General features: G+C 35.7%; 2 pseudogenes; both read right to left on the bottom strand.

Moving 5' to 3' along the window:
* Positions 1–5005: 5005 nt before the first annotated feature.
* Positions 5006–7736, bottom strand: LOC113264888 (regucalcin-like; annotated as a pseudogene).
* Positions 7737–114297: 106561 nt separating this feature from the next.
* On the bottom strand, positions 114298–260336 carry LOC130544689 (profilin-1-like; annotated as a pseudogene).
* Between the last annotated feature and the right edge of the window lie 28022 nt (positions 260337–288358).

Below are 288358 nucleotides of genomic sequence, written 5' to 3'. Positions count from 1 at the left end.
AGAAGAGTAAATATTAATCATCCATGAACTCATATACCTTTCCTGTTCATGGAAGAAACCCAAGCTAATATTTCAACGAAAGCTGTCATAACCATTCCATTTAACAATGCAGTTAAAAACAAGTCCCTTAACCACTGCAGTGTCTTTTTCTATTTTTTAATTTATTTTTCTATGAAGTACTTATCAATGACACTATAAATTTTACTTATTATTTTCTATCTCTCTCCACCAAAATGTAAGTAATAGGAGGCCCCAACATTTCATTTCATCAATAAATACTGCATGATTTAATAAATATTTTATATAGAAACTTACAACTCTATATTGTTATTAACTTTGATAATACTTTTTTTTTTTTGTTACCTTCTCCAGTGTCTTCTAGTTGCTAATGAAATGTCTCACAAGAAAACCTGAAATTTTAATTTGAGAGAACAATATACCATATTTTCTTAATTTTACAGAAGAGGTATCTGGAATCTGTGTGTGTGTGTGTGTGTGTGTGTGTGTGTGTGTGTGTGTGTGTGTGTGTCCATTCCCTCTAATAAGGAATATTGCGACTTTATCAACCACACCCAGATAACTGAGAAAAAGAGAGAGAGGAAGCTTGATGGCTCCATCTGAGCCATCACTGAGAGTGCCTGCAACATCCATACATGATGTAAGTTTTAACTAAATGATCATTATTTCGTTCTGAGTCCTCACCAATAGTCTTCGACCTCCATATTTCTACTAACTAGTCAAGGCAATCTAGGCTTTTTTTTTTTTTTTAAACTTATGGTCTAAGTTCTTCTAGGCCCTACCTATTAACCAATTTCAAAGTTACATCCACATTTTTTGGTATTGTTACAACAGCACCCCACTTAGCACCAAATATAACAATATCTAATTTGTACGTTAATATATTCTTCAAATCAGCAATTCCACTCCATTTATTTGCTAATATGAATGTGCATTAGCAATACTAAAAAACTAGGGAGAAAAGGCATTTCCCATCAAAAAGAGAACTACTCAATAATATCAGGAATATTTTTTTAAATTTTAATTTAAAAAAATTTTTAAAGATTTTATTTATTTGAGAGAGAGAGAGAGAGAGAGACAGCACCATCAGGGGAAGTAGCAGGCAGAGGGAGAGGGAGAAGCAAGCTTCCCAATGAGCAGGGAGCCTGATGCGGGGCTCGATCCCAGGACCCTGGAATCATGACCTGAGCTGAAGGCAGATGCTTAACTAACAGCCACCCAGGTGACCCTATCAGGGATATTCTTGCAATGATGTACCATATATTGATTAGAATAAGTAAATTAAAGCTGCATGTTTCAATATGGACAGATTCTAAAAATTAATTGCTTAAAAACGAAAGGTAAGTTACAGTTTATATATATATATATATATGTTTATATATATGTATGTATAAAATATTACGCTGGTTAAAAATAATATTAAGACATTCAAAACGATATAGATAAGAAAATTACAAAGATATTCAGGTATTGATAAGCATCTAATTCAAGACTGTGAATTTCTCTGTGAAGTGTGAGGAAGATGTAATGAAGAGAGAGCACATAGTAAGGCTTCAACTGCCATGGGGAGGTTGTGCAGATGCATATTACATAAATTGTTGTTTAAATTCTTAAATGTTAGCTAGTAAAGTGAAGCACGATTGGATGAAAGGAGATTTTATAGGTTTATATCGCTTTGAAGAAAAAATGAAGGCTCTAACTGGAGTGGAGCATATTAAAAAAATATTAAAGACATCATCATTTTAAATTGCCCCCAGATTCAAGGATCATAACGTGAGAGAAAAGACTGGGTTGCCATCAGGCTGCTCTTTACCAACTGCTCTGTAAATAGTTACAAAAATTCTTAAAATACTCTCTTATTCTATTGGCATTGATCGTTTCTTTCTGGCGTTTTGTAAAACACTTATTTACATGTTGCACTTATACTCTAGGGGCTAATTCTGTGAACTTCAGAACAAAATTAAATATGTTGGAAGATTATGTAAGTGCAAATGTTATATTTAAATGATTGAAAGCCACTAAGGCAAAATGTCAGTAGTATTCACAATTCTTTGCAAGGGAACTAGTTCCATATAATAGAAAATATAGCCCCAGACCCATATCCCATTAAAATGTAAATAGACAGGCATCCCAATGTGTTTCTTTCAAACTTTCTTCATACAAATCGAGCCGTACTTTATGCATGAGGCTGTAGCTAAAATTGTCTTGTTGCACATCTGCATTGTGATTACTGGAGGTTTTAGCATTTGATGCCAAAAGAGATGAAACTCATATCCAGAAATCCATCTGGAGAAAAGTGAGGGTAAGCTTTTATTCTTTATATTGTGCATTGTGGATCGCTGGACCAGATCCAGAAAGTTCACATTGGTTTGAACCAACTTGGAAAACCTAGTAGAAAGAAAAAAAGAAAAAGAAAGAAAAGGGGCAGATTATTTTGTTATTGTGAGATGCTTTAGATGGTGTAGGCAACACTCATATATTTGAAAGTTTCTTTATACCTGAAAGACATTTCATCATAGTGAAGCATCTGCATATATTTGGCAAGAAGTTTCCTCTAGTCATGTATCATTATACTTTCTGAGAGTTAGGAGAAAGTGATGCTTCTTGTACACCAGCAGCTCAGGTGTCGTACAGCCGGGTGTCACATCTGTGCTCAGTCACTCATAACTGCATGCATGACCAAGAGGTAAATTCCCTACCCTCTCGGAGTTCATTTTCATCCTCTGAAATGGGAACAATGAGCACATCTACCTCGTGATATTGTGCACAGGTCGGGTGACAGAAAGTACCTAGGATGATATCTTTGACACACTAGGAATGGAAACATCAGAGTTATTTTTAACAATAGCCTTCTTATTTTAAAGTGGACCTAAAATTGAAAGAAATACTAATTTTATCAAATCACAGATCTTTATTTTATACAGAGATAACATGTATTTTATTATATTATAATATATATAATATATATAAATTACATATATTTAATTATAGATACAATTACATATATCTAACTATATTTTATATATATATATGTATATATATATATATACCATTATTGATTTTTATAGACGAAAAAAACCCTCTTTTTAAAGAAGTATTCACAGAGCCATCACCTCCCATCTCATCCCAGCCAGCCCCCTGCCTTCTCCCCTTTATTCTCTGAAGAAAGTCTTTTCTATGTCACAAAAATGCTACAGTTATTTGAATAATCTTCATATTTTTCTAAGTGAAGAAATGTCTTTCCATCTCTGAATTTCTGTTAACTTTCTTATTTATATTATGATTATTTGTATTTACTTATTTTTTACCCACAAGGGTAGCTTCCAAATTCTTTTGACTGGTACTTTCTGTAAAAAATACATTTTATAGGGTTTTCTAGTGTGCATATGCTTATCCTTACCATTATCATTCAAGCTGCTCTAATAATGTTTGGATTCTATTCTGTTGTATTCCATTCTAACCTTTCACCATTACACTGTCCTATCCTAATCTTTTATTTTCCTCCATCTCTTTTGTCATGTAACCTGGTATCCTAATATATCCTATCTTACTCTATTTTATATAGGGGTGTGTGTGTGTGTGTATAATTTTTTTTTTTTTTTTGAGAGAGAGAGAGAGAAAGAGTGTGCATGGGGGTGGGGGGGCAGAGAGAGAAGGAGAGAGAAAATCCCAAGCAGGCTCCATGCCCAGTGAGGAGCCCCACCAGGAGCTTGATCTCATGACCCTGAGATCATGACCTGAACCAAAATCAAGACTGGGGTGTTTAACAGACTGAGCCACCCAGGTGCCCTTATTTTACATTTTTAAAATGCTAGACTGAACCTATAAATTGATTACATGCTCAGTAAGGTTGTGATCACAATCTGTAAAGTATTTCTTCCCCCTCCTTGAGTTAGGAACCATGTTGGACTCTTCTTGAATTTTCAGTAGTGTTTAGCATGATGTATCATATATATATGCATGCTAAATATATATTATGTATGTGTATGTCATATATATATATATATATATATATATATATATATTACACATATATATGTTTCTACCCTGGAACACTGGTCTATACACAGAAAAATTTACTAAATCCAAATCTAAAGTTAATCCCTAAGTCAGAGTTACAGCTGTGGGCAAAAGTATTATTCTCTATTAGAAACTTTACTAAGCTCTCTATGGGTTTTTCATCATTAAGATATTATCTCAGATGTATAGAACTTGTAATGGAAAAATAGTTTGAGAGGAAAAATTGGAATAACAAATAATTATTCATATTGTATTGGGATATCATCTCCGTTGAATTTAGTGAAAAAAGTTTATTTCCTGGTTATGGATTGAAGCACATTTCTTTCGATCAGCCAAGATTTTAACTAGCTCTGCCTTATTAGAATGGGAGGGGGGGAGGTAAGAATCGGGAAGAATAAGTGAAGATACATGAGAAAAAATGTTGGCACTTTATAAATAATAGACTCTAAAATTATGTCCGTAAAGACTGAATTTCTTTCACTTGTAGTACTGGTATTTGAAACAGTACTTATATTTATATATTTTTTTGTTTGAAACAAAGGAAAAAATGCATGCATTATCCCAAAGGGTTGAAGAAATGGATTCACCATACAAGTTGCAGTAAAACATTGTGCAGATACACTCCAGAATTCTAATTACATTTTAAGATTGGACTACTCATGAAGATGATTTTAGAAAGGAATGTGCGCACACACACACACACACACACACACACACACACACACACAGAGGCAAAATAAAATTGTCCCAATTTTATTTTCTAGGATGCATTTAGAAGTTAAATAGAGGATACCATTGAGGATAGATCAACCAGAACAATTTTATAGAAGCCATGTAAGTACTTCTTAGAATTTGTTATTAAAAAAAATATTAAGTAAAGGCCACTTCAAATATAATGGAATCTATTTGCAAGATCTTCTGTTTTTGCTGTATAACAACCAAGAAAGTTAAAATCATGTGCCACGAGTCATGTAATTGGTAATGTTACAGTGGAGTTATTTAAGGAGCTGAGTACTAAAAGAAAGGAAAAAAAGAAAGAAAAATAACCTTAGATTAAGCCCTTTTCCCCCCTGTAATTCTCTGTTTGTAAAAGTTTTATATGGGTGACTTCATATTTGCTAAAGAGATTGTTTTGAATTTCACTAAACTGCCAAACATCTGGGCAAAGCTGTGACCCAGGAGGAATGATATTTAATGAAAGATGAGCTATGGATTTTATACTAATTCGGGTCCCGCCAAGGCCAAGGTCAGCTCCTCAGGATAACAGTGCCAAACTATTCCTCATGCTTTGTCTTCACGGGTGGCCTTGTTCTCTGATGAAAATCTGCAGTTCAGTGGACATTGCTCATGACGGAGGGCCTCAAACTGAATCAAATGACAAGGATCAGTTGACTTCATGTCTACGTACAAAAAACACTCCCTTCAGAGAAACAAAATCAAAGAAGTGAAGAAGCTTATGTGTTCCTCTTAGAAATTGTTTTCTTAATTCCAATTAGGTCCAAACATGGCATGCTAGTAACTCATGACATTTTCTCTCAATAGGATGAGTTTGAAAAATATATTTTTAGAGACTTCTTTTTGAATTACTCGTCCACTACCCTTTGCATTTCTAAATTAGAATTCTAGAAAAAAATTGCTCAGTGTATATAGTGCTCTGGGGAAAATCTTTTGAGCACCCTGCACACTGTATTCTAATGGAGAATACACTACAATAGCAGATTCAGTGATAAAATTATGCCCTGACAATGAAAAGAAAAAAAAAGAAAATTCGAAAATATTCTAAAATATAGATATTATTTAAGCAAAACTTTCTATCTTAAGATAGAAAGATTTGAATATATGAGATTTTAATGCATTTTTACAAATGTATTAACAAGTCTCACTAACATTTTACAGAAGAACAAAAATGAGTTAAAATTTCATGTTGTACTACAGACAACTGCGATTGCAAAAGACAACTATAATAAAGCTTGAAATAAAGTGATTTTGTTTCAAAGCTTACAATTGATTATCTTCAAATAAGTCACTTAAGTTTTGGAGAGCTATGTTGACTAATCTCTAAAGTATAATGCTATCTCATTCACAAGGTGATATTGTAACAATTTTTCCCAATTTTGCCTTAAACTACAGCAGTAATAGATGCTTACCTCAATGTAGTGCTACCCAGTCAATGTGGGAACAGGGTCTGAGGTTAGTGGTTACAAAGCTAGTTCTACACTAGCAGACAGGGTCTAGAATTAGTTTGGGACAGAGTTTTCCTATATCAGACAGCACATGGCCAATATTTCTTTTTTATTATAACATATGAATTATTTTCATTTAAAATCTTTTTCAAAATGAACTCAAATTATTTCATAGGAATAGATTTTATATATTGATTATTAAAATCTGTCCATATAGCTATATCCCAAGACCAGGAAATTCACATCCTACTATACAATTCCAAGCACAATTTACAATGACATTGTATATATATTGTTACAGCAGATAAACCAAGTAGAATTGAATTTCAAATAGTCACCATCAAAGATATATGATAAAAGAGATACAATCTGAATCTATGAAAATTAATACCTTACTTGCTCTTCCTTTCCATGAATAGTGTTTTTGCATATTTCCAAGAGTTATATAAATGACACAAAAGGTGTGTTTTTCTTGACTTTCTGATTCAAGCCCTCCATAGATGAGACTATACCATAATGTTATTAACTTTTACTGTAGGAGCAGACTATATATGTAATTTCAATCTTGAGTTATTCTAATATGATTGTAGGACTATAGAACTGCAACACGTCTACTGTTAAGAATAGCGGTTAAAAAAAACTTCTTTGTAGTATCCTCTTATATTTTCTCTTTAGTTTTTAGGAGATAACATTCCATATTGTTAGGTGGATAATATAGAATTATGCCTAAAATAGATCTTTAAAATTAAAATTTTTTTCCAAATTATAATTAACACCCAGATTGAGTTCTATAGCTAAATAGCTTTTTTTTTTTTTTTTTTTTTAACATCAAACAGTTATCTATTTGACAAGTAAGGACCTTTTCATAGGAGTTGAGGAAGAGGCAGCTTACTAGCTATATACATATGGAAAAAAAAATACCAGCAGTATTAAGAGGAATAATAAAAAGGCATGTACAAATCTTTCCCATCTGCAGGCCATAATCAAAGACATCCAGAGAGTAAGACAGGCTGTCAATGTAACAAAAGATTTTGTGGCCCAGGGACCAATCCAACCCACTGGTGATGTCCACCTGGTCAAAGTACACATGAGGGTCAGGAGAGAGGGAGTACAGGGACCCCTGGTGGGGATCCAGAACTGCCAGGGCTCTTTCCTCAGGTGTGTGCCAGCAAAGTATCTCCCATTGGGATCTAACTTCCTGTCATTGACTCAGTTGTTTTTCTTGTCTTTATCTACTGTGGCCAGGACAACTGCAGACTCATCTTCCCAGTTCACAGTGCAGAACTTTGTTCCAATGGTGGCGGCCTACATCTCCTCAAGACTGGTGAAGGGCCACAGAACTAGCAGGGGCATCGACAGTTACTTGCTGTACTCGCTTGCTGAACGAATCCCACTGGCAAACCTCTTTTGCAGGAATATCTAGGAAGAGCAGAGAGTTGGATGCCTCCTCCAGTACTGGACACTCACAGCACCAGAGTTCTTCAGCAAAACACCCTCAATCTTAATGGAAGACATTGTCATGGGGGAGATCTTGGTTCTAGTGACCCTTGGAGAGCTGGCTCCTCGGTAGCTTTTGGAATTCTTGTTTATGGATTCTAGTAATTCTTAGCTTTAACTTCTATTTTCCATTTTTATGTACCTGCCAGTAAATGATGGTTGAAACCTCTAGTTGTATTACATAGTTGTAATAATGTCTTTCAATTCCCTTCTGTTCTACTCTCTGATTATTAGATTTTAGCATGTAAGAAATCTATTGAAATTTTAAGCCTGCTCAAAACTTTCCACTAGGTTAATTCTTTGAATCTTTGAGTTACAAAGGGTTTTTTCCTGTTAACTGTATTTTTAGTCCCTTCTGGAAAATTCAGGATTAATTTCCCAATAATGTGAGGATGTAACATTCAGCACTAGAGAAATTCTATTTCTATTATAGAAGCAGAGAGGAAGTGTGCATTAATTTTGCACCCAAAAAGCTTGCATGTTGTGTTCTATAACTGCCCTTCTTTGCTGATAGGGAAACTTTGTGCTGGGAATTCCTTCCAGGAAAAAAAAAAATTGAGAAAATACTTACCTGGTTGTAGTGGAAGAATATAAGATATTCCCATTCAAGATTCACCAATGAGGAGGGCACTGAAAAAAATAGCCAAGGGGATTGGGGTCTATCTGCTTGGATCTATCCACTTAAAAACTTGCAACAAGTTTGGATCTATCCGCTTAAAAAATCTTTGTCCTTATGTAAATTCTTCCTTACGAAAACCCTTTTCTTGTGGTTATCATGGGGATTACATTTTATAATTGCCCAAGTACATACTGTTAAAAAAAATTCAACCAAGTAAATTTTAAAGATGTAATTGACTTTATTAATTGATGCATGAATCAGGCAGCAGCCCACCTAACAAACAGAGGGGAGCTCCAAAGGGCTACAGAATAGGAAAGGTTTTTAAAGGTAGAGAGGAAGTGAAGAAAAGGAAGTTATTAGCAAAGAATGTGTTGTTTTAGGCGCAGGTGCCCTCCTAAGGGGTTTATAGGTAATTATCAGTAATTTCCTAGTGCTGACCAGGAATCTCCCAGGTTGACAGGTCAGAGCTTATATTTCTGGGAGGTCGAAACTGCAGTCAAGTTCGGTATTAAGTCTTGGTTTACTGACTTTGGGGTCTTAACCTAAGTGATGTCATTTTGAGCCTGTGGCTTTTTGTTTAACCGTTCATTCATTTATTCATTCATTCATTCCTATTCTTATAGGTTGTCTGTTTGCAGACACCTGGCTGGTGGGGGAGGGGGGGATGATGGGTAACTGTTATTGTGTTGAGCCCAAATTGCCCAAAATTAACCACAATTTACTAAGTCTTCCCCTGGACGTTGCAAGCCTTCAATGGACTCTAGAGTTCCTTACATCAGACAGATTCTGCCATGCAGTTTTTGTCTAGGTGGGGTGACAGATCCCTGGTGCTTCCCAGAATCTTCTCATGAATTTCTTTTTAACAAATACTTTCGAAATGATTATAGCACAGGTATTACAGTTAAATTTCAAACAAGAAGTTGACCGTAGAATATAGTTTAAATTATTTCTCTAATGTTCACTGTTTTTAAGATTGTATAATCTTGAGAACGAGGAATCAATTTCTTTTTTAAAATATTAGGGAGATGAAAGACACTGCTAAACACAATAAAACCAGCTCCTAGACTACTTAGATGTGGTTTCTCAGGAAAGCAATGTGAGGCAGAACTTAACACAGACAACAGAATGAGCAGCACACAATTAAAGCTATGATGGGTATAGTAAGCAAATGGGAAAAAGCAATCACAATCTTCGGGGACTCCACAGAGTCTGAAGCTCCCCGTTTTGTGTCTACATCTAGGTTATGAACCATGCAGTTAAGTCCATGGACTATCTTCCCTTAGTCCTCTGGAGGAGAGCTGCCAGCCACCGGCTTCCCTTTGATAAATAGAAAGCAGCTGTGGTCTCAAGGATGGCTATTAATCTCCTCACAAGATGAAAGTAAGTGGGAAAGCTGAGAAATGCTTTGTAATTAGTGATTCATGCACTTCTTACCTAAGAATAAAAAAATCTTTGAAGCCGTTTCTGCATGGAAGATGGATAAGTTTTAATTGATACATAGTTACCTGAAGATATCAGGACATACCAAATGGAGTCGAAACTTAAAGCTTCTAATTTAGGGTAACTATTACCTAAAGATGTATATTAGTTTGTATTTCTTGTTGTGTTGGGTTATAGAAAAGAAAAAACAACCCGGTTTATTCCAGAAGGTGCTCACCAACTAAAGTTTTTCTTCTTGGTAATTATTTAACTTAGTTTATGGCATCTACTCAGCTCTTTTTTAAGGATAAAAGACTGCAAGATAGCGATTTAGGTTTTAGGGAATGAATTTCTTGGACATTAAGGAGGGCATGTGATGTAATGAGCACTGGGTCTTATATTAGACTGGGTATTACATAAGACTGATGAATCACTGAACTCGACCTCTGAGACCAATAATACATTGTATGTTAATGAATTGAATTTAAATTTTTAAAAAGTTAAAAAAATGAATTTATTTGAAAGAAATAGTATATGTACCTCAAATTGTATAGCAATTTGGACAATTCTAGTACTTTTCAATATTTGAATATGAGATTCCCTTTTTATTGTCACGCATATTATTTAAAATCATTTATATTAAGATAGAAAAAGTAGGGGCGCCTGGGTGGCGCAGTCGTTAAGCATCTGCCTTCGGCTCAGGGCGTGATCCCGGCGTTCTGGGATCGAGCCCCACATCAGGTTCCTCTGCTATGAGCCTGCTTCTTCCTCTCCCACTCCCCCTGCTTGTGTTCCCTCTCTCGCTGGCTGTCTCTATCTCTCTGTCAAATAAATAAATAAAATCTTTAAAAAGAAAAAAAAGATAGAAAAAGTAATAGATAGAAAAAATAATGATCCAAAAGTTCTGTGAAACCACAATAAGAACATGTGTTTTATTAATCAAAGTAACCATCTCTCTAAATGAAATTAAATAAGTTAATTATGAAACCGTGTAATAGTACATAGAACATGCTAATGGCTCAATAAATATGTTTTTCATTATTTGATACTTGAAAAAAATAGTAATATGGGTAAAATCATATTTAGTTCACAGCTTTTATGTACGAGTTCAATGATATTTAGCAATAATTTAGCAGCTCTCTTCCCAAACCCATAATCAGAAACCCAGGGCCCTATATAGCAGAACTTGTAAGGGACAAGTATGCAAAAGTTGAGGAAGGCTTTCCTCTAGGAATTTCAGAGTACTTTATGAATCTGTGTGGATGGAGATCATTTGGAATTAATTCACTTTGGGATTTGGAATGCCTTTGTGTCATTATGATTATATCAACTATTTCTTTATTTAGCCAACCCAGATTATAACAAAAATATCGATTAATTAAATCCTATAAATGTTTAATGAGCAACTACTTTGCGTAACGCTCAGAAGTACTGTTACTACTTTTGTGGAGCTTTTAATCCAATGGAAGTAGCAGGAAGCTGAAATTATTAGTTATTAGAATATAGATTTAAAAGAATCCAATGGGAATACAAGGGAAGGGGAGGTTAATATATACCAGTTCACTCAATAATTGGCATATGGTCCTCATTTTTACTATTATTTATAGCTAATCAAGGGATTAAAATTGTTAATATCATGCACTTGATGGTTAGATAGCATTCTAGTGGATCAACTCGCAACAAGATTTAAACAAAGAAAGTGGTACAAAAAAAAATTCCTTAAAAAGTACAACAAAAGCTTTAGAAATCTGAGTGGTTTTACCCTTCTTAAAAACAAAAACAAAAGCAAAAACAAAAACACCTTAACAAAGCGCTTTGGCATCAAACCTGAAAGAGATCGTTTATTTTTTTAAAAAAAGACAGATTATCTCCTTATTTCAGCACACTATTCTACCTGGAGCTAGAAATATTCATTTCCAAACCAAATATAAATGCAAAATTGTCAACAATTTGTGGAAAAATTAAATACCCATTGATATGAAATGATCTTTTGTTTTTTAAGCCCTATTCTTTTCTAACATTTTGACAGCATTTACAATATTTCTGATAAAAAATATGTTTCAAAATATATTAAGAAGTTTTCTTATAGAAAGAAAATATAAATTTTCTTATATAAGTCAAAATACAATGTTACATAAGTAGTTTGAATATAAGAATAATATCATTTTTCTCTTAATGCAATATAGAATTCTATACTTTGTCTTATGACCTTATATATTTTTACTGATTACGTGTACATATGTGTGTGGGTACACTGTTGTTTTAGCTCATTGGTGATATGACTTGCTTTTTATCGGCTGATAAAAAGTTACAATATTCATTAACTTACTATTTATAATAAGGATGTAACAGTGCTTCTGCACTGACTTTTATCATTCTTCTACACACTCACTTTCATTTACTCTAGTTACAAAATGTAGAAGGGATTTTGTTTTTATACTTCGGGGTACTGAGTATCAAGAATATTTTTAGATCCAATAAGCTTATGTCTTTTACATAAATGTTCTAACATTTCATATATCTAAATGATATCGTTATTATTAAAGTACAATTTTACTTGAAAGTACTCCTGAATATATAGCAGTGTTGGTCATTTTACATTTTCTAAAGTTAAAAAATACTGAAATGTCTGTTGGGTACACATATGGAAAGCTGTGAATGTTTTATAGTAAACAAATCCTTAACTATGCAAAGCATGGGACAATCATCCAAGTTTCTTTATTCTAATGTCATTTTTCAAAGCTTTTATGTAGTGTTTGTTTATGGGGGAAAAGGAAGAGGGAGAGGCTCATTCTTCATTCACTAGAATGTCCTGACTGATTCTTAAAATCACGAGATTGGCACACAAATTAAATCCTTTCTAGAGGAAGTGGACATTGATTTCATATGAAGCTGTAAGACTCTAATCACAGGCCTGTCTTTACTATTGGTAAAATAGTAAAGACGGTGTGGTTTATTGTATGCTTTTGGAGGACATATAAGATGTATGCTAGCTCTTCTAATTATGACTACTCTTAATTTTAAAACTCCGCAATTTTACAACATATACAAATACTATGTGCCCTATGTGATTGTTAGGATGGCAGTAATTAAACCTCAAAGCCTTGCTTGTTGTAGTTAGGAGGTTGGGTTAAAGTATAGACGGCACTTGTCATCTAATTCGTTTTACTTTTTGTCTTGAAGTTTAGTTGCACAGATTGGACTAATCATAATGATAAATTAACAACACAACATGCATGACCCTCTCTTAAGACTCCTTAATTATTTACGTATTTAAAGATAATTTGTGAACCTACCATCCAAACCAAGAGCTAGAATATTCCAAGGTTTCCATTATAAGAAAAGTTGGAAAAATACAAAACAAAATAAAACAACAACAACAAAATACACATACATGCAAAGGCAGCAAGTGCTCCTGAGGCATCTGAGACAGGAGGTGGCATAACTCTTGAAACAGAGAAAATTTATTGAGATGAACCCAAACAACCTGCCTCACTTTTCTCCTTGGGGCCCTTTTTAAGCCTGGCATGACCCAGAGTGAGTGGCTAAGAGGTTTGGTAGAGGACAACCAATGTGATGCAGAGAAACTGTGCAGCATTCAGCAATTTCATAAAACAGGGAGACAAGAATGGAATTTGGCCTTGCTGCCCCAGCAGACCAAACTTGCGTAACCGAGATCCTCAAGAGAAGAGCTGTACAGGGAAGACTGAACATGACATTGCCTGACTTTCTCCACACATTATTTTCCAGTTCTTATTGTACACTGAGACAGGTGCTAAAAATCCTAGTGGAAAGTAGGTAAGGTGTTCAATGGGGCTTTTGATGGTCTCACAATGCTGAGTATTAGATTTTCTGAAAATAAATTGGAGTTTAGGACCTGGCAAGGTTGGAAAGGGGTAAGCCTGAAATAGATGAAGCATTTGATGCATGACAATCAGGCTCCAATTAACGTAGTTCATTGTGGACTAAGTTTATCTTCCCCTAAGGCAGAAAGAAGCCTGAGACGCGATTGGTTGACTGTTCTCTGGAGGAAGATATACAAAGCCTCTATCATGTTTTATAACACAGTGCCCCCCCCCACAGTGAAATGCTAGCAGACAATCTAAGAAAAGGACTAGGAAAAAAGAAACAGTTTTAAGGTGGCCCAGATACTGAAGTTTTCAGCCATGAACTTTAAAATAAATGTGATTAATACGTCAAGGAAAATTAGTGACAAGATGGAGAACTTCACCAGATTCCTGGAATATATATATGAGAAATACTCTTAAATTAAGAAATTATGGATGAGTTTAGGAGCATACTGGAAGAACTGAAGAGCTGGCTGGTGAACTGAGAGATGTTAGTAGAAATTACCCAGACTGAAACTACAGAGAAAGAAAAGAAAACAAAACAAAACAAAAAATGAAAGAAAGGGGGGCGCCTGGGTGGCACAGCGGTTGGGCGTCTGCCTTCTGCTCAGGGCGTGATCCCGGCATAATGGGATCTAGCCCCACATCAGGCTCCTCTGCTATGAGCCTGCTTCTTCCTCTCCCACTCCCCCTGCCTGTGTTCCCTCTCTCACTGGCTGTCTCTATCTCTGTCAAATAAATAAATAAAATCTTTAAAAAAAAATGAAAGAAAGGAGAGAAAGAAAGCAAGAAAGAAAGAAGAAAAAAAGCAAGAAAGAAAAGAAAGAAAAAGAAAGATTCAGACAATTGCAAGAGACATACAAGAAATTGTAAAAATATATAACTTAGCAAAAGACTTACCAGAAGGGAAAGGTGAGAGTGAACTGATGTTCGAAAAGATAATGGCTATGATTTTTTTTTAACATTGATAAAAGACATCAAGCCACGAGCCACATATTCAAGCAGCACAGCAAATTCCACTTAGGGTAAATACAAAGAAAATCAAACCCATGCACATTGTAGTAAAACTACTAAAAATAAAAGACCAAAAGAATATCTTAAAAACAACAGTGGGGAATGGGAGATGCATTATCTTTGAATGAGCCACAGCGTAGTGGTTAGCTTACCAATTATCAAAAGGGGAAAATCTGCATGGTTGAAAAGCTGATGTAAAATAACTACCTACCTAGAATTCTGTTCCAAGTGAAAATATTATTCACAGGTGAAGACAAATAGAAACTTTTCTAGTCAACAAAATGAAGAGGTAAAATTCATCACCAACAATCCCATACTAAAATGATATTAAGGTGAATTTTTCAGACATAAGAAAAATTATGCCAGAGTGTAGAAAGGAAGAGAAAGTAATGATAACTATGGTAAATTTAATGGTAACTAAGGGTAATTAATGGTAAATCTAAATGTATATTGGCTATTGGAAGCAATAATCATAATGCGCTATGGAGTTCAAAATAAATGTAGAAATGAAATGCATGAAAATAGTAACACCAAAGGCAGAAGGAAATAAAAAGAAGTATGTGTTCAAGTGTTATAAAATTGGGATCCCTAAGCATCCAACTCTTGATTTTGGCTCAGGTCGTGATCTCAGGGTTGCAGGATCGAGCCCTGCTTTGGGTCCATGCTGAACATGCTTAGGATTCTCTCTCTTTGTCCCTCTGTCCCTCCATACGCGATTGCTCTCTCTCTCTCTCTAAAAAAAAAAAAAAAAGTTATAAAATTGTCTGGGAAGTGATAACAGTACTTAATTATATGAGAAGTTAGTAAGTCAAGAGGGCATATTGTACATTTTTAGGATTACCATTAAACAAGTAGGAAAATATTTTATAATAAATTAATAGTTGAGAAAATGAGAAAATTATGATACTTTAGTAGAAAAAGGAGAGGAGAGAACATAGAATACTAGTGAGAAAATAAACAAAAAGATGTTAATTATAAACCTAAGTACATCAATTTATATCAAATGTAAACAATCAAAATATGCTATCATGAAATTAAAGATAAAGAACAAGCATATTCTGTATGGAAGAAAGACATCTATTATTTTATTTTTTATTTTTATTTTAATTCCAGTATAGTTGACATTGTTGTACTAGTTTCAGGTGTGCAATATAGTGATTCAACAATTCTATTCATTGCTCAGTGCTCAACGTGTTAAGTATACTCTTAATCCCCTTCACCTATTTCACCCATCCCCCCACCCACCTCGCCTCTGGTAACCATCAGTTTGTTCTCTGTAATTAAGAGTTTTTTTCCTTGGTTTGTCTCTCTCTCTCTCTTTTTTTTTTTTTTTTTTTGTTCATTTGTTTTGTTTCTTAAATTCCACATATGAGTGAAATCATATGGTATTTGTCTTTCTCTCTCTGACTTATTTCCCTTAGCATTATACCCTCTAGATCCATCCATGTTGTTGCAAATGGCAAGATTTCATTCTTTTTTATTTCTGGGTAATATTTCACTGTGTGAATGCACATATATGAGTGTATACACACACACACACACGTATGTATATACACTACTTTATCCATTTATCTATCAGTGGACACTTACATTGCTTTCATATCTTGATTATTGTAAATAATACTGCAATCTTTTCAAATTAGTCTTTTTGTATTCTTTGGGTAAATACCTAGAAGTGAAATCGCTGAATCATACAGTAGTTCTATTTTTAATTTTTCAAGGGACCTCCATACTGTTTTCATAGTGGTTGTAACAATTTACATTTCCACCGATAGTGCACAGGGATTCTCTTTTCTCCACATCCTTGTCAACATGTGTTATTTCTTGTCTTTTTGTTAATAGCCATTTTAAAGATTTTATTTATTTATTTGACAGAGAGAGAGACAGCCAGTGAGAGAGAGAACACAAGCAGGGGGAGTGGGAGAAGCAGAAGCAAGCTCCCAGCAGAGCAGGGAGCCCGATGCTGGGCTCCATGCGGGGCTCGAACCCAGGACTCTGGGATCACGCCCTGAGCTGAAGGCAGATGCTTAACTGACCCAGACGCCCCAGTTAATAGACATTTTAACAGGTGTGATGTGATATCTTATCATGGTTTTGATTTGCCTTCTCTGGATAATTAATGATGTCAAACATCTTATCATGTACCTGTTGGCTTCTTTGGAAAAATGTTTGTTTAGGTATGTTCAATTTTTAATCAGAATGTTTTGTTTTTTCTTTTGCCATTGAGTTATATGAGTTTTTTAATATATTTAGTTATTAGCCCTTTATCAGATATATGATTAGTAAATATTTTCTCTCAGTAAGTTGCCTTTTCATTTTGTTGATTTCCTTTGCTGTACAGAATATTTTTAGGTTGACATATTCCTAATTTTTTATTTTTGCTTTCATTGCTTTTGTTCTTGGTGTCAGATTAAAAAAAAATCATTGCCAAACCTATGTCAGTTTACCACCTCTGTTTTCTTCTAAGAAACTCTTTCTTAGAGTTTTACAGTTGTAAGCTCTTGTGTTCAAGTTTTTAATCCATTTTAATTTTTTGTATGTTATAAAATAGTTGTTTCATTCTTTTACATTTGGCTAATTTCCCATTTATTGAAACGACTTCCTTTCCCCATTGTATATTCTTGATTCCTTAGTCATAAATTAATTAGCCATGCATGCATGGGTTTATTTCTGGGCTCTCTATTCTGTTCCATTGATCTATGTATCTGTTTTTATGCCAATACCCTGTTTTTTTCAATTACTATAGTTCTTTAATGTATTTTGAAATTAGGGAGCATAATGCCTCCAGCTTTGTTCTTCTTTCTCAAGATTTCTTTGGTTATTCTGGTTTTTTTTTTTTTTTTTTTTTTTTATGGCTCCATACAAATTTTAGGATGTTCTATTTCTATGAAAAATGTCACTGGAATTTTGATAGGGATTACATTAACTGTGAATATGGACATTTTAACAGTATTAATTTTTCCAATCCATGAGCATGGAATATCTTTGCATTTATTTGTGTTTTCTTAAATTTCTTTCATTAATGTCTTTCTGTCTTCAATATACAAGTCTTTCGTCTCCCTAAATTTATTCCTGGACTTTTCTTTCTCTTAAGTGCAATTGTAAATGGGATTGTTTTATTAATTTCTCTTTCTGATTGTTTATTACTAATGTATAGAAATGCAATAATTTTTTAAAGTTGATTTTGTATCCTGCACCTTTACTGAATTCAATTCTTAGTTCTAGCAGTTGTTTTGATGGAGTCTTTGGGGTTTTCTGTATATAATGTCATCTGCAAATAGTGATAGTTTTATGTCTTCCTTTCCATTCTGGATGCCTATTATTTATTTTTCATTCCTAATTGCTCGGGCTAGGACTTCTAATACCAGGCTGAATAAAGTGGCAAGAATGGTATCTTTGTCTTTTTCCTGATCTTAGAGGAAAAGCTTTGAGCTTTTCACTGTTGAATATGATGTTGAATGTATTATGGGCCTGTCATATATGGCCTCAATTATGTGTGGATACATTCACTTTATGCCCATTTTATTAAGAGTTTTTGTCATAAGTGGATGTTGAATTATATCAAACGCTTTTTCTGCATCTATTGGGATGCTCATATTTTTATCTTTTATTTTATGAATATGGTGTATCACAATGCCTGATTTATGGATGTTGAACCACACTTGCATCCTTGAAATAAATCTTACTTGACCATGGTGTATGATCCTTTCAATGTATTTTCGAATTCAGTTTGCTAATCTTTTGTTGAGGATTTTTGTATCTGTGTTCATTAGGGATATTAGCCTGTAATTCTCTTTTTTTGTGGCACCCTCATCTAGTTTCAGTTTTGGGGTAATGCTGGGCCCATGAAAAGAGTTTGAAAGAGCTCTTCCCCTTCTATTTTTTGGAAAAGTTTGGGAAGGACTGGTATTTTAATTCTTCTCTGAATGTTTTTTATAATTCACTGGTGAAGCCATCTGGTCCTTGACTTTGTTTTTTGGGAAGGTTTTGATTACTGATTCAATCTCTTTCCTAGTAACTGGTCTGTTCAAATTTCCTATTTCATCATGATTCAGTTTTGGGAGATTGTATGTTTCTAGGAATTTATTCATTTCTTCTAGGTTGTCATATTTGTGTGTGTATAATTGTCCTAGTTGTTGGCATATAAGATCCCTTATGATCCTTTGTATGTGGTATCAGGTGTCACATCTCTGAAATCAGAAATGGAAGAGGAGATCTTTTTTAACGTGAGTTCTTTAAAAAAGCAATTAATATTCTATCTGTTCCACATATTAAATTAAAAAGAGAATTAAGTTGTAGCAGTGATAAAAAAAGAGGAAAGTTTTTCCATAATAAATAGACCTAATGTAGTGCTCAAAGCTATGAAATCTCAGATTACTCTGAGTTCCTTTTTTATCCCCATGATTAATTAACTGCCTCAGTTTATTTTTTCCTAGGAGAAAGTTGAAGAGAAGAGGGGGTAATCATACTAAGGTAAGAGCACAATTGTCTGGAAGTTTGTATTTTTTAAATCACAGTTAAGATAAAAACTGGTATTTATCTAACTTTGGCTACCTTAACTTACAATTTGAATTTCTAACCTTTAGGCTCTTTTTCAATTACTACCTAGCATATATTTAAAGTCATTGTAAACTATCATCAGAAACATTTAACTTCTAGCAGTGTCACTGTGCTTTATTTTATTCGATATGATGTCTATTCTAAGTGAAATATAAGACTAAAGTAAGCGCTTCCTTCCTTTGAAATCAGATTTTCATTATAAAGTTGACCTTTAAATGTCCCATTTTGTTAGGCAAACAACATTATTTGAAATTAGTCACAGGTTTCTTGTTTTGTGCAAGCAAAGCTTGATTACAAGTCTTTCTATAAAGCTTCTATTCAGTTTAATAATTCATACCTCTCTGCTTATCAGCTTTAGAATTCTAAAGGAGGAATTTGCCTATAAATCTTTCCCACTGCTGCATTTTATTTTAATGCACAGCAACAGAACACTAACATAATTGGTGCAATCTGTTATTTACAGATATGTGGTGAGACGCAGGTGGCAATCTCTTTTTTAGTGTTGTAAGGAAAAGTAAGACCTTCTTCACAACTTGAGTTATGTGAATAAGAATTGTGGCTGGGTTAGGATAGCAGCCATTGTCACTATGGGTGTTTTCTAATTTCTGCAGTAAATCTTTTCCATATGGAATCTTTTTCAATTTCACTCTACACCAGAATGCTTATTTTGTGTTGAGAACATTTATTTTCTAAAAAGTGGACCCATAAAGGAATATTGTTGTGTACAATCTTACTCAAATGTCCAGAATAAATTGGCTTATGATTTTTGTTCTAATAAAAATCTTCTTTAAGAGCTTTCTGAAATCTAAAACACATACCATACTTTTTGTGAGTCAACCATAACTTCTAAGTTTAAAAAAGTCAAAAGTAAAGCTCAGACAGTTGTTTCATTTGCCACAAAAGTTTTTTGTTTGTTTGTTTCATGTTGTTGTTATTCATTGACCTACATCAAGTGTCTAAAACAATGAGTGGAAGATATAAACACTCAAATGATACTTATTGAATAAATGAGGGCAAATTTTCAATTAACTGTTTTTCAATTCAATTTTCATTTGTTGAATAAAAAGGATTATGCAGGGATTTGGGGAACCAAGATTATATAATAATATAATAGAGCACAAATATAAAATAATCAAAGTCAGCATTTATTGAAATTTAAATTGTGCTAATGCCTCTGTCTTGGAATTGTCAAAACAAGTTGGAATATGCTTATGATCATTTTTTCTTATTTTGCTTATGAGGAAACTGAGGTTTAGAAGGGATAAGACACTTGCCAACGATGTCACAGGTGGTAATATCAGAGCTAGAGCTTGAACACGGGAAATTTGACCCTGAAGCCCATAGAATTACGATCTGTATATTGTGAACATGTCAGCAAGTAGCTAATTATAAAATGCCGTATGTAATAAAGACAGGAAAAAGAAAAACCTACCAGAAAGAAAAAAGCACATCTTGAGCTAATGGAGAGATTATAATGGCTGGAATGATGAAAGGGTGCTTCACAGAGGTGGAAGGGAAGGGTAATTCTTGGTAGATATACGTAGGAGTTAAAAAAGTTGTGATTTTGAGAGAAATTGCCAAGCTGTGACAAAGTATAGAGTGAGCTATTTCTAAGGATGCTAACATGTAGAGCAGAAATAAAATCCTGTATTCATGGTGCTGATGAAAGAAAATCCAATTTCCAGCAAATGCCAATTTTAGAAAACACATAATCACAGAAAACAAAATTCAACAAAACATCTTTATTGACTACATATATCCTTTATAGTTTCATTTATATATTTCCCTTTGTATAAAGCCTATCAATGGGATATTTAATATTTTCTGTATCTATTTAATCACCTTGTATTTGGTTCTGCTCAATGAATATTTCCACTGTCACTCACTATTGGCAAGATCATCAATAATAACCACTTGTCGAATTCAATGATCAATTCTTAGTCCTTATTATATCTCTTAGTGGTATTTGATAAATTTGATGAAATTGTTCTTAAAATTCTTTTTTTCACTTGGCTTACTATGTGCATCTCTCAGATGTGTTTTTCTCCTCCATCCTTTGCTACACATTCTTCATCTTTTTTGTTAGAGTCCTTTTATTCCTAAATGCCAGAGTAGCCCATGCTCAGTTCGGCAACCACCTTCCTTCTCTATTTAGATCTTCCTTCTACGTGATTCTATCTAGTTTTATTACAGTTGATTCTCAAATGTACAGCTTGATATGCTATAAAACCTTACAACTAAGAACTTGACAACCAAGCATCTGTAAACATTTGTACTAAGTGCTCTTAACATGATCTTAACATTCCAACACATAATTCTACTTTCTAGCATAAACCAACTCTGTTTTTCCCTATCTCAGCATTCACCATTTATTCAATTGTTCAAAACTAGAAGTCATCCTCGATTCTTTTATTTTCACTCTCATCTGAAACCCAAAACATATGTCTTGAAAAATCAAAGGATATATTGAATTCAACCACTTGTCTTCATTGTTGCCAGTCTGAGCTGCCATCATTTCTGACATGATCCTACTTCAATGACAACCTTAAGTCTTTGTTTACTTCTAATTTGGTCCGGTCTCCATGTAGCCATCAGAGTCACCTTTTAAAACCGTAGAGAACATCGTGGCACTCTGATAGTCAAAATTTTCTGGTGGTTTGCATCACAATTAGAAAAGAATCAACTTCCTAATTCAGGTTGCAAGTCCTCATTGATTCAATTTCCATCATACACTCCTTCCAGCTTCAGCTATGCTTACTCTGCTTGGATCACAAGGACCTTCCTGCAATTCCTTAAAACGCATCTAAGTTCTTTCCTGCCTCAGAGACTTGCACTTCTGTTTCCTACACTAGAATGTTCTTCCTACCCACCTGACTCCCTTCTTTTCTTCTCTTCCTTCAGGGCTCCACTTAAATATCACCTACTTGTAGAGACCTTCCCTGACTACCTTATACAAAATAGAAAAACCACTATAATCCCACCACTCTCTGTTTCCTTACTTTGCTTTGTTTTTTGTTTTGTTTTTATATCACATATCACTGCTTTAAATTAGCTGATATATTTATTCATCCAGACATGCTTCCTGCTCTTCAGGGAGGCTGTCCACACCTTTAGAAAAAAAAATATTTTGGAAAATGTTTTTGGAATATTTACCATTAAAACTATCAGATCAGGGACACTTGTGGGCTCAGTCAGCTAAGTGTCTCGCTTCCGTTCAGGTCATGATCCCAGGGTCCTGGGATAGAGTCCCACACTGTGCTCCTTGCTTAGCAGGGAGCCTGCTTCTCCCTCTGCCTGTCCCTCCCCCTGCTTGTGCTATCTCTCTCTCTGACAAAGAAATAAAACCATTTTTAAAAAAAATACCCTATCAGCTCAATAATATGAAGGATTAGCTGTGCCTTGACCAAGACATAGGATGATATCAGTTTCCAGAACATACCTAATTTAGTAACTATATGTTGATTAAATATATACATAAATATAGTATAAATATAAATATATATAGTAATATCATGAAAAATGTTTAGTATTTTAAAGAAGTATATTTTCCTCAATTATTATAACTTTACTATTGTGCATAAATTAACTAATTGTAACATAGTTGATTTCATTTCAATAGCTATTGCACATTTCAAATGCTAAACAAGGGAATAGGTCTTAGAAGAAAAAAAACCAGCTTTTCCCGAGGTGCTCTTAGGGGATTAGGAGAAAAGTATTGAAAACAACTGATAACTAATGATATGAACAGAGCGCTAAGAAAACATATATATTTATATACAAAATTTAAAAGACTGTGATTGTGGAGACCTTGATGATTAGGTATAATGAGAACTCTTAATTGCAGGCTTAAAAAGGACTTGCAGTTTTTAAAAAATAGTTCTCAATTTAGAATTAGAATTTAGAATTTAAACTGGAACATCTATTTATATAAAATTCTATAAGTATATGTGAACTTATATTTTCAAAACATATTAATTATGGTACAATTTCCCAGTAGTAGCCCAGAAATAATTATGATCTTTCATGAAACAACTGCTTATTTTTGCAGGCCACATTCAGAACATATTGGAACAATTGCCCTACTGCTCAAAACCAGAAAGTATCTTGAGTTATTTGTTGCAGGTTGGCACCTTCACTGGTGTCTATAATGTACAGAGAAATGATCAAAGTACTTAACAACAGATAATTAACATTCTCTTGTTCTGTATAATTTTCAGAAGAAAAAATACTATTTATATCTTAAGTCCGTTTCGCAAAATGTGTTTTATGCACACAAGGTGCCATTGTAAGAACAGTCATGACCATAACAAGAGATATCGTAGGGTTTTGCTATTATTCTCACACAAAGGTTTCTTGGAAGAGTCTGTTTTATTTTTCTAGCTCTTTCAAAAGCAAACAGGACCTGAGCAGTATGTTTGTATTTCTTCTATTGTTACACTTGTTGTCTTAAGAGTTGAATAAAGCCCCCCTTTCTCTAAAATAATTAGATAATGGAAAGTTTCAGATAAGTTCACATTCCAAAGAACTGAAGCTTATATTTATACCCATCCAACTATTTTAGAACTAATTTGAATGGGTAACATTTAAAATAAATATGGATCATAAATGCAATTTCATCTTTTCACTTTGTCTTTAAACAAATAAATTATTAAAATAAGAACTATACGTAAAAATAAAATCAAGCACAAGGACAAAAATGATAATTGCAGCAGTTTAGTAGAGCACTTCCTACGTGCCAGGCACTGAATTCGTGCTGTACATTTTTCCCCCGTTTAATCCTCGTAACAACCTAGGACGTATATATCATGTTTATCCCTTTTTGTTAGGTTAGGAAACTGAGGCACAGAAAATTATGTAGATGGCCATGATCACGTCGCTAACAAGGGCTCTGGTAACAAATGCAGACACGTTGACATCCGAGCATCTGCACCCTTGTTAAAGTCTCCTCCGTCCATTTACATTCTCCTTTTGCTAAGAATGTAATTTTTTAAAACAGAAAGAACGAAAGAATGTAATTAAGACCATGTTCAGATTGTCACCATGTCATTCTGCACACTGCCCCATTTTTAGCCATACAATTTTGGACAGATTACTTCCTCTTTCTCTGCCTCAGTTCTTCCCACTAAACAGGATTAGTGAAAGGAACATAATACAGAGGACGGTTAAATGGGATAACAGATGTTAAACAGTGCATGGCATAAAGAATTAGTAAATGGAGGATAATATTTTTCACTTAAGAAATGTTTTGGTTTTTTTTTTTTTAAATTTCATCTATTTATGAGAGAGAGAGACACAGAGACAGAGAACACAAACAGGGGAGCGGCAGGCAGAGGAAGAGGGAGAAGCAGACTCCCCGCTGAGCAGGGGGGCCCACACAGGGCTCGAACCCAGAACCCTGAGATCATGACCTGAGCCATAGGCAGCCGCTTAAATGACTGAGCCACCCAGGCGCCCCAGAAAATGTTTATTGAACACCAACAAAGCACTTTGCTTATTACCAGACAGGACACAGCTCTCCTGTCTTTCTGCTACTAAAATCACTACCGTGTTTTATTAATGACCTATACTCTCTGCACATTTTGATGCTTCTGTCTGTACTTATCATGGATTCAACAAAAATCTCCTGAGCACTTATTATGTGCTAGCTGCTAGGTACTGAAAAATTAGAGATATGTGTGTCCAAACCTACCATTAAGACATATCTGGTCATGTCTGGCAAACTGATGGAGTCAATCTAATTCACATCCATTTGTATGCGGTGAGAACATATCTTAAAGGAAAAATAGTAACTAAAACCCTTTGAGTGTTTAATCATGCCCGTTTTAAATGTTGCTCATGTAATCACGCTAGCCAATTTAATGGTACCATTGGTGGTACCATTATAGTATTGATTTTAGGTATATGTAATGTGAGGCCCATGGAAATTGAGTAATTTGCCAAAGATCACTCAACAATTACGTTCTGGAGCCAGTGTTGAAATACAGTCGATAAGTATTTCAGAGTGAGAACCTACACTCTGAACTGCAGTACCGTATAATTTTGGACCCGGAACAAGATGTCATAATCCAGGGTTAGAAAAAAAATTTTTTTTGTATAGTATGGATAATTAGGTCTTTCACTATCAACAGTGCATAGACTTCTGCTGAGTTCTAGTGGGAGGGGAGTATGAATAAAAGCAAGGCCTTTTTTTTTTTTAATGAAAACTTTGTAAGACTGGTATTCAGGGAGCAATTCAATGTTGCCCCTTTAATGAAATGTAGAAGCAAAACCAGAGGTGTATTCTACTTCCCAACACCAGAGAATACCACTCAAACTTGACACCTAGTAGAAATCTATCGGTGTGGTGTCTCGCTGGAGAGCAGTACATGGGATATAGAGCAGCAATGTCTGACATAGGGCGTGGCAGAGGGTTTGGGCCAAGTCATCAACAGTGCGCAGGGTGGGGGCTGGGGGGACTGCTGCCCAGACAGAGCAGCACTGGTGTCAGAGACGTCCGTAAGACTCTGTAGTGATGTGTGAAAATTTAGCAGAGTCAGTAGATGGTGTGGTACACGGGGAAAGAGGATCAAAGTGACAGAAGCAAACAATAAATAAATTAGGCCTCATGGTAACTCAAGTGAGCCAGAAGTGTTAATGAACTCTTGTGTAAAATCCACTAGGAGTCTCAGAAATCCTGGAGGGATTATTTCAGCAAGCAGAAGAGCCACTGAAACATGGATGATGACTGTAATTATTATGTTGATTTCACTTATGTCTTGGTGTGGCTTTGTATATACTCAGATTTCCTAAGTCAGGCGTGGTGGCTGCTCTTAAGAAATCCATGGTCTCTTCAGTGAGACAGACAGGCAAATACTTACTTGAGACATGGCTCTGTGATTGAGTTCTACACAAAGTTCGCCTGGAACTCAGCGAGGAGGATGATAAACTCCTCACTCTCCACGCTCCACTTTGTCCTGCTCGTTCCATCTCTCCCCCAAATTTCCTTTTACTATTACTATGATGGCCATTATATAAATTAAGCTTCAATCTTAGTTCATGATGGCAAGTTCATTCTATAAATCACCGTTTGCTTACTCAGTCATTCTATGCCATGCAGGAACGTGCAGCAAATGAAATCAATATAGTCGATTTAAAAAATCTGTGCTAGTTATGATCTATAAAAGTCACCGCAAACGCGGAAATCAGTGAATGCTGAATCGTGTATGCTCGGGAAAATATGGGGTTAGTTTCCTGTGAAGCTCTGGTCATGTTTTCATCGACCAATCAAGAAGTAATGTTATTTCGTATGTGTTTCTGTTTAAAGACCCTTATTTAATAATATAGTTGCTTCATTGACCTTGAACCCGGAGCCAAGGGTACTGTAACTCATGCCTGAACAAAATGGATCTACGTATTTTGTCTATAAGGCACATCACAGACATTCTGTGCTTAGGAACTCTAGCCAGCCCTTTAGTAGGACACAGGAGGGCCACTTTAAACAAAATTACCAAGAGAAAGCAAAACATGTGGCAATAAATAAACTGCAAAAAGGACACTTGTTCACAGTAGGAGAGCTGAAACAAAAGGCCAGTGTGGCCTTGTTTGACCTCAGCAGTAAAGGCATTCCCCCCAGGGAAAACTCAAAGTTTCCTTATCTGTGCACGCTTGCAAGTGACTTGAAAGTACCTCATGTGTTCATGGGGCAGGCGGGGGAGGAGGGGTGGGGTGTTTCCACATAAATCTTAGCAAGTAGATGAATTTGCAAATATAGAAATAACAACTAATGAGGATTTACTACAGTGGGCAAATAACATCACATGATTGATTTCCATAAAATCTTTTTCACTTAAAACATGACTCTAATTGGGATCTTAATAATTAAAATCGAATATATTTCAATCCATTAAATGAGATTCTTTGCCTATAGCTGATAGTACATTAGAAAACACATAAAACTCTTAAAAATCTCCTGCCTTTCATTATGTAATAATCACCCACATCTTCCCTAATATTTTACAATTAAGTGTATATGCGTTATATATGTATAAATTATATAACCTATACATATAAAATTATACATATATAAATTATATATAGCTTCTCTAATATTTTACAATTAAATATATGTATATTATATATGTATAAATTATATATATAAACTATACATATAAAATTGTATATGTAAAAATTATATGTGTGTATATACATGAAATATATAAATATTCATGGCCAACCTATGAATTTGGTACCTTTATCAAAAGGAAAGCATACTTAGTCCTCTTCTGAGGAAACTGCCCCCAAATGCTTTTTTTTCTGAACAAATTACAACGATCCATCATGTTCAACTAGTGAATTTGAAGCTACTATTCCGGCTACAATTGATTATAGGAAGAACAGGTTTGTGAGTCAAAGGCAACCTGTTTAGACAGATCAGAATGTTGAGATGGCTTGGTACAAAATTCTCTCTAACGAGGGTGGTCCATATTGCATGGTGATAAACTTACCTAGTCATATGCTATATCTCGAGAATATTAATATTAGATATTAATGATAAGAGCACTGGTTTCATCCTATATAATGTTTAATTGTTTTTCTATTTCTCTCTCCGCTACCTCATTCTAGTTTTGAAACTCTAGAACCTGGGCCAGTATAAAGTTGCTAACACAGTTTCCTATACCATGACATTCACCACATAGCCTTATGGAAACTCCCATGATCAAAGAGAAACCGTGTCCGTCTGTTAGTGGCAACAGGAACACAGGTGATTATCACTAAGGCAATTGAGGTTCTAAGCATTTGAGTGAAATGGCTAAGGTCACACCAGCAGAGGTGACATTAGCCACAAACCTAATATCCCGACTCCTAGGACCCCTGCTCATGCATATCGCACAACAGCTAGTACCCTATCAAGATGACAATTTCGGGACATGCTCCACCTGGCTTCAGTGACAGATTAAAATTCCTTGCATGTTAAAAACCCACTCTAGAAAAGGAACTTGATTTTACTCCTAGATATGGACACCAAACATAAATTATTTTATCTTCATCTATAATTTTATTGAATTTATCTTGTTCATCTAATTCTTTTTAATAGACAACTATTAAATCAAAAGAGATTTAGTGTACTGGAATTCACTTACAGGAAAAAAGTCCTTCTGTCTATAAATGAAAGATAAAATATTCACAGATAAAAGGAAAACTCGTCTTTAACCTCAAGCTTACTGAGTAAAACCTTACAAGGACAAAACACTTGACTTGATATTAATCAAGAACCAGCCTCCCTAGGCAGGAGAGACCTGAACAGGTTGGACTCATGACATGATGCTTGTGAAGTGTCTCGAAATGCTGTCACCCCTGCTGAGACTCCTGATGTTGCCACTTCTAATGCCAGACCTGCCGTCTCTCCATGTTACCCTCTTGTTCATGCCACTTCATGCTCATGTCCAGTGAGCCAAGGAACACACTTATAGTCTACCTGTTCCAGGGGAATAAAAGCATTTTTAGCAACCAAATTATGGAATGCTGGGGCTAAAGATCAGGTACCATGATTGATTACACTCTAGCTCTTGTGTCTGGGAAAGGGAATCCAATAAAAATAGAAAGCCATGAATTTGGAGCTAACAGAAAGTCATTGCCTAAATTGTTAGCATAAAAGAACAATTGAAGATCTATGTAAGATTGGAGTCTGGCATCATATTTTCACGGTGGTCATCATTATATAGATAGGCGTGAACTAGATTAGAATGAGAAATAGAAAAGCACATCATACTTCAGATAGGTAAATATGTATGTAATTGGTTTTGCAACTTATTGGTTTATACACATAGAGATGTACATATTATATTAACAAACATTTCTGAAATGTCCTTAACTTCACTAATATTTGCTACTTATACTGTTATTGAAGAATAAACACTGCGATTATTTTGTGTGTGTATTTATTATTTAATTTACTCGTTCAGTCATCTAGTTGTCAAATTGAAGCCCATTATTTAGAGTTATATATTTACCACCTATCATGGGACCTACGCTGTACAAGGCGTTAATAAAACAGTGATGAGCAAGACAGACACCACCGTGCTATTGAAGAAGCTACCGTTTAGAGGAAGGAGAATAGGATTCCCAGAAGAACGTATAGGGAATATATAGTATAAAGCATAGTGATAGGTGTAAGTACAAGGTATATGGGATTGCCTACGAGGCATACATTTCGTTTTTTGAGAAATGGAAGCTTTCCTAGAAGAGGAAAAATCGTCACTAAACCCGGGCCAACGAAACGATTTGCCTAAGTGAAGAAACGGGATGAGGAAACAGGGACCAGGAACAGGGTTACCGGCCATGTGCAAATACCAACAGCGGGGAGTAGGCGCATTCAGAGGAACCCCAAGTTCTTGCAGTTGGTTGGTGCGCAGGGTGATAATGTGAAAGGAATGAAGATAAAAGTAAAAGTGGGGAGAAAGGTTGCTTGTGGAGGAGGCTGGAGAGGACGGGAGTGAATTCATCAGCATTAGGGTGTTTGCTCTTTGCTCTGTGAGCCACAGAAAAGCAAGAAGAGGTTTTAAACAGGGGAGGAAAATATCCAGACTTGATCTTAAGGTAATCACTCTGGTTTCGAATGTGGAATGGGCTGGAGAGCGGCAATGCTGGAAGTTAATTAGGTTAGAAGGACATTGAAGGATGTATTGGGGAAGCCTGAGCCAAGCTAGTGGCGATGGAGATGAAGGGAAGGAGATATTATTTAAAGAATACTGAGGATACAGGGTCATCTGGGGGGCTCAGTTGGTACAGCGCCTGACTCTTCGTTTTGGTTCAGGTCATGGTCTCAGGGTGTGAGATGGAGCCCTGTGTAGTGCTCTTCTCTGGGCATGGAGCCTGCTTAAAATTCTCTCTCCCCCTCTCCCTCTGTCCCTCCCCCACACGCACTATCTGTCTAAGAAAGAAAGAAAGAAGAAAGAAAGAAAGAAAGAAAGAAAGAAAGAAAGAAAGAAAGAAAAGAAAAGAAAGAAGAGAAAGAGAAAAAGAAAAAAGAAGAAAAAAAGAAAAAAGAAAAAAAAGAAATACTTAGGATACAGAATGAACAAAATTTGGTGATTGATTAGATTGGTTTGGTCCAGACTGTATTGGATGACTTAACCTTTTTTGAACTTCAGTTTCCTTGTTTGTTGAATCCATATAATAAAAGTACTATGCCATGGGATTACGAAGGAAAATAGGAAAGATCTGACATTTTACATTCGATATTCAGAAAGAGTTACACTAGGGTAACATCCAGTTGTCCAGTTTTGGCAAATAGCTGACACTTTCCTGTAAAGGAGAAAATGCAGAGCGGAATGCATTGTAAAGGAAGATGGCTAGTTCTGTTCTTCATTTCTTTATTTCTATTGTAGTCATTCCTGTCCAATAGCCTACCTGCATTTTGGTGTCCTAACTGGAATCACCAGGTCTTCTATTATAGCTCCAAAATACTACCCAGATTACAGACAGAATGTTTTCAAACTAAATATCAGACCATGTTACTGCTTGGTTTTAAAATTGTTAAAAGGTTGGGGCACCTGGGTGGCTCAGTCAGGTAAGCATTTGCCTTGGGCTCAGGTCATGATCCCGGGGTCCTGGGATGGAGCCCCAAGTCGGGCTCCCAGCTCAGTGGGGAGCCTGCTTCTCCCTCTCCCTCTGCCCCTCCCCACCATTCGCATTCTCTCTCTATCAAATAAATAAATAAAATCTTTAAAGAAAATTTAAAAAAATTATTAAAAGGTCATCCTTAGGATCTTGTATATTTGTTCAGAATAAAATAATGCCTTAGGGTAAGGCTTTGCTATAAGCCCTTTCCAAACTTTGACGCTTCATCTCGGAATGCTTTTCTGTCTGCTGTCTGCTTCCTACCATTCCAGCTTTCTCTCAGTCTTTCAAAGATGACATGATTCCTACTGCTCATGATTCCTAGGCCTATCAGAATTTTTGTGCTCTTTTATTTTTTAACTTTTTTTATCCTCCAGATTGCTCAACATTGACATTTAAAAGAAACACATTTAGTGAATGCTTACTATATGCTAGACATTCTTTTCTAAGCTCTTTATATGAGATGCTTTATTTAATACTTATAAAACCCTATGTAATAAAGATAATTATTATCTCTATTCTAAATATGTAGAAATGAGGCAGTGAACTTAAGTATCTGTCATGAATGTGCTAAGAGATGGAGATTTTGAGGAAAAATAGGATATTTGCATAGTCTCAAAGTATCTTCTCCCAAGATATTTGGTTTTTTTAAAACTTTATTTATTTGAGAGAGGGAGAGAGAGAGAGCACAAATGGGAGAGGGGCAGAGGGAGAGAGAGAAGTGGACTCCCACTGAGCAGGGAGCCCGAAGTGGGGCTGGATCCTGGGACTCCAGGCTCATGACCTGAGCCGAAGGCAGATGCTTAACTGACTGAGCCACCCAGGTGCCCCACTCCCAAAATATTTATTTAAAAAAAGGGAATATAGAAGCTTTTAGTAGAGGATCCCAGAAAACAATACCTTGATATACCAAATACTTGATATTAAATGATCAAGTTTAACATCATGAGTAGTAAGATATCTGATATGATGTATTGAGAAGGACAAAACATCACATCTTTGATATTCTTGTTCAAATGTGTAATGCCAGTCTAATCATGAAAAAGGCATCAGACAGACACAAATTGTGGAACTAATTCTACAATATAACTGACCAACACTCTTCAAAAGCATCAATGTCATTCGTGAAAGGCAAGGAAAGCTGAGGGACTGTCACAGATTGGAGTAGACTAAAGAGACATAAAAACTAAAGGCCATGTGGGATCCTGAAACAACAAAGAAAGGAATTATTGGAAAGACCAGGGAATTTTGAATAAGATCTGTAGTTTAGTCATGAGCAATACTATACCAACATTACTTTCTTAGTTTTGATCATTGCACCACAGTTAATTAAATGGTAACATTAGTGCAAACTAAGGGAAGTGTTTGTAGGAACTCTTGATCTTTTTTTTTTTTTTTTGCAAACTTCCATAATCTAAAATTGTTGGAATATTAAAAGATGAGAGAGGAAAAGAGGTCAAAGGTTGGAGCAGAAGCCTAATTGGAAATTAAGTGAAACATTTTACATTGGACCCATAGATGTAACAGAAGCATAAGGGTTCACATTGACAAACATTCCCTTTTTAAACCTTAAGACATTTTAAAAATCCTTGTTAGTATTGACATTATTAACCAATATGGTAGCCTCCTTTTATCTGGCAATGCCAGAGGGAAAGGTGTTCTACCTAAGCGCAGTCTTCTGATAATGACAAGTACCAAACAATTGCTTGTTTCCTTTTTAAAAAGCCATAGTGCCCAAGAGATAGAAGCTTTGAAATTAGAAAAGTTGGGTTTTTCATGCAAGTTGACCCTCCTTGGTAGTTTTGAGACTTTAGCGAAATTATTTAACCTCTTTGAATCTCAGTAAATTGGGAATCATAATTCTGTGCTAGTAGATTCTAATTAAATGCTACCCCCTTACACATTTATATGAAGTTGATGCAAGGCTAATACCATTTGAACACATTTTTATATGAAAGTTTACCCTCATAATGTATTGACATGTGGGTACCTTTTTTGTCCTTGCACTAAATACTCTCGGTTTGTTACATTCTTTGTGTCTTGTTCCTAATTTTAATTTTTTTTGTCTCTGCTCTTTTGCTATCAGCTCTCTTTTGTTAGAATTGCCAATGTGCTTTTCATCAAAGAAAACGTATTATTCAGTTTTGTATCGGTCACAGCACATGGTGAGCTCAAGAATTTGGCAAGTGACTGGGTGAATGAAGAAGCATATAAATGAATGAATTAATTAATGCTCCTAATATTTCATGGATTGTGAAACTAATATGAAGAAAATTCAAAGTTCAGTGAGGCATTGAAAAATTTTCAGTTATGCTTTTTAGAGGGCTTTTATGCTTTATTGTGGATCCTTTATTTTATATCAGAATTTACCTTTGCTCAGTACAAAGTCACTATGATAATTTGCAAATGTATTAATTAATATTCAAAGTGGAGATTCAATATTATATTAAAGATATAAAAATTCTATCATTTAATTGTAATTATTATTGTAATTATGTAATTATCCTTGCATGTTCTTAGTTTCTAAAATATACATGCAGAGATAAATTCTTGAGCTAAAATCAACTACATTAATTAAGTTTTACAGATATATTTTTTGTGCTATCAAAAATACAATGTACAAGTATCTCTCTCTTTTTCAGAGATATAAATTTAGAAAGTAGCAGACCAGATTTAGAACTACAATGCAAGTTTTTCGTTGATTTTTTTCCATTATATTTAGTAATTTCCAAAACACTGAAAGGCAGTAATATGAGTAATTTTTCAGTATGATTCTTGGTTCACACCTGCTTTGATATGAGCTATCAACTCCCTGCCCTCATGTTGTCCCAGAATTCTTAGGTGGAGTAGAGTCCCATCATCTGGAAATATGGAGGTTATTTGCTTTCAATGGGAAGGACAGGGAGCTGCTGTGACTAAGAGTAGGACCAAGCCAGCTTGCCCTCTCTAACCATACCACTACCCACCACTTAAGAATATTTCAGCATTTGTTGGGGCACTTGGGTGGCTCCGTTGGTTAAGCATCTGACTCTTGGTTTTGGCTCAGGTCATGATCTCAGAGTCATGAGATCAAGCCCTTTGTTGGCTCCACACCCAGTGTGGAGATTCTCTCTCACTCTCCCCCGGCCCCCTCCCACGCTCTAGCTCTCTCGCTTTCTCTCTCTTAAAAAAAAAAAAAAAAAAAAAAAGAATATGTCAATATTTCAACATTTATTACAGCTTTAAGCTCAGTTCAGGGTTCAAAGGACCTGAAAAGAGATTGTTTATGTAGACCATGCTTCAGTGCAACCTTTACCAACTCTCTCCTGGGCTGAAGGCTCACTTAGTTTACAGTGGTTTTACTTTTAGAAAGAAACACTGAAATCTGATATTCTGAGATTAATATCTTTTATTACGTTGACTCCATTCCCTCTCTTTTTTTGTTCTCACTTCTCCTCGTTCAGAGCTTTGCTTTCCCAGACTGAATACCAGATGCCTACTGCATCATATAGTAATAGTTTGGGTTTTGGTGAAAAACCACTGCCATAGGTTGACTCCTAAGTTAGCCATTCTGTTGTTGCTACAGGTTAACATTTGGATTGGCAGGTGGGGTGGAATAGACTGCCTAGGGTGGGGTTGTGTGATATATTGATCCCTTGGACTTCGCATGCAAGACTGTAAAACAGAAAAATAAAGAAAAGACTATGATACATGTTGCATTTATCATACCACACCCTCAATATTTGATCTTAATAATATTGTAAAGCACTTTTTATAATCAACTCCATCTAAGCTGATGCCATCTGATTTATATCTTATACAGGTTACCAGAGACTTGCAAAATGCAAGTCAAGCAATGCATCTTTTTTCCATGAGCCATCGGAGTAAAATATAACCATGTAAGAGAGTCCTTAAGATTATTATTTTTTTTATGATACCAATCTATGGCCATAGTGATGGTTGTAAATAAGCCCATCGTCATCTTTAAAGCTAATGAAGTAGTGCATAGAAGGACTTAACTGCATGATTGGAACAAGCTCCTACTTTAGGCTCTTCTAAATACTGACAAAATCATCTTTCTTTCTTTTTTTTTTAAGATTTTATTTACTTATTTGACAGAGAGAGAGACAGCCAGTGAGAGAGGGAACACAAGCAGGGGGAGTGGGAGAGGAAGAAGCAGGCTTCCAGCAGAGGAGCCCGATGTGGGGCTCGATCCCATAACGCCGGGATCACGCCCTGAGCCGAAGGCAGATGCTCAACGACTGAGCCACCCAGGCGCCCCGACAAAATCATCTTTCTAAAAGGCAAGTCTAATTATGTTATTCCTTTCTTACAACCAGTCAATGGTTTCCCATCACATTTAGGATTCAGGTGCCTTGGCATGTTAGCGATACTTAGACTACCTTTCTGGTTTTTCAGACTCTATTCCTGAGAGTCTACTTGGCATCTATTCCCAAGCACACTAGTCCATAATAATTAATAATAATAGTAGTACCTAAAAATTACTTGGCTCTTTGTTGATTTAGTTATGCAAAACATTCGCCTCTGCATCCTCCTAGTGAAGTTCAACAGAGCCTTCAAAATCAACTCCTTATAATTGCTTCTTTGAAGCTTTTTTTTTTTTTATTCTTTGAAGCTTTCATTGAGTCATTTTTGCAAAAAAAAAGCTTGTAACGATCAGCTCTGTTTTGCTTGGGTTTAAAACTATTTTTATCATTATACTGATCGTAGTATATTAAAAATTTAAGTATTTTTCAATTTTGCTGTATAAATATATTAATTTAAAAGTATTTTCTCATATTAAATAGAAGAAACCTATTCTTTGATAATAGTTGTATCTTATTTATCTTTCTATTTTGAATGCTTATTGCAGAGCCTGACACTGACTGAGCTCTTATTAAAATATTTTTCCTGCTATCCAACTCTCAAAAATATATATTATTTTCCATAGAGTTCCAAAAATTTACAGATTTGCCATGTTGCTTTGGCTCGAGATTATCCAGACTTGGGGGAAAAATATCTTACAGTGACTCTGTAAGCCACTATGTATCATTAATATGAGTATGTGTTTATCCAGCTAATCCAGATGGTCACCTACTACAGTGATTTTTTCTTTCTTAAGAAAATTAACAATTGAAACTTGATCTCAAAAACTCAGTCTGTCTCCCCAGCTAAAGCATTGTCCATTCGGTTAACAGAGTAAGCCTCCTATTTATTACAGTTTAGCCTAAAATAAAAATACACAAACTCCTGATTTTCTAGTTATTATCTTTTTAAATTTTGTTTTAATTCCAGTATAGTTAACATACTGTGTTATATTAATTTCAGGTGTAAAATATAGTGATTCAGCACTTCCATATATTACTCAGTGCTCATCAGGGTAAGTGTACTGTTAATCCCCTTCACCTATTTGCCTATCCACCCAACCGCATCCCCTCTGGTAACCATCTGTTTGTTCTCTATAACAAACTCCTGATTTTTTTATAACTTTATCATTGTTTCCATTCCATTGAACGCATTGAGAAAATAGAAAAAGAAAGATTTTTGAGACAAAGTACTTATGAGCAATGGAATGACTGAAAATGTCTTCAAACTGTGTAGTTCCATTGATTCAAGCTGCTATCTCACCACTTTTGTATATCATTGTACAGGTCTATATGTGTTTTTCTAGATGATATAGCATATGATATTGACATATACTTGAAAAATTCTTTACCAATTATTTTATTATGAAATACTAGAAAATGAACATATCTCCATAGATCTTTTCATTTTTTTTTTTTTTTTAAAGATTTATTTATTTATTTATTTATTTATTTATTTATTTATTCGACAGGATAGAAACAGCCAGTGAGAGAGGGAACACAAGCAGGGGGAGTGGGAGAGGAAGAAGCAGGCTCACAGCGGAGGAGCCTGATGTGGGGCTCGATCCCATAATGCCGGGATCACGCCCTGAGCCGAAGGCAGACGCTTAACCGCTGTGCCACCCAGGCGCCCCTCTCCATAGATCTTTTCATTTTAACCAATGAAAATGAATGTCTCTATTTCATTCAAATATAAGATAAATAAATTAAATCCAGTCTTTCCACCGATTGTCCAAAATGACTTCTACGCACATAAAAGTTAGTGTTGTAGTGTTCTGTGATGAGTACAACTTATTAAAACCACATATGCCTCCTCTTGAGTCAAAAAATATTTGTGCATATCACAAAGCTTCAAGATTCACCAAATTTTCTCCCATGACTTAAATTTCATCTTATAGATAATTCAGAATGTGATATTAAAAAAAGATCAATGCTTATGTTGGTTTTAATATCTTTGCTTTGTCCCTAGCCAAAAATTCTCATTTTAGTTGCAAACAATTCTAATAATTTTTATTCAAAATATGTGTATGTGATTCTGAAATGTCACTGCAGGAGAGATCACAAAAATTGGCAAGATTTAGACTCACTTGAATCTTCTCAAATATAAAATCCACATCATCCATATCTAAAATAAGTAAACAGGTGTATCTAAACTTTTGGAGTGACAGCTAGACTTAATACAGACTTATCTCTGGTGGATACCATCATTTCATTGTCAAATCACTGTGCGGAGCCTCAGGGACAATGCCATGCCTATCAAAATTTTCAATGGTTTCAGGTCATTTTTTTGTTTTGTTTTGTTTTTAAGATTTATTTATTTATTTTTGAGAGAGAGCAGGGGGAGGAGCAGAGGGAGACAGAGAATCTCAAGCAGACTCCCCACTGAGTGTGGAGCCCAAGCGGGGCTCAATCTCAGGACCCTGAGATCATGACCTGAGCCAAAACCAAGAGTCAGATGCTCAACTGACTGAGCCACCCACGTGCCCCTGTTTTCTTTTCTTTTAAATTGACTTCAAACTCACACTACCATCTTTCTGTTTTCCCTTCTCCTTGCCTTTCAGTGTTTCTAACTGAAATTAGAATTTAAGACATATTACTCTATAAATGGTTAAATGAAGAATATTATAAAAATAAGAAATAAATTAACTCCTAAAACTTACATTATTTTTGTTTTATCAAGGAATTCATTATGTTGGGAGATAGAGCTATAGTTAGCCCCATCTTTGTAAGCCAATATTCAATCAACCATTAGTTCAGCAAGAAAACAAATTGGTTTCTGAGGAGCAGTAAATTTTGTATAATAAAAAATTAATAATTCACAGGTTAGTAAGGTGACAAGCTAGAAGAGCCTCTGAAACGTGTTGAGCGACATTATCTTCTCTATGAGACATCAGCTCCACCAATAGGCTCCCCAAAGGCATAGAAGTACCAACATTTGCCATCACTCATGATATATACAGACAACATCTGTCCCACCATACCCTCCCTCTCCCCAAAAAAGAAGAAGAAAGCTTGACCAGTTTCAATTCCTGATTTAATTTTAGGAGTACAGAAGTCCAAAATTTCATCACAGAATCATTGAAAATCTGATGTTCCCAGCTGATTCTCCATATTGTAATTTAATGTTCCTTCTGGGGATGTTGCCCCAGTTTGAGATGCATGGCATTAAACTGTTGCCAAAATGTCTGCTAATGTTCATAATATTTTGATGAGAATTGAAAAGTGCCACATTTGGTTGCTAGTAATAGTTTTTTGTTTTTGTTTGATATTTCCGTTTGTACTTTCTTACATGTTTCCTCTCCAGATTTGCTCACTAGCTTTCAGGATTTATACTTGGGATATCTTTTGCGATCAGACACAGTATTGCTGTCTTTACAGGAACTTGAAATCAAGTCGTTTTATTAAAAGGGAGAAGCAGCTTGTGGCAGCAATGTCACAACTGTGAAAACAACACATTACTGATGTTACTTTGTTCCTCATTAGGCTGATCTAATTAGCTATCTTGATTTTTTTTTTCACCTGACACATCTTGTATGAATCTGCAGTGTCACAGAAATATACATCTGCAATAAACAAAGATCATTCAGTTCAATCCCCTCAAATTGCAGGTGAAAAATATTGACTCTTCAAGGGGGGGAAATTAAAGCTATTTGCCCAAAGACTCACACTACACTGTAGAGGTACAGGCAGGTCTAGAAAAGACCCCAAGATACCCAGATTCCAGTCTGTCAGTTCTCAAAGTCAAAAGACCTATCTATCCCATGTATACCCTTGTCTCAGTAGAAAAATAATTCGGAGAGAAACATACATGAATTGTTTAATGTGTATACCATTAGAAAACTTGAACTCATATATTTATATGTAAAACATGCAATACAAACAACAATAACCTACTAATTTTATTAAATTTATATTAGTTGTAAGATAACATAAGTTATATAGTGGACTTTATATTATTTAAAACACACAAATAATCATAAGCACTTAATTGACTATGTTAGCTTAAGAATATTATATTTTAGCAACCATTAATTAGTTAGTTCACCAGCAGGTAGATCTTTGTAATATGAAGAATGAATGACTGTAGAATTATGCATAATTTTGAGTAAAAATGGAAAAGATATGCTTATTTATCCAGGTGAAGGTTTATCAGGAGGGCATTTGAAGTCCACCTACGGGCCTTTATATTACTTTGAAAATCATTCTTACACAGGATTTCAAACTATTCTTAAATTCTTTCTTTTTAATGTCACTTTTCTCACTAAATTGACCAAATACTTAAGGAAATTGATTCCATACTTACAGATCCAGGGAACGTAAAATTATAGAAGTGGATGTCAATTTAAGAAATTATCGCTCACAACCCCATGATTAGGTAGAAACAAGCTAATGGACACACACAAAAACAACAATTCACTGTATATATGGATAGCAAGGAGATTCCACGCCCACTTAATTGCTTACACTAATTTTGCTGAGACTTATATTTATGTCATTTGAACCTCCTACCATGAATCTTAAGATCATTTTCATTTTCCTTTCACTTCAAATACAAGGAAATGCAGGAAAGAAAAAGTGTTTGATGAGTATTCTATAATTCTATGGAACTTGTAATCTTTTCTTGGAGTTATCAAATTCTATTATTATTATTGTTTTGCATGGGAGACTAAGTGGTTTTTTCAAGAAGGAGGAAGCAAGGTGATTATTGATGGTGGGATTTGTAATATAATCGCACATAGATACTTCATAATGCCTACTGCTAATAAACACATGGGAAAGATGATTAAAATATCTTTCCCTTTATTGTTAAGTTCCCAAACATGTGGAACATAATCTAATTAAGACTTTAGATCTAAAATCCAGTTTAGAAGAAATCCTTCAGGTAGAGGGATATGATAAATGACACCTAGAAGGAATACTGAGAAGGAATCAGGCAAACTCAGGATCTGGGTTTAGGGCAGTTAAGGATCTACATCCTGCATTTGTCCTCTTTTTCTCTTTATTTTTTGTTAAGCAAGGTTGCTTCACCTATGTTCATAGCTATCTATAAAATAATGTAGACTATATTCCATACCATGCACATGTACGTCACCTAATTTCACCATTAAAATCATGAAGCAGTTATTATTTAACCTAGTTTATAGTTAATGGAAATCAGAGTTAGAAAGGTCCCAAACCACACATTTAATAGTTGATGAAGTTAAACTTCAAAGGCAATCTGATCTCAAAGTTTATACCTTTACCCATGACATGATTTTTTTGCGGTATAGTTAATGGGAAAATGGCACCAAGAATTTTAAAGAGCTTATTAAATAAAAGCAGATTTTATGTCTGCTGAATCAAAATCTCTGGAGGTAGGGTCCTGGTATCTGTCTTTGTTAAAGTCTCCTCAGGGAGGTCTATACAGGATACAGTTGTAGTGCCCTGGTGTGTTGGGAGGCTGGAGCTGATGTACTGAATTAAGAATATGTGGATTATAATAAAAAATCTTTAAAAAGGGGGGGGGATGCCTGGGTGGCTCAAGCAGTGATTCTGGGGTCCTGGGATTGAGCCCAATGTGGGGCTCCCTGCTCAGCGGGGAGTCGGCTTCTCCCTCTGCCTCTGCCTCTGCCTCTTCCCCTCCACTTGTGCTCTCTCTCTCCCTCTCAAATAAATAAATAAATAAATAAACTTAAAAAAAAAAAAAAAGAATGTGTGGATGATGACCAGCTGATTTAGTAAGCACAAGCCATCCACAGGGGTTAGCAGGTAGCTTCCTCTGCATCTGAACTCCCACTTTGGAGACGTGAAAACCCTCAGGGTCCTTTTGGTTAAAGGCACAGTTTCAATACATCCACATGTTGGAGTTAATGTAGAGTATGAAATCAGCCATAATACCTGGCTTGTTAAAATGTAACAGGGGGGCCGCTGAGGGCAGGCAAGGTTTTGGAGAAGGGCGTAGGCCTTTGGAATGCCAAGGCCTGAGTGACCGCTCTACTGTTGGAATGCCGCTGGGAGTTGCCTTTCCAAAACTTTCCTAGCCCAACAGCCACCCTGAAATCTAAGAGATGTAGGCATTGTCCCTTAGGCTCTGTTTAGCAGAACTCACGGGACACACTGAATAGCAGGTCGGATTGTTCCCCTAAACACGTCCTCCCAGTTCCAGTAAGACCCCTTATCACACATCACGTGCTTGAGAAACAGTGATAAGGATTTGTGATTATCCTGAAGGAGCAATAAAAGCAGGAGCAAAGAAGAGCAAAGGATCTTCGCCTCTGAGCGTTGACTCCCTTGCCTTCTCTCTTTCACAGCAAAGGTTGGAGTCATCTTTCATCCGTCGGTACAGGGATTGCTGGCCATTCCCGGCATCCACAGAAAGAAAGTCACAAGTGTTATTACTTACAAATGCCATAAATGGGGTTGGGTGGGGAGGACTGTGCAGTGACCTGGAAGAAGGGCAGTGCACCAGCCTAGGTGATGAGCCAGGGGAGGTGGAGAGCAGGGTAGCAAGGACTTCCTACTTCAAAGGTGGTTGGGGTGGAGATGATTAACTCTTTGTGGGTTTAACTCTAGGCAGAATCTCAGAAAAAGCAAAAGTTGTTTTTCTCATCACAGATGGCACTGTGCTATAGTGATTCCAACAAAAATAAATATCCCCAAAGAAAACACAACAAAAGTTGTTCCATTTAATTCAGCTTAAACACTTAAATAGATCATAATGCAATGGAAGAAATGAGCTTGAAAGCCTTTAGCTATGTTTAACAACAGTTGGGTTTGATTCAGTGCTCACTGTTTTCTTTCTTTCTTTCTTTCTTTCTTTCTTTCTTTCTTTCTTTCTTTCTTTCTTTCTTTCTTCCTTCCTTCCTTCCTTCCTTCCTTCCTTCCTTCCTTCCTTCCTTTCTTCTGTTCTTTCTTTCTTCTTTCTTTTTGAAGTATTGCTCTAGAATTCAGCTGCTTGACCTTGCCTTTGGTACTTAGCACTTCTTCATTTGGACTTGATGATAAGAGTGATGTTTTTAGTGTCTGATTTTAAGCACTCCCTTTCCAAATTTACTCAGCCTCTTATTCTTTCCATTTTTAGCCACTTTTGCACAACCATTACACTTAACTTAGACCCAGAATCTAGAGTGCAAACCTTAAAGCTCATACTCCTGGCCTGTGTTCTGACCCAACCCCTCTGATAAAGGAAACTTATTGTTCTAATTGTGTCTTCTGTGACAATTATGCCTGCAAGTGGGGAAAATTACACCTGTATGACTAGATAGAACACGCTGATAGAATTAAAAAGGAATGCAGAAAAAGGATTAAAATACTTCAGAGTTTTTCATCCACATATTCAAGAAATTCAACTGTGGTAATGCTATCTGATTATTTCAGACTCATAAGAGACGCATAGCCTTCTTGAATTCATTTATTTTTATATATCTAAAAATACTCCATGGAAACCTTCTTCCTTTCCTTTGCTAACAATTTTCCTGTATGAGTTTCCTCATTAATTTCTATTTTAGCCCATGCAGAAGTTAGCTAGAGTCCTTGTCAGTGTCTCTTCAAATACCTGGAATCTTCTGTACTCTGACTTGCTGCTGCTGTTTGGTTCTCACTTTCAGTGTTTATCAGGGGAGAATGTCAGTGGTCCACACTATCCTTTAGCATTACTAAGCTCACATAAGGAAGTGGACATTCTTCTTCCAGTCCGCACATTTTTTTTCTCCTGAAACATGGTGTTTATCTTTTCTGTTTTTCCCCTACATACGGGCTCTACATTTTCTTTTTTATTTAGAGCCCAGTTAGTGAACATACAGTCTAATATTCATTTCAGGTGTACAATATAGTGATTCAAGACTTCCATACAACAGCTGCTGCTCATCACAGGTGCCCTCCGTAATCCCCATCTCCTGTTTCTCCCATCTGCCCACCCACCACCCCTCTGGTCACCTTCAGTGTGTTCTCTATAGTTAAGAGTCTGTTTCTTGATTTGTTTCTCTCTCTCTCTCTCCTTTGCTCATTTGGTTTGTTTTTTTAATTCCACATGTAAGTGAAATCACATGGTATTTGTCTTTCTCTGATTGACTTGTTTTGCTTAGCCTAATACTCTCTTGCTCCATTCATGTTATTGCAAATGGCAAGATTTCATTTTTATGGCTGAATAATATTGCATAAATATATATATATGTGTGTGTGTATGTATATATATTCTTCTATATATATTCTATATATATATTCATATATATATATATATATATATATATATATATATATATATTCTTTATCCATTCATCAGTTGATGGACACTAGGGCTGACCTCTACATTTTTTTTCTCATAACCTTTAGATAATAAGGTTATATCACACATCTAATGAATCCTTAAGACACAAATAAATGATACATTGAGGAAAATGTAAGCAAAGATGCCATCTCCCTTCTCATCTTTACCCCGTCACTATGTGCCATATGCCATACAGAAGTAAATGGCCATTTGTCTTTGTGGACAAAGAAAGCAAACTTTAAATAAAAATTGTGGCTAACATATTCTCTAATTTATGCAAACAGCTCTGTTTTATCTTTCAACCAGCATTCCGCTTGAATGGCGGCAAGAACACCTCCGTTAAAGACGCTGGCTAGGGGACACACTGTGGGGTTATAGAATACACACAACGACACAGCTGACTACTTTGATGTGGGATGGCAAAGCTGACACCACGCTCAATTTGTGAAGTCATGAGGAAGTGTCGATTGTAGTTAAGAATGTCTGAACACACAGATTATTACTCCGCCATGATTTTTGGGAGTATTGCCATTATCCTTCTGCCAAGATTCGACATTTGGAGAGAAAGAAAGAAATTCTTCTGAACAGCTCACAATAAAGAACAGCACATTCTTAAGGAACTGTGCTGGGTCATTTGAAGAGCATAAGGATTTTGTTTCTATTTTGTGATTTTTTTTCAAAAAAAAAAATGGCAAATGAGCAAACTTAGAAGGAAACACCAAAACTTAAAAGGAAAAAATACAAAAACAAAAGCAAACAAAGTGTGCTATGGACACACACAGTTTGGGGTGAGAATCTGTTTTTTTTTCTACAGCTCAGGAAACACTAGAGCTGTTTGGATATCATCACATTAAACATTTTAACCCCCAGGGAGTTATAGCCATTCCTTATTTCTTTTCATTTGAATGAATCTCTTAACTTGGAAGTCACAATGAAAGCAGAACGTAGTGTATGCCTCATTTTGTTTGAACTCTACCGCGCCACTTTTATCTCCCTTGTGAAAAGTACATTATTCATTGAAAAAAAATTAATTATTGCCATTTACCCAGACAGAAGAGTTGTTACTGTTGATACAGGATAAGAATACTCCCATTTAAAGATATTCATTATAATGACTCAAAACACTTAAAATGTACATTCTACTGTTTAATCTTTGATCTAATTTTGATTTAATTCAACTTCTGCAGGTTGAACACCGTTGTGATTACATTTTTCATTTAAAAACTTCCTGTATGTTATACAGGGTTATGGGTTTTATGTTACATTGGAATCTATGTGTCTATTTCTGTGCCAGTATCATACTGTCTTACTACAGTTTTGTCATATAACTTGAAGTCTGGAATTGTGATGCTTCCAGCATTGTTCTTCTCTTTCAAGATTGCTGTGGCTATTTGGGGTCTTTTGGGGTTCCATACAAATTTTAGGATTCTTTTTTCTAGCTCTGTGAAGAATGGTGCTGGTATTTTGATAGGAATTGCATTAAATGTGTAGATCGCTTGAGTAATATACACATTTTAATAAGTTTGTCCTTCGAACCCATGAGGATGGAATGTCTTTCCATTTCTTTGTGTCCTTTTGAATTTCTTTCCTCAGTGTTGTATAGCTTTCAGTGTACAGGTCTTTCACCTCTTTGGTTACGTTTGTTCCTAGGTATCTTATTGTTTGTGGTGCAATTGTAAATGGGATTGATTCCTTAACTTCTATTTCTGCTGCTTCATTATTGGTGTATAGAAATGTAACAGATTTCTGTACATTGATTTTGTATTTTGTGACTTTACTGAATTTGTGTATCAGTTCTAGCAGTTTTTTGGTGGAGTGTTTCAGGTTTTCTGCATAGAGTAGCATGTCATCTGCAAATAATGGAAGTTTGACTTCTTCTTTGTTGATTTGGATGTCTTTTATTTCTTTGTATTTTCTGATTGCTGTGGCTAGGACTTCCACTACTATGTTGAATAAAGTGGCGAGAGTGGGCATCCTTGTCTTATTCTTGACCTTAGAGGAAACGCTTTCAGTTTTTCCCATTAAGGATGACACTAACTGTGGGTTTTTCATAGACTGCATTTATTATGTTGGGCTATGTTCCCTCTAACCATTCGTTGAGGGTCTGCATCATGAATGGATTTTGTACTTTGTCAAATGCTTTTTTTTTTGCATCTTTTGAAAGCATCATATGGTTCTTATGCTTTCTTTTATTGATGTGATGTATCAATTGATTAATTTGTGAATATTGAACCACGCTTGCAGCCTAGGAATAAATCCCACTTGATCATGGTGAATAATTATTTTCATGTATTGGATTCCATTTGCTAGGATTTTATTGAAAAATTTTGGTTCGTCAAGGACATTGCCCTGTAGTTTTCTTTTTTAGTGGAGTCTTTATCTCGTTTTGGAATCAGGGTATGCTGGCCTCATGGAATGAGTTTGGAAGTTTTCCTTCCTTTTATATTTTTTGGAATAGTTTGAGAAGAGTAAGTATTAACTGTTTGATAAAATTCACCTGTGAAGCCATCTGACCCTGGCCTTCTGTTTGTTGGGAGGTTTTTTATTACTGATTCAATTTCTTTGCTGGTTATCAGTCTGTTCAAGTTTTATTTCTTCCTGTTTCAGTTTTGGTAGTTCATGTTTCTAGGAATTTATATGCCAAAATTTTCCATTATTTTGTCTTTTATATCACTTTTGTGTTCTGCTGTTTCTTCCAACATTGTGTTCACTGCATCAAGCCTGTTTCCCACTCATTTATTGCATTTTTCATTTTTGACTGATGCTTTTTTTAACTCTTTTATCTCTGTGGTGTCTTCCTGAAGTCTTCCATTCTTTTGTCAAGCTCAGTGAGTATCCTTATGATTTTTGCTTTGAATTCTCCATCAGACATGTTACTTCAATCTGTTTTGCTTAGATCTCAGGCTATGGCCTTATCTTGTTCTTTCATTTGGGATGAATTCCTCCATCTTGGCATTTTGTCTAAGTCTCCGCATTCTTCTGTGTTAGAAAAGCTCATTATGTTTCCTGCTTCTGAGAGTCATGGCTTTATGAAGAAGAGGGCCTGGCACTTCAGGATGTGTCTCTGGGGTGTGCTGCATGTGCTCTGCTGTTCTTTTGGCTGCTCTATTCTTCAGGCCAGTCTGCAGAGGTTCTCCTTGCCTGCTGTGGGCAGTGTTTGGTCCTTAGCCAGGATGTGGAGAGTTTTCACTAGGTGTGCTCTAGTCTGCTTGTGAAATGAAACCTGATACTACTTGCACTAGAACTGAAGCCCCACAGAACTCTCTGGTAGGGAGATGTGGTGTGGACAGGGATTTGTGCTGGTCTTCCAGAGGAAGGGCCCACTGCCCTGAGATTGAGGCAAGCCTGACCGAGGGGCAGTCCTGCCAGAGCACAGGGCTGTGGGACTTGGTGTGAGCCGGTTAGGCATCCAGTGTGGGCCCTGTACTGCTTCTAGCAGGTGGTCCTGTGTTTGTGCTGAGAGATGGGGGAGGGGAATGACACTGGCCAGCTCCTTAGTTTCCAGAGAGGTGTCTCCATGAAAGCTGTCTCTCAGGGAAATGCTCCTAGTATAGTGAATAATCTCTCTCCTGTGTGCCCCAGGGTTTCTTCAGATAGCTGTTTCCATACTGTCTGCCTCTGGGTTTTTTGCTTGCCTTCTCTCCAAGAGTGGGCCATGCCATCAGGGCTCTAGTGCAGCCAAGCCTGCTGATCTTTAAAACTCCAGGTCCTGCTGTTTGTAAGAACTCAGCCATCAACCCCTCTCATCTTCCCAGCCAATCGTTTTGGAGAAATGTTCTCCTTGTGCATTCCCCTATGTGCTCGTCTCTCTTATTCTCTATGACCAGGGCTCCTTCCCCTCTATAGCACCTGTTACCCATTTTTCCCATAAAGTATGTCTCCACACTTCCTACCTTTTTCAATATGGCTTCTTCTCTTCCTTTAGTTGTGCAGTTTGTTTTGTCAGTCTTCAGGTTGGTTTCTGGGGTATATAGAATGATATGATAGTTATCTAGTTGTGTTCGAGGGCAGACAAGCCCTGGGTCCTCCTACTCCACCGCCATCTTAGCTCTTCCGTACATTCCTGTTTAAATCACTCAGTGTATGCATTTTGTTATGGCAGCCCTGACGAACTAGTACCTGCTCTATGTAATTTAATTTCTTTTTTTGTTGTTCATTGTTTGGAACACTTCAAAATGCATATTTTAATTTTAATCACTTGTAATAAAGGATACTGAAAAGCACAGAGAGGGATGAAAAATTACAGTTAATGACAAGAAAATTAAAATTTTGAGAAATTACTAGCATTATTTTCAATTCAGTAAAGATAGCCATCTCAAAATTATGAAGTGTACCTAGGACCAATAATAATATATACAAAATAATCTGTGTACATTATTTTAATAACACAAATCAGTAACTAGACACTGTTGCAATCGTATCTTGCTGCCTAACAAATTACCCAAAACTTGGTGGCTGAAAACAAAAATTTAGTATTAGTTTTTACAATTCTTTGGTTCGCCTGGACTGAGCTGGATAGTTCTCTCTGGATTTTACATGCAGCTGCAGTGGGAAAACAACTATGGCTATGATTATCTAAAGGCTCAACTGGGCTTAGTTGAATGGCCCCTTCGTTCTCACAGCTGACACATTGACTTTCCTTGGCTGCTTTTTCTCTCCACGCGGGATCTCATCTTGTGTATGTGGCTTGGGTTTCTCAGAGCAAAGTGATCCCAGGGTAGAGTTTTGTGCTGGTTTCAGACTATCGATAACCAGTGTTATGGCTGCCCCAGCCTTTGTGGTTCCTATTATGATTGTAACACATCGCCAGCAATAACCATCAAGAAACTCTGTGTGTGGGGGGAAGGTTTATACTTACAAGTCCTAGAAATGACACAGCACACAAGAAGCCACACAGTGAGGTCACTGGGGAAAGAGAGACAGAGACAATGAGAGAGAGGGCATGGGCCTAGCATTTTGCTTTTATTGGGGCTAGGGTTTGCAGTCCTGCTCTTTATTGGTGAATTATAACATAAGAGTGGGAATTTAAAGTGGAGAAAAATAAAAAACAAAACAAAGCAATTAGTCTATATGTTCAGTTATGGGAATAAACCAGGATCTCTAAAGCAAAGGAACCTGGGGGTGGGGCATGGCCTGGCTCTTCATCTTGCATCCTGAGGCTGGTTGTATGTTATCTGTGGCTGCCAATTAGCTCATTAGAGATTGCCTTTGAAGTAGATACCTTTTTCAAGTGGATGCATCTGTAATCAAAGCTTAGGTCAGTCACTTGCATTACAAAGAAGAAAAACCAACTGTCAGGGCTAACGCTACAGGTAGTCATACTTCTTACACAGTGGCCTGCTTCCAAGAGGAAGAAGTTTACCAGGCTAAATGAAGATTCCACCCAGAGCTGGCTATTTGTAGAAGCAGTTACAAGGCCTACCCATTTTCAAGATTGGAGAGGGCCTCTGTTTCTTAATGTGGGTGTGGCAGATTATATTACATAAAGCATATGGGATAGGAGAAAGTGTAGCCGTAATCATCCACACAATTTTACTAATAAAGAGAATGGATCTCAGATTAGATGAACTGCCCAATATGTCAAAGCTGGTGGGTGGCAGAGCTGCTACTCAAATTCAGGTCCATCCAGTTCTAAGACCCACAGTTTCCTTCAGAAACAATAAAAATTAATGGTTCTTATTTAAGACACACACACGCAGTAAACACCATTTGGAAAGTCTTAGTTTTATGACATAATTGTTAGAAATCTACTACACAAACTTTATCCATATATTTCCCTTGTGAATGTGAAAAAAATTAATCCCATGAAGATTTGGTTCACACTGCATGCAACACAATCAGATTAAGAAATATAAGGTAATATTTTGGGGCGCCTGGGTGGCTAAGTCGTTAAGCGTCTGCCTTCGGCTCAGGGCATAGTCCCGGTGTTCTGGGATTGAGCCCCACATCAGGCTCCTCTGCTGGGAGCCTGCTTCTTCCTCTCCCACTCCCCCTGCTGTGTTCCCTCTTTTGCTGGCTGTCTCTTTCTCTGTCAAATAAATAAATAAAATCTTAAAAAAAAAAAAAAGAAATACAAGGTAATATTTTGATCACAAGTTTGATTGTAAGTTTTATTTTTTTTTTTAAAGATTGTATTTATTTATTTGAAAGAGATTGAGAGAGCGAGAGAACAAGTAGGGAGGAGGGGCAGAGGGGGAGGGAGAAGCAGGCTCCAGCTGGGAGCCCGATGTGGGGCTCCATCCCAGGACCCTGGGAGCAGGACCTGAGCCAAAGGCAGGCGTTTAACCGACTGAACCACCCAGGTGCCCTGTAAGTTTTATTTTGATCTTATTCTGTACCTTGATAAACTAGAATGATTAACCATAATCTTTAAAAAATGAGGAAGAACAGAGATATATCTAGCTTATTTGTCTTAGTCTATCAGCATATACTCAATTTTATGTGACACATTACCAAAACAATGATTTGGGTATTCAATTAAACTAATTAGCATACACACATATATTCAGAAAAATGCTTTGGTAAAATGGAGTTACTATTACCAAGTATTTTACTTATATTTTGGAAAAAAAGAGTGACCATTCTTATTAACAACCAAATATAATTTTTATCTTGTTGCAAAGGTGGCCTTAATATTTTCCTCAGCTTCACTAAACTTTAGACAGTTTTTTTTTTTTCTGCTTAGAGGCCCTGACCATAGAGCATTTACTTTAGAAAACTTGCAATTTTAAATTCTTTCCCTACCTCCTAAAAACATAAATCTTTTATGACCTAGCAATATCTTTATCAGGGACCTGGGAGCTATCCCTTTCAAATGTAATCATCAGGAAAGACCAGACCCCTATATCCTAGTCTCTGTGGGAAAGTAGGAGCCTAACTTCCATAGCACCAGTTAGCAAACACAAATGGAATAACCACATTGACCAACCTTACTCCTCAAGTCCTCCAGTATTTTTCCATTAGCTTACCCCAGCACTTAAAAATCCTCCTGTCTTTTATTTCAGAGGGATTGAGTTCAGTCTCTCACCCCTATTGCAATAATATTGAACCCTACTGAAATTGTCCTGAGTAAAGTCTTCCTGTCCTGTTGAACTCTGCCTGGTGCATTTTTTTTCCTTTGACCCTTGAAATAAGTTTGCTGTTTGTAAGATGTGAATTTAATTAACTGTTTTCACTGGTTTCTCTTTGACATCCACAAGTAGAGTCCTAGAACTTGATGTTCGTGTTCTTCTTTGACACCAAATAGAAGCAATTTTAAAGTACTTTGCAAATATGTAGAACATGATTTAAGTACTTCAATAGTAATGATGATAATGCTGATGATGTTCATACTAAAAAAGGAAAAGTATTTTTGATACTGTTTAAGACATAAAACAATAAACACGTAAGTATGTTTAAGGTTCAAATGTCCCAACAGCTTACACTATCTATGCTGCTATTTTCAAAGAAGTAGCAAGAAAGCATGTATACCATAAAAAGAGATTAAAGTCGTGGCAAATTGTTAGTCATATACCAATGTGTTAATATTAAAAGATCACAGTGGTTCTATTTATTAAAAGTGGGTGGTTTTTTTCTGTTTTCTTATGAAAAAGCTTTGTGAAATCTGTATTATTAAATAAAACTGGAGAAAAGCACCTGCATTCAAAGGATTATCTATCTCGAGGCTGACTCTGGCAAGACTGTGATTGACAAAAGAACTTACTTTTTTTTTTTTCATTTTGTTTAATAAAAATTGATTGTGCTTATTACAGCTTCATGCCATCACTCTACTGCAGGAGCTGAGGAAGCATTTCTTGATAAGTCCTATTTGCAGCCACTTACAGGCTTCAAAAACGAATTGGCTTGAAATTCATCATCATTTTCCTCCTCATTCCTAAATGAGGATTTTCATTGAAAATTTGGTGAAATTCCATTCTCCCTTTTTTGAGTTACTGAAGCAATAAAATTAGATATTTTTCACCTGCATGTTGTTTCAGGTACAATTTGGAGTATTTTTCTGGTGAAGGTCATTGAAGAAAATTCTGGTGTAAGCATAGTTTCAAAAGTGGGAAAAATTTTTTTTGACATTGTATATATAAAGCCTTCTCTATGTTTTGGATTTTGAAGTTAACACACAAATGTAGCAATTTCAGTCAATTCTTTAATGACAGTGTCTGTATTTGTCAATTCTCATTTCCTGTTCTTTTTTCTAGTTCCCTTTTCTTATGATACATAAAATTCATTAAGAATTATTTTATGCTTTCTGTTACAGTCTAAAAGAATAAATGTTTCAACACTCTATTGGTTAAGCTACCTTAAAGTTGAAATTCTATGTAAAAAATAAATATGTTCATGTGATTTTTATAACTTTTCATATGAATTAAACCATTGTAACAAAAAGGTCACATGACTTTATCTGGATTCCATTAGTTCTATTAACCAGCAGATTTGAATTGTGAATGTAAGGGAAATTCTTGGATGTAAAAATATTTTCTATTATTAGAATTAAAAAATTAACAGGTATTCAAAAATTGGGAAAATAACCAAAAATAAATTGAAAAAAATAAAAATCCCCCCAATCTCTGTATCCACACATAGCAATATAAACATATAGCATTTCCTAGCAGTTTTTTAACATACAGACATATGCACACACAGATAATATCGCTTGTGGTAGGCTAAAAAAATAGCCTCCCCAAAATATAATCACGTCATAATCCCCTGGAACTAGTAAATGTTACCTTACACGGCAAAAAAAGGGACTTTGCACCAATGTTTAAATTAAGAATCTTGGGATGAGGAGATTATCCTTAGTTACCCAGATGGACCTTAAACACAATACCTTCTCTCACATGAAGAGGGAAGTGGAAGGAGTAGACACACAGAGAAGGTGGTGTGACTGTGGAAGCAGAGATTAGAACAAGGTGGCTACAAGGTAAGGAAGGCTAACAGCCACCAGAAAGTGTGAACAGCCAGGAACAAATTCAACCCTAGAGCTTCCAGAGGAAGCATGGCTCTGCTGACATCTTCATTCTGACCCAGTGAAACTGGTTTTGGACTTCTGACCTCCAGAACTCTGAGAAAATAGATTTCTGTTGTTTTAAGTTTGCAGGAATTTGCGGTAACCTAAGAAACTAATACAGCACATAATTACAAATGCGTTGTATGTACAGTTTTGTTTTCCACTATTGTCATTTTATGAGTTTTTACTGTCCTTTTCACTAGTGTGCAAACCTTAGAGCTATTGTACTCTAGTCACTGGTAATTATAGGTCCTTAGGAATTTGTGATAAGAAATATATGAAATAATTAACAATGATAAATACATAGCTTATTATTTTTCACTTTAGATGGTTATTTATTATTTCATGTTATAGAATATTTTTTAAAAGATTTTTGTGTTTTACAAATTTTTGCTACTGTTCATAGCATTGAATATATTTATGCTTAATTTATTTCTTTATTTGGCATTGATTTCCTTAGGATAACCAAGTCCTTTAGTGTCTCTGCATAGTTTATTCATCTAGAAGAGGTAAAATTTAGACAAGATGACTCCTAAGATCACTTTCCACTATTGTATTCGAATTAATGTTTTCTAAGAAGTAGCGGGAGAAGATGGATGTTGGAAAGTAAAAAATATTCAGAATAATTTAAAAATATACATACAGTCAGGACATGATTATTTGATCACTATGTATCTTTTTAAAAAAATATCTAGGAGTAAACACTGCGAGGTGAAAGAGAGAATGCTAGGAGGACATAGTGATTTTGATGATGTCCTAAAGACTTTTAACTTTGAGTTAAATTAGCAGTTCCATGTCTATTTTAGCACACTAGATTGTGAAGTAAAATTATCATTTATTTCTCAAACCTTGCCTGCTGAAGTACTTGTGTTAAGAGATCTGGAAATCTGACCTGAGATGCAGCTCTCAGCTCCAAGTAAAGAATTCTTTTGAGGTCTATGACAGATATATATTTTTTAATTCTCAAAAATAGTAAATTTCAGATTCTTACAAAACTGGGATTCTTGCCATGTCTGTCTTTTCCATCAGTCCTACAAAATTGGACACTTCAGCTGTTGCTTCCAAAGGAAAGTAAAATATGGTGATACAGCATTCCCATGTTGCATGTTTTCTCCCTGCAATTCTATGTGTTGGTATTTAATATTGACTCAATAAGTCTTGCACAGCACAAATATTCCCCTCTCTGTGTGTTTCTCTGTGTCTCTCCCTGACTCTCTATGTCTTTGTCTCTCTTTCTACATGCCTGTGATTTCTACCAATTCACCAGCTGGTAGCTTTTCGTGGGTCCTTAATTCAAAGTGGTGTGATAGTGGTCACTTTGTTGTTGAGTCTTGGAAACAAAACTTTATACTGATTTTTAAAGGTGTGCTGCCTCAGAACAACCCACCATTGTTACAAGAACGTACCTAGTCTTGAATCTTGTGAAAGTGGCCTAAAGTCCTTAGAGGAAAAATATGGTATGGAAATATCATTAAGTAAATTTTTTTTTAAAGATTTTATTTATTTATTCAGCAGAGATAGAGACAGCCAGCGAGAGAGGGAACACAAGCAGGGGGAGTGGGAGAGGAAGAAGCAGGCTCCCAGCGGAGGAGCCTGGTGTGGGGCTCGATCCCAGGACTCCGGGATCACGCCCTGAGCCGAAGGCAGACGCTTAACCGCTGTGCCACCCAGGCGCCCCTCATTAAGTAAATTTTAAATGTTATTGAGACGAATTGAAATGTTCAGATGATTTTAGGCCACTGCAATTATGAATAGACTCTGATCTATGGCTTGAAGAAAATAAAATATTGAGAAATCCCCATTTTGGTTTTTCACATAGAATCCATAAACAGGGCGCCTGGGTGGCGCAGCCGTTAAGCGTCTGCCTTCGGCTCAGGGCGTTCTGGGATCGAGTCCTGCATCGGGCTTCTCCGCTGGGAGCCTGCTTCTTCCTCTCCCACTCCCCCTACTTGTGTTCCCTCTCTTGCTGGCTGTCTCTCTGTCACATTAATAAATAAAATAAAATCTTAAAAAAAAAAAAGAATCCGTAAACAGCTCACCAAGGTGACAATTATTTACCCAACAGAAGGGGAAGCAATGAGTGAGTTTCTTCTCCACCTTAAGTGATATGACAGATCCTTTTATTCAGGAATGAACTGCACTTGTAGCCATATAAAACCTCTCTGCTTGTCTCATTTTATAGCTGTAATTTATTTTTAGCAATTACACATGTTAAGCAATGAAACTATAGTGCCCAGAAATCTCTGACACTAAAAGGATTCATTTGAGACTTAGTACAATGCCGTCAAGTTAGCAGGCTTGCAGACCAATTCCTTGGTCTGGTTCTGTTAGCTTACTAGTTTTTGTGGTGGCAGCACATGGGTTACGTCATCCTTGTGAAAGAAGCAACACAATTCTCAAATGAATTCTTCCATTTCTTCAACTTGTGGGTGTGTGTGTGTGTAAGTGAGAGAGAGAGAGGGAGTGATGGAGGGAGAGCAAACCTCAAGGATGAAGGCTTACACGGTTGGCAGTGAGAGCCAGCTATTCCCGAGTTTCTCTCCCAGTGGTGCAGGATTCAATACTAGCATTTCGTGCGGCACTGTATTTTTCTTCACAAACGAAGTTACATTTAACCTTACAGATTGGAGCAACAGTAACTGTATTTACAATTGGTATGAAGTCACACTTTTCTTTGGATGGTTGGGAATTCAAGACAAGAAATAAATGGGGCAGAGGAAGTATATCAATTTCCAGGGGCTGCCATAACAAAGTACCCCAAACTAGGCGGCTTTAGTAGGAGGAATTTATTGTCTCCCTGTCCTGGAGGCCAGAAGCCTGGGATGAATGCGTCCACTGGCTTGCTGCGGGTGATATGAAGGCTGCAAGGAAGAACCGATCCCATTGCTCTCACACTTCCGGTAGCTTGCTGGCAATTTTCGGCATTCTTTGCCTTATAGATCTCTGCTTTCATCTTTAAGTAACATTCTCCCTGTGCATGTGTTTGTCTTCAGATTTCCCTTTTTTATAAGGACATTGGACTAGAGACTATTGTTACTCCAGTATGACCTGATCTTAACAAAGTACGTCTGCAACAACCCTGCTTCCAAGCAAAAAAAGGTCAGGTTCTGAAGCACTGGGGGGTCAGGGCCTCACCATAATGACTTTTGGGGGAACACAATTCAACCTATAATGGAAGTATCCTCCTTGATTTTAGACATCTTCTTTTTGAAGCTCCAGTGTGGGCAAACCTCCACAAGATAAAGGAATAGAAAATATCAATGGTAGAAAGGGAGATGTCTACGGAAGCGACAATTAATAATCACATTTTTAAAGACTGTTTTTAGAGAAATGTTAGGTTCAAAGAAAAATTAAGAGGAAGGTAGAGAGACTTCCCATATGCCCATGTCCCCCAGACATGCATAATCTTTCCCATTATAAACATCTGCTACCAGAGGTATATTTGTTATAATTGATGGACCTGCAAGGACTCATCATTATCGCCCAAAGTCCATAGTTTACTTCACAGTTCACCCTCGGTGTTGTGCATTCTGTGGGTTTAGACAAACGTGTAATGACATGTACCCATGATTATAATATCATACAGAGTATTCTCACTGCTCTAAAACTCCTCTGTGTTCCACCTGTCCATCCCTCCCACTCCTCACCCACTGGCACTTACTAACCTTTTTACTGTTTCCATAGTTTTGCCTTTTCCAGAATGTTATATAAGTGGAACCATACGGTACGTAGTCTTTTCACATTGGATCCTTTCACTTAGTAATATGCATTTAAATTTCCCTTGGGTCTTTTCATGGCTTGAGAGCTCTCTCTCTCTCTTCTCTCTCTCATTTTTTAAGTAAACCCTATGTCCAACTCAAACCTATGACCCCGAGCTTAAGAGTCACATGCTCTTCTAACTGAGCCTGCCAGGCCCCCTGTGAGAGCATTTTTTTTTCAGTGCTGAGTAACACCCCTTTGTCCAGATGTACCAGTTTATTTACCCATTCATGTACTGAAGGACTCCTTGGTGGTTTCCAAGTTTTGGCAACTATGAATAAACATCCACGTGCAGATTTTTATATGAATATAAGTTTTCAACTCCTTTGAATAAATATTGACAAAGGAGCAGAAGGCTAGCTGAAGACAAAGTACAGGCTGACACCCTGCAACCCCCCCACCCCCCAACACACACACACACACACACACACACACACACACACACACACACTCGTGGTTGGGATATGTGTGACATTCCTCCAGGAAACTTCCAATTATCTTACTGTTAATGCCTTGATAGAGAGAAAAACAACCTTAGCTTGACAATGGAAAGGTCTCCCTGTATCTTGTGAGTCTTTACCATATGAAAATCCTTTTGAAACTTCCCTTTGCTTACTTCCCCCAACTCCCAAATATATAATCAGTCACCCCTCACCACCCTGGGGCAGCAACTCTTTCTGCCCAATGGTCCTCTCCCTGTGCTTTAATAAAACCACCATTTTGCACCAAAGACCTCTCGAGAATTCTTTCTTGGTTATCAGCTCCGGACCTCACCCCACCAAACCTCACCTATATTCCAAAACTACATCAATATCAACTAGCATAATTGCTACATCATATCATAAGTGTATGTTCAGTTTTATAAGTAACCACCAAACTGTCTTCCAAAGTGGTTACCATTTTGCATTCTCACCAGCAATGAATGAGTGTTCTTCTTGTTCCACAGTCTTGCCAGAATTCAGTGTTGTCAGCCTTCCAGATTTTGGGCATTCTAATAGGTGTATAGTGGTATTTCATTGTTGTTTTAATTTGCATTTTTCTGATGACATATGATTTAGAACATTTTTTTCATATGCTTGTTTTCTGTGTATCTTAATGGTGAGGTGTCTGTTAGGGTCTTTGGCCCATATTTATTTATTTATTTATTTATTTATTTATAATTTATTTTTTAATGTTTTTTTATTACATTATGTTAGTCACCATACAGTACATCCCCGGTTTCCGATGTAAAGTTCGATGATTCATTAGTTGTGTATAACACCCAGTGCACCATGCAATACGTGCCCTCCTTACTACCCATCACCGGTCTATCCCATTCCCCCACCCCCTCCCCTCTGATTGGCCCATATTTAAATCATGGTTTGAATTTTCTTATTGAGTTTTGAGAGCTGTTAGCATATTTTGGGTAGCATTCTATAGGGGCCCAGGCAGGCCACCCCAAAATGGGCCACTTTGGCATAGAAATTATTTTGAGTTGAATGTAACAATAACCCAAACAGATACAGGAAAATCTTTGCCTCCCCCACAGCTGCCTAAATTTACACTGGAAAAGACAGCCTGTAACAGGAGGAGAGCTATTAACAGAGAGTTCCCTTTACCTAAGGAATTTACCTGAATAATAAGGCAAGCTTTGTTTTCCCAAACATCTCCTTTCACCTTCTTGCTCCCCTTTGTGTCCTCAGGCCCCTACCCTTCCCCTTAGCTCAGGTAAGCTTCTGTTAGTTCATTGTCTTTGGAATCTCAAGTCTATGTGGCATCCCTGTGTGCACACCTATTAAATTTGATTTTCTCCTGTTAATCTGTCTCATGTCAATTTGATTCTAAGCCCAGGTAGAAGGTCCACAGGGCAGAGAAAGGTCTTTCTCCCTGACACCTCCCTTATCTATCAGATAAGTCTTTTGCAAATATTTTCTCCAAGTCTGTGGCTTGTCTTTCCAATCCCTTGACATTGTCTTCTGTGAAGCAGTCTTTAATTTTAATAAGCCCAAGGTCATCTTGATTTTCTCTTACACTATCTCCTAGGAGTTTTTGATTTGCATTATACATTTAGATCCATAATCATTCTGAGTTAATTTTTGTGAAGGGTGTAACATCAGTGTCTAGAGTGTCTAGATTCCTTTTTCTTTTCTTTCTTTCTTTTTTTTTTTTTTTGCATGTAAGAATATTCAGTTTTGCAGCACCATTTGTTGAGAACACTAACTTTGCTCCACTGCATTGCTTGTGCTCCTTTGTCAAAGATCAGTTGACCATATTTATGTGAGTGTTTTTCTATTATGCTCCATTACGTATATTTCTTTTTTCTTTTCTTTCTTTTTCTCCCTTTTTTGGACAATATCACATTATCTCAGTTATTGTAGCTATAGTAGGTGCAGTTGGGTAGTGTCAATTTCCAACTATGTTCTTCTCCTTCAATATTGTGTTGCCTAGTCTGGTCTTTTGACTTTCCATATACATTTTAGAATCAGTTTGTCTATATCCACAAAATAACTTGCTGCTCTTTTGACTGAGATTACACTGAATCTATAGAACAAGCTGGGAAGAATTGGCATCCTGACAACGAGTATTCCTATTCATGAAACTCTCCATTTATTTAGCTCTTCTTTGATTTTATTCATCAAAGTTTTGCAGTATTCCTCACACAGATCCTGTACGTATTTTGTTAGATTTATATCTATATATTTCATGTTTTTTGGATGCAAATGTAAATGATACTGTGTTTTTAATTTCAAATTCCATTTGCTCATTGCTGGTATATGGTAAAGTGATTGCCTTTTGTAAATTAACCTTGTTTCCTGCAACCTTTTTAGTATTACAGAATGTTGCAGAGTTGGCATATAATCTTCCCTCAGCCCTCCAGGTAATATTTGAAATTCAGGACAGGTATGTTATTACAAAGCTCATTTAAAAAATTAATTAATATAAGCCAATTTAATTCAGGACTGGCATTGGAAACAAATTCTCCTTACTTTGCTGTTATCATTCCTGATCTCGTGTGTGTTTATATGTACGTGTGTGTGTGTGTGTGTGTGTGTGTGTGTGTGTGTGTAGATTTTGCGGCTTAATCCTTTTTTTTTTTTTTTTTCCTTCCCATATACATGGCTTTGCTGTAGCACATTTTCTTTCTTGATATTAGGTCTTTTATTTTTATTCTTCTAAGACCAGTCACCAAATCACACATCTTTCTCCTGAAAACCTAGACTCTCATTTAGTGAAATTCCCCAAGAAAAGAGAACTTTCTTTCTTTGTCTGTCTTTCTTTTCTTTCTTTCTTTCTTTCTTTCTTTCTTTCTTTCTTTCTTTCTTTCTTTCTTTCACCCTATTTGTGAAACTGCTTTCTGGATTTCACTGATTCTATTCCTCCAGGAATAGTTTCAGGTAACAGTTCTCAAAGTTTCTTAGAACTTGTCATGATTTTTTTTAAAAAAGATTTTATTTATTTATTCGACAGAGATAGAGACAGCCAGTGAGAGAGGGAACACAAGCAGGGGGAGTGGGAGAGGAAGAAGCAGGCTCATAGCGGAGGAGCCTGATGTGGGGCTCCATCCCATAACGCCGGGATCACGCCCTGAGCCGAAGGCAGACGCTTAACCGCTGTGCCACCCAGGCGCCCCGAGAACTTGTCATGATTTGACACCCTTAAATTTTTATAGCATGCTTGAGAAGATATAAATGGCCTAAAGAATGATCACAATAGTCTTCACCACTATGCCTTTCTTTGGAGTTACCTCTTTCCTTCCATAGCTTAAGGCTACAGGAGTCAAGGTTTTCCAACATACCATTAAATGAAATTTGCTTTTACATGAAGGAATTTTCCTAAGCAACCTTCAAGCTTTTTTCTCTGTGTTATTTTCTGACATACATGACCATAAGTCTTCTTTTGGTTGCTTATTGTAGAATTACAATATATTTCCTTTTGTCATGTAATTGAAAACCATAGTGCTATTGTCACTGTCAACATTGCTATATGATACAACATACCACCATGAATTTCATTTACTTAGTTTTCCGGAGGGCTCACTAGGGAACAGATACGGGAAGTCCTAAGAAACACAAGTAAATAATCTGAGGGCGACAGTTTGCCCAAATTGCTCTCACTTACTACACACATATAACTGTCCTTCTAAGAAACATGAAATTAAATATTTTGAATTATTATTTTGAATTATTAAGAGAAATCTCACTTTTTTTAGCATAGCTATTGTAAATACTAATAAAGTTTCCAGTGAAGTAACATATTTCTTTGTTAGTTTTTATATCCTCCAGTTAGATTAAAGTCTAACAGCCACATAGCACAACAGCCTTGCTTCTTATGCCATGATTTATATTGTCATTCGCAACTCTCACTAGGCTGAGAAGAGTTAAAATGTATGAGTTCTAGAACTATGAGCTTATATAGAGGCCACTTCTACAGCTACTTTCCCTCAGTCTTTGATAAACTCTTATTGAGCCTCTTAAAATATCTCTATATATTCCCCTGGGTCCTACTCTATGACTTTTTAGACTAAGTAGGGAAGGTGGTATGTTTGCTTTGAGTATTCTTTTTTCTACCTATTCAAGTTCTACTCTTCTCAAATATAAACTAGCTATTTCAATTGTGCATCAAATTGTCATTTATCACATCTTCAATTCAATTCCATTTTATATCTCTTCCCTGGTCCTTAAAATTATTGCTTATGACACCACTTATATCTGGAAAGTTATTTCTAAAGACATAAAAGTGAGCAATCTAGAGTACAATTTAGTTGTTTTATTTGTGGTAGGGATAAGGTGGATAGTCAACTCTGAAATTTATGCCCCATACAATTCCTAGAGGTGTTCATATCTGTTATTTTATTTGTAAAAATACAACCTTTCAGTATTAAAAAATCTATATAAAGTAAGAATAATTTGCATGATTTTAAAATTTGTTTTCCAAAGTTGAGTTGATCTTATTTATTTTTAAGGAGTCTGAAAAAACTAATGTCCAATTTAATTCAGATAAAAATATTTTACTTCAATGATCAACAGTCATCTAAGCATCTAGTTCCCCTTTTCCAAATAAACATTACATGTATCTCCTATGAAACATTTCATTCATTCCTTCCAGTCTTTCACAGACTTAAATTTCATTTCTGGGTTTTTTTTTACTATCCTTTTCCATCACCCACTATACCCCTAAACTTTGGGAAATAGCTTTCCTCCCATTTTAGCTTTCATAATTTAGTTTAGAGGAAACTTTCAGGGGTTCTTGAGATGTTGTGGTGATTTTTGAATTGTAGCTCCAAATCTTCAGTTAACTTCAACCCACAGAAGTGTTGCAGGATCCTTAAGCACAACAGTCAAGAAAGAATCCTTGAAACCTTTTACAGTTTAACTTGGTAAGTTTATTTAAATAGTATGGGGACAGGCCTGTGGGCAGAAAGTGAACTTTTATGGATGAAGCTGTGGTTTATATACTTAGTGCTCAAGGGGGAGGGGATGTGCAAGGAGTATTAGATCATAAATGTTTCTTCGAATTTCCACTTTGTAAAACTACTTTTGCAAAATTTCTCTGGTACTTGTCGTTCAGTTCGATATCAGCTAGAGGTGAGATTTATAGACAGTCATGAGACCATTTAAGAATGTAGCAACCAAAGTGTATTTATTCCTTGTTGAACTATGCAGGTTCTAGGTCAGCTTTCTGGGCTAAAAGTAAACTTTTCTGCTTCTATCCCTCATCAGAAGTAGAGGTAGAAAATATAGCTATTGGTTATGCTACGTGCTTCTTTTTCATCTTTTTCCCACAATGAGGATATCTAGAGTGAATATCATGAACAAAAAAAGGGGGGGGGAAGGAACAAAGACAAGTCTGTCTTGAATAAGATAAATACAATTAGGAATATTAATTCATGCGTTGTATTAAGTAGTTTCCTAATTAAGTTCTAGAATGCTCATTTTTTTAAAAGAAAATTATCTAAATCTAAGTGACAAGAACATTAGTCAGAAGCAAATGTGAAATAGTTTCTATTGGCAGGGATTCAGGAAAGGGATGCCAATGTTTCTTAACCTTGATTGTAATGAAAAAAAAAAAAGATAAACAATCACTTACACAAAGATTTTAACAGAAGGAGTAGCATATTGTATGTGCCCAACCCTTATGGCATAAGCTAGAATGATTTGCCAAAATCATAAACTTTGAAAATCAAGCCTTTAGATAACAAGATATTCTTGGTGAGCTCTCTGTAATATGTTTAGGGAGGACCCCTTAATATAAAATGACATATTATGGTCACAAAATGGAAAGATGCCCCTGAGACTAAATGTAAGAATAAATGCTGACTAGAAATGTTAGCTGAAAAATTAAGAATTTTAGAATTTAAAAAAAAATTATTTTAATCATAAACAATAATGTCTGGAAAGCATAGAAAAGAAGAAGAAAAAGAAGAAGAAGAAGAAGAAGAAGAAGAAGAAGAAGAAGAAGAAGAAGAAGAAGGAGGAGGAGGAGGGGGAGGGGGAGGGGGAGGGGGAGGGGAGGGGGAGGGGAGGGGGAGGAGGAGGAGAAAAGAAAAAAATATCATGGTTCCACATTTCACTGATAATCATTGTTAACATTTTGGTACAGTTTTAGAGTTTTTAAATTTCATTATACTCTATAAAATTCTAAGTCCTATTTTATTTTTTAAAGCTCTAAAGCACAAGGCCACTTGGGTGGCTCAGTCGGTTAAGCATCTGACTCTTGGTTTTGGCTCAAGTCATGATCTTGTGGGGAGTGGGATGGAACCCTGCATAGGGCTCTGCCCTCATAAGAGAGTTTACTTCAGATTCTCTCTCCCTTTCCCTCCCTCTCACTCTCTCTCAAATAAATAAAATCTTTTTAAAAAAATAAAACACTAAAGCACATTTTATCCTTTAAAAATGATGGATTTGGGATAAATTATGTCGAAGTATGCTTCTGTATGAGAACTTACCTCAATATTCTCCTATGGTTAGATAGCTATGAAGTTTCCATTTTTTAATTATAGATTACCTCCTCAAACCCAATTTGATTATAAATATTTTTTCTAGATCTAGACTATTTTATTAGAATAGTGTTTATGTGATGAAGTTAATAGCTCCAATCTCTAAGTTAGGTAATGCCAAGTTGTTTTCCCAAGTAGTTATACTAATTTACCTTCCACTGTGATGCAAGACTTACATCAACTGAATATTTTTATTTTTTATCTTTGATAATTTGTATGAAAGAAATTGTATGACTTTGATTTTAGTATATATTTCATTTTTGGTAAAATTTCTCATATTCTACTTTTTTCTCTATTTAATAATGGTTATTCCTTTTTAGACATGCATGGATCTCAAACTTTTTCTTATAATTTCCCTCATTACTTTTATTTTTTTAAGTTTTTTCTCCACTTACTTTTGTTATAAAGGATTCTGAACATATACAAAATAAATACTATGCCACCCACCACTTGACTTTGTGAAACTTTAATGTTTTATCCCATTCACTTTGTGTTTTTTTTTCAACAAGAACATTTTTTACCTGAAGCATACTTCAGAATACGTGGTTCTAAAAGATATATATAAAACAGTCCATCCAAAAAAAAAAAAAAAGTAGAATACACATTTTCTTTAAGTACACATAGAAGAATCTCCTGGTTAAATCGCATAAAAAGAGAAATAGAAAGTATTACAAATTTAAGAAGGCTAAAATCATACCAAGTATATTTTCTAGCCACAAGGGTACAAAACTAAAGACCAACATTAAAACAAAGCTGGGAAATCTACAATGTAAATATTAAATATTTAATATGTAAATATTAAACAACACACTACTGTGCAAGCAATGGACCAAATAAGAGATAAAATAGCAAATCAAAATATGTCTCTAAACAAAAGAAAAAGAAAACACAGTATTCCAGAACCTATGGGATGCAGCAAAAAGCAGATGTTAGAGTGAAATTTATGTTATAAATGCATGTGTTAAGAAATAAAGTTCAAACAAACAACTTAGAAAAACTAGAAAAAGAAGAAACTTACTGAAATTTAGTAGAGGAAGAAAATAACAAAGCAAAACCATAAATAAATTAAAATAAATAAATAAATAAATAAATAAATACCAGAATAATCAGTAACATAACATTGAAAGTAATGACCAGTTTTTCCAAAAAAATAAACAAAATTGGCAATGCTTTAACTACATTAACTAAGAAGAGAAAGAGAGAAGACTCAAAATCAGAATGAGAAATGGAAGAGAGAACAATACAACAGATAACCATCGGAATACATAATGTGATAACAGATTACAATAAACAATTGTACAAGTCAGATAACTTCGAAAAAAAAAAACCCAGATAATTCCTAAAAATGCACAAGTTACCACAATTGAATTATGAATTTTGAATCCAAGAAAGAGGAAATCTTCTTAGACCAATAAGAAGAATCAAAGTTAAATTAGGAGTCAAAAATCTCCCAGCACAGAAAAGCCCAAAAACACATGGTTTCATTGGTGAATTCTACCAAACATTTAAAAAATAATGAATGGAAATCTTTATCAAAATCTTAAAAATAATGGAATAGAGGGAATACAGGCAAAATCATTCTATGAGGCCAGCACTACCCTGATACCAAAGCAGGATAAAAACAATATAACAACAAAGTCTAGATTGTCCCATGTGAGTATTGCTACCCCTACTTTCTTCTGCCATTTGTGTTTCTCCAGCTCCTCACTTTTCAATCTGCAGGTATCTGTAGGTCTAAAATGAGTCTCTTGTAGGCCGCATATAGATGCGGTCTTGTCATTTTATCCATTCTGACACCCTATGTCTTTTTTGCAGCATTTAGTCCATTTACATTCAGAGTTATTATGGATAGATCTGTATTCAGTGCCATTTTATTACTTGTTTTGTCATTTCTGAAGATTTTCTCTGATCCTTTCTTGTCTTTGCTGCTTTGGTCTCTCCTTTGCACTCAGACACCCTTTTAATATTTCTTGCAGGGCAGGTGTAGTTGTCACAAACTTCTTTAGTTTTTGTTTTTTGTTTGTCTAGATGCCCTTTCTCTCACCTTCTATACTTGCGGCCTAGAATATCTTCGACTGCAGATTTTTCCCATTCAGCATTTTGAATATATCATGCCATGTTCTTCTGGCTTGACAAGTTCCTGGTGAGAAATCTCCAGCTAGCCTTATGATCTTGACTTACTTACAAAGTAAGCTTTGTCTTGCTCCTTTCAAGACTGTTTCTTTATCACTGCATTTTGCAAATTTAATTATACTATGTCTTGGTGTTGAACTGCTTTTGTTGATTTTGATGGGGGTTCTCTGTGTCTCCTGGATCTGGATGTCTGTTTCCTTCCTAGATTAGGGAAGTTTTCTGCTATTATTTCTTGAAATAACTTTTCTGCCCCCTTTCTCTCTCTTTATCTTCTGGGACTTCTGTAATAAGAATGTTATTACGTTTCATGAAGTCACTGAGTTCCCTAAGTCTATTATCACGTTGCATAATTCTTCTTTCTCTCTTTTGTTCAGCATCATTATTTTCCATTATTTTGTCTTCTATATCCCTTATTTGTTTCTCTGCTTCTTTCAGCATTGTGTTCACTGCATCAAGCCTGTTTCCCACTCATTTATTGCATTTTTCATTTTTGACTGATGCTTTTTAAACTCTTATCTCTGTGGTGTCTTCCTGAAGTCTTCCATTCTTTTGTCAAGCTCAGTGAGTATCCTTATGATTGTTGCTTTAAATTCTCCATCAGACATGTTACTTCAATCTGTGTGGCTTAGATCTCTGGCTGTGGCCTTATCTTGTTCTTTCATTTGGGATGAATTCCTCCATCTTGGCATTTTGTCTAAGTTTCTGTATTCTGTGTATTAGAAAAGCCAGTCATGTTTCCTGCCCCTCTCCTTATGAAGAAGAGGTCATGTCATGCCCAGGGCCTGGCGCTTCAGGGGGTGTCTCTGGAGTGTGCTGCATGAGCTCTGCTGTTGTGTTTTGGCTGCTCTATTCTTCAGGCCAGTCTGCAGAGGTTTTCCTTGCCTGCTGTGGGCAGTGTTTGGTCCCCGGCCTAAATGTGGTAAGTTTTCACCAGGTGTGCTCTGGTCTGCTTGTGAAGTGACCTGACACCAACTCCACCAGAAATGAAGTCCTACAGAACTCTCTGGTAGGGAGATATGGTGTGGACAGGGGTTTGTGCTGGTCTTCTGGGGAAGGGGCCCACCACACTGGGACTGAGACAAGCTTGACTGAGAAGAGCAGTCCCACCAGAGCACAGGGGCTGGGGCATGGTGTAAGCAAGTTAGACATCCAGTGTGGGCCCTGTAGTACTTCCCTCACGTGGCTCTGTGTTTATGTTTGGGGGGGGGGGCATATGGCACCAGCCAGCTCCTTTGTTCCTGGAGAAGCATCTCTGTGAATGCTGCCTCTCAGGGAAATGCTCCTAGAATAGTGAATAATCACCCCACTGTATGTTGCGGGCATTTTACATATTGCTGTTTCCTTGCTGTCTGTCCCTGGGTTGTTTGCCTGCCTTCTCTCCAGGAGCAGAACAGTGTCCTCCAGGCTGTAAACCAGCCACACTCACTGAACTTTAAAACTCCAGGCTTTAATTTTTTGATGGCTGCATAATATTCCATTGTATGTGTGTGTATATATATATATATATATATATATATATATATATATATATATACCACATCTTCTTTATCCATTCATTTGTCAATGGACATCTGGGCTCTTTCCATAGTTTGGCTATTGTGGACATTGCTGCTATAAACATTGGGGTGCGGGTCCCCTTCAGATTACTACATTTGTATCTTTTGGGTAAATACCCATTGTTGCAATTTCTGGGTCGTAGGGTAGCTCTATTTTCACTTTTTGAGGAATCTCTATGCTTTTTTCCAGAGTGGCGGCACCAGCTTGCATTCCCACCAACAGTGTAGGAGGGTTCCCCTTTTCCACATCCTTGCCAACATCTGTTGTTTCCTGACTTGTTAATTTTAGCCATTCCAACTGCTGTGAGGTGGTTTCTTATTGTGGTTTGGATTTGTGTTTCCCTGATGCTGAGTGTTGTTGAGCACATTTTCATGTGTCTGTTGGCCATTTGGATGTCTTCGTTGCAGAAATGTCTCTTCATGTCTTCTGCTCATTTCTTGATTGGATTATTTGTTCTTTGGGTGTTGAGTTTGATAAGTTCTTTATAGACTTTGGATACTAGCCCCTTATCTGATTTGTCATTTGCAAATATCTTCTCCCATTCTTTTGGCTGTCTTTTGGTTTTGTTGACTGTTCCTTCGCTGTGCAAAAGCTTTTTATCTTGAAGAAGTCCCAATAGTTCATTTTTGCCTTTGTTTCCCTTGCCTTTGGAGATGTGTTTAGCAAGAAATTGCTGCAGCCAAGGTTGAAAAGGTTGCTGCCTGTGTTCTCCTTAAGGATTTTGATGGATTCCTGTCTCACATTTAGGTCTTTCCTCCATTTTGAGTCTATTTTTGTGTATGGTGTAAGGAAATGAAATCTTCCCATTTGCAAGGATGCAGATGGAACTAGGGGGTACTACGCTAAGCGAAGTAAGTCAATCAGAGAAAGACAATTTTCATATCATCTCACTGTTATGTGGAATTTAAGAATAAAGGCAGAGGATCTAGGGGAAGATAGGAAAAAATGAAACAAGTTGAAACCAGAGAGGAGACAAAACATGAGAGACTCTTAATCTTAGGAAACAAACTGAGGATTGCTGGAGGGGAGGGGAGTGGGGGCTGGGGAGCTGGGTGATGGACATTGGGGAGGGTATGTGTTGTGGTGAGTGCTGGGTGTTGTGCGAGACTGATGAATCATAGACATGTTCCCCTGAAACAAATAATACACTATATGTTAATGAAAAACAAACAACAAATTAATTGACCTAAAAAAAAAATAAAATGTCTCCAAGCTTTAGGCCCCACTGGTTATAAGAACTCATGAAATTCAGCCCCTCTCATTTTCTGAGCCAATAATTTTGGGGAAATGCTTTCCTTGTGCATTCCCCTGTGTGCTCCTCTCTCTCTTACCCTTCTCTGTGACCACAGCTCCCCCCCCCCCCACAGCACCTACAATCCCTTTCTCTCCTAAACCAGTCTCTGTACATCCTACCTTCTTCAGTGTGGCCTCTTCCTTCCTGTGGAGGTTGTTCTGTCAGTCTTCAGGCTGATTTCTGGGGTATTTCTGATAATTTGATAGTTACATAATATGTTCGCTGGACCAGAGGAGCCTAGGGCTCCTTAACTCCCCTGCCATACTTGGTCGTCCCTCCCTCATTACTTTTAACTTTAAGTCAGTTTCCTCTAGAGAGTTCATAATTACTCAAATATTTCTACATTTCAAAGGTTCTTTCGTTTTTGATTTACCTCTTTAACCTATTTAGAATTGATTTTTGATAAGATATAATATCTCATTTTAAAGTGACCATTTATGGAAAACCTGTCTTCCCTGCATATTTTTAAAACCTATCACATTAAATTCTTTTATATAATGATTTGTTTCAAATCTATTCATTTACTTCCTATTATTTTATGCCAGTCTTTCTTTTAAATTATCTAGTTTTATGAGTGTTGATAATGCGAGAGCTCGTCTATCCTACATTCCTATCTCCAGTCAAAATAATATTTCTTTCCTTGCTTTTTCTTTAACTAATACGTCATATCTATGCTGTTGGTGAGTATGGATAAATTTTATAGTTAACTTTTTGTGTTTCTCCCATTTTACATAAAAAATACGTTACAATTTTATAATTAGTTGAACTGTATCCTGGCATATTGCAGTCTTCTTACTCATGAACATTTATAATTTTTATTTTATCTGTATTGTACATTATTAAGAAAACAGTGGAGCAACAAAAATAGCATCATTTGATGCCCTATTGTTCTCTGATAGTTGCTTAGTTGTCCATATAATTTATTCAACTATGTTCCATTTGATTGTCATTGATTACATTTTCATTTCTTTTTAAATGTCAAATTTGCAAAATATAATTTTTATTATAATACACAAATATTTCTCATACATCTTTACACTTTTTAAAATGTCATTATTCTGGAAAGATTCTTAGAATAAAGAGGGTTGTTAAAAAAAAGAAAAAGAGGGCTGTTGAATCAAAGCATGTGGGTATTTAAACAATTCTAATTTACATTTTTGCATTACTTCCACAACAATGACTTAACCAATCTACCTCTTCAGCAAGATATGACAGTATCCATTTCCTACAGTCCCTGACATTGAGTATTATCACTTTTTAAAAATTTTTGCCAAAGTACTGAATGAAAAATGATCTTTTGTTGACCTATATTTCCTTTCTTTTTACTCAATAAATATTTATTGATTGCTTGTCATTTGCTCCTCACCAATTTATACATGAATGGTAAATAAACATATGTGATTTTCTTGAAGCTTATATTTAGTTCAGAAAGACAGATAATGTATAAGTAAAGACATAAATAAGATTATTTTAGTTAGAAAAAAAGTATTGTAAAGAAAATACACTTGAGGAGACAGAGAGGGTGAGCTATTTGGGCTGCTTTAGACAGTAGTCAGGCACTGAAGAGGTGACTTTGATCCTACTCATTAAAAAAGCCAGGCAAACTGGCCCAAGTCAAGGAAAGAGAATGGTAAAAGGCACTATGGAAACCTAGATTTTCATAGCAGACTGTACACTCAAATTCCAGTGCAGAGACTTACTAGTTCGAGATTTTTATTAGTGATTACAAACTGGGTCTCTGGAATCAGCTGGTCGTAGATTTGATTCTTAATCCCTGATCTTCAGTTTCTTTATTTTCTAAATGGGGGTAATGTTTTATATCTGAGTCATTATACAAATTAGATACAGAATATATAAAATGTGTAGTAAAGAGTCTGTTTTCATTCAGTGATTATTTTATTGTTGTTAAGTAGAGAAACCATACACAAATTATTTTGACTGGGGGTTTATATTTAGAAGATATGGACTGGATTGACATCACATTCTACCTAATAGCTGTATGGCCAACTTAACTTGTTAAGGTCCAGTTTATTTCATTTACAAAAATAAGTTTCATCTATCTTCCTTTATTTCTGGAGCCCTACTTGGTACCCACTTTCTTCCTACTCTAAGGTTCAGCCTTTCTGAGCACATTAATTCATAAATTACTCATTGAGTTCTTATGCTTTGCCATAAGATCTCCAACATCCAAAGTCTCTGCTTAGAATCTCCTCAATCCTTGTCTATACCATAGTGCTAGAATATTCCCTTCTTCCTCTCTAGCAGTGTCCTATCCACTAACCAGAATTTCTGCCTGCTGGCAATGTCAGGATAGTCTATGTTGTTAGAAACTTTTCTTATATCCTCGCTTTGTCTATTTCTACATCTGTCCATTTGCCCACCAAGCTACATATTAACCCATATGAAGACAAAAATATAATGCATAAATATGTTATCCACTGCAACTACTGAGCAAATGAGATTAAAATAGGGTTTTCTTTTTCTTTGTAGATCTAGAAATTATATATAGTATGAGTTTCGATATCACTGTTTCTTTTTAAATACGTACATTTTTAATAAAAGCTTTTCAAAATAACAAACTGCAATGAAATTATGAGGGAAGGTATAAAGAAATGAACTGTAGCTAAAATAAATCTTATTTGTAAGATGGCTCTGTGAAATTACATATCTGTAATTATTGTTTCAATTTTTCTTGCATGAAAGATTTTCAGAAAAAAATATTCATTAATTATTTGAGACAATTTAATAATAATAACAGAATGTGATGGTAAAAAGTCACATGTTGATTGCTGAAAGGGATTTTATTCCAGTAAAAGAAGGAGAATAGGATATAAGCTTATCAATTGAGATATCACCCGTAAGTAAATGAGGCTAATTGTCACAGCTGGCTTCATTTCCAACTGACAATGCAGTAATCAACAAGTGACAGACAAGAGAAACCTCTGACACTAGAATACTAAACCATTTCAATAAATTATAAAAACAACATTTGACTGACAGTTATTTTTCTATTTAATGTAACATTACCTTTTTTTCCCAGGGGAAATCAACCACATTGGTAGTGATCTTTCTCCCAGTTTAGTTCTCAGCTTAAACCTTAGGGTAAATAACTTTTGGAAAGTATGCCTCCCAGAATGTAAACCTAGATGAAACTTGGTAAAACTCTTAATTAATACAAACAAGGAGAGAATTTATCTGTTCTTCCAAAACCCTGAGTGATTTCTGTTTGTTCAATGTAGATCAACTTTTTCCCAATTTCAAAGGGATGATGGATGACCAACATTCTTGACACCCACAGTGCAATGATGACTCCTCATGGATCCTTATTTTAGTCTGGCTCCCACGTGAATGGTAAACTTTGGGTCTTTGACATGTCATAAGTATTAGATCCATTGTGCCCGAGACCCCAATTCTTGTTTGCTTGCATTTGCGTCATATTTTAATCCCAGTTTCCCTGCGCTGCAGTTATGTTCCAAACTCAGAATCTGGTAATAAATTGAAATTATTGATGCTTTTCTTAAGAGATGAAAATGTACTTATTTCTTCATCATATTCTTGAAGGATTAGACATCTTCAGTCCTAGAGGGGACGGGATGTATTAGAATGGTTCTAATTTTTTTCTTGAAAATATAAAAATCTTCTGAAATTAATGGAGTGCTATTTGGATCATTCAATGTCAATGCAGAAACTCATTGTTCTTTAAGAAAAAGAGAGAAATGGGACAAAAGGAGAAATGAAGCAAAAGGACACAGGCTCGGGGTATCTGCGTGGCTCAGTCGGTTAAGCATGTATGCTCAGGTCATGGTCCCAGGGTCTTAGGATCCAGCCCCATGTCAGTCTCCTTGCTCAGCAGAGGGCCTGCTTCTCCCTCCCCCTTCTGCTCCTCCATCTGCTCGTTCTCTGTCTCTCTCTCAAATGAATATATAAAATCTAAAAAAAAAAAAAAAAAAAAAGGACACACTCTCCAGTTTAATCCTGTTTATGCATTGTTTTGGAAACATGTCCTATGAATAGCTAATAACAATTAAAAAAAAAAAAGACTTTAGAAACACCACTGATGGGTTGCCTGGGTGGCTCAGTAGGTTAAATGTCTACCTTCAGCTTAGGTCATAATCTCAGTGTCCTGAGATCGAGTCCCACATCCAGCTCCCTGCTCAGCGGGGAGCCAGCTTCTCCCTCTCTGTCTGCCTGCCGCTACTCCTGCTTGTGCTCTCCCTCTCTCAAATAAATACATAAATAAATAAAATCTTTAAAAAACACTACTGAAGTTGGAACAATGAGAGACACTTCTGCCCAAGGATCTCCAGTGTCTCTGAAGGTGTGCCCAAGGACATTTTAAGGGCTTGTCGTTCTACTGCCAAGTTTTGCTCTCGGTTCTCAAGTTAAAATGCCTATAACTGAGTTTTAGCTATTTAGACATCCACTGCTGGACAATTTACTAGCAAAGAAGAGATATACAGATTATTCTGAAAGGCAGAAAAGACTGAAAAAAGTTAGTAAAACACCAGCTGGCAGACAAGATAGAGGGGCAAAAAAGGGAGAAGACAGGTGATGGAGACAGAGGGAGAAACCAGGATGGAAAAATGGTATTAATACAAATATGTCAGGGGCACAAATCCTGTAATTTACGAACAGATCCTGCAAGTTAGGTATGGAGGGTATTAAAATTATTACAATGCAGGAAAGATTATATTGCTGAGTAACTGACAGTAAAGAGAAGCAAGCAGATATTAGCAAATATAGGAAATGTAGATATAAATAGAATGGAGGAAACTTAGATAAAAATAAAAATGGAATGATGCATAAGCTTTATGTTTCCTTACTAGAAGGGCCATATCTAAAACAGTTTAAATAAAACCTGATGCATGGAGATTGTCCTCTGTGCAACAGCATTTAGATAAATAAGTCCTATTCCATTTAGATAGGACCGCATATTTTCTGTTAGAACTGAGATTAAATCAGTTTTAAACCTATGAAGGGACAGTTCTGTTCTCCTTAAACCTTACCTAAATGTACAGACAGTGTCACTATGAAAACCAATTTGTGAGCCCCTAAGTTTCAGGGCAATGCTAAAAATAACATTGTCCATGACCACAAGAAACTGATCATTCAGATATTTACTGAGTTATTAAAACAGAACTGACATGGGCTGGGCACTGAGGATTGAATTAGGAAAAGGTGTGGTTTCTATTCTCATGCAGCAATAGTGTAGTGAAGGAGAAATAAACAAACAATTCCAAAATTAGTGTACTTTGTATGTTGTGATAAAATCTATGCAGAAATAATACAAATTATCATGTGAATCTATAGCAAGGGAGTAGGTAGTGCGAGATTTTGGGACCAGAAGGAAGGCTGCCCTGAAACATGTACTTTGATCCAAGATCTAAAGGAGAAGTAGGGATCCTCTAGGTGTGGGGGAAGAAATAATAAGATGATGGGGATTGGGGGCAACCAAAGGCCTAGAGGTGAAGGGCCTGTCCTGGAGGATTGTAAAGAAATCAGTAGGTTGGGATTGATGGAGCGAATGGATGTAGGGTCTAAGAGAAGACAGAAAGAATAGAGAGAGGTAGATCATGAAGACTTTGGGAGGCAATGGTTCAACAATTGAGGTAATGACATGTTTACAAATTATAACGCAAGTTAAAAAGAATGTTCAAAACTAAAAACAAAAAAGAATGTTCATAAAGGCATTGGCAGCCCTCAGGAAGGACAGCACAAGGAGCGAGAATTCTTACTGATAGTTCATTGAAGGCTTCTTGGGGGAGTTCATATCTGTGCAGGGCCATGATGGCGAAACAGCATTTTAATTGGAGAATTGAGATGAAATAGACAATTGTAAAAAAACAATTGTTACGAAAGCACAGAGGAGGCTATAACATGGATGATGAATAAAGAGTCTATTTGAAAGGTTATAATTGGAGACAAGGCTGAAATTATAGATTGGAACCAAATCGTGAAGGACAACACTGGTTACACGAAAAAATTTTACTTTATCTTACTCTGTAAGTAGTGAGAAATCGATCATACTACTTAGAGTATGAGCTTTGGGTTTGAGTTCCAGCTTCGTCACTTACCAGTTGTGTGAATTTGGGCAATTTAACATGTCTTTGCCTGTTTTTTCAAATACAGCATCTTTGGGGTGATACAAGGATAAATAAAGATTCATAAGATGAAGTATGTAAAGGCTTAGTTTCGTGGTTTATATATAAGAGCTTAATGAATGGTGTATATTTTTACTGTTAATATTAACAAAATAATTCACGTTGGCCTGGAGGATACTTTGAGATAGGATACTTGTTAGAGAGATCCTTGGGCTAGGGATTGAGGCCATTGTAGAAATCAAGATATGGGGTGATGAGAATTTGAACTAAGAAGGGCATTTGCAGTGGAAAAGATGAAAATGATGCCATATGGACAATATGTAGGAAAATGTAATATGGCATGGATACTTTGAGATAGGATACTTGTTAGCAGCATAAGGGCAAAATGCGAAATGCAGAAGTCAGAAATGACTGAGGTTAGGGGGGTGGGTTAGGAACATGGTGTTCGCCATGCATTGAAATCAGAGCATCAGGAGAAGAAAACCTTTCACACACTCTGGTGTGTGAGTGTGAATATCATTCCCTAACTAGTGAAATGAGACATGTCTGATAAGAGACAATATATATTACCCACGACTCAAATTTAATTCACTCATTTATCTCTTTAAGAACTGTCCAAAATAAAAACATTCTGGTTGAAATTTACCTCATGATTTCTTGGAACCTGCTCAGATAATAGCTTGATACACACTCCACAACACACACACACGCACACACACACACACTGATGTGTAAGTAGAATGTGATGTTGTGTACCTATCTTTTCATTTGTTGTGAAGTACAGTGCATGAAAAAATGTATGAAACATAGATGTGCGGCTTAACAGGTTATAAAGAGAATGCTCAAGTAATCACATCCAAGAAAAAGAATATTACTAATATTTCAGAAGCCTCTCTCCATGCCCCTCTTCTTCCTCCATATCCTTAGTTTTATAACAATTATTTCCCTCCCCTTTGTTTTTACAATGTTACCACCTAACTCTTCACCCGGAAGCCCGTTCTTTTAGTTTGGCCTATTTTTAAAGTTTATGTAAATGATATCAATGATGTTATGCATTCTCTTTTGCCTGTCTTCTTTTCTTCAAACTTTGTTTTTTATAAGATATATCTCTTGGGTTGTTTATAATTGTAGCTGTACAAGTATTTACCTGGATGCATAAGCCACTATTTATTTGTTGATTATATTATTCAAAAGTATTTGCATTGTTTCTATTAATGGGCTATTATAAATAATATGGTTTGAATATTTCTATTTATGCCTGATGGTGCAAAAATGCATTCATTTCTACAGGGTAACCATATTGTAATAGAATTGGAAGTGGATGGCATAAGTATATTTTTAACTTTTACTAGACAACGGCAAACTATTTCCCCCAAATAATTAGAACAATTACACTTCCATCAGCCATGGGTGAGTGTTCCTGTTGTTACATATCATACATTGTTATTTAATAGGTGAGTAGGGGTGTATCATTGTGACTTTGACTTTTATGAGAACTTTTTGCTTATCTTTATTGACCATTTATAGTTTTCCTGGTAAGTGCCTAAGTCTGCTGCCAGGTTTTCTACTGTTTTCCATCTTCTACCTAATGGATAAACAAAAAAGAAATTATTTATGTAATATTGTAATGATTTCTTTATTAGCTATATATGTTATAACCATCTTCTTCTCCCAGTCTTAAAAGAAATTATAATAATTCTAATGGTGCCGTTTGGAGAGACAATTCTTAATATTTAATCAAATTTATTAAACTTTTCTTTATGGATAGTACTTTCTTGTCCTACTTAATAAAGATTTTTTTTATATTATAAAAGCTAATATCCTTATCTTTCACATTTAGTTTTACCTATACTTCCATATCATCTGAAATTAGTGATGAAAATATGATTTAGGTATTCTTTATATAAAGTGGCTCTATTCTATTTCTAATTGCTATAAGATTTTTTCCTATTTATTATGTACATAATTTTTTTTCTTGATTCTGTTAATGTGGTGATTCTATACATTGCCTTCCTAACATTAAATAAAACATGTGCCTGTACTAACCCCAACTTGGTCCTGATGCATTTTCCTTTACTGTTGTAGTCCTATTTACTTAGTGATATTTGAGTTAGGAGTTTTGCATCTAATTTTATGAGCGACATTACAATGTAATTTCTATGTTTTATAGTCTTTGTTGGGTTTTAGGATCAAGGTTATGTTAGCTCATAAATGATGGGAGAAGATATCTGGTTGTTTGTTCTCTTTTCTGGGAGAATCTGTAAGATCAGTATTATTGACATTACGTATTCCTTAGGTATTAGAAAGAATGCAATAGTGAAGCTATCCGAGTTTTCGCTGTAGCAAGATTTTTCGTTACAGATAATTACAAAAATACTTCTAGGACTGCTTTTATATACATATATTTTTATTTGAGTAAAATGTTACAAAAATTGCCATAGTAATCATTTCAAGTGTACAACTCAGTGGTATGAATCACATTCACAACGTCGGGCAACATCCACACTATTTCCAAAACTTTTGCATCAGCCTGAACAGGAACTCTTTAACCATTAAGCAATGACTTTCTTTTCTCCCCTCCCTCCTAGTCCCTGGTAACTTCTAATCTATTTTATGTCTCTACGATTCACCCATTCTAGATATTTCATATAACCGAGATTATGTAATATTTTTTTCCTTTGGTATCTGGCTTAATTCCCTCCCCCACCCCACCCCCTTTGTGTCATGGGCAATGAATTTTTTTCACTTTTATGTCTTTATTTGCTCAAATTTGCACAAACCTGACTTCATTCATCAACACAAAATACATAACCGGGACACATACACAAGGCCTTGGAAAAGGCTGTCAGGTACTTTGAAGGACAGAAAGGAATGAACACAGAGGAGTGGGCATTTGGTTTCAATTGCAGGGGTCTGAGGAGACCTCTCATACCTCACCGGAGAAGTAGAGGTGTGAGAGGCAATAAATAGAACTCTGAGCCCAGCCTGCTTTGGTCCATGGTGGGTCCATCCCTGAGCACCTGTCCCTGGCCCTTAACCAACAGCCGGAGCCAGGAGGGGCCAAGTCTGGGCAACTGGTGTAGCAGGCCAGACGTGCAGTCAAAGGTCCCCTCCAAACAACCCCCAGGGCTCTGCAGGGCACAAAGTAAGCCTGGGCCAGGTTCTGCAGAGCCTAGCTGCCAAGATCTGAGGGCACGGTTTTTCACCTTGTCTGAACTTTCAGGGAGCACAAGATGCCATCTTGCACCAGGGGCTTCCTCCCACCGCATGCAGTCTCTGGCTGAAGCTCAGAGCCCTCTTTCGGCCAGGCTGGTGGCTGGTTGCTGGTGGACTACCTCTGAATCTAACACTCACCCTCCTTCTCCATGTCACTGTCCTGCAGGCCTTCTGCCCAGCACCCGATAGGTAGCCTGATTTTGGTTTTCTCTAGTTTTATTTTGATGGTTTATGTGTAGATTTCTTTACAGTCACCCTACGTGGCATTGTAAAATTTCTTGAAACAGTAGACTGATCCTATCCATACATTTTGGAAAATTCTCAGATGCTACCTCCTTTATTACTTCTGTCTCATTGATATGCTTCTCCACGTCTGAGACTCTAATTAAACATATGTCACAGCGTCTCCTTTATCCTCTTTGTTTTCTCCGAGATAAAAATTTTCCAAATTTTTGTCTCTAAATGCTGCATCCAGCTTTGCTTGTTTGGAGTCAAATTTCCAATTCATCATTTCTATTTCACTTTGTATAATCCGTTATTCGTATGTCCATTGGTCCCTTGTTTTATTATTCACGGCACTAAATTCTACAAAAATTTTTCTTCAGTATGCTAAGTCTGTATTGTTTAGAGTGCTCTGCTGGAGCTTAGCTTTTATCTTCTTTGCAGCATAAATATATACTATCTTCAGTCCCAGCCTGATAATTCCAATATTTGCAATTCCTATGTATCCGTATTTATAATTTCTATGTATTTATTTTTTCACATTTCCAAAGTTTCTTATGTCATCTTGCCACTTTTTTTTTCCCCCTGCATGGTTTATTTGATCGTGTGTGCAGTATAGTGTCATTGAAAAAGTATTTATAGGAAAAAATCTGAGGATTAGAATCAGGTTACCTATGATACTATTTTACTCCAGAAAAGAATTCTCATTAATGTCTGCTTGTTATCTGTAGATTTTAGCAATCCTTATTTAACATAATGCAATTGCATGGTTTGAGATTTTCTGCACTTGTCATAGTATTCCAAACTGGCCTTCATTAGGTTTGTTCATTATTCCATCCAACTTTGGAGTGAGCCTTTGGAGGTCCAGAAGGGAAATGGTTGCTAAAGTCGGTTTCCTTTATTGGCCTTTGCCTCTACTTGTGTTGTCTTAGTTCTGTGAGGTTGTATGTTATAGACTAGATGTTTGTGTTCCCCCAAAATTTGTACCAACATGATGGTATTTAGGAGTTGGGGCCTTTGTGAGATAATTAGTTCATGAAGGTAGAGCCTTCACGATGGGGATTGGTGACATTAGAAAAAGATTCTAGAGAGCTTACTTTTCCTATTTCTCTTCCTGTCATATGAGAATATAGTGAGAAGACAGTTATCTATGAGCCAGGAAGTGGGCCCATACCAGACACTTGATCTGCCAGCACTTTGATCTTGGACTTCCCAGCCTCCAGAACTGGGAGAAATTAAAGGTTACTGTTTAATCCTTCCAGTCTGTGGTAATTTGAATGGCAGCCCAAAGGGACTAAGACACTGTCAAAAATAGAGTTTATCTCTACCACTTTTTAGGATCAGCAGTACCCAGGACAAGTGTAATCCTTTTTTTTTTAATTTATTGATTTATCTGAGAGAGAGAGAGAGAGCAAGAGAGAAGGCAGAGGGAGAGGGAGAGAATCCAAAGCAGACTCCCTACTGAGCACAGAGTCCACTGCATGGCTTGACCTCAGGACCCTGAAAGCAAGTGGGACACTTAACTGACTAAGCCACCCATGCACCCCCAGGACAAGCTAAAATTTGTACTTATTGCTCTCAATTCTCTTTCTCTCTTTATTTGAAGCTGACAAATGCCTCACTATTTTATTAACTCTTTGCTTTATTTTATTAAAAAAGATTTAATTATGTGCTAAGAAGTAATTAGAAGTGGAAGTTCTATGATATTTTTAAATTAATAGCCCTTTGATGAATTTCTAACTCTCAATAACTATCTTTACAGAAATAACTTTCTTTCTTGTCCCTGAGGAAGCCTGATTTCAACATTACCCTCATCGTTTTATTTCTGATTCAAACTATCTCTATATATTTTAATTGCAAACTCTTTTCTGTTAAATATGAACCTGTGTATTACAAATGAATAAAATTTATAGAATGTTTGTGGATTTTTTCCAGAAAGCAAACCAAAAGTTGATTTCTTAGGCTTAAGAATTATATAAATATGGAATATCTTAATATTATGTATTATTGCTTCATTATTTTTTACATAGTATAATATAGCTTTAATATTTGCCTAAAACAGCAATATTTTATCATAATCAGAATCTTTGTAATAGTTTATAATCTTTGCCACTTCTGTGGTAGGTGCTCTGCTAGGGTCTTTTTACATTGACTACAAACTCATATTACATAACCAAATTTAAGTGTTGAGGGTTTAATTCCTTTAACCTTGCAGGTTAGGTAAGTGAAACCTCACAAGGGCAACCAACTTGTCCAAGGTGCACACAGTATTAACTTAATAGGGCAAAATTTAAAAATTCTTTCTGCCTGACCTCAAGTCCTTTTTATTTCTATAACTTCATTAGAAACTGGCCTGTAATTAATAAAATTAAATTATTCAAGAATATTTTTAGCTGCTATTGGGTGAAAGGGAGGACCCAAAGTTAAATTGTACTTGAATAATTGTGATTTTTTTTCAAAGAATGTTTATTTTAGAGACTCCTGGCAGACTTGGTTGGTTAAGTGTCTGACTTTTGATCTTAGCTCAGGTCTTGATCTCAGCTCAGTTCTTGATTTCAGGGTTGTGAGGTCAAGCCCCACCTTGGGCTCCATGTAGGGTGTGGAGCTTACTTTAAAAAAGGTAAAAAATGTTTATTTTATCCTTTACCTTAAATAACAGCATGACTCCATTTAAGAAACTTTTGATCCAATATGTTCTTATTAAAAAATATAACAGGTAAACTTTCTGCAAACTAAGCCATTTAAAATTTTTGCTTAATAAATATTTGTCAGCATCAATATTACCTATATCAACACTACACAGACATATCGGTGATAGGACATGAGTTTAAGAGACATAGAAGTCAGATGAAATTTTTCTACTTCAAAGTCAGAATTTGAATCCTAATTTTATTTGAATTAGAACATACGATCCCTTTTTAAAAAATACTGTCACTTTATAGATCTAGGATAAATTGAAACATGGATAAAGACCAATCATTTGCTTACGAGCTTTGTATTAATCTCTGCCCTAAGTTTGTTCGCATGCATTATCTCAATTAAATTTCACAGTGGATATTTCATTCATTTTATAATTGTATTTTTTTTTCTAGTGTAACTCAGAAATGTTAAAAAAAAAAAATGCCCTACCTCACAAGGTGACTATCTGGGCCAATTTTCCCATTCTTCAACTTCTACCGTTGTAGAAATTTACAGTTAGAATCGAGGTCTCCAAAACCTGTTCTTTTCCTACCTTATATAGATCAGGGTGATTATCAAGATCAGGCCAAGTCTTGATTTGAACATTGAGGCATGCATGATGGATATGGATTATTATGTTGCTCATTGACAGGAGGTAGATATCTTTTATTCAAAAAGTAATTGCTAAAATCCCAAACATACTTTATTACAAAGCAGATGCCATCATATGACTCAAGCAATACCTGTTCCACCTACTGATAAAATTACCCTTCTTGGTTACCAATAGCAAAGAATATTTAACATTTATTCTGTTCATTCATGGAAGAAATATTTTACTTAAATAACTAAGTAAGCACACCTTCCTTTAGCCTGTCAGACTAATTATGCTTCTTGGTGAAAGCTCATGAGTACTTTGTGTGTTTGAATTTCCTAAGGAGTCAACCAAGCTTAGACAAAAGCGCAGTGTTGCCTAACAAATATTTATCTTTACTTTGTGCCGTGTACTGAGGATAAAATGCAGAGGTGGATGTAGTCTTCATTCTTTAGGGTTCTTACTCTGTTAGAGAGATTTTCCTTATTTAAAAATTCTAATAAGGATGCTAATAATTTTTATCTTGGAATAAGTCTTTGCTTTATTAAACAAATATATAACTATGCTAGAGAACAGAATTTCATTAATTCGTTAGTTTTTATTTCCTGCTATGAACATTAACAATAATATTAACAAAAGCATATACACAGTAGAATTAAGTTTTGGTGCTAAATCGTATCTCAAAGTAATATAACTGAAAGTGTTCTGCCCAGCATTGAAGAGACCTAAGTTTTTGCTTTAGCTGTGTCGATAACTGTGTGATTGCGGAAAGTTATTGGGTCTCATTCCAATTCATAATTAAGGAACATAAAATGGATACTACTTAAAAATTTATTAGGAATTCAAAGTTAATAATAAAAAATATTGTAAATGGTTATTTAAATATTTATCAACATCTAAAGCCCACCTAATTGAAGTACATTCTCATTGCTATGTCCCCACATAAATTACATTTCTTAGAGGGTAGGGTTATGTTTTCTATGGGTTTTGTTTTTCATTGTGATAATGCCTAGCACATTGCTGACTGCAGAATATATAAGACAAAACTGTATTCTCTTTTTGTATAAAGGGAAAAGCTGACATCTTCAAAGAGAGCAAGAGATGTTTGACATAATTTTCTCTGAACGTAATGACTTCATTTTTAAAATCTGAAAAAAGTCAAAATCCAAATAAGCATTTTCAGTGTAATTGGGCTGTTTTTCAGACTAAACAGAAACAACTTAATCAAAGTTTGGTTGGAAATTCACAAAAGAATATATGAGTGGTTGCCAGTGTTACTAGTAATGAAGTTGTTAGTTTTCTTCTAATCATTCTTAAAAGATACTTTGCCCTGATTGAAAGGAGAATGAATTTCGTATCTTATCTAAAAGATACCCAGTATCCAGGATTTGTTGACACAGCAAATGTGGTGTTTAATATGTGAATATGGAAGCATATATGTGGTGGTGTATATAGACCTATACTATATAGTGAGTGTCTATTTTTGGTTAATGGATAAAAACTAAATCGAACAACTCTATATGTCACAAATAAAAAGAAAATATAGTACTTGGAAGAACAAAAGCTCTCTGAGGACATGGAACTGACATATTCAGAGTGTTCAGGCACACTAGGTTTCTTCTGGTAATCTCTACGGTACGTGGAAGATGAATGTAAGTCTGAGTGGAAAATAAGATAGTTCATTAAACTGAATCTATTACTAAGATTTTTCGCAAAACTGAAATGATGGTCTTAATGAAATTATTTTAAAATAATAGATCAAAATGTCAGTTTATTGTCACTGAGTTGATGGGGGAAGAGGTTAAGTATGCATTAAATAGACAGTAGTAGGGGGAAAATAAGAAAATCTTTATGTGGGGAAAAATGACAGAGGTTTTAAGAAAAAATAGAACTTGGATAGCTCTTATTATTAATAAGTAATTTTATTTTCCAAAGAATATCCAATTAATCTCATAACCCACATGAAATTAAATATCTACTTTAATAATAATTTAAGTCAGAATGTTAGCAATAATGCTTTAATGGTAATTACTAACAATTCAGGACATTGTGTTTACTGTGAAAGAGTTGCCTTCGAAGGATAAAAACTGGAACTTATAATTTCCAGCTTATGTGGAGACCATTGTTTTGTGAAGAACTCTTCTTGTTTTCTTTAAAAAATATTATTAATAGAAAAAAAGTAATAATGACTAAATAGGTTTTTTATATCAATAATCACTTAAATGTGATAGTAGCACAATTAGCATTAATATTTTATAATTATGTTCACTATAGAAGTTTTTACATAATAACCAAATGCATCTTACATCCTCCAATATAATAAATTTGATGTGAGGTTGGATGGATAATCTTCCTACAATACCTGTGTTTCTATTATCAAACTCTGAGTGTTTTATTATTTTTTTAAAGATTTTATTTATTTATTTGACAGAGAGAGAGAGACAGCCAGTGAGAGAGGGAACACAAGCGGAGGGAGTGGGAGAGGAAGAAGCAGGCTCTCAGTGGAGCAGGGAGCCCAATGTGGGACTCGATCTCAGGACCCTGGGATCACACCCAGGGGCCGAAGGCAGACACTTAACGGCTGAGCCACCCAGGTGCCCCTGTTTTATTATTTTTAAAAAATGATTTTCACATCAAATATTGCTTCATAAACTCCTAAGATTTTATTTTCCTCTGAAAATATTTTCAATAGAGATTCAACTTTATGATATATTTTTCCCACAATATATGAACATCTATGTCAAGTGGTAAATACAGAATTATTCAGAATCCAGTCTTTCCCTTTTTTGAATGACGCCATGAAAATCAAAAGGAAAAAAATAACCATAGCTCCAACGTTTGATTTTGCTAGAGCTAATTCCACTGAAAAGCATTGCATTTCTTTATATTTGAGGCTTATATTTTCAGAGATCTTATAAAGCTGACATGCTACTCTTTTAAGACCTAGATGGGATTTTTTTGAGTGTTTTAAATATGTCTCTCTTTTCTGTGTGTGTGTGTGTGTGTGTGTGTGCGTGTGTGTGTGTTTGTGCTGGGGAAGGGAGTTAATTTAGTCTCAAAAAAGATTTGAGGATTAGACAAAGAGGGGAAGAGAAATACCTAAAACATGCATATCCATTTCTTTCCACCAAACTCACTAAATATTTTGTCAAGGAAAAGTTCCCATGACATGTATGTATCTACATCTATTGCATATATAAATGTGTATTTGTGTAGCAATGTATGTATGGAGAATATGGGGATGAATCCAAGGCAAATGAAGGGGTGCATGCAACATATGGCAAACAAGTCTAAATCAAGTGTAACGCACATTTAGGCATCCTCTGATCTATCACTGACATCGTCGCTATCTTTGGAACTCCTGGGTTTTCTCACTTTTTGTCTTCTAATACAATTTTAAGATTTAGTAAGTCATCGTCCAGACTGCCTCAGTTCTTCTGTGGGGTCACATGCAGCAATTCGCTTATTCAAGATAAGTAATGCGTTTGTCTGGATAACATGGTAATTTCTGTCCATGTCTCTGTTAATCAGGGAACTATTATTCCTGAATGAAAGAGAGCCTGTCTTATTCTCCTGAGTATTTCCTACTCAATCAAAACATATTGGTTGAACCAAGTGAAACTTTCGCACACTTGAAGCTATGTGAAACATTTCCCTAACTTTGTATTTTAAAAAAAGAAAATTGAACTTAACCAAGTGGTGAGATGTTGAAGAAAGGCATCAAGAGGACATGATCTTCAGTTGACCTGTGAGCGGGAACAAGGCAATGAGAGGCTCCTTGCCCCTTCCCCGTCCTTGAAATGTATGCTCTGCTTACTTTCCCTGTGCAAGCTGCCCAAGAACACAGGATTGAGATAACAATGTGGTGTTGAGACCAGTGGCACAGTCTACACGACAGAACCCAATTAAGGCATCTGTATAAACTTTTGATGTTTAATGTGCGGGTGTGGAGGCTTACATGTCTTGTGGCCGTCCAAGACAAGCCTTTTATATAAGTTCCCTTGCTTATTAAACCTGCCACCTACCTATTGGAAGTGGCCTATCTCTTTGGTCTCTCCCTGCCCCCACCCCCCATATATGGGCCAGTTTCCGATTACACTTAGGAAGCTTCCAAGGTTATGAACCAACAATTGGCAACCAGCCAGCACTGCAAAGAACTAGGCCTTGGGAAAGAGGCATCTGTGAGGGAATCCCCAGTTGGCCATCCAACCTCTGTGTGGGGAGGGGTGACTTGTATGTTAGCTGCTTATGGACTGCCATATGAATATGGGGATTCCTGGAAAACCCCCACTGGTCTAATGCATTTATGTGAGGAACTGCACAGAGTGCACTGCAGCAAAGAAGGGAAACACATGGCTGTCACAGTGGGCTGGTCTCTACCGTGGGCAGTTCATCTGGACACCAATGTCCAGCTAAACTTGAGTCCAAAAGTCGGAAGAAGAGCTGAGGTTAGAGAAGGACATGTGGGTGTCCATCGCTACTCTGCTAGCTTTGGTGGGAGGCAGAGAGCAGGATAATAAATGAAGACCTTAGTGTGACACTTCACAAAGCCATTAGGGCTGCAAGATGCCATGGATTAACGTCCCAGGGCTTGTGACAAAGCCTGATTAGGACATTCAGAAGTGGAATCCCCAGGAAAAGAAAGATGTAATGGGGATTGACAATAAAATGGATGAAACACTCTATGCCATCCAACCCCCCAAAAAAGGAAAGCAGGAACACAACAACAACAACCTCGGCCAGCAGGACAGCCCCCAGTGCAGGAAACATTCATGATGAGAGAATATACTCCCTCTGAGTTTATTGGTGTAGCTGCCAAGTTCCAGCAAAAGGCCAGGAAAGGATTCCAAGCATGGTCAGTGCAGTTATGGGATTCAGGGGATGGCATTTCTCTGACTGGGCAGGAAACAGAACATGAGCAATATCAATGGGTTCAAGGTACCCATTCCTTCATAAATTGGTGTCGTTCCTGGTAGTTTCTCCTATCTCCTTATGTCCCCCAGGCAATTCATATTGTTTGACTGTTACCATCTCAAGCAGAGCTACCATTTGAGTTAAAAAAAGAACTTCTTAGGAAAGAGCAGCATTAGCATGGTAATAACTTCTTCCTATCAAAGGGTGGGTTGGAAAAACGTTCAGTCGACCCACTTCTGTCATGGGTCACCTCCCACTTTGACTACACGGCATGTATATTTGCAGTAAAGGAGTACCCTGCCCCCTAGCCCACTGTGTCTAAAACTGCAGGTGCTCTTAGATCCTCCAGTTGCCCCCCCTCCCCATTTTTGTGGTGGCCCCTGAGGCCGGTAGAGTGGGAGTAGGGGAAATACCTCCCTGTGTCTAATATAGAGATGGGTCTAGTGGAGGCAAGCCATCCACAAGGACTGCAGTCGCTATTCAGCCCAACACTGACACCATCTGGACAGAAACAGGAATGAAACTCAGTAGCTGGTGGACTGAACACAGAGCTATTTGGCTGGTGATCATGCATGAGCCCCAGTCCCTAACCCTTTGCAGTGACAGTTGGGCTGTTCTAAAGAGATTAACACTATGACTTGGACAACGGCAAACTGATGGGTGGATGATTATGAATAAGCCCTTATAGGGTCAGGATATGTGGAAAGACAGTTGGGATTACCTGCAAGAGCTTGAGGCAGTTCTCGCCATCTTCCAAATCTTGACTCATGAGACACTGACGCCCCTTGGCAATCAGGAAGCTAATGCCACAGCTCAGGTACAAGCCCTAGCAACTGACCCTTCAACAGATACAGCAGATTAGGTGCATAGAAAGAATGGCCACTGCAGTGACCAGGTGGGATGGCAAATTGTCAAGGATGCCTGATTGCCTCTGAAATACCGTGACTTGGTTAATGCAGTAACATCGTGTCTTATGTGTTCTCAACAATGTTCAAGGAGCTGCCAAAGAGTCTGGAGCCATCACCAGAGTTCCCAAACAATGAGGGATTGGCAAATTGATTATGTTCGCCCCCTTCCTGCTAAATGAGGGCTCTAAATATGCCTTGGCTTGTGTGGACACTGCACCTGGCCTGACTCAAGCTTTCCCCTGTCCCCAAGCAAACCAGGACGCCATCATTAGGGGATTAGAGAAGTTGAGTATGGTTACCCTCATTGAATTGGCAGCAATTGATGGTCACATTTCAAAGTTCACGATATACAAGACTGAGCAAAAGAACACGACATCGAATAGAGGTGCCATCTCCTTTATAACGCACAAAGAGCATGGTCGGTGAAAAGGGGAAATAGAATATTAAAGCAGCAGATTAATTATTAACAAGTAACGCCACCTTGATTGGAATAATGAAAGTACTGTCCCAGGTTCTAATACTTTTGACTGATGAATGAGTAGGGCCTATTGCCCTATATCCCAGCCTGGGGACTTCTCCTGAGACCCCTAATAATACTGTAAAGGTATAGAAGTTGTTGGAAACAACCGTTACCCTGACTCTCACTGTAAATCAACACGATGTGCTGCTGAAAATGCCAAACCCCATCACACTGGGGAAAGGAATTTTCTACTGGAATTTGCAATGAGATGTCCAACTGGGATGGGTGGGTTACCTCATACTCGTAGGTGAGGTGGAACTACTCAGTCTGCACTGGGGTCCTATTGCCGGTTGCAAGCTGGACCTGTTGAAATGCACTATGCCTGCAATGGAACATGCACCATTGAAAGAGGGGAGAAGGTGGGGGTCTTGGTCTGGCGTATTCCTCCACCAGTCTATTTCCTCACTTCTAACAGTGCTGCCTCCCTGGGCCAACATGAATGCACAACTCGGTCATATTCCTAAAGCTGCAGCCACAATGACATCCAAGCATCAGTCCACAAATGCAATTTTTATAGAAGGGGAAACCCTCTCCATGCATACAAGTTCTTACTAAATATCTGTCTTTTGACCCTAGATTTCAGCTGTTCCTATGGTCACTATTCATGGGATGGGCACCTGATAGAAATACTTTTCTACACTGGGCCCACCTGTGTGCCCAGCAAAGAAATCAATCCAACTGTAAGGTATGTGGGCAACTGCTCTTCTCTAGCTTATCAGGATTGCCATGGTGGGTATCACCATTCCAAGGAGGATTGGGAAGCCTTAAAGCAGTACATCAAGGAAGAACAAGCTAGGACTAGTACTTTTAATTCATCTGATCAAGAAACCTGGCCTGTGGCAAATGATCAGTAACACTGGACATGGTATTCTTTTCATGACAATCAGACGAGATAGGGCGCGTTCAGGGTGGTATGGCCGTAGACTCTTTTCATGACCATCAAACTACGTAGGCAGCTCATCAAACTGCTGACAAGAGAAGTACTAGAAGTACCACCACAAGAACCACGAGTGGCTATGCTCAGATTTGGGATGGGTTTATGTGGCTTACCCTGGAGTATGGACATTTATTTATTTATTTATTTAAGGAATTTATTTATTTGTTTGACAGAGAGAGACAGCCAGCAGGAGAGGGAACACAAGCAGGGGGCGTGGAAGAGGAAGAAGTAGGCTCCCAGCAGGGAAGCCCGATATGGGGCTGCATCCCAGGACTCCGGGATCACGCCCTGAGTCGAAGGCAGACACTTAACAACTGAGCCACCCAGGCGCCCCTGGAGTATGGACATTGAAACACCCAGGCATCCCTATGTTGGGAACAAGAACAACAAAAATCACTCTGAACAAAAGCAACTCAATCATACTAAAAAATATGGAATGGATATCACTGGACCTGTGTAGTCATTCGGTCACATTAAAAGATAGTGGCTGGTTTTGCCCAGGTATTTATTGGGTCACCACAAATAGAACCCAGTGGTTATGTGGCACGAATCTTTGGCTGTGGCTTTCACCTGGGTGGTTGGGCTGCTGCATCTGGGGTTTTTCCAGGGCACAGGCAAGAATCTGCTTCATGGTAACAATTGCCAACCTCACTCTTTTCAAGGCCAGATGGGCATGCTCTGTTCTCCACTGGTATGAGCATTTGGCCATCATTTTTTTCCCTCCATTGGCCTGAAGGATGTTATAGTGCACATATAAATATAGCCCTTACTATATTTACCCAGCAGGCTTTAAGTGACAGCTTGTCCTTAGTGAACATGGAAATGCTTTCATGAGAAATGCTATCCTCCAAAATAGGATGGCCTTGAACATTATCACTGCTTCACAAGGAGGCACCTGTGCCATTATCCAAATAGATGCTATGTGTTTGTACCTGATGAGTCTACTGATACATGATCTTCATTAAATCACAGGAGGACATAAATGAATGCTTTAAGTGATCTAACCACAGCCCAGGGGACTTAATAAGTCAATGGTTTGGATCTTAGGGCTCTTGATGGGAAAAGTTGTCACTGATTTTGGGAATCAATTTTTTTTTAAGATTTATTTATTTGAGAGAGAGAGAAAGAGCAGGGGGAGGGGCAGAGGGAAAGGAAGAAAATCTCGAGCAGACTACCTGCTGAGCACAGAGCCCAACACAGGGCTTGATCTCATGACCCTGAGATCATGACCTGAGCCAAAATCAAGAGTCGGTCACTTAACTGACTGAGCCACCCAAGCACCCTGGGAATCAATTTGTTAATGTGTTTCCTCTTGCGTGTACCCATATTGTTGCTGTGGCATCTGCCTCCAATACAGCCAGACAGCTGCCAAAGTACTCACCTCCATGTTATTAAAACCCCTTGTTGACAAGGCAGGACACATTTCAAAGCAGGGGGCAGAGCATATGAGATTAAGAGCTGGTCACAGGGGTGAAATGTCAGAGAAGGTCATTGAGAGGACATGGCAGCTGGTCGACCTGTGAGCCAGACCCTGGCAATTAGAAGCTCCTTACCTTTGACCCTGTCTTTGGAATGTACATTCTGCTCGCCCAAGACATAGCTTTGAGGTAGCAATGTGGTATTGAGACCATTCGGATGATATACATGACTGAGCCCAGTTAAGGCCTCTGTATAAACTTTTAAGATTTAGTGGGCAGGTGCAGACATCCACTCTTGAGGCTACCCAAGGCAAGCCTGGTATGTAGGGTCCCTTGTTTATTAATTAAACCTGCCACCTATTGATCTATCTGGAGTGGCGTCTTTCTTCAGTTTTTCCTTGCTCTCCACATAGGGGGGCTGGTTTCCGATTACACCCAGGAAGCTCCTAAGGTTTCAAACTAACACAAGAATACAATGAACATTTATGTACCTATCATTTATATAGTTCTCTCTCTCTTTTTCTTGTCAACATTGACTATTACTCTTTTCTCTCTCCCTCCTTTCCCTCCTCCTTCTCTCTTTCCGTAAGTGTGTGTGTGAGTATGTAAGAGTGTGTGTGTGTGTGTGTGTGTGTGTGTGTGTAGACACACATTATTTTTCCTAAGATGGCAGAGCGTTATGGTTAACAGTGAAACATGTATTATCAATGAACAAGTATATTCTCCAACATAAAACAATATAGTGAACACAATCAGTAAGATTAACATATATGTAATACTTCTACTTAATCTATAACCCAAATTCTAATTTCCCTAATTGTCTCAATAATATACTATATACAGCTGTTATTTTTTTTATGACCCAGGATCTATAAGCTAAAATAATTTATTACTTTTACTTTTTATGGATTTAATTCTCTTTTAATCTACAATAATTTCCCCAAGAATTTTTTGACTTTCATGGCATTGAAGTCTTGCAAAAATATGCAGTTGAGCCTTCAGAATCTGCTTTTCCCACAGAAGCATGGTGTTTTTGTTTGTTTCCTGAAAGTGGGAATGTGTATGTAAATTTAGTATACAAATTAGAATGATAAAAGCTAGCTAGCTCTTTCTAGTTTGTGCCCAATTCAGTGGATAACCACATTAAATTAATAGCACTGTTTTTTTATTTTCCTCAGAAGTCTCATTTGTGCTTTATAATACAGTTTGTTTAAGTGTAAAAGGTAATATGCACAGTAATATTTAAAAAGAACACATAAACTCTTACACACTCTGTCTCCACCATTAACTTTTCCACAAAAATTGAGCCAGTTGAATTCATCTGAAAAGTAATAAAGGTTTTATTTTGAAGTAATTTCACTAATATACATCAATGTTGAACCTGATTAGTGTGATTTATTGTATACTTTCCTAAAATGCAACAAAATATAATTACTAGATTTTCTGGACTGTGCTTTAGTATGTAAAAATTAGCATGCATTTATCTACCCCGTAATTTCATGGTGTTACAATGTTATTACTCAATAATGACTTAGCAATTACTCTATAATTACCCTATCACTGAATAGTAATTATCACATAATTAGAGAATCAATTTCCAAAGATTGGGAAAAAAATACAGCAACTTTGGCCATGTAAACAGTGATTGTAAACTTACATGTATTCATAAGATTATTGCTTGCATATAAAATAAAACCAATAAACATAATTTAGAATCCTATAACTAGATTGCAAGACAAGTTGAGGATTAAGTTCATGAGAAATAAATAGTAGTATGCTTATATTAATGGAGTAATTATTCACTTCTCATTAAAAACCTATTAGTAAACCATTGTTATTTATAATAAATAATGTGTACACTTGGAAAACATTTGGCATTGGGAATTAATAAGTGATAGTTTTTATTAGTGGGAAAATAATAAATGCAAAGCAACCAAAGAGGATTCCCTCCACATGTCATTATCCCAAAAATATTCACAAGCATTAAATATGGTAATAATTTGAATAAAAATCAAAATAAGAATATACAAAATTAAATAAAATTCATTGTTTTTGTTGGTTTTTGCTTGTGCTGCATGCTGCTTTTAATAAATATTTGGTCATATGATTTCTCTTTATATTTTTATATCAAAATTCTGAAGTAAATAAATTTCATTTAAATCTAGACAAAGTACTACAGATTCCCCAGATTAATTATTAATTCTAGAATATTAAACTTTTATTTTTGCTTTTTACACTAGAAATTTCCTCCTCCTCAACCATCTATAAAGTGTTTCCTGGAAGATTGATGAGTCTTTTGTACCTGCCTCAGATAAATAACTTTAATATTTTCTTCTTTTTATCTCAAAATTCACTGGCAGTGTGAACTTTTGAAAGTATATTAATGGAGTTAGCACAGGCAACAGGTACAAACAGAGAGTCAGATGGAATCTTACACATCCTAACACCAGCAGACTCATTGAACTGAGTGTCACCTGTGTGTAAAGTATGAATAAGAACATAGTTCCTACTTTCATGACTTCCACAGTCATTATTCCTTCTCTGGAATCTTCCACCTGTCCCCACATTAAATATATAGATATAGATATAGATTGATATAGATGATATAGCTATAGATATCTATCTATTTATCTATATCTTTCTATCTATATTTTTAGAGAGAGAGTGTGCATGCAAGTGGGGGGGGGCAGAAGGAGAGAGAGGGGGGGAATCTCAAGCAGACTCCCAGCTGAGCCTGGAGCCTGTCGCAGGGCTCCATTCCAACCCTGAGATCATGACCTCTGCTAAAACCAAGAGTCAGACACTTAAACCACTGAGCCACCCAGGTGCGCCAAAGATATTTTTTTAAAAGCCAGGTCATCTCTTTAATTTAAGGTCTTATTTTCAGCTACTGTGTTATTGTTTAAAAACTGTTCCCTTGATTATACTCCTTAACACTTATTCTAGCTACTTTTGAATGAAGACTTTGAGACAGTCTGTGAGTAGCCTAAAAGCAGGTCCTGTTGACAGAAATGGTACTTCTAGACATGTCAGTTTTCATCTCCATGGAGGATCTCATTCGTGGGACCCATACTGTTGGAAAACAGTGAGAGCTACAATGCATGGTGAGGAGGGATGGGGAAGGGTGAGGAAGGGTGACATGCCCTCCAGCACCTCTCCCCTTGTCAGGGACTCAAATGGTCCTCTGGACAATCCCAGAGGGACAGGGGAGCAGGATGGCCTGCCTCATTTTACACTTGCGGAAATGCCAATTTTAAGATGCCAATTTTCTCCAAATTGGTCTACAGATTCAATGCAGGAGAAATCATTTTCCCCAAAAATGCTTTATCCACATTAAAAGATCTTGTATCTTATGATTTTATCTAATGATGTCATCCACTCAATCACATAATCATTCCACTGTGACAACCATGCAGTCAATATTGGTACTTTAATACATTCATCCTTGTATGATTATCATCTTTTAAAATAGGTATTTTATATCTTCTATTAAATAGAAAACATCCCTAAAATCAGGGATGGGTTTTTACAACTCTCTATCCTCAGTGTCTTGCATACTGATCTGTACAGAGTTGGTGTTCAAAATTAGAGCTGTGAGCCTTAGTGAGTGAAGGAGAAAAAGATCAGAATTATGTTTCCCCCCAGCTTTATTGAAGTGTAATTGACAAAAAAAATTGTAATTTATCTAAAGTATATAACGTGATGATTTGATGATTTGATATGTGTGTACCTGTGAGATGCTTCCCACAATCAAGTTAATGAACATCAACTCACATAGTTACTTTTTTTTTTTTTTTTTGATGAGAATGCTGAGACCCACTCTCAGCAAATTTCCAGTATATAATACAGTGGTATTAACTATAGTCACCATCTTGTACATTAGACCCTGAGAACTTATTTATCTTATAACAGAAATTTGTATACCCTTTAACCAACTTCTCCCCCATTTCTCCCACTCCTCAGCAGCCACCAGTCTATGTTTCAATGAGTTCACCCTTTTTGTTTTTGTTTAGATTTCTCATATCAGTGATAACATGCAGTATTTGTCTTTCTCTGTCTCACTTATTCCACTTAGTATAATGACCTCTAGTTTCACCCATGTTGTTGCAAATAGCAAAATTTATTTCTTTTGTATGACTGAGTAATACTCCACTGTGCCCATATCTGTATTTATATATCACACTTTCCTTATTCATTCAATCTTCAATGGACACTTAGCTGTTGCCACATTTTGTCTACTGTGAATAATGTTGCAATGAACATATGAATACCTCTTCAAAATATTGATTTTGTTTCTTTTTGATATGTAACTAGAAATGGGACTGCTGGATTATATGATTGGTCTTGGCAATGATTTTTTTAAATATATATAATGGCAAAAGCACAGGCAACAAATGCTAAAATAAACAAGTGAGATCATATCAAACTAAAAAGCTCCTGCACAGTAAAGGAAACAATCAGTAAAATGAAAAGGCAACCTATGGAATGGGAGAAAATATTTGCAAACCACATATCTGATTAGGAGTTAAAATCCAAAATATATAAAGAACTCATATGACTCAATAGGAAAACAAACAAAACAAAACAAAATCCAAAAACAAACAAAATGAAATAATCCCATTTAAAACGAGCAAAGGACAAGAGTGGGCATTTTTCCAAAAAGATATACACATGGCCAACAAGTACATGAAAACATGCTAAACATTACTAATCATTAGGGAAATGCAAATCAAAACCACAATGAGATATCACCTCACACCTATTAGAATGGCTTCTATAAAAAAGACAAAAGATACGAGTGCTGTTGAAGATATGGAGAAGAGCAGACCTTTGAGCACTCTTGGTGGGAATGTAAGCTGGTGAAGTCACTATGGAAAATATAATGAAGGTTCCTCAAAAAAATTAAAAATAGAATTACCACCTGATCCATCAATCCCATTTCTGAGTATAAATCCAAAGGAAACGAAAATCACTGTTTCAGGTCTGTACTCTCATGTTCATGGCAGCATTATTCATAATGGCCACAATATAGAAGCAACCTCAGAATTAAATTTTTAAAATACCCTTACGACTTTATTACATCATGACTTGTCCGTCTTGATTCTTGCTTCTGAAAAGCAGCATGCCCTAGAGGAGCGTGCAGTTCTCCGTTTAGATCAATAATTTTGTTTTGTTGCATATTCAAAAACAATTTAAGAGGTTATTTGCAGTTATTTTGGAACTCCAAGTAAGTGGAACGCTTTGGGTTCTCTCCATGTTGGTCCAGACGGTCATTAACGCTTCTCCAGACCAGATGCATCTGGGAGACAGGTGCACCCAGCCCTGCCTGGCCTTCACAGGGCTGCAGTCCTGCTGACGCTGTGTGACTGACCAGCTGCTCCGAGCCTTGATTTGAGCCAATTGCCAAAACATTCTGGATCACTTATGTTAGTTTTGCACATGTTTCCTTGGGAGTATTACTTGAATCTATCTCGAACTGCAGAAAACACTAAAGATGAATAGAAAAAGTCAGACAGATGTCACTGCTCCTTAAGTTTAGGGAGGATACAAGATAAGTGAGTTCTGTACCTCAGGAAGGAGGGAATAGGCTAGGAAATTCCAGAAGGAACTATAGGTCTTCCTCTCACTTCCTCCCCATCTCCACCCTCCCTCCTGTCTTTTGTCCTCTGAAGACACACAAGTTTGTAAGTCCTTTGTTAGCAGCAGCTCTGTCCTGTAAATAAGTAATGGAGGCTGTGTGATTGGAAGCTGAGTTCTTAGGGATCCTGAGTGAACTTTCTTGTTACATGCTTTTCACTTATGTGCTTTATTTCTAACTGTATGTTTGATATTCTATTATTATATTTTTTTAAGAAAGCATTAAAATGTAATAAAGTAATTAATTTTCTTTTTATTAATAAAAAATCCACTTATGTTTACAAACAATAAAATTCTCAAGAATATATTTAACAAAAGCGGTACAAGATATGTGCACTGAAAATTATTAAACAAATGAATAAAATTAAAGAATAACTAAATCAGTGTAAAGATATATGATATTCATGGACCGACAAACATGACATTGTTAAGATGCCAATTTTCTACAAATTGATCTATAGATTCAATGCAAGAAAAATCCTTTTCCTTAAAATCTGTTTAATAAAAACTGAAAATCTGATTTTAAATTGTATATAAAAAAGGAAAAGCCTATTATATACAAAGCAATCTAAGAAGAGAAGAGTTTGACTTCAAGATTTACTAAAAAGATACAATAATCAAGAAAGTATGGTATTGGTATTAGGTTGAGTAAATAGATAAATGGAACATAGGAGCAAGCCCTGAAATAGACCCAAACTAAAATGGCTATTTGATTTTTGATGATGGCACTATAACCATCCAATAGGGAAAGGAAAGATTTCTATAAATCATCTTGGAAGAACTGGCTATCCATGAACAAAAAACGACACCTCTATTCCTACCTCACATCTTAAACAAAAATTAACTTGAAATAGATCATGAGCCTAAATTTGATTTTAGAGGAAAATGTAGGAAATTTTCTTTGAGATTTGGTAATAAACAATGTATTTTAAAGAGATCACTGAAAGCAAGAAATAAGAAAACAATACATTGATCTCCTTCAAATTTAAAAATGTCTCCTCATTGGGGTGCCTGGGTGGTGCAGTCTCTGCCTCTTGGTTTTGGCTCAGGTCCTCAGGTCCTGATCGAGCAGGAGGCAGCCTGGGATTCTTTCCCTCTGCCCTTCCCCCTGCTCTCTCTCTCTCTTTCAAATGAATAGATAAATCTTTAAAAGACAGTCTCCTTATTCAAAGGCATCAGTAAGAAAATGAATTTATTTGTGGTATATGAAAAATTATTATAATTCAGTAATAAAATGACTGGAAAAAATCTGGTTAAAAAATAGGCAAATGATTTGAACAATCAGTTAAGGGAAAAGGATATGAGCATGGACAACAAGCACCTGGAAAACTGTCCAGTATCATTATTCATGATGGAAATGTAAATAAAACCACAGCGAGATACTTCTATACACCTCTCAGGATGTCAGATGGATGAAATGTAAAAATCTAGTAATAACACCAAATGTGGAGCAACTTAAACTCTTACACATTGTTGGTGGAAAGACTTAAAAACATGCAACTACTTTGATAAAAGTTCTGTCACTTTCATATAGAATTAAAGATGTACCTAGCCTGTATCTAGAAATTCAACATTTAGTTATCCAAGGGAAATGAAAATATATATTCACAAAAGAAGAATGATACAAAATGATCATTGCAGCCAAAATTTGAAATACCCCAAATATCAACTAATAAAGGATGAGGAAATGGTGGTATAGTCACAGAAAGAAATACTTCTCACTATGATGAGATGCAGACTACTGGTTATGGGAGATGTGGATGAATCTAAACTATCAATCTAAGTGGAAAAACCTTGCACAAAAGAGTGCATATTCTCTTTTTTCTTTCATTTTCTCTGAAGCTCTAGAACAGTCAAATGAAATCTATGGCTAAAAAAGAGACTGATATGGCTACATGTGGGGACAAGATGTTGGGAACTGACTGGAAAGGAACAATGAGGAACTTTCCTGGGTGATGGTAATATTCCATATCTTGACAGGTGTTTTGTTTACAATAGGTGTATGCGTTTCTTTCTTTCTTTCTTTTTTTTTTTTTTTTTGTCACCATACAGTACATCATTAGTTTTTGAGGTAGTGTTGCACGCTTCATTGTTTTCTTCTAACACCAGTGCTCATTACAACACATGCCTTGAAACAAAGCAAATGCGCTAAGACCTGTGCATTTCAACATATGTAAATTTTGCACAGAATTGATAAATAAATATTGAACTTTAGGTAACAATACCCATACTGAAGTATTTAGGGACAGCTTGCAACTTCTCTGAAATATAAACAAACAAAAAACATTGACTCTGACTTCATACTATTCACACAAAAAAATAGAGAATCGACAAGGTTGAAGAAAATATTTGGAAAGCATGCATCTGCTAAGGGTCAACATTTAGAACATATGGGGAACTCCTAAAAGTCAACAAGAGCAACAACACCCAATTTAAAAATGGGCCAAGAATAGGGTGGCTCAGTCAGTTAAGCGTCTGTCTTTGGTTCAGGTCATGATCCCGGGGTCGTAGGATCAAGTACGGCATCAGGCTCCCTGCTCAGCGGGGAGTCTGCTTTTCCCTCTCCCTCCACCCCTTCTCCCTGCTCATGCTTGCTCTCTTTCTCTCTTTCTCAAATAAATAAAATCTTTGAAAAAATTAAAAAATAAAACCACAATGAAATATACTACACACTCATTAGGATGGCTATTTTCTTTTTAATTACACATAGAATTACCATATGCTTCAGCAATTCCACTTAGAGGTTCATACCCAAAATAATTGAAAGCAGGAATGGTTTAAACACATACTTGTACACCAATGTTTGTAGCAACATTATTCACAATACCCCAAAACTGAAAACAAGGCAAATGTTCATGAATACATAAATGAACAAAATGTGGCATACACAAACAATGGAATATCATTTAGCTTTAAAAAGGACTGACATTTTATTTTTATTTTTATTTTTTTAAACATTTTTATATATTTATTTGACAGAGATAGAGACAGCCAGTGAGAGAGGGAACACAAGCAGGGGCAGTGGGAGAGTAAGAAGCAGGCTCATAGCGGAGGAGCCTGATGTGGGGCTCGATCCCATAACGCCGGGATCACGCCCTGAGCCGAAGGCAGACGCTTAACCGCTGTGCTACCCAGGCGCCCCAGGACTGACATTTTAATACATGCTATAAAATGAATGAACCTTAAAAACATTATGTCAAGTGAAATTAGCCAGACCCTTAAGTAAAAATATTGTATAATTCCACATATATGTACACCTAGAATAGACAAATTCCGAATACAGAAAATAGAATGAAAGTTACTAGGGTTGATAGGAGGAGAGAATGGAGAGTTATTGTTTATTTTTTTAAATTTCTATTTTACTTTTAGAGAGAAAGAGCATGTGCACAAGTTGGGGAGGGGAGGAAGAGGCACAAGGGAGAGGGAGAGAGACTCTTAAGTAGGCTCCATGTCCAACACAGAGCCTGACGTGGGGCTTGATCTCATGACCCTGATGATATGACCTGAGCCAAAATCAAGAGTCAGACACTTAACCAAGTGAACTACCCAGGCACCACAAGAGTTATTTAAAGGGTAGAAAATTTGTGTGTGGGATGATGAAAATGTTCTGGAAATGGATAGTGGTGATGGTTACACAACATTCTGAATGTACTTAGTGTCACACTTAAAAATGGCACACTTAAAAAAATGGCACACTTATAATAAAGTAAAATATAATTATAATATATATATAATCTCAAAATATTATATATATATAATCTCAAAATATTATATATATATATATATATATATATATATATATATATATATATATATAATCTAAAATCTGAAACTGAAATTTCTAGAATCAAACATAGGATAAAATTTTCCTAACCTTGTTTAGACCAAGGTTTCCCAGAACAAAAATAACAGATTAAAAAAATAATAATTTAAAAAATGGACTTCATCAAGAGTAAATGCCATCAAGAATACAATAAGGCAATCCACAGGCTGAAAGAAAATATTCAAAACACATAAATCATACAAAGGACTTGAATTCAGCATATACGAAAACCTCTTACAACTCAATAATAATAAGATAACTAGCTCAATTAAGTAAGAGGCAAAAGGTTTGCTCAGCTACCTCACAAAAGAAGATATACAAATGGCCAATATGCACATGAAAAGACACTCAAGGTGAGAGAAATGCAGTTAAAATAAAAGGATGATTTTTCTTAAAGGAGAAAAATCAATGTTAAACAAATAAATCTGAAAAAAACCCACACATACCTGCACACAAAAGGAGATATGGGTACACATTCATTATAAAGTTAAAAATTTAAGAGAAAATACCAAGTATTTACAAGGGAGTCCCATTCATCATTGGTATAAAATGGTCTCAATACTTAAAAAACAGAGTGGCTCCATCTTTAAACTTCTGCCTTTGGCTCAGGTCATGATCCCAGGGTCCTGGGATTGAGAGACCTGTGGTCAGGCTCCCTGCTCAGCGGAGACCCTGTTTCTCCCTCTCCCACTCCCCCTGCTTGTGTTCCCTCTCTTGCTGTGTCTCTCTATGTCAAATAAATAAATAAAATCTTTAAAAAAAATACTTAAAAAACAGTTTTGGAGTTTCTTAAAAGTTACACATTTATCATTTTATTCTGCTATTTTATTCCTAGATGTACCCTCCACAAATAAAATATGTATATACACTTAAAAAACTTGCATTCAGGGGCACCTGGATGGCTCAGTCAGTTAAGTGACTGATTTTGGATTTTGGCTCAGGTCATGATCTCAAGGTTGTGAGATCAAGCCCCATGTGAGGCTCCATATTGAGTGTGGAACCCGCTAAGACTGTTTCTCTCATTCTCCTTCTGCCCCTCCCCCCCAAAAAGCTTGTGTAAATATTCATGCATCATCATTTGTATTAGAAAAATTTAAAACAGGTCAATATTCATCAAAATGTGCATGAATATACAAATTTTTATACATACCTAAAATGGAATAATAATCTGCATAAAAATGAAGTATTGATTCAGAAAACTACATGGATGAATCTCAAAAGCATTGTGCACAATGAAAATAACCAGGCAAAAAATTCATTTATATAAATTTTCAGGAAATTCAAGCTAAAGTATAATGACAGAAATCAACTAATTGCTTGCCTGCTGACAAAGGTGGCTGTAGATCTACGTTACAACAGAGCAAGAGAAAAATTGGAGGATGATAGAAGTGTTTATTCAATTGTTTTCATGCTTTCATAGTTTTGTATGTGTGTGTGGGTGTGTGTGTGCATGTGTGTGCATACACATATATAGGTAAAAATTGATAAAATAACACACTTTAAATATGTGTAGCTTATGGTGCATCAATTATACATCAGTGAAGATACTTTCAAAGACCTTGTTAATAAGTTGAAAAGGCAAGTCAGATATTAGATGAAACTTTGTAAAGCATGTATCTCATATATAAATTTTTCTGGAATATATAAAGAGCTCTGACAATTCAATAACAAGTAAAGAAAATATACACCCAATTAAAAAATGGGTAAGCATTTGAAAAGACACTCAAATTAGATGCAAAGCTGAAAAACTGGTACACAAAAATATGAACATGATCCTTAGTCACCAAGGAAAGGCAAATGAATTCTATAATGAGATGTCCCAATATGTATTAGAAAGACTAACAGTAAAACGACTAACAATGCCAAATAGTAGTGTGGATGTGGAGCAAGTAGAACTATCATATATAACTGACTGAAAAACAGTTTAGCATTTTACTAGAAAGTTAAACATATGCTTACCATTGGACCTGTCAATTCCACTCCTTTGTATTTTCCCAAGATGACACATGTCTACACAAAGGCTTGTATACAAATGTTCACAGCACTTGTATTCTTAATAGTCAAAAATGGAAAAAAACTAATCTTTTGGGAACAGCAGTAAACGTATTTTGGTATAACCATCAATTTATAAATTGGTAAAGAAATTGTGTTACACTCAGACAATGGAATAATAAAAGATAATAAAGGCAATAAAAAAGGATGCAGCCACTTTAATGAATCTAAAAAGTTTTACATTAAGTGAAAGAAGCCAGACATAATAGGTTACATATTATATTATCCATTTATATGAAACTTGGGGAAAGTCCATACTGATAGAATTAGTGGTTGCCTGAAGCTGGGATTGGGGAATGTGGTTGAATTTAAAGGGGAATGAGGAAGTTTTTTGTGGTTACAGAAATGTTACATATCTTTTGTGGTGGTGATTACCTGACTGTATATATTTGTAAAATCTATGTAGTTGTACACTTAACATGGAAAAAGTTAATTATATAGGGGCGCTGGGTGGCATAGCGGTTAAGCATCTGCCTTCGGCTCAGGGCATGATCCTGGCGTTATGGGATCGAGCCCCACATCAGGCTCCTCCGCTATGAGCCTGCTTCTTCCTCTCCCAGTCCCCCTGCTTGTGTTCCCTCTCTCACTGGCTGTCTCTATCTCTGTCGAATAAATAAATAAAATCTTTAAAAAAAAGTTAATTATATAAAGTATAACTCAATATAACTGATCAAAATGAAAACCAAATAATACAAAACAATTAAGTTGTAATGGCATAGCATTGTCAACAGTACACATTTAGAGTTTTGCTCCAGGTCTAGATACATCTTCTGCTCTGTCATAAGATGCAGAAGAGATTTGGACATCAAATTGAATTATTAAATCAATGACAAGTAATGATTTAGCAGGATGAGTAGGAAGTAACTAGTGTGCGAGAGGCCTCAGTAAAATACATGGACCCCAGAGGGTGGAATATAAGCTCCGTATTTATTTAGGGACCTACAACACAAGTAGAGTTTTCAGGAGTTCAGTTGTTAAGAGCATGCTGGGATATCCCCTGTAAATTGGGAAAATTTCCTGAATTCTGCATCCCATGCAACAATGAGGGAAGCAAAATCCCTGGTGAGCACACATAAATTCCCAAGGCATATATATGCCACAGCTAGTAATTATGTTCCAGCCCATATATTAGTTGACACTGAAAGAATTTTGCATCAGGCCCAGGCAGAAGTGAAAAGAGTCTTGTCGTCTGACCCAGGAGGTCCAATAAATCTCCTGTATGTCTAATCCTATCCTGGCACCTGCTTCTCAGAAACACCTAAACTAATAGGGCATGACTCCTCTCCCAGGAAATCTTTGCACCAGTACTTCCCATTGGGTTGGCTGAAACATTGTCAGGTCTATATTTGAGTCAGAGGCTCTTCCCTGCCTAATTTTGCTTTATTTCCTTTTTCCTTTGCAAACTCTGGATCTGAGCTGCAGTCCTCCATGATCCTGTGATTCACCCAACCCTTTATATTTCCCAGGTTTGACCTCCCATTACAGGTTTTGCACTCCTAACTTTGTCTCTGCATTACTAGAATGCCTGAACCGCAAAACATGTCCATACAAGATTTATGCATGAGTGCTCATAGCCATTTCAGTCATAATAACCCCAAACTGGAAGCAACCTAGTCTCTTTTAGTGTTGAAAAGATAAACAAAAGTAGAATATTGGCACAGTGGAATGCCAGTAAGCAATAAAAAGTAATGAAGGACATATATACAATAATGTGGATAGATTTCAAGAATATTATGCTGACTGAAAGAAACTGACCCTAGAATATCTACTGTAGGATTCCATTTATATGACTTTCCAAAAAAGAAAAATATAATCCGTATAGGCCAATGATCGGTGGTTGCATGCAACCAGGTCTAGGGTAGGGATTAACTGGGAAGTGCCACAGGGAACATTTTGAAGGAATGGAAATATCCTATTTTTAATTATGGTGATGGATATATGAGTGTATGTATTTTTAAAAATTCATTAAAATATTCACTTAGAGTTTTATGATATGCAAATTATACTTAAATAAATTTTCTTTTTCTTGTATAGTATATGTCAAGACAGATTGTAGTTCACAATGGCAAAAATACGCATGTATGCACGCATTCAGCTGACTCGAACAACACAATTTTGAACTGTGCAGATTCACTTACGAATGGATTTTTTGTTATAGGACACTATAGTACTGTAAATGTACTCTTTCTTCCTTTATGGTTTTAATCACATTTTCTTCCTTTTAGCTTACTTTAATTGTAAGAATATGGTATATAATACGTATACAAAATACATGTTAATCGATGACTGTTTATGTTATTGGTAAGGCTTCTAGTCAACGATAGGCTTTTAGTGGTTAAGTCTTTGATGGAGTCAAGAGCTGCATGCAGAGTTTTGGCTCCATGAGGGGGTGGCGGTTGTTGTCCCTAACCCTTTCATTAGTCAAGGGTCAACTGTATATACATAAATAAGTGGCTTATCTGCCCCCAATTCCTTTAATGCTATACAATTATGACAAAGATAAATTAACAGTCCGTGTCTGTTAAATACATATCAAGGACAAACCAGTATCCTGGGTCCTTCTCTTATTTATCACTTTAACAAGCATATGGGGTAGGATATCATGCACATTTTTTTTTTAAAGAAGCAGCTTAAACTCAGACAACCTAAGTTGAAAATCCAAGATCGCACAACAGCAAGAGCCAAGGAAGGATTCACATGTAGGTCAGCCAGACTCCAACACTACATTTGCTCATTGTAACCATAGCATTGCTCTGTTACTCTCTAATTGGGAATTCTCAAATCTGGTCAATGCAGTAAAAGTAAAAGTATTCTATCCAGTGATTACCATTACTGAAATCTTTTAGAGTTATTCTGAACAGATGCCTTGAACCAGGCCATGATCTTTAGTTAGGAGGTCACTTACCCAGCATTACACATATAATGAGTATAAGAGTTGGAAGTACACAAGACTGATGGCTAGGAAAAAAAAAAAAATATATATATATAGATAGATAGATAGATAGATAGATAGACAGATAGATACATAGATTTTATTTATTTATTTGACACAGAGAGAGAGAGACAGCCAGCGAGAGAGTTAACACAAGCAGAGGGAGTGGGAGAGGAAGAAGCAGGCTTCCAGCGGGGGAGCCTGATGTGGGGCTGGATCCTGGAACGCCAGGATCACGCCCTGAGCCAAAGACAGACACTTAACGATTGAGCCACCCAGGCGCCCCAGGATAATATATGTTTAAAAGAGGGGCCTTCTCTGTTATTAAAATAAAATATACAAAATAAAAGAATTTAATTCTTGTTGAAAAGATAATAGGATTCAAGAAGTCTCTGTTACTGGAAATTGTCGGGTTTTTTGTATGGTTTTGGTGATGTAGAATATTGCCTGTCAGCAAACCTTTCTAATTACCTCCCTATAAAATTAAATGGATACAAATCTTATTCTAGCGCTCAACTAATTACTACATAAGCTTCCTTGTTGTATTTACCACTCAGTTTCTTGAGAACCATTAGCCATCAAATCCAGTGATTGAACAAGAAACATCCCAATAGCCAATATCTCTAACAGGTATTACAGTAGCCTTAAAAACCTGAGGCTTATTGATTTTGTTCAAATATGATGGATATCGGAAGCTTCATTAATTCTTTAAAGGCCAGGGGGAAAAATGTATTATTGCTTTTCGGTACACAGGAGCTGAAGTGTTCCAATACCAGTGAGCTTCAGAATATATATCAAGACAAAGATCAATGTCTTTCAGGTTAATCTTCATTATACATTTACAGTAGTGAGTGGTTTTCTAAGTGTTCCCCAAACCTTCCAGTTCTGACTAAGAAGCATTACTTTCGGTCTGGTCGACTCACTCGTAAGAGTTAAATTAGACAATGTATTGAATTTAGTTCTGAAATGAGAACACCAAAATTGATTAGAGGGCTGCTTTATCGGGAGAGATTAAAGGGAATACATCTTTACAGCTCAGCTGAAGGGGAATAGGTTAATTTGTACACATATGTGACTAGAACAAATGTCAGAGCAAAAGAGGAATTATTTATTTTGGTATGAGGCATTCTACAGCTCTGAGTGTCAGGATGAAATATAGAAATGGGGATATTTGGTGAAATTTGAACTGTAAGCTGTGTGCAGTCTTTGTGGGAAAGTAGTAACACTAAAATGGACTGACATCATTCTAAGAAATGCTTTGGACTTTTACTCAATGAGCGGTAGAAACTGGATGTTTTATGCTCTCGTTGCTACTGTTTCTACAACAGTTTTTGCGTGGAGGAGTGGTGGAGCTCTTTGAAAGATTTCTGAGGATCTTTTCGTGTTAGATTTTTTTTGACTTTATTTTTTTAATGTTTAATTTTTTTGAAGATTTTATTCTTAAGTAACCTCTGTACCCAATGTGGGGATGGACTTTACAACCCCAAGATCAAGAGCCACACGCTCTACTGACTTAGCCAGCCAGGTACCCCTGTTCATCCTGTTCATTCTCGATTTTAAGTAAGATGCATCCACCACAGAAACAAGAATAATATGAAGTAATATATGGATAATCTGTGATATGTCATTTGAATTGTAATAAAACTGCATTAATTAAACTGTATTAAATACTTCAGCATAAAGAATCTCAATATTTGGGATTCAAATTAATTTCAAAGTTGTACTTCACATTCCCTAAAAGAGAGAAGAAACAAACAAAAAAAATCACAACACCGCACCAACAACAGCAATGATGATAACAATAGAAAAAATAACTTTATTTCCATTATGTCCAGTAGCGTAAAGCGTGAATTAACTGCACCTTCATTAGACTCCGTTCATGGACCTCCCACGGAATGAACCACGCTGCACTCTGTTAGTCTTGTGTTAAAAATAAATTTTTATACAATGCAATCTAAATACAAGTCAATGGCTGTATCGGGTGCTTGACTGAAGAAAGAGAGATCTCTTTTTATTTAGACATGCTTAAGGAATTTCCTAGGGAGATTTTGGTCTATAGAGAATTAAGCCCTTAGTATTGACTTTACAACTTAAATCCTATATGAGATGCAACTCCATTCTAGTCAAATTAACTCCTTTGAGTCCCTCACCATTATACAGACACTTTCGTTGACCCTTATGAAAAGGAAAGGAATGAATAGGGAAGTAATGTAACTTGCCCATGACCAAAGGTGTAAGCCAGAAAGTGGCAGAGACCTTATCCAACAAACTCGAGTACGTCTGATGTCCACAGCTGTGCTGTTACCCACGTCCCTGTAGCCCAGCTTGGTGATTTTCAAACTGTAGTTAGAGTGCGCCAGCACCATCTACAGCAGCGGTTAAATCACCTTCCAGCTCTGCACTCAGCGACGTTGCATTTGCACCTTGAAATTGGCTGTGGTGGGAGTATTTATACCACAGTAATAGACAAATACTATCAATCAGGGTCTTTCTTCTTCTCTTAAAGAAAGATTTCCTCAGAAATCTGAGTTTCTGACTCAACAGGTGTTGAATCGGTTCCAATAATTTGCACTTCTCACAATTTTGCAGGTGATGCTGTCTGGGACCAAACTGGGAGAACCACTAATACCACTCATTTTTTTTTCTCCATATGTTGATAGGTTTATTAAAGAGGTTGAATAATACATTAAGGCACTATGTATTTATAAAATCATATTTACCTTGGCTTTTAATTGGACATCAAATGATGTTAAATTAATCTTTCATTAAATTTTAGGAGACTATAGACAACTTTAAACCAGTAAAGGGTAAAAATATAAAATTTTATTTATTTATTTATTTATTTATTTATTTATTTATTTTAGAGAGGGAAAGAGAGAGAGGCCAGGGGAGGGGCAAAGGGAGAGGGAGAGAGAGATCTTAAGCAGACTCCATGTCCAGTGTGGAGCCAACTGGTGGGCTTGATCTCACAACTCTGAGATCATGACCTGAGCTGAAATACAGAGTGGGATGCTTACCCGTCTAAGTCATCCAGATGCCCCCAAAATATAAAACTTTATTAATGGTATGGGGAAAAATCAAGTACGGGTTTATTAGGTGATTCGTTTGATTAGTTGGGTGAAATATACAGTCTCTTTTTTTAATGTAACAATTTTTATATATTTAAATTGGACTAAGCATTTACTGAATACAGGAAACAATTAAACTATATCTTTCTCTAGACTGGAATAAACATGGCAAGTTAATACCTGAACTTACACACTAGTTCTTAGGAGTTATAAGAGAAATAAAGTTAACATGTAGTCTCAGCCATTTTAATATCCATAAGAATTATTTTTTTAAAAAGATTTTGTTTATTTATTTGAGAGAGAGCGAGAACAAGCAGTGGAGAGGGGCAGAGGCAGAGAGAGAGAGAGAGAAGCAAACTCCCCACTGAAGAGCATGCCCAATGAGGGGCTCAAACCTGAGACCCTCAGATCATGACCTGAGCCGAAGGCAGATGCCACCCAGGAGCCCCATAAGAATTACATTCTTGAGTTTATACATAAGCTTACTGTCGTTATTTGTTTCAATTTTAATTTTCCCAAATTTCAGTAATTCAGCCCCATACAATATTCTTAAGTCTATCCTTAAAATCATTTATCTCAAAATTATTTATTTATACCAAAAGTCAAAAGAGGGGAAACCTGTGAATGATAATAAAGAATAATAAAACTTAAGTATTAAACACGTGAGTAAATTAATGAATATATTTAAAGAAATGTAATAATTTATACCTTGTCATTAAAATTCTGGATCAATTATTTTGCTTTTATTATTGCTCGAAGATAACAATATATTGAATACGATTTGGAAGCCTCTTAATTTAAGTGAGTAACTTTTTAAGAAAACATTTGAAAATTTTAAAAGTTATAAACTGGTAACTTACATTACATTATGAAATTATAAATAGAAGCTCTATTGGGCACTTTCTCCTAGGTTGAAATGTACACAGGATGCTTGGTTGTCTAGATAGATAGATTGAATTATACAGATAGATAGATGATTGATGATAGATGATAGATGATAGATAGATGATAGATGATAGATAGATAGATAGATAGATAGATAGATGATAGATAGATGATAGATAGATGACAGATGATAGATGATAGATAGATAGATAGATAGATATAGATAGATGATAGATGATAGAAAGATGATGGATAGGTAAATAGATAATAGACAAATAGATGATAGATGATAGATATAAGGATAGAGATAGAGATATATAAGTATAGGTATAAATAAAGATGTAGATAAAGATACAGATTTATCTGTACCTATATCTGTACCTGTATCTATACACTTATACCTGCACACACATACATATACATAATATATACATATGCAGAGAGAGAGAAAAGTCTGAGAGAGTGTGGATCTTTAAAAGCCAAAGTATTTAGGAAAATCCTTTTTGATCCTGTCTTCTGTGCATTAGGGGTACCCCGTTGCCAAACTCCAAGGTAGTGATAGTATATTCACAAGCGGTACACAGTATATTGGCAAACATGGTGGCCCTGCTGTGTATTTTTGAATTAGATACAATTATTGGAACTGGTCCTAGAAGATAGTTTGTAATTGTTAAAACGTCATGGGTGTCAAAACATTTTCAGTGTTAAACTTAGCTCTGACATTCTCAGAGGCATAGGATGCCGCACACCGCACACTTGTCTGGGATCCATACTTCCTGTTACATTGTAGATAGACCATAGGTAGCCTATGACCACAAGGATTAGATCACTGGGATGCTGGAACTATGATCTAGCTTGGGATTAAATACCCATACTGCTTACTTGTTTTCTTCTTGATTAGTAAGTTTTGCAGAATTTGATTTTCAGGGGTTGTTCAGTGAATCATTCCTTTTAAAAATAGTGCATATTCAGGGAACTTGATGAAAGGTGTCAAGACTTCATAGTCAAATCACGTATAACACCTCTTCGAGCTTCCCCAATCACCTGCATTGAAAGGCATCATAACACAGTTAAGCTTCTTTTGGTGATAAGAGAGGAATAAAATATCTTAGCTCTTGGTTCCAAATGTACAACATGATACGAGTTGGAAAGCAGACTCACTGCTTTTTGGCTCCAAATCTCTTCATTGCTGGCTGCTGTGAAGGATGTATGTTTTCCGCAGGCAGAAATTGACAGGAATACATAAGCTGTTTTGGCAAACAGGTTTGCATTTGGCCTTTTCCAGCTGATGCTCCAAATAAATTAATGACCTTTTTAAAAATTTCCTTCCCACCTTAAAGTCAATGAAAACATAGGGCGAACGGAAAAAGAGGTTCAAAAACGGAAGCAAAGACAAAAAGAGATAGCTGAGAGAATGAGAAGAACATTAAAGCAAATTAATTTCCACCTGTTACACTGGAAAAATAATCTAGCCCTTGTTTATTAAATGTTTACTATATGCTGGACATTGAGCTGACAATTTGAATACAGGACTTTTGTTCTAATGCAGCGACAGGGCATATGAACAAGCACCTGCAATGTGATGAACAGTGTATTTATAGTATGAACAAATAATAAGGAGCACATAGAAACTGGTTATTTCCTACTCTTACCTGCTTTGCTGTGTATCTTTCTTTGGGCAAGACATTTTTCTTCTTTCTTTCTTTCTTTCTTTCTTTCTTTCTTTCTTTCTTTCCTTTCTTTCTCTTTCTTTTTTTTCTCTCTGGTTTTTAACATTTATTGAGGATTGTTGCCCAAATCTGTCTATATCATAATGGTTACAAACTTTCCAACTCTACTACTCTTTCCAGTACATTTTGGAAGGGAAAAAAAATCTCATAATCCAAAAATCCATAACAATAAAACAATGTTGGAAACTGCCATGAAAACACAAGATAAGTGAAAAACACACTTTTCTCGGAGTCATAGGACTATAAATTCAGGAAGTACACAAAAAAATAAAAATGAATCAAACTCCTGTACATTAAATGTACAGCTTTTTGTATGTTAATCATAACTAATTTAAGTGGTTTTAAAAAAAAATCGTGCCAAAGAAAATCATGAATTTTGGCTTAATCCTGATTTAAGAATATTAACAATAATTTACCCGCAATGCATGTGGTCTGCTGTATATGATAAATGATTTTATACTCAGATTGAAAATCCAATACATTTTGTATTTATGATTCAGAAGTAACTTTAAACATTTTTAAGTAGCAGAAACATACATAACAGCTATAAGTGGAAATAATCCTGGCAAAGTGTCCTGTGTTTTTACTGCAGAGACACACAATAGCAGTCTCAAGTTATTAAGAAAACATCCAAAAGTGTTGTTTTGTACAGTAAGAGTATGTTTTTGAGAGTGGGGAAAGAATAACAGCTTTCCTTTTGGTTTAAAATACTCAACATTAAAAATAAAAGAAATAATAAAATAAAATAAGATAAAATGAAAAAAAATAAAATACTCAACATTTTGAAGTCATGAAACTGAAAAGGTAGCAGCCTCTAGAGGAGTCAGAATCCCGAGCAAAGGGAAATCCAGCATGGAAGAACCCTGTGTTTTCTCCGCGCCTCCACAATGCTCAGCTCAGCCTCCCCCTTTAAAAGAATGTTAAGGTCTTTTTTATTTCAGAAGGGTAAACATTTGGTAGTCTGAGCGACTTTTGCATCTTATTAACTGGAACGAATGGTAATTTCTGTAATGCTTTTCCAATTACAAGCATAAAAGCCTCTGCATTCCAACCCACGAAGCTGCGCGTAGGCCGTGCTGGGGGTGTGAGGGTAACATCTGCACCCGCAGCCTGGGTGCCCTGTAAACGGGACGCGTGGAAGATGTGGGCAGCCTGCTGTCCAGCTGTCAGCGACACCGCGGAGTTGACTGTAGTTCCTTTTCTACCATTAATGATAACCACAGCTGTACCCTTTTTCATTAACACCTTATTCCTCTGCACACATTCGGGGCACAGCATCTTGTCTTCCAGGTGCAGGGGAGAGGAGCGCATGGAAAATCATGGGCAGGAAGCAAGAGTATATACGCTCTCCTCTGTTTTTCAGGCACCCAGGCTTGTCCTGCATGAAACTGCAGGCGAACCCAACCCTTCTTGTCTGCAGGAGGGCTTCTCCCAGGGACTGCACACTGCCTGACACCGTAGGGCTCGTGTGGCGATCCCCTGTCTCCACCTTCCCAGTCCTGGATGCAGTCCTGGACCACGAGGCAATCACAGCATCTGGAGCAAAGTTGTCACAACAACTGTATCAAGCTGCCACTTGAGGAGGGTACGTTTCATCAGAAGACAGCTTTTTTTTTTTTTTTTTTTTTCCCCAGAACGTTCCAGGGACATTTCCCCCTTGTCCATCTTTTTTGTGACTGTGTGACAGTTTTGGCCTCCTTGGCAGTGACAGGAATGTTCATCTTTTGATCGGGGTAAGCATATTCGCAGGGTCATTTAATTGCATCTGATTTCTGGCCTTTGGTGCTTCAGTTGTTGGTACCAGACCATCAAAATGTCTTGGCGAAGCAGATTGGCTGGTGGCAGTTTAGAAGGTGCTGGAGGAATCGGTGTCTGCTTCCCTAGCCTTACTCTTCCATTGTCTTGTGCTGTCTTTTCTGAACAGGAAGGTCTATCTTCTTTCATAGATCTTTTCCTTTTGGCCCCATTCTGTAAGGTTCTTTGTATAACTTTGGCTCACCAGAAGGCTGCTCTTTCTCTTTGGCCTCTCCTGACACAGGTTGGAGTTTGCAAGTCAGTTAGTCTTCCCGTAACTTCTTCGTGGAGTTCTTTTGCCTTTTGTTTTCTCCATATCCAAAGAGAAGTCGCAGTTGACACAAAGAAAATTCTTACTTCTGAAATGTGGGCAAGACATTTCTTAACTCCATCCCACTGAATGATGACTAGAAGAAAATGTAAAACACCCTCCATCTCTAAGTGTAGTTGAGTGAAAAACTTATCTTTATTCTGTACTCTTAAGGAATAGGTACAGAATAGTCACCAAATTAAGCACCCACACTGGTCAGAAAGAAAATAAATGAAATGGGTATGCGTCAATGGGGAGTACTGCTCAAATGGAGAATATACGTGCCCATCTGAATGCATCCAAACTAAAAAAAGAAAAAAGTACTCCTAGAGTCCAGAAGAGGGAGATAAACATGGACCAAGACAAAGACGCAAAGAAGGACAGTCATCAGTTAAGTCTCACATGAATCTTACAGAATGAATAACGTAAGGAGGAAGAAACACCTCTGACTGAATAGTCAAGAAAGGTGTCATAACGGAGGTGGAACTTTGTTCAACTTTGACAGATCAGGCTCTAGAAGGTTATAGAGGAACAGGGGATATTTTGATGTGGAGGCCATGTCGGATATTGTGCACAAAGGCAGAGTTTGGGCTACTCAGGTTTTTTTTCCAGAGGAGTTTGACTAGACAACAAGGTCCAGATAAAATAGCTTGAAATGAGTTAAAAATATAGATCAGGTGGAAATTTCATTGAAACTATCAATATAAACTTTAAATTATTAGGAAATATTGAGGCTGTGGGAGATGGATGTAATGTCGTTTGACAGACGTGACAGCTTGGATATAAAAATGTATTATTTGTCCAGACATTCTCCTTGTATTAAATTAAATATTGAATTAAATATCTTTTTCAAAAAAATCAAAGCCTGTTAAAGAGATTTAGTATTCTATTATTCTGAACATGGCTATTATTATAGGCATGAGAGGGCTTGAGCTGCAGTAGACAACTATTTAGGATGGCTTGAAGAAAGTCCTGCCTCAAAGAAAGGAGCTGGAGTAGAAACACTTGAAGCTGATTTTAGATCTCCAAACTCATGACATTTGTTCTAGTGCATGAAAATATATATTATCTACACATAGGCCATATTTCTTCCATATATAAAGGGGATCTCCATCTTCTAAAATTAAAAGTTATACTGGGCCATTGATGTGCATTAAAAAAGATAGAATTATGTACAGTAATACTAACATATAAAATTTGTTCCACTAAAGTGAACTCCTGTTAAAGGTTTCATGATAGAGTTTTAAAGATACATTTAGAAACCTTTATTAAAGGAAAAAATAAAAATCCACAAATAACTTTCTTGGTCAAATTTCCAATTTCACTCAGTTTTTTGTCAAAAGAACTGATTCAGCAAATTGGCCTCCAACGTTGGAAGAGTGGCCAAACTCACCATATTTAATCTATATGAAAGAAAATTATATCTTTAAAAATTACAGTCCTCCTTTTCTAGTGCCACGCTCAGAAGTTAAAATATAAATAGTCTCCGATTTACTGATTTATTACTATCTAGATGCAGTTTTCTTTCCAACCTGGTCATTATCACCTGTTGGTGATATCAGGTGATATCATTGATATGATAACAGGTGATATCATTAATCATCTGTTAGTGATTAAATGAAAAACAAATTACATTAATTAGGAATCAACACTAATGGAAGGGATACACTAGAATTTAAAAATCTAATATCAAGAGCAAATACTTGCAGTGGTTCAATTTAATTAAAGACTTAAAAGTCAAGAAATGAATCTATTCTGAATGTTGATTGCATTGCTCTATCTCTATTATTACAGGCATCAGTGTTATCATCCTCACCAGAACTATGCAAATAGCTCCCTAAAAGTTCTGACGACTGCCTTCTTTATTCTTCTACCATCCATTTCTTACACAGCTGTGCTCTGGCCACAGGACTTCCTTTCCATTACTTAAACATGCAAATCTCCTTTGGGCGTCGTGTCTGCTGTTCCTCTGCTGGGGGCTCTGCCACCTGCTCCCAGCCTTGGTTGCTTCTTGTCATCTGGTCTCTGCTCATAGGTTACCACCTCTACAAGCCATACTTGCCCATTCTGTTTAAATTGCTCCTAATCGAATTCACACTCTCTCACGTTGTTCAAAATCCTTGTAAAATTTTAAAAAAATCCTTGTAAAAAAAATTTTTTTTAGTAGAGTCTTTTTTATTCAGAAAAAAAAAAAAAAAAAAAAAAACAACCCACAAGATACAAAAAAGTTTTCCAACCACACACAGGAGGGGTAGAGGTAGGCACAAGTGTCTGTTCATCCAGCCCCAGCCCCCCAGCCTATATGGTTTTGGCAGCAATAAGGGGTGTGGAGTAATGGGCCCCCAGATAAAAATAGTGTAGGTGCGTGTGGGAAGGAGAGGGGTGCAAAAGCAATGGGGAGTCGCGGGGGAAAGGGACAGATGAGATCAGCACTGGGAATGCCCAGTTGCGAGGTCAGTTCCTAAGATCTCTTGATCATATCACCGGGATATCTTCTTTGCCCATCAGCAGGATAGTGTCTCGGCAGTCATGGTGACGGTGAAGCTGAACGTGGGAAATTCCCCAGCACTCTTTGGTATGAAGATCCATGGTAAATTCCCCATCCTGCAGCAGTGAGTCCCAGATAACAGACCATTTCTGGCCCCCAAGTGTCAGCCCATTCACGAAAAAACACTTGACTGGTCTTTGCCTACCAGGACACCGACCTTAGATGGCGTGATGCTGGTGAAGGTTTCTCTGGGGATGGCGATTCAGACCGACGGCGAGTCCTTATCGCCCACGATGACCACGTCCTGACAGGTGTCCTCCGCCTGGAGATTGTGGATGTAGACGTTCCACCTGGCGGTGTGGTGCTGCTGGGGCTGCAGGCTTGGCAGGGGGCCCGGGGGGCCGCGGGCTGTGCGCGGGGGAGACCAAGAGCTCAGGGCGCGCGCTGCCCTGGGGATCTTGGCTCTGCTCGCTGTGCAGCCCGCCGCCCTCGCGCCGCCGCCACCAGACTTAATTTTTTATGTCTATTTTCCCTTGAATGACTATAAGCTACATGAGGGCAGGGCTTTCTCTGTCTTTATTCACTGTTATGGTTCCAGAGTCGAACGAGTTACTGGCATATTAGTAGACTCTCAAAAACATTTTCTAAATACAAGAACAAGGTTTTGGAGCAAAATCTTAGAAAAGTGAGTCTTTTTTGTAAGATTTAAATAGTTTACTATTTCTGAGTATTATTAATCAAAATTTTAAAATTAGAAGCTACAAAACACAACCAGAGCTGTCTTTCATCACTGCTTTTGACCTTAGGATGTGCAGAAGCATAAAAAATATTAATAATGGTGATTATCATTAACACATTAAATGACTTAAAAACATAATTGGAGTGTTATGAATAGGCTTAAATAAGAATTAAATTGTTTTTCATGTTTTAAATATCTGTGTATATCTAAAATCCTTATAACTATAAAAAGAGTAAAATGCTCTTTCATTTTTCTAAAAAATTTCGGTTTGTATAATTAAATGTCATTTTCCTATTTGCATGTTACGTTTTATTTGGGTATATAATATAGTGACCCTTATTCATTTGATTACATATTCCCTATTTAAACTGTTTTAGAAAATCTATTTGAAATGGCTTAAGAAAATCTAATACAACGAATATAATGAATATTTATTTGTTAAGTCAACTAAATCTCAGGCACTTTTAAAAGAACATCTCTATTTTTTTTTTTTTTTTTAGTGGTCCATTTTGGACAATTTGTTAAAAAACAGAAAATGAGCAGATACTTTTAGAAGGTCGACAAGAATAGAAGTCATGTATTGGGGCTGCAAGTGATAGAAAATATGTTTCTTTGATGAAACCTAGAAGTTTTAAGCCTCTGTAGCTCCCACCCCCAAATCTTTATAGTCAAGTAGATTACGTATGTAATGCCTACGGCTCTCTCCATTTTTCAGTTAGTTCACAATTTTAAACACTGTGTTGAAGTATTTCAAACACTAGCATTTTTAGAACATAAAATGTAGAAATACAGATTATTCGTATTGTCAGTGACTTTTTAATTTTCAAGACCATAAATTCTCTCAAAGTTGGGGATGCTAACAACCTCAAAGATACTGTCACTACTCAATACCAACATATATTCTATGTGTGTTCAATAGAATGCCCTCTACTTGCTTTTAATAAAATCGGTAGAAAATCTCTCAAATGACTATTTTCCATTTGACATGCTTTCTCAATATTAGCTCATTAGTCTAGCCTTTTTGTCAAGTTATAGAAAAGTGAGTCTATTCCCAGGACAAAAATCCACGGTAAAAATTTATCATTACATTGTTTGTCATTGAAAGTTATAGAAATAACAATGATGTTAAATAGTACTATGGATGGCAAAGTCAGGAAAACGATCAGACACCATATTTCCCTTCCACATCCTATACTAATACAGTCAAATGATCAAGACTTTACTTCAGTAAGAACCCTTCCTTCTACACATAGACAAATAAATGGAAAACTTTGAAAAGATAACTGAGAAAGTAGTTAGACAGGCATCCTTCCCCTCCTCTTTCCCACTTTCTCTCCCTCAAATCCTCTTTGCTTCCTTTCTTTTCATCGGCTTAACAACACTTATCTTTTTGAGAATCAGCATAGTCAGATTAAGTTGATTAAGAGTTGATATTGGGGCTCCCGGGTGTCTCAGCTGGTTAAGGGTCTGACTCTTGATTTCGGCTCAGGTCATGATCTCGGGGTCCTGAGATGGAGCGCTATGTAGTGATCCATGCTGGGCGTGGAATCTGCTTAAAATTCTCTCTCCGCCTCTCCCTCTGACCTCCCCCCCACCCCCACTGCTCAGGCACACATCCTCTCTCTCTTAAAAAAAGAGTTGATATTGACTATTCACTAAAAAATGACCTCAAGCACCTTACTTAATCCGTTAGTAGTAGTAGTAGTATTTTATTTTTAAGTCTCTATACTCACCATGGGGCTTGAAACTATAACCCCAAGATCAAGAGTCACATGCTCCATTGACTGAGTCTGCCAGGCACCCCTTCCTTAATCTTTTGTGCTCCATTTTCTCACCTATAAAATGGGACAATACTAGTTTTCTCTTAATAAAGTTCTAGTATAAATGAGATGGATTAATACATTAGAATTTTAATAGTCATGCTCAGCTCATAGAGAGTGTTCGGTAATTGTTAACTGCTATTTTTCAAGGTAGAAATAGTAGTAGTGATAGTAATAGTAGCAACAGTAAGCAGTAGTAATAAGCACTAGTAGTAGAAGTAGTAGTATGCCTGCTATTAGGAATTAAGAACGGCTCTAGTTGTTCTCTGTATATCGGCAAATCAAAAAAAGAAGAGAATTCTTATTTCATTCTGGATATTTTCTGGTGACCTATGTTCCATTCCATTAATTCTCTCTTCAGTTGTGCCTGTTCTGCTATCATATCCATTTAATTTGTTCTCAACTTTAGATTTTGGATTTTCCAATTACATGCTTTTAAGTTTTTCTTCATAGAGTCTCATTCTCTGCTGAAATTCTCCATCTCATTGTCTGTTTTGTTGAACATTTTATCACAATTATTTTAATGTTTCCATTTAATAACTCTAAACTGCCACTCTAATTTTGAGTAAGTACTGGAAAATTTTAATACAACGTTTGAGAGATTATTAGAGGCCCTGGATCATGTTGTCTTCCTCTAAAAGGGATAAACTTCCAGTGTTTCAAGTCTAGGCCTGGGTTGTTTGATGAGTCCTTTCTACCTTAGCGGCTGTGACACCCAATTTCTATGTCTGCAGTCCAGCGGAACCACTAGAAATGACTCATCTTTTCAGTCTCCCCTCCCTATTTTGAATAAACAGATGCATCTAGAAGGAAAGAGGACTTAAGTGCCATCTTCCTCCATGTTTCCTTCTTACCTACCCCCTCAGATTTTGGTTGTATGGAGAGCCCTCTGACTCCTGTTTATAACCCTCAGAAACAGTTACAACATTTACACAAAAACTGTCTTCATTATATTCTAAGACGGAGGGCAGAAATTCAAATGAGTAAACTATTTGGGACAGCTTATGACTAAGCCTGTAATTTTCGTTGGGTTAATTAACTTCCCCCAATTATCTTCTTGGGGAAAATCAACATTTTCAGCCTTATTCCTTCCACAAATTAAGATTATCTGAGAAATGAGAAAACCCAATGAGCTCAGTATAAACAAAAAGCATTTATCTAAGGGATTGCTTTATTGGCCGGTATTAAAACTTATTGTGATACTAATCTCAAATGGTTCTATATTGTATTGGACTATGCCACCTATTATGATACGTAAAATCTCTGTACTCTCAGTATTCAGATCTAATGACTTTCTGTGCAATTTTAATTATTAGGGAGTCCTCCATTTTGTATCTATTTTAATTATATTTCTTTCCTTCTTTCATGGTTTGGAAAGGTGGTAGTCTTGTCCCCTCCTTTCTAGGTTCTCAGACCCTGCTGCCGTAAGGTAGGAGTTTTGGCAAAGAGTCACTATCGACATCCTTTGTGTTGTAGGCACTCAAAAGTTAGTTCTCTCGGTGGGTACACATACTGCTAAAAACTGCCGTGTGATTCTCTGCCTAGAGACATCTAGCTCACTATGAACCTCTTCACCAGCCTCTTACTGTGACTCTCATCATTTGATGCCTATTCTGCAGCTGCTTCTGGAACACACATCCCAAATGGGTCAGCTGGGTCGAGGCAACAGCAGGACATATCAATTATGGCTATATTCTTCAGTTTCACTTGATACACACAAAACTTCATCCTTGTCACCTCATGTTGGGAGAGAAATATGTGTCCAGGCTGGTCACTGCCATCCCTTCTTTACATCCGGTCATCTCTATTTAAATCTATCCTCTGCTAAATAAGCATAGGAAACAGATCAGCAAGTCTCCTGCATAAGCGGATGTCCAAATTAAAGAAAAGATACCGGCTTCCCCATTTTGCAAATACTTCCAATTTCTATCAGTAGTTCTTTGAAGCCTCCTTGCTTGGCTTTAGGATGGGGCATCACCCATGGTGAGAGGGAAGGGAAAACACACAACTCTCCATTTGGCACTAGACTTACAAACAAATCCCACAGTTTTCCCTTCTTTCCTGCTCTCCTGCCTTCTGCTTGTTCAGGTGACCAAAAAGTGTGTGGAAGAAACTAGGCTGATGTCTAAGTATACTAAAATCTGCTCAATCATTTTTTACTAAGTCCTTAAAAAGTTATGATCCCAATTCTTTGCAGCTTGCTTTAAAATACAGGTTGTATTTAAATACTCCCCAGTTTCTCACTTATGTATCTCATAGCTAGTGGGTTACAGTCCTAGGGGTGGCATCAGCAAGAACAGTGTGGGGGGGTGTAGATCATAAAGAAATGCATGGGCTACTCTGTGTACTTTGATTGCCATTTAGAGTGAGAGATGAAGCCAAGTGAGTGTTGTGGAGTAAAGATGGATCATGATTTGACTTCCTTTTAAAGGGCTTCCTTTTTAAATTGCTGCCATATTATGAATTGACTGCAGGGAAGCAAGGACAGAACCAGAAGGGGCAGTAAGAGCTAATACAATAATCTTTACTCATCGCTTTCATTTTGTCATCGAGAAAATGTTTGTGAGAAGCGCTGTAATAGGTCATATCTCAGGTTCAGTTGGCCAAGAATGAGTTATTTGCTGACTCTCGAGCTGCAGGCACATCTGGGGAAGGAGCTATCTGGCATTCTTAGTGACTATGGGAGGACATAGGCTCTGCTGGCCAGAAAAATGGGAGAAATGGCTGTTGGTCAGGTAATCAATAATGCTTTTCAGAGTGGACTAAGAGCATTAAAATGTCCTGAAGCTTTTAAGTAGAATATTAAATTGATAAAGTTTTATTTTAGGATAGTGTCTCTAAATACCTAGAAAAATGAACCAGAGAAGAAGAAGACCAGAAGCAGAGAATCCAATTAGATGCTGTTTTCATAATCCAGGGGAGACATGATAGTATAAATAGTGGCCAGAGATTGAATGATAGTAGAAAGTGAAGGTAATGGAGAGGAGGCATCATTGGTGGTGCTCAGACTAGATTTCTGAAATGGATCAATGGGTATATCATGTTGCCATTCTTTAAAATTTATATATTTTTAGAAAGCAGAGCAAGTTTAGGAAGAAAATTAGTTTATCTCTGGATATGCTGGTTTAAGATGTGCTTAGAAAAACCTAAATAATGAAGTACAATAGGCAGAATCTGAAGGACAGGAAATACATCAAAGCTCAAAATACAGATGTTTAGGGTTATCTACACATATGATTATGTTCAACGTATAAAAAATTAATTGGAAAAATGGAATTGGAGCAAGATGATGTTCTGAACATTTGTTTTTATTCTCTCCTGCTCTGATGTATAATGAGGAAAGAAAGAGAGGTTGAGAGAGAGGTAAATAGCAGACAAAGGGAGGTTAAGAAAACATTTGAAGGGAAGATATTAGTAACGGGTTAGAAATGTTTAGTCTCAGAATACAAAGAATATATACAATATTATCTTCAGAAATAAAGTGAGAAGAAACCACAATGCCAAAACACATGTGAGAAAATATCACTGCATAATTAGAAATAATTCCAGGAGTCAATCTGAGAATTTCTCCTTGAGAAGAGAAAGTGCAGAATTATTGTCTCTAATACTAGAAAAGTGAATTGTCAATGAAAACAAGTGTTATTGACGGGCTTCTGTGATCATGCATGCCAAAGCTGTAGTTATAAATTTAAAGGGAGGCAAATCAGTTTCAGTGTTTGTTTCTGCAAATTAGGTGAAGCTTTGCATGTAATCACAGTTGGGGTTTTGCCAAGTGAGAAAGCCAGAGGGATAGTGGGTTATGTGTTTTGATTGTATTGAGCAAGAAATTATGGTAATGGACGAAGGAATATGAGTCCTGTACAAGAGTAAATTGCAGACAGCAAATTGGGGATGGTGGTAGACGTTTAAGAAAAAGTGATAAATTTCATGGATTGTGTTATTCAGGGAAGTCAAGGAATTGTTTACATGTGTGCAAAGTCAGTGAGTTGAAATGTTAGAAGGTTGTAAGAGAGGATCCTTTAAATCAAGATTTGAGATGTCATATATTTATCAGAAGTAAAAAAGAGTCTAGAAATGACTATGAGATGAGGTGGGTAAATAGGCAGGAGGAAAAATTTATTTCAGACAAATTTTTAAATAAGAACGGCAAGATCAGAAATTTCCAGTGCCATGAACCTTCAACCTACACGATGCTGAAGACTGTATAATAAGCAATGATTATAAGCAGTAAAGAGGAGAATGACTCAGGTGTTAATACTTAAGTGAATGTTTTATATTGAGTACAAAATTTTGAAATGTTATGTAGTATGGTCAGATAATGTGACTTTCAAGAGTTGGGCTTTAAGGGAGTGTTATTAATTATATGTTTGTGTCCCCCCTTCAATTCTTCTGTTGAATCCCTAATTCCCAATGTGATGGTATTTGGAGGTGAAGCCTTCGGAAGTTAATTACGGTTAGATGAGGTCATGTGCATGACGCCCTTATGATGAGTTTAGTGTCTTATAAGAAGTGACATGAGAGCTCCCTCTCTCTTTGGGTGCACAAAAAAGAGGTCATGTGGGCACACAGTGAAATGGCAGCCTCCCGAAAGCAAAGAAGTGAGTCCTCACCAAGAACTGGCATCTTCATCTTGGACTTCCCAGCCTTAAGAACTGTGAGAAATACATGGTAGTTGTTTAAGCCATCTACTCTGTGATGTTATGTCATAGCAGCCTGAGCTTAAGACAGGGAATAATAAGAAATCGTTTGGAGCCAGGAATGAGGACCAAGTAGAATACTTCTCCGCCTCCAGCCCCCGCCCCATGGAAAGTGTGCAGTGTGAGTGAAATTAGTCACCTTTAAGAGAGCTCTGGGACTATGTCACTCAGATTCACATAGAGGTGTTATGGCCAAGAATGGAGAGGAGGCTTAAAGTGTAGATCTTGCTGGTGACAGACCACATGCATTGAGGGCATGGCGGAAGGGTTCTAGGAGTTGGGGAAGATCTGAGATTAGGAGATGTACACAGGGGACAGAAATCCAGCTGACAGCTTAGAGAGTTGGGTCAGACAGAGGTAAACACGTATGTAAGAAAAGAATACTTCATTGTCTTTTAATTAAACGTGGATAATCAATTCTAATTACAGCCTCCTGCAGACTGGTTTCAGGGGAGGCTTCTGGTGCCAGAGGCGGCTCAAGCACTGGTCCTTCTGTGGAGGACATGGAACTCTGTTGGCATCCCTCATGTGCCACTGAGTGTGATGACAGAGTTGGGAAAGGGGTGGTGGCACCACAGCTCCCAGAGCCCAGTGGTGTCACATCTCTCTCAGACCATCTGGAACTTTGTAGGCTGCCTTTAAATATATGCGTGGGCTGATACTTTCACACTAGCATCCTGGGCCGTTACTGCTAACGATTGTGTTAAATACGTGTGGGTTTGGGGTTTTTTTCTAACACGCCTGTTAGTAAAGTGGTATTTGCCTTTGATATAATTTTACATAAACTTAATCTTTCTCACAGTAATTGTTTGAAACTCCTTAAAAACTTAAAATTTTATGTTTTTTGAGAGGGAGTACCATGCATAAATATTTCATGAGGGCATTTGTATGAACAATTGATGACAACATAAATACTAATAATGTTATTTCATAAAAATCATGTGGAATAAATGCAATAAATAAAATAATATGAATTTGTGACATGTAATGATAAGAAAAGCTAATATTTATTGAGCTCATGGTATATGCTAGATGCAATCCTCAGACTGTTATCTATACTATCTCACTGAATAGCCATAACGACACTATAAAGTAAGTGCTATTATCAACCACATTTTTACAGGAGGACATTTAGGCACAAAGAGGTTAAAGAATTTATACAAGAACACTCACACATTATGGGGAGAAGCCAATATTTAAACCTTGACTCCAGACCTAACGCTGAAACATACACATAGACACACACGCATACTCCTATATACATATAGCACATGTATGTTCATATATGTTTACATATTCCATATATAAATAAAATAGGCCCAATGCCATTTGAAAGAATTGAACACTAGGACAGTTCAGGAAAGAAGATGATTAATTCTGGCAGAAAGAATGAGAAACGAGAGGAGTTAACAAGAAGCCAGAGCTGAGATGAGCTGTGATTGGAGCATGAGGATTTCAGGCAGAAGTGCCAACATGCACATACACACAAAGTGTGTATTTACAGAATGGCAAGTAGCTTCCCTTGATTGAAGGGCTGGTGTATATGAAAAGCAGAGTAACGGTCAATAGGAATGGAATGATAAATCGGGACATTACTGAAGGCTTGGATTATATGCTATTTTTGTAGTGTAATGTATAGTGGGAAAATGGAGATATTTGACTCGAGAAATTCTGTTTTGATAATAGCTGTATTTTGGAAAGATTAATCTGGAAGTGGTTAATGAGATAGATCAGCACAAGAATTGCTCGACTGTAAAATCACTATAGGCATTTCAGTAATAAATAATGGAAAAAGTAGGAAGGGTCTTTTCATACTTCGCTATAACTTAAATAGTAACTTCTGTAGCTTTAATTTTACAGCTATCTGACCTTAGTTGGAAACTATTAACCTAACACTTCAAACCCTTAAAACTTCTGGCAGAAATTAAAGACAAAAATTAAACCTGAACTAATGTTAAATTTTAATGTACTAAATAAATAAAATATTCTTAGGGTGAATACCTCAGTTCAACTTTTTTCCCATAATTTTCACTCTCTCTCTCTCTTCCTCTGTACTTCCATGAGGCTTATGATATGTGATAAATGTCACTTGGCTTGTATGCTAAAAGAAAAGAGGCAGAGATTAGAAAAATAATGAGCAATTCATGAAACCTGTTTCTTTCATCATTTCACATTCACACTTGTTTAAATTAACTGTTTAACAAAGCAAACATAATAAGACTCACAGCCGTGTTCTGCAAGGGCAGCTAAAGACCTTTCCAACCCAAATTGGTCATGGGTGACTAGAGTCACACCTACAGCCACTCACCACCTTAAAAAAATTTTATTAAAACTTATTTTTATCATACGAATGATTAATATACAAGAAATGAGATATTTCTACATTATTGACAAATCACAAATAGGTAAATATCTATGTAATGCAAAGATTCATGACATTAATAATTTCATATAATTTGTTCTATTATATGTTAGTTAACTCCGCATCTTCTGAGAACATACTGACCTCAAAAAATGTATAATAATTTTCAAAACCTTTCTTCATTAAGAATTAATAACACCTTGAAAAGTAAATGGAAGGAGAGTCACTTTTCCTGAAGGAAGATAAAACCCACCACAGGTCAGCAGAATGGAGTATTTCTTTCTCTCATTAGTGAGAAAGCTTTTATCTTTGGTCCATTTATTATCCACAAACTTCTTCAGATCATTCCTGCAGTTCAAGCTATTTTTGTAATGGAAATTAGTCCAGGAAGATGTACCTTTAAAATAATACTGACAAACAAAAATTAATTTGCTTTGTAATACTCCATTATTAGATAGATTCAGAGTATAACAACAATAACACCAATAAAACCCCCCCAAAACAACAAAACCTTGAAGAATTTGTAGAAAATCAGATAGAGTGGCACAACTGAACTATATACACTTTCCTACTCTTTCATTCCCTTCTCTGTTTGGGATGAAAGCAACATGACATTCATTGTGTCTAACATTTCTCTGGTTAAACATGCAATTTGAAAGTAAGAACACATTGTAAATAGGGCTAAACAAAACCCTCCTCCTCTTTGTAGAAGAGGTAATTAGGCATATGCATATGCCACAGACAATGCTGAAAGCCCCAAAGAGGGCTTTTCTTCCCAGTAATCTAAATTTGTCAAATATATTTTTAAATGAAATGCTTTTCTGCTTTCTTTGTTTTAAAATTCAGAAAGTTGTTTGCATATATTAAGTCCAAATATCTAAATGTGTTGAAAATGATCTCTGCAGTACCTAAAAATATTTGTTTTTTTAAAGCAAGCAGCATACATATTTAAAATAAACCATTTCTTCTTCTTTCTTTTTCTTTTTTTTTTTTTTTTTTGGTCTTTTTCTAGATACAAAAACTAAATTAGTGTCCTCTTCATGCAACAACCTTGAGCTGGAGCAGGGCATTTCTACAGGAAGGTCAGGACTCTTTTTGGCACAAAGCAACTGATTAGTTTTAATAATGAAGCCTACGATTTTTGTCTATTTTTCTGAGTTCTTTTTAAACCTTTTATAAGAGTGATTCATAAACTTTTTTCAGCATACCAAGATCTTTGATGCTGCCAATATTGGAGAGTGTATTATATACTACAGTTATCTGGGGATAAGATTTTCTGCAAAATCAGTGAATCAACTAGGACACAGTCTCTACGGAGAGTCACCAGCCATCCAATTCTTTGGTTTGTTTATTTGTTTTCTTCCAAAACCTGCATGCCTTATTCTAGAAGACTCCTGACTCTTGCTCCAAACTTAATGACTCTGTTGTAGTAATCTTAATGCATTTGTCTTGAAATATTTTCTTCCACAGCAGATTATAGAAAAGAAGTCAGAAGAATTGTCAGGAAGCTAAATTTAGTACTAGAGATCCTAGGCACAGGAGATGAAATGGATGACAACATGATCAAAGGTCCCCACAAGCAGAAACTCTACCACAGCCGGTGCTCATTCACTCGCCTCCTCTCTGACAAGATCACTGTATAATATTCAGTTCAGTCACTCATGCTTCTCCTAATCATGAATCATTAAGAAAAAGCTAAATGAGGTCCCATATATTATGTTTAAAGAGCCATGGCCATGTGTCAAATCTTAGACAAGTATCTCTCGGTGGGGAAATAGGCTACTCTTTCTTTCAAATTTCCTGGCTTAAATGTGTTTTTAAGGGACTGCTACACAGGTAAAAGTTCATCTCCCAAAGATGGAGATGTAAAGTCGAGTTTGTGGGTTGAGCGTGCCAGGCATTCAAAACTGAAATTGGAATGATTTGTCACTAATCGTGCTAACAACCAGCCAGTGCTTACATTTGGAAAACTATTTTAATACACATTTCTGTCAGCTGGTGGTCACAACTCTGTGAAGTGTGTGTTCGGATTTTACACACGAGGAAACTGAAGATCGAAGAGATGAAGGGAATCATCCCAAGTCACAGAGCTGATAAATGGCAGCATGTGACCATAGACACATTGTCATAAAACTAAATTTGTTACTGTTTCCTTCAAAACCTGCCACTTCCCATTTTCCCAGATATTATACATATCAGTATGAATGTCTGTCACATTACAGACTAGATAAAATTCCACAGTTAAATGAAAACCACACTTTACTACAGTAAATCGTATTATTCCTTTGAATTCTGAAATGAAATTGAAAATACTTTCCCATGGGAAAAAACAATCTGCACTATCCTGAGTTTCCAACTCTTATCAGAGAAGCCTAGCCTTCATTTAAAAGTGCCTCAACTAGGGTAGAACCAGTGGGGCCTTTGCTGGTTTTCAGGAATATAAAAAATGTCGCACCGCCTTCTTTGTTGAAATGGCTTCCATGTCATAGTATATTCCTACAAGGAAAGCATAGTGGAACAATACAACTAAGTGGTTAGGAGGATTCTAGAGCCAGATTCTCTAGGTATAAATCCAGCCCTTTCACTTCCTCAGGTTTGTGTCCTTGAGCAAATTACTTCCTCACTCAGTGCCTCCTATTTTCTTCTCCCAATGTGAATAATAATATTGCTTACCTCATAGTTTGTGAAGAATAATTGAATGTAAGCTCATTTACATAAGGTTAAGAGCTTTGTAGAAAATGTACTTTTTGGGCTTCAAAACAACCCTAAGATATGGGCATTTTTAATCCTTATTTTAGAGATGAGATCACTGAGCCTGAGAAAGTTAATTAACTCTCCCAATGTCAAACAGGTGTGTGTGGCAGAGCAGGAAATGAAACACAAGTCTGAATATAAAGCGTCTGTTTAACCAGTATGATACATTTTAACCTGGAACTAGCTGATGTGTAAAATCTCATATTCCCTAAAGTAGTACATTATTTAATCAGTTCAGAAAATGTACAGTTCAATGAAATGAGTTTTGCTTTTTTAAAAACTAGACATTCCATTGATTTCTTTAAATGTCTTTTTTTTTTTTTAAGTTTCTTTCTAAAGAAGCGGCATCATGGAGCTCAAGGTTAGGTGGTTTACCAAAGCTAACAGAGTTCTGGCAATGGTTGTCCTCACCACATCATACTAGTTACTCTTTATGAGCACCTATTATATCTCAGCACCTTTCATGCATTATAGCAAGACCTATGACAACAAAATAACATAAGTACCTGTATGTTTGTAGATGAGATCACTGAGGCCTGGATAGGTAAAGAAATGTACTTATAGTTATTCAGATACAAAGTTGCAGACCTGTGAATTAAAGTCAGTTTGGCTTAGCTCCCACACCTGTACCTTTTCTACTATGCGAAATTGCTTTTTATCATAAATTTCTGCCAGTGGGAAGAACAGTATCCTTACGGTGTCCATGACTATCTAATGGTGATGTTTTTATTCATGTGATATAATGTACCTAGTATGCCTCCATATTCTTCTTCACTTATTTTAGACTCAAGAATATTTTAGTTTATTTCCTTTATTCTATTTATCATTGATCCATTTGTCCATCCATCCATCCATCCATCCATCCATCCATCCATCCATGTGCATTTATCTTTTACTTCACCCATCCATTCAACAAATGGTTATTGAGCATCTTTGTGATGGCCTCTGCCTAGTGTTTAGGAAGGAGATATTATTTCAATATGCGTGCATGTGTGTGTGTGTGTGTGTGTGTGTGTGTGTGTGTGTGTGTTTCACTGATGGACCAGTTCTTCTAAAATCTGGATTCTCTTGAATATATTTTGCAAAGATAATTACTTTCTCTTCTGAGTTCTTTTGTTCCAGATTCTTCCTCTCGTTGCAAACATACATTCTACCATATGATCTATTCACTTACTTATTCTTCCAAGAAATATTCATCATGTGCCTATCCTCCATAAGACATTCATTTGATTCCTAGATACAGGAGAAAGCAAAACAGACAAAATACCTTGCCTTCATGGAAGTTTTATTATATGTAGAAAAGACAGAACATAAACCAGCTGTGGTGGGATGGTGTCAGGTGGGACAATGGAGACAATTACGGCCAAGTAAAGAAAATGTGATCATAGGACATGTGACTAGTATAAATGATCAGAAAAGAGCTCTCTAATAGAGTGGCATTTTTAAGTTGGTACCTGAAAGAAGCAAGCCATACCATTATCAGGTAAAAATCTTTGAAGCAGATGAGGAGGTAAGAGCAAAGATCCTGAGGCAGAGCTTTGCTTAAAATGTTCAGAAATATGGTCATGTTGGCTGTAACAAGATGCAGGAAGATAAAGTGGTAGATAATGGGGCCAGAGCAAAGGTAGGGGATATTGAGGGTGAAAGTCTAATCATTCAGGACATTATAAACCATTTTAAGAGCTCTGATTTTCAACCCAAGTGGGTTGAGAAGATGGTCCAATGATTTAAGCAAGAGAATGACTTGATCAGATTTAGATTTTTCAAATGTCACTCTGGTGGTTGTTTTGAAAATCAACTGTATAGAAAGGAGGACAAGATAAGAGATGTGGGAGCCTCAGGCCAGGGTAACTGTAATAGAGACCAGTACAGAGAAAGTGGAACAAACCAGTTTTCTGTGGGCATGAGATGTGGTGTGTGTGACAAACACGGGAGTCACTAGTAAGTCCAGGTCTGCGCTGAGTAACTGAAAGAATGTCATTGCCATTGACTAAGATGAGAAAGAGGAGATTCTAGTGGGGAAAATCAGGAAAATCACCAACAAAACCCCTGTTATATGCCAACACTTTTTATATATTACCCCATTTAGTCCTAACATAAAAACATACAACTCACTTATCCTCTATCTTTTCTAACAGACAAAACCAAGAATAAATGAAATTAATTATTTTTCTAAATTCACACAATTAGGATAGCAAATCAGAATTCCAGTTCATGTCTGTATCGTTATAATGCCATTGTTGGGTACATTATATACGTCTTTCTTCCCCGCTACTTGGTATTATGTAAATGTTTACCTGCTTTTTCCTGACTCTCTGATCCAATATTATGGTTGGATTGCATGCTTTAAGTGTATATGCTGTCTCGTTGTCATTTCCTGGAGTGCTGTGTTCAAAGTAGATGCACAGAAAGAGTTTTGAACAGAAGTATACCATGCCTCAACAAAGAAAAATAATTCCTACCATACTGCTGCAAGCAAGGTGACCAATGCTGCCTCTGTGTGGCATGAGGTGATACTTAATTGTGGGAGATTATCACTTAGAACAATTTTGTTAATAACCAAGAGAATGTTGAACTTGTGAAAATAAGATCTAGAAAACGAATGCATTGCACACACACACAAACTCAGTAAGAATCATTGAATAGTAATGCTAGAAAAGGACACAGAAATAACCACGCTATTATAAAAATGACAAAACAGGGTCTGGAATAATTAAACTACTTTTCAAGATCATAAAACTCAAGAATTTGACTTTAGAGTTTCTTCATTTCTTTGCAAAGAGACATTTTTGTGTTGCTGTATATCCCTAGCATTATAAAGTGGAGCAAAAGTTGAAAAAGTATCATTTGGTGGGGCTCAGTTGCTTAAACATCTGCTTTAGGCTCCAGTCATGATCCAGGATCCTGGGATCAAGCCCTGCATGAGGCTCTCTGCGCAGGGGGAAGCCTGCATCTTCCTCTGCCCCTCTCCCTGCTCATGCTTTCTCGCTCTCAAATAAATAAACAAAATCTTTAAACAATGTATCACCTGGCGGCATAGATGGTGCGACATTAACATAGTTAATATCAGAAAGAAAACATATGGTGGATTAGATGCTTTAGAAACTTTTCTACAAGGTTTGTTTTTCCTAGGATCAAAAGTTTAGCGGAATTTGCTGCAAGGTTGGTCTAACTGAATAGTAAGTATTTTTGTTTGAATAGGCATGACTGCTTTGCTCAGGAAGTTGATATCTGTTTCAGTATTGACTGGAAGTAAAATTTCTGTAAAGGTTACTGTTTGGGGAATGTGTAGTTTGTTAGAATCTTTCAATTAGTAATACATTGTTTGCTGATTCTGGGTCACTTGGAAGTTTCATTAACTCTTTCAGTCCCCTAGAGCCCCATTAGGCAATAACTATTTCAGTGAATGAAGTAAAACCACTAGATTCTTGAAAAACAGTTAAAGAATGACTCCAGAGAGGAGCTAACATGTGATTCTTAATCTCCACCCCACACCCTGCTCTATCTCACTGTAGGTGTTTACTGACATAAAATATACACATAACCTTCTTTTATCAGTACCATATTGCTTTTTGGTTTTTGTTTTTGTTTTTGTTTTTGTTTTTGTTTTAAGATTTTATTTATTTATTTGACAGAGAGAGAGACAGCCAGCGAGAGAGGGAACACAAGCAGGGGGAGTGGGAGAGGAAGAAGCAGGCTCATAGTAGAGGAGCCTGACGTGGGGCTCGATCCCGTAACGCCGGGATCACGCCCTGAGCCGAAGGCAGACGCTTAACCGCTGTGCCACCCAGGCGCCCCCATATTGCTTTTTGAACAAAGGACAGGTGATAGATTTAATAGTTGAGAATTAGCTACTACTAGAATTCTGGTAAACCCCCCTGATTCATTAGAGCATTTTAAAGGCAATTGTATCTAGAAACGCTCGTATTCTGAGTAAGACTCCAGGTTAAGTGGTAATGAATTGTTTATTAAAGGAAAGCTCTTTCATGTGACATTAATACCTTTAATTAAAACTGGAACTTTCTTTAAAATAATGGAAATTTCAAATGGTTTCACCACTTTTTGGCAAAAATTCATGTCTAGAATGGAGTAGGATTGTCTGAGAATTTAGTGATGTAAGGTCCTTACAAAACACATTAGGTAAATTAAGAAAGGAACTGGAGACTTAACATAATAATTCTTGTGTGTCTAGACTCAGTTGTCTAGAATGGATGCTTGAATATATATGAATCTTTCTGTTTTATTTTATTTCACCCTTACATTTCTTATGTCACCATCTTTAGGTTCTGAATGACTTGATTATCACAAAGTATATGGCAGATATTCACCCTTAAAATAGAAGTCATAAAAATAAAGTCAGGTTTAATTAACAAATTGCATATCTTTTTATGGAACAAATAAGTCATTCATTGTAAATTATTCACAAAGGGCATTTAGAAAGTCATTGAAATTAATCATTATGGTTATATTCGTGTGTATGTGTATGTTTGTACATATGCATGTGCGTGTGTATAAATCTTTATTTCTCTGACTAAAGCCCTGACGGTTAAAATAATGCTAGTGGTTTTTTATTGTTATTATTCGTAAGAAAAATGATTGGGAATACTGGAATATATTAAGCACAAGCACTGCTTATTTTATTCTATTAGGGTTTAACTTATTGGAGCCAGATTTCCTGAGTTTGAAACTTGACTTTTATGCTTGTTAGCTGAGCAATTTTCTTATTCATAAATTGCTTCATCTTCCCAAAATGTTAAATGAAGGGGAGCATAGTACTATGTCATAGGATGGTTGTCAAAATTTAGATAATACATGTAAATTTCTTAGTACATTGTCTATAATCTAATACACGTGCAAATAATGTTAATAGCTGTCATTATATTTTACTTTTACTGGTGCTTGGCATTATTTTCTTGGGCTTTGATAAAACATATTTGATTAGACCGTATTCATTTATCTCTTATGTTAGATTACAACTCTTTCATTTAACGTCTAAATATTTTATGTACTTATAAAAGCATATTTATTATGCAATATTTTGGAAATAAATTTATAAATAAACAGGAGAAAAAACATAATCTCATCAACCGAAAATGATCACTATGCATTTGGTCGTGTCTTTCATGAATATTTTACAGAGTTTATGTATTATGTACATGAAGTTTTATGTTATAATTACCTATTTATCATTTAAAAATTTTTGGTATATCATCACAATGTTTTTTAAAAATATATATTTTAATGAGTGCGTAATATTCCATCTAGTGAATAAAGCATGGTTTAATTAATCATATTCCTATCATTGGTCATTTAGTTTATTTCCAGTTTTATCATTGAGTAACCCTATGTTATGACTTTCTTAAATTAATATTTGTTAAATAGAGCCCTGGGGTGCAGGAGGGAAAGCTGTGGTTCAACACAAGACCACGAGAGAAACTGAAATAGATTTATTACTCACAGGTGCTGGAGGAAGTATTACACATGTCTTGAAGGGTCACACAGAGAGGTGAAGGCACGGAGTAGGCAGAAAAAGCCACAGGAGTTGGGGCACATGCCCTTTTTAGGGTCTGTAGGTAGAATGCTTTGGAGTTTTCAGTGAAGGCCCAATTGATCAATTCAAACCAAAAAAGTGGGGTTTGGGTAAACCCTTGGTGGGGAGGTCTTAACTAAGGGGCACATAAAGGGAAGGCCCAAGTTGCTGGGGAGACTTCCTCAGAAGGGCAACTGGGGAAGTCAGTTCTAGAACTTACAACTCCTTCTAATTCCGAGGGCTGTTATCTAGAGTGTGCACTTGCACAAGGGAGTTAGTGTCAGTTTAAGGCTCCCTGGAGGTTGCTGACCAAACAAAACAGATGCCAAGGTTGCAATGCCAAGGAGTAGCTTAGCTAAACTCTCAACACCCTAAAAATGGTGTTAGTACTCATATGGATTTGTTTTCCTTCTGTATTTTTTATTATGATATATTTCTTTAAGAATTATTAGGACAATAGATAAAAATGCATTGAGGAGCTCACACTGTATCCCAGACAAAATTGAACCAAATTTCAGTACCACAAATGGCATCTCACAGATTCCTTCCCATTTTTAGTGATACTCTAAAAAGCAGTGATACTCTAAAGGAAATGGCAGATTATCCCTTTTTGTGATTAGGAAAATCACACACACATTCGTTATAATAGAAATATGGATATCGTACAATGAAACAATACACAGAAATACGTACTGAAAAGTGTCTTTCATCCACTCCACATCCCCAGAACCACAACCGATGGTTACCCACAATCACAGAAAATAACCTCTAAATCTTTATTTAGGGACAGCCCCAATCTCTCTCCACTTTTCTTTTCCCTTGCTCCCTTGTCTGGCTACCAAGTTGACCATGGGCAGCATGAGAGAATAGGCAAGAGAATAATGTGCTTCGTCTCTGATATATCATTGCAGGCAACAAAAATTTGCACTTTATAAACCCTGCACCACACGGATGCAATGTCTTTGATGTGTTTCTTTCTGAGCAACTCACAACAACTCAATGAGGTGGCTATTATCTCCATTTTACAACAAAGCAATCATCAACAACAAAACTAAACTGCTAGTCCAGTGTCACATGGTTGCAAACATAGGGCTTAATTTCATACCTGACCCCCACCACCATGCAAGGTGGAAAATGTAATCACTTTCCAGATTCATTAGCTTTTTAAATAAAAATTTTTACCAATCAAGTTGAGTTTATTTAGTTATTAATATGCTTAATAACCAGGTATATTCCCTCTTGCTTCTTTTTATGTGAAATCATATAACAGAATGCCTGTTACAGATTTGAAATTCACTCTATTTTGTGAAATCTAAAGTTAATCAGTGATGTAACAAAAATAGCCAATCATTTTGATCCAAGGAGTTGAGTAATTAGATACATTTAGAAAAGTTATAGAAATTTAATTAATTTAGCCTAGAATTTCTTAAGAATTCCTAATTTTAGAAAATATGCATACATTATCCAGAGATAAATTTCTGCAACATCATCTTGTAATCCAAACAAAAATTGGCTATAAAAAAAGTAACTAAAAATAAAAACATGTTGGTCCCAATGACTCGGTATTTAGTTCCAGTGACAGGGTTGTATCTAGAGACAGTGATTGGACGTGGGCTGTAAGTGTTTTTTTATACATACAATCAATACTACATTTATAAATGTTGCCCTTAGTCCTTTGCTTTCAGGGTCAGAAATTTATGTACATTAAATTTTTAATTTATCATTTTTTATTGTACTGAGAATACTTAACATGAGATCTAAGCTTTTAACAAATTTTTAAGTGTACAGTATTGCTAATTCTAATCACAGTGTTGAACAACAGTTAGTCCCATTGAACAGCAACTCCCCAATCCCCCCATCCTAGCCCCTGGCATTCTACTGTCTTCTTCTATGAGTTTGACTATTTGAAATAACTCATGAAAGTACAATCATGTAGTATTTGTCCTTCTGAGACTGGCTTCTTTCACTTAGCATAGTGTGTCAGGTTTCATCCACGTTGTAGCATATGGCAGAATTTCCTTTTTTATTTTTTGGCTAATATTCCCTTGTATGTATATATTACATTTTCTTCATTCATTGATCAATGGATATTGAGGTTTTCACATCTTGACTATTGTAAAAATGCTGCAAAGAACATAGGAGTATAAATAGCTCTTCTAGATTTTGACCTTAATTCTTATGGATAAATACCCCAATGTGGGATTGCTGTATCATATTGTAATTTTATTTAAAATTTTTTTGAGGAAGCGCCATACTGTTTATCCTTCTTAATTACATAGTTCTACTTTATGGATGCTATTGCTGATAAGAGATTAGAAGAACCTGTATGTTTATTAGTGCTATTCACATTAAAATGACAAAATTTAGAAAAATTAGAAAAAAATGGCAAAAGTACTATTTGCTTTATGGGACAAGCAATCATATACACACTTCAGCGGTTATCAGAAGAAATTTTTTTGCTCTGTACTACTAAATCAAGTCAGGGATTACTAATGCAGTTTAGAATAATTTCCAACTGACAGTTTAAGTACATAGTCCTCATGCTCAGGCCATAGGTAGTAAAAATTGGAAAGAGGAACTTATGTTATATTCCTAAATAAATAAAACTGCTGCACAGATCTGAAACTCACAGCAACAGTAAACTCAAACTCATGTGAATTCAGGAAGGACTAAAAAAATTAACCTATTTGCTAAGAGATAGGTTTTTAACAAGTAAGGGAAAACATTTCTTTTGGTCATAATACATTTGTTAAATACATTATTAGTGTTCAGCATACAACATTCCATGTACTTCTGTCTAAATATGCATAAATGTAAGAGCCAGATGGATTGTGCTAATGCCAGCATTGCAAAACAGTACCTCAAGCTGAAGCACTCTGTAATAACTAGATTAATCAGTAATTGCTTTGGTGTTCATCAAAATATCATTAGTCCTTATAAATTAAATGGTTATTAATGCACATGAAATAAGGATATACAAAGAAAAAATCTTTGTAATTATGGTTTTTATTGCTGTTCTTTGTATTTAGGAATTATTCTAAAGGGAGGAATGTAGCACTCCTTTTAGGTCCTTATCACAGCCACACTTCAAATCAGATTATACACGTTGTTTGTTTTAACTCCTGACCCTTTTCTCTGCAGCACATCTTAACCTCTAAAAGAGTCTGCCTTTGTCTTGCAAAGCCCTAAATTCATCTTTATTCCAAGTAACATTTTTTCAATTTGCAGATGGGGCAAATTCCATGCTATTCAGTGACAGAAAGATATACCACCTTGCTTATAGATCTTTTAATTCTTTATTTCCCTTACTTCTACAGTTGTTTAGATCCATAGGTCTATTCATTATCATAGACCTAAACACACTCATGTAAATACCACCAAGGTCAAGAAATAAACTGTTGCCAACATCCAAAAAGATAGACAAGGCTCTTCCCAAACACTATCCTCCTTTTCCACCCCAAAGAAAACACTCTCCTGATTTCTAACACAATATATAAATTTTGCTTATCTTTGAACTTTATGTAAATGGAATCATAAAGTATGTGGGCTTTCCTTAAATTCTGAATATTTTGATCATTTTTTCATTACAGTTCAGTGTTGCTTTGCATGAATATAACAGCTATCTTTTCACTGTGTCTTCACATAGTGAAAGGAGCTAGGGAGCTCTGTGGGATCTTTTATAAGAATACTAATCCTATTCATAAGTGTTCCATCCTCATGACCTAAGCATTTCCTAAAGGTGCTACTTCCTAATACCATCCCGTTGGATATTAAGAATTCAACATGCATTTTGGGGGAACAGAAACATCAGGCCATAGTATGGGGGGCAGAAGAAACATATCTCCTGTAGAGAAGAACTCTAAAATATGTATGCATAGTCTCTCATGAGAGACTATGGACTATGAGAAACAAACTGAGGGCTACAGAGGGGAGGGGGGTGGGGGAATGGGATAGACCGGTGATGGGTAGTAAGGAGGGCACATATTGCATGGTGCACTGGGTGTTATACACAACTAATGAATCATCGAGCCTTACATCGGAAACCGGGGATGTACTGTATGGTGACTAACATAATATAATAAAAAATCATTATTAAAAAAAAACAAAAAAAAAACAAAAAAAATAAAATAAAATATGTATGCATATACTCTACTTTCAAGGATTTGAGCATAATTCTCTACTCCTTAAATGTGTGCTGCTCATAGTGACTTCCTTCCAGAAAGTACAACATGAAAAGGGGGGTGGGGAGGGAGAACAACTCTACAGTGAAGAAGCCTAACAAATATTCCTTTAGCCAGATGATGAGCCAAGAGTATATACTCTTAATGTGTTGTAATGAAAGTGGAAGTTGACCTCTATGGTCTTCCTCCAAAAACCACACATAATCCCAGCCTAATCATAAGACAAAATGGGGCAAATCTCAGCTGTGGCGTATCCTACAAAATAATTAATTCCTCAAAATTGCCAAGGTCATCAAAATCAAGGTCTGAGAAACATTCTGGTCAAGAGAAGGGTAAGCAAACATGACAGCTAAATGTACTATGGGATCCAGGATGGGATTTTGGAATAGGAAAAGAACATGAGGTAAAAACTAAGGAAATATGAATGAAGTGTGGGGTATGATTAATGACAATGTATCAACATTAGTTCATTAGTTGTGCCAAATGTACCATACTGATATATTAACAATAGGGGAAACAGGGTGTGGGGGTGTACGGCAGCTCTCTTGGCAACTTTTCTATAAATCTAAAGCTATTCTAATATAAAAAGCTTATTACAAATATTATAAGAAAGTGAAAAGCCCAGCCATTGAATGTGAGCATATGTTAAAATACATATAAATAATAAAGCCCTTGTATTCGGAATGTAACTAATTTTTAAAAAGAAACTTTTCTAATGTACAAGGTTTATCCATTTTTAGGATACTGTTTGATGAGCTTTGACCAAAGTATGTGGTCATTTAACTAACACCACCATCAAGATTAAGAATATTCCCATCACTTATATCCTTTTGCAATCAGTCGCCACGCCCTTACCAACCATTCCATTGATTTTCCTCATTGTTTTTTTCTGTTTTCTCTTTTATTGATGTCTGCTCTCATGTTTATTACTTTCTTCCTTCTGCTTACTTTGAATTTAATTTACTGAATTTTACTAGTTTCCTAAGATAGACGCTTACATCATTTAGTCCTTTTTTTTTCTGTTTTAATGTAAACACTGTTATAAATTTCCCTGTAAACACTGCTTTAGCCCAATACCACAAATTTAACTGGATGTGTTTTTATTTTCATTTAGTTCAAAATACTGTCTAATTTTCTTTGTGATTTTTTTCTCTAACATATGTCTTATTAAAAAATGCTGTTCAATTTCAAAATATTTCAATTTTTTCGGTCATCTTTCTGCTATTGATTCATTGTTTGATTCCATTATGTTCAGATAATGTAATCTCTATGATTTTAATCCTTTTAAAATTGTTAAGTCGTACTTTTATGGCCCAGGATATGGTCTATTTGGGTGAATATTCCATGTGCACTAGAGAAGGGTGTGCATTCTGTGACCGGCAGCTAAAGTGTTCTATAGACATTATATTGTTTTCTTGTGTTGTTCAAATGTACTATATGATTATTGATTTCTAATGTAATTATTATTTTTATTACTGAAAGAGGAATGATGAGATCTCATACTATCAATGTGGATTTTCTTGTTCTCTTTTCATATATTTTGATTTTTTCATATAGTTTGAAACACAGCTCCTCAGCTTGTACACATTTAGAATTGCTATGTCCTCTTGATGAATTGGCCCTTTTTATTAACATGAAGTATTCCTTTTCAGCCCCCAAGTAATATTTATCATTCCAAAGCCTAACTTTGTTATTAGTACAGTCCCTCAAGATTTCTTTTGATTAGGATTTTCATTGTATTTTTTATTATTTATATATAATCTATTTTATCTTTGTGTTTAAAGTCAGTTTTTGTGGATAGCATAAAAAACAATGAATTGTTAATATTAATATAAAAGACACACATCCTCATTAAAATCCAGAAAATTCACATAGCTATTTAAAAACATGCAATGGTAGATGAAAACATTGTTTCTTCATTTCCTTCTAGATTTGATATGTATCTGTCCTCTAAATTTGTTCTCCTAGGTTTTTGAAACTCCTAAATCACTTGGCCTTCTATTTTGTTCCTCTAAACAAGAAATCTAGGAATCATCTTGGAATCTTCCCCTTCCCTCACATTCTCCTTTCCTTTGGATATCCTCGCAAACTACATGAGTTCTCTTTTCAATGTTCGAAATGTCTGAAATTTGAGCATTCTTCAGCATATCCACTTTAGTTCAAATGATCATTACAGTATCTATTGTCTGAACCATCACGGTATCTTTTTAAATGGTCTTGACACTTTTTCTTCCTCCTGCCCCAGGGCAGATAAAATTTACGGAATGATGGTGAATGGACTGGAAGAAGTTATGCAAGATAACTACAATATATGTTATTACAGCAGTAATCAATATTTAATACATTTGACTTTTATTCAACCCTCAAAGGAAATAAGATATAGAAAATTTTTGTGAGATCAACCTTGAATTTGAGTCAGAAATAGGAAGGAACCTTCATGAAGTCCCAGGTTCTAGGGTGGATTCTTTGGCTCATAGTTTAGTGCATTACTAGCTGTACAACTTAGACTTCATTTGTCTTATCCTTTGGATTCTAGGAGCAAGGGATTATTGGTCTTATTTTTATATCACGTAATTAAGGTTTGGAAAGGATAAACAAGGAAGTGATAGAGTTACTATCGGAACTATATTAAAAACAATCATGCATGGTCTCTATTATACCATCTTGCTTTATTAGAGGCAGGAAATCTTTGTAATCCCTCCAATTTGAAATAATGAGGAGACTAATTGATGGCTATGGGAATGGGTAGCTTCTATAATTAGAGAATCGAGTTGAAGGAAGAATCTATAGAACTTGATGAAAGGATAAACAACACATAATGACTTTAGAGAAGGCAAGATGAATGGTGGAGTTTAAAGCCCTGGGAGAATTGTGCCTAGTTTATTGTAGAGGCACCTGGGATTACACATCATTATTCTGTGTTTCTTTAGTTGGGTTATTGATTTGAGGAGCCTGTGCAACTCGTGTCCCAGCTGTAATTCAACTGCTGTGATTTTATGCTGAAAACACCTACCGCACCCCCTAACTCAATGACAGATAACTACATTGATATATTTGCCAGATTTTTGTTGCTGTTGTTTTTGTTATTTTCATTTTTCTTTTCAGACTCCAGCTGTCCCTAGGTCCATCTGTTTTTATTGCATTTACCATATACTGTTCAGCATGAAGCTTACTGGAAGCACATTCATGTAAATCTGCAGGTGCAAAGTTGATGTGTTCGGCACCTGCAAACATTTGGAAAATTCACCAAGAGGTATTTTCAGACGTTAGGGGATGGGGAAAAAAAACAATTAGTGGATAACATAAAACCTTAATATTGTTATTCTTATTATTTTTTCAAAACCAAATGTCTTCCAGTATGTCTCCTAGAGGACTAAATCTAAGCCAAGCTTGAATTAAAAATAAAATAATAACTTGTCTTGGGTTCTCCAAACACATTAAAGCACTGGAAATTCTCTTAGCTGCCTGCAAAAGAAAACCATTCTTCTTAATGGTCATATAATTAAAATTGGAAAAATACATTTTTACAGAGCTCTTTGTAAGTAAAAATTACCTGTGGGGAAACAATATGAGGTATTTCCATTTGAAATGTTTTGCTCAAATAAAGTTCATTCTCTCTTTCAATGCCTTCATCAACCAGCATCAAAAAGCATTCGTCCCAACCACTTATTAAAAGATGAGAACCCTCCATGCAGTAAAATAGAAAGTAAAAATTCAAATTTCTCATCTCTTTGACTTTTAATTAACCACTGATCGTTTTAGTGTGTGTATTCATTCTTTCATACATAGTGTTGTGGCTGACCTTTAAGAGTGTACATAAATTAAGAAATACAGAGCTACAACTTCTTCAGCAATCAAGAAACTAGATCAGTATTTCTTTTCATTTATTTTGTTCATGGTATCATATATATTGAGTCAAAAAAGTGGATGAACACCAAGCACTTTGATTGATTTGACCTTCCAGGAAGTTCTTTGGAATTGACACTTAGCCCCTATGACTGAACTGCAGTGGTGTTAAGAGGATAACAGAAATCTATCAAAATTTACCTTATTCTAATCTGAGTTGTGTTTACAATAGAAAGCAATACAGATCTACTCTTTCTGCATCACTCTTTCTTTATTATAAGATTTTCAATATCAAGCCACAAAAACATAATTTGAGAATCTCTTGGACTTTATGCAATGAAAATGGGATGGTAAAGAAAAAAGGTGCTTCATATATTGGAAATGCCATGACCAGGTACTTTTCTTTGTATTATTTCATTAAATCCTACAGTAGTCTTCAGAAGTTGAAATCACTGTTATTTTCTTTAACAGAGCCTCCTAATATCATTTACTTAGTATGTTATTATATATTCCAAGTGATTCCCATACCTAGCCACAAAGCGATAGCACTGAAATCCCTCATGCATTTGCCAATCAAAACTACAGAAACTGAATGAAAAAAAAAAAAGCCAAGATAATCACTTAGTGGTTCTACTCAAATCCATACTAGAGAATGACAGTATTGTTAATACAGATGGTAGGGGGCTACAGCATTGCCTAATCCTGAAAAAGCTGCAACACCAATATACTTCAGAATAATTTCCCAATGTCTACATCTCTGATGTAATCTAAATCTAACATGTAATCAAGATGTAATCCAAAATATAACCTACCAGAAAGGGTCCAAACTGACAAGTCAAGTGTACCAATGAGAGCAATTCCTCAACTGGAGAAATATTCACTGGTCCCTTCACTTTGTTTGTGCTAAACTCTAGAGGCAGTTTAGATCCAGAAGAGTGGAGGGATTCAAAGAAAAAAAATGCAGTGATTTGTAAAAGATGGGCATGATAAGTAGGAACATTTATTTTTATCCTTTTACTTCTAATGAGGTCAAATTCTTATCTTTGGATTTAACTTACTTTATTTTGTTTCTAAGGATCCAAGATTAAAAAGATGCTAGACATCATTAGCCACTAGAAATGCAAATAAGTATCACAGTAAGATACCACTAACCTCCACTAATATGGCTAAAATTAAAGAGATGGACCATACCACCCATTGTCAAGGACGTGGAAAAATTGGAACTCCGACGTTCCAGTACAACTGTGGAACTGTTAAAGTTGTATCATCACTTTGGAAAACAGTTTGGCAGTTTCTTAAAAAGTTCAAACAAACCAAGGCCATATTTCGAGGGGTTCTATGACAAATTTGCCCCAATGGAATTAAGTTTTATAAATTCGACAGTTTTGACACGTTGTTCTGTTTGTGTTATTCTTGGAGAACTCCCGAAGCCACCATTTGCTTTACAAATTAAACCTCTCTCTTTGTTTTTAATTTAGGCATCCATTTCTTACCTCACACATCTTATTCTTTTCTGCCTATAAAACACGTATTTATCCTTCAAAAGCCAATTCAAATATTGCCTCTTCTATGAAGCCCTCCCTGACCTATTCTCTATGGCATTGGTTGGCTAGGACTGTTATAACAAATTATCACGGACTTGGCGGTTTAAAAAACAGAAATTTATTTTCTCACAGTTCTGGAATGTAAGTCCGAAATGAAGATGTTGAAGAGGGCATACTCTCTCCAAAGCCTTTAAAGAATACTCCTTCTTTGTCCCTTCCAGTTTTTGGTGGTTTGAGGCATTTCTTAGCCTGGGACAGCATAACTCTAATTTGTGCCTCTGTCTTCAAAATGGCTGCATTCTCCCTATGCATCTGTGTCTCTGCATCTGATTTTCCTCTTGTTATAAGGACACCAATCATGGGTGAATTTAGAGTCACTTTAACACAGTTTGACTTTACCGTAACTAATTAAATCTGCAAAGACCCTATTTCCAAATAAGTTCACAGTTTGAGATTCTGGGTAGACATGAATTTTGAAGTGATGCTATTTAAGCCAGGAGAGTCCACCTTGTGGCCACCAAAAATTCACATCCATCCACATCCCACAAAATACATTCACCCAATCCCAATATCCCAAAAGTCTTAATGCATTTGAATATTAACTCTAAATCCAAAATCTCATAAACATATCAAATCAAAAATTTTCAAGCTTTTATTATCTAAATAATCTAAGTCATCTATGGGTGAGATTCTGGGTATGATCATTCCTGGGACAAAAATTTGTCACCCTCTCAGAACCCGTGAAAGAAATGGTCTGATTCCCAAGTACAATTGTGGGGCAGGCATAAGGATAGACATTTATATTCTGAGTGGAAGAAAACAAAAAAATAAAGGAGCCACTGATCTAAAACAAATTTGGAATCCAACAGGGTAACTTCCATTAGGTTTCAAGCCCTGAGACTAATTTTCTATGGTTCAATCCACCCCTGAGTTTATGGAGGCTCTGTCATCTTGGTGCAATGAGGCCTCAATAGCTCATCTTCTCTGCCTACAGAGCTCCTATCATCCCATGCCTCTAGGCCTGCCTACCAGGCCTCTGCCTCTTCCCTCAAAGTCATTTTTCCTTTTTCTTGAAAGGGAGTACATGCTACTACCCTGAATAGTTTTATCAACTTGTTTCCTGCTTATAGAATCCCAGAGTTCAACAGCCTTTCCTCATTTCATCCTGTCTCTGGCCCAAGCTGGCAGTGTTCTAATGATATAACATTCTCAAAAATCTGTCAGTCTTCCATGTATGCAGACACTGTGAGCCAGTACACAAGAAGGTTCTCTACAGATTTTACCCTTAAATAACCCATCTCTATTCCCGGCTTCTCCTGAGATGGATGATTAGATCCATGTGTCACATACATCGTCTCTTCAGCAAAAGTTTATTAAGCCACAACATTGGATAGACATGTTTCCAGAACACTCTATCTGAATAGGCTGAACATTTCCCAAATCTCCAAGTACTGGTTCATTTTTGCTTAAAAGTTCCTTCCTCAATTTATCTCTTTCCTCTTGCATTTTGCTATAAACTTAATAAGAAACTAGGCCACACCTGCCAGAACTTGGTGGGAATCTCCTTAGCTAAACACCAAGTTTATCATTTACAAGTTATACCTTCCACATAACACTAGGACTCAATGCAGCCAAGTTTTCTGACACTTTATAGCAAGGATCCCCTGCCATCCAATGTCCAGTAACGAATTTCTTCTTTCCTTATGAGCCCTGACTAGAAACACCTTTAGTGCTCATATTTATGTCAACACCCTGTTAATAATGATATACGTAATTCTTTAAGACAATGGAAGATTTCTCTATCTTACTTTCTACTTTCTTCTGTTCCTTCATCAGAATTGCCTTAACACATTTCTATAAACTTTTTCCTCAAGGCATTCTATGATTTTTCAATCATGCACCTCAAAATTCTTCTAGTCTTTCTACTCAGTACCCAATTCCAATGCTACTTCCACATTTTTAGGTATTTGTTAGAGAGCCATCCAACTTCTGATACCAAAATCCGCGTAGGTTTCCGAGGGCCACTGTAAAAATGACCATAAACTAGGAGACTGAACACAACAGAAATTTTCCCTCACAGTTCTGAAAGCTAGCAGTATGGAATCAAGGTGTAAGCAAGGCCATACTTCCTCTGAATGCCCTAGAGAAGAATCCTAGTGTTTATCACAAATGAATAGATTTTTAAGGATCTTTCTCTAATCAGCTCTGTAGCATATATCAGTTGTGAATGTGATTGTGTAAGTGGAAATAGGCATGTCTTCTCTTTGGGGGGCCATTTGTTTTTATCCTAATTACCAGAAAAGATTAAAAAAGAAATGTGTACAAATTATTCTAGTAGCCCGTATTTAATTGCAAACTGTCAGAAGATTTTTATACAACTTATATTGTAACATAAATAAGAAAAGTGATGACTTTAAAAATATTTATGTGTTTTCCCATTTTCTAAAAAACAGTTTAGGCTAAAAGACTAGTTCTTTCTTGAGATACCAGGAGAAAAGGTGAGTTACCACTCAGAAATCTTTTTTAAAAAGTGTGTTTACATTTGCCAAGAAGGTAATTATTATAAGTTAATGTTCCAATACACGGTCCTAACATATAATTACAGCAACACAATTACTCTAATGGATTCTTCCATATACTTACTTTAAAATTTTGTTGGCTAGAAGTAGAAGAAAAACCTATAACTGAAAATTTTTCCATGACATTGAATTAAATGTTATTTTTAGAAACACTGTTTTATTGTTGTTTTTTGTTTTTTGGTTTTTTTTTTGGTGAGACATGAAAAATTTTCTGTGAGTGCCAGCAATTGAAGCTTTCCTACAAATAAAGCAAGAAGATTTGCTTCAGTAAAACTGGCTTTTGAACTGTATATTCTTTCAATACAGGAAATAAATCCCCTTTCTATTTCATCTCCAGTAGTTCTGCTCACTTGGAAGCAATGGGGAGTCTTCAGGTAGACACAGAGCCGCTGAGTTACAGCGCTCTCAATCCCTTTATTTCACTCCTTTGAAAAATTGTTTTTCCTCTGGAAAAAGTTCCTGAAGACTCAGGGGAAGGAAAAAGTAAGTTTTATTTAATTTCCCCACAAATCTCACAAATGCTCCCTCTAATTAAGATCATATTTCCAAGAAAATATGATGGGTTGTACAGTAATACGAGTTACAGAAACAAACCAGAAAACAAAGCCAACCCAATAAAAAAGTTAACTTGGTGAATTACTTGACATTTAATTTAGATTTTGTTTTTCTTTTCTTTTGTGTTATGGTTGCTTTTATCAACAATAGGTAATTATACAAGTCTTTAAATATATACTCATAATCTTTCAGTTCTGCCTCTCCACTTCAAAGATCAAACTGACAATGCCCTGAGGAATGAGAAGAGGATGTTTTTGCAGTTTAGAAGGTGAACTTTGCAGGGCTACTCTAAATTTCTCGGTTTAAGTTAAAAGTACTGAAAATTTATTTTTTGAGCAATAGTCTTCAATTTATATATATTTTTTTCTTTTTTTAGATTAAGTCTTTTTGTAAGACCGGATGTCAAATTAAAGCAGAGTTTTCAAATACTAGTAAATATTTCACTTAACTATGATTTGATGTACTCATTTTAAATTGTATTTGGAAAAAACGTTGGGTACCTTTGTCTTTTAATTGACTGGAAAAGTTCAACTCCCCCAGGTTTTAGTTTTCGATGAGCTGTGAGAAAGGCTTTTTAATGAGTTGGTAAGTGACATTGATTACCATTAAATCACATCAAGCAGAGGAAACAATGCCATTAACTTTCAGTTTTCTGGATTCTACAATAGCTTGTGCATAGGCAGTCTTAAAGATTAGCAGCTCCCAGTACACAGAGTACCTAATAACTTACCCTGAAGATTATAGTAATGGAAAAAAATATTCTTGGCAATAATTTATTGAAATACTCAACCTTAGTTATAATTTAGACAACGTTTAGACAAAATCCAAACGTTGGGATGATAATGATGACAGTGATGTCATCTCACACTTCATTACCATAACAAATGTGACGAAACACAGTCTGTATTGTAAACTTTCTACATCCTAGGTCGTTTTGGATCTAGTTTGTTTCAACTTTCATAGGCATTCCCTTTCATTGTGTTCCCTCAGCTCTTTCTTCTACTTAAGCTAATAGTACTTGCTCTCAGGACAACATTCTAACAGGGCACTTTGTCTCTGATCTCCCCATTTCACCCTGGCCCATACTGTATATTTGTATGGCTGTATACTGTATATGCTTCCTCAAGCACAGCTTGGGTAGATTGATTCCTTGCTCGACTGTATTTCCCATTGCTTAGTAAAAAGAATTTAATTTTCTTAGCGGGGTGTTCAAGACACTTTACAATCGGATCCCTTTTCATTCCCCTTCAAACTCCTACCATCCAACTTTATACATACTCTTAAGTGAACTTCGCCCACTCAGCTTCTTACAGATTTCCATAAACCGAACTTCTCAGTGTGCATTATATATAGTATAGTGTTTCTTCATCAGGGAGCAGCAAATATTGTACAGATATGTGGCCAAATTATGATCCATTTAAAAAATGTATTTTGATACAACTAAAAATACTTGCTGTTATGAAGAGGCCTGTTGGAGAAACTGTTTAGTGGGGGAGGTCTACCAGTGTGGGGTAGAGCAGGCATGTGATTTGCTAGAAAGCAGAGGTGGGAAATGAAATGCCAAACCAGCACCAAAGACAAATCCTTGTTTCCTGGGATCAATAATAACCACCGTGGGCGTGTATAAGAAAGCTTGGTCGGGGCAGTAAATAATTCAGTCCGAAGAGCAATCTGACACTGGAGGATCACTGATTCAACAGTGCAATAACCGTGGATACCTGTATAGACAATTTGGGACACTGGTATAGTGTGATGCTGATTATGTTGTGTTTATTATTCTCTCATATAATGTTTTATGAGATTTTTAATTACTTTAAGTGGGCTACTAGAAAATATCTCATATTTAAAAGTGTGCTACAAATGCAAAATATGTGTACCACTGCTTTTTTTTTTTTTTTTTAAGATTTTATTTATTTATTTGACAGAGAGAGAGACAGCCAGTGAGAAGGGAACACAAGCAGGGGGAGTGGGAGAGAAAGAAGCAGACTCCCAGCAGAGCAGGGAGCCCTATGCAGGGCTCAATCCTAAGACCCTGGGATCAGGCCTTGGGCTGAAGGCAGACGCTTAACGACTGAGCCACCCAGGCGACCCTACACCACTGCTTTTAACTAATCCTTCTTTCCTGCAAAGTCTTGCGTCTACTGTCCCACCTTCCAATCCCTCCATTGACTTCTCATTCTATGCTTTCCTTTGCTTCTCTAATAACGTTGAGGCTTCTTGGGGGGTGCTTCTTGTCATAGTCCTGTTTATTTCTAATACTCTCATTATTCTACATATTTCATGGGCATAATTGGGTGCTTGAAAAATAGTCAATACATGGTTGAATTATTTTTTAAATAATTGGTTGAAATAAGTATGAATAAGTGGACATCCCTTTTTTAAAAAAGGAACATTGATGTATAATATATATTTTAAAGAAGGTTAATCTCAAACTGTCCTAAATATTGATATAACCCTAGTATCTCTATCCAGCATCAGTTAGAGATTTAACATGATTCCTTTAATTATTTCAGGCCCTCTTGGTATACTAGGTCATGATGTTAGTCCTGCAGAGGATGCAGGCATTCTTTTCAATTTTATGACCACATATATTATTTTATCCCTTTTACATTCATCCTGATTGGGCAAGATAAATAGTTTCCATATTTTAAGCATGTTTTTGATTTTTAATTGATAATGCCTTTTGAAAACTCTTTGATGTCTTCAGTATTTAGTATAATTATAGATTTCATGTTTCTTCTTTCATTTTATTAGTGGGATTGTTTAATCTCCATTATCACCCTTTCCTCAGATATGTTTTTCTGGAGAAATGTTTCCTATGATTTTGATTTCACCTACTCTTAATGGTAATTCCTTGGGGTTTTCCCCTCTACTATATGCTTGTGAACATGCTTATGATTAGTATGATTTTGTGTGGGGGGGGGTTTGCCTTATTTGTCCTTGAGATTTATGCTTTATCATAAAGGTGGGATTATTAAGGCAATATCTGTAAAATCAGCACTGGACACACCACACAACGAAAGCAAAACAAAAGAATGTCTCCCATCAGTCACAATGAGAGAAATGCCTTTTCCTTGAGGAGAGTGGTAAGATGAATTTAGAGATCATATCTTCCTATGGTTTCTACCTCCAGTGTTATTTGTCTCTTGGTCAGGATGGGTAAAGGGATGTGTAACTGTGTAGTGTGTGTGTGTGTGTGTGTGTGTGTGTGTGTGTGTGCTTATGAACAGAAACAAGGCCAAACATCTGCCTAAACTAACTCACTCAACAAATGTTAGTGATCATGAACTATTTAGCAAGTTTTTCCAGATATAGAAAACATAACCGTGAATGAGATAAGTCTCATCTATCGTGAGGCTCAAATTCTTGAGAGGAGGAGGAGGCAGGAGACTACAAGGCACAAGTAAACAAATAACCAGTATAAAAGAAAGTTATGCAATAGGAGTGATAGTGAATCACTTTACTTTGGATTGAGTGGTTGAGAAGAGCTCCCTGAAAAGAGCGTACATGACAGGAAGAAGCTAAACACATGAAATCCTGATTATAGGGTACTCTAGGCATGAGGAAATGCAAGTGTAGAGGCACGAAGGCATGAGTCAATTCAATGTGTAGCAGGAATGAAAAGAACATCAAGAAGTCTTACGTGGGTGGAGCATGGTGAGGGCTTTGAGTTTTCTTGTGGGTATAACTGGAAGTATTTAAGAGATTTCAATAAAGAAAAGCTGTGAACTAAGTAGTGTAAGAAAGTATTGAGGAATAAATGGAAGAGTTTGGATACTGGAAAAAATGAAGAGGGCCTTGAAGGGCTCAAGATAAGGAAGGGCCAGTGCTCTATCAGATGACAGTAACAGTTTATCATTAACTGAGATGCCTAACACCAGTAGGAAATTTACTTGCCTTGTCTCCTAACTTTATGGTCATCTGAAAAGTGTTTCCTTTATAAATTCAGCCTAAATGTAAAAATATGTTCCCACCTTCATCAAACTAGGACCATAGCTCTAGACTGATATAAATATCCAAGGTGTGTCAGAATAAGGTAAGGAGTAGGCCATAGCGACGCCAATGCAATATTTCTAAGCATATTGAAAATCAGTGTACGATTTATAATCTATAACATTTGTGCTACAAGATCCAGCAATTAAGGTAATACACTAAGACATTTGCAAAATTATGACATATGACATGTACAGATAAAATGGAAACTACTAAGATAGGAAAAAAGTACTGGCTTTAAGAATTTGAAAATCTGATATCAAGGTCTGCTCCGCCTCTTATGAGCTGAGTGATCTGGAGAACATTTACTCTATGATCTTAGTTTCTTCAAATGACAGGTAAAAACAACAATGCACTCCAAATTTAGCTGTAGGTGTTTTAAAATTATATAACAGAAACATTCTTAAAATACACTCTCGAAGTATGTGTAGGTATACATTCATCTCAGGATATGTTATTTCATCTAGAGAGAAAAACATATCGGTTTCAGATATGTCTATCTCGCTGGGACATAAAAGATAATATATGATTTCCTGCTTTTAGATATTGGAGACCAAGGGTTCATTGAAGCGAGACAACTGGCCTCAAAACACTGAGCGCACTAGTGACAGACTAAGCCTAGGGCCTTTAAATATTTCAGACAAAGCTTTGTATCGAAGGTCTCACGAAATAAAGAAAACTTGAAGACACGTGATGCTAAAGAATCAGAGAAAGACTCTTTTTTGTAGAATATGCCAGAAAGCTGATGACAAACAAGTCTACATAGAAATACAAGATGAAATGTGGAGACCCTCCCTAATGGATAATCACCAGCCAAGACAGATATCTGGGGCCAATGTACCTAGGAGCTCATTTCTGCTCATTTTTATAAAATGTTAGATGTTATGATTTTCATATTTAGACAATGTTTTAGCACCAATACTGGTAACTGTTGAGCATTAGTCACAAATTATGCTACAGTAAATCCTTGAGTTTTGATATATTCCTGCCTGTGATACATAATGAGAAAACAAAAAAAACAAAAACCCAAAAGACTCTCAAATTCTTTTAAAGACATGTCTTGTGAAGCAATGTAGCAAGTACGCATTTAGAAAAGATACGTAGAGTTAGAGATGTAATGAAGAGAAAGTCTCCAAAGAATAACTATCAACCCTTTACGACCCCAATTTCAGTAGCTTCAATAATATTGCTACAAGAAGGAAAGAAAGCTCATTTTTATTAGCTTCCCTGGAGACAATATCTCCAATCAAAATTGATTACTTTTCCATGCCATATATCATGCAGAAGTGTTAACAGGAAATCTACTCTTCACTCATTCCCTTGGCCTACTTCTTGGCAACTACATTATGCTGTACTTAATTTTCAAGTAAATAACATATTAAAAATTAATCAGAGGAAAGAGTAATTTAGAATTTTGAAGTAAAATGGTACAACCTAACTTACAAGAAATTCTGGTCTCCTGTAACTTTAAATTTCAAGTGCTAGAGGGAGGGAAGAATTAAGAAAACCCTCCTTCAGGCACTTAACATTTCAATACAATGGCTCACTAGTTCAGATTCTGGGGTTCATGACAAGAATTCCTTAGTGGACTCAACAGAATTCTCTCCAACAGTTCTGCTCCGGCCATTAATAGGACAGCATGGAACAAGTGTGCAAATAGATATAGATATAGATACAGATACAGATATGGATATAGATAAAGTATCAAGCTAATAAAACGTTCCTCTTAATGTAATCTTCCCTCCTATTTTACCCTTAATGTATTTTACATATATATTTTCAAAATAATTAGGCCAAGATTATAATTAGAAATCTCAATGTCTTTTTTTAGGTAAACTAAGGATAGCTAGCACTTAGCTCCTGGCTCAACTGCCGCCTTCTCTTTCTCTTCATGAACTGCATGGGGCTCAGGTTCATGCAATGATACCACAGTCTATTCGTCCAAGCTCACATACTCCGAAAATAGCTGCTCCTTGGCCACTTCGTGTGCCTAGAGATGTGCTTGATGTGTTACTTCTCAGAAGAGGTTCTGGGGAAGGGGGCCGCAGATTCTGTACTTAGGCAATTCTGATGTCCAGTAAAATCCAGAAGCAGAAATCATGTGATATGATGGCCATGGTCCTTTAACCCCATGGACTAGCCACATCATGGGGCAGCTATCATCATAGGAAGTCCAGGAAGAGATCCTTTCTATCAGGGCTCAGGAAAATGACTTTTCTTGCCAGTGGTACTGTTCTCTGACAACCAGTATTTTCCAAGAGGGATTAATAAGCCACCTCTACAGCATATGTAAGGAGAAATGTGATCTTCCCCCATGCTCTTTATCACTACTGCCTCACAGAGGACTGATCTATGATAGAGCCTGAGTACATATGTAATGGTTTACGGGGCCTCATCAAAAAAATATCTGTAGCTCAAACATATCCACAGTTATTCTATATATAGACATTTCTCCATGATCCTGTTTATAAATGTACATTTTCTTGAAAATGATCACATATAATCATTATTCTTTCTTATCATTGAGCTTATTGACCTATATGTTTCCAATTTCATCTGTGTCCCTGATCACTTCATGAGTTCTTCATGGAAAACAGTGCACAGCACAAGAAGCACTCAACAGGAGTCCAACCAACCTACTATGTTAGCTAAGCCTTTTCCAAAATTCTACACCCTAAGAAAATTAATTTCTTTAAGACTCAGTTTCCTTATCTGTCAAATAGAGTATTAACTACCAATCGTATGGACTTGATGTGTGAATTTAAAGAGATAATCCTTGAAAAATCCTGTACAGTGCACGGCGCACAAAAGGTGCTCAGCAAAGTGTGTTCTTGTGCGTATTTCAGATACCGCATTTAAGACAATTTTTTTATATCATAAGAATCTAAGCTTCTTAAGGTCAAAAGATGTCTTTTAATCTTCTCTGAATCTTCAGTACCTGGTAGAGTATCTATAATATAATAGGTAATTGAAATAACTTAAGATCAGGATACAGATGGCATGAAAGCACAGGACAAATTCTTCTCCTCCTATCTGTCTTCTTGAAGCTTAGCATTATCTCTAGTCTCTTTCATGATTGCTTCTCTACCTGGTTTAATCTGCAGGTAAAGAGGGTCTGGCATGCATTCATTAGCCTGATTATCTACCTTCAGTCAGTCAATTCAATTAAGCCAAATTTATTGAGTGTGTACTCTGTTCCAGGCTCTGGGAAAATAAAGATAAATAAGATATTTTTGTTCATAGTCTAGTGGGGAAAAGAGACATTAAAACAAAGAACTGAAGTTTCAACGTGACAAATATCCCTTAAGACCTATGCTTCTCTTCCAATTTACCTAGATTGACCATTCCCATTTCATATCCTTGGTTCATGCATAATCAATGTTTTTGGTGAGTACTCTCCACTCCATTCATTTCTAACCAGAGATATTCTATCTGCCAACTCTCAGGGCTAATATGCTTTTGTTTTGTACTTTTAAAATTTCAAACCCAGTTTTAGAAACATTATCTCATTTTAACAGCTCCCAGATGTGACAGTCAGTGTTACTACATTCTTATGTGAACGGTGAGGTAACTGGAGACTTGGAGAGTTTGTATGAACTCTTCAAGTCATGTAACTAGCAGGATGCAGAATTTGTTCTCAAGCTTGGATCTTTGTGAACAGAAGATTTCCTTGATTGTTGTAATTTTTTATGACCACTGATAATTTTGGTTGGTTGTCGCATGCATTTTTATTTTTATATTGACTACAGACTCTAACATATATTTTTTTTAAAAAAGATACACGAAGGACTTTGAGGTGGTCCAGTAAAAACTGTCCACCTCCTTGTGCAAGTTCTGAACCAACTGACAATTAACAGTGATATTCAAGAATATAATTTAGGATCTAAATTTTAGAAACTAAATTTATTAATACAGAAGCAAGTAATACTTAGGCAACCACTTATTCACTACTGAAGGGCTTCCCCAAGGAATGGCTCTCTAATAACACTCACAGCTTGGAGTAGCAAAGCAGATCTTGATTCTTATAGGCAGATATATCCCTGAAGGGAAAGATTTTTAAAAAATGAGTATGGGCTGATATGCAGTTTCTCCTTCCAAACCCAATACTCAGCTAGGTTTCTCATCTTCTCAGGTGTAATGATTAGAAAATTGGTTTAAAAAGGGCCAGGTGTGTTACATGAATAGACACCTCTTCACATAGAAGAAAATATCATGAGTTGGGAAGAAATAATCCCAAATAGTATTCTCAAGGTTAAGTTCTCTTAACCCAGTGTGGGTAATCTTAAGGCAATTGTTGACCAGGTAAATAGTTATCATCTCAAGGGAGGAGATGAGCAGCCTAATATGATAGTCTTGCCGACTTCTGTATAAGTTTATTCCCCAATATCAACCATTCTTTAAGGTATTTCCTTGGACTAATGTTGATACAGAATTTTTCCCTCAGAAAACTCCAATATTTACCAGAAGAGTATATTAATAATATTAATTCCAAGGTCATTGTGTACCCAGGGATGAAATATTTACTCTGGTTTTTATATTTCATAGCATCTTATGCTTAGTTGCAAGTTCAATGTTTCTTCTCTAAGGCATAATACAGTGGCTCAAAAGACATTATAAAGGTTCTCCAAAAATAACATACGTACAGACAAACCCAATATTAAAATTCTAGCAACACTGGTCAGAAGGAGTTTCAGAATGGCAGAATTTAGATTTCAAAAATCTACTCCTTCATAAAAGCAATGATAACACTGGAGGAATTGTCAAAATCAACTTTTTCGGAACTCTGAAATTAACCAAAGGCTACAACAACCCAGAAGTGGGTGTTTAAGGGAAAAAAATGGCTAAATCTCATTAAGAATGGTGAGTTTTGTGATGTTTCAACTTTCTCTGCAGTAGCCTTGAAAACCAGCAGTTTCAGACCATGTTGTTTGTAAAAAGAGCAGCCTACAAGTCATTTTTTGAAGCCAAACGGGTTTGGAATGTCTCAGAAAGACTCATTCTCAGAGAATTATCCTAATTTAACCTGTCAGGCTGGTCCTTTGAAAAGACACATTCATTTGATCTAATTCAGAAATAGCTCAGTAAGAAAAGCCCTATCTCCGGGGTGTTTGTCAAAAACAATGAGCAGAAATTGTTTAACACTGCAGCTACTGAGGCAGTGTTACCAGTTGTGACAAACAAGAGGTTAGCCAAAAAATTTAAAAGGAAAATCTGGGAAATAATATGTTCACAGAAGGCTTTGAAAAGCTCTGAAATATTCCTGGGGAACAAGGAAGCCACACACATCTCAAGGGGTATACATAGGAGAAACGGAGTAGGTTCAAATCTTGTACTTCTGGTTGACATTGATGCTCTGCATGGGCAAGAGGTAAAGGATAAAGCAGAGTTGTAAACTACCCATAATGTTGAAGGCAGGCACACATGTGCACCCATGCACACACACATACACAATCCCTTGCACACACATATACACAATCCCTTGGCAAAGGATGGGAGACATTGGTTTAAAACATTTAAGGAAGCTCTTTCCAATAATTAGCCGATTAGGAAGCTAAGTGAGCAAAACTTCAGTATCCATACATGACAAAGAGCATAGACTTAATAGAATTCATCCATCCAAGTCATTAAACAAACAGCAACAATTGTAAATGGTAACAACCAAAAAATCTGGGAAGTGTAAGTGCTTGGATTTTAGTCACTACATTGTATCATTTAAAATATCCACGTTTTAGGGAAAAAAATTGTGAGACACAAAGAAACAAGGTATTCTGACCCAAAAATAGAAAAAAAAATTAGTCAATAGGAACCGTCCCTGAGAATGCCCAGATGTCAGACTTACTAAACAAAAACAGTAAGTAAGCTATTTCAAGTATGTTCAAAGAACTAATGAAACTAAAGGGATCTTCTAAAGAATTAAACGGAAGTCTGAGGAAAAATGTGTAAGCAAATAGAGAATATCGATAAAGAGAGGAAATTATCAAAAAAAAAAAAAAAAGAACCACAAATATTCTGGAGTTGAAATGTACAATAATTGAAATGGAAAAATTTACTAGAGTAGCTCTATGAAGATTTAAGCTGACAGAAGAATCAGTGAAATTGAATATAGGTCAATTGAGATTATCTAGTCTTAAACAATAAAGAAAAATGAGTCTCAGACCTGCGGGATACCATCAAGCACACCAACTTAGGTACAATAAAAAATCCAGAAAGGAGAGAGAGAAAATAACAGAAAGAATATTTGAATACTGCCCTAAAATATCCCAAATTAGATTTAAACATCAATGTAAAATTCAAAGTTTCTCAAGGAAATCCATGTAGATTTAAGGGAAGTAGATCTACACTAGACACATCTTATTCAAACTGTCACAGACCAAATAAAAAAGAAAAGAACAGAAAAAAGAATGTTGAAAGCATCAAGAGAAAAATGACTCACTATATTGAACAGATCTTCAATAAGATTAATATTTAATTTCTTTTCAAAATTCATGGAGACCAGAGGACAGTGGAAAGTGATACACAAAGTTCTGTCAATAATGATTTCTATATACAGCACAACAATGAATGAAAGAGAAATTAGGAATATTCCTAGATAAACAAAAACAGAGAGAAATTGTCACCAGCTGCTCTGTTCTACCAGAAGAACTAAAAGAAGTATTTCAGGGTAAATTAAAAGGACACTATATTGTAATTCAAATCTGCAAGAAGTAGAAAGCTCTGGCAATGTTAACTACATTTGTAAATATAAAGGATGGGTAGTATAAGTATACTTTGCTTGTAAATCTTTTTTTCTCCTACATTATATAAACATAGCTGCATAAAACAATAATTATAAAAATGTGTTGATGGGCTTATAATTTATAAAGATACAACTTGTTTGACAATAATAGCAGAAAACATGGGGATGGAGTTACATTGCAGCTGATTCTGCATACTACTGACATTTAGTTGCTGTTAAATTGAACTAAATTGTATTCAGTTTAAATATTAATTGTAACCACAGGATAATCAAAAAGAAAATAAAATTTAAAAATATAGTACACTTGCAGTGACTGGGTGGCTCAGTCGGTTAAGCAGCTGCCTCTGGCTTGGGCCATGATCCCAGAGTCCTGGGATCAAGACCCGCATCAGGGTCCCTGCTCAGCTGAGAGGCTGCTTCTCCCTCTCCCTATGCCTGCTATTCCCCCCTGCTTGTGCTCTCTCTCTCTGTCAAATAAATGAAATCTTTAAAAAAATAAAAATTAAAAAAATTAAAAATATAGTACACTAAAAAAGAAGGGAATTAAAATGGTATACCAGAAATATATATGTATGTAAAAAAAAAAAAAGAATAAAGGAACAGAGGAGCAATAAGGACATTAAGACTTACAGAAAACAGGGGCGCCTGGGTGGCACAGCGGTTAAGCGTCTGCCTTTGGCTCAGGGTGTGATCTCGGCGTTATGGGATCGAGCCCCACGTCAGACTCCTCCGCTGTGAGCCTGCTTCTTCCTCTCCCACTCCCCCTGCTTGTGTTCCCTCTCTCGCTGTCTGTCTCTATCTCTTTCAAATAAATAAATAAAATCTTTAAAAAAAAAAAAAAAGACTTACAGAAAACAAGTATCAAAATGGCAAATGTAAATCATATCTTATTAGTAACTGCATTAAATATAAATGGTTTAAAAATTCCAGTGGAAAGACAGAAATTGGCAAAAGAGATTTAAAAAATGATCCAACTATATATTTACAAGAGACATATTTTATATTCAAAGATACAAATAGATTGAAAATAAAAGGATGGAAAATTGTTTACCATAAAATAGCAAACCAAAGAAATGGAGTTGCTATATTAATACCAGAAAAAAATAGATTTTAGGACAAATATTGTTACCAGAGATAAAGAAGGAATTTCATAGTATTAAGAGATCAATCCAACAGGTAGACATAGCAATTTATAATCATTTATGCACATAACAACAGAGACCCAAAATACATGAAACACAAATGGACAGAGTTGAAGAGAAAAATAAACAATTCAAAAATAACAGAGACATCAAAACTGTACTTTCAATGGATAAAAAAATTAGTCAGAAGATCAGTAAGGAAATAAAGGACTTAACAGTATAAGCTCCTGGGCATAGCAAATATTTATAGAACACTTCACTCAATGACAGCAGAGTTTATATTCTTCTCAAGTATACACGAACTTTTTTCTTGGGTGGAGCATATGTCAGGCTATAAAACAAGCCTCCAGAGATGTAAAAATTATTCAAATCATAAAAAGTGTGTGCACCACAATGGAATTAGGTTAGAAGTGGAAAACAGAAGAAAATTTAGGAAATTCACAAATATGTGCAAATTAAACAACACAATATTTTTTAAAAAATTTTTATTTGAGAGAGAGAGAGAGCACAAGCAGCATGGAGGGTCAGAGGGAGAGGGAGAAGCAGACTCCTCACTGAGCAGGGAGCCAGACGCCAGGCTCCAATCCAGGACCCTGGGATCGTGACCTAAGCTGAAGGCAGATGTGTAACAAACTGAGCCACCCAGGTGTCCCTAAACAACACAATACTTAACAGTGGTTGGATTGTTGCAACTTCTTAATTACAAATGGATCAAGAAAGAAATCATAAGGCAAATTGGAAATGACTTTGAGATGAGTGAAAATGATAATGAAATATGACACTTCTGATATGCAGCCAAAATGGTGTCTAGATGGAAATTAATTGCTGTAAATCCCTTTACTAGCAAAGTAGGAGGATTTCAAGTCAATAACCTTGACTTCCATCTTCAGAAACTGAAAAAAGGAGAGAATAAGAAACCCAGAGCACGCAGAACTAAGGGGGGGTGTGGGAGGGAAGCCTAGAGTGGACATAGTAAAATGGAGTATAGAGAAACAATAGAAGAAGAATCATTGTCAAAAATCAGTTCTTTGAAAAGATTAACAAAATTGGCAGATCTTTTGACAGATGGGCCAAGAGAAAGAGATGGATCAAATACTAAAACAAAGAATGAAAGAGAGAATGCTGATGTGGAATGTAGGGAAGTAAAGAGTGTTGTAAGGGAATTTTCAGCCAAAAAATTTAGATAATTTAGACAAAATGGACAAATGCTTAAAAAGAAACAAACCACTTAAATTGACTCAAGAAGAAATAGAAAATTTGAATTGACTTGTAAGAACTAAAGAAATTGCATTAGTAAGTCAAATGCATCCCACTGACCTGGGAAGCTGTGGTGCTGCAACTTGCTCTGCAGTCGTCTCAAAAAAAAAAATCCCTGACCTATATAGCTTCACTGATGAATTTTACCATATATTAGAGAGAGAATTATATCAATCCTTCAAAAATCCTTACAAAAACTATAGCACTTCCAACTCACTTTAAAAGGCCAGTATTAACTTCATACTAAAATCAGGTGAAGACATCACAAGAAATGTAAACATCAGGCTAATACCTCTTATGAAGATAGATGTAAAAATCCTCAACATACCAGCTAATCAAACTCAGCAACATATAAAAATGATTGTACACCAATCAGTTAAATCATCTTTTATCCAGGATTATACATTATTTATCCCTGGAATGCAAAGTTGGTTTAAATTACAAAAAAAAAAAAAAAAAAAAAAAAAAAAATCCATCAATGTAAGACATCTCTGTATTAACAGAAAATTTTATTTATTTATTTTAAAGATTTTATTTATTTACTTGAGAGAGAGAGAGAGAGAGAGAGAGCGCAGAGGGAGAGGGAGAAGCAGACTCCCCACTGAGCAAGGAGCCTGATGAGGGGCTTGATCCCAGGATCCTGAGATCATGACTTGAGCTGAAGGCAGACTCTTTACTTTACCAACTGAGCCTCCAGGCACCCCATCAGAAAATTTTAAAAAGGACAAAATCACACAATCATCTCGATAGATGTAGAAAAAGCATTTGAGGGGAGCCTGGGTGGCTCAGCTGATTAAAATAAGTCTGCCTTCAGCTCAGGTCATGATCCCTGGGTCCTGGAATCGAGCCCTGCACTGGGTTCTCTTCTCAGTAGGGAGTTTGCTTCTCCCTCTCCCTCTGCCCTCCCCTCCACTCCTGCTCTCTCTCTCTAATAAATAAATAAAATCTTAAAAAAAAAAAAAGAAAAAGCATTTGACAAGATCTAAAGCTCTTTCATAAAACAAAGCAAGAAAAAACAACAACAAAAAATAAGCACCCAACAAGCTACGGCAAGTTCATCATATTTAATGGTCCAAGGCTGAAACCCATTACATCGTCAAATTTGTCAAGTGCACTGTTTTTGCACCACTATTGGATTGTGTGGGGGGCTTTCCCATCCTATGCCACAGGGAGTGTTTCTATTGCTTCTTGTTATGGAGATTTTTAGGACTAAGAAACTTACATCTTGAAGATGATTTTTCCCTTCCAGCAGTTAAAAAATTCTGACCTAACTTAAAATCAGGTTGTGAGGTTGCCTCTTTAACCTGAATACAAAATTAATCTGCAGAATATTCCCACTGTGATCTTAAATGCAGAATTAAATGTGGATTAGCTGAGCTAGGGCTACCTATCTTGGACAGTCATAAAATTTAAACCTAAAACTTTGCGAGAACTCCATGTTATGTGTAGAGTGCACAGGACTCAGCTGCCTCGCATCTTAACAGAGGAAAGAATTGCTTTAGTAGTTACTGTCTTAAAGACCTATTTCTGCAAAGATAATTTCCATGATGGTCAAAATTATTATCTTTTATCCATATCTGCATAGCGAAACTTTGTCTTCTGTAGTCTAAAGTTTAGCAGATTCAGCTTGTACCTACAGTTGACCATTGATCATGGGTTTGAACTATGCATGTCCACTTATATCAGGATTTTTTTCAATAAATATAGTAGAGTACTATAAATGCATTTTCTTAAGATGTTCTTAATAACATTTTTTTCTCTAGCTTACTTTATTGTAAGAATACAGCATATAATACATATAACATACAAAATATATGTCAATTGCTTATTCATGTTATTGGCAAGCCTTCTGGTCAACAGTAGGCTATTAGAATTTGGGGGAGTCAAAAGTTAGATGTGAATTTCACACTGCATAGGCAGTTGGTACCCCTAATTCCCATGTTGCTCAAGGGTGAACTACATTAAAACCAAAAGAATGTCTTTTCTTTAAACTGCAGTGCATAATTAAGGTAGATAGACCTCTTTATAGTCAGCTGATGTTGAGGTCACATATCATACCAGACTTTAGTTAAGGCCCCCACAGCATTTATTTTCACTGGGCCCCACCTTTGATAAGAACCCCAGCCTTTGATTTTGCTGAGATCCATGTGCCGTTGCTTAAGTCCTACATTTTTGCTAAGGACTGTGCACAATTTGTATAAGACTTATGGATGATTTTTACAAGTCAGCTTTACAGAAATGATCACTTGACATTCGACAAAGTTGTTATATGCTACAATGACTGACCAAGATAAAACCCGTAGGCCTCAGAAAGTATCTTATGCTCCTATCTCTACCTTTCCATATAAGTTGGCTTGCATCTAATTTTCAAGCAGATCTACTTTTTCTGTTTTTCAACCTGTATGACAAGGAAAAATAATCTTAGTTTTCCAGTTCCAAATTCCTGGTGAAGGGAAGAGTTATGAGAACACTGGTACTCTTCCCTAGATCAGACTATGATCTGGAGACAGGGCTACATTATGTGAGTGCCAGGAAATGGCTACCTTAAAAAAAAAAAAAAAAGAAAAAGCATTTAAGAAAGTCATTTAGCAATATTTGCTAATTTTGAATCATTATCTTATATACCCGAAACTAATATCATGTTATAGGTCAACTGTACCTCAATTAAAAAAAATCATTTCCCAGAAAATATCTTAGAAAGCTTAGTATTCAACCAAACATGAGTTTACTACAACCACCGAAGGCTTTGTAACAGGGTCTATGAATGGAAAGCCTACTTAAGAACCTATGATGCTCCTTGGCTGGTGTATCAAACAGAAGAGACCGCAGTGAAAACTCTAGGAAATTAGTGGCAGCGTTTGCAGGAAAAAAAAAAAAGAAAGAAAAAGGGAGACCCAGGGGTATTTTGCCTCCTTTCTAGATGGCATATGAAGATAAGAAGGGAACACATTCTCTGGAAGATGTTTCTAGCTTAGCTAGTCAGAAACTGAAATTTGGATACAATTTATCTTTGTTGGACAGCAATAACCTGAATTAGGAAGCTACAGTTACCTTGATGTGTGCTGTAGTGGTCTATTGCAACATTCAAACAATATGATTGATATAAGTGCAATCTGCAGCTTCTGCTAACTGAACTGGAATACTCCATGTCCAATATATCAAATAGTGTCCAGACTGCAGGAAGGGAAAAGTATGCTACATGCAATACACATGCAAAATGTCAGGAAACCCACTCCCTAGGAGAACGGAATTACAAAAAGGGGGGGGGGATTTCAAATGTTTCATGTATGCTTCTCATAAATTTTTAAGGAAAATGTCCTATGACTTATGTTTGTTTCCTCTTAGCAGCTAAGGCAATAGAGAGGTCTTAATATGTAATAAATATTTACACATTGGTTGAAAGCTAAGAATTGTTCGGCAACTACTTATCCTCTTTGTTAGATTTAAGGCCCCACGTTCTTAGTATGTTAGGAAAGATACATGCACTAAGATTCTTGACACATATAATCATCTCTGGAAATAGTAGGGAAATTTTAGATGCTGTTTTAGTTTTCTAGGACTGCTATAGCAAAATACCACAAACTGAATGGCTTAAAACAACAGAAATTTATTCTGTCAAAGTTCTAGAAACTAGAAGCTCAATATCAAAGTGTTGGAGCACCTGGGTGGCTCAGTTGGTTAAGCTTCTGACTCGGGATCAGGTCATGATCAGGGTGATGGGATCAAGCCCCACACTCAGTGAGGAGTCTGCTTGTCCTTCTCCCTTTGCCCCTTCCCCCCTACTCATGCTCTCTCTCTCAAACAAATAAATAAAATCTTAAAAAAACAAATCAAGGTGTTGGCAGAATCATGCTCCTTTTGTAGACTCTGGGGGAGGATCCTTCCTTGTCTCTTCTACTCTCTGGTAGTCCCAAGCATTCCTTGGATTCTGCAAGCATAACTTCAATCTCTGCCTCTGTCTTCACATAGTTGTCTTTCCTCTGTGTGTGTGTGTCTTCAGATGGCATTCAACTCGATGTGTCTCTGCCTTCTCTTCTTACAAGAAAATTTTGGATTAGGGCCCACTCTAGTGGAATACAACTTTATCTTAACTTGATCACATCAGCAGAGACTTCATTTCCAAATAAGGTCACATTCATAGGTACTGGGGGTTAAGATTTCAGCATAACTTTTTGGAGGACATGATTCAACACATAACAGATGTTTCCTTTACATGCAAAATTCTCAAGTGAGACACTTATATTCTTCAATCCATGACATTAGGAACTCGAGCATTTGATCTGCTGCTTGCTGCTTTTGAACAGGAAGGCTTTAGGTATGCAGTCAGAGTTCACATCCTTTTAAAGGAACAAGGCTAAAAATCGTTCTTTGCTTTAGTAAAAATAGATATTCTTATTTCAATGTTTTAAGTTGAGGAATTAATACTGTTTATGGAGGTAACAATAAAATATAGAAGCAATTGACGAATAGCCCCCCACTGCAATGAAAACCAGAGCAAGTGCCAGGATTTTGGCATACTCAAAACTTACTGATTCAAAAGAATACTGCATTAAAAAATATTTAATGGGCCATGAGAACATAAAAGTAATGTATTGTTTTATAATCCATTTGAGCATTCTTAGAAGAAAAGCTCTTCATGCTTGGTGAGTAGTTTATGGGTCTTAGAGGCCCCTATAAATGTTTGTGTTGATTTCTGTACTTTTGGAGGCAGCTGCTTTCATTAGAAAAGAAGTTTGATTTTTGGGTAACAGATCCTATGATATAAAATCAGTTTTTCTTCTCATTTTTAAAATGTACTTCTATACATCACAGCCAAAACAAAATTTCTTAAGAAATATTATCATATAAAAATTGCTGCAATGCTGCATGTGTTCATTCATTTGGTAAGTATTTATAGACTGCTTACATGTGCCCAATTTTTGCTAAAAATTAAGTGTGGCCATATATTTAGACATGCTGCAGTAAAATGAATATTTAACTGTATCTTGAAAATCTTACTTCAAGTATTGTGTTTCTATTGGGAACCTGAGTTTTGGAGTAAGAGAGACTGAAATGAAAGTCTTAGCTCTGCCACTTGCTGGTTTTCTAAAATTACCTTAACTACCTTCTCACTTTGGTCAGCTACAAGTCAACTTGAAAAATGTAAATAATTGCTTCTTCCTTAGTTGACAGTGTTATCTTATCTAATTATGTCTGCAAAACCTTAATTCCACATAAGGTCACATTCACAGTTTCTGGGTGGACATGAATTTTAGAGGAATACTAGAACCTTCTGTGAAGCAGAGACATCTGAGCAGCACCATTGACATGACTTAAGACTCATGGAAAACAGGGGCACCTGGGTGGCTCAGTCAGTTGAGCATCTGCCTGCGGCTCAGGTCATGATCTCAGAGTCCTGGGATCAAGTCCCACATGGAGCTCCCTGCTTTGCAAGCCTGCTTCTCCCTCTCCCTCTGCCTGCTGCTCCCCCTGCTTGTGCTCTCTTTGTCAAATAAAATCTTTAAAATCTAAAAAAAAAAAAAAAAGGCTTATGGAAAAGAATGTATGGGCCTCTGAGCAAATTTTAATTGTTTTCCTCTTCTCCTGTACTAGGCTGACCTCTGCCATTCCTGTGTAGCGTGCCCTGAAGAGCAGAGTATCAGAAGCATCTCAGACTAGGTAAATACCTGATCTGATACAACAAAGAGAAACCATGGGGTCAAAATAAAAGGCGTGGAATTAGAGGCAGATTAAATAGAAAAGATTTAGGAAGATGCTCCTCCTCCCTCCTTCACCCAGGAATAACTACTCCTGTGATATCTGTAATTATAACCTTAAAAGATCTGGATTAAGGCTGTGATAGCAGCCTCTTCTATATAAAATGGCAACTAGTAGAATGTAATGTTATTAGGCAGTGGGTTTCAAAGTTGGTATTTCAGAAGAAAATATTTTCAAAGTCTGTGAGATATTTATAATTATACAACTTTTAATGCTTTTACAGTGTCTATTAGGATAATAGTACATATATAAATTAAAAAAAGATGAAATTATGTATATAGATATACACATTTTGGATGTGAGAGCTAATTCTTTTATTGATATAAGTGTGTGTTAAATATATAGAAACTATTGGTTTGGAACATGGCTTTGTATTTATACATGTATTTATACAGCATTTATATATTTATATATAATATATCCCTATATTCATGTAATTATTCAAGTATTCATCAACCACTTACTGAATATATCTGTACAACATCATAATCTAAGTGTAGGGACATAGTATGAACAGAATAATGCACTTACTCTCAAGGAGTTTTCATTTTAATGAGAGAGAAAGCCAAGAAACAAATATCTATCTAGCATTACAGAAGATAATAAATTCTAAGAATCAAAATGAGTCAGGGAACACAAAAAAACATGATTCATTAAATTTTAAAAATTTATAATTTGGGCTTTAATAAAATTAAAACTTTTTCTTCTGTGAAAGATACTGTTAAAAGAGTGAAAAGACAAGAAGAAGAAGAAGAAGAAGAAGAAGAAGAAGAACCACCAAAATGGGAGAAAATATTTACAAAGCACATGATAAAGCAATTGCATAAAAGTTCTCTTAAAACTCAACAATGAGGAGCACCTGGGTGGCTCAGTCAGTTAAGCGTTTGCCTTCGGCTCAGGTCATGATCCCTTAGTCCTAGGATCAAGCCCCAGGTCTGGCTCCCTGCTCAGTGGGGAGCCTGCTTCTCCCTCTCCCTCTCCTCCTCACTAATGTTCTCTCTCTCTTGCTCTGCTCTCTCTAAATAAATAAATAAATAAATAAATCTTAAAAAAAAAAAAAAAACTTCTTAAAAAAAAAAAAAACAAACAACAATGAGAGGGGTACCTGGGTAGCTCAGATGATTAGGTGGCTGACTCTTTTTTTTTTTTTTATGTATTTATTTTTTTTTAGAGAGAGAATGCATTTGAAAAGGGAGTGGGGGGAGAGGGAGAGAGAAAATCTCAAGCAACTCCCCTCAAAGCCTGATGGGGAAGAGGGGGCTGATCCCAGGATCCTGAGCAGTGGACTCTTGATTTCAGCTCAGGTCCTGGGATGGAGCTCTGCATTGGGCTGTGCACTCAGTGTGGCGTCTGCTTCAGGGTTCTTTTTCTGCCTCTGCCCCTCCCTCTGTTTGCTTGCTCTCTCTCTCTAAAATAAATAAATAAATCTTTAAAAAAATACAACAATGAGAAAAACAAACCAATTAAAAAGTCAAGCAAAACATCTGAAAAGACCCTCAATTAAGAAGATGTATGTGTGACAAATAATCATGTGAGAAGATGCTCAACATCACTTGTCATTAGAGAATTGTTAATTCAAACAAGAACAAGATACCAATACACACTTAGAAGAATGGCTTATGGGGCGCCTGGGTGGCACAGCGGTTAAGCGTCTGCCTTTGGCTCAGGGCGTGATCCCGGCATTATGGGATCGAGCCCCACATCAGGCTCCTCCGCTATGAGCCTGCTTCTTCCTCTCCCACTCCCCCTGCTTGTGTTCCCTCTCTCGCTGGCTGTCTCTATCTCTGTCAAATAAATAAATAAAATCTTAAAAAAAAAAAAAAAAGAACCTGTTTAGAATGGCTCAAATTAAAAAATATATATACATACATAAATATATATATGTATAGCATATACATACATAAAACATCTATCATCTATCTATCTATCTGTCTAGAAAGAGATCTGACAAGTGGCATCAAAATACGGCAGGTTAGGAAACTCTGGGCCCTCATTCCCCCACTGAGACACCAAATTACCAATGAAATAAGAACCAAAATAGTTTTGTGAGAACTCTAGAAACCAGTTAAGAAGCTGCAGCAACCAAGTGAATACCTAATGCAGAAAAACTGTACCTTAAAGAGAAAACTTATTATTAAAAAATATAACACATATAAACAAAAGAAAAAAAAAACTACACCCAAAACAGTAGGATGTTCTGTGGCATTCTGCTCCCTTTTGCCCCTTCGCCTACATGGAGGAGTGCACCAGGATTAGAAGGAAGCTTTTCAACTCCCAAGAGTAGGTTAGGATGACCAGATGGGACTCCACTGCTATGATCAGGATGGGAGATTATGGGTGCTCAGATTTAACACATTTAGCTACTGTTATGGTGCAATTATTAAGATCTATAATAGGAACATAGATGTCAGTGGCTAAGGTAGTGTGAAGGACAAGATCATTACGGATGAGGAATTCAAGGAACTCGAAGGGATTGTCTTCATGAATATGGGTTTGATGTCCAGTTCTGTCAATTACTACCTATGTAGTCACAGATAAGGTACTTAATCTCTTTAATCTTCAATTTTATTATTTATAAAATGAAGGTAATGATAATTACCTCAGGATCATTTTAAGAGTTAAGGAATAATGACCATGGTGACAATTAGTAAAATTTATTGAACACTTAATTTGTTGAAAGCAATTTACGTGTAATGAATTAATTAAATGAAATTCCATATCACTGAACCTTGCTATATTCTCCCATCATACATATACTTGAAAAAGATGATCATATTAATAAGCTTACACAAACAACAAAAAAACTTATTAAACGAACTTGGTGTCTAGGAAGCCATTTCCCACTTCCTGTCCACTGCTCTTCAAGCTGCCCCAGTCCTGCTCCTGTTTAGATCCACATTCCTACAAATTTCTGGTTTGTTTCCTCTGGAAACAGCTCAAATGCAGAATGTGCTTTTACTCAGAATCTCTTTGCTAAATACTCAGCATAGTTTCCTCATGACCATGGAATGGCTCCCAGAGTAGATATTCCCCTGAGATTTTTGGGTGACTCAGCAAACCCTGGATACAAAGTCACCTACATAATTAGTTGGGCCCAGTGCAAAATTTAAATGTTCACAATGAAAAACAAACAAACAAACCAACCCCCAAAACCTATATTAAAGATACAAAAATATAAAAATTTTTCCCTTTCTTGTGACCTCTCTCTAATTACTATATTTCCCATATGTTATTTAATGTCATTGTAAGTAAAAAAAAAAAAATTAAACTATTAGCATGAATTTTACTATTCACATTTATATTGGAGATTGCCAGTCTCAAGTGCAAATATAAGAAAATTGAATTCACATTTGGAATCACCAATATGGTACAATTAGCCATAGTAGTTCTAACACACATACGTATTTTGTTCTTATCAGAACCAAGGAAACACCACACAAAAGTAACCTGAATGTTTTCATTTCACTTCTTGATAGTCATATATTCCAGCAACACACTTAACCTCTGCCCTACCAATGAGTAAGGAAGGACGGAAAGGAAAAGCAAGTATGAGTTGCTCTGCTTTCCCTTTTCGGTATTATCATTCTCAGTGTATATTATTGGCTAATACAGAAACATAACACAAATATGAAAGACTATGATAGGATTCCTTTGCTCTTTGTATCTCTCAGAAAGCTACTTCCTTCTTACTGCATTAGAAACAGAGAGTATGCCTCTTCTTGGGGAAATTAGATTCCTCATTGATAGATGCAAACACACCTTATACTCATTATAAGTCCTGAAACCCCCAAAGATTGTGAGTCCATCTGATTTTTGTGCTCTTGGGACACTGTGAATGCTATATGGGAAAGGGGTGGCAGGAATACACGAGAAAGGGATGTAGGCACACATTGCACATATCTCTTCTGCTCACTTGATGCCCTCTGCCCCATCTGACTTTGCACACAAAATGCAGGTTGAAAGATACAAGAAGAACATGATGGAGGCAGTTGAGTCTTAAGCCAAGTGCGGGGCTCTTCCAAAGGCAGGGCCTTAAGAGCCACACAGACACACACCCATGAAGCTGGCCCTCCATCAATGCCTTACTTGCTATCAAAACTCATGCCATACATTTAAAAATGATACCAGTTTCTATGGTAAGTGAAAGCTGTGTTTGAGTAGACGGAAAGGAATATCTCTTTCTTGACATTTCCTTCATTTTCTTTCTCATTCTCTTCTCTATTCTCTTGTCTTTCCACATGCTCTACATGAGGCCTTTCTTCCCACCTAACTTCCTACATAACTTAGCAAAGTCTGAGTTCAATGAATCTTAACAGTGAAACTTACTTCAAAATTAGATATGTTTAAGATTTCTCACTCACATAATAAATTCGAAGGAAAGATACGTATTAAACTAACAGACAATAATGCTGCAGTTGTTCAAAACTCAGATTTGGTAGACAGAGGCCTGACACTTATTAGCTTTTTGGCTTTTGAGTAAATTCCTTAATCTCTCAAAGCTTCAGTTTTGTCATCCATAAAATAGGAAGAATAATGTAAAACGTTAGCAACAGTCTTTGCTAATTCTTCAAAATATTTAAAACAGTTCCAATCCCAACAATTATTGTTAGTAATATTTTATCTACTTTCCTTAAAAAGTCTCCCTTATCTTAGTTGTCTGAAATTTACAAGGACAAGTAGCCAATGAAATTCATAGTTCTGTGGGGGGTCACAAGCTGAGGAATATAAGGACAACAATCTAAATGACGATATTCGCTTTCAACATATTTGTGTCGTTGTATTGCCATAAAAGAAAATCAAATAAATGAAACAGACTGGGATTCTTAAGTAGTCTTTCCACATATGTAACTGTGATAGGCAGAATGATGGCTCTTTCACAAAGATGTCCACCTCCCAACCCCCAGATCTGTGCACCTGTTCATTTATATGACAGAGGGACATCACATATGTGGTTAAACTGAGGCTCTTGAGATGGGAAATTATCCTAGATTGTTCAGGTGGGATTAATGTAATCACAGGGGTCCTAATAAGGGAAAGAGAGAGGTGGGGGAATCAGGGTAGGAGGAGGTAATTTGATGACAGAGAAGGATCAGAGAGAGATTTAAGAAGCCACACTGCTGGCTTTGAAGGTAAAGGAAGGGATTGGGAGGCCTACGGACGGCTTCTCGAACCCATAGCAGGAAGGAAAATGCATTTTCTCCCAGAGCCTCCAGAAGGAACCCAGGCTGCAACATCTTGATTTTAGCCTAGTGAAACCCAACTTGTATTTCTGACCTCTACGACAGGAAGATTATTTCCTTCAAAGGAGGATTGACTGTAATGCTGAAAATGATCCTATGGACGCAGTGATTAGAGAAGTACTACTTATTCATTTATTTATTATTCAAGGATAGTGGACACACAATGTTACATTAGCCTCAGGTGTACAACACAGTGATTCGACAAGTTTATATGCTACTTACGCTCACCACAAGTGCAGCTACCATCTGTCACCATACGACATTGACTGTATCTGAGAAATACTTTCTTAAACTTTTAATTCTAGTGACTTACTCTTTACATTTTTCTAGTGAAAACTGTCTGCAAATTAAGTGGTGGGAAATTCTCTGAAGTAAAGGATGTTGTACTTTTCAGCTAAGATTATGAATTTCGCAGTGTGGAGGGAGAGAGAGTTCTCAATATTTTAATTTTGTTTTAACACAATTATATGCCAATTTTTCTAGTTATAATTTAGCCATAAAGACTATTTTTTCTGTGTTCAATTATATTCTATCGTTTAAGGTAATATATAGAGCATTCGCAGAACTACAACACTGAGAAGGCAATTAAATTTGTTTTTTTTTAATTGTAAAATATCCATTTAAATCATTTTCCTTGCTTGACAAGCACCTGTTCAAGGAAAAAGCAGCTCCAAACTAAAATAGAACATGTGGAAAAAGATATATCCATTTGTGTGTGAAATCCTAACATCCTTATTTTAGTTGTTTTAATAGTAATATTATGTCTCTTTTTCATTTTTCTTATATCAAAAACCAAGTTTCTCAACCGAAAATAATGTGTCTTTCAGATAGTGGTATTTATTTTTCATACAGCATTTCATCTCCTTCAAGATGTAATTAAATGACAGTCAACCAAACACTTTCATTCTGTTGAATTCTCATTTTAAGTGTAAAGTAGAAATTTACTGTACTCCCGAGCTGTGGCCGTTGCTTTGGAACATGCCAAAAATAACACTAGCCTTAATAAGTTCATCTGATATTTTAGAAAACAAACTCCATGCCTTGTAGTGGGTTCAAAGTACACTTAACTTCTATAAAATCTTGTTCGAAGGAAGGGTCTTTCTGGTATTTCTTCAAACAATCCATTCTCAGCTATAAGGGTATTTCTATCTAGATGATCTCATTGGTGAACATAATAGGTTCACCAACAAATAAAACGAATTTCAATATCTTTAGGAATCATTGAATAAAGGAAGACTTGAACTTGAGATGCAGAGAGTTGCTTCGTGATTAATCAACACTCATCAATTAAAGAAAAAGAAGAGAAAAACCTTGCAGATGGGAGGACGGTAGTTTTACTATGGTTTTACCATTCAGAATAAAATACACAAGAGAATCAGGTTGAGTCACTATTACCTTCAAAGGTTTATATTTGGATGTCCAAGAAAGTCACTTTTATATTCTGGAAGCATTTTTCTGTCTAAATATTTCTTTTGTTTACAATTAGCTATTTTCTTGACAAATCTTCATTTTTCTCTTTTTTAAATGAAGCACCGTACGAACAATTTTATAGGATCCACTTCACTTTCTTTAACATAGTCGTCGATATGAACATAATACAAGAAAACTATGATGAAGATCAAAAGATGCCATTTGTTTTACTTAGCATTAGACTTCATCTGATTTAGTACCACACAAGATGAACATAAATGAGTAAGAGAGAAATTTTTTTAGCGATTTTTTTTAAGAGGATAAATCTTTAGAAAGTAACGTGCTGGGGATACTAGAGACCATAAGATAAAACAATTTTAAAAAGAGATTAAGAGTCTAAAAAGATAAATGATGGAGAAAAATGTTCTGCAAATTGGTTCTATGAAAGATGAAAAATGGATACAAATCCATTTATTTAGAGCTTCTTGGAATTGCATCATTACTGGAGTGAAAACATAATACATGCCTCAATTTCCTTTATTGCCTTCAGTAAAAGTCAACATACAGATAAGTGCAAAATCCAAGAAAGTTTTTGGAGATGGAAAGCATGATTATAATGTGTTGTTATTTAGGAAGAAATAAAAATAACTGGAAATTCAAGTCCTGTTGTTTTCCTTATAAAAATTTCTATAATTTATTAGCAAAATTCTCTACTGGAAAAATAAATTAATTCAATTAATCAATTCAATTCGATATCATTACATTAATAAAAGCAGTTTAATAAAAACTTTGAAAAGGAATGATAGCAAAATTCTTCTTAAATATTTAGATTATTCAAGTCTCTGACTTGTAATTGATTATTGATAAGTTATCTAAACATAAAGCAAAGCTTTCAAATAGTAATCTCAACAGTTTACATGGTAATATTTTTAAGTGTCAATTCTTTAGTTAATTTATTAATTTGTTCATTTTGTCTACAATAGTACAAGTATATAATATTAAAACAAATATGTATTGATATCAGTTAGTGCCAGAAACCATATTTACAGTCAGCATGCACTCTTTTATGATGAAAATAATGATGGTTCTTTATTAAAGTTATTTTAATTAAAGATTATCAAAAGTTATATAAAATAATATATTTAACTGAAGTTTTAACATTTTCCTCTGCATTCTGTTGCTAACAGAACACGCTGTTGTTAACTGAATTATATCAATTATGATGCAGTATAAAATAATTTTTAAAAGATTTATTTATTTATTTTAGAGAGAGAGAGAGAGCGAGCAAGCACAGGCAGGAGCAGAGGGAGAGAGAAACTTTAGCAGACTCCTCTCTGAGCTCAGAGCCCAATGTGAGGCTTGATCTCACCCTGAGATCATGACTGGAGTGGAAGCCAAGAGTTGGATGCTTAACTGAATACAGAATGCACCATCTAGAGGTCCCATAAAATAATTTTTTAAATTACTGTTTTCCTTACTAGATATTGAAGATCATGTGGTCAGAGATTATACTTTTTTTTTTAAAGATTTTATTTATTTATTTATTTGACAGAGATAGAGACAGCCAGCAAGAGAGGGAACACAAGCAGGGGGAGTGGGAGAGGAAGAAGCAGGCTCATAGCGGAGGAGCCTGATGTGGGGCTCAATCCCATAACGCCGGGATCACGCCCTGAGCCGAAGGCAGACGCTTAACCGCTGTGCCACCCAGGCGTCCCATATACTTTTTTTTTTTCTTTAATACCCACAGCACCAACATCATGCATGAAATATTGTGGGTGCTCAAGATAAGTATATTTTTCAAAAACGAATGAATCATTAAATGGATAAACATATTAATTATTAAGTTAGTGGGTTTGACTAGTTTTATACCAAGAGTATTGCCATTTAGTAAAATTTTGGCTGTTTTCTCATTTTAAAAATCATTGTAATTTTCAAACATCTATTAGTCAGTATAAAAAGAAAGACCAAAAATTTAAGTAACGATAAAGGATCTACCCACAATAAAGTTTTGCTCTTTTTGACGCATGATGTATGGACAGCAAGACCATGCACATGAATAACAAGTTAATAAGATTAATAAGTCAAAAGGAATTAGAGAAAGTAATTAGAGAATTAGGAAGCAGTTTAAAAAGATATTTAAGAAGGATGGAGCATGCACTGAAATTTCAAGAATTTATTGGGTATGGAAGAAGGGAGGATATTTCAAACTTGAAGACATCTTATGTAACAGTTGAAATGAAGAGATAAATTTGAGAAATCATCAAAAAGATGATTTGATGAGATTAACTATGAGTAGCAAGTGAAGGAAAAAGAATGAGAAAACAATTGAGTCAACGAATTATGATTTGGAAGAACAAAAAGTGTATGGCCATTAGCAAAAGTGGAAAAGTGAATGATTTTAGGAAAAGAAACCATTAGATGTATTTCATTGTTGTGCAAGAAATAGATTTTCAACAGTATACCAAACACAATTAGATCATTGCCTTGATTAGAGTCAGAAATTTAAGTGTGGTACCCATTCTTCAGGGGTGCTGATGGAAGCAAGAGAAGGTTAATTTTCAAAGAGAGGAATAAATGATTAGGTCATGGGTATCAGAAATCTGTCCATTCAATTGGAGGGAAAATGGAAGACAAAGGAAAAGGACCAGGTAGTACTATGAGGCAGAAGGAAGAGAGAAACACAGCAACCTGGCTGTTATGCCATATCAGGGTAGAGGAGTATGCATGAGGACGACAGAGAAGAGTTACAGTTTAAACAAAATATTACATTAAGTGTAGCCTCCATCAACCAAATCCAAGGACATGCTGGTCCCAATCCTCTCTCTGATCTTCATGTTCCCTTCGTTGTATTGATTTTGTTTCGAAATGGTCACCATTTTTTCTCTTGTGTGCAACTTTTCCTGTTGCATAATGGTTCTTGTCTCACCTGGTACCCCAAATGCAATGTATTGACTTCTGAGAGCAGATGTTGATACTGTCCTACCTCCCAGACAACAGTGGAGTAATCTATACCATAGGTTTCCATATCCATCGTATAATATTCTTTTTTTGTATGAGCTATGGGGATAATTTTCTCCTGTAACTATATTTTATTTTACAGCTTGATCTCTTAGTACTGTTGCTCTGCACCCCAAGCATTTTCTTTTTTCTTTTGCCTTTTAATTTATTAATTCCATAGTATTGTATGAAAACCATACAGCTCTTTAATTTGACTCTGAATTTATTACATGTGTTTCTAGGAATCTAACTTTCATACACATTTGGAATAGGAAAGCATTTTAATAGCATCTAGCATATTAAATTCAATGTGACTTCTATATCTGGACCTCACCTGTATATCCTGTCTTGCAATTTCTTTGCCAGCCTTGGAACTAGCTACAAGCATTACTTCTCCAGTGATTTCATGTGCCATCTTTCTGATAGGATAAAGAAGGACATGTTCTATGTGCTTTCAGGGAAGCCATTTATGACACTCTTGTCAGAATAATTAATTTGATGGATAAAGAAGTCAGATGTGAGAAGTAAGGGTGAAAATTTTGGTAAAGAAATAGAGCTGGTAGTGTAGGCTGTTCAATTAAAATCTAAAAGGATAGGTCTATAAACAGAGTCCAGTTGCTGTTGTTTAGTTTAGGTGCTTATAGTTGCAATTTTTTACAAAAAGATATTATTTTTCTAGCAAATAAATAAAAGAATAAAATGATCATATGGGGACATTTTATTTATCCAAAAGGGAGGAATACAGAGGAGTCATAGGACAATACTAACACCATGGAAAAGAAAATCATCTAAATACTTTCTCCAATTCTCTCACCTACCTTTCTACTAAGAAAAGACAAATAAGAATTATGGTAAAAATTCTCACATTTAATGTGAATTTATCATTAGCCAAGTCAGTGTTCTGAGCACCACCTTATCTGAACTCATTTAATATCTAGAATAAATCAAGGAGTTAGTATTGTTAACATCGACATAGGAGATGGGAAATGGAGGTGCAGGAAGCTTGAGAGATTTGTCCAAGTACACCAACTATTAAGTGGCAGAATGGTAACTATAATACCAAGCAGTCTAATTCCAGCACCCGTGTTACAAACTGTGTTTTAAAAATTGAAATGGAGAGCTTCAAGAACATAAAGAAGAGGAAACATTATACATAAGACAGCATCTTTAGGAGACTCAGATTTATTATGTACATTGAACTTAGATCAAATGAATCTTCAGGTACTATTAGAAGTAAAAAGCAGATAATCCTTAATAGAATCACGGAAGTGAAAATGAGGGTTAATAAGGGAGCATTAGAACATTCATTTATTCATTCAACATTTCTTTTTTAACATTCATTATAGTGAAATCTTATCCTTATCCCTGGAAATACAGCAGTAAAAAGGAAAGTGTTCCTCACTCCCAGAGTTTATATTTAGATGGAGAAGTCAAATACAAATTAATACAAAATTAATAAAAAGTGCTAATTATGGAAAATGATAAGTGCTGGCATGGTGGTACAACAGCGTTTAGGATGTTGATAACTGGAGGAGGAGCAATGCTGCAGATAAAAAATGGCAGAGGAGAGAACTTAGGTTTGAATTGCAGAATGTGGAATACAGAACTGGGAAGATAGAAGAGAGGTGATGGAAGATCACTTGAGGTAGGGCTCCTAACACAGAGAGATGGAGAGAGACTCATCTGTTTCTCCTGACATAATGAGGTTGAGAACTTGAATGGGAAGTTCTAGCCCTTCTGTGCAGGGAACGTCTCCTGTCCTCCTTTCTTCCCTCCTGCGTCCAGGACCTGTATTTCCATCACCCTGCCTTCCTTTTCTCTCTTCACATTCTCTCATTCTATTTGGACCACAATGTATATGGAGTGGGAGTGACTCTGGGGGTCTCCCCAGTGACCCCTACACCTCATGAATCCCTGAGTAGCTGGATTCTGCTTCTCTTTCAGGAAAAGTTGTGCTAGAGTTGCTGATAGAAACAATTAAATAGTTACCATAAACAAACAAACAAAAAATTTTGACCTGAAAAAGACCTGATTTGGGGATGACCCAGGACATAGTTACTTTGAATAAGGTAGGAAATGGGGCCATTAGTTGAGAATCTGGTGACGGATGAATATAAAGAATGCTGAAATAGACATCACAGTGACTGACCCAGTTATATCCAGAAATCAATGAAAGAATTGTCTAGCAAAGATGAGGGTGGACCAAAAACAAAGTTCACTTGTCAATTATTAATGGTTAGGGTTAACAATATCTAACTTGCAAGTCTCAAGAGATGAAAGTCACATACAAACTCCAAGGAGATACAAACTGCAATGGAATTTTGGATTAAAAGTAATATATTCGTTAAACATAACAGTGAAAACTTGGTCACATCCATAGGAAGTGAGTAATACTTTGGAGATGCAAGGTTTAGATAGGAGAAAGAAGAAAACAAAATGGTCTTTTTTGGCAACATATTTCTTTGTGTGCTTTTATATACCATAATGAGTTTGGGGATTTATACTTTTGAAAACATTGAAACATTATTTATATCCATCAATAGAAATAACTAGAAATGTTAGATAACTTCAGTTCAAAGTTTGGAGAACTTCAAGTGCTCATTTCACTGTTGGATACCATTCACCCCAAATGACAGTAAACAGCATTTCATTCTAGCATGGGATTATGCTACGATCAACACTGAAATTAATCAAACTCCCTTGATTAATCGAAATTATATGTTATCATCCTGATTGCAATCACATATCAAAGAATCACTTTGCACAGTAATTTATATAAAACATAATCAGTGTCAATGAACCCAAACCTGGAGGTCATGCACGTAAAAAAGAGCTAGTTGATAATTTCTCATTACCCTCAATCCCCCTTTCCTCACCCGAAAGAAAGAAAGAAAGAAAGAAAGAAAGAAAGAAAGAAAGAGGGAAAACCCAGGAGGATGGACAGGAATAACTTTAAGATTTCTAATTGTGCTTTACCCCATAATGGAACCCGTATAAACACTTTATTAAACCAAATAGATGATAATTGTACTGAACAATGTATGCTTATTCAATTCATCATCTGATGATATTGTCACTTTAAACTGTTCAATTTACAAGAACAAAGCTGTTTTTATCATGATTTTTGAGTGGTTCTAATTTTATACTGTTCATATCTCATTAAAACAGGTAAAACAAAATAAATAATGTTATGTATTTGAAATAATTGGAATTAAGAGGTCTATTTCAGCCCATAGATTTCATTAAAAAATAGTCCAAGACAGCTAAAATCTTCCTAATGTTGATCACATAGGGTTGTTCAAAGAGATCAAACAGCTCCCTTTTACTTAATTCACATTACTTATTCCCTGAAGTTAAATTAGTTTTTCTATGAATCCATCTTATTTTGATGAAAGCAGTATGGTGCAGTGAAAGGTGCTCTTTGCCATCTAGAAAGAACGGAAATCAAGCTTAAGCCCTGTAATCAACTAGCTTTATAACCTTTTTCAAGCATATAATGTTATCTCTTTGACCTTGAGCTTAGTTATAGACAAAGTGTAATATTGTACTCTATTATCCTTAAAGAACCTTTTGGCTCACAATATGAAAATGCAAGATAATGACTTAATACCAAAGCTATTTAAAATCAAATATATGAATATATATATAAGAATATATTTCTTGAAGACCCTCTACCCATACATCATCTCTGTTAACATTTTGACATTTTGGTTTTTTTCTTTCAAGACTTTAATCTGGCATGGGCTGTTGTCTCCCCCCATTGCATGCATCCCTGCAGAAATTAGAGAAATGAAACAGAATTACAGATTCTAGGACCGAACAGATTGTGGTCTATCTTGAATCTGATGTATGTGTGGGGTGGGTGCGGGCAAGTGGGTGGTGCCTACCACTCAGAGCAGGTGGAGGCTGGAAGGAAAAGAGATGAAAGAAAATGGGAATGTTTTGCTCTTGCCTCTGCTTCTTTGGAATAGTCACTGCATGCTTCTTTATCAGGGAAATTACCAGCAACAGCTCAGTTGCTTTCCCGGCAATGGCAAAATGTTATCAGGGCAACACAAAAGGCTTGCGAGGGGAGGAGTTGAAGGAGACTGTTGGGGGCTGACTGGTCCCCCCAAGAGAGACACTTCACTGTCTCAGCTTCTGAGCCCTAGGGATTGATAGAGTTTGACTTGGGGAGATTACCTTCACCAAATGGTGCTTCCCTTTATGAGAGAGAGAGAGAGAGGGAGAGAGAGAATGAGTGTGTGTGTGTGTGTGTGTGTGTGTGTGTGTGTGTGTGTAAGGTAAGCCCTGTGGAAAGATTTACCTGGTATTGTTTTTTTTTTCCCTGTCTACATAGATAAGAGCTGTATCTTAAACTCAATTATGTGCATTATAAAAACGGTAAAGAATAACATACTTTCTTGTTTCTGGGATGCTGACTTACGCAGACACAAAAGCTAAAGCTACTGTTAAGGAATGGTTATTCACTTATTTTATATTTATTAGGTATCTGCTATAGACTAGTCAATAAGTTAGATATATACAAATATAAGAAAAGAAGGAGTTTCCAACCTAGAAGAACTCACGGCAGTTAAGCAGTACAAATGCAATATAATGTGTTCTGCTACAGTGCAGATACGCAACATTACTTAAAATAAAGCAATAAAGCAATGAAGTCTGTGTAAGGAAGTCAGAAAAGATTCACTGAAAAGAGGACATATTCTCTGATTGGAAAGCCTGATTGCTGGGGGGGCAGGGTTGTTTTAAGCAGGGAGCAATATTATCAAAGTCATGAAAACAGAAAAAGAATGGTGTATATGTCACCTAAGGCACTGATACCAAGTTGCCTACTGCTGGTGCCTGAGAACAGCAGGGGGAATATAGCTAGGTTGAAGCGGCAGAGGTATGGAAAAACATGTAGAATTTATTTTAAAGGACTTCAGATGCAACACTGAGGAGTGTGATCTTGATCGCATAAAAAGATGTGTACATCTTGGGGCGCCTTGGTGGCTCAGTCAGTTAAGGCCTGACTCTTGATTTCAGCTCATGTCATGATCTCAGGGCTGTGAGATCAAGACCCTCATTGAGGGGCGCCTGGGTGGCACGGCGGTTAGGTGTCTGCCTTCGGCTCAGGGCGTGATCCCGGCGTTACAGGATCGAGCCCCACATCAGGCTCCACCGCTATGAGCCTGCTTCTTCCTCTCCCACTCCCCCTGCTTGTGTTCCCTCTCTTGCTGGCTGTCTCTATCTCTGTCGAATAAATAAATAAAAAATCTTAAAAAAAAAAAAAAAAGACCCTCATTGAATCTCACTTCAGACGCCATGCTGTGTGGATTCTCTCTCTCTGCCTCTGTCCCTCCCCCTCCCCCCATACTCTTTCTCTCTCTCTATTAAAAAAAAAAGATGTGTACATCTAAATATTTAGGTGAAATTCCTAAATACGATTATATTTATCTTTTAGAAAAATTACCTTGGATGCTGGAGAGACTAAAACAGGGAGGATGTTGGAGAATTTTTAAAAGGGAGGAGTTACAGCGATCTACACAAGAAATGATGAGGTATTGGACAATGAAATGATGCACAAAGATAGGATGGATATAAGTGCATGCATGATTAGATGTGGGAGCTGAGGAAGGGTGCTCGTGTTAAATATGGACCTCCTTCATCTAACATAATTCTTAGCACAGAATAGACTGTCAATATACGTTGTAGGAAGAATGAGTTGGGATTTCCAAGTGGAAGAAGAACACTTCTTGCAATTCTTCCTCATTCTCCTACCCCCTTTGCCACCCTAAATATAAGAGATTTCTGTCTACTCTTCTTCAGCTTTCATTTCCTACTAACATACTATTATTTCTCTCTTTCCCGCTCTTACCAGCATTTTGCTCCTTACTCTGTATAATACATATGGGTCACAATCACAGTCAAGACTCTATAAAAGGAGACTTCGGAAACACTCCTTGGGAATTACAGAATGTGCTTAATGTCGTCTTTCCACATGGATGGGATGAGGCAAGGATCTGAGTCAATTCTGTCTGTTTCATTGGGGAAAGATATCCACTGATTTTATACATGAAACTCCCCACCGTATATTTTCTACTTGTTGGAAATGTATCTTGAGGGTTGATATATTAATCATAAAATATGCAATAGATTTTCATAGTGTGGATAGCTCACATGTTGGTAATGTTGATTTCAAAGCAGTTCATCAAATTGGTATAGTTAGGAGAGAAAGAATGACATTGAAGTAATACATTTAGTAAGCAAGGGAAATGATTAGAGCTAACAGCAAAATTTTAAAAATGTAACACAATCAATGGCTATAAAAATATCACAAATCATGAGATCGTTAAACTAAAGCAAAAATTCTCATATAGAATTTCAAATACATCATTTAGATTTTATTGACTTAAATCAAATTATTTATGCTTCTGGGTTACTTTTTGAACACATTCAATACATATTTCAAAATGCATTCAAAAGTGATACAAGTGAAATCAGAAAATAGCCACAGTTTTATGAATTCTTCTGTAATAAAATATTTCTAACTTCCATTATACAGTTCTTATGACTTCCCAATTAACCTTTAAACAAAACAGTTACTATACCCTATTATTATTTAATCAGGTGGAAAGGCTAGATTTTACTCCTCTACATATTTTCTATAAATTCCTACATACTTATCTCCAAAATAATATTTCTTTGATTTTTCAAATAATCTTGAAACATCCCTGAACTTATGCAAGTTACCATTTTCCAAGTCATGAAACAAAGACATCAAAACAATAACAGCAACCTAAAAAGTGAAACATGAAATGTAATTTGGTCTGTCACAGTTCTCTGATCGACGGAACATCTTTAGATTGACCGAATATATTTAGAATGTCTTTAGAAGGAATGTTCTCTAACTGAAAGCAGGACACCTTGACCAAAAAAAAAAAAAAAAAAAAAAAGTAAGAATGCAAAAAATAATAGTCAAGGTTAGTCTACATAGTTTTGAATAGTGAAATTGTTATTCACCAACACCTACCATGTGTCCTGAATTTGAAAGGAGAGAAGGTAAGGAAAGTATAACACATATTCTATGTCCTCTTAGAGATTACTATAGGAACAAACAAAACAACCCAAAATTCAGTATATGGAGTCCTGATCCTCTGATTCATACTGATACTCCCAACTTCCTCACCTGTGAAATGGAAATAATAATTCTCTTATTTACCTGTTGTATAAAATGAGAACAGGCAAGGTGAACATTCTTCCAAACTGTAATGAGGCATAGAAATGAAATTTATTATTATAAATTTTATGTTTATTCTTACAGAGCTTAGGAAAACTTTAAGTAAATCTTTCAAGAGGTCTTTCATATGTTCTTATCCTAAACTTTCCATTCTGAGGTCCTATTCTTAGAGTTTACACACAGAATGAGCTCAGACAGCTCTAACAACCTCCCTGAAAGTGCTTCCTGCCCAAGCAAAAAATTGTTTTCAGCTCTCTCAGCCCCAACACAGATGCTCCATCACTTTCCCTGACCTCCCTGCTGACTGTTACAGTAATTATAGAATGTTTCTTTGGTGCTGATATTTTATTTATTTATTTTCCTAATTTTCAAGAACATATCTTAAAACCTTACACAATTTCTATAGCTCAACATGTTTTTAGAAATTGATGGGGTCCCTTGCATATTTCAATGCTCCGTATTCCAGGGTCGTCTCAAAAATGTGTCTACTGAGGGGAATCCTTTCTGCCTTTCTTCTCCTTATTTTTTTCTCCCCTAACAAAAACTACATTGCTAAGAATCTGCAAACTCTTCAGTATGTTCCCCTTCTATGTAAAGGGTATGTTTTCCTCTAGGAATTAGTGAATGAATACCATATATCCCCACTGTTTCCCTTTCCTCCTGTCAGGAAGAAAATCAAAATAAGCCTTTTGGGTTGTGTTATAGTTTTCTAGCTTCCCACTCAATAAACCCATTCATAATAAGTAACTTCTGGTGGACTCACAGGTGAACTAAGACTATAGTTACTGGCATTTGCTGTCTTCTAGGCAATTATTTCCATAATTATGGAGATATCTGAACTGTGTGCTACCTTGGGAAGACAGGCTATGGGGAATTGAAACCAACTAAATATTTAATCAGTCACTGCAACAGAAGCTACCAAACCTTAAATTCTCATTCCTCTAGAAAGGTACTGCTCAAACTACTCAATAAAAAAAGCATTTAAAAAAGTACTGTACCTTTAATGGACCAAAAAATTGTCCACGGACACACAAGTACCACATATGTCTTACCAGGTAAGTTTGACAACAACTGAATTACTCTATAATCTGTTCAACAATAAGAATCCTCTGGTGATACATTTGGAAGTTGCAACAATGGCAGATTGTTATAAATTTTTCTGTATGCAGTTTTTCAATTTCTGTACTTCCATGCATCCACCAGAAATATACACTTCACTGTTGGGGTTTAGGGCAGGCCACCCCAGAATGTGCCACTTTGGCATGTGGATTATTTCCAGCTGAAGATGGTTAAGGTCCAAGGGATTTAGGAAGAGCTTCTTTATCTCCCTCTTAACTGCCCAAAAGAAATTAGATAGGGAGACTACCAGGAAGAAAGCTACTAGCAAAGACAACTTTTTTTTTTTTTCATAAGAAAGACTTCATTTGTTTACCAAACATTTGCTCTTCCCAAGAATTCTCTTCCTCCCCTTTGAAGCCCAAGACCACTACTCCTTTCTCCTTAGCTCAGGGTTGCATGTGAGCCTCAATTGCCTGACTGTCAGGAAGCCTCATATCTTTGGGATTCCCCTATGCATGAAATTAAATGTATTTTTTCCTTCTGCTAATCTACTTTGTGTCAATTTAATTATTAGGCCAGCCAAAGAATCTAGAAGAAGGGAAGAGTTTTCCTCCCTCCATCACAAAGAGGCGCCATGCTAAGGACACACTTGAATACAGTGTTAAAGAGGAGCGATTAGAAATATTCCTGAAAGCAGTAAAAAATCAGTCTCATTTCCATTAGAATAAGGAGTCTTTTTGGTGTTGTAATAAATAGAAGAAGCCAGGTGCTACTGCCTTTCCCAGGTTTCTGTTTTTTGCTCCATACAAACTAAAAGAGTTAAGTTTTCCAGATGAGTGAAACAGATAAATCGCCATAATGGCCACATTTGCAACACTGAGCATAATCTCAGCAAAAAGTTTAGGACAAAGGGTCATGGAGGAAAAATCCACACAGGGTTATGGGCTCGCCTGTGTTACTCAGTACTCTCTCACCATCACCCAACCTCTCTGGACTACACCTACTCATTTGTAAAATAAACTGATAAATCACATTGTCTGTTTCTCAAGTCCCTTTCATGTCTAAAATTATAGACTTATTGCTCCCTTTAAAATGTATAGTCTCCCAAGCTTCAATTATAAGAATGATCCTAATGTCAAAACAAATGAATCACAATTTGTACATTCTTTACTGGAATTTTCCCAGAATAACCTACCATTGATGGAAGCATTACTAAAGGCACTCAAATAAAGTAGAATATACTGACCATTCTTGTAACCATTTACTAGAATGCTAGTTTCTAGGATTAGGATTAGGACTGTGAATCATATTTGAGTTGCTTAAATTCAAATAGATGGGATACAACATTCTTCAAAAGTTAGAAATTTGCTCTTAAGATGTTTAAGTCTTGATCTGATTTCATGTTTCACTAGATAATTATAGTACAATAAATGAGGCTATGGAAACAGAAAACTTATTTTATTATAATGGCTTGCATGAAAAGGGATCAGTTCTACAACATGACTTTATAAAGAAAGACTGAATGAGACAGGGAAAAATTCAGTTGAAAATAACTCTGAGACAAAATCTGAAGGATGAAGATACTAATATAAATTGCTGTCAAAACAGGGAGAGAAAATAAAGACTTCCCGTGAACACTAAAGCCATGAGGGACTCCAAGGCATTTTATGTTGAGCCAAGAGCAAGTGAAGGAGAAAATACTTTGGAAGAGCTTTTGGAAATGATCCAAAAAGAACTGGAAGAGAATTTTGTGCCTGTCCACAAAATGTGATGGAGTTGAAAAACAGAGATGGAAAAATTCAACGTGAGCATGGAAAAATTATTTCCCAAGCATTTTGTTGGCATAAAAAATATGTCCAACAGAGTCATAATGATCTAAAGAATACACTTCAAGCTGACTCTCAACCCAAGAATATTAGATCCATGCAGTTCTAGAAATGGATGATTCTAAACACTCCAAGGGGATGGGATATAAAATGCCTTATATGTTTTCTGAGCCCCATGATCATCTGCAATCTCATCCACTCCCATTGTGTATTTTTCCATTGGTCTGCTCAACAGTTGAAGCTGCAGACAGTTCCAGTAGAGCAGCCTGTTAATGAGTGAATGAGGTTTTATAGCGCCAACAGTTTGGACCAACAATCTCTTTCAGAGAGATCTAAGGAAATAATGGAATGGCTCAGTTTGTTTATTGGAAAACTGTTACATATATTATGGACTAGGTGAACCACATAATTAATCCTTAGAATTTCTCAGATAAAAACACATTGTCAAAGAGTTCTCTGAATAAGCCATTTAGATGTTATAATTGAATTTCCAACAAAACATGTTATTGTATGAGATCATAAAATGATATATACCTATTAAAATGACACATACAAACATGGTTCTTACTAATTTAGATACACACTCTATATAATTTATTTCAATCAGTTGTAACTTACATGCTATAAATAGGCCTATGAATCACTTATTGATTTAAGTACTAGGGAGTTTGTTATATCTATTCTCTTTTTCACTTATTAATATGTCAACTTTCCATTTTTCTCTTGCCCTTTTTCTTTATCGAATTCATTGTGCTTAAAAGTACTAGAAAAACCTTACCTATTCAAGACCTAAAGTAGATTAAAATTTGAAGTTATATTAAATCCAAGTTCAAATTTAATTTACTATGTAAATATATATAAACACATTCTTCATACTCATCTGTGGTCCCTTGTTATTTTGCAAGTGAGTGCCCCAAATCCTAAGATTACAATTTTTCAGCCCTGACAATGTACACCAATCAAACCTATCAGCTTGCTCTTTCTTTAGAAATTAAACTAAGTCAACTCCATGTTACTCAGAATTCTTTAGCTTTGCATTGCGTACAAAAATGAACATGCGATAAGTTAAATCTTTCTCAGGAGTTATTATACACGTTGAATCTGATTGAAATTAAAAGAAATAAAAATCTGGCATCTAGAGAGGGAACACAGGCCAGCAGCTTTTCTCAATTTCTCATTGCTAAAAAGGAGGGACAGTTAAAATGTCATTTTTTGAGGATTTTTTTTAAATGTAACAAGCCCTATTTGGAACTTTAATATTATTTTCTCCTATAATCATCAAAAACATCCTATAAGATAGACATTAATATTTATTATTTTAAACAAATGACAAAGCTGAAATTTAAACCATTATCTGACTTGTCATTAAAATAATACTGCTTTTACCAAAATATGACACCTGTTTCTCAAAAATCTGTTAGGCATATTCCAAAGTGTCTTAGGCATAGTGTACCATGTTAATATGCTTGCAGTTGTGTTTTGAAAAATCATCTTAAGTGTACTGAACACCAGAACATATTTGAGAGAAAAAAATCATTACTTTTATATATCTCCATAGGTTCTAGTGGAACTAATTCTTAACTGATATGCTTATTCTTTGTGCAAAAGTTGTTACAGTAGTTAGGAAATCTTGCTTTCATTGTTTTGCTTCCCATAACCCCAACATGACCCACATATTTGGCAATTGCCCATCTGAATGTCCTGCATGGTTTACTTACCTGTTTCTTTCCTGCTTATTAAATGGATGTATAGTAGTCCCTACCCTTCAACCTTATCCACAGGATTTATGTTCCAAGATCTCCCAGTGGCTGCCTGAAACCATAGGTAGTACTGAATTTTATACACACTATGTGTTTTTTTTCCCCTATGTAAACATACCTATGACAAAGTTTAATTTATAATTTGGGCAAAATAAAAGATTAGCAACAACAACAATAAAATAGAAAAATTATAATATATGATAATAAAAGTTATGTGAATGTGGTCTTTCTCTCTCTCTCTCTCAATATCTCACTGTACTGTACGTACTGTACTAACTCTTCCTGTGATGATGTGAAATGATAAAATGCCCATATCATGAGATGAAGTGAGGCGAATAACATGGGTGTTGTGATGTAGTGTCAGGCTAGTCTTGACCTTCTGATGGTTTGTTAAAAGGAGGATCATCTGCTTCCGGACCACAGTTGGCCTCTGGTAATTAAAACTGTGGAAAGCAAGATCATGGGTAAGGAGGGGACTACTGTTTATCAAAAAGAGATAATAAAGAGGATTCTCTGCAGAGAGTTGGAGACAGGATATTTGTCCTATATTCTCTTTCATTTTAGTGAAGCCTAAGACATCACATTCCTTATTTGAATACAGATTTGACACCAATTAAGGTGGTAAGAACAGCAGCAAATCCTAATCTTTCCTTTTTGACTAAACCACGTCATTTTCATTGGGAGGTCATTGGAAAACCAATTACCTCACATACTCATATTGACAAATATGTAAATGTCCATTCTGAGTGGCAGTTCTCCTAGGTCTGTAGAAATTCTAAAACAGTCACACAAATAGATTGGTAGAATTTCTTCAGGATAGGGTCTAGATCTGCATATGTATCATTAGCAAGATTTGCATTGGTTGGGAACCCTTATGGTGATCTTCCTAGTGCTCATATACATTTGTAATGCCCCTTGCTTGCCTGTACTTAGTCAGTCCTATCTGATAAATAGACCAGGACAGAAGTGATTGGATATTCAGTTATAAAAAGATAATGGCTTTCTTCTTGAACACTCTGTCTCTCTTTGATTATTCTGGGGAAGCTAGCTGTCATGTCACAAGGCAGCCCTGTGTAGAGGTCCACATGAATGAGTTTGGAACCAGATCTTCTGAAGACTGCCAATAGTCTAATGGGAGAGTTGGAGACAGATCCTTCAGACCTAGTTGTGTCTTGAGGTGACTGTACCTTAGCCAACAGCTTGCTTGCAACCATAACAGAAAGCTTGAGTCACAGACACTCAGAAACCTGCACCCAGATTCTTAATCACAGAAGCTGTGAGATAATAAATATTTGCTACTTTAAGCTACTAAATATGGGAGTAATTTGTTACACAGAAATAGATAACTAATATAACTAAGATAACTAATATAGATTTTGGTTCCAGGAGAGGGGTGTCATTATAACAAATATCTTAAAATGTGAAAATAACTTTGGAACCAGGAAGTAGAAAGATGTGGACAGGATTTCAGCTGACTTGCTAACTAAAGCTAAAATTGCGTTAAGCAGAGTTTTAGTAGAAATCTGCACTTTGAAGAGGCTGAATGTTAAGGTTCTAAAGTAAGCAAAAAGTAGGCGATTGTTATATAAAGACAGAAATTTAACAACAATATTGCCTGCAGTTATATGGGGGGGGGGGGAGAAAATACACCCAAAGAGTGACTTAACTAAGGAGATTTCTAAGCAAAGTATTGAAGGTGCCACCGTGTTTCTTACCGCTATAGTAAAATGCCAGAAAGATAGAAAAATGGAAATAAGGACTATTAAACAAGAAGGAGCCAAGATTTGATGGTTTTATAAATCCTCAACCTTTCCAGATGGCCAGCAATACTAAAATTAGGAAACAGTTTTTAAGCAGACATAAAATCCAGTCTACACCCAGGAAAACTTGGTCAAAAGATAAAGCCAAGGGTATTACTGTAAACGTTTTATAATACTTCAGAAAGATCAAAGGTGGTGCCTCTGTATATTCAGTCACACAAAAGGCCCTTCAAAAAGATTAAAGGTATGCCTCTGGGATCTTCTTGTCAAACAAGTGAGAATTAGAAAGCAGAAGGACATTGTTCCTGGGCTCTCTCAGGAGGATCCCCAAATAGATCAGCGCTTCTCTCCCAGAGATTTATGGGTATGGCTTTGTCTAAGGCAGAAACATCACCTGCTTTGACTACGGAGTGTGGAGGTGATACCCATTGAGAAGAGGCCTTTGATCCCAGAATACCACTGGCAGAATTGAGGCTGACAAATTTGCTGGACTGCAAACATGTGTTTCTTTGTATGAAAAAGGAAAGCCGATTCTGAGGTAAAAATGAAGACCAAAGAAGGGAGAGCCAAGAGCCATGAAGTACTGTTCTCAGTCATTAATAATTAATTAATTAATAATTAATCACAAAGTTCCCATGATCACCAAACTGGATTTCAGAACTGCTATGGATCAGTAACTTTATTTCACTTTATCTCACTATTAACATATCTTCTGATTTTCTATATTCTGATGCTTTGACATCTGGGGCCTTGCTAAGCCTGGAGACTGTCCCTTGGGGTTAGTAATTTTCTAGAATAATAAACAACTTGCCCCTGAATGCACCTTTCAAATGCAAAGGAACCAATACAGAGTTCACATAGCAAACACTCTGATTATAGGGCTCTTACACTCTGGGCCACCATCCCTTTACCCTAATCACCCCAGGGCCAGTTACCATACAACTAGGAAAAACCCATACAACTCAGAATCTACTAAAATTCTTCAAACTAGTCACTAAGCCTACATACTCTACCTTACTTCTTTCTTCCCACAGAAACCACAAAGACTTCGGCTCAATGATTCCTTTGTCCCCTCTGTCTCTTGACTGACTCCAGTGCTTCCTGGTAAGGTGTATTGTGCCTCCTGTTTATAGGGAACTGTGAGTATAAACTTTTTTTATGACACTCATTTCCATATTTGAGTGTCTTACTACAACTGGTTAAAACAAATCCCAGATATCCTTAAAATAATTCCCTTTTACCCCTTTGAACAGGAATATCTATAGCAGCTTTCCTATGCTAGCTGGCCATTGCAGATTAGGTGCTTATGAAGTAAATAATTGTCTGTTTATGATCCCAGATCCACAATTCAAGTGACTTTGCACATGAGGAGAGTGCTTAAAGAACTATAGCTAAGGAGTCTCATCCACACCTAACCCTAATTTGGAAGATGACGTTGTAGGTTTTGAGCCATAATAGTATGAGACTTTGGGGAACTTAGAAGGTGACTGCATGTTGCATGTGGGCTGGACATGAATTATTGGGGGTGAGACAGGAGATTGCAATAAGATGTCTATAATTAATCCTGAATGATCTCCACTTCCTTGTATTTATGTGTATATGTAATTCCCTTCCCTTGAACATAGGTTGGACTTATTGACTTTCTTCTAATGAATATAATACAGGAGATGAGATAGTATGCTATTTCTGAGGTTAGGCTATCAAAAGACTGTGACTTCCTTGTTGGCCACCCTAATCTTGTTATTTCCTGGATCACTAGATCTGCAGGAAACTAGCTGCCATATTGTGAGAGAGCCCATGGAAACGTGAAGTTAATGAGTTTGGAAGCAGCTCTTCTGATGTTTGCCAACAGACATGTGAAGGAGCCTGAAAACATATTTTTTATCACCAGTTTAGTCTTGAGATGACTAATGTCCAAGCCAACAAATTGACCATAAGCTAATGAGAGAATTAAGTAAGAAACACTCAGTAAGGAACAACTGGATTCCAAACCCACAGCAACTGTGAGATAATAAAGTTTGGTGTTTTAAGCCAATAAATGTTGGGGTATTGCTTTTTTATGGAACCATAGATAGCAAGTACACATTTCTACCTTGACTCCATTTCCTGGTTTCATGCAAAAGTACAGACGCTTAATCTGCAAAATGTGTTCAGGAGATGAGGGAGTGCTCAGAAAAATTTTAATGAGGAATAAGTAATTTATTTATAGGTAACTGAATTAGTAGTTGTATTGTAAAATTTTTTTTGGATTAGAAATAATCTGTCTTTCAATTAAGTTTTCTGCAACTGAAAGTTTTATTTCTTTTTTTTTTTTTTTAAGATTTTATTTATTTATTTGACAGAGATAGAGACAGCCAGCGAGAGAAGGAACACAACCAGGGGGAGTGGGAGAGGAAGAAGCAGGCTCCCAGCAGAGGAGCTTGATGTGGGGCTTGATCCCAGAACGCCGGGATCACGCCCTGAGCCAAAGGCAGGCGCTTAACCGCTGTGCCACCCAGGCGGCCCCAAAAGTTTTATTTCTTTCATAAATTTTAAGTATACAACTAAAAACTTGAAAAACCCCAAAACAATTCCAGTTTTACTGAGAAAACCAAAGTGCCGATTTAAGTCTATTTTGATTTACAACAAAACATAACTTTTGCTTTTTTTCTTTGTATTCTTTTTTGTTTTTGTATTCTATAGAAGCTTCATGAGGAAAAGGGATCAAGACTGCCTTGTACTCCAGCTCATTTTCACTTTGTAGGACATTGTTCACCACATAAAAAATAATACATGTCTTTGAATTATCTTCTACACCTGCTATTATTATTGCTTATTAGTAAATTAATAAAGGAGTATGTAGGAAGACAGAATTCTGACACTGAGAACTTTTTTCTCAATAGCTTGGTGGGAATTAGTAGACGTAGCTCATAATTTCAGACTAAAATCCCACCATGTGCTCCTCATATGGAAATAAAAGCAAAAAACCACAAAAATCTAACATCATTAATGACTTTATGAAACGTTTGCTTGTTTATGAATCAAATATTCTTTTTCTTTAGTTGAATGTTACAACTCTTGTGCATAGATATGTACATGAAACATTTTTTTAAAATCTTAAATCATATTGGGGAACCTGGGTGGCTCAGTCAGTTAGGCGGCTGCCTTCAGCTCAGGTCATGATCTTGGGGTCCTGGGACTGAGTCCTGCATTGGGCTCCCTGCTCCCCGGGGAGTCTGCTTCTCTCTCTCCCTCTGCCCCTCCCCTCAACTTGTGTTTGAGTGCCCTCTCTCTCCCTTCTCAAATAAATAAATAAAATCTTTAAAAAAATAAAATCTTAAATCATATTAAATTTAGTATACCTATTATACACATACAAGAAAATAAACACTCTTCTTATATTAAGAAGAGTATATAGATTGACTTAATATTATTGTGGTTTTTCATATAAATAGATTTCAACAGAGAATAATCATACTATCTGTGGGAATTCAAGTCAGAAGATTTAAAACTACCATTTTTCATGGCTGGCTATACTACAGAAGAATTTGAGAGAAAAGGGACAAAAGAGATCATTGAGAACAGAGTTTGCACTGCTTGCCTGAGAAATACTTTATTATTCCCTTCTTCTTTCATATTGAGAATGAAGGGCTATTTATATATAATGTAGCCCCTACCAAAGGTAAATATCTTGGCTCAAAGTCTTCTACTCATTATGAAAATTACATGCTAGCTGTTTCCTTCCCTAAGGAGCATGTTTTGACCATGTTTGCTAATACAGAATTCTCTCTTCTCTGCTTATATAGCAAGGGTACATGACTTCATTATGTCTCTTTCTGTTGGAACAGTTTTGTTTTGTTTTGTTTTTTGGTCTGTCTCTTTTTCTAGACTATATGTACCTGAGGGCAACAATTGTGTTCAACAAAAGCATCTAGACTCCTGCCTAGATATATTGACCAGTACTCTGTGAAATGTTCACCGAACTTGCCCTTTGGGAAAAACATGAAACACCACATCTCATCCATAAAATTAGAAGTTCATTCCAGATGGTTCAGAGTGCATTGCCATTTTCTATAATATGACAATTAACTCATTATATTGTTCTTGTGATTTGATGAATTCACAACAAAAATTGTGAGCTATCGTTTTAAAAGAAAATATTAAATAGAAATTCATTTTACTATATTAAAGGGATGGACTCCAGTTTTTGGTATTTGACACTGACAGCTTTGAGCCTCACCCCTCTTTCTTATCATTCTGTCCCACATCTAGGCAAGCTGGTAAGAAAGACTTTGGCATTGGCAAGAGATTCAAACTGCAAGTACTCGCCTGTGTGAGAATCCTCACAACACAGTAACAGCACCAAGCCAGTCACCTATGCCTGCTCTTTCCAGTCAGTTTTGGAACATCTTTGGAAACCTGTCTTGTTCTCCCCAGAAACTCTCAATTGCATAGGTAATAAACCTTTAAAATTGTCTTGGTATGTGTGTGGTGTTATTGGGCTTGGCATCAAAACCACATTTCAAGTGGGCAAGTTGAAAGAGAATCAAATGAATACTTTTGCTTTCTGAATATGCTTAGGTTTAAAAAAAAAGTACTTTTAGTTTTAAACTTAAAATCTATGAAAGCAGTAATAAAATGTTTGACCACAGAAAAATTTAGTGGAAACCCAACTTATAACTGCAATTTGAGCTCCAGTATTAATTAAGAACATGAAGGTCGTCAGTTTGTGCATTTTAGCAAACTATGGTTCTACCCATTAAGTCCTCCTTACACTATATATTGAAATTACTGACTCCAACCAGCCAGAAACCAATACATATTTTCTATTATAGATTTGGCTAATATGTTCTATTTCATGCCTATTTCAAAAACCTCTTAGCCAGTTTGCCTTCATCTTCAAAGGGATATAATATACCTTCACCTGTCTATTTATGGGTACCTCAGCAGTCTTGCACACAGTGCTTGTAGGCAAGACCTTAACCGCATACAACTTTCTCCAGGAGCACAGATGAGACATTACATTGGTGATATTCTCCTCTGAAGACAAAGGTGTCTTTATTCATCTGATATTGTTCATGCAGGACATAAACTTACTGACAAGAAGGCTCAAAAAAGGGAATCAGCCATTGGCCTGCACAACAGGCAAGACCCTTCCACCTCAGTTTAATTCATGTAAATTACTTGGTAAACTGAGGGCTGTTCCATCCTTGACACTGCCAAGAAAGAGCTAGTGACTTTCTCAATACCACAACTTTTTTTAGACTCTTTCTGATTTGGAAGACAATATATTCCTCATTTGCCAATTTGACACAAGCTTATTTGCACTGTTACTTGCAAATTGATCCACTTTGAATGGGTCTTGCTCCAACAAAAGTCTCCAGAAATCCAAATTACAATACAACAGGTATTTCATTAATGGCCCCAGAGACTACTACCCTGTAGATGTTTTAGCAACATCCTCTCATGTCTTCTGGAATCTCTGGACCATCCATGATATCCATAAGTTGTCCATGAATTTCTGATGCCAGAAACTGCCCTCCTTGGCTCTGTGCTATACACTGCTAAAGCAGCAATTGTTAACCACAACACTCGGTTCCCCTAGAAACAGAGACTACCACAAGCCCTGAACCTGTGACACCCTGTACTCAGCGCTTATTGCCTTACTTAGGTCACGAAAGAAGCACCCCACAGACTCAGCAAGATCATCAAGACCTTCTTGCTATGGGATGGACCTGAAATAGGCTCTCTGGTATGTACCACTTGCAGAAGGGGAAGGCCTCTCCTGTCCTTAGTCTCTTGCCAGATGCCATGGTCCTGGACAAGCTCAGCCTTCTTCCAACCTCCTTGGTCACCTAGGAGGCCCTTAGGATCAAATGACTCAACAACAGTGGAGTTCATATACTTGATGGAAGGCACTGTCACCATCACACAGGATGGAGCTTGGTGGACAGTTGCTGCTTTTCATTCCTTAACAATTAGTCTCAATATCTGAACCAAATCTTGGATAGGGATTCATCCTGCTTTTCAGCATGATTACAACTATGTATTTGTGTTTATATCCTTTAGTTTATCCCCCTGTTGTTAAAGAATTTCATATTCTTTTGTTAGTATTTTCTAAAAGTCTATAACTAGCATAAAATATCTCTTTATAGTGCTATACATTTTAACATTTATGCTTAATCTCTTTTGACCTTGTTTTATTTTACTTGGAAAGCATTGCATATCACTTTGGTGCTTTAAGTTCCTACTAATGTGTTTTTCAAAACAAGAAACACAGTGAGATACTCCCACGTACCCTTTAGATTGTCTAAAATGCAGAAAACGGAGACTATCAAATTCTGACAAGGATGTGGGGCAGCAGGAACTCTCATTCTTTGCCAGTGGGAATGCAAAATGGTGCAGCCACTTTGGAAGACAGTTTGACAATTTGTTACAAAACTAAACATATTCTTACCATACGATCTAGCAACCGTACACCTTGGTATTTTCCCAAAGGAGTTGAAAACTTATGTCCACACAAAAATCTGCATATGGATGTTCATAGCAGCTTTCTGCCTAATTGCCCCAAATTGGAAGCAACCAAGATGTCCTGCAGTAGGTGAATGGATAAACAAACTGTGGTATATCCAAGACAATAGAATATTATTCAGCACTAAAAAGAAATGAATTATCAAGCCATGAAAAAATAACATGGAGGAACCTTGAATGCATATTACTAAGTGAAAGAATATAATCATAAAAGGTGTTACTTCTGTCAGTCATATTTCTTACCACGATACACTGAAATAAAATAGAAATTTTATTTAAAAAGAAAAAAGTAATTTTAAAATAATTTTAAACCTACAAAAATGTTGCAAGAATAATAAAATAATTATTTGTCCTGAGCTATTTTAATGTAAGTTGCCAACATGCCATATATATCGTCAAGAATATCTCCTCTATAACTATAATATGCCATTGATATAAAGTGGAAACTAAAGTGATATCAAATAATTTGCATAATTATTTCAAGTTTACTCATCCTCTCAATAATCTCTGTTATAGCATAATAATCCATTCCAAAATGTGTCACATTTAGCTGTCATATCCTCTTGATCTATTTCAACCTGGAATACCTTAATCTTCCTTGATTTTCAAGACTTATTTTTAAAATTATAGACCAGTTATTTTGTAAAATATCCATAAATTTGGTCTGTCTAATGTTTCCCCATGATGTGATTCAGACTAATATCATTGTATGTTGCCATGTGGCATACGCTTTTGATTTGTTCCAAATTCCACTGGGTTTCCTTCCCTTATGAAATGTTATTACTTGAATAAGAAATACTTTTAGTGTTTCTCCTTGGAAAAATTACTCTTTCTACTACTGTAAAGTATCAGTAAGTATACTGTAGTAAGTATTTTGTGGGGAGGAATTTTACCACGATGTAAACGTCTGATATCTTATCAAACTCTGTCCCCTTACTTTAGCATCCATTGATGGCACTTGGCCGAATTATTACTTTGACACCTGTCAATTTTGATTACAAATCAATCCTTATTTTCACTTTTATTAGATGGCATTTTACTTAAGGAAAAACTCTCTTCTCCATGTTTTCTCATTTATTCATTTATGTATTTTTATCAGAATGGACACACAAATTCCTATTCTATTCAATGCTTTATAATTAGTTACTATTATTTTTTAATAGTATCTTAGATTGTCTCCATTTAGGCCCGTGAATAACTCTTCACCTATACCCATCATTCTCTCAGTATGTTCTTCCTCTTAGGCATGACTCAGTTACTCAAGGATCATCCTGTATATTTTGTACACCAGCCCTATAATTTACCATGTCTTCAAATAGTTTCATTACTTTCAGGGAAGAAACGAAATTAGAAACTGAGATCTGGGTGATAGGTTTGCTCACAGCTACTGAGGTGTTGCTGCTCTAAGACTCTATCAGTGAATATGCATCACACGCACGCATCTGAATTAATTTTATTATCCATCTATATATACTGAAATCTTTGAGCTATACTCATACTTTCTATTTCAATTTTCCATACAGGATTTGTTGTACTTTTCTCCCTTCACGTATTTGCAAATTCCTTCCATGACAGCCAGAAACCCAGCTTCTATTATCCTTAGCATATTTAGTTAGTTAGTTAATCTCCCTATACGTGAACTATCTGCCATCACTTCCTGTAGGTGATCTTCTGACCATCTACCATTCCCTTCACCACAGGTGAGCCCTCTATACCTGCTCAGCCTCCAGCATTTCACACTCTTCCACACAATGACTCACTATGCTGGGTTGCTGCTGCCACTACAACTCACCAAGGTATGTGTGCCCCAGCCCTGATGGAACTGCGATTCTGTGCCAGCTAGCTGCAACCATGCCCCCAACCCCCCACAATACCCACCTCTACCCACCTCAGCTATGACACAGGTTACCAGGCCACCACCACCACTATTCTGCACTTACACGGATGCCTTTCTAACCCCACCCCCACTCCCTGAAGCCCTCCCCTGCAACCTCGTTGAGCTTCAGCTTGCCATGCATTCCCCCCTGCCCACCCCCTTCCCTATACCCTCCTCACTTTGCTCAGGCTCTGACTCCTTGTGCCAGGCTGTTGTTTCATTCAATGTCTCCTACGCTGGGCCACACCTCACCCCATCTGAGGTTAATTTATATTCATTTGAGTCCACATCAGAGTTGGGCTACAGTAATGAGTTGTGCTGAATTGTCTCTCTCTAGCCCTCAATTTCCTTAGTTATGTAAAGTACATATTCTTGAAACTTTATCTCTGATAATTTTAATTCCTGAATCTCATTTCAGAACATTCAGAACTTCATTATTAGGGGAAAAATTAAAATATTTTTTAAACAGGAGGGGAAAAAGCTAACGGAAAGGGAAGTCTTTTATTTTGAAAATACTTTTTAAAATATGTCATAACTTCTCAGCTTATGTGTAGTCCCCAGGCATTGTTAATGCCCATGAATGCTAATTAACACTGAACTGCTTACTACAATGTTTTTCCAGCAGGCAGCCTCAAAATGTCCCATTATCGTGATTAAATATTTATTGAACTTGAAGTGTGTCCTCAACACTGTAAAGAAGGTACAGGAAAAGTTCCTACTTCAAAGACATTCTTATGCTCAGAAGTACATCAAGGCAAGATTATGTACCCGAGATTTTTTCCCTCAAATTCTATTACACTCTATCTTGTATTTATTTATGAATTTTCTTATTAAATAAATAAAAATTTAAAACAGTGTCTACTGGAAAAATCTTTCTTGAGAGAAATTTGACAGTGGCCACCAATTACATAAAATCTGCCCATACCCTTTGACCTTTATAGAAATCTATTTTAATACTTTTTAAAAAAAGTTCAACCATTATATGTACAACCTCTATATTTAGGATTTGTAACAACAGTACAATTGTTTGAGTTGGATTATCCCTTGTTGTGGGTTTTCCCACACTTCATAGGATGGTCAACTGCAGCCCTGGCTTCTATCCTCTAGATACTAATATAATCGTCCACCAAACCCCAACAGTTGCACAAGCAACAATGTCTCTAAACATTGTCAGATGTCCTCAACAAGGCAAAGTCTTCCAACCCACATTGAAAACCACTGCTTTACATACACAAAAATAGAGAATGATTGGGGACATTATAGTACATTATGTATTATTTTCATGAAGGATATTTCATTTTATAGAAAACTGTGAGTAACAGGAATCACAAATAAGTCTGTGTGACAAGCAGCTAAAGTAAGTAAATGGAAATCACCAGTGGGGACTATGCTAAATTAGGGAACTCGTGACATGTGCTCCAACTAGAAGGGGCTGCTGTCCCTACATTATTACTGTCAAGTATTCCAAGACCCAAAGGCAGATCTAATGTTGTTAATTCCTTTTTTAAGAAAAAACATATATCTGAAACCCTATTTTTTTAAATACTGAGAATTAATTTATTTTTAAAAATACTTTGCTAATCAATCTTTTTTGTTTTGCACGCTCTGTTACACTATTAAGTTAAAAATTACAAAATTACACACAAATTTATAATTTTTACCTGAGTTATGTAAAATACATAAATACGGGAAGGAGATCAAAGTGTTTATCATTTTTCCCATGGGTGGTTGTTATTTTCATAACAAGAGTAATAATTGTAACATATTTCTTATATTGATAACTGAGCCTTTATGACAATTTCATGGAGAGACCAAGTATCAGTGCACATGACAGAGAAGTTGGGTGTCTAGGAATCAGCAATAGGCCAAAGAGGGGAATCCCTCAGGTTCCATAAAAGTCTAAACTTTGCTGGCACCATGGTGTTTTTTAGCATCTGACAGTTGAAAGACACAAAATGGTGGAAATAGGAAGTTGTTACCTACCCGAAAGAAACTGAACAGGGGTACAACAACTGCCCACCACTCATCTCTCTCTTATAGCCAAACATAAGCAGAGATGTCTGTGTGTCCAGAGTTTGACAGAAGAAAATGACTCCAAGGATGAAGAGGCTGCAACAGGAAACTTGAGAACCAGCCCCTGTGTCACGCCCCAAATAAAATCCTTACTTCATGTAACACAGATCCAGCTCCACCTGCAACTATAGTACCCTCTGCTTGTGCTAAGATTTTAACTTTCTAGGAAATGGAGCCAGAAAGGAGAGGAAGAAAAATCACCCAGAGGAATCAATACTCCAGAAGATGAAGACAAAAAAAAATTCATGTAGAACTCAGGATAAAATAAAAGACCCCAGGAGGCCACTTAATATGGAGGCCCACGTGATTCACAGAGCAGGTCCCTCCTTCATGAAGGTCCTGCTTCAAGACGTGATTTCGGCAGCAAATAATGGCACGGAAGGAAAATGTTCTTGTTGACATACAAAGCCAGCAGCATTGCAGGATGTGAATGGTCCATCTATTTTAATATCCAAACATAACTTTCACTTTTTTTTTCTTCATTCAAGTAGTTAACAGTTACAGGTTAATCTGGAAGGAAAACAACCAGTAATGTTTTTATTAATTTGGATTTGGAGTTAAATGGGCCATTGAGATCTATTTTTGAAGAATAAAAATGAAGTGGGTTTTCTGAGGAGGTCAGAAAGAGGCCTGACAAAGAGAAGAAAGGCTCGCCCAACTTGAAGAGGACAATTAAAGATCTGAAGCATCAGGAGTGGTGAAGAGAGAACAGGGCTGCAGCAAGACTTGTTAGCTGGCTCCTTTCAGTGAGAAGTGAGCCTCCTAGAAAGAACGGCTGGTCTCAGTAAGAGAGGACCAGAAGCAGCCATATAAAAAAATTATCTTGTTCAATGAGTGCAGGGAACCAGCACCAAAGTGCTGACTTAAACTGACAGTTCTCATGGGACATGTATGCCTCAGTGGTAACTTGTGTGAACAGATTACAACTTGCCAGAACCACTCTCCATTTCATTTTATGAAAGATCTCCAAAACTATAGTGCAACCTTAGGGGAAAGGTTAAGTTTTTAGTCAGTGTGCTGCCTTATGGAGCTAGAAATTGCTTGAGAAAAATCCAAATGGGTACAAATTACATGTGATGCCCTGTTTTTTTGTTTTGTTTTGTTTGTTTTTAATTAAAACAACCTATAACCTTGGGAATTTTAGAATATCAACATGTAGGTGAAATTGATGATACTGAGGCCAATGTCTATTTTCTCATTGATCCCTGGCGGTCTGTAGACCTCACAGAAAATAAAACAATGGCTTATAAATCCTGCTTTGAAATAGAGAAGGTTTAAAATAATGAAAAAATCTATTTCTCATTTTGTAATATACAGACTGTCTCACTTAATCGTATTCTGCTCCATAGCTTTGACATGGGCATTATTTTTCCCTCGGCATTAGTATTAGTGGATTATTCTGCAAGAAATTCCCTTTGAGGAATTATCAAGCACTGCCGTTTTGAGAGGCTAACATTTGGCAAACAGTAGAAATCAGAGATATTTCAAATAAAAGTGAGAAATAAGAAACAAATGCACTATGCCTTATTTATATGGAAAATAAATGCTTTAATAGCAAACATTGCAGAGTTTATGATTTACATCTGCTCTTTAGAAAGCATTCAGCTCCTCTTTTCTGTTTCTCAGTAAGGGTACCTGACAGCTGCCCTACGCTGCCTAAATAAGACCAAGAATCCCTGGCCACCTTCTAATATTTCTACACACACCTCGTTCTAGATAGATTTGAAATAGTTCCCTACTTCTGAATTGCTCCAACTCCCCCCTCCCCAGCTCCAACCGAAAATTAGTTAAAACAGGCTCCATTATGAACTAGAGTAAATGCAGCTCAGTGTACATACTTTGGGATTAGAAATGAAATCTAGTATTTCTCGTTACGAATATACACACAGACATGGTCACGTACACATAGCCATGCATAGATAACTGTGTGTGTATAGCATGTTTATGTGTCAAATACCACATGGTCAGTTCTTTCAATTCCTATTTCTGGCTTGCTCATAATTCCTTATATCATCCTTCCCTACCTACACATATAGAAAGAAATATTTATCTATATTTTTTAGACAAACTTGGGGAAAAATCCAGAATATTCATATTTGTCTACATTATCTTCATTCAGCCTACACACTTGTATTAAAGGCCAACTTTATACCAATCCCCATTGTTCTGAAAGCATTAACATAAGGAACTGCCATCAGCTAATAATATTACAGAACAAATTAGGTTTATTCATTTAACAAACACGTATTGTTAAATTGCGATCCTGGATCCTGATACAAACCCAACTGATATTGTCTTTGCCTTGGAAACATGCACAGTCATGTATTGGAAGGGGTCAGTTGTATAAATCAGTGACTATGATAAAACTTATAGGATATGCATTTATACAAAGAGCCACAGAGAGTAAACTCTGCAAAGGAAAGTCAAAGGGGAAATTCTATTAGACCTTCTTTCTCTATCCACTAGCATAATATGTTACCGAATTTGCTACAGGGAAAAATATTTCCCCTTCAGGATGATCTGGGTCCCAACTAGATTGAAGGATGTAAGTGACTGGGATAAGAGTCCAGCCTCTTTTCTCAAAAACTGATGAAATCACACTAAATCTCACAATGATAACCATGATTTACTTTTCTCAAGTGAAATAGGCATAGGAAAAAATATTTTTATGGTGCATTCAGTAAGATGGTACGCCTCTCTTAGTATTAGTCTTATCAGGGCTGTCATTTTGTCTGTATTACCCAATTTAGAGTTCCTCAGTGTGACCCTACTTGTCCATACTCTATATTGAGCAATGGAAGATTACATGCTGACCGTAACCACATTTCCAGTGGTGAACTGTCCTGTACACTCCTTTCCAGCTGAACCACTGAGAACATTGAGAGAGGGACAGTACGCATGAATTCATGAGGACAATGTACTAGTCAATGATGAATCATTCTGGGACCTTAGCTGTATTTGGTTCTGGGGAAAAACATATAGTTTGTCACTATTGACTATAATTATTTCTTGTCCTAAGCCAGTGGTTTTGGAAGATATTTTAAGGGATAAGAATTTGTAGTAGGCATCTCCTAGTGAAGAACGAAAGATTACCTGGAACGTGCTACCACCAGATTTGCCTGATTGCTTCATCTCGACACTTAGATTTCAGCTTAAATATTTCTTTCTCCCCCAGGCTTTCCTTAACCATCCCATCAAAAGTGGTCCCTCTAAATTCTAATCCTTTCTCTTCTCTTTTTTTCAATTTTTATCTGAGTATAGTTGACATACAATGTTATATTAGTTTCAGGTATACAACACAGTGATTCAACAACTCTGTATGTTAGGCTACGCTCACCACAAGTGTAGCTGCCATCTGTCACCATGCAACACTATTACAATACCATTGGCTATACTCCCTATGCTGTACCTTTTAATTCTCATGACTTATTCACTCCATTACTGGAAGCCCGAATCTCCCACTCCCCTTCCCCCATTTTGCCCATCCCCCTACCCTTCTTTCCTCTGTCTACCACCAGTTTGTTCTCTGTATTCATAGGTGTGATTCTGCTTTTTATTTGTTCATTCATTTCTTTGGTTTTTTAGGTACTTCCTGTAGGTGAAATGCTAATTATTATTTATCATATTGCTTTATGTTATTTTTTCAAAACATTTATTATCTGTACTTTTGGGAATGTTGTACAGAATATCAAGTATTGATAACATGGAATAAAATATGACTTGGCATGTGATAGTAGTGAAATATTTGTGTTAAATCAATATTAAACAGAACCTGCCTTAATCCAGGCAAACTCATCTCAATTCAACCATAGTGATGTACATTTATTTATTATATATATTGATAGTCCATGACAGATTTTCATCTCAAAAGTGAATAATGCTAATGAGTTGGAAACTCATGCCTGGGCCCATAGCAACAGACACTCTGAGGTTTGGTAACATTGGCTGTATTCACTTTCTTTTTCTGTGATTTTTATAACTATTACTTTTTTGCTGGCACAAACTTAGTGTCTTTAAAAAATATATCTGTATTTTGGCTCACAGCTCTGTAGGTCAGAAGTCTAGTGGGCTTGACTGGGTTCAGTGCGTAGGGTCTCAGGCTCAAATCAAGGTGTTGGCCATATTGACTTCTCATCTGGAGGCTCTGGGGAAAAATATGCTCTTAAGCTCATTCTTGATGTTGGAAGAATTTGGGTCCTTACAGTTATAGGACTGAGACCTCCATTTAATTACTGACTGTTGGCCAGGGGTTCTCTCAGCTGCTAGAAGCCACCTGCATTCCTTCTTACATGACCCCCTGACATCAGCCTGCAATGGCATATTGAACTCTCATGCACTGACTCTCCGACTTCTTATTTTGCTTCTACCTGCCAGAGAAAACTCCTGCTGTCTTTCTTTTTTCTTAAGTTTTTATTTAAATTCCAGTTAGTTGACATATAGTGTAATATTATTTTCAGGTGTACAATACAATCATTCCATACTTTCATAGAATACTCAGTGCTCCTCACAAGTGCCCTCCTTAATCCCCATCATCTATTTGACCCATCTGCCCACCCATCTCCCCTCTGGTCACCATCTGTTTGTTCTCTGTAGTTAAGAGTCTGTTTCTTGGTTTGCCTCTCTCTCTCTCTTTATTACCCCCTTTACTTGTTTGTTTTGTTTCTTAAATTCCACATAAGAGTGAAATCATATGGCCTTTTGTCTTTCTCTGACTTCTTTTACTTAATAGAATACTTACTCTCTAGCACCATCCATGTCATTGCAAATAGAAAGATTTCAATCTTTTTTTTTTTTTTTACAGGTGAATACCATTCCACATATACACACAAATAGATATATATCTCACATCTTCTTTTCTTCTTCTCAGATCTAGGGTTAAGGTTAAGGTTATGGCCAGGGTTAGGGTTAGGATTAGGCCCAGGGTGAGAGGATGTGCCTGGTATTCTGGAGTTCAGAGCCTTCTGCCCTGGGTTAGGCTTAGGTTTAATGGTAGGGTTAGGGGGAAAAAACCTGCTTACTTAAAGACTTGTGATTAGGCTAGGCCCACCTGGATAATCTTTAATTGTGTTTTATTACATAATCTAATCATAGAAATAAAATCCATCGTATAGGTGTGACATGGACAGCAGGGGCAAGGAACCTTGGAAACTATTTAGAATCTTATATACCATGTAGGCTAGTACAGGCCATGCAGTCAACAAAGCCATGTCATCAAAACTAATATTTAGAAAACAGTTTGAAATTTCAAAAATACTCTAATTTATCTTCATGGGAAATATCAAGATTTTATTGGACTTTGCTGTACTTGTTTATAATTGTGTGTGTATGTGTGTGTCTACGTCTGTGTGTTGGTTTGCTTTGCTTTTGTTTAACTTGTTTTGCCTTTGCTTTGGGTATTTGCTTATTTTTTTTAAATTCCACATAGAGGACACAAGTAATACTGTAATTTCTGAGACTGTTGCAGGGCCAATAATGAAACTATTTACTCACAACATTACAAAATTTATTATGTATCATTTTCTTTCTTTTTTTCACTTATGCACAAAATTAAATAAAGTTGTTGATACGCTCTGCTCTAGAAGGCCCACTTTGTAAGGTCAAAATGTTGAATACATTATAAAATTGATAGGTGACAGCATTTATAGATGTTGAAAAGCATTTTAAATGCTTCCAGCTCCCTATGGAAGAATGACTTCAATTTCTTCCAATGTCCTATACTGCAAGGGATTTAGAAATATTTGCCAAATGTATTAAGCAGTAACAATTCACCAGCCTTGACTTTAGAGTAGACTGATTTGATGCCTTTCAATCTAAGTTAAAAGCAGACACTGATAGGGAATTTGCTTAAATCAAAATACCTATAAATACCTCTTGTAGGTTATGTAACACGATTTAATTCTACTTATTTTTCTAATAATAGCCTGACACCAATAACCAAAGGCTTGGATGAAAACACCCATAAATTATCATTTGTGTTTAGAGCAAGATAGAACGAGACTAAACATGATATCCTAAAATTTATGTTTATTCATAAACAGAGTCACAAAATAGATGCAGGAGGTTGCACCTGTTTAAGGCACATACTCTCCCAGATTGCAATTAACTGAATTTCATCATCTCCTCTAGATGAGATTTCTGCAGTAGGATGCAGTTAATTAAGTGCATTCTATGAAAATAATTAGTGTTTGTGGAATACGTAAATGGAACTGCTGTGGTAGGTGTACATGAAGATATTATATGGGGATTATTGCATAGTCCTTCAGATTTCAGACATTACCAAGAGTAACAAGAATAAAACATTCACAGGCATGCATGCAAAAATCTCTCTACGTAGGCACAATATTATCAAATTATCCAAGTTGATTAAAGCTTCGGCGGAAAAGTAAAGGTGCAATATTCAAGTGACTTCATGTTTCTACAAGTAAAATTGAAAATAGAATAGCTTTTTCCCAAGTTACCTGAAATGTCAAGTAAAAGTGGCTTGCAAATTAAATTAACTAGAAAATTGCCTCCGTCTTTCAGCAGATACAATCTTATTGTCCTCCTGGAATGATTATAAAATAAAAAATGGTCTTATTATCATCTCCCACTTTATTGTACTGCAACCAGTAGGAAACTGGATTAGTTCCTAATAGATAAAATGGTTGTAATGGGTCAAAGGGAAATTTCTGGATGGAACCAAGTACAAAATTTCTGATACGTATATAATGGTCCCTTGAAGCTAACAGTTAACTAACTTACTTCCAATGTACTTGAATAGTGTATGCCAATCTTATTTTAACTTACAGAAAACGTGATTATTAATCACAGCAAATCATAGAAAATTAAATTCAAAGAAATCAGACCTAACTTAGTGGAGGCTGTCCTAACACAGAATCTCTTTCTTTTTTTCTCAATTTCAAAAATAAATTTTACTATTTTTTTTGAGGCTCTTTTTTTTTTTTTTTTGGTGTTATTTAAATACAAGTTAGTTAACACATAGTGTATTATTAATTTCAGGGTAGAATTTAGTGATTCGTCAATTGTATATAACAGTGCTCATTACATCAAGTGCCCTCCTTAATGCCCATCACCCAGGTACTCCTTCCCTGCACCCACTGCCCTCCAGTAACCCTCAGCTTGTTCTCTATAGTTGAGTCTCCTGCGGTTTGCCTCTCTCTCTGTTTTTATTTTATTTTTCCTTCCCTTCCCCTATGTTCATCAGTTTTGTTTCTTAATTTCCACATATGAGTGAAATCATATGGTATTTGTCTTTCTCTGACTAATTTCACTTAACATAATACGTTCTAGTTCCATCCGCATCGTTGCAAATGGCAAGATTTCATTCTTTTAGAATCTCTTCTTTAGTCGTCACTATTCTTTCCACCGTTAGACAGGCGCATTTGTGGTACAAGTCATGTTTGTAATTTTAACACAACAGTGAATAAGCCTCGTCTCTCTTCTACATGATAGTTTCAAGTCTTTGAAGGTAGCTAACATATATTTATGTGTTAAGACAAAACTTATCACAGTACTTTATATATTTCTTATGTAACATAGTTGCTAGATAAGCTTACCTTAACTGCTTATCTCTGACCCCACACTAACTTGCAACTGTTCCTCTTAGAATATGCAACCAACATTACTAAAACTTACCCTCCTGAGCATTAAAGCCAGGAATCTGGATGGACATGGTTTATTGATATTAGCAAATTACATGAATTTTCAAGGTCATACTGAAGATTATCTATTTAGCCAATACATAAGATGAATGGTACTTTGCTTTAGCTTGACTTCCTGGCCCTTTATGAATCCATTTTATGCTACTAGGAATTTCATGTCAGAATATAAACTCTCTATTTTCCTAACTGCATAATTAACATTCAACAAGGCTTCTAATCAAAGCATCCCTTTCTCATTAGTATAGTTCTGACAGTTTCATCATCAAGTGGCAAGTGTTCCAGCAAATTGTGTTGCTATCCTATCAGATATGTCAAGAACTTGATCTTCCTTTCCATTAAGTCAGATTAGGGACAGGAACCAATTTCCATTATGAAAATGTGACTGAAAATAAATGATGCTTTTCCAATAAATTCTTCTAATAGAAAATGAATTAAGCGCACACTCTCCTTCCTATATATTCTACATGTGCCAAGTATTTTTGAAATACTAATTGAATAATTTAATATTGATAAACTGGTGTGAAAACTGAAGGAAAAAAGTCCTTAAAATCAATTAGCTATTTGATTACAGTCAAGCTTTGAAATATTGCAAAGAAAAACAAATTGAATCTTGGAATTTATCCATGACTATGAATGTCATAATTGTTTTAGTAGTTATGGCTATTTTAGGACGGATTTTATTTACTTTTCCATTTATTACATTTGTTATACGTATTCCGAGATTACATGATTTTGTTTTTATCTCTTTTTTTATCATAAGCACATAAGACTAATAACACCCAATCCCAACCATTAACAAATAAAGTTGTAATTTTGATTATATTTATATTTACAAATACATATATTTTAATTAATTATATTTCTATTTAAATATTTTCAGAAGAGATTTCATAATGATCTTTTTGGTTCACAGTCATTTTTTATTCTACATCTTTACTGATCATTAATTTTCAATATCCTGTCTGATTTTCAGTCTTGTTTCTAACACTTGCACTGTATAGAAAGAGAGTATAAATAACTTTGGAGAGGAAAAACGCTTCCATTTGCATCCAGGTTTCTGTGCACTAAAATACTTTACAGTAAGAATATCCTTGTTGTAGCATGCATCTAGGGATCAATAGCCCAAGATGAAGCTGATGAAAATGTAAATACGATTACCCAAATTAAGGAAGACTTAAGAGTTACTGCGTTTGTGTTCTAAAAAGTTCATAAAGGTATGTCTTCTGATAATTTTACCTAGAGCTATGAATAAAAATGGAAATAAGATCATTAAAAATTTAAGGGTCTGTGGAGCTCTTGACCTCTAGAGAGGTCAGTGGTAGTCATGCGGATTAGCTCACCGTCGGCCAATGTGCAAAGACGCTTCTTGAAAAGTTCAGGTATGATTTTTTACTCGTGTAGAATTTCTGAACTGATCTTAAAATGTTAAGAATGGTTGCTGCAAACACTTTGAGCATAAATTTTGCATATGCCCTATGAGTTACTTGACAGAGTTTTTCCCCTGTTCAACTTTCTAGTTTCATCCCCCAAGCAGTGGCTTTATACTTTTTCAAGCTTTTATAAAAATTTTCAAAAATATGATTAAAAAAGGATAGTCAATTAATATACCCACGTTTCCACCATCTAGATCCAACAATATTGCATATCGTGCTATAATTTTTTCCATTGTATGTATATTATGCACACATGTGCGCGTGCATGTGTGTGTTTTACTGAGCCACTTCAAAGTAAGTTGTGGACGCAGCACTTCTTTTCTAAGTACTTCAGTATGTATCTTTGAAAAATAAGAATGTTATTTCACGTAAATAAAATAATGTTATCACCATGGAGAATATTAGCAATAATTCCCTAATGGCTTCTGTTGCTGAATTGAAATATTTAAATATTCCAAATTATGTCTCAAGTGTCTTGTAAAGCTTTTCTTTTCCACCATTTCCCAATGAGGATACTCAAAATAATTTCTTGGGTTCTTACTCTAGAATGGTTTCTACTTTTAACATTGATATTGACTTGTTTAGGGACCATATTAATTGTTGTGTAGAATGTTCCATATTTTGTAACTGTCTCATTGGTTTTGAAGACGTTGTTTGACTTGTTCTTTCTTCTGTATTTTCTCTAAACTAAAGGCTTGATTTAAAATTACACCGTAATTTTAATGTATCAAGACCTCAATACATGCATCAATCAATTGATCAAAGTACTCGAGAAATTAATGAGCACAAAACATACAGCATACATTTAGGCCAAACAAAGTGATAGATGTGTTAATGAGTTTTTTAAATACTCAATTAAGTTTAATAAAGGCAAATCAAATTTAAACTTCATTTTCTGTTTAGCATTAAAAATTGGGTTTAAATACAGCATTGCTTCCCATAATATTGCATATTTAATTTTTTAAAAAATTCTTTAAATACATGATTAGATATACATCAGTTTTTTGATAAATATATCTGATAAATATCTGATAAATGTGATAGCTGTTTGTTTCATCATTTTATTTTTTCTATTCTACTTTATATTATTTTATCTTGGCTTATTTTTGGTATTTTCACCAATAGTGAGTCCTATAATGATGTAAACTGTAGCAAAATGAGCACTGTATTCCTTGCTTGGTAACATTTTTATTTGCATAGGCATATGAGTTTTTTCAAAATATCACCTATTAAGACTGTCCTGATAGACTAATCATTAGGTATGATTTCCAGACATGTCTTTGAGATATGAAAAGCAACCATATACATGGACGGTTACCATAAAAATTTTGCCAGTCATGCAAAAATCAAAATTAGCAAACAATAGTGTAATCACCACATGATGAGAATATGGACAAAAACTCAAAATGGTAGTGCAAAGGACAGATGAATGTATTACCCAGAGGGAATATAGGGAAACCCCTTTTCCTAGGAGCAGAGGGTCTGTGAACAAAAGCATTATGGATAAAATGAGTTTTATTTTGTTCTCATCTATTTGTTTCTTTCCATTCTAGAAAGCATTTTGTGGAAAACCCATTTTGATAAAGCAAGCATAGAGCTCTTCATTGTTTTTTAAAATAGTAATCACCCAGTAAATATGAGGTGCCAAAGTAAATTGACAAAGCTCAATTACATGAATAACTTTTCTATATTAAAATACAGGAAAAAATAACATGATATATGGGACCAGAAGTCTTTTGCCATTCTCCCAACTTCAGAAAAAAAATTTATTTTCTTTACCTGATTGCATAACCGAACATAAAAACTCAGTAAGTGTATGAAATACACACTCATGTAACTTGTATTTTACATTTGTTTATTTTGAAAATGATATTCCTTTGTAAGTTTCTCATTATTTTTAAATGGGATTTATGACATCTTTCTAAAACCAACAGGAATATACTGGAGAAAACCGAAGCTGATGAACCACTCTATGGTCTACTGCTTTACACTCACTGCACTTGTTGGCAATTTGGATGAGTTTTCAGTGGACCAATATATTTCTACCATTTTAATTTCCTGCTACAAGAAAGCACATTTGTTCTTCTAAAAGTAACACTCAGTCTCTGCTACTTAACAGTGGCCTTGTTTAGACAAAATATGAGTTCAGTATCTCCTAGAAAACAAAGTTAAAAGAAATCAAGATTTAACTGTCCAAATATCTAAGATTGTATATATAACATTGGTGTATAGTTTTAAAGAGTAATTCAAAACTTTATGTAAGAGCTATTGGTTCTGTGTTATATTGGTCAATTGAGATAGAGATATCAATGTCATGTTTACTGCCTAAAGAGAGAAACCTTCTTGTACTCGAATTTGTGAAAACGTGGATGTTCTCACAGAAAGGTCAGAAGATGTATTAGTTATGGTAATGCAGACACATCCAACGATCTCTGTAGATTTAATACGATAGGAGTTTATCTCCCCTTTACACAACTCCCAGATGTTGGCATATGCCAGATGATGTTCCACGTCATTCAAGAATCCAGGCACCTCCCATAATCGGGCTCTGCTATTTTCAACAGGTAGTTTCTAGGCAGCAATGAAAAGGGAGAGGGGAGGATGAAGCAAAGCTGATCTACTTTTAGTTATGCCAGTCCAGGAAACACACACACACACACAAACACACACACACCATGTTAGCTCACAATGTCTGGGGAAAAAATTGGTTCAAAGCCATCCCCTAAGCGTACTAAATGTAGCCTCAGCCTGGGTAGACGTTCTCAGAAATACATGTATGAAAAAGTAAGGAAACATGAATCCTCGATAGGCAGGTACTAGTCTCTGCTGCAGGTGGAAATGTGAAGAGATTCATAAAGTGTCAATCTACCAAAATAATAGGGTCTCCCCCACTACCACCACCATGAAGTAAATACTCACTCCTGAAAATATGCTCATCGTTATGCTTTATCAATTTCCCATGTACAGTTTTCTACTTACATTCTATTGGTAAAATTTCACAAGAATAACTTTAAATTTATTCAGTGAATAAATTTAAGGAAGATTTATTAGCTTTCTTCTAAAATGCCAGGCATTGTACATAAAAATTCATTTATGCTATTTCATTAAATCTTCACAATAACCCTAAAAAGTAAGTGTGGCATTTCTCTTTGCAAATAGCAGAACTAAGGCTAGAGAATTGAGTAATGTATAGAATTGTTGAATCACTATATTGTACATCTAAAATTAATATAACGATGTATGTGAATTATACTGGAATTAAAATTTTAAAAAAACTTCATAAAAAAACACTAAGGCTAAATACTAGGCAAATTGTCCAAGGCTGAAGTGGAGAACATGAAAATCCAACTGCTGTGGGGCAAGAGGAATAAGACATCAGGAGCTACCAAGTATGAGCTGTCTTGTGAAGTACTGAGATTTATCAAGTTACAGGGACAAATGACATGACCATAATGCAGGCAGGGTGAAGGAATAGTTTTTAATATGAGAAAGTTAATCATTAATTGATACAATGATTAGCAGAAGGCAGAAAGGCACATGGAGAGGGAGAACTTTCAAGAACATGGCAGAGGAAAGGAGAAGAAAGGTTGAGCATGTTTTTATGAGACTGGGAGGGGACTGGAATCAATCCACATGGGGAGAATCCAACTTGGTCAGGCAGAGAAAAACCACTCTCCTTAAAATGAAAAGGAAGGAAGGAAGTGTGGGTATCAGGGCAAAGGAGGGTATGTGTTTGGGGCAAGGAAGCCTGAAAGTTAAGGGATTTTACACTTGACTGAGTCTCAAAGCTTGTGCCTTGAGTGTATGCCTTAACATTTGCCGGACTTACTGCTTGTGTTATTTGGTTGTTGTTTGTTGAACATGCCCTGTAAGACATTGCCGTAAGAGTTTTAGAAAATATGTCCTGCTCATCTGTTTCATTCACATTCTTTGCTCACAGATTTGTAAATACCAGAGATCGTGAATGGGGGGGCACAACTTAAAATGGAATGCTTTAATGTGTTTCAGGTTTAAAAATTAAATTGAGCTATAATTCCTCTTAACACAATTACCAAAGGAGGAGGTTCCTATCCCAGGAAGACAGCATAATTATTAAATATTTTATTGATTTTTTTCATTAAAAATTGTCCTTTTTAATTGTGTTGAAGTTTTTATATTTTAGTTTCATTGAAATGTTTAGTTTCCTCACTAGTAGAGTCTCTCTTGAAAGAAAACCAGAGCGTGCACAAATTATTCTGTAGGTCTTGAAAAATATCTTTGTTAATAAAAAAATAATTATAGGTAACACTTACTTTGTAATAGGTATTTTATAAGTAAATTACATATGGCAATTCACTTAATTTTTATAACTGGTCTATGAAATAAATGCTAATTTTTTTTTCTATTTTGTAGATGAAGAAACTGAGGTAGAGAAAATACAATCAATGGCCTTGGAGTCTGCCTTTCCTCACATTAGATTAACTCCAGACTTGTTTCATGTAATGAATCAATATTTTTTCTTGAATAAGCTAGCTTGGGTTTCATTCTGTAATTTCCAATTTTAAAAATGCTGATGGAGTCATCTTTCAGTAATACAGATAACTAGATATTCACTGTCCATTCTCTCACTGTTACACAGGCTTCAAGGAAATATGCAAATAATCCCCTGTAGTATGATCTTTTCCTCCCTCATTTGCTTAAATCCCACATAGCAAGAGGATTCTTCAGCACTTCGGCACAGGGGAGTGTTATTTCCCCGGACCGCTTTATAGTAGTCAAATTTTTATACCTACATCTTGCTGTTCTGACTTCCATTAATACCAAAAATTGCTGATTAATAACTAATTACACTCCAGCTCCCCAACTCTGGTATGTAATCTCTTCTCTGGACTTCCATTGCTTTTACAAAAAATACAACTTTCTTTATAACACCTACTCACACCAAGATGGAGGAATGGACAGAGGGGGAGAAAGAAAAAAAAGAAATCTTTGGTCTTGGCAATTAATATATCAGCACTAATGGAACTTACATTCTAGTGAGTTTACATTCTGGTTGGCTTATTTTATATGCAAATTTGAACATGAGAGGACATTTTTAGAGGCCCTGTATTATAGTAGTAGTGTAATATATGATGAGCCAATTATATATGCATCACATAATTTATTTTCATCACTTTGTGACTAAATTTTAAAAATTAAGGTTTTTTCAAAGAAATTAGAATATGCCCTATGGGGAAGAGGGAAAACAGAGAGGACTGGGTAACTGAGGCTAGTTCTGGCTTGACTTAAAACTGATTTGATAGACAAAGGACTTAAATAGACCTTTCTCCAAAGATACCAATGGACACCAGGTTTATGAAAAGGTGCTCAACATCATTAAACATCAGTGAAACACAAATCAAAACCACACTGAAATATCAACTCACACTGAAATATCAACTATTAGAATCACTCTTTTAAGAAAGATAAGAAATATTGGCACGGGTGTGGAAAAAGGGGAATCCTTATATATTGTTGATGGGAGTGTAGAATGGATGTAAAATGCTGTAACCAGTACAGAAAAGAGCATGGAGTTTCCTCAAAAAATTAAAAGTAGAACTACCATATGATCCAGTAATTCTATCTCTGGATAGATATCTGAAAGAATTGAAATCTGAATCTCAAAGAGATATCTGCACCCCCACGTTCATTGCAGCAATTTCCACAAAAGCCAAGGTATGGCAACAACCCAAATGTCAAATTGACAGATGAATGGATAAAGAAAATGCCGTAATATACATACAGTGGATTATAATTCAGCCTGTAAAAAAAGGAAATCCTGCCATTTGTGACATGGATGAATTTTGAGGATAGTGCATTATTCTAAGTTAAATAACCTAGTCACAGAAGGACAAATATTGCATGATTACACTTACATGAGGTCTCTAAAATAGTCAAACTCATAGAAGCAGAGAATCCAACAGTGGTTGGCAGAGGCTGAGGACAACAGCAAGTGGGAAATTGTTGCTCAATGGGTGCAAAATTTCTGTTGCACAAGATGAATAAGTTCTAGATATCTACTGTACCACATAGCACTGATAGTTTACAATACAGCATGGTGCATGTTAATCTGTCTCCAGTCTTGTGCAGTGTTGGTGAAAATGGAAATTAGTACAGATGCAATGGAAAAGAGTATGGAGGTTCTTCAACATGATTACAAATAGAACTACCATATGATCCAGCAATCCCACTTCTAGTTATGTATCCAGAGGAAATCGAATCACCATGTTTAAGAGATAGCTCCACCCCCATGTCCATTGCAGCATTATTTACTATAGCCAAGGCATGGAAACAACCTAAGTGTCCACTGAAGGATGAGAATATAGCAAAAATACTATATATATATATATATATATATATACACACATATATGTGAATATTACATATGTATATATGTATTCATATATGTATATATGTATTCATATATATGAATGTTATGAACATGTATATATGTATACATATATATGAATATTATTCAGTCATAAAAAGAAGGAAATTCTGCCTTTTACAACAACATAGATGGACCTTGAGGATATTACGGTAAGTAAGATAAGTCAGACATGGAAAGACAAATACACTTTTGTCACTTATATGTGAAATATGAAAAACTGAGCTCATAGAAATAGAGTAGAATGGTGGTTGCCAGGGACTGGGGGATGAGAGAAATTGGGAGATGATGGTCAAAGGACACAAACTTTTGACTGTAAATTGAATAAATTCTGGGGATGTAATATATAGTTAGATGATTATAATTAACAATACTGTATTTATACTTGAAAGTAGTTAAGAGAGTTCATCTTAAGTGTTACCACTACAAATAGGAAGGATAATTATGTGGGGGAATGGAGGAATTATCTAACCTTACCGTGGTCATCATTTCGCAATGTATTCATATATCTAGTCATCATGTTGTACAACTACACTTACATGTTATGTTAATATTTTCCCCATCGAGCTGGAAAAAGTATTTAAAGGATGTATCTTATGTTAAGTGTTCTTGCCACCAAACTCACACATACACACATGTGTTCGCACACATGAAAGAACACAAGGAAATTTTTAAAGGTTTAGTACGTTGATTGTGGTCATGGTATCATTGGTGTTTACATATGTCTAAACTCATCAAGAGGTATATAGTTCACCCTTGAAAAATGCAGGAGTTAGGGGTGCAGGCTCTCCATGTAGTCGAAAATCCATGTATAACTTTTGACTCCCCCAAAACTGAACTAATAATAGCCTATTGACCTGAACCCTTACCAATAACATAAACAGTTGATTAATACATATTTTGCATGTCATATGTAGTATATACTGTGCTCCTACAATCAAGTAATCTACAACAAAGAAAATGTTATAAGAAAATAATAAGGAAAATATATTTACAGTATTGTACTGTACTTTAAAAAGCCATATACATTGGACCCATTAATTTCAAACCCATGTTGTTCAAGGGTCAACTGTATATTAAATGTGTGCATTTTTGGTTTCAATTATGTATCAACAGAGCTTTAAAAACTGAGTTGAGTCTCTTTAGGGTTCAGTGTCAAGTTTTGTTCTATGTAGTTTCAGTTTTTTTCTTTTATTTTCACAGTATTTGTTAGAAAATATATGATTCCTTTTGACAATTTTGGCTCTTCCTTCACAACACTGAGCAATTCCAGCATCATAAGAACTCAGCATTAGCAGTGAGAACAACTGGGAACTAGAACTTTTGGACTGTAATCACTCATACTGCAACCCTAAGAGAGGCATCCTACAATCCTGTTTGTCATCATGTGCCAGGCCTCCAAAAGAGCCAAGTCTTGTCATTCAGATGCTCTCAGGTGCGATGAATTGTGACAGTTTACGCAGTCTATTATGTGTTAGTGAGCATCTGTTTTCACCATGTTCTACATAATTAGGCTTTCTGCCACTTTTAGGTTTTAGGTTTATTAACAACTTTCAAATCTAGTAAAGTGATATGCTCTACATTGTATGATAATTTTCTTCACCACATAACAGATGGAATCAAAGTTTCAAGGCAACAGTAATATCCCAGGGTCTATTGTCGCTATGCTAAGAAAGTCAGGTGTTTATAGACTTTCATTGTGGGGATGTAAAAATTGAGATTCCCCTCTATTCGGAATTTTCAGAATCATAGTTTTTATGTAGTATCTACGTTTTCTATTAAAACTCAAGTTAAATTTCTAACTTTTATCAAAAACACTGGATTTAATTTACTAAAGGAATGTTTGATGTTCTTCTCTCACATGTAAGACATTATCCCTAGCTTCCAGACAAAGTAGTACATGAGACAAACAAGATTTCTAGTGGAAGATATATCCACAGTCAACAGGGAGGATACTAACTTCAGATAGTCACAGGTGAAATGAAACAAGATGATACAGTAAAGAAATTGTTCTGTGTGTTTTAGAAAAGTAACCAGAAGAGAATTCTCTTACGTATTAACATTTGGGGGAAAAAAACAGCAAGGGAATATCTAGGAGAAAAGCATTCTTTTTAGGTGGAATCGAAAGGGAAAAAATGAAAATGAGATGTATGTACATGTTCGAGAAACATAAAGAACACCAGTGTGACTGGCCTGATTGTTGTTGAGAGGTTGACAGAATGTGGTCAAGTTCAAGGGCAAGACTTATGCCATATTAAGTCTTTTGTTGGCTTTGATAAGGACTTTTTTATTATATCTTAAGTGCATTAAGAAGCTATTAGAAAACTGTAGTCTGAAGCATTTGGTGACTTATTTATATATAAAGTTAACTATTACATGAAGGCAAGAGAAAACTAAGGAAGTGCAGTCAAGAGTCTACTGTATTGGGGTGGGAGATGATAATAGCCTATTATGAATGTGGAAAGGAGCTATGACATACAGTATGTATCGGAGGTAGAACCAACAACTTACTAATAGACTGAATTTGGTAGGAGAGGGGAAATGGAAAATTAAAGGGGAACCTTGGGTTTTGGGTTTGAACAAGTGGGTAGGCATAGTTCATTTTTGCTGTGATGGAGAAGTCAAGGGAAAAAGAGATTTAAAAGTGAATACATAAATGAATGGAACCACTCTGGTTTTATATATCTTAGCAAAACCAATTCAAGATGTAATCCTCCCAACTTCCATTTGAGGGTAACTAAATTTAAACCATACCAACTGCCATAGGTTTATGCACCTAATTATGTTTTTGGTCTAGAATAATAAGAAAATTATTTAATACATTCAGCGCAGTTTCATGGTGAAGATAAACTTTCTCAGGTGACACATCACCTTGTTAGGAGCTATTGATTTTCTCTGTTCTAATGTTAACAGGGACAGAGGAGCTGGCATTATTTCTAAAATTAAATATTTAAAACTTGGCATTTCAAAGAGTATAATTTCCTACTTAAGGATAATAATAAAATGTTCCCAACTATTTCAATGCACTTAAACTGAAGAGAAGTAATTATCATTGATAGGTCAAAATGAATCTGTTTCTTTTATCTTAAAGATTCAAAGATACCTTTGCAGTATCTTCAACCTCATGGAAATCTCACCTCCACCTTGTTTTAAAATTATAGAAGTGAATATATGCATAATAAGAGTATAAGGTAAGAGGTGTAATAATAATATAAGCAGCAGAGACTAGGGATTGCCACATTATTCTTTCTTGAGAAAACAGAAGCCGTTATGACTGGAGAAACAGTTGGCACATAAGATCTACCAACATTGTTGAATGATTTAATATGTAGTAGATAATATTTCAAGGAATCTTTAAAGCATGCTTGATTTTGTTTTTTTTTCTATGAATTTGCAACCTAAGTCATATAATTTATTCATGTTAAAAATATACATTAAACACAGTTTCACATATATGGCAAGAATGTGTACCTGCATTCTTCACTATGTTTATGAGAAGCAGAATATAGTTAGTTTGGCCAATCTTCAAATAATCAGAGCTAACTCCAAGTAGGAGGCATAATTTGGGGAGTTGTTTGCATCTTGGAAGAAAGCTAATTTGTTGAGCTCTAGGAGGAAAAGTAGAAGAATACATGATTAATATATGACTAATATATATTATCATACATGTTTGGTTAAAAGAGAAAGATGGCTTTGGATATGAAGAGAAGGAAGAATCTAGGCAACAGAAATTATATTTGGGAGAAGATCAAATAAAAAAAACCCTTAGTTTTAGCAACTGAGTAACAACTCTAAGAAATTATTAGTATTGAAGCAACAGTCGGAGTTATCAAGTAAATTAGGTATTGGAAGGGCATTTCTACCAAGTCACTTGCATTGGTATAGAGAATGCTGATTAAAAGGGAAAAAAAAGAGAAGTTATGTTCATAAAGCTGAATCATAAAACAGTATGCAGTAGAGTAGGAATAACCTGGAATATTGAAGGCAGAGGGATCTGAAATGACAAAATCAGAGGAGAATGAAACTGAAAGCTTTATAAAAATCTACTTGAATATTTAAATCAAGAGATGAATTGGCAAGAGAAAAATTTAGAGAAGTAGGAAGGGAACAGTTCATAAAACCATAATAATAGATAGCATTTATTTTATGTAAATTATTTTCTAAAAAGTTTAGCAAGTATTCTAAATCTATTAGCTTATTGATCTGAACACTAGTGTCTATAGCTGTTGGATGCATTCTGTGTGTGTGTGTGTGTGTGTGTGTGTGTGTGTATGGTAAAATTATTTGTTAGTAATGCTTTTGAAAGCTTCTGCATCTTGGGTAGGTTTCTTAGTCAATTATAGATTTACAGTTATATTCATTGCTTGTTCTATCAATTATAGAAATAAACATGAAAAATCACTCATTATGAATACATTTTGTCAATTTAAAAATATATTCATTTAATTTTCTTTTAAAATAATCAGATACTATATCATCAGATACATACACATTTTAAAATTATAATATATTCTTAGTAAATTTCAACTTATCATTGTACTGTGAACCCTTTTATTTATAATAATGTTCTATGAATATTATTTTATTTAACATTAATAAAACAATTCTAAAATTATTTTGTTTATCATTTCCTGGGTTAAGTTGTAACTTTATTTAACTTAAAATGTGTGTGAGTGTTTTATCTTTGTCTCTTGAAAACAGCATATAGTTGAAGTTTGCTTTGTGATAATCTTTGTACTTTTTTTTTAAAGATTGATTTATTTATTTGACACACAGAGGGAGAGAGAGAGAGCACAGTAGGGGGAGTGAGAGAGGAAGAAGTAGCTCCCCAAGTGAACAAGGAGCCTGATCCCAGGACCCTGAGATCATGACCCGAGCTGAAGGCAGATGCTTAACTGACTGAGCCCCCCAGGCACCCCTAATCTTTGTACTTTAATCAGAGAATTTAATCTGTTTACAGTTAATATAATTTTTCATAAACTTTTAATGACTATCATCATATATTATACTTTTTTTGTATGTCTTGCATGTTCTATATTTCTTTTTCTCTCAATTTTGCCTTCTTTTGGGTTTATTAATCATTTTTAAACTTTATTTTCTTTCTACCTACAATTTGGCATATATTTAGTCCATTTCTATTGACTATCTGAGAAATTACAATGTGCATGCTCCCTTAACAAAATACAAATGTAATCAATCATTTTACCCTCTCTCTATACTGAAGAAGTACTGCAGATGCCACCATAATCTCCCCTCCTTATTACATAACTGTAGCCGTGTTTTAATTCTTATTTTACTTTTTACCATGCAGGAAATTATTATTGTGATTTTATACAGTTAATAATCATTTAAATTTTCCCTCATGGTTACTATATTTTTTTTGCCAGGCTTTCTGGAAATTAGTCTTCTATCTACTACACCATTTACTTTAATTCTGGGATTAGTCTTAACTTTTAGACTCAGAGGAAGAAAACTTGTTCACTGAAATGTGTGCTTTTTCACATTACCATCTGTATCTGAGTTGTTACTGAATGCTGTTCATTTAATGTCCAGTATGCTAGTCACTGTGGAATGGCCACAACAAAATGAGAAAGAGTCTCCACATGGGGAGTTAATTAGTTCATGATTTGAAGAGTCAACTGTCTTAATAATTTTGGCTTCCATTGCATTGCAGAATCTCAAAAGTCACAAATGTCACTCAATTAAGAATCAAGAAAACAAAAATTAAAGACAATTTGCTGAGGATGTTAAAAAGCTAATTTTCCATTATATTTTGAAAGAAAATTATGCCACATATGCAGCAGTTAAAGGAAATACTACAGTGAGCTCTGGAATCTTTAAGAATAAAAAAGAAGAAAAGAAGTGCAGGCATGTGGCTGCTGAGTCCCTTTCAAAGGCTAATCAGTCATGCTATTTCAATTTCCCTTTGCCAAACATTACATTAATGAAAATGATAATTGTAGTTCATTACATTTGTAGAGGTCTTTCGTATACCTCATCTCCTTCCAACCACAAAACCGCCTTTTGAGGAAGATATCATAGCCCCAATTATAGATGAGAAAACAGTCATTCTGAAACAAATCTAGAGCCAAAATGGTACTTAAATTCAGGTTCTCTCTCTCCTTCATTGGTGCTTTTTCTACTATGTCAAGCCACCTGAAAACGGAGTCTTTAAGATATTCAGAGAGGAAGAAAATCCTATGTGGTAAGGCTTATTATTTTGGAATGATCTAGAAGAATGTCAGCAATTGAAAATAAAAATCTCTTGTTCTGTATAACTTATATATGCTTAGCCACATTCTGAGAGTTTTAAGACCCCCCAAAGTATTTTGAGGAATGAAAAAGATATGTTTAAAGCACTAAAAGTTACTTAACTTCCATCTTTGTAAGTAAATCTAGCCTGAATTCTTAGTATAATAAAATTCAGGAAAAGAATAAACTTCCTAGTGATTCTTAGCTATCGGGCTATTGTCAGAATTAGATTTGTTGTTGGCTGAACATTTTATTTAGAATTATATATACACAAACAAATGAATTTTATGTAGAATTGTGTGTGTGTGTGTGTGTGTGTGTGTGTGTGTGTGTGTGTGTGTGTGCATGTACGAATTGAGTGCTAACATAGATCTGTTTGGTGCTGTTGTGTGGTGAATTTGTTTTTGAGTTGTAGGCTATTTTGGTTCTTTAAAAAAAGAGTGACCAAAGACTCTTAGGATACATTATTTCAACTTCTTACTTCATTGCATTTTTGGGCAGGTAGGCAAAGTGAACTGAAAAGAAAAACAAGAATTGTAAAGTATACCAATCCAAACATAATGCTTTAGATTCTTGCATAACACCTTCATACATGGCATCTGATTCAGCTTTCCTATCCCCCAAAAATCTAAAAGATCAGTAGAACAGATTCACTAACCACCACCACCATCCCCACTTTATAGACAAGAATTTAAAGTACAGAGTTTAGAGATATTTTTTTAAAAATTCCCAGAGATATTAAAGGTCAAAATATGTGTTTGCATATCTCAATTTATATAAAAAAGGAAGAATATCAGGTCAAATACATTAAAAAGCAAAGTCACAGGGAAACTGATGGCTTGCAACTGATAGTTTCAATGGAAACAATTCAAATAATGTTCTAGGCAATCATTTAGTAATACAGGTTTGCTTTTTTCCTAAAGACTTTATTTATTTATTTGACAGAAAGAGAGAGAGCACAAGCTGGGGGAGCAGCAGGGAGAGGGAGAGGGAGAAGGAGGCTCCCCACTGAGCAAGGAGCCAGATGTGGGCTTGATGCCAGGACCCTGGGATTATGACCTGAGCCAGAGGCAGATGCTTAACCACTGAGCCCCTGGGCACCCCACAGGTTTGCTTTTTGTAACTTTTTTTGTCTGTGTTTTTGTTTTTTGTATTCTAGGAGGGTAAAGAATTTCAAGTTAACTGTGCAAAGGTGATTTGCAAATATTTGTTTTTCTTTTAACAGGCAATTTGGGTGTGTGGCTATATCTGCCTTAATATTTTCCCATAATAAAATTTTTATAATTGTGACTTATACGGAGCTTCACTTATCCATTTTTCTATATCTAACAAAACTTAAATCTGAACTGAATCAAACAGAAGTGCGTATAATCCTTGCTTCAAATTGTTACAAATTGTAAATTATCTGTTACAAATTGTGAATTATCTTTGCTGAGTTACTTGACCTATTTTTCTCTTAAGTTGGTACAAAAGTAGTGCCTGATACATAGATTTTTGAAGATTAAATGAGTGGATATATGTGACCACACCTGATACTTTATTTTTTTTTTTTGCACTTTGGTATTTTAAATCTCAATTTTATTATTGTTATAATTATTATCATCAACTCTTCAGTAGAAGTTAAATAGCCTCTGTACAGTTATTTAGTTTTTAGGGGATGATGTCAGTCAAAGTCTGAAACTGAGCTTTTTCTTTTAGTTATGACTCTGTCTTTAGATTGCAAATTTAAGTAGTTGAAATTCTAATAATCTTCAAGAAAAAGAACAGGTAAGCAACAATTCACAAAGTTCAATTTAGCAAACTATGAAGGAGACAGACTCTTAACTTATTTATTCTTTTGGATCCGATTTCATTACATTTCCAAAAGAACACTGAATCCAGGAAAAAAAAAAAAAGAATGACTAGTCTAGATAATTAAGGCATGCAGTCCAATAAAATTGTCTGTAAGGACAGAAGTGTTTTATACTTGTGTTCAACACAATCACCATTAGCACTTGAAATGTGACTGAAACACTGAATTTTCAATTTTAATTAATTTTAATTCAAATAGCCCATGTGACTATTGGCTACCATATTGAAGGGCACCTGTTGAGAATCTATCCCTAAACCAAGTCAAGTCATAAATGAACTAATGCTTAGCACCATATCCTCTTGCCACCTAAAGAATCAACTTGAACAAACTGTGACTTTACAAAATTCAAAAGACAAAAATATTGAGAAATAAAAAATTAGTCTTTGCTGCAGATTCTACTTAAAAGGATGTACAGTGTTTAACACATTTCTTTCTCTCTCTCTGATAGTCCACAGTTGAGATTTCTTCCTGGCACATTATCAGGAATAAGAGTGCTATTTTGAGCAACTAGCATCTTTTAACTTATGAACACTATGATTTAAATTTTATGATTTCCTCTTGCCAAAGCCTGATACTAGCCTCAAAAATAAGATTCTCTTAAAGATAGACTTAAAAAATCAGTAATATAATTTTCCTAGTAATTGATCCCAAACAGTATTGATATCTTCAGATACAGTCGAGAATGTAAAAAAGGTTTAAAATTAACATATAATTTATGAGGAGTGTGAAACTGAAGAATTTTAAGCAAAGAAGAAACCGGATAATGCAATCAAATCAATGTAACCTCATAAAGCTTTCCATCTCCCACCAAGCCTCACCAAAATCAGCATGTTTTTAAAAAGCAACATCCTACCTGTAGAAAATGATTGTTTCAATTTAAGAAATTGAATTTTAAGAGTAATGTGAAAATAAAATAGTAAAATTATAAAAATCACAATTGATTTATTAAAGTAAAATCTAATTAGGGCACAATGAGAGAAAATATAAAAGATGATATTCATATTCTCAGAAATTGCATATGGCATAAAAGAAAATAAAAATATTATTACTATTATCAATATAGGAACCAGCCTTTAGGACTTTAAGAAAATCACAAGAGAGGGAAAAATAAGTTGTGTTGGAGCTGGTTCATTGGGGTGTAGCAGAAAGAGCAAATAACATGTAGTCAGAAAAAGTAACTGAAGATTAATTTCCATTATGTGCTGGTTGCATAACCATACACAGTTCAACATAAGCCTTGAATCTGAGTTTATAGGGCCTTAAGAAAATATAACCACTGCTTTCTAATCTTAGACTTCTCTATGGAAACACCCTGGGAAGTTAGGGAACAAGTAAAAAATACTATATCATTTGCTATATATCTATTAGACATGGTGCTGCGTTGTATATGTCCTTGTTTACCCTCACACGAAACCCACAGAGCTAGCTCTCATTACCAATGTCTTTTTTTTTAATAACAGCTTTCTTGAGATAGAATTCATTTACCATATATTTAACTATTTAAAGTGTATGATTCAATGGTTTTAGTATAGTCACAGAGTTGAACCACCATCACCATAATCAATTTAAGAACATTTTTTTATTACTCCTCACCCCCCAAAACCCATACCCATTAGCAGTCCCTCCGTTTTTTACTCCACTCCCACCTCCAGCCTTAGGCAACCATTAAGCTATTCTTGTCCCTTTAGATCAGCTTACTTTGGACATGTCACTTAAATAGAATCATACCATACGCGGTCTTTTATGGCTGGCTTATTTCACTTAGAAAGTTTTCAAGGTTCATCCAGTGGTAGCATGTACCGATACTTCATTTATTTTTATTGCTTAATAATATCCCATTGTATGGATATTCTACATTTTATCTATCCATTCACCTGTTAATGGAAATTTAGGGTTTTTTTTCCCCCACTTTGGGGCTATTATGAATAATGCTTCTATGAACATGTGTGCATGTTTCCCTTTTAAATTCTCATTTTCTTTGGGCAAAGAGAATAATGCTTAAGTAAACTTCAGTGCTAAAAAGGGGAAAAGAAGACCTTGCCTTTCTGTTCTGAACTAACTCCTATCAAAATGTTTTCCAATCTTTGGGAATTGCAACTCTCGTCATTCTGAAAATCAACTTGTCGAGTTGAAAGCTTTTAGGGATAAGAACCAATGTCGTCCCAGCGAATGTTGTCATAGCCTGAGTGGGAGGGAGAGAGGAGAGTGCAAAGCAGTGTAGATAATAGAGACAGGTCCTGGGAGCCACACTCATGAAGGAAGTTGTGAGGTCTCTGCAACAAACAAGCATTGTCTATTCCAATGCAGGGTTGCTAATGTTCTGCTACAGAACACAGAGCTTTGTGTTTCTCATTCCACTCACTGGCAGCAAATTTTGCTCCTTGCCATTTTGGATTGTTATAAAAATGTGATCCTTCCCATGATAAATCTAAGCATGTCAATCATATTTTATTAAAGTTAGCAGCAGCAATATCTCCTAGCATACTATCAGTCCATCTCTATTTAGGATTATTATTTTTTTAACCATGGGTTTTGAGTGATCAGAAAGCATTAGAGCTCTATATTTGTGTGACACTTCTGGAACCTTATATTTCTAAAATGTAATATGCTATATCATGTGCAGCAAAGTTAAATAGGGAATGAATTTATTCATGAGGGAAAAGAGGTTGGGGTAACTTGCATAGCTCATGCAATCTAGAGTTAAATAAGGCTAGAAAGGATGCAGATCCATGGTAAAATGCTTATTGATGCTTTTGTGATCAGGTTATGAAGAATATTAGTTTTGTTTTTCAGCATGAAAGATTTACGTGAATTACGGTAAACTCCTCTTGAGGCTTTAACTCTTACCTTCCAGATTTTTTATACAGTGCATGTACAATATTTTCTATTGTACACTCACCTCTCCTTCCTTAGTTTTGTTCAGTTATATCTAGTTATAATAGTATTGTAAATAGTAATCCTAATAAATATTGCACAATTAAGATGTGCCAGGCACTCTACTAATCTCTCTCAGTGCACTGTTACTTAGTATTACTAAGTTCAGTGACTTAATGCTGTTACCCATTTTATAAATGGGATAATTCTATATTAAATCAGTTAGCAACTTACCCAAGCTAGTAAATAAAACCCTTACAAGATTAGCTCTATTCTAACCAGTTCCTGAGCAAATTCTGACTGTGGATATGAAGAGTCTTTTAGGAGTTTCCACCTGGCAGTAGAAGGGATCTAATATGATGGCACTGCTGTTATCAAGAACCAGTATATGTCACATTCTATTATAATTATCTAATTATTTGACTATCTTCCTCCAATAGATACCACATTTAGGGTGGACACATTGTTCAACAATGCATCCTAGAATTGAGCACAGTAACGATGCTCATTAAATATTTACTGACAAAACAAGGTAAAGAGAAGTACTGATGAAGACATGAGCTAACTCATGTCAATTCTATCACAACCTGTCCTTCCCAAGTCATGTTGCTCTTGTCCCGCTAATCGGACCTCTGTATCTCATAAGACCTTATTTTCCTTTTAGTGCCCAGTTTCCCACCAGGACTGCATTTCTTCCATAAACCCAGGAAACCATGGTAGAACACTGAATTTCTGTGGAACACATTTCAGATCATGTACCCTTTAACCTCAATCATTGGTTGAGATCCTGCTCCAAAGAGAAATTAACTTAGAATCAAAAACAGATCCCTTCAAAGTTGGGGTATCACTGATGTTTTGAATCCCCTAAGATCATTCATCTTCTACCAATTTGAACCAAGGCCAAGTTCACTTGATTCATCTAGACATCTGTGTTTTATTTCTGGTTACCATACTTTGGTGATTAATTCTATTTCAGTTCAATTCCTCAGTTCTGATCTTATTCAGTCTCATTTCTACTTTCACCAAAGTTCTCAAATGTGGTCTCAGTACTCAAACAGATAAGAGTAATATAAATTTTCAAGTACATTTAATCTCTGCGCTGAAAATAGATCAGTATAAGTTGAAAAGATCTGTCCAAACTTTATCAAGCTTTAGAAACAAAGTGAATTTTACACTTCACTTTTCTTTTACACTGCTTCTGTTGAATTTAGAAGTGGTATATTTAAGACAGTAAATTTAAAAACTTAATGAGTGAATGAGTTCTATTACTAAATTTTAAGAAGTCAACATAATAATTTGTAACTGACTTCCCTATTTTTTTTCTACTTAATATTTGGGTTTTTTATTTTAAATTCCTGAATAAATTTTATACTATACTTCCAGCAAAGGTCCAGTTTGCTAATATAATGAATGAAATGATGGACTTATTTTCAGTTGAGAATGATTCTGTATATGTTCTTAAGATTTATTCAGGATACTTGGGAGTAATTGAACAGAGAGCAAAAAAGAAAATTTCAAAAACTAATATTCTGCTAAGTAAATTTGTGCACACCAATATATGTGTGTGTTTGTGTGAGAGAGGGAGACAGAGACAGAGATGTTTGTATATGCAGAGTAATTCTTGCTGTGAATTAATAGTGGAAATTAAAGGGTAACATAACACTTTAGAAACATTTTGCTGCCCATTATTTTAAACTAGTATTTTTGGAAAAATTTGCAACTCCTTTCAGATAAATGAATAGAGCTTAAAGTGACTTAGAGGGGCGCCCGGGTAGCGCAGTTGTTAAAGCATCTGCCTTCGGCTCAGGGTGTGATCCTGGCGTTCGGGGATCGAGTCCCACATCAGGCTCCTCCGCTATGAGCCTGCTTCTTCCTCTCCCACTCCCCCTGCTTGTGTTCCCTCTCTCGCTGGCTGTCTCTCTGTCACATAAATAAATAAAATCTTTTAAAAAAATAAATAATTAAAGTGACTTAGAATCTTCATATTATAATTTATTATTCATTTCAGAATTTATTGTTTTCAGCAGTGACTTTATGTTTTATTATATGAATTATCATAGGAACTAATTTAACTACCGTGATATAAAAACCAGTTCAAAAATTAAGGATTTAAGGATCGGTAAAATAGTTTCATTTCAGAGGCCTTATACTTTTATTACTCTACTCAGTGAAGACACAGAAAATAGATGATAGAACTCACCCTCTTAATTATATATAGGCTAGAATGTAGAATCCATAAGATTAATTAAAGATTAATAAGTCTTATGTTACAGCATCAATATATAAATTCTACTAAGTACAGTATTATAATAATTGCTATTACTGTTAATTCACACAACTCCTATTTATAATAAAAAGATTTGAAATAATTTATGTAAAACAGAGCAAAAACCTCTATTTAAAAAAAAGATTAAAAACAGAACCAAGTTATAAATGAACAGTTTATGGGAGAAGGGAATGATTATATTCTGAAATCTATGCTAAAGCACATTACTATAACTTAATGAGCTTCCCAATAATCATGTAAAGATATAAAGGAGGTATTATTCAGTTTTTTTTTCATTTCATGTAGCATGTTAATTCATTAGGAAGCCACTGCACCATTTTTGACCTCTAAAAAAATTTGTTTTATGGTCCATTGTTTAAGTTGCTATTACCATAAAACAAATGCCTCTAATCCTAGTGGTTTATTGTTTTAAACAATATGTGTTTATTTAGTTCATGTATCTGGGGGTTTCCTAGAAATAGTTAGATGAAAGCTGGGCTCAGTTGAACAGTGTTGCTGATCTTGGTTGGGTTTGGCTGCCTAGCCTGGGTTATGTTCTCATGTGATGGAAGAGGTACAAGAGAAGCCTGCATGATTGTTTAGATGCTTTTCAAGACTATACTTACACTATGCTTCCTAAAAGCCCATTGACCAAAGCAAATAAGATGGCTGAGCTCTTAGTGGAGAAACAGCAACCCTCCTCACCTCACCCCCAAAGTGAGAGAACATTATACAAAGATACATGGGGAAAAGTACTGATGTCTAATTCTGTTACTGTCAGGAAATGGAGAATTGTAACAGTAATTCTTCCACCAGAATCTTATCCAGCCATTCACTCAACAGATAATTTTTTAGCAACTTTTATGTGACAGGATCTATGTAGGAGCAGGGGATACAGCTGGAAACAAAATGCAAAAATTCTTGGCCTCTCATGAGTAATATTTTAGGGGAGAAAAACAGAAACTAAAATCTACAAATAAAATACATAACGCACTCATTAGATCATGACAAATACTGTAGCAAACAAGATAAAGCAGGGAAAGGGAGTAGGGAGCCTTAGGAGACAGTATTTTAAATAGGATGGTAAGAGAAAGACATAAGGAGGAGGGGACATTTAACTAAAAATCCAAAGGAAGTGAGGGCGCTGTCTATACAGATAAATTAGGATTTCAGCTAATCAAGAAAGCAGGAAATGCAAAGACCCCAAAACTGAAGCCAGTCAAGTTTTGCAAAGAAGGCAATGAGATCAGAGTGATAGCGAGAAAAGCATCTGTTGGCTTTATAAGCCACTGTAAAGACGGTGACTTTTGCACTGAGTGAAAGCGAAGGCAATTACAGATCTTTGTGACAGCCTTAAGTTTTAACAGGCTCATTCTGCCTGTTTTATTGAGAACAGAGTGTAGGCAGTAGAGAGGGAGCAGAGAGACTACTGCAATAATTTAGACTACATAAAATGGTGACTTGGAGCCTTGGGCCAGGGCCATAGTGGAGGAGATGGCAAGAGATTACTCAAATCTGGATTTATTTTAAGGGAAAATTTTTGTATTGACTGAAAGACTGGATGACAGATAGAGGAGAGAGGAAGAGCTGTTTTCCAAATTTTGGTCTGATTAACTATGACATAGAAGTGACTGTTCACCAGACATGGAAAGGATATAGAAACAGCTTTTGGTGACAACCAGGAGCTTGCTTGTGGATGTGTATCAAAGTGGAGACATTAAGTAGACAGTCATACATATAAGCCTAAACTTTGGGGGGGAGGTGTGAACTAAAGATATGCATAGATGAGTCATCAGTATGAAGGACGTTTAAAGTCATATCCAGCATGACTCTCAAATACAACTATATCAGTATATTAATCCATTAAATTTAAATAAATATATATTATTAACCAACTATTTTTAAGATTTTCCTGGGCTCACAGTGCCAATACTATCTAGCATACTGTCTTAAAAGTTCTTAGACATCATATAAGGTATTCATAATGTTTTCTTAAGCCTCAACCAAATAGCTTGGGGTTAAGGAAGGATTTCTGGCAAAACAGTGGAAATAAAGATTAAGTGAGATAAAGCTACAAAAGCCAAATAAGAGGAGCTGAGAAAAGATAATGATGCGCTGAGGAATGAATCTCACTGAGCATGGAGATGCCCAAGGCTCACCCCCCAACTCAGATGATTCCATGCATGGGTTTGATGATCCAGTCCCAAATGGTCTAGAAATAGTCAACCTTGAGTCTAGAGTCTGCATACAACAAGATCTAAACTCAAGCCAGGCAGGACTGGGGGTATGCAAATCTGACAACAAGGGCAAGTAAGCCACAGCAGGAATAGGGACTGATTTGGCAAAGGATTCCAGAAGGCACCATTAGAGTCACTTGAGAGACATCTTAAAATCAGTCTCACGAAAACAACTCTATTCTAGTCTCTCATTTAAAGTTCAGCCTTGAAACACTAGAGATTTCCCTCTGATTGGCCTTTCTCTAATTCCAGAGAGCTATGATCTTTCACTTCTATTTAAAAAGCTATAATACTTTCTTGCTCCCACTTCAGCAGACAAATCAGAGTAGCAGGACCATTAACTTGGTGTGTGTTTTACAGATAAATAAGGATTTTGAACTAATCTGTATACAAGGATATTTGGTCAGGCCTGGAGATTTAATTGAACTTGGTATTCATTTACGGTTAGTTTGTTTTGTTTACTTCTTATACCATTAGCAAACTTATTAAAAAGGAAATACAAATAAACTTTTTGCCAATTACATAAGAAAATAATTGGATTTTATTAATCCAGGAACTCAGGCAATCAATTAAGGCAAGGGTACTCTGGTCTCAGTCACCTCATTATTCTTCATGCTAATTAATTGCAAATACTAATGGGTTGCTTAGAAATGGGATCTTTATTCCTTTAGACACATATTAAAGCTCTTAAAGTAGCAATGTTTGTGTCTTTGAAAAAAATTATGTTTTTACTGAATGGAGTATTTGCTTTAAAGTAGAAAATTTCATTCTGAGCTATGATAGTGGGTTCTTTATAAATTATTGTTAAATTAATAATTTAACCCACAAATTAATAATCCTTTCAAGTTTAAAATCTAGTAACAATGCCAACTGGATTAGGAACTAAAAAGAGTACAATATATTAAGTATAGGCTCAAGCTCCATCTGTTAAGCTAATTGTTTCTAGGGTAGTAAGTAGGATTTTTAGCTTCCCTGAGCCTCAGTTTCCTCTGTTCCTCTGTTACAGGAGTGTCCCCCATTCCTGTAAAATGGGTTAGTAATATTAGCATTGACCATGGAGAAAGGGAAAATGCAGTAATGGATATGAATTCGTGGTGCGTGTTGGATCCTCAACAAATGCTACTTTTTTTGCTTCTTCCCGTCCCTTTCTCTCACGAATTCAGTATTTGCCCCTCCGAGTCATAGCTGATAGGGGATTCTTTCTGGATTTTATCTCTTTAAAACGATAATGTTGTTCCAAGCTGGTCCATGCTTTCCAGCCATTCTGTATGTATTAACCCATATGGGAGCTCATTTGTACTGAGGTAGAAAAGGCAAAACCAACCTGCCTGAGCTTGCTTGGTAGGCAAAATTTCACTACCCTTATATAATGAGGAGTGTTGGTCATGCTTTTTCAAAATCATTTAGCCTAACTTATATAAGATTGGAGTAATTATTTCTAAAAATTATTTCTAAAAAAGCTTGTAAAATTATCTGTGTGGTGTTTATGCAAGTTATTGCGTCGATTTTGCTATTTTAATTTAATCAGTAATTTTAATGTTGTTTTTAAAAAAATATTAACTTGTTTGTTTCTAAAATTATGTTTTTTTTTTAAACTTTTATATCTGGGTTATGTCCTTCACCAACTTCTGTTTGTTTTTTTATTTTTCTTATTAGTCTTATATGTAAGGTGTCTTTTTGGTCTTAACTAGTTTTAAACATTTCTTTTTATTACTGGTTTTCAGCAGTTTGATAATAATGTGTCCTGCTGTAGTGGTTTTTTTTTTTTTTTTATGCTTGGGGTTTGTATATAATTTAAAGAAATTTGGAAAACTTTCTGTTATTATTTTCTTATATATCATCTACCTTTTGCACCTTCAGGAAAAAATTATTCATCTGTTAGAGTGAAAAATGTTGTACAGCTCATTATTCTATTAAGTATTCTAAAATATTTTTCTCTGTGCTTTATTTTTTATAATTTTATTATTATTTTCAATTGTATTGATCTTTTATGTGGCTTTCAATTTTCTAATTCTCTTTAGCACATTTTTCACTTAACAGATAAAATTTTTTATCAGTATAATTTTCAGTTTTATAGCTCCAACTTTTCCTGATGAAGTGCATGTTTTTCTTTCCATCCTTGAGTATATTCTAAGGTTTAAAATAACTATTTTGAAGTTATGGCCTTCTAGTTCCATCATTTTCTCATTTCTGGTCTGTTTCTATTGATTCATATTTCTCTTGATTATGTATTCATTTCTCTGTTTCTTTGCATGGCTTGAAATTTTTAGTTGGATGTTGGACATTACAAATTTACATTTAGTGCTTATGTTGTTATATTCTTTTAAAGAGTGATGATCTTTGTTCTGACACACAGTAAAGTTACTTGAAGATCAGCTTGATTACTCTAAGACTTGTCTTAAAGCTTTATCATGGTGAGTCCAGAGTAGCCTTCATTCCAATCCTAATATAGGCCCACTAGTAAAGTGAAACTCTTCTGAAGATTATATCCACTGATATATTGGATATTTCATGCATATTTAATACATTTATATATTTATATAAATTTAATATATTTTGAAGTTTATCTAATCTGGTTGATAGAAACATGAACTGTTTCTCCCCTTGTGTGAGCCCTGGGCATTGTCCAGTCTATTGCTTTCTACTGTTTTTTTAACTTACTTTGAGGATGTTCCTTTCTTGTATGTGTTGTTCAACACTCAGCCAAAAACTTAAGGGAGTTCTTTGAAGATCTGTTGGTCTTTCCCTCTCTCTCTGTCTCAACCTCTGTCTTTCTGTATTCATCTGTGTTCAGCGTCATCAATTCTAGCCACTTCTCCCTCCCTAAATACCAATCCTCTGTAAGTCATTGAGACCTGGAGTCTTTGGGGAATCTCGCTCCCTGTGCTGTGATCTGGAAACTCATCCTCTGTGGTAAACTGGAACAATTTCAGGGCTTACCTTAGATGTTTCCCTTACTCCAAGCATCATCCAATGTCTGAAACTAGTTGTTCCATATATTTTATTCTGTTTGCTACGTGATTACGGTGAGGGGGAAATGCCTGCAGTAGTCAATGTTTCATAGATGAAGATAAAAGTGATTTATCTAATATTAAATTAGACACTATTAAAAATAATATACACACGTATGAGTCTACCACTCACATGGAACATCTAATTTGCATACTTGCTTCAGATCAATCTAACGAAGGTGTATTTCATACTGAAACATAAGTCGCATACAGATTAGAACATAAAACATGAATACAGCTTGGTTAATTTTGACAAATTATATTCACCTGTGTGTAACCAGAACCTAGATCAAGAAATACTACGTTACCCTCTCTGTCCCCTTCTGTCAAAATACTCCCTGCTGAGGTTAACAGCTGACTATTAACGACAGAGATATTTTTACCTTTATATAAATATTTTTAAATATTTATATTTTTATAATATACCTTGATATAGAAATTTCTAAATTTTATATAAATGGAATCCTACATTTCATATCACTTTATATTGGGCTTCCTTCATCAAAAATATGTTTGTGGCTCTTTCTGCCTCCAGCCACCCAAGCGAGAGGAGCTGCAGCTATGTCTACCCCCTGCAATGGATAGTCCAGCACAACTGCTCCAGTTTCCTGATTGAGAGGAACAAGCAGACATAGAGCAAAGAGCCCAATAACCTGAAGGTGCGCAACTCTTTCTGCTACAATAGGCTGATCAAGCACAAGGCTGGGGGTATGGAGACTGCTGCGGAAGGCAAAGGTGTAGTTGAGGTCAAGAAACAGAGATCTGGCCAGAGAAAGCCTGCCACCTCTTACAAGCAGATTACCATTACAAGAACGCCCAGGCTCTCCTCAGCGGCAACGGGGACATGATTCACAAGAACAAGGACAGCCCAGATCTGCACATGGCCACTGTTCATAGAGCCAGCGCCATCCTATTGAGCCTATGATGCAGAAGAGGAAGCACCCTCTCCCCCCCAGCGCCCTGAGCTCCTGAACACCTGCTCCCCACCACCAAAGTAATAATGAGGTCAACTACCTAAAAAACAAAACAAAAACAAAAACAAAAAAACAGTTTGTGGAATTCATCTATGTTAAGTATAATAACGCATACATTTATTTAATGATATACAATTATAATTATTCCCTATTAAATACAATAAAATGTGTAATCATTCTCTTTTGGTAGACATATAGGTTGTTTTGAGTTGTTTTATTTTTTAAACAGTGAGGTTGCGATGACTATTCTTTTAATATGTTTACAGTGGACATAAATGCATATTTGGGGGCACTTTGTATCTAGGAGTTGAACTATTGGTATATTTCAAGTCATTTTTAAATAAATGAAATACTGGAAGTAAAACCATTGCCCCTTTGTTATCATGAATTGCTAGAAACTCTTTATGGGCATATTTTAATATATCGACCTATATGTGCAGTATTTATAAGTAATACTCTATAATATTATTTAATAACCACATGAATGGTATATGATTTTGCTCTCAGTATCATATTTATTCATACTGTTAAATTTAGGTTGTGCACTTATGATTCTGCTGACACCACAACATAATTTGGGAACATTGCTTTCTTCACTGCTTCTTGGAATAGATTAAGTAAATTCAGAATTATCCATTCATTGAAAAACTTGTACACATTCTCTCATGAAATCTTTAAAGCATTTTTTTAAATTTTGGCAGAGGATAGCTTTGAAAGTTGAAATAGTGAGTGAAGATAATGGGGAATTGTTAAAATATCATTTTTAAATATTCTCATGGTAATTGGACAGATTTTTCTCTACTGGGTCAGCCTCAGCATTTTACTTATTCCAGTATATCAATCTTTAAAGTATTAAAATCTATTAAGGTAAATTGAGCAAAGAATTACCCTATAATTCTTATTTTTGTATTTGAGTTTATATCCCTGATCTCTTTTCTCATGTGAAATTTTGCTTTCTCCCTTTATCCTTTTTTTTTTTAAAGATTTTATTTATTTATTGACAGAGAGAGACAGCCAGAGAGAGAGGGAACAGAAGCAGGGGGAGTGGGAGAGGAAGAAGCAGGTTCCCAGCGGAGCATGAAGCCCGATGTGGGGCTCGATCCCAGGACCCTGGGATCATGCCCTGAGCTGAAGGCAGACGCTCAACGACTGAGCCACCCAGGTGCCCCCTTTTTCCTTTTTGAAATTAAATATCTGTACATTTATTCAGAGCAATGTTGCTCAAAACAGCAGCAGATTGTAAAGAACCCAAATCTTCACAAAAGACAACAGCAAATAAATTATGGTACTTTCAGACATTGGAACATGCCGTCACTCCCACACCGCCACCAACAAAAAAAAAATACTGATGTCAATAAGTGAAGAAAAGAAAATTTGTAGCTGATGTATGCAATATGCTATCATAAATATAAGGGAATTAATATTATATACATGAATATATGATACATAAATATTACAGATGTATACATATGCATTTATGTATATGTGTATATTATATGCACACACATATACATACATATATCTATGGAAAAACTCAAAAGGTAATGATGCCATTTGTTGCCTTCAGACAGAGGAATGGGGGGGGTGCTAAGGGACAGTATTGCCAGGGAGACTTTTCATTATCTATCCTTCATATCTTTTGAATTTTGAAGTATGTCAATTATGTGAATATATTACCTCTCCAGCAGAAAGAAAGAAAGAAAGAAAGAAAGAAAGAAAGAAAGAAAGAAAGAAAGAAAGCTTCCTTTTGACCAGCTTATTCAGTTTCCTAATATGTAATAGCAATTCAAATTTCCCCCAGTAATTCATTAGACTACCTGTTTCATTGCATACTTATTATTATTAGCACTCAGTGTTATTAATCTTTATGATTGTTGTCATTTTAAAGGGCAAAAAGGATTCTATCATTGCTGAGGTATTTATTATCTTGTCTACTAGTGGGATTGAATATCTGTTCATATGTTTATTATTCATTTGCATTTCCTCCTTTATAAATTGTCTTTTTATATGTTTGAATTGTTTTTGGCAATTTGCAGAGAGTTCTTTGTACATTAAAGTTATTAGCCTTATGTCTTCCCACATTTCTTGCAATGAGCATTTATAGTTTCCATAATAAATGTAATTTAAAATTTCTATTGCCTAATCATTAAAAAAAAGTTTCATAACTAGGTAGTGCCTAATGGCAATAAAATATGAAATAAACTCCTACATTTGCATAGTGCTTTATAGTTTACAAAGCTTTATCATGACTTTCTACTTGTAAAAAATAATTACTTAATTTTTTAAAGTAACTCATTCATATGATTCAAAATGTGAAGATACAAAAGTACATGTGAAAACTTTTCTTCTTGATCCCAAGTAACTCAGGCCCCTTTGCTAGAGTTAGTCAATGTTATTAGAAATCTCTTCTATTCTTCCAGAGTATTTATACATATGAAATCACATATGTATCATTTTCCACTTTATACAAATGGAAACAGAGACACTACACTTGTCCTTACATTTTTATTTAATCCTGTATTTTAGAAAACATTCCGGATTAGTACATGCAGAACTTTCTCATTATGTTCTCTAACAGTACAGTATTCTGTTTTATGGATACCCTGTAACTCACTTAGCCACTTAAAGGATGTTTATGTCTTTCAGAAATTTTTTATCACAAAGAGTGAGGGAGAGAAAAATATTTTACATTTATCATTTCAGGTTTTTAAATCTCTAAGATTTAAGAAGGAAAATTAGTGGGTGAAAGTTACATACATTTTGGATTTTGATAGATATTACCAAATTTGCCTTCTAATCATGTCTGGTTTTCATATCCTACCCATTCAATGTGGTAGCAAACTCCTTAATTTCTGCAAATCCAATAGGTAAAAGATGATACCTTTGCATTTGTCTTAATACAGTAATCATAGTTAGATAAGGATCTATAGATATCAACCATTTGTATTTCCCTTTCTTTGAAATGCCTATTTATTTATGTCTTCCTGGTTGTAGGGTATTTATTGTTGTTAGAAAATACATTAAACATACAATTTCAGTCTTGTACTACTTGGAACTTATTCTTTTACAAAGGATGAGTTTTGCAACCAGCTTTATTTATTTCTATATTTATGGCTATTCACTCCTTCCAAAATCATTTATGGAATAATCCAACTTTTTCCGTTGATTGGCAGACTAAACTGTACATTAGATTTCCTATGTTCTAGGATCCTTCCCTGAGCTTTATATTCTGACTCATTGACCTGTGCTGGTTCACATTAATTAGATACTTTTTAATTAATGGAGATTTTTAATATTTTCTTATATCATGGGAGCATGAATCTCTCCTTGTTGCTTTATGTTTTCAGGGTTTCTACGAAAATTACTTCTTGTTTATTTTTTATACGAATTTTGATATTAATTGTCTAGATACCATCTCCTGCTCATAAAAATCTTGATATTCATGAGCAGAAGAATGTATAAATATATCACCGTGAAGTTACACAACATAGTACTGGACAAGAATAAAGAGCAACATCGCTAACATGGCAAAGCCAATTGTTAGTGATGTAACCTTGTGGAAGGGGAGTGATGCTAATTTAGAAAAGTTACCAGGGAATTATCTGGGGTGATGGGAAAGTTGTATATCTTGACTGGGTGGTGATTACTTGGTTACAGTATACAGAAATACCTCTTTCACTTACTACAAGGGAACTAACAAATCAAGGGGCTACATGCAAGATCTTTCCCAGTAAAGTAGTTAGAATTGCTTGTACATTTTTAGAATTAACTCCCCAAATTTAAATTCTAAAAGATTTCCTACAACCACCCATATTTTATGCTATTATAATTTCAGTTTAGTGATTTTGGTCCAAATTCCACAAGGCTGTTGAAACTATGTTTGCATTGTCTCATTCGGATGAGAAACGTAATCTCCAATTCTGCATGCTTCTCTGAAATCACTTTGTCTTCTCCACCTTAACTACTTCAATCATTCCCTTTTCTAAATTTGAACTTTATAATATCATTTATTTCACTGAACTGGGTATGCTTATTTATTCTTTAATTAGCATTTGCAATGTGTTACAGATAGTTGGTTATAAAGTAAATCCCACTTGGAATGTCCATTAAATTCTGCCCTTTCTTAAAATTTCAAATTATAACCTTATCCTTGAATGCCTCTTCAACTATTCCAACCCTCAATAATCTATTTCTTGGAATGCCGTCATAATTACCTTTAACCTGATTATCCATTAGTAGGTAAAATATCTATTGCTTATGATTTTGTAATTCAAATACATGTGCTGTCCCCTGATTGGATTATAGCATTATTAAGGAATGAATTGTTTTAGATCATTCTGTTTTCTTAGAGCTTACACAAAGTGACAGCTAATTAGCAAACTCTTAATTATTTGACAATTACATGTTATAATGACCGTTTGAAAACCCAAATATTTATCAGCAAACTTGCAAGGAAAATCCATTACTGGATATTAGTAAAAATGCCCCATTCAAAGTAGAAGAATATAATCTATAGACGTACATATTTTGTTGTAATGGTTTATAAGAACTATGACATATCTAAATATAGTAAGATTAAGATATTAGTGGTTTTGAAACTAGGATATATATTTTTAGAGAAAAAAATAAGATGTTGTGGTTCTAATATTACTCAGCCATCAGGAAGAACAATTACACAACATTTGCAGCAACGTGGACGGGACTGGAGGAGATTATGCTAAGTGAAATAAGTCAGCAGAGAAAGACAATTATCATATGGTTTCACTCATTTTGGAACAAGAAATAGGAAGATCGGTAGGAGAAGGAAGGGAAGAATGAAGGGGGGGGTAAACAGAAGGGGGAATGAACCATGAGAGACTCTGGACTCTGGGAAACAAACTGAGGGCTTCAGAGGGGAGGGGGGTGGGGGATTGGGATAGGCCGGTGATGGGTATTAAGGAGGGCACGTATTGCACGGTGCACTGGGTGTTATATGCAAATAATGAATCATGGAACATTACATCAAAAACTAAGGATATACTGTATGGTGACTAACATAACATAATAAAAGTTATAAAAAAATAAAATAAAACGAAGAATTTTCTAGAAGAGGATGCCTTTCTTAAAAAAAAAATACTTTACGTAGATTAAAAATAAGGTTAAAAACAAATTGAGGTCCCCATTGCTTTCCATTGCAGAATTATAGAATAAGGGACTAAATAACATTCAGCATTTTTTCCATATCAAATCACTTCACACAAGGGTTTAATGTTCATTTGGAATGATATGTTCATTTCATTGTATATTTCTGTAAGACCCATCATCACCAGGAAAGCTCCTTTCCATATTTTATATTTCCTTTCATTGATCTGATGCTGAAAACGGTCATTTGTATTTCCAATTCAGATGGCACCCCAAAGTTGTAAGCCCTTATGCTCATTTCTGTTAAGTGGAATGATGCTGGAATGAAAGTTTCTTCGTGGCCCTTGTTCTAAGGCACAATCTTTTCTGTTTGAGGTATTCATGACACATGCAATCACAGACAACTTGTACCCCATGGCGCCAAGAAATTAAAAGATAACACGAATGGTATTGCACCAGAAAAACTATTACAGGGACAAACAGAAAAAGGCAATTTAGCCTAAGTCCTTGAGACATCTAAAATAATACTCAACACACTAAAAGGTGTAACTTGCCTTTGGGAAAGGCACTGAAATAATCATTCCTAGATAAAAGTCAACATGCGCAGAAGAGAGACAACGGAGTGGCACTGTTTGAGTGTGGCAGTGACCTTTGGCACCCAATTAGGCAGGGGGAGCTAACTTCCTCAAAACTTCATTCATGCCTAGGCAAGATCAAAGCTCTGTCATTTGTCTCTGGGTGTTAAAAGTAAGTTACTACACTGGAGTTTATTCTCTTTCCTTGAATTGGTAGTCACTCATCTTTTGTTTTTAAAATGGATAATTCTGACAGCATCTGATTTTTAAAAATACTTTGATGTAGCTGAGGGAATATACTATCAATGTCAACAGAAAATAATTAACTTTTTGTTTGAGCTTCAATTCAGATTTGTATGTGGTTTTGTGATCTCAGAGGCCTGTGTTTATTAGTTTCATTTGACATCAGATAATTCACCTTGTTAGGGACAAATAATTAAAATTGAAGCATTTTTTTATTTTGTGAATGTATACACAAGATAATGGATATAATCATAATAAAGTACACTATCACCTACATTTTCATGGATTTTTTAATTGTAGGCTTAAAATATATGTAAAAGAAATTAAATGTGGTGAATTAAAACCACTACGGTGAATAAGCAATGAAAAATAATTTTAATTAATTTACACATTGTACTATATTTGTACTCACAGGCTTGGAAATAGTCTGTGTTTTAAAGTGGTTAAATATTCCTTGTGAAAACTTTATAAAAAAATCAATTTACTTAGCAAACTGTTCTGATAAACAGCCACCAGCTACATAGGCGAAGATGTGTATTTAAACCAGGAAAGGTGATTATGTTTATGCACATTCGTGGACCTAGCTCTGGCAACTGTATTCTGGTACTCAAACCTATACTAGACAAAATAAGGGAAGTATAAACAAGACAGGGGATTTAGCTCAGATATTAATGACCACATTCAGAGATAGTGAGAGAAGTAGATCTCGCCATAGATGAATAGTTTCTGGTGTCTGGTTTCTCAACCTGGGTCCCTGACACTTGCCAGCACCTTGAGTTGACTTTCTCTTCTAGGTGTGTACATCAAACATTACCTGACTCTATCCAAGGCTGGATTCAAGGGCATGTGAGCACTGCAGTGGCACAGGGCCCCACACTCAGAAGGACCAAGTGCTTGGTCTAATGCCCTGTTGTCACTGTCTTGAAATGCTTATTATCTTTGACTTTGTGCTTTGAAAGTGCATCTCCACGGCACAATTAAATATGGTTGAAGTGGGTGGGGGAGGCATGGAATCTCAGTTCATGTACAGTCCTGTGTCCCAGCCACTCAGTGCAGATTTTCAGTCGCCCAGTCCCCTACTCTCAGGCACCCCAGACTCCCACTTGCTGTTGCTGCTTCCCTCTACCTGGATCAACAACCCAATTGCAGCTAGGGCAATGGGGGCATGGAGCCCACATTCTACCACCACTCTTCACGCCTCAGTGAAGTTCTGAGTGTAAGAGCAACTCAGAACTGGTTCAGAATCCAGAGCCTGGGGCTCTGGAGTGTCTCTGGGTGGGGCTGGTGGTAGTCGTTGCCACCCACAGCAGGCACTTCCTGCCTCATCCAGTGAGCAGCCAGAAGCCATACATTGAAAGTGGGCGGGGCTGTGGGAAGGGAGACAACTGGCTTAAATTCCCTAGAGTGCCCCCACCCTCCACCCCACCAAGCCGGGACTGTGCATCAGTGTAACCGGAGTCCCAGCTATTGCCTTACAGGTGCCTTCGGTCACCCTGGGTTGGGCATCCAGGGTGGGTGTGAGGGTCCTCATATCCTGTATTCCCACACCCAGGGCAGCGCCCCTTAGGATGGTTCAGTGCCTGGCCAAAAACATCTTTTCCTTTGTTGAAGCTCCCAGTGTATAATGTGGAAGTGTTAGCTCTTGCTGGCCAGAAGCACGCTCCAGGAATGAGCTATAAAATACAAACTGTGTCATTTTGGTGTTTTCATAAATGAGCTAAATGCTCTTATATTTGTATTTAAAACTAACAGTGCACATTATAAAGAATAATTCATGCTGATAATTTTAAAAATTATTTACCTAGAATGACATTAAACAGCAAATGGAAATACTTTGATAAGTCAAGAGAGAGACCACCCAAGAAAGGAAAAGCTAGCTTTATATTGGTAGTACCCTTTACAGCACTTTTGCTTTGGAACAAGAGGGCCCTGAATTTTCATTTTGTACTGCAACCCACAAATTATGTAGCCAGCCCTGCTTATACAGCGCTGTATTGGATTCTGTCTCAGTGCCAGGTGATATCTGTTTCATTTTGCCTTTCTTTTTTTTTGAAGCTGATGTGGAATAGATTTGCCTTTCAGATATGTGTACTGTATGTACCTCCCCATGTCAATGTCCTTCTGGACCTTCCACAGTGAACTTGTCAGCCTCCACACAGTCAGAAGTTTCTTCTAGATTGTATTTTTGGTCCTGAATTGCCCCGTCTGGCCTATCTGGCTGATAGATTTCACCAATGCATGTCAGTGGGACTGCAGCAGGAGTTTCAGTAAGATATTAGCTGAAAAATATGGAGTGGATTCTTGAGGTGGTTATATTTGCAGCATTGGTGGTGAGAACAGGAATATCATGGGGAAGTTAAATATTTGATTAGCAGTAGTTTAGAGAATCTATAATGTCCTTTTTCATCTTTAAATTTTATGATTTCAGAGAAGAAGGGATATTGTTGGCATAAGAAAAATAAATCATCTCTAATGTGGTTCTCATGATTATGAACGCTCACTGAAAATTGGCCTCAAATTCTAGGCAGACGATAGTAGCTCCATAATTCTAGTTGAGGCGAGTTGATAGAGATCTTCTGGCTCATCTTTCTGACACAATTTGCTGGAAGTTTCAGAGGAAATTGAGTGTTATGCAATATTAACAGATGAGAGGAATAAAGAAATTAAATGAAATGCCTGATTTGACCTGATCACTCGTTTTACTAGTCAGTACTTTGTGTCTGTCTCTATGGAGGGTAGGTTGTGAACTTGGGCAATTCATTTAATAACTCTTAGCCCTTTGCATTACCTTTAATATGGCAATAATAATGCCTCATTTTATGATTAGTTGCAATAACACATAGAAAGTCCCAGCACCACAGACCAAATAAAATTTAATTCCATTTCATTGGAACCTCTCAGTTTAATCACACTTTCATAATGTACTACCCGCATAACAGAAGCAATGAACTTCACTGAATGTCCTGTAAAGATGGCAGACATAATTACACCAACTTCAGGAGAGAAATGTATTGAAAGTGTAAGGCATTAATTAATTAACTAATTAATTAGTTAATTAATCTAATTCTCCTTTCTAGTATCCTTGATGTCTAGAATCAGATAACATGTGCATAAGGGCTAAGTTTTGAATTATCCACTAAAATGGTTTTGGGCAAATTACTCCAATTATTTATAAAAATATTTAACCAAGCATATGGTAGATCATGCCTACATGGTATTATTACATGATATTCAAACTTAAATTGCAACAATAGTTCAGGTGGGCACCTTTTTCTGTCTTTTCAAAGTCTCTTTGCCTGTAAGGAAAACAAAACATAACAAAAACCCCTTGCCCTTATTTTCTTTTCACTGGAGCCCATGTCAATGATTCAGAAAACTGTAGATTCAGGCCCCGGTCATTTAGGTTTTTGGGCAACTTTATAAATTATAAAGCCATATTGTTTAACTCAGTGCAGTTGGTTCTTCCTTTTTTTAATGTGATTGCTTATATACATGCTTGTTGATTTAATTTCTTATTGTGTTTTATAAGTTTTAATTTCTCTATACCCTCACAGTTACTTAGCGCGGTAGCCTTCTGTATGATTTCACTATCCATCATTTATTTACATTTTAAACTATGTTCCATTCTCCTGATAGGGTCAACTTCCTAAGATAAGCAATTCAAATCACTGGAGATATGAAGGGAAGTAGAAAAGAAACTTCTTCCCTCCCAGGGTTTGGATTAAACTGAAATTTAAGACAGAGGAGAGAGACTAATGACAATATGAAAGCTCACTTCAGTACTCATATGATTTTTCAAAGAGTATAGATTTAGATATGTAGCCAAATGTGTTTACAATGGTTACCCAAGCCTACCCCCTTGAATAGACCCTTAATAGAAAGTCTGAATTTATAGAGCAAACACAATTGTGACAGCTGCTGACTCTGAAGGTAGAGTAGGGTGGGGGCTCCAGGTGGGGGTGGGGGGGTTAATACAGTCAATCTCCAGACTTAAGAGACTAGCGGCAACAATTCACCCATGTCAACTTTGTAAAAATCAAATCCTTGTTACCCATGGGGCAATATGCCAGATAACCTCCCCAACATAAAAAATACCCAATGAAAGGATTCTCTCTAAAGAAGTTTATATCACCTCCATCTAAAATTCTTCCATGATTGCTTACACAAAATTTTGAACTCTTTCCTAGTCCTCAAACCCTGTCTCAGTGTAGGGGTCCATGAAGTGGCCCCACCTCACCTACTTAACTAACCTGATTACTTATACCTCAAAGTTACATCTACCACATTGGACTTCCTCTAAAGAATAGACACGTTGTGTCTTCAATTTTATCCCATACCATTCACTTAATATACAAAGCCCTCTTTGTGTATATGTTGCTTATCAAAATTACATTCTTCCTTTAAAATTTAGATGAGATATTGGCTCTTACAAAGGCTATTTTTTCTGCTCTCCTAGGTGGAATTATTTTTCCCCCTCTGCTGGGTCCTGGAGATCTGCTCATTCATTTAATGGAGTATTTCCAGTCACTTGACCTTCTAGAGTAGAAAGATCACATATTTGACTAGAATTTGAATCCTACCTCTGTTGCTTAATTAATTACCCTTATTTTGGTATCATTTTTCAACCCACAAAATGTGTATGATAATGCCTAATATGTATTTATGAGGGCAAATAAGAGGGTGTAGGTTAAAATCACCTTGGAGTGGTAGAGCTCAATATATTTGTTCCATATTTTCTTTCTTCTCATTCTTCAAGGTTTTTGCCTATATTAATTCTCTCTCTCTCTCTCTCTCTCTCTCTCTCTCCATATGGAAAGGGTAATTTCTTTTTAATTGTAATAATTGTGAATATAACAGAAAATACCATATTTTGGGGTACTTGAAACATACATCAAATACATTAAATGTATTTGAGATAGCATCTGTCCCAGTTTTACACTTGAAATTCTGAGTTATTTACTGATTAAGTGACAAAATATTTTAGATTTTACATATCCCTTTTAAAAATCAGCTAAGATACTTTATTATATGGATTTTGGATTTAAGTAGAAGAGGTTATTTAATGGGAAAAATCAGAAGGGAGTATTTTGTTTGTGGAGAATATTGCTTTAGGTTGTTCCAGAAAATTATATTGATATTGAGAACCAATAAAAAAAATGGGTCGCAGTACATTCAAGACATTGTGGCTCCCATAAAATTATGAGGCATACCATACTTTTCATGATAAATAATATTAGAATTTTAACTTAAAATGACAAAAAGTTTGTCTGACAAAGACATGTTCAAGGTAGAGAAAGCCATGAGTAAGAAAAATAAAAGTGGCCAATATTTTGAGGTCTTAATATATCATTTGATTTTAAAAAATAAACTTAATATTTCAGGGGTGCCTGGGTGGCACAGTCAGTTGAGCAGCTGCTCTTGGTTTAGGCTCAGGTTATGATCTCAGGGTCCTGGGATAGAGCCCGGCATCGAGCTCTGTGCTCAGAGTGAAGTTGACTTCAGTATTGTCTATCCCCTTCTGCCCTACTCCCAGCTTGCTTGTGCTTTTACTCTCTAAAATAAATAAATAAATCTTTAAAAAAATAAATAAACTTACTATTTCAGTATTGAATATGACAGAGTAATTTACAGGGAATAATTATGATATATTTGGGGAAAATTGTCTGGCCAACAAAATATGGACCTTTCTGGTAGCTACTGTCCTGATTAGATATACCACAATTTATAGCCTGGTCCTATAAAGTTTTGTTCACACACTTAGTTTTCCATTACTTATACTGAGGACATTGAGGCTGACACAGACTACCTAGATGCTATAGAAAGCATAATACTATCCGCTTTGTGGGGTCTTCTGAATATTTTTTCCAAGGAGAACTTACCTTTTTATTCATCTAGAAGACCTGTAAACAGACTAGTATTTTATTCTAAACACTAAATAGGATTGAGGAATTTTTCACTTAATCATTATCAAATGTCAATTTGATATATACACCTAATTTTTTACAAGCTGATACATCATTTCTAGAATTAAAATTTTAATATGAAAACTTATAACTCTTGTAGACTATATGGATTTGTGAACACTATTTATTAAATTCAGGTTATCTCAGGGGCTTAGGATTTAATGGTGGAAAACCATAGACCAAGGTCACTGTCTTAGTCCATTTGGGCTGCTACAACAGAAAACCAAAAATTGGGTGGCTTATAAACAACAACAATTTATTTTTCAGCATGCTGGAGAGTGGCCAGTCCAAGATCAAGGTGTCAGCAAATTTGGTATCTGATGAGAGCTTGCTCCCTGGCTCATAGAAGGCCATCTTCTCAAAGTATCTTCACATGGAGGAAGGGGGGAGGGTCCTCTCTGGGGTCTGCTTTATAAGGTCACTGATCCCATTCCCAACCTAATTACCTACAATAGGCCCCACCTCCTAATATAATGGTGGTGGTGAGGACTTCAACAAGAATTTAGAGGGGGAGCATTCAGTTGATAGCATTGTCCTTCATGTGATAGTTGAAACTGAGGTCCTCAAATTTACCTTCTGAAATACGCTGAAATTTCTGTGGCATTTCCACATAGTTGTATAAAATGTCAGCTCCTGAACTTTCTGGTAATAGGTGAAAATTATTTGATGACAACAACTTGGCATTAAATATCTAGCTTATATTCAAGATGGCCAGCCTCCATATATCTCTAAAATAGACTTCTAATAAATTTACACTTCTAATAAATTATTTTCCCTCTATCTTAAAAAAATACTCTTTTCACCTGCTAGCAACTATTTCTTATAAAATTGGGCACTTGTCCATGAAAATGAGTAATTGAGCCTGGAATTAGTTACTTAATTTCTATGTGCATAAGATGACAACAAAAAGCTGGACATTTTGCTTATGAGAAAGTTATACTTAAAAAGAATTCTCAGAGTTGGCTCTAAAAGAGTATTCAGTTGAAAAGTAGCATTCAGATCCTTTGGAATGGCTTCTCTGTTGGAGTAATCTGTAGTACGACAACCAGGAAACATGTGTCAAGTTGAATAGTTTTACCAGAAATATTTCTTGATTCCTAATGTGCCATCGCTACACCCGCTTCCACCTCTCTGGATTTTCTTCCATTCTTCCTTTCTATCTCAGGTTTACCATGATTTTTTCCCATTTACTCCATGCCACTTAGAACTATATTTTTGGCTTTATTAAAGCAGAATGGAGTTGGAAAGAAGCAGAGGGAAGTGCTATAAAGTTGAAGAACTGAGATCAAAACTTTGACTAGTTTCATTTGACCTCCTTCTAGAGGTGAATTTGGCAATTCACTTGACCAGGAGAATAGGTTCTAATGCACTGCTCATGAGTCATTCTAGGCAAGCCTTTGTGCCTTCTGAGGTACATCAGCCCATGAAGAGGAGGGTCCCTACTCTCCAGGTTTGCTCCCCTTTCATATCATGAAATAGCAGATTTTTGCCAAGCACCCTCATAAGACTATATTTATTTCTTCAAATGTATAACCTATTTCTTGAGGTCAGGAAAAACATTCTATACTACTCACAATATTAAATTTCATATGAAAGGTGAATGACATTATAGGATAGTGATTAAAGACATAGTGATTAAGAACACAGTTTTCCTGATTTCAAATTCTGCCTCAGCTATTCACTGTCTTTCAAACTTCAGAGAAGGCTGAATGCATCGCAGAGTAAGATAATAACGTGTCCACCTCCAAATAATGGGAACTGTGAGAACGTACATCAAGTACTTAACAAAATGTCAGGCAAATACCGTAGGTACTCAGAGTATTTCATTATTACAAGGTACTACACCTCAGAACAAACACAACAAAACTTTGGAACTAACTGAATTTATTCAATACCTATTTACTTAGTTGAACTACTAACTTCTACCGTTATACAGAGATAATCACCATAGTGTTTAAGAAGTACTTATCAGAAATTTTGAGGAGTTTATACTTTAACTTTCAACAGCAGAAACATTTCTGTTGGTTTCATACACTCTTCTTGGTTCAAATGCCCAAAACATGTCTTAATTTTGTCAATGAATTGAGCCAATTTTTCCCATATACTCAAATCAATTATTTGAATAAAGTGTACCAAGATAAATAAAAGCAAAGAATTAAAATTCTTTCTATTTATTGGGTTTTAAAGTAAAATGCCTAGCTGTACTAGGGCCAGACTTTTAAATAGCCAAGTACCTAAGCATTCTAAATGTAATTATTTTTACTGTTCTTAAAACCCAATTATGCCAAATGATTTAAAGCTATTTACCTTAAATATCGACCTGCTATGGCTTATTTAATTTTGCAGCAATATTCTCCAAATATCTTATAAGCATCAGAAAAATCTATATCTTAAAAAACAAAACTCTGGCATAATTTTTATTATGTCTGACTTTCTCCTTCTAGACTATAAGCATTATAAGTTGACTGTACAATTTTTATTGACCTTCTTGCAAACAAATATCTAAAGCCAAAAATAAATTGGACATTGGGGATGTGTGTACAATTAAGCAGGTACAAATATGCCTTCCAAAAAATAATTAAAAGATATGCAGGTAGCTGCTGCCTCATGTTTTCAGTAAGAGTAAGAAAAATTAAAAGGATAAAATTAAAAATTCCAAATAAATCTAGTGCCACTGCCATTGAAATATTGATACAAAAACACTGTGTTTCTACCATTGGTATGTCTTCACTTTCTGGTAAGCAGTATTTTTAAAGTTCAAATACACTATGTAAAAAAGTCTATAATTTTAGTGTATAGAGTTAAAGCTCTTTGTTTGCAATATTTGTATTCTGTTAATTTTATGTCCATGTTTTAGGGAAACAGGAAAATTCATTTGCTTAAGATTTAAAAGAAATTCTACAATAATAAAATAAAATAAAATATTAAGTATCAATTAAAAAAAAGAAATTCTAAGTGGTAAAGACAGAAGAAGTAGCCTATGTGTTTTTCTTTGAATATGTGAGTATGCATGTGTATGTAACTGTGATTCTGAAGAAATTATTTTTCTGACATCTGACTTATTTATAAATGAGTCTATTGTTTTGGAGGTTGAAAGTCTTTAAAATTTATTCCTTGAATAAATCTTTGTTTAAATGAATACTTTCATGTATATAAAAACAGTTAAAATATATGAATAAATTCATGCTTTGAGATAATCTGATAATACTATTATTGTACTTTAATACATGAACAAAATGAATTTAGGACATTGTGTAAAATAAATCAAAACTATTAGAGAGATTATATGAATTTTACATTAAAAATATAGAGGTGGGTGCCTGGGTGGCTCCGTTAGTTAAGTGTCTGCCTTCAGCTCAAGTCATGATCCCGGGGTCCTGGGATGGAGTCCAGTGAAGGGCTCCCTGCTCAGTGGGGAGTCTGCTTGTCCCTCCACTCCTCCTCCTGCTCATGCTTTCTCTCTCTTTCTCTCAAATAAATAAGCAAAATCTTAACAAATATATGGAGGTAACATTTTAGGTGTTTCAAAGTTTCAACATTATTAAAGAAAATGTACATGAACATCATGTATAAAAATATATTCTTTTCATCTAGAAAATAATTCTATTAAACTTTAAAATTCAAAATTCTCTTAATTCTAACTTACAAAAAGTTTATAGAGTATTCCCTGTTAATCTCAAGGAGATGCTTGATAACAGACTATAGCTCCCAGTACATTGGACTTTAAGGCCAAACCATTTGTAGCATTAACTCAGAGTGTCTATCCAGCAACAAACAAGACATTGATCCCCATCACATGATGAGTACATATGTAGAGGTTCACCAGAGATAGGAAGACAAGTAGCTCACCCATAGTTACAGAAGGAGAGGCAAAGTAAAACATATGTGGCTTTGGCTTTATAACCCAGAAATATGATGTTTCAGGCATAATTGAGTCTTAGGTTTGAACACTGTTTTCAGTACTTTGTCTTTACTATTTCTCAGTGATACTATTTTCTACATTGACTCCATTTGTGAAAATGCAAAGCTTGTCACCCTTATTTACATCCCAACAGTTTAGCAACTTAAGCATTGAGAGAATACCATTTCCAGCCAGTATCATCAGTATTGTCTGAGGGTATGCAGTCTGCTCAACTTTAGATCTGTAATTACTTTTTAATCTATTTCTATGGCACAAAGATATGGTTCTCTGATTAGCCAGGCCTTGGGTCATGCTCCTACCCTCAAAACTCAAACTAGAATGGGCCTGGTACAAGATACATGTAGAGTGAAAAATGGCAGAGAAGTTACCTAAAATAAAATTAGAATGCTTTTACCTGGAAGAAAGGAGTAGTCTCAAGTGGGTAAAAATAGATGACCTCACATACCATTCTCTAACTCACAAACATTTACACAAGCTCATCTTCCTCTACATTTAGTTTTCAAAAATAATGCCATGTATAGCATACCATCTCACACCAAAAAGAAAAAATTAAATAATTCACTTTGTATCCAAAGAGTTATCCAAAGTCTCAACCAACTAGCATATCCTGCTTTTGAGCTAGACATCAGAGTGATGGGCATATTTTTCTTTCAAGTCTCACTCCTAATCGGCCAACACATGGCTAAATACAAAATTTCAATACTGAAGCACACTACTCTAGAGGAACTGCAATAATATATGTTAATGTCTTTCCATTGTTTTTTGCTTTATTGAGGTATAACAGATATGCAACAATTGCACACATTTCACATGGGCATCTTGATGAGTTTGGGCATAGGCACACAGCTGAGATTGTGGTGATGGCATCACCGGTGTATGTATATGCTAAGTGTTTAGTTAAGAGGACTATGTTTGAGCTTCCTGGTATGTTAAAGCATACTACCACAAACTGGGTGGGTTAGAATACACTTCTGGAAGTTAGAAGTTCAAAATCAAAACATTGGCAGAGCCATGCTTTCTCTCCTAGTTCTTGTCATTACTGGCAATCCTCGGCACTCCTTGCTTGCAGCTGCAAAGCTCTAGCCTCTGATTCCATTGCCACATGGCTATCTTCCCTCTGGGCATCGGTGGTCTCCTCTCTGTGTGTGTCTGTCTCTGTGTCTCTTCTCTTATAGGGAACTCCGTCGTATTGGATTAAGGACCCACCTATTCTAGTATGATATCATCTCAACTCAATTACATGCACAATAACACATAATCCAAATAAGATCCCATTCACCCGTACCAGGGGTTAAGACTTCAGTATGTTTTTTAGCAGAACACAATTCAACCTATTACAAGGAGAAAGTGAAAGAATTCATCTTTACCATCAACGTATAATGTTCTTTGATGATAAAAGGAAAGCATCTACTCAAGAATCACAATGGATACTGCACTCAAATGTAGATGCTAGACCAAACACAGGAAAGGAAAAGGCAGTGTTTAAAAACAAAACATAAAGTTTATGACACTTAAATCTCTTGATTTGAACAGGAATGTTTTCAGTCTTTGGAGAGAGTTATTAGAGTGTTTAGTCTTATCACCCCATGGAATCCCCATCTTTCCTGCTAAACTCACTTTGTTAGAACGCAATGAGGTTACTCAAGGAGCAGTACAACATTTTTAATTGATATCTAGACAACTGGGAAGGCAAAGGACAAGGGACTGGATGGCCAGCTGTTCTACTGGTGGAAAAAAGGGAAGATTGTTTCTTCATTGAGCAACTTTTTAGGAAAGAGGATGCAGCAGTTTTTCATGAATAAAAAATGTATCTTTGTGAGAGACACAATTACTTTAGAACCATCTTAGGCTTTCTCAAAGAAGGACTCTGGATTGGCAAATAAAACTAAGCAGGCATCAAGGGAAACTTTGGGCCAGAGGAGGAGATTGTGACAAGGTGGAATAGGGATTCATTCATCCTAATCATCTGAGAGTTTACAGATTCTAAACCCGGATGGAGGCTCTGAAGAAACCATGAAAGACTTGATGAGGGAAAGTCAGCTTTAAATACTGAGAGAGTAGTATGGCAAAGCTTGCTTTTCACATGGAACAGTGGTTAATAATTTCTTCTCCCTTACCTATCCTTTTTAGTCTTCAGGCTGCTAAAACAAAATACTACACACCGGGTAGCTTATAAACAATAGAAATGTATACTGTATGGTGACTAATATAACAAAATAAAAATTATAAATAAATAAATAAACACCAAAAAAAAAAAAAAAAACAATAGAAATGTATTTCATGCAGGTCTGAAAGCCAGCATGGCTGCCTTCTAGTGAAGGTCCTCTTCTTGGTTCATACCTGGCACCTTCTTGTTGCATCCTCATATGGCAGAAGGGGCTAAGGAGCTCTGTGGAATCTCTTTTATAAGAGTATTAATCCCATTCTCAAGGGTTCCACCCTCATACCTCATCACCCCCAAAGCTTCCGCCTCCTAATACCAACATATTGGCCATTAGGATTTCTATATATGAATTGGGAAGGGAGGGATGCAGACATACTACTTCTCTACCCACCTCCGAATTATAAACTTCAGTGAACAAGGCAGACTTCCCATCTACATTAGGCCTGAGTTGAAGGAGAGCAAAAAGAAAATTTCAGAGATTTGATTGCTATGTAGAACTGCATTTGGTAATTAAAGGTTTAAGATATTGTTACATAAATATGGTCCAAAATTTGAATGGGATTGCCTGAGTTCACATCTAAGGTTAGAGGAAGAGCCAGCCTCACTAAACTGATTTTAAAGAATGATGAGAAATAAAAATAAAGGTGCTTATGAATTTCCCTAGAAATTTTACCTGTTTAATAGAATAGTTTTAATACCATATAGTATATTCTATAGAACCAAGATAGAAAAGATTTCCTACTGTGGTTTTGTGGACAAACATTAGGGAGAATCTCCAGGGCCACTAAGTAAGACTGAGGAATTTACCCCGTTTGCAATCAACTTCTTACTCAGTACTATGAAACTAATGATTTCTTTGTGGTGACCAGGCTGAGAAAAGTCTCTTGCGTTTCTAATGTTCTTAAATGTTAGTACCCTTTCACTGATTTGTGTTTTAGGGATGTTTCTCAAAGCAATGATCTAAATGAGGTACCTGGTCCATTTATCTGACAATATAAAATATTAAATTACAACAGGTTATAAGTAGACGGATACTTGGCACATTACCACTAATGTGAACAGTTTATACACAAGGGCAAGTACTTTTGAATCAATTTGTGGAATATCTCTTTGAAAATGAAATTTCTCCCCCAACAAAAATTTCTTACTTGGGACTCCACTCTTAATGTGATGAACAGAGCTAAAATCTCACATACTCAATAAGGCTCATCACAAATTTATTAAATTCCACTGCAGGAATTTTGACAAATGCTTAGGCAGAAAGCATAAACAAACAAAGCCATTTATTAAAAATTTAAATGTACATTAAAAAAATTTTAGGGGCGCCTGGGTGGCGCAGTTTTTGGGCGTCTGCCTTCGGCTCAGGGCGTGATCCCGGCGTTGTGGGATCGAGCCCCACATCGGGCTCCTCTGCTATGAGCCTGCTTCTTCCTCTCCCACTCCCCCTGCTTGTGTTCCCTCTCTCGCTGGCTGTCTCTCTCTCTGTCAGATAAATAAATAAAATCTTAAAAAAAAAATTTTTTTAAAGGAAAACATGCCATCCAAAAGTTATCAATTCTCTTTTTATTAAGAGACCATAATCTAGATTTAAACTATATAAGTCATTTATTTATGATGGCATAACAATGCCACAATAAATAATTATATCAAAATTAATAAAGAACTCACATGAGTTAACAGAGCTAGGCAGTAGAGCTACATAGTTATTTATGACTCATAAGCACTTCTAGTAAAGTCCTAAAAAAGACTGATTATTTTGGGCTACTAATTTTTTAATTGATCAGAGCAACCTGACAGAAGACATTAGAATGAAATAAAATTTAGTTTGTGAAAAAGTATTTTACTAGGTAAAAAAAAGAAAAAAAGTATAACTTTTTGAAATATAAGAAAACATGAAAACTAGCTATCTTTCTCAATAATGAGATGAAACTTACTTGCTGAAATAATTGAAGATTTTATAATTCCTGGCTGGGGAAAAGTGGAAGGGGCGGGAGGGTCACAAACAAACTTGATTCTCCTGCAAGCGAGAAACAGAAAATTCAATGCGATACTCTTGTTGTTGCTACTGTGGGAAGTGTTCCCATCCACCTCACCGGGAAACACTGAACACAATTCACATTTCGAAAGATCTAGAGAAGAGTACTCTTTGATCCTTATCCATCCTTCCTTTCACTTGCCTTCAGCCTTTGATTGGAAAATAGACTTCTATGGTTGGAGTGGTCGATAATACATGTGGAGATCAGGGCAAAGTTCAGATGACCTCGCTGATTGATTGTGCTTTCTTTATACTTTATGGTTGTAATTTAACGAGATTTTTTTAAATGTTTTTTTTTTATTGTATTATGTTAGTCACCATACAGTAAATCCCTGGTTTCTGATGTCAAGTTCGATGATTCATTAGTTGCGTATAACACCCAGTGCACCATGCAATACGTGCCCTCCTTACTACCCATCACCAGCCTATCCCATTCCTTCACCCCCCTCCCCTCTGTAGCCCTCAGTTTGTTTCTCAGAGTCCATAGTCTCTCGTGGTTCATTCCCCCTTCTGATTACCCCCTTTCTTTATCCCTTTCTTCCCCTACCGATCTTCCCAGTTCTTATGTTCCAAAGATGAGAGAAATCATATGATAATTGTCTTTCTCTGCTTGACTTATTTCACATGGACGGCACTGGAGGAGATAATGCTAACGAGATTTTTCATAGGAAGCTAATAATTTTTTTGAAACAGGAAGGGAGACATTTTGGAAAACAGATGTGTGAATTATGCTATTGTCTCCACTTTATCTTTTGACTATGATAGACATGCCCATTTGTAAATAAATAAATAATTTTATAAAATTTATTTCCACTGATATTAAACTTTCAATCAGATAATGAAAGCTGTCTTCTTGTGTCACTCACTTCCCATGGGTTTAAAATATTATAAAATCCCTTAATGTCATTTTGTGTGCTCTGAGACCGCATGTTCTTCCGAGGCAGAACAAAACAATTGCTATATATTACAAAATGAGAATAATAATGAGTGTATATGTTTTCAACACTTACTCTTCAATTATGCCACTTTTATATACAGTGAAAGAGATCTGATATGGCACATGGATATGCTACATGCAGCTACATGATTATCGGTCAGGAATAAATGGAAAGAAACCTTGGGTTTTAGGCTGAGCCTGATTATAAAAATATCATTTTGGTGCATGTGTAAGCTCAACAACGATAAGTTTAAGCTCTTCTGCTATCTGCCATATTCAAGGCACATGAAATGGTAGAAAATGCCTCTGTATTAAAATGTAATATGACAAACTGGGCAATGCTGCAAGCAAACATTTTTTCCAAAGAAATATAAAATCAAAGGATAGAAATTCTGAGCTATTGGTGTTTTAATTAAGAAATTCTGAATTATCTAAATGAATCATGCATACATTAATACAGGATGATATATTATCTCTCTCTCTCTCACACACACACACAGAGCGTAAGATTAAAGAAATGAAGCTTTAAATAGAAAGCCCAGATATTAGTAAAAAGAGAAAAGATGAAACCTTAACTAAATCTGTCTCCTAGAAAGAAACTATTCCAAATATATATATATATATAGATATAGATATAGATATAGATATAGATATAGATATATATAGATATAGATATATAGATATATAGATATATATATAGTTCAGGGAGGAAAACACAACTGAAACAGCCAAGATAGAGCTCCCTTTATCTGGTGCAACGATTAAAGTGGTGTATACTTACAGGTTGACAATATCTGCCCATTCATAGAACAGACAATTAAAAGTTAATGTTTATGAAATCAGCATAATGAAAGTTCAGTCCTATTTTTTCTTTGGTTAATGATCCTTTATTCAAAGTCTTTGCCAGACATTCATATTATTTTTAAATAAGTACAGTGAAAAGTAACACACAGCTTTGAGACCAGGCATGTCCTTCCTGGGAGCACCATTCATTCGAGTGTTTCATCACTAACCTTCTTTCCACTCAGTTTACTATTTGTTATACTCTGGTTTCTGGAGTGACACAGAGAAATTCTACTTTCACATCAGGATGGATATTTAGATATTTCAATGCCTTATAGGTGTTTTGTCTTGTCTTCCGATCATGTAAACACAATGCACAAAATGATTTTGTACCAGTCTTTTACATTGGAATGGCTCCTTTGACAGAGAGGTTGAGCAAATTCTCAGTGATTCAATTTATAAATAAAGGAATTTAAAAATATAAGAGCGTGGATTTTGAATCTAACAATCTGGTTCCTAGCTCCATTCTTTTTAAAACGGAATGACCATTGGAAATTTATTCAAATTTTCTGTGACTAGGGGCACCTGAGTGGCTCAGTTGGTTAAGCATTCAACTCTTGATTTCAACTCAGGTCATTATCTCAGTGTTGTAAGATTGAGCCCCACATTGGGCTCTGTACTCAGCAAAGAATCTGCTTAAGATTCTCTCTCTCCCTCTCCTTCTGCCCTTCCCCACACCCTGCTTGTGCGAATGCTCTCTCTCTCAAAATAAAATTAAAAACTCTTTGTGACTTAATTTCCTCATACATAAAATGAAGATGATAGTAGTATCTCTCACATAGGATTATGAAAATTAAATTAACGCATAAATTTACAGTTTCTCACATATAATGTTCAAAAATTATGTCTACTATTTTTGATGTTGCTGTATAATTATTGTCCAAAGAAAAAGTAATAAAAGGGATAAAGTAGAGAAATATCATTGTCAATCTGCTTATTAATGCCTAAGAAATTAATGTAAAATACATTTTTTAGAGATTTTGATGAGAAAATAATCATAAATTCATGGAAAAAAAGGGAATGGGTAGATTTAGAATAAATGTTTTTCATTTCCTTGTTTGGGCAGATGGAGAAGCTTCGCTCCATAACGTCACCCAGGACGTTGGTTTTCCTGGTTTAATATTACTCCATCCTCTCTAGAACAATGTGTGTGTCTACATGGTCAGACTTAGGTTCTTTCCTGATTCATTCTCAAGCCTTTATGAAGGATGAAGAGAGAATGCCCTCAGCAAGTAATTTCATTTTAAGTTGAAAGCTACCCATTCCTGTTATGCTATTTTTCATCGGCAGGGATTCAGTCACAAGGACACACCCACCAACAAGGAAACCTGGGAAATGTGATCTTTATCTGGATGACTCTAGATTAAGAAAGAAAAGAGAATCAGTTTAAGGGAAGAAAGTCACCTTGCACTCAACCTAATTTCCCCAGCTCAAAACGGAGTAACAGTAGTCGTTCTTAATTGCCATGTCTGTTCACCCAGCCCTATTCTGGTTCCAAGAGTTTGGGGTACATTCTCTCTAAGCCTGATGGTGCATGATACTGGTAGTCTCAGTGTAAAGTAGGAGCAATGTTAAATGAAACAAGCCTGAGGCATTTGGTTACCCTGGTTATCCTCATATATCCATAGCATGAACGGGAGATCAGAACTGAGTGCCTTAAAACTTATATCAACATGATATCAAATGAATCACATTTGCCCAACATATTTATTAGCTACTATGAACAATGAATACAATGATGAATAGTATAGACTCTGCCCTCAATACGCTCTGATTAGGGAGTTTAACTAATAGACTGGTTGTATGTGTAATCTACCTACATTTTATATTTGTTCTCGGTGATGACTGGCCACCAGGAACCCAGATTAAACATTATTTCTGGGTGTGCATGTGGTGTTTCCAGATGAAGTTAGCATTTGAAGTGGACTCTGTGAAGTAAATTGCCCCCCCCCATGTGGATGGGCGTCATCCAATCCACTGAGGTCCTGAATAGAACGAGGGGCAGAGAAAGGAGGAAGTTGCCCCTTTTCTTGCCTACTGTCTGTCTACTTAATTGGAACGTCTCCTCTTTTCCCTCAGACTGGGATTTATAGCATCAGCTCCGTGGTGTCCCTGGCCTTCCTACCCAGATTGAATGATATCATCAGCATTCCTGAGTCTCCAGCATGTAGACAGCAGATCGTGGGACTTCCTAACTTCTATTAAGTCCTACTGGTTCTGTTTCTCTGAAGAACCCAGATTAATATACGTCCTTAGCTCAGGACTCTAACTTATCTCAAACTTTATCTCCCTGGCCTTTGTAGGCTGATCTTTGAAGTCATCACCCTGTTTGGATTCAATGTTTGAGGAGAAGGAAAGACTCACTTATGTATATTCATGATCAGTGATTTTGGATGTCAATCTAGGCTAAATTGCAAAGTCATTGGAGATGCCTTCTAGTTAACAGCCATCTCTCTCAGGACTGTTTCATGTATCGGTTGTTTGAGCACATACCTAGGACTGGTTGCTTTTCACAGATTCAGAAAAATGCTTAAATATGAAAAAAAAGGTATTGGCTCAGCATAGGGAAAGCATTGCAATATTAAGCCTTATATATATAAAATTGTATGTTTACCAAATGTAATATTATATCTATCAGACATTTGTACCACAATCCAACTATTATGCAGTTATACATGAATGTTATTTTATGTGCAATATGAATGAATTTTGATATATTTAATATGATATATATTCAGACTGCAAAACCAAGTCAATAAGGCCCATTAAAATCTAAAATAGGCTTGCCATCTCCCACTATTGGCAAAAGTATCATTTAAGTGTGTGAGATAGTGACAGACACAGTTTCTAAGTTAAGTGCCTGATATTCAGGAAATTCTGATGAGTTGTGTGTTATTGCTCTACTTACAGGAGAATGATATGTGACAATTAAAAAATTTAAAAAGTGATTTTTATTTTAGGGCATAGCAGCCCTGAGTGACTTCTTCTGTTATTAGGGCTTTCTCAGAATTCTTTTACTCAGTCATCTTTCATCTATAAAAGGGAGGGAGAGAGAATGGTATGGTAGAAAGAGTGACAAACTAAACCTCATGATTTTGGGTTCATGCCCCAGACCAGCTCTTTCATGCAAGTAACCTAGCAAGGTCTCTGTTTGTTCCTCTGTGAAATAAGGGTTTGACCAAATCAAGAGACCTCAGCTTGGAGTCCATGGCCTATGAATAGTTCCTAAGAAATTTGTAACATCGTGAAACTTTATGCATACTTTTTAAAAGAAAGAGTATCCATAGCTTGAAAACCATTATTAAAAGAGTTTTGACCTAAAAGAATGCAAGCAGTAGGTGGCTTTCTAATTGTGTCATTGTACATAAGTCATTATATATAAGATTCATTAAATAATAATATATATTTAGTGATTATCATGTTCAGGGAAATATGCCCGTCTGTGTTATATTTCTAATAAAGATACTAGAAATCTTTAGAATTATATTATATATTATAATTATTATTATATTTCTAATAAAGATATTAGAAATCATTCCATTTCAATGGAATATTTTAATGTTTACCTTTTAGTGTCCTCTTTCTTTCTTTCTTTCTTTTTTTTTTTTAAAGATTTTATTTATTTATTTGACAGAGAGAAAGAGACAGCCAGTGAGAGAGGGAACACAAGCAGGGGGAGTGGGAAAGGAAGAAGCAGGCGGGGCTCGATCCCAGAACGCTCGGATCATGCCCTGAGCCGAAGGCAGACGCTTAACAACGGAACCACCCAGGCGCCCCTAGTATCCTCTTTCTGAGCTATCTAACTTCATCTATTTCTAGTGGTAGATTCACAGTTGAAGCTAAAATGTCATTCCAGAATATCTGTACATGTGACTGTGCATTTATTCACATTGTTTGGTGTTTGCATGATCTAAGGAGCCTGTGAGCAGGGGAATTATGTGCTTGCACCTGGGGGTACCTGTGGGGGAGGAGGTGTGATGAGGTCTGCTCCTGTCCTCATCAGCCTTATGGACTTTTAGTTGCACCGTTAGCATATATGCTCATTTGCACAATATGAGGGGTTAAGGAAAGGGCTGAAAGAGGTGGCTTTACAATGTAACTAGTGAAAAATGGAGCCTTCAGCACTGATTGCTGCCATCTCAGAACTTAACCAACTAACATTATACAGAAAGGACAGGAGGGTGGCATTGTCACCCCAAAATATGCCCCTCTGGCATATGGATTTTGAACTAAAGGCACTTGAGAAACAGCCACTGCAAGAAGGGTACCCTCACGTTCCTTTTCTTCATTGAAGCAGGAGATGAAACTTCCATGTGAAAGATTCTCTCTCTAAATCAAAAGGAAAGATACATCCTTATCGACAAAGACAAGGAGTCAAGGCTAAGCGAAATCTGCTAAAATAATTCATTCTCCTTTCATCTCCCCATATTTTTTCGTTAGTTTTCCTTTGTTTAACCTATTACATAAACACAGTCTAGCCTCTTCTCTGGTCTTCATTTTCCCATGGGGGTTCCCACATACACGTAAAAATCTGAATGCTTTTCTCCTGTTAATCTCTCTTATGTCAATTTAATTCTCAAGCCCAGCCAGAGACCCTAAGAGAGGTAGAGGTAAAGTTTTGCCTCCCCTATTGACACAAACAAATAATACTTCTGTTATTATTGTAACGAAACCTGATATATACCAATCATAGTCACCCAGAGAAAACCTTGGGGTATCACATTTTGTAGTACTTTCTCTGCTCTAAGATCTTTCCACTTATGTATCAACTAAACTTGATCCTCTGTGAGTCTGACAAAGCCAGGTGATTCAACCATGAGAGAATAATTTGTTTTATCTTCCTAATTTTTCCATTCGGTAGATGAAACTGTCCTTATTTCGACCTTTTCAAGAAGAAATAATGCTGAAGCAACTAAGCCCCAAAAGATAGATAACCCTAGAAGTATACTTCCCCATTGTAAAGTAACTTAAACTTGTTGCTCAGAGATTAACTTCCGAACAGGATTTTCAGCTTTAAGAGTTGTGTTTGGTAAGGAAAATTCAAAAGCAGAGGTCACCGTGAATTCCTGATATACTCTAACGAGGTGCATTCCATGCTGGGTGATAGGGATTTAAACGTGAATAAGACGGGGGTTCAAACAAACACATACCCAGAAATTACCAAGTCCTGTCCTCACCAGGCAGTGTCCAGAGATCTAAAGTTATTCTACTGTTACATCTCATAGCCAAAATCTCATTTTCTCGTCCTGTATTTTTAGCTTGCTAAGCATTATAACAGAGGCTCACTGAATTTGCACCATATTCTTTTCCTCGCTCTCATTTTCCAGCAAAATAAATATGTGTGTTCCATTAGTATTTAAAATGTCCCTATTTTGTGGTAGTTATTTTAATTTGTCCATCATTCCCTATTGCCCTGCATTGTCTCCATTAGTTTTATTGATATATTCAGAGTAATGCCACTGTAGGCTTTCTATAAATGCTTTCTGCCTGATTTAATTCAAAAGTCTACCAGAAAACAGGGATGACTGACATCTGTTAAATAGGTTATTCTCCTAGTAGCCATTTGCAGCAGAAAAGTTCTCCAATAGTAATAAAATTAGTCCAGAGCAAAGACAGGGTGATGTTTGAATATTTCAGTTATGGGTAAGCTGTGGCAGGAGAGTCCTAGTTTCCTTATGAAATGAGGAAGCATTTGTTAGTGTGACTTGATTTTTTTTTCATTTATAAATAACTTCGGATATCTTTTAAGTACCCCATTGGAGTCGTAGTCAGAGCTAACCTTGCATACCTAGGCCAGGCGACTGATTTATCAAACCTCTGAAGTCTTTCAGTGAAATCAATGCCCACTTCCAATGAAGAGGTGTTTGATGAAGTAAGAACTTCATTTATCATTATTAGTAGTAGTATCAGTTTTATTATTACATCTAAATGTCTCGGGTAATTCAAGTTAAAAAAAAATTACCTGATACACAGCTGTCGGCACTGTCAAATATCAAATCTTTCAAGCTCACTGCCAGGCTGGTGCTTAGAACCATTATGAGTCATAAGCCCTATGCTAGGTAAATTTGTTTTAGGCAGAAAATATTACTACTGCTGAGAAACTTAAGATTATCAATAAAAAGTATCAGACTCCATTCTATTTTGCATGACCAAAGTACTTTACGACACAATTCCATAGATTTATGTTCTGTCTCTAAGTATCAGTACGAAAGTTCTGACAACAAATTACCTGCCAAGAATTCAAGTTAGACAAAGAGGAAATTAATATTGCTCCTAGATTCTCCAGCCAATCTGACAATTATCCCTTCCTCTCTCTTTCATTTTTATGATTTATGTGCAAGACAGACCCACCCAAATTATCAGAATATACTCTCTACCTATCTTCCTCAAATCCCTCTTAAATAAGAAGCAGAAATATTAAGTGAGGAAGGGCAGAATATGTCACCCCAAAATATAGCACTCTGGTTTACTGGTTATTTGAATTAAAGTTACTTAGGAAATAGCCATGGAAGAAGGCCACTCTGACCCTCTTTTGTCCCCATGAAAGCAGGAAATAAATCTTCCATATGAGGGGCACCCTCCCTGTACCAGGGGGTAAGAAACATCCTTATCACCAGAGATAGATAATTTAGAACTGAGAAGGCTGTATAAACAAAACTTGCTACTTCTTCACTAAGTTATTAATCCAAGTCTAAAATTTTTGTGTTGTCAAGCCTTTACAATTTATTGTTCCTTTGTCTAAAAGGTATAAAAGCTGCCTGCTTTCATCACTTATTTGACACTCATATTTGTATGAGCTCCCATACATACAAAATTAAATTTGTCTCCTGTTAATTGTCTTATGTCAATTTAATTATTAGAACAGTCAAAGAACCTAGAAGGGAAGAAAGGAAAAGTTTTCCTTCCCAACATAAGCAATAAACTAAATGTCTGTTCAATAGGCATAAGTGTTGAATTAGTAAAAAAAAAATTCAAAATTTAAAAAATATCAATAATCCTCTATGTACAATAAGGTCCATTAGATTTATTTTTTTATTTTGGTTCTTTTTCTTGAATATGTCTAATTATTTTTAAGTATTGATATTTTATGACTTATTTTTATATGTGCTATTTCAAAGAACAACAAGAAAATGCATTTAAAAAACTGAATAAGGGGTTCCTGGGTGGTGCAGTTCGTTAAGCAGCTGACTCTTGATTTCAGCTCAGGTTGTGATCTCAGGGCCGTGAGATCGAGCCCCAGGTCAGGCTCTACATTCTGTGTAGAGTCTGCTTGGGTTTCTCTCCCCCTCTCCCTCTGCCCCTTCCTCTCTCTCTCTAAAATAAATAAATAAATCTTTAAAAAATTTTATATTAAACCTCATTTTATTTCTCTATCACTCTAGGAGTCCATTGTACTCGTTTATAAATCTAAAGATCATTAGGAAGTCATAGTAAACTTATGTTTTTCTGTATTTTGAAACATTTGCCATTTCATAATTTTCAGAGGAAATCATGTCTGGACTAATATATACAAATCTAGAGATGCCTGGGTGGCTTAGTCGGTTAAGCATCTGCCTTCAGCTCAGGTCATGATCCCAGGATCCCGAGATCGAGTCCCACATTGGGCACTCTGCTCAGCAGAGTGCCTGCTTCTCCCTCTGGCTACTGCCCCGTCCCCCCACACCCCACTCCCCCTTGTGCTCTCTCTCTCTCTGACAAATAAATAAATAAAATCTTAAAAAACAAAACAAAACACAATCTACCTTAGTTTACTAACAAAACTTTAGTTTGTGAATTAAATCATGGAGATTTCCCTTCATGATTTAACAGTAAATCTTTTTCCATCGATTTAGGAAAGCTTCATATAATAGTAGAGCTATTGAGTTGCTTGAGTGAAGAAAAAAATGGAGAGGTGAGTTATTCACAAAGAAAAAGTTAAGTATGTATAGGAGAAAGCATTAGAAAGACTGGAAGTCTTTCTTGTTGTGACAGAATTATTTGCCGAAAGGGAAAATAGGGCAAATATGTCTTCTAAAAACTTGGAACTGCAGACAGTTTGTGACATGACTATTAATGAGAACCTGGTATTATCAGTCAATAATAAGAAATTGTAACTAAAGCTAAAGTTTGCATTTTTCTATTAGTGTTTACTGTACTATTATCCTGATATTAGTGGTAGTTTCACTCTGACTTAATGTATCATTGATAATCTACAGAAGGTTTTATGCTTACCATTATCATTCTAATTATTGACATGTTAAAATAATATTACTTTAATTATTCAAACTCTCTCTTGTTTTTGTTTGTTTACATTATGATTATGCCTATTATCAGACACAAAGCATCATTATCTTACCTAAACTACAATGAATCATCATTTTGACAAAAGATAATCAAAAATCAATTCATCACTATTTGTAGATGGTCTTCAGTTTCTAACACACTGTACAACAGTATAACACAGTACGCATAAGGTAGAAGAAATACTATCTTAATGTTTAAACTTGGTCGTCAGAGATGCCAGGAAAAATTCCACGTAAGTTTTGTTAAACTTAAGTAGATTAAAATTGGACTATTTAATGATTCATTTTATGTAAAATTACACTTCAATCAAATCAGAAAAGATTCAATTAGCAAACATCACATATTGTGTGCATTCATCATCCGTTTTGGGTTTGACTGAGTTCAAAATAGCTGACCTTGAAAAAAAAGGAAAATATATCAAGGAAATGTTATTAAGGTTGGGTTCTGGAGTTGGCAAGGAAATTCACAAGGGTATTCTAAAAGTATTTCCTATGAAGCTGAATTCCCTTCTGTGCTAGATAATGGAGCAATTCTACTTTTCCTTTGGAACCACCCTGCGTTTTCTGGGTTTATGGAAAGCTCTAAGCAGTGGCTAGATATGTTTTGAGTTTCACTGCCTTTTTCTTCTTTCTTACTTGAAAGTAAAATTTCATCACACAGTGTGAAAGATGCTTGTCAATAAAGATCTTGGTAGGGTTGCATCTAATTCCAAAGTATATAAGTAAGTACAGGTAAAATATCAAAGAGTATCATTATTCTAGATTTCTATCACCATGTTTGTAGGTACAAGTTTCCAAAATATATTATTTTAATGTTAAAGCTGAATCTCTTTTGCTATATACTTTTTCAATTTTATTCTCTGTGCTGTAGTTAAACCAATTTCTCTGTTGTAGAGACTAAAATCTATCTCCTTGGAATTTGATAAGATTTCTTCTAGTTTAGGTATCCTCTTCAGACTCATACTTTTTATAAAATCACTCTTGTATCAAACCAACCTGACTTCAAATTCCTGTTTTCCCACATCTTAACTTGCTACTCCATAAAATTATCAGTCTAAACTTTAAATCTTTACTTGTAATATTATAATATAAAATACTATATTTAATATAAATACTATTATATATATATATATAGAGAGAGAGAGACAGAGAGACGGAGAGAGGGAACCTAATAGGGTTTTCTCTTAGGATGAAAGTATATAAATATATTAATGAAGTGCCTAGAAAAAAACACTGATGTATTTTAGTGATTCTTCTCTTCCTCCTCATGTACTGACATTCCTCCCATGCCCATCTCCAACCTCAAACCTAACATGTCTTAATAAATATGGTGCAGAGTAATTCTTTAGTCATTGGGCCAATACTAAGTTTACACTTATTTTTGCAAATTATGCTTATGCTAATACAACTGAGAGTCCCAATTTGGGAGCTGAAGGAGATGACTGGACCCACGGGATTTTTGAAGCCTAGATTACCTAGAATAGGTGGTGAAGTGAGGAAGATGGCTGACAAGACTGAAGAGGTACACAGACAGCAATCATGAAGAATAGTGAACACAACAGGCTTGAGAAGTGACAGCAGAATGGGGTCTGTTAGTCTATGAACTGCCTGGATATTACTAACATACCAACAGCTTTCCTAAATATTTTCCTAAGTATGGATCATCACCATCAGAATTACCTGGGGGTGTTTGTTAAATTTTGGATTATCAGGTGCCTATCTGGACACACAAACTTAGAATTTCTTTATTTTCAAGACCTCCCATGGAGACTCTTTTGGGTGCTAGTCTCTGATAACCTCTTGTCTAGATGCATCTGTCAGTTCAAACGTTGATGCTTCTCTGAAATAGTAGAGAGGATTGGAGAGCTGTTCCTCATCAGGCTGATTTGGGCTCTATGATGACCTATTTGGTCATTGACCCCTTCCTCCTTTAAGTATTCTGTTGGGTCTCTAAATTACTCTTTGCAAAATTGCCATTACTTTTTTAACCCTGAAGAATGTTTTACCCCGCCATAAATAACCAGGATTTCTAGGGAAATGTCTGGGGTGAGAATGTATAAGATGAGCCTATAACACATTGTCAATTTTTCCCACTGGCTAAAGTTTTTAAAAACAGTAACTGCAAGTGGTTGCAGCACATTGGATTTATAAAAGTCATATGTGTTTAATGATACTCAAGAAAAGGAACAGCAACAAATGTCGTGTATCTGTTTGAGTACTTATATCAGCCATAAGATCAAGGAAGAAAATTGAAATAGCAAGTTTCAACATAAACATCCTCTTAAGTTGATTATGTTTCTAGTTTAATTTGTACTGAATAATAGGAAATCTCACTTTAGTTAATGGGATTTCTGGTGGTATTTTCTTGGTTTTTAATCTTTTCCAAAATAGTTTGAATCTTCTTGTTTTCAATAATTTCTGATTCACTTCTGTTTTTCTTTTCAAATTGCTACAAATATCACTGGAAAGCAAGCTGTACTTTTTTAGCTAGAAGGTCCAACAGCCTCCATTCTGTAACAGGTACAAATTGTAATAGGAACAGATCATTCTACCACATTTTATCATTCCTTGATAGTATATTCTCTTACATTCTTAATGCCTCCATCATGTTCCATCTGAAGAAATACAAATGCAGAATTCATTGTTTTCACAGTCATTTTTGAATTTACTGTAAAGATAACCCTGACACTACAAAATTGTTTCTATCTTGAACCTATTTATCCATCATGTCAGAATGCCATTTACTTATGCATTGATTTGCCATTGCTTTATTTGTCCTAGTTTGGATCTAGAAGCAGGGCACATACCCTTTTTACATAGATGGATCATTCAGTAAAAAAGAAATTGTCAGCTTATCACATTAAGAGAAAAATGTTTAGTTTCTTTAAATAATCCATATATTATAAATAGTTTCATTATAATCATAAAATTATATTTTATTAATAATTAGGAAGATGACAATATTAATTCTAGGTGGTGTTCATTGAGTATTTCACATGCACTAGTATTTGTGCTAAATGCTTTACATACATGATTTCAGCTAGAGTAACAGAAATCCTATAAGAGTTATTATCAACTATTTTTTGTAAGAATTGATTAAAAATTAAATTAGTAAGCTGGATATCCCACAGTTAGTACGTGACTTCTGGAATTGCTTAAAAACTTTCTAATTATCAGAAATTATTAATTATTAGAAACTATAAGAGGAAGCTATCTATGTATGTTTGATAATATAGGAAAGGAAATTGAACATCTGGATCATTAAGAATCCAAATTTACTTCTTGTTAAAAAAAGATGCTAGAGGTTGAACTTCATGAGGCAAAACCTGTAAACATTAAGTCATTTCTTTCAAAAATATTATGCATGGCTTTATTGATTTGTTGATTTTTATCAGTACTACAATTTTCCCCCCTAGGAAATATTAGCCAAGTTTAGTAATATTTGTCTTCTGTTGGCAAACATATGATCAAAAATGAAGTTTGGGAAGAGACAGGAAAAGGAAAGTGGTGCAAGAAATTAGATCTTAAAAAATGAAACGATTAGTCATTTTTTATTTCAGTAAATACATCATGGAAGGTTAACAACTATAAGTTTAAACCAATCTTTCTGAAAATGTAGTCCTTTTCTGAGGCACTTTAAGTTTTCTTGATCTCAGTCCCCACTAAAAATCAAAATCACTGAGCTTGAGACCTAGAAGTAGAACAGACACCCCAGGTGATTCTAATTTATTTTGTTTGAGAACCAGTGCTTTAAACTTCTAAGGTAAAATTAACATTCAGCTCGATTGAATTATCATAAACATGCAGCAACTGGCAAATGTTCAATAGGCACCTTATTAAAAGAAGCTTTCAGTTTCACACAATGAGGACTTGCAATCCATTAACCCCCATCTGTGTCTGTTCAATTCACATCTACACTTAAAAATAAAACACTTACATGGAAGAGCCTTGGGCCAGAAACAAAGCACACTCAAGTTTAATAGTATCTTACGACTCAAAATACACAACCTTGAATTAAAAAGCAAAAACATAAATAGGGTTGGAAGATGTATCACACAGGCAGCAATAAAAATAAAAGAGCTGCACTATTTATTTTGAACTTTTGAATGCAGTACCATCCAGTGAATATGTATATTTTGATAGCCAATAAAAACAGGCCATTTAATTGCTTTGACTTTTGCTTCTTAGAGAGAATGAGTTCTTTAATAATAACTTTTAAAAAGCTGTAATTTTCTTGTTGATCTTTGAATGTTTCCCACTAAGCCTATTTCATGCGGATGCGGGCCAGCAGCCCTCCCTCCCATTATCATTAATGAGGCTAAGGCACTCAGTAATGGGAGAATGACCTTGTTTAAACAGTAGTTAGTTATTCATCCAATTGACTCTGATGGAAACGTGTAGGATCATTAATAGAATAAATGATCACACAACAGATACCAATGGTGGAACAATGTCTATAATAAGGGATGATAAAATCTTTGCATCCTTTCTCTTTAGAGTGCGGAGTCTAGAGTGGATAGAGTCATTCGATTTATGCTTAAATAAAGTAACTACTTGGCATTTTGGCAAAAGGCTTATGTCAGAACACAACTAATGAATATCCATAGTTTTAAAGATTACGGTAGATTTGCTGCATGATCAAGCATCATACACATGGATGAGTTGACTATATTATTTATGATGAGACTTGTTATGGTTTATAGCAGCTGGTATACATACAAAACCCAAGTTTATGTTTCATGAAGATAATATAAATTATTCTGACCATGACCAATATTTCTGCTTTTATACTTCATTGTTTTGGCAAGGGCATTCTTGTATTAAATATTTGGATAATTGGTTCAATACCTTGGGAACAGATAAACCTCACATTTCCTTATAAAATATTTCATTGTAATGGGCTCATTTTATAGAATTTCTAACAATGTCATTTTATGTATTTTATACTGAAAATGGTAAATTATTTAGATAGATGTAATACATATTCATGATGATTCAAGGAGTACAGAAAAGTAAAAATAAAATCATCCTAACTCTGGTAAGAACCAGCATTATTAACTTTGGGTAAATATTGCTCAAGCATCTTTCAATTAGTCTACTGAAATACAAATAGAAAGATGGATAGATATTCCATTTTTTAAAGATTATTTATTTATTTATTTATTTGACAGAGATAGAGACAGCCAGCGAGAGAGGGAACACAAGCAGGGGGAGTGGGAGAGGAAGAAGCAGGCTCCCAGCGGAAGAGCCTGACATGGGGCTCGATCCCAGAACTCCAGGATCACGCCCTGAGCCAAAGGCAGACACTTAACAACTGAGCCACCCAGGCACCCCTAGACATTCCATTTTTAAATACAGAGTGTTGAATTTGCTTTTATTTGAAATCAGACAAAATTGATATTTTTTCTTTACTGCCATTCTTTTTTTTCAATTTTAATTTTTTTTTTCTTTTGTAAGTAGGCTCCACACCTGGTGTGGAGCCCAACATGGGACTAAAACTCATGACCCCAAGATCAAGACCCAAGCTGAGATCAGGAGTTGGCTACCCAACCAGCTGAGCCACCCAGGCACCCCTTTATTGCCATTCTTACATATAACAATTACTATCAGTTCTAAGGCACAATATCCACAGTTCTTTAATCTACATCTTATTTTTTAAATGTTTTGGTCATCATTGCCATTAAAATACTCAAGATTTTTTTCTTGACTGAATTGCCTGGATTTCATAGTTTCCTTAAGAAATGCTTCCTTCTCTCTAGGGCACAGTGACAAATACTGAATTTTCTGAATTAGCTTAAGAGCAGAGGTTATGCTCTTTTCTGCTTTTGGATTCTTGAATAAGCTCAAAAACCTGGTTCCAGGTACATTTCAGTTTAGCAGAGCCTGTTCACAACTTTCCTGCAGCAAAATACAAGGTCACTCTGTTTATTCAGTTCTTTCTCCATATTTTCGGAAATCTTAAATATTTTTAGTTTTGAATGTTTTTCCTGTTGGTTTCTATTTCTCTTCAAAATCAAGTTTCTTTTCTTCCATATCTATTAACTTCTTTCTCTAGTATTTTTCACTTTTTGTCTTCATTCAGATTCCTTGTGACCAAAGATTTCTCTTTGTTAGCAATTTGATTTTTCTGATGTACATTCTGTCTTGTGTGACTTTCAAAAGAATTATGTTTTATTATAATGGAGTTTTGGTCCTCTGTTTCATTAGACTTTTATCTTCTTTAACTCACTCTGTTGATTTATAATCAATTTTTGCACATTTTTCTGAATTCTTGTTCATATCAACTTGTATGATTGCTTTATGATCATCTTAAAGCCAGTTAATTTGCTTATAATTCTGCATAACCTTACATGGACATGCAGCTATGCTTTATTTTTCCAATTAGTTAGAAAGAAAGTACTTTAAACTTTATTTACCTATTTATTTTCTTATTTTTTACTTATTTATTATTAAAATCTTATGAGCTTTGGGACTTTTAAAAGTACAACATGAATTACTAATGAAAACTATGACAACATGACAATAATATGATACACTATAACAAAATAATACTTATTTTTAAAGTTTCAAATCCTAAATTAAGCAACATTTTCTTTGGATATACATTTTATTAGTGTGAAGCTAAATATTTCAATATTATAGAGTTAGTTGCCCTGGATTCTGTATTTTGTTATATCCTTCATCTCTCATCAATTGGTTTTTTCCCCCCAGCAAACTAAGTTTCTTTTAAATTGATTGTTTTATGACTCTTTAAGATTAATTGTCAAGGAAATGATTTCTGGGGAAAATTACATATATCAATTTTTAAAGTTAATATAGCTTCAACAAATAATAATAAATAAGTTCCTTATATATGAGGTATTATATTATAGTATCATAGTTAAGAACTCAGGCCCTTCTGTGATATCTGGCTCCAGCACTATGTCTGTCATATACTCTGAGAACTTGGGCAATTTAAAAAATCTTTCTCAGCCTCATTTTACTCATTTATAAATGGCGCATGGAAATATTACCTGCCATATGGCAAAATACCTGCCATATGGGATTTGCCTGAGGTTTATTGAAATAATGATTCACAGAGCCTTGTATATAAAGACTCAAAATTATTAACTAATATGTTTTAATCACTATTAAAAACCATCAAGTCTCAAAGGCAATTCTCCTTATACCAGTTACTTATATTGTTTCTGGTGCTTTTTAAATGTACTATTCAAGGTCTTCTATATATGTATTATTATAAAGTCAAAGTCATTTTAAACTAAACTGTCATTTACTTACTTGATGATGATTATTATATGTCTGGTTTTGGTTTAATTTTATTGGCATCATTAGAGAAAAATAGTTTCTAATACTTGGTGCTGTTAGAGTCTCCTGGTGTCCTCTTTGCCTTTATAAAGTTGAGTTTAGGCAGTGAGAAAATGACAATAGCATCTTCCTTTTGCATATGAGGTTTCAGTTCTGTGTCTTTTAAAAAATATTTTCACAGAGTTTCACATCTCTCCTATATATCACTCTAAAAATAAGTTGAAGTTTAGACAACTGCCCATTGACCCTGGCAAAGGAAAGGATTAGATCTCAATCTCATGAAGATGAAGCAACTAAATTCCAATTTTCTTCAACAGCTTCTTTTTTTGATGTCTGCACAGAGCAAGGCTTCCTTGAGTCATAATCTCTCAAGTTCAGTGACTAGGAAGTTTAGGCCAAGTTTGTGATTGACTTGAAAGCCATGAGGAAATGTCTAGGATTTATGAGAAGTTTTCATGATGCATGATGTTTTTCTACTCTGAGTTTTAGAAACAAAGATGGTATCAGAGGCAATAGATAAATTGATTTTTGGTAATTTGGTATGTGCAGAAATTTAGCAAGTTGAACCTCTGCTTCAAAAACACCCAAATATCCTTAAAGTCCATCTTATGGCTTGACTATAAGATGTATCTCTATGCAAGTTACTTCCCTAGTTCGGCTTTCATACAGGTTTCTAAACAACCCTATTTGCAAAGAGGAGCTATTAAACACCCTTATGTGAAATCTCCTTAATTCTCCAAGTCTCAGTTTCTTTAATCATAGACACAGAATTAATAAACCCCACTCATGGAATTATAAAAATTGTAAAAATTTCAATAAATATATTAAAGCCACATCAATCTTATTTATTAAGTTTGGTGGTCTAAATGCTTATAAATTTGTTCAAAAGTATTGGTATTGACAGTCAAACTTTTATACCTTTAAATTTCTTCATTCAGCATAAATGTATCTATAACCTACATTCTATAAGGCACTGGTCAGTGCCAAATATATTTAAATGTTTCATTCTGACTAATTATCACCTAGAAGAGTCATAGAGAAGCAATGCAGACTTTTCTTAGTGCCATGTATGCATAGCCACATAATCATCAATAGACACAAGAACTAAAACCGACCCTGTCAGCTAATGTTTTGGGTAGCATTTTAATTTAATTAATATTTGAGGCAGATATTATTTGTTGTTAATAATATAGTTATTTCATTTCTTCTCATCTTTTTTTTTTCTCTATTAGTAGTTAATAACCAGAGGAACAGAGAAACCGAGGAAGCTTTGGCTGCTCCTAGGTTCTGGCAGCCATCTGGTTCAATCACTGATGGTTGACAGACAATAGGAATCACCTCAATTCCTTCACTAGTCTCCTTTCTGGAAGAACTATGTAAACCATATAAAGGATGGTGTATGTTAATGAAATAAAAGATCATTTCGTTTTTTTAACCTCTTCAAAGTCTTTTGGTTTAGGTGGTCTACAAATTACCTTGAGAATGAAGCTGGGGCATAGTAACCCTCCCTGTAATATGCAATAATTTGATGAGAAATTCCTATTGTAGAATCTAAGTTACATTGTTTTCCTTTCTTTTACTTATATATAGGCACTTGTGTAAATTCTGATACTGATTAGTTGTTTTTTTTATTCAAATGTTTGCTTTCATGGTAACAGTTATGTTGATGATTAAAAATTTAATTCAGGGGTGCCTGGGTGGCCCAGTCGTTAAGTGTCTGCCTTCGGCTCAGGGTGTGATCCCCGCGTTCTGGGATCGAGCCCCACATCAGGCTCCTCTGCTGGGAGCCTGCTTCTTCCTCTCCCACTCCCCCTGCTTGTGTTCCCTCTCGCTGGCTGTCTCTCTCTGTCAAATAAATAAATAAAATCTTTAAAAAAAATTTAATTCAAACTCACCTTGGACCTAATGATAACGTTCTTGTAGATGTACATTGTATGGGTATGCATATGGCACCTACACTGTTAAGGTTGCAGATTATACGCTTGTTCAAATTAGTAGTCATTTGTCTACTACACTCCAGTGATTCTGGTGAGTCAGACCCTTGACATGTAACTAAAGAGGAACAATCTTAATACTCAGAAAAAGTTGTGTTAGGATGGAATCAATTTTTCTACTTGAAGTCCCCTGTGTCCACAGTTCTTTCCAGATAATAGAGCTATTTTTCTTAAGTTATTTCATCTTGGGTTTCCGTCTCTAGCACCCAGAAACAATTGAGCTAACACAGTATTGCCTTTTCCGGAATGTCAAAGGAACAGAATCATACATGTAACTTTAGCATAATACACTGAGATTCATCCATGGTGTTGCCTGTATCAGGATATTCCATTGTTTCATAACTTGTTTATTCATTCACCATTTGGACACGTGGGTTCTTTCCAGCTTTTGGCATTTGTGCCAAAAGCTCCTAAAAACAAACAAACTAACTAACAAACAAAATGTGTGAATGTGAGCTAACACGGAGGGAATGTGTTTTCCTTAAAAGCTACTAATTTTGTTCTGCCCCTATTTATGTTTCCTAATTGAATTAATATCATAAGCATTGACTTAATATCGCAACTTGTTATAATCAGTTACCCAAACTTGCAAATAGTCTTTGTCTCATCACAGTCTATATCTACCAATGAAACAGAAATTATGATGTATACTGAACAAGTTATTTATGTCAATCATGAGTGATTAAATATAGGGTAAATAATCTGGCAGATATTATTATTTAACAAATATGTGCCATCAAATATTTAGATGTAAAAAAATATATCTTCTCTAGCTACTCTTCTCATTTCTTAGTTTTATATTTAATTATAGAAAATTGTAAAATTGTTATATTTCTCAAAACGTCATAGAAGCAATTTCTTCTTTTGAGAGCACAGGAATTAGAAAATTTTATCTCATTATAAAAATTTTTCTATGAAGAATTTTTTAGCAATTGGATTTAATATTGGCTCAGTATGACTGAAAATGTTACTAAAATCTATTTCCCTTAAATAATATTTTAATTTTGAACTTTTAGAGAATTTATACTTAGATGAAAGTTACAGAAAAGTACTTATTAAATAAATGGAATGCTATTAAAATGAAATTTACTATATAAAAATAAAAAGCTTTCAGACTATATCTTCATCAGCTAAGTGGTATGCATTATTATTTTTAAAACTTTAGGCAATGTAGCATATCCTTTGTGATAAGTATGTAAATATGCTGATGAGATTTCCAGTGTTTCTGAAAAGAATCTTTTATTTGGCCTACATAATGTGGAGTCATAATCTCAAGGGGAAAAGTAATATGTGGAGCATGTTGAAGTAGGTAAATGAGGGAAATTTATTATAATCACAAGTAAGTCAGGAAGCAGGATGCAGACTGTCTTATTCTAAGTCCCCCACGTATAGGATATGTTACTTTATTACTTCATATTTGAAAGTGTATATGTCATACCTGTATTCTTAAATATCTGTGTTTTGTGATATAAAAGATTATTATTTACTATGGCAGACTGGTTACTGATTTCATATTATAAGCCACTTGAACTCAATGTATAATAGATATGGATAGAGATTAATAGATAGATGTAGATATAGATATTCGTGTATACATAAAATAAGAAATTAATAACCAGTGTGTCATAGTAGTGATACTTGGTGGTATTATTAGCATCATCATCTTTCTCATCAGCATTATCATTTATTACAGCAAGTCGGCATGGCAGGGTTCATGACACACGTGAACCTGTATGTTGTTTACTGAGTGGAAAAGTAACTGAAGTATATACTTCAGATGGTAAACATTTATGCTTTTTGTTTATCAGAAACTTTAACTCATGCTCTGAGATTTAGAATTGTTTTCTGACACGTAGTCTTTCATCATATGTGAAGACGAATTTTTGTTTACAAATTAAGGGAAAATAACTTTATTATTTAAGTGATATTTCTCCTTTGCTCAAAACCTTCCAATGGCTTCCCAACTTACTAAGAATAAGAAACAAAATAAGCATAGAAGGCTCTACAAGATCTGGTTCCCATTATCTCTTTGAACATGCCTGCTACTACTCTCACCTTTGCCTACTCTCTTGCAACCACAATGACTAGCTAGCTTTTGTTGGAACATACTAGGAATGCTCTCATCTCAGGATCCTTGCACTATGCCCAGGATGCTCTTTCTCCAGACAGCTTAATGATTTTTTTTTCTTTAAATCATTCAGAGTTTTGCTCAACTATCACTTTTCTGTGAGGCTTATCCTTATATGTACTAGTTTACATGATACCTTATCATTTGCTTCTAAGTATCCTTGGCATGGCACAGGAGAAACAAATAACTATATTTTAAAGAATCACCTTCCCCAGATAGTTCTAGATTAGATTTTACCAGTGAGAAGAACTCACATGAGATTTAGGAGACAGAAAAATGAGGTGACATTAACCTTTAAAAACAGTTGTATCTAGAATCTTAGGCAGAGACATTCAGAAAATCTCCTTCATATTGGTAATGGTGTCAAAGCAATATGTTTAAAAAGGAGAAATTTGGAGGCACCTGGGTGGCTCAGTCAGTTAAGCATCTGTCTTCAGCTCAGGTCATGATCCCAGTGTCCTGGGATCAAGCCCCATGTTCGGCTCCCTGCTCAGCAAGGAGTCTGCTTCTCCCTCCCTCCACTCCTGTGCTCACTCTCTCCCTCTCACTCCCTCTTTCTCTCTCCTCCTCTCAACTAAATAAAATCTTTTAAAAAAGGAAAATTTTGGCAAAAAAAGTCATTTTTAGATAGGTAAACTTAGATTATCACAAACTGACTTTCTGACAATTGATTCTAAAGAATTCATTTCAGAATAAAAGGTAAGAAAAAAAATTCCAGAAGGAATAGTTCATAAAAAGGTAAACACAGACATAAATGATGATTGGTATAAAATTATAACAAGGATAAAGTTCATTTATGGGATTAAAAAATCACAATACTTTAAAGGCATTAAAACACAAGCCATAGACTGAGAGAAAATATTAGCAAAACAGAAAACTGATAAAGGACTGGTACTAAAAATATACAAGTCTTAAAACCCAACAATAAGTAAACAAGCAACTTAATTAAAAAATTAAAAATTCACCAAAGATCCGGATACTTCATCAAAGAAGACATACAGATGGCATACATATATATATAAAAAAAAGCTCAACATTATATATTATCAGGGAATTGCAAATTAAAACAAGATACCACTGCTCACCTGTTAGAATGGCTAGAATCCAGAACACTGAACACACCAAATGCTGGCAAGTATGTGAAACAAGGAGAACTCTCATTCATTGTTTGTGGAAATGCAAAATAGTTCAGCCATTTTGGATGACAGTTTGGTGCTTTTTCACAAAACTAAATAAACTCCCATATGATCCAGCAATCATGCTTACTTGGCGTTTACTTAAATTAGTTAAAAACCTATGTACACACAAAAACCTACATTATAATATTTTTAGCAGTGTTATTCATAGCTGCCAAAACATAAAAATAATCAAGATGTCCATCAGTAGGTGGACAGATAAACAAACTGTGGTATATCCTTGTAATGGAATATTATTCAGCAATTAAAAAAATGAACATGGTGGAATGAAAGTCATGGTAGTAACCCAAATGCATGTTGCTAATTGAAAGAAGCCATTCTTAAAAGGATATATACTGTATGATTCTAACTATATGATATTCTGGAAAAGGCAAAACTATGGACACAGTGAAAAGATCAGTAGTTGCCCAGAGTTCAGGAAGAGGGAGGCAGAGATCACTAGGTGGAACATAGGAGCTTTTAGGACAGTGAATTTATCCTGTATGATACTCTAATGGTAGGTAAATGTTATACATTTGTCACAACCCATAGAATGTACAACATAAAGAGAGAACCTTAATGTAAACTATGGACTTTAGTTAATTACAATGTATCGATGCTAGCTCATCAAATTGAACAAATGTATCACCCTACTGCAGATTGCTAATAATAGGAAATAATGCATATGTATACAAGACTATCCAAGATAATGATTTTAAGACCTGTGAATGGGTATTTGTGACACTTCACTTCAGATAAATTTTCATGTGATGGCATCATGTATGAGTGAAAACTACTGTATCAAACATCTCCAATGGAGGACCACATAATGTACTTTGTAATAATACTATTATTATTCAAAAATTGACTGATATAATGATGAACACACTGATGGGTTCAGTAAAAGACTAAAATGGATTTTTTTTCATAAATTGTGATCACGAATAAAGGTAATATAAGAAACTTACTATATTATTGTATATAATTTATGTTTATATCAGTGTGTCACTATAATTAAGTGCCTATAAAAGTCACGGCACTGAACTATTGAAAAAGAATTAATCTACTTATTCAGAAATAATATTTTGATACATGAAGGCAGAGATAAAATAATCTACAGACAAATTTTGGAAAGATAAGAGAGTTTCATAAGGTGGCTGGGTTTAAGATAAATGAGGATAAGTCAATTTCATCAAACAACTAGAAAATATAACTTAAAAGAAGACATAATTTAAACAATATCAGAGAATATAAAGTACCTTTGAATAAATCATAAAACTATCCCTAAGAGTCCTATGTGGAAAACTCTAAAATGTTATTAGGATATAATAAGTAAGATATTGATAATTGGGGTGTTAGATAACGTTACTGAACATAAAGATTTAATGTTATAACAACATTTAATGTTATATAAAGTTTCAATATAATTCTAAATAATATTCTTTAAGACATCATTATGATTTTACAATTCTTAAATTTATATTGAAGAGTTAAATCTTTCCATCTCTTGATATAGTCAAATAGCTTATATGTGATGAATCTCTCCACTGGGAACAATTAGAAAAATTAGATAAAATTGAAATAAACAAGTATTTTGTAGCATTGGAGAACTAAGACAGCAAGGGCTTGAAAGGCAAATATCCTGGGGAGAGGGGACACATACTTAGCTGACTCCTGCATATTTTTCCAATTTGTCAATCCCTAAAGCAGCTGAGAGGTTAGGAGTTGAGCCAGAATTGGTGGCTACAAAACCTGAGAAATTGCCAAGGCTTCTGACCTTTTCTTAATGATGCATAAGCAAAAATATGACTTAGGAGATCTAGTAAACACTTCAAGCTTTCTTTTGGACCTCCTGAAAGCAAGCAACATATGAATGAATGCTAACACTCACAAGGCCTGAAAACCATCTTGGAAACATATCAAACTTAGGTTAAAGGATGGGGATCTGCCATAATCTGCCCAAAACAAAACCACATCCTACCAGGACAACGAGAACTCCTTTTACAGCCTTATATTTTACCTACAAGCTTCATAGCCAATATCCAGTATTGAATCAATAACTATTCAGCAAACCAAAATGCAGGAGTGATTTACCAAAAAACAAGAAAAATGCAATAGAAATAAATTAAATTGTGAAGATATTAAAATCCTAAAGAATCTGGGGCACCTGGGTGGCTCAGTCGTTAAGCATCTGCCTTCGGCTCCAGGCGTGATCCCAGAGTTCTGGGATCGAGCCCCGCATCAGGCTCCTCCGTTGGGAGCCTGCTTCTTCCTCTCCCATTCCCCTTGCCTGTGTTCCCTCTCTCACTGGCTGTCTCTCTCTGTCAAATAAATAAATTAAAGAAATAATAATAATAAAATAAAATCCTAAAGAATCTAAACAGAGATTTGCAATCTATAAAGAAAAAGCAAATGAGAATTCCATATGTAAAAAAACATGATCACTGAAATTAAGAACTCAAAATTATTTAATCCCAGGTAAAATACAGGAGAGTAGAAGATACATATCCTGGAAGATATGACAATAAAAAAATCATCTGAAGTATAAAGAAAAAATTTTAAAATTAAAATATAAAAAGCAAGAGCCATATGAGACATGAAGAAATTAACACAAAAGCAGCTAGAATCTAAGGAAAGAGAATGAGGCTGAAAAGTATTTGAAGAAAAAATGACAAAGAATTTTCAACATTGATAAAATACCATGCCAGAGATTTAAAACCATTTGGAATGCCCAGCAGATTTATACACAAAGAAAACCACACCTTGGCTCATCACAGCAAATCTACTAAAAATAAAAGACAAGGAGATATTCTTAAAAATAGCCCAAGAAAAAGACACTGCTATTGGTGAAGATACACAGAATTAATGAAGGAAGCAGAGGGTGCTGAGAGAGATACAGGCAATATTACAGATTAATGAGGAAATGTTCAGTAAATGAAAATGAGAAAGTTATGTATTTCCACGGGAAAAATGGGATTTGGGGTTCCTATCTGGCTCCTTGCCAAAAAAAAAAAAAAGAATAAAAACCTAAAAAAAACTTCAATGTAAACGATAATTTAATTATTTAGAAGAAATTGTGGAAGTGTACATTTATAATATTTAGTACAAATTTATTTCTTTAACAATAGAGGATAAAAGCTAATCACAAACTAAAAGTTTGATAAATCCAATTACATTAAAATTAAGATTTTCATCACAATGCACCATGAAGAAAATGAAAGAATAAAAAGTAATACTATACAGTCTAAATCAAAGGGAACTCTTTTACAATGTGGATGATAGATAAATAAGCAGGATAGTTTGAAAAATAATTTGACAGTATCTTGTTAAATTGGGTAGTAAAATAGCCTATAAATCCATCAGTGTCTTATATATTTATTTTAGAGAAATTCTGGCATATGAACACCAAGGAACATGCACTGGACAGTTCTTAAAAGCACAGTTTATTAAAGCAAATATTTAAATAACAAACCTAAATACTACAAGCAATATTTAAAAGTAAATTATGGCAAGTAATTTGATGGACTATTATCAGAAAAAAATGAATTACTACCAAAACAATAACAAAAATCTTATAAAGTTACTATTGAGGAAAAGAGTCACAGATTTCAAACTATAGTATGATGTCATCGTATAAAGATCTAAGACAAGTAAAAACAAATAATACTTTAAGATTCATATATATGTAATCATAATATTTTTAAAAAGAAAGTGGGAAGTATAAAATTGAGAAAAGTCATAAGGTCTATTGGAGACACAAGGATATGAAGTAGGAGGCAGACGAGCACAACAAAATTAAAAGAATGGTGATATTATGGTTAAATCGTGCATACACTAAACAAGTCTAGTTTATATACTTATTCTATAGAAAAGATGATGGAGAATTTAGTGCTTTGATATTACATTAACTTTTCTTGTTTTACTTCTTTATGACCTTGCACAGAATAAATTTGGCACACTGCAAACAGTACCCCATATTCGAAAAGGGTTTACTTAGACCTCTTCAAACATAACAGCATAGCCCTGCAGGTGATGAGATTTTTGCCAGACAGGAAGCAACATCGCCAAGGATAACAGATTAAAAAATCAAATTGAAACTGTGAACCATGGATCCTCCATTTTGATGCTGTCTATCTCTGAATATTCAAGTATAATATGAGTTCTTAGGTGCTGAAAATAATTAAAATTTTATTTGCCACTTTTGTTTTTTAAGTCATGGGTTATCAGTAAATAGTAGATTTAAATCCTTAGCTGAAAATTTTTGGACTTTGCTCTTTTTCTTGGGAAATAGTACTTAGAGAATATGAAGATGATACAAAGTTTGTTGCTTAACTTTACATTGTCAACATATGTCTTTATATTACATATACAACAAATGTCAGAATATCTTTAACCAAAACAGGTATCTAAAACTGTTTGCTAATTTAAAATACAAAAGCAATGTTTGATAGTTTCTTTAGGTATTTGAAACGAATTTTAAAACATCTTTGTTTTGGGGTACCTGGGTGGCACAGTAGGTTAAACGTCAGACTCTTGGTTTTGGCTCAGGTCATGGTCTCAGGGTCGTGAGATTGAGCCCCACGCTCTGTGCTCAGAACGGAGTCTGCTTGAGTTCCTCTCTCCCGCTCACTCTGCCCCTCCCCACCCTCTCTCTCCAAAATAAATAAATAAATCTTTAAAAAACTATATCTTTGTCTTACTCAATTATCACAAAGACCTTCTATGGTTTCAGTAAAACTAATTCCCGTGTACCCTCCTGTTAATTTTGTGCCACTTCTCTCTAAGCTAAAGTGCAAAAGGAACCTTTGTTCTTTTTTAAAAAAGATTTATTTATTTATTTTAGAGGGGGTAGAGAGAGCATGCAGCAGGCAGAGGAGCAGAGGGAGAGGGAGAATCCTCAAACAACTTCCCCCTGAGCAGGGCTTAATTCCAGGACTCTGAGATCAGGGCCTGATCTGAAATCCAGCCAGCCGCTCAACTGACTGAACCACCCAGGTGTCCATGACCTTTCCTCCTTAGTAGTCCTCTCTTCTCTCTAGCTAAGAGTGGCCAATATACAATGGAACCAGCATGGGGACATGTAGGTGTCATTATCACAAAGTAACATACAAATATGTTAAACAATGATGTTATTACTGTAAAGTCATTCCACATTGGAACTTATCCCTTATCAATGCTTCATCTCTTTTAATATAGACAATACAATAAACTATTGATGAACAGTTTTAGAGTCTATGGTGTTTTGTACATTTTTTTCCTGTAACCAAGACAATTCTGTTTCAAATGATCCTTTATTTCATAGCTTCCAGCACTTCTGGAGGACTTTATAAAAGAGCTGAAAAATGGTGCATGGTTTTATGATAATACAGTTATTTTATTTAACTCTAGGTAAAATTCCCTAGAAATCTCTTAAAATGTAAAACTATAGCCTTCTATGGCATATTTATCTCTTAAAATGTAAAATTGTAGCCTTCTGTGGTATATGTCTGTGCCCAGGGCTAGATTTCATGCAGTTCTTCTCTCACAGCCTGCTTTACTGAATCATAATTTTAGCACCTCTAATCAATTACAGATCAAATCAGAGATTCCCCATACTACTTCATGGGAAAAATGACTCCTTTGGTGTCACAAGAGATATGTTTCTTATCAAGACAGATGACGAACTTAGAATTATTTATCATTTGTTGGATGGTGATAGGAAGAATTTGGTGTTTTTTTGTTTTTTGAATTTTTAAAATTTAAATTCAATTAATTAACATAAAATATATTATTGGTTTCAGAGGTAGAGGTCAGTGATTCGTCAGTCTTATACTATACCCAGTGCTCATTACATCAAGTGCCCTCCTTAATGTCCATCACCCAGTTATCCCATCCCCCAACCTCCCTCCCCTCCAGTAACCCTCAGTTTGTTTCCTATGGTTAAAAGTGTCTTATGGTTAAAAATGTGGGTGACTCCGGAAGCCAATATTACACTATATGCTAACTCACTAGAATTTAAATAAAAACTTGAAACAAAAACAAAATAAAAATAATGATTTACAAACCACAATAAATAAATAAATAAATGTGATTGATAGGTAGATAGACAGACAGATAGATAGATGTGGGTGAGACAGCTCATTTGGGTTTCTGGCCTAATGATTCAGATTGACTGTATACTAATCATTTTCATGTAATGTGTAAGTTTTCTGACTTATTAGTCTTGGGGCAAAATGGGCTGATTTGCCCAGAATTTGGTTATTAATAAGAACATTTTTCTTATGTGTATAAAATCCACATTCTGGGGTCACCTGGGTGGCTCAGTGGGTTAAGCATCTGCCTTTGGCTCAGGTCATGGTCCCAGAGTTCTGGGATCGAGCCCCACATTGGGATCCCTGCTCAGTGGGGAGTCTGCTTCTCCCTCTCCTTCTGCTGAAAAATTAATTACAGATAGCAATTTTTTGTCTTTATGACTTTCTATAAAATGGTCCAGAGATTAGTTTCAGACAATAGGATTTGGAATTTTGGTAGAAGCCAATCCATTAAAACATCCTTTTACATATAATTCTACAATTTCATAAAACAATTTAAAAGGCTTTAATATCTTAAATGACTATCTCAATTAAAAATGATTTATGCAACAGTAGAGTCAGGAAAGAGGGAATTGAAATTTTTATATAGTTGTCTCCATTCTGTACATTAAGATCTGTCCAAATATGCTCATCAAATAAGTGAAATGCATTCTCTTTGGTTTCTTTTGATTAATATCACTGTCTACTTCTTTGAATATTAAAAGCTATCTATTTCAATTCCCTGATCATAGCTATATATGTGATTTTTGCTCTGAACCTTCAGAAGATGTAACATTTAATTCAATTCTAGAGTAAAGCTTATGCAAATATATTCCTTTGCTTTCTCTCCTAACGGATCCAGCCCATGCTTTTCAATCTTGTAGATTTCATTGAGTCATTTATTAAATGCAAAGTTTTAGATTTATTAAAGGCTTCTTTTTTAATTTAATAGTATCTTCATTTTCTTTATAAGAAAGAACATGAACATCCTTTATGTTATTTGCCTGCCTTGCTTTTTATTAAATGATCCTCATCGTAGTAATCATCAAAATAAACTCATCTGAGATGTCCTTTAAGGAGATTATGAAGACTCTTCATTTTTTAAATAATTTCAGTTCAGTATCTACTACTAAAAATTGTATATTTTTGCTAGAGGGAACAACATAAGATTTCCACAATCATTTTATCAATGTTGGAGACAATAAACCACATAATCTGGACTAGAATTCCTATAGAGAAGAGTGACTCCTTAATTTGTGGAGGCATTGTTTTAAAGGAGGGGCACTAGCCAAGGAGCTGAATGTATAAGATGTAAGATCTATCTGTAACTATCTGTGAAACCTGGAATAAATCACTTAGCTTCAGTTCCTGCACTTGTGAAACTGAGACATTAATCTCATAATTAATGGGAGACCCAATGAGCTAATGCATAATAATTAATATTCTGCATTAGCATAATACCATCATGAGTTTTGCTGCTTTCATTTCGTATGTATTCTTATTGCTTATTTTTATTTAAATTGATTTTTTTAAAAAAAATTAAATGTATTTCCTAAAAGGAAACTTTATATCATCATTATCATGGAAAACAAGGATTTTTTTCATAAATAACAGATAACCAAAAAGTAAAATCTTTGATAACAAAGCAATGCTACAAAATCCTACCGGAATATATAAATACTATTCCAGTTGAAGATTCTGAGCCTGAAGCTTTATTTTTGTTAAAAGAGGGAAAGATTATAAATTGCAATATTCAACAGAGATGTCCTTTCAGAGCTATTAAGAAAGCCAGAAAGAAAAATAAAAAGAAATATCTTTTTCTCTCTGTAATTCAATGTTACTTAATGTTAAGATCATAGACCATCTAATTATCTTCTGTAACAACAATTTTATGTGTCCCATATTTTGTGAAATATTAAAGTGATAAACATAAAATAACATAGTACCTGCCAATACATTATGATAATTATACAAAACTAAAATGGTAGTTTTACCAAATTAACAACCTTCATCAACCCAATTAAGTGGAGCAAATTCATATGGGTGGGGCTTACTTCCAGAACAATTCATTTTTATTTTAACAAATTCCCTAATTAGTATCAGGCTAGTTATAGTATTCCTCTTTCAAGTATTTGGTAAAATAAGGACCAACAGCACCAAGTTTCCAAAATACATAAAAATACTATACCTCCATACTGCTGATGAGAACATCAACTGGATTTTTATTTTGATTGTTGTTTTCAATTCCAAAATTTCATTTTGATTGATCTTTACATATTCTATTTTTTGGCTGATAATTTCAACTCTTTGGTAAAACTTCCTATTATTTTTTTCTTTTGCTTCAAGCATGTTCTTAATTGTCAATTGAAGCACTTTATTTTGTTTACCATAGTTTCTTTAAAATATTTATCAGATACTTACAATATTTCTATCATCTTGCTTCCAGCATTTATTGGTTATCTCCCATTCACTTTCACTTCAAATCCACCTGGTTCTTTGTACAATGTGTGATTTCTATTTGAAACCTAAACATTTTTGTAGTGTGTTATGAGATGATATGTTTTGGCCAGTGTTATAGCAAAAATTGCACTAAGTTAAACAGGCAATAGAGGAGAGAGACTAAGATACAGTCTAAACTCAACTGCACTGAAAGGAAGGACTAGGGAGTCTTTAAGAGCTGGGGATGGAGGTGGGTCTTGGGCCATGTGTATTCACTAATCAGCTTTACCCAGAAGCAAAGCAAACTTTCTGGATTCTTTCTAAGAGGAGATTGCTTTATAATTTGGAGCAAGGTACCCATCTACACACCTAAATTATATTTCTTTTTTTGTTTGTTTTGTTTTTCTTTGTTTTGAGAAAGAGAGAAAGAGAGAATGCAGAGCATGGGGTTGGGGGGCAGAGGAACAGAGGGAAAGGGAGAAAGATTACGACCTGAGCTGAAATGCTGAAATCAAGAGTTGGTTGCTTAACCAACTAAGCTATCCAGGTGCCCCATTAAATCAAGTTTTTCTTCCTTTCCTCTCCCCTCCCTTCCCCTCCTCTCCTCTCCTCTCCTCTCCTCTCCTCTCCTCTCCTCTCCTCTCCTCTCCTCCCTCCCCTCCCCTCTCCTCGTCTTTCCTCTTTCTTTTTTTCTCTCTCTCCCTCTCTCTCTGTCTTTCTTTCCAGTAGGCTCCACACACAGCATGGAGCCCAAATTCACAACCCTGAGACCATGACCTGAGCTGATATCAAGAGTCAGGTGCTCAACTGAGTCAGGTGCTCAACTGACTGAACCACCCAGGCATCCCTCCCACCTAACTTATATTTCTATCCACCCACAGATAGTGGGGGATGGGAACTCTCTCTTCCTTGATGAGTAGATTTCAAAGGGATGGCTCCCAAGTCCTACAGAATGAACATTCTGGGTTATAAAACTGGCAAGAAGCTTCTAAAAATATTTATGTCTCTATATGGCTCGATGTCTCAGTCAGTTAAATGTCTGCCTTCAGCTCAGGTCATGATCCCAGGGTCCTGGGATCAAGCCCCACACTGGGATCCCTGCTTGGAGAGAATCCTGCTTCTCCCTCATCCTCTGCCTGATGCTCTGTCTACTTGTGCTCTCTCTCTGTCAAATAAGTAAATAAAATATTTTTTAAAAATTAAAAAATATTTATGTCTCAAAGTGGCAGGGGAAGATTTTGGAATTACACATTTTCTCAAGAAAATGCACTAAGGAAAGAAAGGTCAAGGACCTAAAGGCAGGAAGAAATCTGTCACAAGTTTGGTCATGCCGAGGGAAATGTTAACACCATCTCTGTCACTGGCTTTTTCTGACAGGGCCTTAGCAGGGAAAGAGGGAGGGGTACCACTGAGTTACTGCTGGTGGAAATCGAAGTCCAGATTCTCCACTCAACTTCCATGATGCTCAAGGGGCGGTGGCTCTCCATCTCTGCTGAGCAGGGTGAGAGTTTTGTCTCCACATGTGGTCTACACTGGCACAGTGTTTGGGGGTAAAAGAAATTTGTTGCTGCTTGCTGAGGTGGAAGTCTAGATTCTCCATATGGTCTCCACTGACATTGCACAGTGTGGGGATTGGTTGCTCCTCAGCACACATAAAAGTGCCAATTCCCCACCTGGCCTTCTCTGACTCCAACCCAGTGGGGGCTGAGAGCCTCCTTACAGTCTGACAGAGGTACAAGTGCAGGGCACCTGTCCTGCCCTTGCTGACATTGTGGAGTGGGGCCAGATTTTTCTGTGCTGTGTGACTGAAGTTGAGCCATTTATGGTCTAAAAATTCTTTCCTCTCCTGTTGGTTAGAGAGAGCAGGTTTTTGTTGGGGCATTATCCGTGTCCACTGGTGTTTCCAGGTTGACAGCTTTTTAAATTCCAAGTGTGTGATCTAAGGCAAAAAGAAAACCCAAGGAACTCACCACCACCATGTTGTTCTTTGGGTCCTGAGGTTTCTAGCTGGTCTTTCTTCCTCTGTCTACTTTTCTTTATATATATATTTAAATATAATGTCCAAGGCTTTTAGTTGGACTAAAACTAAAGATTACGTAGGAAGAGAAATAGGAAAAAGTACTTCTGCTCCATGTTCCTGGAGGCAGAAATATACTTTTATTTTTAAGTGAATTGTTCTTATTCTCTTCAACTAAACATGTTGGCTTGGAAGGCCAAACTACTGCTGCTGCCGCTGGAGATCCAAGCATTCCACAGTCTACTTTTCTCATGAATCCCAAATATTGTTCTTTAAAGCATCAAAAATCCTTTCTTATATTCTCGATGTTACATGATAAAATTTTAAGCTTGGCAAAATAGGTAATATTTTATGACATAATGTGTAAGTCTTTACATTAAATATGCCACTTCTTGAACTTTTAACATTGATTAAGTTGCTTTATTTCATCTAACGCATAATTCCTCATACAAAAAAACTTAAAAAAAGAAAAAAGCATTGAACTTACAAGTTGTTGGAAATATTAGACATTATGGTTCATGTGAATTTGTCAGCATATTACATAGGAAATATAAAAGCCAATATTGTTATAATTATATAACGTACCATGTTTTCTCCTTCGTGCCTTTAATTGTATAAGTTTTTGAATTAGATCTAAGAGTGGAGAGGAAAGTTTCAGGAAGATTCGAGAGTATGGACAGCAGAATTAAATTTATGTGCGAACTAAAAAACATTGGCCTGGTGGAGGTCAGTTATTCATAAGGGTAGACATGTATAATATGAAGAGAAAGGAAATCTGTCTCAGAGTGAAGACTCCATGAGTAAGACGGATTATCAACAATGATCCCACACATTAAAAACAAAAGGAAGTTTGAAATGCTGCCCATACTAGAAGATAAAAACTCACAAATACTGAATAAATTCATTTTCTTACTGACATTTTTACATTCACAAATAGAGTCTCATCCAGTAAAAAGAAAAAAAAAATTGAAATGCTGTTGTAGATTGAGGATGGAGATAGTTTATAATTTTATATGTTTCCAGTCCTGACGATTTGTTTCCATGCATTGAATCCTAATAATTGTTTGCGTGCCTATTTTTACAATATGAAAAATGATGACCTCAAAACTTAGGGTCTTTCTTTTTTTAATGCCTACCAGAGTATCTGACATGAAGAAAGAACTTAATGGATTTTTCACCTAAATGAAGCCTAAGAGCCTTCACACGACTATTTTTCAGCACTCCCCCAATTTCTCTACTTTTTCCTTAGTCACTGTACATTTTATTTCTAGCCCTTTGGCAGAAGCTACTCACCACTCCCTTCACATCCCGCATTGATCCATCCCTTTGGGGTTTAGCGCGTCACTTGTATAAACCCAGAGGCCAGTTTGTAAAAATTGCCTTTCCCTCTAATGATGTACCGCCAGCCTTATTCTCTGGCTCACCTCCACTCTACAGGAACATCGTTCGGCCTTTGCTCTTCAATCACCTAGTGCACTATTATAATCTTTCTAGGCTTCTTCTGATCTATGCGCGCGGGAGTCGGATTCACTGAAGACTGAGGTTGGCATGGATCACTACCCTGGTTCCTACCCTCGGATCCCTTTCAGCGCCTTGTCTTTCCTCTGAGCTCTGTGAACACATTGTGTAGCCTGAATGAAGTACGTGGGGAAATGACAAAAACACAACGCTCTCTCTCGCTGCTCCCTGCAGAGCTTTTGGCGAGCAGAGGGCTCTCCGCCTCATTCCTGCAAACATATTCTCGTGCTCTCTTTCTCAGCATTGCCAACACAGAGCTTTGAAAATACTCCCTGAAATGCCTCTGAAACTCATGAAGATGAAAGGGCCTCTTCTCATCGCCCAGTGGTAGAGACCACGCTGCTAGAACCGCTCCGGAGTCGACTACTGAACTGTGCGCAGAGCGGCTCTTGTCGCGGCCAGAATGTCACCGAGTTTCCCAACCATCGGTGCTTCCAAGGTCTTTTAAACGCCTCTGAAGCCTGATCCCAAAAGAATAAGATGTCAATACTCCTGAATGCACTTAGCTAGAAATTGTTTGTCCTATACTCTAAGGGAACTGTTCAGAAGAAGAAAAAAAAAATCTGTGTTTAAAAAAAAAAAAGTGTAAAAATTCAGGCCATATGAAATTCGTCTAAAATTCCATTTTATCTGCAAGTGTTACCTATAGCTATACAACACATAGATGATGACTTCATCACGCCCACATCATTACTTAGGTGACTGCATCTCACCTACACAGCACATACCCTTCTTCGCTAGAACAAGTAATATAATCAAAGATTGAACAAAGAGAGAGTGGGAACCTTATAAGTTTTAAAGTGGTAAATTCCTTACATATAAGCAGATAAAGCTGAGGCAGTAGAAACACACCTGGTCACAGTCTCTCTCTTCCCCACATCCTGTAATATTTTAAGCACTGAAATTTGAAGAGTTCTTATCTCTCATCCTCCTTTACTCCTCAATGTAATGGAAAAGGCTTTTACGACATATAAAAGGACAAGTGCACTAATGACCGTGTAATCGCAAAATCCAGGTCATCTTTGTAATCGTAGTACTTGATCTCTCAAAATCATTTGTCACTGAAAATATTCCTTCTTTCTTTATTTTTTAAAATAAAGATTTTTTTAAAAAAAATTTATTTGAGAGAGAAAGAGCACATGAGCAGGG

The sequence above is a fragment of the Ursus arctos genome, unplaced genomic scaffold (assembly GCF_023065955.2).
Source record: "Ursus arctos isolate Adak ecotype North America unplaced genomic scaffold, UrsArc2.0 scaffold_23, whole genome shotgun sequence".
NCBI classification, from domain to species: domain Eukaryota; kingdom Metazoa; phylum Chordata; class Mammalia; order Carnivora; family Ursidae; genus Ursus; species Ursus arctos.
Note: the sequence above shows the minus strand (reverse complement) of the source record. Positions and strands in the feature narration are given on the sequence as shown.